Source organism: Antedon mediterranea, chromosome 1 (assembly GCF_964355755.1).
Source record: "Antedon mediterranea chromosome 1, ecAntMedi1.1, whole genome shotgun sequence".
NCBI classification, from domain to species: Eukaryota; Metazoa; Echinodermata; class Crinoidea; order Comatulida; family Antedonidae; genus Antedon; species Antedon mediterranea.
Genome location: NC_092670.1, coordinates 14,556,713 through 14,795,906, shown reverse-complemented (window position 1 = coordinate 14,795,906; position 239,194 = coordinate 14,556,713). Strand labels below are relative to the sequence as shown.

Genomic DNA, 239,194 nt, shown 5'->3' with positions numbered 1-239,194 from the left:
CACCCAATCCGCACCAAATATGGTATTTTTTATTTATAATACAGTAACGATTAAGTGCTTCATCATGGTATTGTTCGCAAATATAGGCCTACCATTTTGGTTCAAGCCAATTATTATTTTTTATTTCCAAATGTAAAATATTAAACTAACGGCCATTCTTATGGAATTCTTTTAAAAAAGGTATTTTAAACATGGAATATTCGATATAAGAGAAAGGAAAGTATGAAGAAACAAAAACACCTCATTATTTTATCAATTAAAAGGTGATAGTGATAGACATAGATTAAATTTATTCGTTGTAATTGTAAAAAAAAAACACTCCGAAATTGGTCTTCTTTCTACACAGTTAAAGATCTATATGAATTTTAAAATGATATTACCTGTTTGAATAAAAATTATAGGGTTAAAGCAAATATAAACAACTTACTTGAATACTTGATGAAACATCATGAGAATAAGTTAATCTTGCGGCAAAGACAAAACTATTTTACTGTGAAAGAAGCTTGAGCCTATAATGTAGCCCATGTAACATTCATTATGATAGAGACTAAGATTGATATATTAATATATAGTCATATTTTAGATTTAAAAGGCGCATATCATTTTTTTTTTGTCGTCTGGTCTGGTTTATTATAATCATCGCGTATCCTTTTAATACTGGTATGCCATGTTTCGAATAGTTTTGATAATTTGTTTTTAATTACATCAATTAACTTGTTTTTTAACTATAACAATCACATTACATTTTATCATAGATATTATAGTAAGTGAACAATATTATCTCCATAATTTGATTTAAAATTTGCGTTGAATAGAATTATATTAATGAGGGCGTTTGTACCATTTAGTCAAGTCTCATTTCTTTCTATCCGTCTGTTTCTTTAAAAAGTAGAATATCGCCCTCTAATAATTTATTCAGAATCTGCATAAGCGTAATTATTATTGTCCCCCACTAAAAAATAATCATTTAATTTTTGTTTTTGAATATGCCATTTTAATGCCACAAAATAGTTATTCACTTTGAACAAGGATTAAAACAAAATTAATTACCGGAAAACGGTAATTTAAAGCAAAAATAGTTAAATTGTATGCATAATGTCAACTTGTTAATTCATGGAGCTATAAAATTGTAAAAAAAAATGTATAGCTCCATGGTTAATTTTATTGTTCAGTTTGTTTTTTTATATTGTGAAATCATTGCTTTTGTTTGTTTTTTGTACATAGTACATAACTTTCCTCTTCTTACAAATTTTGAAGTTGCATTTGATCGATTTTGTAAATGCTTCACCAAACGGACGTACATGGAAAAGGAAAAGGGAAAGCAACAATGAAAATTCTTTCAATCTTTGTTTTTTTAATTCTATTACTTTCATTCATCATAATTGGGGCATTCCACAGTATTGTTTTTTTTTGACGGGACATTTTTGTGAATATAACTAGACATATCTTAGAAATAATAAAGAATAGAAGATTCAAAGTAGAATAAATGTTTTACATTTATGGCCAATTTTAATTATGAAAGTCTTTTTGTATTATTATGTTACCAGATAGTTGTTTTAAATGACTGAATGTTAATTATAAAATTTTAACCGCAAATTTATTAATAAATATGATTTATATTTAATTGTTATGGACGGAACATTTGCGAACGTCGTGGACGGGACACTTTTGTTCAGATTAAATAATTATACGATTTTGCTATTAATATGATTATATATTATAATCAATGTAATCTTCTTTTATATACAAATCAAAATATAATTAAACCTTTTCAAAACTGTTAAAAAGTTAATGTCAAGTGAAAATATAAAAATTCATAAAATGGAATATTATTTATAAAATTAATTATTCGAGTTATAAAGAGACGCAATATTGTTAAATGTTATCAAAATATTTATTTATACTAATTTAAAAGTTATGTTTTGCATACTAAACAAGCTATTAACACATTTAAGACGAATCTTTAAAATTTGGCGTTGGCGCTGACGTCAGAATTTGTTAGTGGATCCAAGTAGGCCTACTATTACGGTAAAATTCAATCTTAATTATTTAGTATCTTGGTTGGTTGCAAATTCACAAAGAATGAAATCTACAAAGTGATGACCACACCTAATACTCCCAGTCATGTTGTTTTAGATTTAGGTAATGTTCTTTTGTGGGTTGTTATTTTAAATACATACCACAGTGTTTTGTGATTAATAAACAACATGAGTTAACACCTTTGTACAGTACATACTGTACGGTACCAGCCACAGTAAAAAGACACTTTTTAATTCTTAAAAAATGCCATCCCATCCATAACAAAAATGTTCCATCAGTAACATTTAATAACTTTTGATAGTAAAGTTTTTTAAATAAAAAATACAAGTTTTAAAAAGACTTGTTTAAATCTATTGCAATTTAATATCCTTAGGAGTTGAAAATTAAGATTTAAAGTAAGAATTAATATCTTGGAGCCATAACTTTATTAAACACAAGTGAGGGAAAACCCCAATCGAAATGTCTCAGAAGTAACAATTCTGAATTTTTGAAAAGTATGAAATTAATAAACAAATTTAACAAAATACTTGATTACAATATGAATAACTGGAGCTTAATCAAAGCATGGACCTATAAATGTATAGGTCCATGATCAAAGGATCGAATTATTTAGCACATGCAGACATAGAATTAGAAAATTCTTATTGAGATATCAAGGTCAATAATTAAAGACACCTATAGATAAATAGAACGGTCTAATATACAACTTCTGTCGCTTGCATATATTAACTATAAACAGTCTATTCCTGATCATTCTACTTCTAATAACTTTACTCAAAGCCTAACACCTGAAGATTGAGGAGGTATTTTTATCTCTCTCATCCATGAAACAGTCTGTAGTTAATAAATATGAATTTGACATGTATGAAATAAAATTGTTCAACCCACGGACCAAATACTGTGGAATTTCCCAATTATGTCTATCATAGATAGTTTAAGGAAAGCCATTATAAGAAAATGTTAGTAATTAAACATTTAACCAATAATGTTATCCTGTACGGCTGAACTGTACTTTTAGTTTCCGGCCTATTTAGACTAGATGAGCCTACAATGACCTTGGCAGTTACAAACCGTGGGAGTTAAGGAAGTCCATTTGGGTGAGGCTTACCCGCGATAATTCACCAAATAGACCTATAAGTAAGACGGCGGGCCATATAAACTACTTTAAATACAAGTTACTAGGTAGAGCGTTTCCTGTATTTGTTTGGGTTGTCTTTTATATGTGTCATATGTGAAACGCATTAACAATATCAGCCATGACATATAAACCCTCGTACAGTATTAATTAATATCATGACGTCACCTTCATATTCTATAGCCAGTTTCTTGGTCCAATGGTCGTAAAACGTGAAAGTTTACCCATTATGAAGACTATATCGAATTGGTACAGTACTCATTTTTGCGGGATTATCGACTCGTCTCCCATGTGGCCGAAGTACCCTGGTGAAAGATTATCACCCCTTCTCCTCTATAGGAATTTGATAGAATTGCATCTTATAGTGACAACATATTCTAAAACCTCTAAAAACATAGCTCTTTGGCGTTTTATAATAGGTTCAGAGGCTCAAATGTTTCAATGCTGATCCTGCAGGATTTTGGACTCAAAACTTTTAATTTTAAAAACCGTACTTAAAACACAATGTACTGTCTTCAAATGTCCTACCCTTTGCCTGTTTATTTTCGAATTTTATGGGCCGGGGGCGGCTGACTCACCTTGAATCCCCTATTTTCTTGTGGAATTTAGGCCTACACTGCAGTTTGATGACTTGTTTCCCTTCCCGGCGAAAATTTACACCCTTTCGTAGATTTGAATATCGTTAGCGTTAAAATCCCCAAGTTTAGATTCAAATAAACTGCTTTATTTTGATAAATATGAAGCTATACTCAGAATAGAGGAGCCTAATGTTAAAGTCTCATATTATTTAATTTGTATCTATCTATAATATGTATCATTTTACGAGTGTGACCCTTGCGCTCTTTAAATGAACCAATGCCGAGTGGATTACTGCGAGACCTCGACAAAATGAAATTAAATTTGTTATGTTTTTCACCAACAGTATTAACAATTTCTTGTGTCATTGATATTAATATTTAATTATAATATATCAGTTTTTGTATTGAGTCATGTTATCGGATAACCTTCATCGTTGGATATCATAGGCCTACTTCCTGCTATAGGCCTACCACGCCATTATTAATTATAATGAAATAGTTTCACATCATCATCATCACAGTTATCTTTATGCTCATCATTCTCATAATCCTCATCACATAATTTTCTTAATCTTTATGCTCATCATTTTCATAATCCTCATCTCATCATTTTCTTAATCTTTATGCTCATCATTCTCATTATCCTCATCTCATAATTTTCTTAATCTTTATGCTCATCATTCTCATTATCCTAATCTCATAATGTTCTTAATATTTATGCTCATCATTATCATTATCCTCATCTCATAATTTTCTTAATCTTTATGCTCATCATTCTCATAATCCTCATCTCATAATTTTCTTAATCTTTATGCTCATCATTCTCATAATCCTCATCTCATAATTTTCTTAATCTTTATGCTCATCATTCTCATTATCCTCATCTCATCATTTTCTTAATCTTTATGCTCATCATTCTCATAATCCTCATCTCATAATTTTCTTAATCTTTATGCTCATCATTCTCATTATCCTCATCTCTTAATTTTCTTAATCTTTATGCTTATCATTCTCATTATCCTCATCTCATAATTTTCTTAGTCTTTATGCTCATCATTCTCATAATTCTCATCACATCATTTTCTTAATCTTTATGCTCATCATTCTCATTATCCTCATCTCATAATTTTCTTAATCTTTATGCTCATCATTCTCATTATCCTAATCTCATAATGTTCTTAATATTTATGCTCATCATTATCATTATCCTCATCTCATAATTTTCTTAATCTTTATGCTCATCATTCTCATAATCCTCATCTCATAATTTTCTTAATCTTTATGCTCATCATTCTCATTATCCTCATCTCATCATTTTCTTAATCTTTATGCTCATCATTCTCATTATCCTCATCTCATAATTTTCTTAATCTTTATGCTCATCATTCTCATAATCCTCATCTCATAATTTTCTTAATCTTTATGCTCATCATTCTCATTATCCTCATCTCATCATTTTCTTAATCTTTATGCTCATCATTCTCATTATCCTCATCTCATAATTTTTTTAATCTTTATGCTCATCATTCTCATTATCCTCATCTCATAATTTTCTTAATCTTTATGCTCATCATTCTCATTATCCTCATCTCATCATTTTCTTAATCTTTATGCTCATCATTCTCATTATCCTCATCTCATAATTTTCTTAATCTTTATGCTGATCATTCTCATTATCCTCATCTCATAATTTTCTTAATCTTTATGCTTATCATTCTCATTATCCTCATCTCATAATTTTCTTAGTCTTTATGCTCATCATTCTCATAATTCTCATCACATCATTTTCTTAATCTTTATGCTCATCATTCTCATTATCCTCATCTCATAATTTTCTTAATCTTTATGCTGATCATTCTCATTATCCTAATCTCATAATGTTCTTAATCTTTATGCTCATCATTCTCATTATCCTCATCTCATCATTTTCTTAATCTTTATGCTTATCATTCTCATTATCCTCATCTCATCATTTTCTTAATCTTTATGCTTATCATTCTCATTATCCTCATCTCATCATTTTCTTAACCTTTATGCTTATCATTCTCATTATCCTCATCTCATAATTGTTCTTAATCTTTATGCTCATCATTCTCATAATCCTCATCTCATTTTCTTAATCTTTATGTTCATCATTCTCATTATCCTAATCTCATAATGTTCTTAATCTTTATGCTCATTATCCTCATCTCATCATTTTCTTAATCTTTATGCTCATCATTCTCATAATCCTCATCTCATTTTCTTAATCTTTATGCTCATCATTCTCATTATATTCATCTCATCATTTTCTTTATCTTTATACTCATCATTCTCATTATCCTCATCTCATAATTTTCTTAATCTTTATGCTCATCATTCCCATTATCCTCATCTCATCATTTTCTTAATCTTTATGCTTATCATTCTCATTATCCTCATCTCATCATTTTCTTAATCTTTATGCTCATCATTCTCATTATCCTCATCTAATCATTTTCTTAATCTTTATGCTCATCATTCTCATTATCTTCATCTCATCATTTTCTTAATCGTTATGCTTATCATTCTCATTATCCTCATCTCATCCTTTTCTTAATCTTTATGCTCATCATTATCATTATCCTAATCTCATCCTTTTCTTAATCTTTATGCTCATCATTCTCATAATCCTCATCTCATAATGTTCTTAATCTTTATGCTCATCATTCTCATTATCCTAATCTCATCCTTTTCTTAATATTTATGCTCATCATTCTCATAATCCTCATCTCATAATGTTTTTAATATTTATGCTCATCATTCTCATAATCCTCATCTCATAATGTTTTTAATATTTATGCTCATATTCTTATAATCCTCATCTCATAATTTTCTTAATCTTTATGCTTATCATTCTCATTATCCTTATCTTATCATTTCCTTAATCTTTATGCTCATCATTTTCTTAATCGTTATTTATCTCTGCATTGCATAATTCTTCTCATTCATATAGGTCTGTTCATCATAACTTAATTATTTTTATAATCTAATCTTTATTCATCTCATCATCATCATACTTATCCTTATCATTTATCATCATTATTCCGTATCAGCAAATATCATCATCACCACCACCACCCACCACCACCACCACCAACAAACCATATATTAATGTCAACATAATCGTCATTCTGTAATTAACTATTAATGTTAATATAGGTGCATAACAGTTCCGTCTCTTTATTTACAGTAGTTACAGTACCCTAGGGCATCTACCCCACAACCTTGTTAAAAATTGTGTTAAAACAATCTATCCGCAGTGCCAATCAATATTTTAAATCATTATGTGTTTACAGTGGTCAAAAATATATTTCTAGTGTATGCTTTTCAAGATTTCACTCTCACGATTTTAAACATGCATAAAAGGAACCTTCTACCAAAAGTTCAAGGGTAGCGACAGACTTCAACAAGTCATTTAGTTAGCTACAAGCAGATGGCTTTTTCAGTCTTCCTTTGAACGGGATCGACAACGCTTCCCTTTTTTCGCACCGGTTATTCGACACACAAAATAAATTTATAAGAGAGACCACTACATCTCAATTGCAGTGAAGTCACGGGTAAGATTTTAAATCATATTTTACTAATTAACTAGTTAATATAACTCTACTAATAATCTATGTTTAAGTGCATTTATATAATTTAAGGAGGTTATTATTGTTTTGTAATGAATACCGTGCACCACTCCACCACCATTGTACTTTTGTTAGTTTTTCGAGTCAAACATTATGCCTATTTATTTGGATGCTTAATTTCTGGTTAGGCTACAATAAAATGTTCATTTTCAATTGTTTCACTTTATTTTCTAATATACCGCAACATTGAATGCAAGTATAAATTTAATTGAAGATAATATTTCATTCATTATTGTTATGATCTCGACGTGACATGATCATAAGCTATGATTATGGCGCTAATTCAAAATATCCCTGTAGTCTCGAATAGTTTATATAGGTTAGGCCTATAAGTTAAATTTAACAATTTTATATGTATTTTTTTTTCCGTTTAAGGTAATTAATTTTATATCCGTTTGACGGTTTTTAAATGATCATATATCAATAAAGATGTTGCTTATGTAAAGTATGTTTTATCATGAATGTAAAAAATGAAATAATGTATCTGTAGCTCCGTATGTTAGGTATAGCATGGAGGTATAAAAATAAAACCTCCATGGGTATCTATATATAAATTATGGTTAATTCTGACATAGGCGAGCACAATGCAAAAACTTCAGTACAAATCTCCGCCTTGGATACCTACCTTATCTATCAGAAATGTACCGCGAAACGCAGATTTGATAACATTAGTGTTCAAAGCGACGCTATTGTTCCATATTTCTATCTTAGGAAGATGTTGATTGATTTCAACATTAGATTTTCCTCTCAATTTCAATTCTTCCCGGTCAAAGTAATTTCCGGGTTTAAGATAAGTTCACCTTGCAACAACCTGGTTTCAAATATTTTCTCTCTTTTATACACAAGGGAGCAGTTAAAATAATAGATTTGACCCTAAAGGTGACTGGAAACAGGCACTTTCTATCAATCAATACAGTGTCCCTTTGGAAGACGAAAAAAAAAACCCAGATGTATTTGGCCATTAATCATAGCCATTTCAGTTTTTTGTTTATTTTAAAACATACCGCGCGTGTGTGAAGGTACAGTAGTTAAATAATAGGAATTATACTGCACATTAATAAAGATCAAATTAAATATACGCCATAAAGAATCAGAATATATTGTGGGGAATAGTATTATAAAATTACATAGAGAGATTTGATGATAAGACTTTTTTCGAGTGAAATCCCGATAGCTGAGTTTTATTGAGTAAGCTTGCAGGAATAACTGTAGGCTATCTTCCTGTGTCCCGTTAGGACCGAGATGTCTGCCCATGTTGCAAGCCGTAATGTCTTATGTCATATCTATTAGAGGATTTCATTTGATTATAAATGTTACCATATTATTAAAACTACAAAATTTAACATATATCCCTCGAATAAGCACCTCCCTCAAATGACCTCCGCCTCCCCAAAGGGCCCTACCAAACAATAAAAACTGTACTTTAAAATGTTATTAATCATCTAAAACACTGTGAAACAAAGTAGTTTAGTTTTACGAATGTCAAGCATTTTCAATAATGGTAACCGACAGAAAACGTATAAGGAGAACATTATCATTCCGAGAACCATCGTCTACACTTCCTAGAGGGGAAGCGAGCGAAGCGAGCTCACCCTCTAGTAGTATCATATTGTTGTAATATCATTATTATTTCTGACAAGAATTTATTTTCAGTTCTTCTGTGAATTCAATTTGTGTACAATATAATATGTAGGCGTTGTTTTTTTAATGTTGTCAAAAAGCTGTCCTTTTTTTTAGACCTAAAGCCCAGTTCTGAGGTCCTCCTTTTTTTTACATTCTTATACGCCCTTTATGTTTATATACACATAGTGTTGTTTGTTCTTATTTATTTATTTTTTGTCAAACGTGCAAGTTTTTTATGGTTCAACCTTGTGTAGTACCGGTATCCTATTTGAATTGCCTGATTGACAAGTATACACTTAATAACTTAATGACATGATATTGATAAACTACCTACTGGTAATATTATTGAACCTGGGAAGGCCGCTATTATTTTGTAAAACTGTTCGTTTCTTAGTCCACCACTGGACATTCATAGCTTCGTTCCCATAAATAATTAAAACAGGGAATTTAGATACAGTCAGTGGGAAGGACCCCGACTACCTCTCAAATTATCCTCAATTAATATTCACAATTTGACCAACAAAGCCAAAATGTAATAGGTTCCGTCTTGCTTTTCTTCAATCAAGCTCATCTATAATATTTTTTTAGAAAAAAAGGTGAATGTGCAACATATATGATAACTCATCTAATAACCTTGCAATTGTTACATTTTAATGTTTTTTTAATATGCTTTTCTGTATGTATGCTTTGTAATACAATATTTTCAAACTTTTGTCTGCTCTTTGTAATTTTTGTTATACCTGAATAAATAAATAAATATAAATTTGATCCTTGCTGACTTTTCTTTTACATTTGTAGACAGATACTATAATAGACAAATTTTAATAACAATTGGTTAACTGTGTTACCTTTTTAAATGTTAATTTCTTTTTATATGAAGAGTAGATGACTTATTTGAGTTACAGTGATGTATTTTGCATAAACTACCCATGCCCATCATTTCTCATATCTTTGTTGTATTGTCATTATTTATATTGGTATTATGCTGGTGAAATAAATAAATGAAACGAGTAAAACACAACAACTGTTATCTGTCCACGGACTAGTGATAATCAGTGATTATAACAACTATCAATAAACGTTGCATTGTACACTAACTGCCGGTTAACGGATAAGGAAATTGAAAGGGGGAAAATCATTCTGGATGAACTCTGGAGTGTAGGAAATAAATCCTAAATAATTGGTGGATTATCGGAAGTGGTAATGATAAAACAAGGCTAAAGAAGACGATGCTGATATAGGCCTCTCACAAAGGTTACACTTAACGACCTTATTCAAATGTTATTGCATTATTTTAGCCTCCTTACGTATTCCAAAAATCAATGTTCGTGACAGAACAAATGGGAAATTTAGATTATGGTTACTATTATCAATTCTACGCCCTTGTAAATAATCCGAAATCATATTAACAACTAAATTTAAATAAAAACCTTTGTTCTGTTTGAGAGAAAAAAAACCCAAAATCTAGTAGAAGTAGTTTTCATCTGTAGAAGGGAAATCATAAAAGTAATCAGTAAGGCTTTTCCTTAATACTATACCTGAAATGAAAAGAAATGCGGCTCTAAGTTAAAAAAAAATAAAATAAAAGCACCAAAGCCAAATTAATAATTAACTAGGATGAGCGGCCTAGCTTTGTAGGCTTTTTTTCCTGTCACGCTTTGGTGCTTTTGTTTAATTGTTGTTTTAACAAATGATTAACATTTAAATATGTTAATCATTAATTTGTTCTTGAGAATTATGGTTCCATGATGGTTCCAAAACGTCGATCTTTTTTGGTTATTATATTTTACTTACATTTTTGCTAATTTTTTATTTTTATTATCATTACTGTATATTGATTGCCTGTTCAAAATCTTAGAATTGAACAAAAATGGTGTAAATTTTAATTTATACTTCAATTTATTTTAAAATCTTAATCGTAAAAGTAATCAAATTCAGATTGAAAATTGTACCATATTTTGTAAATAAGGACACATATCTTTTGGAAGCAGATAGAATGTCCAGTCAAGTGTCCGGTAATACATCCTGTTAAAAAATATCCCACGGAAGAACGAACAATCGATGTCCTTATCATACCAAGAGAAAAGAACGCGACATAAAAAAAGTTAAAGCGAAACAGATAGTTGATTAATAGTGTTAATTTAATTAAATAATTTAATATTAACAAAAAGATAATATAGGCCTTGGGTATGGGAGTGATTGGTCTCGACTTTTCTATAGGCATCTCTTTTTTTTTCAAGTTAGGCCATTCGCTCAGTTTCTGAGAGCTTAATCTATTTCAACTTTAATCGATTGTGACAATTAATTAGAGATTGAGTAAATTCATCAAAAGTAGCAGACCAGACCGACAAGAACTGCATGGTTCGAAACTAGGATGCAGTTTTCCCTGGTCTGAGATTCACATCACATAAGTATCTCTAGTCACGATTAACACATTGCATGTAGGCCTAAATGTTCATAACATTGTATCCTAATTAATAAATGAAGGATTCTTTTTTGACAGCCTCTACACGTGTTATTCATTCTAACATTCAATGTAGGCCTACTTGATTGAATTAACCATTAATTTTGCGCTTTCCTTCCTGGGATTAAATAGTAATATTGACAACCCTTTTTTCATTTATTCATTTGATGCATGAAACATTGTTTTTCTTCAGTTTTTGCTTCTACAAAAAAAAATGGTTACAAACTTTAACACAGCAATATTAAACATACAAAAAATGGCGCTAAATGATCGGTCTGCGAAAAGGAACATTGAATAACAATTTGTTACCAAATTCAAGGTCCTTTGTTCGTGGTTCCGGTAACCATTCCACTACTTATAGCCTAATAATAAAAAATTTGAGGCTAATTGATTTAAAAAGCATAGATTCCCATTCTGTAATTTGCGAGTCATGTTAGATAAATCAAGCCTGCCGCTTTTTAAAACAAGAATTATCTTGAATTATAAAACTAACTCGCCCTTTCTTTCTCATTTCTAGGTGTATTTTGTGACAATGGCGTCACACTGGTTAAATTGTTATATAGCCGTGCTACTGTTTGCTACACCAATATTTGGTATAGGTAAGTTATACATGTAAAACGTGTTAATTCAGTGAAACTTAGTTGACGCCTCTCTATGAGATTCAGTAAGCTTAGCGTACCTGATAACGGAAATAATATTCATCTCCAAAATAGATGTTATCATATTATTACACCCTACAAAGGTCTAAAAATTTGACCATTCGACCCATAATGCGATTACTTTTTGCGAATCATATGAGATTTCCTGCAAAAGTCAAGGTAAATGAAGGTTAAATAAAGTACATGATTTTATTCGTCTACATGCAATATTTACACCAAGACCTTATGGATCATGTCCAAATCATTCTACTTCAGTTACTGCAGTAACTATTTGTTTAATGTTTTTGGTACTCAATGTAATGTTGATTCTACCCAATTAAAGCTAAAAGCTTGCTAAATAATTGGATAGGCTGTACACGAAATGTATTTACTGCAGTAGCTATAGTTGAAAAAATGAAATTGGCACCGAAATATTTAATTATTTTACAGTAATAGGCCTATAATATTAATAAACCAAATTTAAATAGACCTGCAATTGTATTGGTTTTTAATAATTTATTTTTAAAATAAATGTAAAGTTAAAAAGATTCGATTACACTTTACAGAATCATTGTTAGGCTTGCAATTCTTGTATTAGGCCCTTTCTCAGAATTACTTACCGGATGTTTTTCGCTTTCCCCTTAAAATGATTCGATTTTGTATAATAATTATGAAAATGAATGTTGGAATTATTTCTGTGCCGAGTGGCGGTTTACCCTTTGTTTATTTGTTCCTTATACAAAAAAAATAGGCATCCTATCAACATTCTAACAGGCAGGAAATTATTTAACCACGCACAGGCGGTATTATATTAAAATGTCTTTGAGGCGGTGTTTAATCCACTACCGCTAAAAGAAAAACTAGTGCTGCCAGATTACTTCATTAAATGACCCACTATTTAATAGTTTACGATGTTTGATAAGAAATTGAATTTGTTGATGCTTATAATTTGAAACATAAGCTTTCGGACATTCGTATGTACTTGGTCACATGATCGTCTTGTCCATTCCTTTTCGTGGCAGTCCCTTTACCCGTTCAAATGGCTGAAATGGTTGGGGAAGAATATTGCATGTGTTGGCCGAGTCTCCTTCTTCCCACAAAATCATGCCGGTATGGTAATTATAGTAACAGATCAGAGCAATAAATCCAAATCGGCCTGCACAAAAAAATGATAGTAAGGAGTTTTCAATGGGCTATATTAGAACTAATACTTTATAATCAATTGAATTCAATAAAGTCATAAATTGATATCAATTTAAGAGGAACACGTTAAATGCGCAATTAGATTTAAATATGAATGTTTTTGAGTTTATAACTCAAAAACATTGGTCGTGAGCATTACTTACTAAAATTTAAGTACACGGACGATAGCAAAAATCGAATTAACGTCGAATAACTATCCGTAAGATAAATGTACTTTTGAAGAATAAATATTGACAAAAGAGAAACACATTTGAACAAGAAAGAAGAGAAACATGGTGCGGGATGGATGGAAACTGAATCAGAATGTATCAAGACAACGGCAGAGATGTAGAGACTATGTTATGGTCTTTAGGGCACGATAGTGACTACAGGCGTGATAGCGGACAATTTCTGTATCACTTTCACGTTGCACGCGACTCTACAACTCACTATGTCGGTCGGTTGGTAAACACTAACTTGAGCACGCGACTGCAGCCATCTATATATGGCCATGTTCTCTTACTAAGTGCACCAATAACATAGATCAATACATTTTTTTTTTAGAGTTAGCCAATATATGTGATCTGTTACAATGTGAGAACGGGGGTACATGCTTAACAGATGGGGATGATGGGTATTGTGAATGTCTACCAGGGTACTCTGGTTACAGGTGTGAACATGGTAAGTGTATTAGAAGCATGGATTAATGTAAGCTGTTTGACAGTGCTTGTATTATGTTGTGCTGTTTGTAGGCCTTATGTGAACATGGTATAAATAACATTATACTCTTCCATAGGCCGAATTTAAACACGGCATTATAAAGAAATATTACGGTTTTCCTCTTCATTCATAGAAGGGATTTAAATATTGTATTCTAAAACCCGAAGTGATTAAATATTTAGCAATAGGACATGATAGAACGTTCTTCATGTGAATTTGGTGTGAAGGGACATGCATAGGTGATATAACCGGCGACCACAGTCAATACTCTACACACTGAGTTACTTTTTTATGTTACGAAACATGAAAGAAGGGAGGGTGGGTTCTTACTGTAGAGGAGGGGCATTGACCTTTGTAAAAAAAAAGATGTGTTTGTTTAAATCATGTATTTACGTGGGTGGCACTGTTAACAGGATTTGGTTAGAAGTATACATGTTAAACAGATGAAAAATACAGAAATCATGAAAGTCATTACGGTTGGAAAACCTCTATTATTTTTATAGGCTACTACAAAACCCAAAAGCTACTTAAAAATTAGTGTTCTCTGAAGTGGAACATTATTACGGTTTGATATACACGTCATCCCGTGCCACATCCTTAATAAGGCAATAAGTCAAACATAAAGACAAGCCAAACAATCTCAACAGGTGATCCGCCTAGTGTACTGATCACTAGAAAAGTGAGAACATGATATGAATAACAGGAAGAGAAGCATTAAAATACACTGGGCATGTGGCATAGCTAAATACTGAACTTGAAATAATATAAAAAATAATACATTTTATAGGCTATTACAAACCCCAAAGGCTACTTTAAAAATGAGTATTCCATTCCATATCATTAAAAGAATGAATTAAACGTAAAACTACTACTCATTTCCGTATTATTAGTTTTGGAGACATCCACCATGCCTAGTTATTAACATGTTTTTTTAAGTAGACATGTTCAGAATTATAGAGTTCCCTAAGATGGTTAAAAAAATGCATTAATTCTACAGGCTCTGCAAGCCTAAACGTTGCTTAACAGTTCCTTGAAGGAAGCGAACATTCAGTTTATACAATGGAATCATCAAATCCTTAAAACATAAATTATATTCTCATTTCTGCATTATTCGTTTTGGAGACTTTCACCTGCCCTATATAGTAATGTTAATATACACGTATTAAATGTTTTACAAATTGGACATGCTCTGGAGCACCTCCGAGTTTCAAACAAAACGCGCTAGTTCAATCGAAACACACTTGAATGTTCTGTCTGCCAAAAGTGAATTGCAACAATCTGAATTATACGTGGATGTTTGGCGTTTCGTCTGCGAAAAGCAAGCCCGTAGCCACGGGGGTTCGTAGGGTTCGAACGAACCCCCTTTTTCCTGAAGTGCCATTTGAAACCAGACTAGCATATGATGATTTTTTTGCATTTTCTGTAGTATAGCCAGCAGGCAAATGTTACTTTTATTACTAAATAGCAAGATCGTATCATAAAATAGCTAGGCTAGTATTCCCGCCGTTTCCAGTGTATTTTCAATTTTCAATTTATTTTACAAAGAAAATTCGTGATTTTACATCATTTGCCGTCTCTGACTTTAGTATTAGCCCCGCAAAAAAACTTAGTTCATTTTAGTTACACTGCGCACGTGTTGCTTTTAGTAGGGGACGTTCGCCACTTGTGGTGTGTGGTATGGTTATTCTAGGCCTGCTTACATAGGGAGTTCTAATTAAGAACTCCTTGCTTCATCACTTGATCCTTCTTGCGTAGGTCTCCTCTTTGTGACCATCACTCTTTTTACACAATAAAAGGGAATTTCCGAAAGCGATCAGTCCATCATTTTTACGGATCGCCTGCGCGATCGCGTTCCCCAAACCAGCAATTAACGTCGCTAAACCAAATGGTTTCTTTTATTAAACAAATCAATTTTTATGTAAAAAAAATATAGTTAATAAAAAAACAATATTTAATAGTAGGCCTAAATAATGTGTAATAATTGGAGAAAGAGATTCTTCACTTCTGTCTTTGATGATTCTTTTCCCCGAAAAATGTCAACCATTTTGGTTACTAAAATACAGTGGAAAAACATGTGCTGTCATCTTTCCAGCTGCTGCTCTTCTATTATAGCCAAAGAATATGGTATAGCCATAGCGTGTGTGGCAGCCCTTTGTAAACACAGCCAATTGACAATCAAATAACCCTTTTTAAGGCACAATATTAAGTTTAAAATGATTGTATTTTATTATCAATATTTTGTTGACTATTTTGCTATAGCCTATTTTGTTATAATTGTACTGTATTAGTCAAATACATGTTATGATAATTGTTTAGGCCTAGCTAGGCTATCCCCTACCTACTTTAGCTAGCCCAGCCAGGTCAAGTAGACCTAGTTGTCCAATGCTCCCAGCCAAGTTAGGCCATGGCCTTATTTCTTGTTTTATACTGTTGTACTGTATCCTGCAGCCCCCACCCCCGGGTAGGGGTTGGGGGTCATTATTTCCTAAAAAACACAAGGAGACGTGATGAACTGAAACATGCCAGGTGTGTGTAGGGCACAGTCATGTCGGACAGCAACAGTTTGGTATGGTGCCGCGGTGCGGTGTACAGTATCAGGCATATTTTCTACCAAACATCCTGATATTTTCAATAACACTAATTTCCAAGCATCTAGCGCAGGGGCGGACCCAGGGGTGTTGTCTTAGTGGCCCGGGCAACACCCTTAATTTCATACTAAATGTTGTTTCTGCCACTAAATTAAAATTGAGTCCCATTTCTTCGTATACAATATCAATATTCATACGTTATATAGAAGTCCAGTCTGAAAGAGAATATTTGTAAATTGGCACAGCAGTCACCAATAGGCCTACTTATACCGCGCACAGATAAAAGTAGATACGTTTCTGAACATACGCAGAACAAATTTCTGATTGACTAGTTTCTTGTGGTGCGCGCGTCAGAGAGCAGGGAGATGTATCTCTCTCTTGATGAGAGGTACGAAAGGAGGCCAACACACAGTGTGTTCGGGAAAAACCCGTCATATGGGTCGTCAATTTGTTCATAATTATTGCGTTTTTCCATAATTTAAGGCCAAATCATAGTTTTGCGTATAGGTTTATTTTTCCGTGTAGTACCCAGTTTATCTTCATTTCCGTATACGTCCGTAATATTAGGCCGAATTTCAGAATTAACAGAGAATTATACCGCGTCGGTAGCTGAGCAAACTCGGAACTTGATAGACTTAGTCATAAAGTAGTTACAGTATTATGGCATTTTATCATTGTTCAATGTTTTGTTGTTAGCTTATTGTTAAAATTGGTAAAAGAAGCAAGTCTGGCGCCAACGAATTTAGCGATCTTCACAACCAAAATATATCTTTGTAACAAAAATTATTTTAAATGGAACGCTACAAAAACAACCCTCCGCTTCATCACTGTATGAATACGAGACAAGATCGTATCTTTGTTACGTTTTACATCAATCCATTTTGATATCACGCAATCCATTTTTCAACAATATAGTTAGTAGTATAATAATAACATTTTGATTGAATAGTGAGGCATTAGTTACAGCGTTGACCTTAAATAAACCATTGGTAATTTACTGAAAATCCAAAATGAACTTGTGTTATAATACAAGCAATAAAAACTATCACAGATTACCTCTAATGGATCAAGCATGCACATAATATGAACTTTTTGACAAAACAAAAATATAGCTTATATTCATTCCTTTTAAATATTAGGCATATTACCAAGGCTGATAATCGATTTGTCATAATTATTGCGTTTTGCCGGGGGTTTTCCATAATCTAAAGCCAATTTTTAGGCCAAATCATAATTGTGCGTATAGTTTTTTTTCCCGATGCGTGTAGTACCCTATTTATCTTCATTTCCATCGTCCGTAAATATTAGGCCGAATTTCCGTAGTAATTTATGGAAGTTCCGAAATTTTAACCGTGTATATACCGGAAGCAGAGCAAAGTTTGCTTCCTTCTGCAAATGTCATATCATAATTTTCTTTGTTTTATTTTGGAGTGTGGTTTAAACAACACTTTTTTAAAGTTTATAGTGGATAAATAAAAAATGAATTTTTGAAATTGTGGTTTTAACATCTGACTTTATTTAGCATTTAATTGAAAATAACACAATTTAAAGATTTGCGCAATATATTTATAGCAGCAGCTTCATATTTTTTTGTATAACTTTTTAAAATTATTAATTGCTAATAAATTTACAATAATTGAGTAGGCCTACAGTTATTAAAATGTAATACCGTACCAGAAGTACCTTCATCGGGAACTTCCCCGTGACGTTCGCATTGAACGAAAACAAAAATGTTATCCTATAGGCCTATTGTTAGTCGCGTATGTTTTTATTACCGGTCGAATAACATTATGCTACGATCCTCTGTTTGCTAGCGCACTATGAGTGAGTGACATTTCCGTCGAACTAGAGGTGCAATTTATTATGAATTTTACGTGCGAGAGTACCATGTAGTGGGTGTCATTTAACAATTTTCTTGCTCAAATACTCATTGTCTACAGCACTGGAGTCTTTGGGCAATCCTCTTAAAATAGTCCTGCGAGTCTGCGACCGCCCCTGTAGCGCTCTATCTTTTCAAATTTTTCTTACCCTTGCCCCAACCATGATGAGGCCAAGGTCCTGGGGCAGGAAACTCTTAGGAGAGGTGGGTGCTCTTGTAGCTGGTGACCAATATCATTGGTGTTTTGATCGTTTGATATTAAATCATATAAGCTGGTTTACACCGGAGGTAATTCCCATAAGAGGGGCCTTTTTGGGAAAAAAGAACCCCCCCCCTGTAAAAATCCTGGCTACGGGCTTGAAGCTGAGAACATTATTCACGTTTAATGTTGATTGTGATCTGTAGGTTTAATAAGAGGGTTACCAGGGGAGGGACGACCGGCTTCCCCATTCATGATTTAGGTTTCACTGCTGGACGTTCTACGCGAAACAGCGGCAACGAAGAGATCATCACTCGACCAGATCGCTGACGTTACTTTCTTTCTGGATCAACACGCCAACTTTTGGATAAAAGCTTTCAGAGCGGTCCATTGAAATGTGTTCACACTATTTCGCTACTGTTATACAATCTTGATGCACTGGTATTTCAAATAAACATTATTTATTATTATTATTTAATATATCTTCTTTGATATTTTAGACACAAATCTCTGTGAACCAAATCCATGTTACAACTCTGGTAAGTGCATACTGGAGAATGGCGGTACAGATCGTCGGTGCCTTTGTCGGGCTGGATTCTTTGGAACCAACTGTGAACGAGGTTTGTATAGGCTACTACTAACACAATCATAATATATTTTAACACCGTTATTTAATTTTACATGGAAATAATTAAACACGATAAGCAGGTACCTAATTAATTACACTACTTCTAAATCTAGTCTACTCTAATCTATGCATCTGTCACGACAGCATGGTCCGGGGGCCAAAAATCGGTCCGGTCGGGCCAGTTTTGGCTCTACATTTGTGGCCAAAACAGTCTGTCGATTTTATTTAAATTACTACGCTTACGATATGTTTTAAGTTGTTTATGGCTAGAAAAATATCCCATTATATATATTATAAGTACTGTAAGTTATCTTGTCGGATACTATAAAAAATAAATGTATTTTATCTAAAAACATGACTTTAGTGTTCAGTCATAGCCTGCCGCCACACACACACATACAACGGGTATGGGACGCTGATATCGCCACCTAGATTTTATTTTATGATTGAGGCCTTTTTTCTTCTTCGGCCTAATCAATATTGGTATAATTGTTTTATAATAATTGTATTAAATTGATTTATTGATTGATTAACCATAAATCATAATAAATTATATTGTTTTTAACCTCATGGGGAAACGAAAACAAAAGAACAACATCGAATAATATGATCAAGACACAACTTTGCGCTGATTAGGCCTACTAGCTGCATTATTATGGGAATGTTTCCATACGTGTTTGATCCAAAAAATGACTGGGGTAATAATGTGCAGCGCATTGAGAGCTTGCTTATATGCGCTATATAAGAATGAACTATTATTATAAAAACAGACAGAGATGATATACACAAAAAGCCTAACAATTAGTACTAATTATTGATGAGTTGCTACTAATAATGATTAAAAAACGGGCTTAATTTATTTATCCTGTAGTTTTCAATAAAATGACTAATCATGGCCTTTTATTAATGATATACATTATGACTAATTTTGCGCACCATATATTTGTAAGACCGGACCATATTTGGCAGACAAAAACAGCCCTACTGCCCGACTGATTTTATCCAGGCCGGACCAGTTTTGGCAGTCAAAATTGGTCCAACCGGACAGGTTTTGGAAGAGGGCAGTATTCTGTATTTACATCATCTTCATCATTGGTGTGCCAATTAACTAGCAAACCATGCCGTTTGAACCACTTGAATTATTTAAAATTGCACAAGAAAAACTTTGTTCATTGCATTGCACAAGTAACTTAATATGTTTTTATATTAGGACCATGCGGCAAAGAATGTTCTACAAAATATCAACCAGTATGTGGTTCCGACGGCTACACTTACCAGAATGGATGCGAACTAGAAAAAGCTTCATGCTTGGATAACTCGCTGATCTGCGCATCTCTTGGGGAGTGCGCATCCAACGGTAAGGACTCGGTTAAGAAACAGTAATTAAAAGTGACCTCAGTGACAAAACAGTGTACTCCCATAACTTATAATTAAACAGTAGACCCTTTGAATGAGCGTTAAAATAAGTACCAGACAGTGAGCCGTGTCATGAGAAACAACTTGCAATGAAACTTGTCATACAGTGGACCATATCATAAGTTCTATATTATGTAAAAATGGATTTTTCTTCATTAAAAATTGACATAAGCTGTTCCATACATTTAGACATTAATACTAATAAACTAAGTGCTATAACAATAATTTATTGTTATACCATTCTTCAAACTGAATGTTTCTGGAACACCGAATATCCATTTACAAGTAAATATTGCTTTTAATATGTGCAAACTTAATACACATTTTTTCTTTTGAATTCACTGTAGGTTGTAGATGTAAATGTATGCCAATAAAAGATCCTGTATGTGGTACTGACTGTATTACTTATGACAATGAATGTGAACTTAATAATGCTAGAAAATGCTCAAATCCATCACTTAGAAAATCATACCATGGAGATTGTAGAGGTAAGCTCACAAATGAAAAAGTCTTTTATTTTTCTTGACAACAATTCCAACAAACATGTATCTGTACTCTAATTGTATTGTGAACTGTGTACTGGAGGTTAGAACAACTAAATGAAAAAAGAATTTAAGGTAATTACTCTATTATTAGGTTTACTAGGCCTACTGTTTCAACACATCATTTACTAAAAATGAAATAAACTCATCATAAAGTCATGGTTCAAATCCCGACCACAACGTATAATCCTGTTCTCATAATAAGCAGTCAACCATAAATTCTATATACTAGATGGTACGCTCGCTTCCCTCGCGTACCATCTAGGTCGTGCCCACAGATGGTTCTCGAATACACAGTAATTTCAGCGTAACAAAACTGGCGATTTCAAATGTACGTACCGCAGGACTATATACATTGTCGTTTACAGAAACGAATAAATAGACACGATGATTTATGTAGTCAACTAAAATTAGCACCCTGGGAATTACTTCCGAAGGAGAAACTTATCACAAAATCAAGTTTTAATTGATTTGGACTCATTTAAAGAAACCCAATTTGTTTTTTGTATGTAACATTAGGGTTGAGGGATGGGAAAGCGGATAGGTACAAAGAGGAACAATTTTTAAATATTATTATTCTTTATCCACTCAGTAACGAAATATTTTTTTCATGTTTTATAGGCCTATAAATAATATACCTCTAAATACAGTAAAACATTTGCGATTTAATACTTTTTTTTATTTTATTTATTTATTTATTTCTTTTAAATATTCATTGTACACTAATTTTCCCCGTGTATGGCAAGAGATTCCTAATTATATTAGAGAACATTCTTTATTTAGTTTAGTTAAAACTGTCACTGTCATAATCGATTGAAATATTAAAGTACCATGTCACGATACACAACTACAATGTTTATATTTGGTAATTATTAATTAATACAAACGTTGAGAAAGAACTGTCAGTATAAAGTTTATTTGTATATAATAATGTGTTTATATATCTAACAGTAGAGCCTATCCACAATCTCGCAAGTTTATTCTCAAAGGGCCCATATATTTACCTACCGTATGTGTTAAACCAAGGGCTCATAAATTTACCTACAGTACTTGTGTTAAACCAAACTCTGGCAGACTGAGAGATTAGGATGTTCCATTCATCGCAAATCAATAGATTTGTATATCGTATATTAAATCTATCAAAATAGTATTTTTTAAAGAAAATCGGCCTGTCTTCAACATTATGATGGTGTACTCTAGCTGTTCAACCGGTTTTCAGCCATTAAAAACAATTATCGTAGGAGGAGATAGGAAAATGCGAAGCCTCCTCGCATTTTTGTGGCGGGTATTTTTTAAGACGGACATCCATTAGACAGTGTAAACCACGATCGGAAAACACCCTTACGTAAATTTATATATAGATACTTATTGTTCCAGCTTTCACCTGTGGGCTAAGAAAGCCATACAAATGTAATACATGTCTTCGACTAACGGGAGAAGTGTGTGGATCTGATGGCCAAAGGTACAGCAGTGAATGTCAATTACGTGTTAAAGCTTGCAGAAGAAAGAGTCTGCATATGATTCCATGTAAGTAGACTTTGTTAATTTCTCCTGGGGATTCTATTGCTACAGTAACAGATGTCAACTTGAATTTTCTTTTTGACAATATGGTGTTACTAAAGTTATATTGAATTGGTTACTGTGAAAGAGAAAGTCTTATTTCTTTCTCCTTCATGATTCTATACCACATATGCCTATATTTGATATCCACTGAAGAGCAGTCATTTTATTATTTTTATATAGGTCAATACAATGATAACACTACTCATTGTGAACGACCAGATGAAACAGTAGGAATGATAATGTTTGTTCAAGGTAAAATTGATGATGAAACAATAGTGTCGGATGGAACTCAGGTTGGATTCTCTTGTGAAGAAGGTTATTCACTTCATGGAAAAGATGAAATCAATTGCAAAAATGGTGAATTTGACTTTCCAGTACCAAAATGCTACAGTGAGTAAAAAAATCATCCAATCAAATGACAAGGATCTACTTAAGCATTTTATATGATATAGTTATTCTCATTCAATTAATTATATTGAACTCCATTTAAAAATTAGGCATAGTCATCCTATATTATATTCTTTTTTTTCAAAAGAAAATTGTGATGATGATCCGATCTTGAACGGTAAAGCAGCAGGCTCATTCGAGCATTCAACGTCAGTTACATTTGGATGCAACAAAGGATACACATTGGAAGGTTTATCATCACTGATCTGCTTGAAAGGAAAATATGATGGTGTGCTGCCAATCTGCCAAGGTATTTGATACTATACCTTCACTTTTCGTTTGGTATCGTGTCTATCAATGTTAAACATCTTGCAATGTTAAACATACATAGCAGAAACAAATATAAAATTAGATGCCAGACATGTTTTAGCAAAACAATCAACAAACAATGTTGTGCTTAAGTTAACTTAAAGAAAACTTTGTAAATAAAGAGAGTTCAAGATACAAAAGACGGGTTTGTAAACAAAAACTCAGTTTTCAATTAACCAATTATTCACATGCTGAGCAGTGACTTTTTGACAATGTAAGGATTATTAATATTGGAATATAATTTTTTCAGTAAATTGTGACGACCCAGGAAAACTTCTAAATGGAAATGTTGAAGGCCCATTCACACACGGCAGTCTCATTAGGTTTACCTGTAATGATGGTTATACGTTAATAGGAAATGATATATCAACATGTGTAGATGGAGTTTGGACATCGTACAAGCCTCGTTGTTATGGTATTTTCCTAAGCCTAATCTTTTTTAAGTCTCTTTAAATAAACATTTAAATAACAAACTTATAAAACAAAACAAAATGTATCCTATCCATTTATTATAATTAATGGTCTAATGTTAAAAAGAAATGTCCCAGTTAAATTCAATGTTTTTTACTTTTAAAATTAACATAGGCCAAATGCAAACACTACCAAATTGCTTTTCGTCAGGGAGCTATTTGTTAATATTAAGATTTTTAGCATACTCTGACTTAATTATATTGGACAATTTGTGTGTTTAATGTACTGAATATCCAGTACACTTATGTCAGAGTAGGGCCATTACTAAATATGTGTTTTAAGCTATTTTTCTAACATGTTTTTGATCACAGAAAATTGTGATTTGCCGGTCATGCCATCTGAACTCACAAGTTCTGGTGAGCCTGATCACGGAAAGACTGTAACATTCAAATGTATGTCTGGATACACAATGTATGGTGAATCAAGTAGTAGATGTACTGATGGGGCTTGGTCATCACCAGCACCAGCATGCTTAGGTAAATTTTTATTTGTATGATTTTCCACTTCTCCTAGACATCATTTTTTTTCTAACATAATATTTTCTATGCGAAAGAATAAATATTTTCTAGACATAACTGAACTTAACCCTCTAAATAATCTATCTCTCTCAACTATCAATAACTAAAAACCAATGACATTGATGGGTTTCCAAACAATGGTCTCCAATTCTATATACTGTACCATTCAGCCAAATAACTAGCTTGCAGAAAACATATCTGATTCATGTCCATGCTTATATTATAGCATTCTAAATTACGCAAAATAAATGTCAAAAAAATAAAGCCTCCTGGACTACTTTTACTAAAATCTAATACAAACTAAACTATGTAGCAAAATATTATTTTCAATCTTATATTCCACAGCTGGATGTGAACCTCCCACCAGTATAGAAAATGGACGATTTGAAGGCAGTTTCGACCACGGTGCACGTATTGTGGTTTTCTGTAATGATGGTTACAGTGTAGATGGCAACCACATCATCTCTTGTTCAGATGGTGTAATGAGTAGTGGTATACCAGTATGTCGCAGTAAGTATAATTCACAAGAACATATATGTCTTCTTTTGCGACAGACCTTATACATTGCGGTTTGAGACTTTATAAACTAGAAACCAGAGGAAAAGGTGCTTGTAAATAGGCTAGCTAGTCCATTTTGGAGGAAACATAATCCCTACATAAATCCTTAAATGATTACCATTAACCACTGATAATAACAATAATGCTATCATTACAGAAAACTGTCAGGCGATAGACGTACAAGAGTACCGTATTCATACAGGCTCTTACACTCACGGCAGCGTTATCACCTTCTCATGTACTGATGGACGTAACCTCTACGGTGCTTCAGAAATCATGTGTGAAAATGGTGTTTATTCTGATGAATTACCAAACTGTTATGGTATGTTGTTATTTTTATATCGATATGTGTAATTCATCAGCGACATCAAATGTTTCTATGATGGTTTTCATGAATTTTTATTGTTCTGTATAACATTTAATTACACGATCTGCATGATGTTTCATTCATTCCAGACTAAAAATTTCCTGCACAACTAGAATACTGGTTTACTGGTATAATATGTTTTTATCTGGTATTTAAACAGGAACCAGTTAAAATCAGTTTACAACTATGATTTAGTTATTGGTATTTACAGGTGTCATCTGGCATTTTATTCTGTGAAAAATATTCATATCCTATTTCCTAAAAACTAGAGTTTGTCATACTTGTGTCACACATGATGAAAATGAAAAAAACAATGATTGGACTGAACAAAGACAGTGACGGTTTTAAAGTCATTAGGGCACAACATTTCATACTTCGTTCACCATTAATACTTTCTTTTAAACCATAGTTAAATGTGCACCAGTCGTGACCCCAGAAAATGGGATAGCTACAGGAAGCAATCTTCACGGACAGACGTTAACATTCTCATGCGAAGCTGGATACAAATTGGTTGGAGAAAAATCAATTAAATGTTTCAACGGTGTCTATAGCGGCGATGTTCCACCGATTTGTTACGGTATAGAATCTTACAGAACTTTTAAATACAACTTCTATATCATGATAGTAATAAATTAACATTTCTGGATTTCACAATACAGATATCAAACTAACCTTGTCACCTTGGCATATTTTCCATTCAATTTAATTGAAAACTTCTCCAATATTGCCTGATGGTAAAATCATACACATCAGGAAACTACAAATTCTAATCCACTTCACAAAGCATGCCGTTGCCTCTAGCATCGACATACATATCAACAATTTCTAACAAACTTGCTTATACTTTCCTTACAGAAAACTGCAATGATCTAGTACTACCGAATGGAGAGATCGAGGGAGATGCGGAGCATGGCAGCACTCTTGTGTTCAAATGTAATCAAGACTTTACGCTTATTGGTCGTTTATCAGCTGTCTGCACTGACGGAGTTCTTAGTAACGACTTGCCCGAGTGCAAACGTAAGTTTAGTGATTCTTTTATAGCATTTTTTTAATACATTTTTTCTATAACTTCAACTCCCAAAAGTAAAGGCATGAGACGATTGAATCCTGCACCTTAGAAGGCAAACATGTTAACAATATAGCTACAGCTTCAATAATGATCAATAATTCAATATATCTCTAATAATAACTCATTTGGTTAACTAATGTAGGTCTACAGTGCACGGAACATTATTTACAGATATAAGAAAACACATGCGACCATGCACAATTTGTTGCTTCCTAAAAAAATAATGTCTTTTAACTATTTCATACATATTCTTTATAACAGGAAACTGTTTCCCATTTGAATTCCTCAATGGAATGTATGTTGGATCAATGACTCACGGAAGCGAGCTTGTATTTTCCTGTAACAATGATTATGCATTGGTCGGAGCATCTAGATTAGAATGTAATGATGGTCAATATTCTGCTATTATACCAGCTTGTTATGGTAATGTCTACTTTTATATTTATGTTTTACTTGACCGTAAGAATATAAGTTCAAATCTTACATTGCTCACTTGGCTCGTGTCAATTAGACAATTGATTTATAAGGCAATATCATTGAAAAAAATTTAATTACTTTAAACATAGTTAGTCAACCAAATTCTACTTTACTTGTAAACAAACATAATATATAAATACATATAGTTAGCAAAGAGAAATATTTCAGTAGGTCTGTACTACAAAAATTATATTTAGGCCCTGTAATTGTATTGAAATCTTGATTCAGATTTACATACTTCATCATTTTAATGTTTCAGAAAATTGTAATGGCTTAGTAGAACCACCGAATGGGTATATTATTGGTGATATTGCTCACGGCAAAGCAGTTCAATATGGATGTTACGCTGGATACACTCTTGTGGGTCCATCCAACAGGACTTGTACTGATGGATCATGGGATAGTTTGGCTCCAAGTTGTCACGGTAGGTACATATTTAAAGTAAAAATCTAAAAAATGTTTGACACCTGGTAATTTCAGATAGGGCCCAATATTGTCAACTATTATTCAGATTGTGGAAGACCCTATTGACCAAAGTGACCTAGTACATTTTGCGACAAAACTAAACATGTCTGAAATGGATCACATTAATTAATATTGTTAACTTGTTTGTTCTTTAACAGAAAATTGCGATCCGATTGACACTTTTGAGAATGGTGTGGTAGTTGGTGCCTGGTATCACCAAGAAAGCTACACATTTTCATGCAATGCTGGTTATTCTTTACATGGACGCAGTCAAGTATTCTGTATTGATGGTCAATACAGTACAAGTTTTCCTGCATGTTATCGTAAGTTCAATATTCTGTTGGCATCACGTGTACAATGTTTATACTGTAGTCACTGCTGTAGACCTAACTGTAATGACGTACGATTTTAGGATGTTTCAATGTAGAAGTTTATGAGGCAGTCATTGTAATAACAATGTGTATAATTGTGTATAAAACTGGCTAAATAATTGCATAAGCAGGTTTAAAGAAAAACAATTTCAAAAGAATTGTTGCTATTGTTATACAGTTTCGATTACTCACCGGATAAACCACTATATGCCTTGATCTCAGAATATACAAATCAATCTGCTGAAATGTGACTGTGTGGCTGCAAATAATACAAAAATAAATAAGAAAAAAATTATAAAAAATATGGTTGTTGTATTTTATCATGCCTACTAAACTGATTAATTTTCATATAAGGCTGTTGGGTTAATTACTCTATTTTGTGTTTGAATTAGGTGACTGTGAGTCATCTATCAGTATTGTAAATGGCCAATACACTGGTAGCTTTACGCATGGAGGATCCATTACATTCACATGTGATGTTGGTTATACATTGGTAGGAGAAACAACAATAACATGTGAAAATGGACAATACAGCTCATCATATGCTGAATGCAAAGGTAAGCATGCATTACCATAGCCATGTAGGCCTATTGTTTATATTAATAGGAACCCTACTAATGTTTATTTACCTTATCTTATTGGTGACTTATGCATTTGTATGTCCTCTCTTCAGCTAACTGCGAGTCTTCCATCAGTATTATAAATGGTCAATACACTGGTAGCTTTACTCATGGAGGATCCATTACATTCACATGTGATGTTGGTTATACATTGGTAGGAGAAAGAACAATAACTTGTGATAATGGACAATACAGCTCATCATACGCTGAGTGTAGAGGTAGGTACTCGGTACTCTTATCCTACTTTACTTTTCATTTTACAATAAATTTTATATCCAATCTTTTTAAAACGATATGTTTAGTCACAATTCGTGTTTCTGTTGTCTAATGAACTAGGGAAATATAATCAATAATGTTATTCTTTCAGAAAACTGTGACTCTTCAACAAGTGTTGCGAATGGAAAAGTATTTGGCAGCTTCATCGATGGTGGTTCCATTAACATTGTATGTGACGGTGGTTACACACTTGTTGGAGAATCTACAGTTTCTTGTAATAGTGGACAGTTTAGTTCAGCTATTGCTGAATGTCGAGGTAATATCAGTTAAACTAAGAATTGAAATCCCTAAACGAATTTGAAGAACTTACCGTAGAGTTTGTGTTGAAAATTAAATGATCATTCTGTGAATATTTTTACTGACAGTAAAGTAATTGTTTTCTTCTAGCCAACTGTCAAACACCGTCGCCTGTTATCAATGGTCAAGTACAGTCATACCAATCACATGGAGGCATAACTACCTTTACATGTAATGATGGATACACATTAGTTGGTGTTTCAAGTACTGTGTGTTTAGATGGACAATATCAAGATACATTCCCTGTTTGCTACGGTAAGAATGTGACAAATGTTGATAAACTAAATAATTATTTTTATTTTTTATAGGAAAATGTTGATTTGCAACAACCTATTAACAAGTTAGGTCATGTTATGTGCAAGCAAGAAAGTTGTGACATGCCTTCTCACTCTTTCATCGACAAAGTTTTGGTGATTTAAAGGTTCAGACGACAAAATACCATTTGAATAATTTTCTGTGATGACACTTCTTTTCTCCAGCTAACTGTGAGTCCTCCATCCTTATTATAAACGGTGGGTACTCTGGTAGAAATACTCATGGAGGATCTATTACTTTCACATGTGATGATGGTTATACGTTGGAAGGAGAAAGAACAATAACTTGTGATAATGGACAATACAGCTCATCATATGCCAAATGCAGAGGTACGTATTCATACATTGTATTAAGACACATGCCTTCAAACATTGAGGAAAATCTTCATGCATCCACAATGATGGCGCAGTTTTTATATACAGTACTTGTGTTAACTTCATGTCTCATCGAGGTTTACTTGATTGAACTGTGTTGATAACATTTTAATATTGGTTGAACAATGTTCATTGCAAGAAAGTTGTAGGTTTAAGTGATACATTGTAGCGCCATTTAAATGATACAGGATAAAACTTTCTCTTTAGGTAACTGTGAGTCATCCATCAGTATTGTAAATGGCCAGTACTCTGGTAGCTTTACTCACGGAGGATCCGTTACATTCACCTGTGACGTTGGATATACATTGGTAGGAGAAAGAACAATAACTTGTGATAATGGACAATACAGCTCATCATATGCTGTGTGTAAAGGTAGGTTTTACATTTGAACCCAGACTAGCATGTTTCATTAGATAGATTATTCTTATTTGAAATAGAAGTAGTATTAAGGCTCTTTAACAATATACAGTATTTCCTAACATCTTCAGCTAACTGCGAGTCTTCAATCAGCATTTTAAATGGCCGTTATACTGGTAACTTTACTCATGGAGGATCCATTACATTCACATGTGATGTTGGTTATACATTGGTAGGAGAAACAACAATAACTTGTGACAATGGACAATACAGTTCATCATATGCAGTTTGTAGAGGTAGGTTTTGTATTACTGTACTGTATAACAGAATACAGGTTTGTTCAAAATACACAAATTTGGTACTGTCATTTTGCTGCACTTTTTTCAAGTGGTGTATAAGAGCATGTTGTAACACAGTGGACTAATATCCAGTTGGTCACAATTTAATATTATGCTTGAACTCCGACATAAATTAATATTTGGTCAAAAAATAGTGCACATTAATTCATTAATTGATAATAATTGAAGGAATAAGTGGTCAGAATGATTATTGGTGCTTATGTTGATAAGCATGATAATGATGACAATTTTGATGATAATGATGACTATTATGGTGAAGATAGTGATAAACATTATATTGATGATATTATTATTTATATTTTTTATTATTATGTATTATAATGACAGTCACAATGATGAGTATAATGATGATATTACTGTGGACTCATTGGTGACTAACGATGAAAAATATTACATATTATAACTGTTAACTCATGCAAATACGTTACAATAATTATATGGTTTCTGGTTAACTTAAAATATTTCACTTTTTTCTTTTGATTGGAGACACATGTTTGTATAACTTGTTCACTTGTACTAATGCATGTTTGTGAGTTAGATACATATAGACCATTTTGTGAAACTGGCAGTCATCATTAACATTTCCTTGGTGTTTGTTTTGGGTATTACTCACCAATTATCTGATACAGTTACCATGAAAACAATTTGTCCAAGAATATTGATGTATGCTACAGTATATGACTAGTTGTTTCTCCAGTTGTATCTAACCAAGAATCAATTCTGCAAAAATAAGAACCAATGTAAAATATGATAAAGTGTGCCTATTGCAACAGATACATGAAATATAAAATTAGCTTCCAAAATCAAAACTGCTCACAAAATGGTCTATAATGGATCCTAGTTTGTAATAATGCTGGTAGTAGTTCACATTTATATGCACCTTGATGTTTAAATAACTTACAGCTGATTGTGAACAGATCGTTCAGTTTGCAAATGGTGACGTATCTGGTTCCTTCATGCATGATGGGAGAGTAAAATTCACATGCAACGAGGGTTACAGGTTGGAAGGCAAAAAAAAGCTCACTTGTAGCGATGGCCAATATGATTATGATGTGCCAATTTGTTATGGTATGAAGTTCACAAATATGTTATTTTAATTTCTTACTACTATATACTTGGAATTTTGAAATATAACAAAAGAAAGGAAATAGCATAATAAAACAAAATACAAATGTTTATACCGTAAATGATTGATAATCGCTGCTTTTGATAATTTTTACATTTATAAAACTGCTTGAGTGTAATGAAATTATTATCATTATCATTAATCATATTACTTTCTAATGCCAATGCATCCTGTCGCTGTCGAATATAGTGAGCTTCACAGTGTCGGATCAAGGATTTTGAAATAGGGGTTCCATAAGGCCTAAAAATGATGAAGTGAAGGACTGACCTTAATTTGATATCCTATCTTTTGCGTTACAATTTGCAAAATTTAGGCGGGTGGGTGGGAGTAGGGTCCTGGATCCGCTCTTACTCCACATTAAACATTTAAATTTAACAAAATATCTTTTTCGTCAGTTATTTACGGTACAAATGATTTGTATACAAGTGGTATCATGATGCATGGTTTCAGGTTAACAATAGAATTCATTGGAAAAAAATATATAACTTGTAATACACCATGGGACATGACGCTATGTCTATATCTTAAATGTTATGGTCTTAGTAATAGACTGGCAGCCCAGAGACATTTGGTTAGATGAGCTAGGTACCAATATCTGACTATTTGAGTGTGTTGGGGGTCACTTGAAGTCACTGAAAATGGGATTCTGCCGGGTACCCCCTGCTGCGTCTAGACCGGGGGGACCCCGAAACGTGCTAAAAAAATCGGCCCAGGTTAGATGAGAGAGATACCACCTAATTTTACCACCATGGGATGCCCATTGGCATCCTTATACCAGTATCACAAACGACAGACTTTTTCTCTGCTGCAAAAGGCCCGCCAGACCCCCTGAGGGAGGGCCTAAAATGGGGTTAGCATAGATGAGTGAGGTACCACTCAAAATTAATTCCAAATGAACAAGTTGTGTTCATACAATACTAAATGGATAACAACAGACTAATTGTCTGCTGCACCGCAAGTGCCAGACACCCTAAAGTTAGACTAGAGATCCCCCTTCCCCCAACTAGCCCAGCTTAGATATTGTAGATACCACCAGCAACCAATGTTATATGATTTAGCACATTGTAAGCAATACCAAATGACCTATTACAGACTATCTGTACACTGCCCTGGCCCTGAAAGACCCCTCTAAAGTTAGACTGGAGACCCCTCTTTCCCCAACTAGCATAGCTTAGATATTGTAGATACCACCAGCAACCAATGTTATATGATTTAGCACATTGTAAGAAATACCAAATGACCTTATTACAGACTATCTGTACACTGCCTTGGCCCTGGCAGACCTCTCTAAAGTTAGACTAGAGACCCCCCCCCCCCTCCTATCCCCAACTATTCCAGCTTAGATATTGTAGATACCACCAGCAACCAATGTTATATGATTTAGCACATTGTAAACAATACCAAATGACCTATTACAGACTATCTGTACACTGCCTTGGCCCTGGCAGACCCCTCTAAAGTTAGACTAGAGACCCCCCCCCCCCCTATCCCCAACTATTCCAGCTTAGATATTGTAGATACCGCCAGCAACCAATGTTATATGATTTAGCACATTGTAAACAATACCAAATGACCTATTACAGACTATCTGTACACTGCCTTGACCCTGGCAGACCCCTCTAAAGTTCGACTAGAGACCCCATTTACCCTAAGTATAGCCTACCTTAGATATTGTTGATACCACCAGCAGCAAAAAAAAACACCCAAAACAACATGTTTAATTGAATAAAGTTTAACTTTAATCGAACTAACACAAAACAATTGAAAATATATCACATCAATGACGATAAAATGACCATTACCATTCTAAAGAGAAAAATAGTTTAAGAGTTTCAAATAAAACTTATATATTATAAGCCAAATATATATAACAAGTATGGATTCGGGTAAATTTAGCATTCCTTGCCTTTGGATGTCAAAGATACATTCGTCTGTAACTCTTGGACATATTTTAAGAGAAAGCTTAGTAATCACCCTAATAAAATTCAGGATTGTAGTAACTTAATCTAAAGTGATTTGATTAATTAATAGTGGGTAATTTTAAATGCTGTATATTATAATCTTAATCCTGTATTCATATTTATATATATATATATATTTATATAGATGCGTTGAGCCTGCAAACGTGCTCATTTTGAATCAAGAGCGAATATATATTTTTATAAAGGAGATGGAACACGGACGTCTATTACACGGTGTTTCACGTTAAACGATCTTCAGATAGACTGAACAATACCGTATCTCGATCGAAAAAAAATATTTTAAAACAAAAATTATAAATATATATAATTTTAATTTATCGCCAATGACTGTCGTAAACAATCAACGGTAATGACCCGAAGGGAACATCACAAATTTGGTCTACCTGCAGACTTGGTCATTTCAACACAAATGACTATACCTTCGGATGACTTCAGGGCTTTTAGGAAACCCTGCAGTAGGTTCGTTGGGATTTATAACAAGAATCAGAGTAACACCTCTGATTCAGTTGTTGAAATTAATTGTCGACTTTCCGAAGGAGAGAAAAAACTTCTTTCCCGAGGACTTAAATTCTGCCCAAAACCAAGGCAGGTCGGCGCACCACAACTATCTTTGGATATAGAGTCTTCCTCTAGAATATTGCGATTACGTGAATATTTTGCTGATTCAGACAGCAGCACCACGCAAAACGAAGGCAACGTTAACAAATTTAAACCAAAAAGTTCCTGGAATCCACCTAAAAATCGTACAAAACTACGTCCCGAGTCCAGATAAACGTGACAATCTCTCAAAACAAGAGAGGCAGGCCATTGCCAAATTGCGTCAGCTATCATCATTACACCCGCTGATAAAGGTTCTGCCACTGTTGCTATGGACATCAAATTTTATTAAGAGGAATCCTTCAGACAGCTTCATTATAACTCACAACGGAACCCACTCCGGAAATTGCGGATAAGGTGGCCAAATCTGTTTCTGTGATGGTAAAAAAACACTCCATCGATCCTAAGATTTACAGTTACCAAATCCACTAGTAGCGTTGATTTTGTGGACACTATAGTGACCATAGAAAATTGTACTCTCAAAACTGACCTATTCCGTAAACCCACTGATAAAAATATGTACCTGCTCCCTAGCAGTTGTCTGCTCCCTAGCAGTTGTCATCCCCAACACTGTACTAAAAACATACCGAACAGTAAAGCATTACGTATCAGACGTATCTGTTCTTCAGATTTAGATTTTCAAAATCGTACCGAAGAACTAACCGGACATCTCCGGAATAGAAATTACAAGAAGGAATACATCGAAACTACTATAAAGAAAGCAAAAGATATTCATCGATGTCAAACACTGACGTACAAACCACGTCAGCAAAGTTCGACCAGAGTGCCATTGGTCACAACCTATCGCCCTAGGTTGCCTCCATTACGGGCTATTAATTTATTGAGAAACATATGCCCATTCTACAGTCCACAGGACTGTTTTTCCGGAACCACCCATTATTGCATTTCGTAGACCTCCCAACCTTCGTGATATATTAGTCAGATCCAAATTTAAGAGTGAAATTAACTCTCATGACAGTCAAAATTTGGGCAGTCACCTTTTACGGCAAATCTTGCAAAACTTGTCCATTGGTTGATTCTACTGAAAAATTTAAGAGTAACCAAACTGGCCGCATTTTTCGGATAAGACAATCAATTAATTGTCTAACCAAAAACGTCATTTATCTCATATACTGTAATATTTGTGGCAAACAGTACGTCGGAGAAACAAAAAACACTCTCCGTATGAGAATGACACAACACAGATCAGCTATCAAAACATTAAAGCTTGATCAACCTGTAGCCGAACATTTTAATTCAGCTGGTCACTCGATTGCAAATTTCAGAAGGAAAACCACAAAACCTTTTGTACTTAACATTAGAAACATACTCCCAGGTTGGTAAAATTATTCCATTGTCTACCAAAATTTAAGTTTCAATATTAACCACCATTTAAGCTGTTTTTTAGTTTCATTCCAAAATGGTTCATACTGTATCTCTACCAAGCTACATTCTTTGTTTTCTACTCTTATTCAGACTCCACCCTGTCTCCTTTTGTTGTATTTCTTTTATTCCTGTCCACCCAGGCAGCACTTGCCAGTTCTTATCCTTCACTTGCAATGATGAAGGGCTAGTGTTGCCCGAAAGCTCTGCTAACGTTTCTGGCTGTTTTACTTTATCCTTTTGATTTAGCTTTTCACTTTTTTTTTGAGATTCAGCCACTGATACCCACAGCATTGTCATTTTTTCAGTTATTTGCCTTTGGATTTATATATATAAATATATATAGAGGATTAAGATTATAATATACAGCATTTAAAATTACCAACTATTAATTAATCAAATCACTTTTGATTAAGTTACTACAATCCTGAATTTGATTAAGGTGATTACTAAGCTTTCTCTTAAAAATAGGTCGCAAGAGTTACAGACGAATGTATCTTTGACATTCAAAGGCAAGGAATTCCAGATCCTCACAATTCTAGCAGGAATGCTAAATTTACCAGAATCCGTACTTGTTTATATTTGGCTTATATAAGTTTGAAGTGAAACTCTTAAACTATTTTTCCCTTTAGAATGGTAATGGTCATTTTATCGTCATTGATGTGATATATTTTCAATTGTTTTGTGTTAGTTCGATTAAAGTTAAACTTTATTTAATTAAATGTTTTAGGTGTTTTTTGTTGTTGCTGGTGGTATCTACAATATCTAAGCTAGGCCATACTTGGGGTAAATGGGGTCTTTAGTCAAACTTTAGAGGGGTCTGCCAGGGCCAAGGCAGTGTACAGATAGTCTGTAATAGGTCATTTGGTATTGCTTACAATGTGCTAAATAATATAACATTGGTTGCTGGTGGTATCTACAATATCTAAGCTGGGATAGTTGGGGAAAGGGGGGTCTCTAGTTGAACTTTAGAGGGGTCTGCCAGGGCCAAGGCAGTGTACAGATAGTCTGTAATAGGTCATTTGGTATTGCTTACAATGTGCTAAATCATATAACATTGGTTGCTGGTGGTATCTACAATATCTAAGCTGGGCTAGTTGGGGGAAGGGGGATCTCTAGTCTAACTTTAGGGTGTCTGGCACTTGCGGTGCAGCAGACAATTAGTCTGTTGTTATCCATTTAGTATTGTATGAACACAACTTGTTCATTTGGCATTAATTTTGAGTGGTACCTCACTCATCTATGCTAACCCCATTTTAGGCCCTCCCGCGGGGGGTGGTCTGGCGGGCCTTTTGCAGCAGAGAAAAAGTCTGTCGTTTGTGATACTGGTATAAGGATGCCAATGGGCATCCCATGGTGGTAAAATTAGGTGGTATCTCTCTCATCTAACCTGGGCCGATTTTTTAGCACGTTTCGGGGTCCCCCGGTCTAGACGCAGCAGGGGGTACCCGGCAGACTGGCATTTTCATTGACTTCAAGTGACCCCCAACACACTTAGATAGTCAGATATTGGTACCTAGCTCATCTAACCAAATGTCTCTGGGCTGCCGGTCTATAATGTTCACATAACTGTACTTACTGTATTTACACATAGTTGTATGTTAACATATGTAAGCATACCAACCGACTATTAGTTTGTTCACATACAACTGTATGTTCATATACAGCTGTATCTTAACACCTATCTACACTATTTACTATTTGGCAATCCTCCTATAATATGTATACAATTAGGTATACAGCAACTGTATTCCTAATACATTACATTTTAAACATGTTGTGGGTAATGTATAAATACCACAAATAGCTAAATGAAAATTGATATTTACAAAGTTTTATTTTTAAACATGTTAGCTGACTGTCAAAGAGTAGAACTGCTGAACGGTAAAATAATTTTCAAAGCAAAGCACGGATCTGTTAGCACATTTGTTTGTGATGAAGGATATACACTTGTTGGACCTAACAGTACAGTGTGTGATAATGGTCAATTCGCAGACCAACCTCCAATCTGTGCAGGTTTGTAATAAGCATTTAATCAATAATTTGAAAAAAAAATCTAAATCCGATCTCCAAACACACTGAAATGTTATTATAGAATACCAGTCCGTCATCTGTCATCTTTCTCCATACTTCTCTATTTAGTGCTTCTTCTTTTAGTTGAATATATATATTTTATTTTTTAATCCATCAAGCATAGTTACCCTTTTCCTTCCTCTTCTAGTTTTACCTTCATATCTTTCTTCTATCATTAGTCCTTCTTTAATCCTTTGTCCAATCCATTGTTTTTTGCTGCTCCGATCCTTTTCATTATTTTCCTCTCCTCCCAATCATAATCAATACGTCCTCATTTCTTACTGAACTGATAATCTGTGATGCATATGCTTTTACACAATACATATTGCTGAAACATCAATATTTAGATTAGAAATGGGCTTTTTTTTGGGCTAATAATTTAATATATTTATTAGTATTATTTGTTACTTAATGCCATTTATATAAACACATTTTATTTTTTCTAGAAAACTGTGAATCAACAATCAGCATTTTAAATGGTCGGTACACTGGTAGCTTTACTCATGGGGGATCAATTACATTCACATGTGATGTTGGTTATACATTGGTAGGAGAAACAACAATAACATGTGAAAATGGACAATACAGTTCATCATATGCTATTTGCAGACGTAAGTTCACAACAAACATGATACCATGCACAAACATGTCTGTTCTACAGGGAATAAAAGACTACTTCTTTTTCTAATTATATTTTAGGAGATTGTAATGAACATCCTACATTGGCTAATGGGCTCATTACTGGTGAATACAGACACTCTGACAGTGTGTTCTTCTATTGTCTCGACGGGTATAGTTTATTTGGTGCAAACACAGCAAACTGTATAGATGGCCAATATATTTATGCATCTGGACTCTCTCAACCCGAGTGCTATGGTAATTATAACATGTTCAGTTATTTGGCAGCTATAGGCCTACTTGTATAACGAACTCAGTTCAGTCCAGTTAGATAATGTTATTTGGTATAATAGTTACCTTCTACACCTACGGTATATAATGTGTATACTTATTAGTGTACAGTAAGTAATATAATGTTTAGGTAATTGCTACTTATATGTTAAAAGTCAGTTAACATTCTATCACTTTTATAAGTTACTAGGTCTACGCCAAAAACTGGTCTTACAAAATAACAAGGCAAAACAAGACAAATCAACACATTTCTAGTTATATTAACAAATATTATTTCTGTTTTATATCATCATACTTCATTCCCTTCATGAAATTATTTCGTAAACTACAGTTATCAAACTACATTTAATTGCTTTGTTTCATTTTAGCAAATTGTGATGATGCTCCCATCTTGAAAAATGGAAACGTTTCATACTCATCTAACATCCATGGAAGTTCACTGAACTATCAATGTTCCGAAGGGTATTCGCTAGTTGGAGCTAACACTGCTGTGTGTGACAATGGAAACTATGTAATTGGTTCAGAAGAATCTGAATCAAAATGTTATGGTAATACTTTGTACTACTACTACTACTGTACTATTTTCAATGGTACTGGTATACAAAAATGTTGTGAGATAGGAATTTAGTACTGGCAGTCACTTCACTGAATGATACCACATACTGTCCGTGGGTTAGTTCAAGTAGAAACTGAACCTTTGCTAACAATCTTGATGTTCATCTCCCTTTTCGACATACACACTGTATTAATATGTATGTTATTTTTGAGTAGTAACGCTACTCCTTCACTTACAGTCTATACGTTTTGACACCTACAGTATGTAGATAAATACATAGTAATTACTAATAGTTTAATGATTTTCTTTCCATTAAAGCAAATTGTGTTCCTATTACTGATTTCCAAAATGGGCAACTAGAAGGTTCTTTTGATCACGGCCAAAGAGTTAGATTTTCTTGTAATGAGGACTACACTTTGGTAGGACGTAAGAAGGTTGACTGCAATGATGGACAATACAATGGAGACATCCCATCTTGTTTCAGTAAGTAGACTGATTTAATAAATGCTAAGTAAGCCTACAGTAGATTCTCGACATCATTTCATAGGCCTAGAATTTAAATCACTAGATTAAAGTACTAGAATAATAAATCACTTTACCTTAATACCATCTAAAATTATTTCATAGTTATATTTCATTGTACAAATGAAATTGCCATTTTCATTGTCAACTCATAAGATCTTGTTATCAATGAATTATAAGGGAAACTTGATTGAAAATGTGAATTTGGATAGGATTGTCCAGCAGATGGCAGTTACATACACATGACAGAAGATTAAACTTTCTGTGTAGAAAGAAAACTCATTAGTAGACTAATGCATGAATGAGCAATGGAAAACATTATTTAAATTATCATCCATCAAAGTTGTTTGCACATCTATACTGTATATAAATTATGGTTAATTCTGACATAGACGAGCACAATGGAAAAACTTTGGGACAAATCTCCGCCTTGGTTACCTACCTTATATATCTCAGATGAACCGTGAAACGTAGATTTGATAACATTAGTTTCCACTATTACGATATATATTTCTATTTTAGGAAGATATATAAAGGGTTTTAACACCAAAGTTCTGATTGCATCGGTAGATTTTCAATTCAATTTCAATTGTATGCGGTCCAAGTAATTTCTGGGTTCATGATGAGCTCACCGTTCACGGGTGTTCACCTTGCAACTTCCTGGTTTCAACTAAGTTGGCAGTTAGTGGCTATAGCCATTTTAGTTTTTTGTTTACTTTCGGATCGGACCGCGCGTGTGAAGGACAGTAGTTAATAAAAATTATACTGCTACTATAAAGATCAAATTAAATATACGCCATAAAGCATCGGAGTATATTGTGGGGAATAGTAATATAAAATAAGGGAGATCTGATGATAAGACCTTTTGTTTAAAATCGAGTGAAATCCCGATAGCCGAGTTTTATTGGGTAACTATTGGCTATCTGTGTCCCGTTGGGACCAGGATACGTCTGCCCATGTTGCAAGCTGTCTAAAACGTCTTCCTTCTTTGGCCGAAACGGCCCACTCTGTCGCGCGAAAGTTAGTTTCAAAAGATGTTTAAATTAAATAATGTATTAATTATTAGGATGGTATTTATTTGAATAAATGCCCAAAACATCCCCAATAAAAAATCGCTTTGAATAATAATACCCGCCCCCCAACCTATCTATCTAATAAACGCCTATCCACATTTATACACACAATTTTGTATTATATTTATAATAACACAATTATACTATTTGTAGTAGAATTCATCACACAATTTACCAAACATTTATTATTTTTTAACACTTTTCATATCTACTAGAGGATTTCAATTGATTATAAATGTTACCATATTATTAAAACTAAAAAATTAAACGTATCCCTCGAATAAGCACCTCCCTCAAATGAACTCCGCCTCCCCACCTCCGCCCTATAAGGGCCATACCAAACAATAAACACTATACTTTAAAATGTTATTAATCATCTAAGACACTGTGAAACGGAGGTTTAGTTTTTACAAATGTCAAGAATTTTCAATAATGGTAACCTACAGAAAACGTACAAGGAAAACGTCCTTCTAAAACCTTTTTATCCGAGTCATTATTATTCCAAGAACCATCGTCTACACTTCCTAGAGGAGGAGCGAGCGATGTGAGCTCACCCTATAGTGTGTAGGAATTTCCTGAAGAGAACCATTTGTTTTGATTTTGTTAGAAAACTGTGAGTCACCACCGTTCCTTGACAATGGAAGAGTAGATGCTGTACTCAATCATGGTGGTGTGGCTAAATTCAAATGTAATGATGGATACACACTGATTGGGGCAGCCAGAACAACATGCATAAATGGACAATTTGAAGAATTGAACCAACAGTGCTTAGGTAAATATTAAAGAAAATTAAGAAAAAGACATTTTTCTATATAATAGTAGGCCTACTTTTTAAAAGACTAGTCTCAGCTAAAAACCTGGTAAAATAATTATAGATTGTCGTTTAAAACTAAATTAAATTCTTTTTACATGTTACAAAAATTGTGTATATGTTATTTGGGAGCTTTCAATTTGAAATGACATTTGGACATATAATATATATACAATGTATGCAGGGAAGTTTTCGATTATTCAACATGGTTTTGGTGGATTCTAAGACACAATAATGCGTAGGTCCTAAATTGAGATCTCACTAAAAATGCAGAAACAACTGTTAATTTAATAATGTTATTTTCTATTTTAATAATTAGACAAAATGAATCAAATCAGGAATCTCAAAATCTCTCTCTGCAACAGGGATGGTTTAACGCTCTGCCTACACTATCAAACTTTATGTTACAAAAAAATGTGATGTACCCATAACGATGACATCATATTACCATAATATTTGGGCAAATCATACTTTCTTTTGTCAAACTAGTTTAATAATGCAGAAAGAGCTTTAGGATAAGTTGTTTGGTTTTAATATGTATGTGATATGTGTATTTTACTATTATTTCAGGCAACTGCAACGAGTTCACTATTCCAAATGGGCAATTTAGTGGAAGTTTCCAACACGGAGGTGCTATTGAAATTACATGTGATTTTGGATATAGTCTTGTTGGATCAAACATTATTACATGTGAAGATGGTCAGCTGAGTTCAACTGATACTCAATGCATAGGTAGGGCCTACATATACACTTTTGTATCTCATGGTTAGATAAATATTCTAGATATAATATCAGCTAAAATACATATTTTCTTACCTGGAAGAGTACATTAATATTAGTTTCCATTTTAAATCTATCAGTCAGTTCTTTAATCCCATTTTTTTTCATTAATCTATCAGTTAAATTAGAAAATGCAAAATGATTATTAATTTTTTAAAAGATATATATATATTTCCTATAAAAGTAAAAGCTAACATCACAGAATATGTTATTATGGTCTTACCATTTCATAGCAAGTCAATAGTACCCTTTGAGAAATGTTAAACTTAAATGTTGTGTTTTTCAGCTGATTGTCTTACTTTACCCCCTCTTGATAATGGTGTTGTAAATGGCAACAGTACACATGGAAGTGTGGTAACATTTGAATGTAATGATGATTACACTCGTGTGGGAGGTAGCTATGCTGAGTGTGATGCAGGAAACTTTGTATATGAAGGAGGACTACTTCCAACATGTTATGGTATTTTGATTTTGCAATCTCTCCTAAATCTATTTTTTATTTCTTCTTTATTATCTTCTATATTATTTATTTCTAGTAAAATTAATATATTATTAAAATACTTACCATGTGGTGTTTTGCAGTATTTATAAAAAAAAACATTATTATACACAATTAACTCTATTCTATTTCTTGTTTTTAATTAATACTAGAAAATTGTTTTGATGAACCAATTCTTGAATATGGAAGTGTTACCAAATCATCAAACAACCATGGATCCACTATTGATTACACATGTAACGAAGGTTATTCATTGGTTGGTGCTAAGTTTTCAACATGTGATGATGGTCAATATGTTCTGGCCAATAAGAAAAAGGAACCAACATGTTATGGTAAGATCTAGACTTTAGGAAATCTAAGGGAAAAAATAAAAAAGAAAAAATTATTTTTTTTATTATTATTTTTTATTGTACTATTTTTATAGTAATTTTCTTGAAACTTTGCATTTTTAAATGGTGTCGCCTAATCTTTAATTGTATTATATCCCATGTTTTTATCTCAATAAACAAAATACTTGAGAATAACCCTCTCAATATCTTCTCCACTATTAAGTACTGTTTCTCCATGAAACTATCATCGTGAAACTGCCAACTTCCCTAATTTATTATTACACTATACTCATTTTTTGTAGCAAACTGTGAGCCCATTTTCTTTCTACCAAATGGTCTGGTGACTGCCACGTCATTTGAACATGATGGTCGTGTACGTTTCTCGTGTTTTGATGGATACACTCTGGTAGGACGCAAAAAGTTAACATGTAACAACGGAAAATATAGCGATGAAATTCCAGTCTGTTATGGTAAAATAATATATTGGTCTTTTCACGTTATCAATTAGGCCTACAGCTACATGCAGTACCTAATATACATTGATTAAAAGAACAATGTAAAAAAGAGCTCATTTAGCAGGATCTATAATCAAACATTGAGTCAGTCCATCCATTATCATCTTTCAAACCTTTAATCATAGTGCCTGTTTACTTATATGGGATTAGATTAGAAATACCATAAGCAAATGGCAGCTTATTTTAGGATTTACGGAATTCCCTTAACATAACAATTTGTGTATTCTTTGTAGAAAACTGTGCCTTAACCCCACTCATTCCAAATGGAAGTGTTCAACGGACTTCGGATGCTCATGCGAGTACAATGGATATTAGCTGTGACTCTGGCTACAATTTAGTAGGAGCATCATCTGCAACTTGTAACAATGGAACATATGAATATCCAGTAAATGAGTTAAAACCAGTCTGTTATGGTAAGAAGTGATTAACAAATCAGTGGTGGCGCCAGCGGGGGGGGGGGGGGCTACGGGGGCTCTAGCCCCCTCGTCGGGAAGCCTAGCCCCCCCGTCGGGGAACACGGGTACTTTTTGTTGGGGAATATAACATACAGTAACAAAAATTCACGTTCACTTCATATAGCTTCAGCGCCTAGAAAACCACGACATTCCATTGACCGTGAGAGTACGTCAGAGGGCTATTATGCACTTTTATGCATTCATTATTGCCAGAGATCTAACTACTAAACAATAGCTAGTACACACTTGTTTGGCGGTATCCCTTTGTACGAATCGTTCACCGTTGGGTCGAGACGCGTGATATCATGTTCCATCCAGGGACCAAAATGTGTAATGTAGTTATTTTCCAGGCGAAGTTTACCGACGGTTACCGAAGGGAACACGGGTACTTTTTGTCGGGGAATATAATATACAGTAAAAAACGTTAGCGTTCACTTGGTAGCTTCAGCGCCTAGAAAACCGCGACGTTTCATTGACCGTGAGAGTACGTCAGAGTAATATTATGCACTTTATATGCATTCATTATTGCCAGCGATCTAACTTACTACTAAACAATAGCTATAGGTACGCACTTGTCTGGCGGTATCCCGTTGTACGAATCGTTCAACGTTGGGTCGTGATATCATGTTCCATCCAGGGACCAAAATGTGTACTGTAGTTATTTTCCAGGCGAAGTTTACCGACGGTTACGTCGTGTACTGTGTCGACGTACGCTACACTACAGCAAAAACGAATTATGTTAATTGTTCGTATGTTCACCAATTTTTTAATTTACAAGTAACCTGTACCGTGGGGCACCTAAAATAAATATTTCATCCATTACTAAACAAAAAAACATGCCATTTTCGCTTAGCCAACATCTTTATAGCTAAGTTATTAAATTTTCAATGTCCTGTATGTCATGAATTTCTCAACACTCGGAAGTCCAGATGGTACGCAGGCATACACTTGGGAGGAATAAACTTATTTCCCCGACTGAAAAAGGTCTACGCTTGCGTTTTTTAAGCCTATGGGCCTGATGTTTCCAAAGTATAAAATGCAATTTTTTGAAGACCTGCAGCTCTAGTTTTAAACATTTTCTTAGCTCAGCCCCAACAATAAAGCTGGTCATATTTCGAAGTACAAGAAGTGCATTTTCCGAGACCTAACATCTATATTTTTCAAACATTTCTTAGCTCAGTCACAACCATGATAGGGACTTATATATTTTGTTTCATGTTTTGAAATATAATAAGTCCAATTTCCAGGACCTCCAACTCTATTTTTCTAAATTTTCTTTGAACTTTTATTTTTTAAATTGAAAAATATGGATTGAAACAGTCATCGCGCATCGTTTTTTTGCACGCAGTATTTTATTTATGCATTATAAAAAATGGAAAAAATGGCTACCCTAAATCTGATTAAAATGACCTCAAATGACGCTAGAACGCGTTGCTGCCGGGGGCTTCGCCCCCTGGACTCCCACCGGGGGCCCTTGGCGGCCCCCTGGCCCCCAGCCTTGTGATGCTCGCTTCGCTCGCATAGCCCCCTCGTCGAGGATTGTATCCCCCGCGTCGGGAAGATCCTGGCGCCACCCCTGTAATAAATATTATTAATTTCACCAATATCCAGACATTATTGAAGAATTGTATCTATATATAAATTTACATAAGGGCAAAATTAGGTAAAAAGTTGGTTCATACATTCAGCACTGATTTTAACCACCTAATGTAACCCTTTGTATTGTATTGTTGTAATAATAATAATTGTATTTGTATAATTTGTTTCAACACAGCTCGCTGTACCTCGTTACCAGATGTTGATTTTGCCACAGTCCAAGGACGCTTGGAACATAACAGCATGGTATTCTTCACATGTATTGATGGATATGAATTAGTTGGAGAATCGTCAGCCACTTGTATTGATGGAAGCTACGTGTATTCCTCTAACACAAGTTTACCGAAATGTTATGGTAATATTTTAATTATTATCTTTAAATCTCATATTAATGTAACACCTTCAATACCCAACAAAGGTTCTCCTTGTGAGGGATGTCCCCTGAATAAGGGTTGGCCTTAATTTAAAAAAATGTCATTTTTCAGAGTCCTCTTAAGAGGGGTTTCCTCTGGATTCCTGAATAGAAATATTCCAAAAGATATTGCTTAATATGACAAGACCACTCATAATTAATAGCATGGAGATGATGGCAAGCTATGCTTAAAAAAAAAATTTAAATTACCAATATTTCCCTTTTTCAGCAAACTGTCCACCAGAGAGTATTGATTTTCCTAATGGTCAGATTACAGGCTCACTTCGCCATGGTAGTGTCATCACTTTTACATGTGATGGTGACTATACTCTGGTGGGATATGAAGAAATAGCCTGTGTTGATGGTGCACTAAATGTAAAACTTCCAGAATGTTATGGTAAGAAAAATGTTTATTTAACTCTTATGCACAATATACAGTACCACTGAATCTATTTTATAAGTTAGTACATCATATAAGCTCTGAATCTACTGATATATTGCCAACAATCCTCAAGATCAAATTTAAGTTGTTTTTGTTTACAAGACAAGCATACACACAAGACGCTCTACCTTAATAGTCTTTAGTGGATTTGCGTTGCTATGAGAGAAATCTGACACCAGACAGGATTTTAACATAGTGTTTTGGGGTCAGGCAAGTAACTATCAATGTATAACTCGCAGTAATATTTTGATAGTGTCTGTCTATTTTTATTTTTAGCAAACTGTGAGCAGTTTGGACCAATATCAGATGCTCTGGTCACTGGGGAAACTACTCACAATGAAACTGTCTACATCTCGTGTAATGCTGGCTTTTCTCTTGTGGGGTCTGACAGGGCGACATGTTATAATGGAAACTTTGATGTTGATGCCAAGTCAATTGAGTGTTTTGGTAAAGTACTCTATCAGATTTTTGAAAGTTTTAGCTATATGTCATGCAGGGTTTTTCTCTGGACAATATTAAACTCATGAAACTTAAATGATGATGATGAATAATATTGAACTTGTCACTTAAATAAAAAACTAATGCTACCGTATTCTTTTTTTGTACAGAAAACTGTCAAGATATCGACAATCTTGTAAATGGGTTTGTTACTGGTTCAAGTGAACATGGAGGAAGTCTGAGTTTCAGTTGTATAACAGGTTATACACTTGTTGGTAGTGCTGAAGTAAGATGTTACGATGGTCTATATGATAATTCATTACCAATTTGTAGTGGTAAGTTGTTTATATTAGTATTATTTATCTTGTCAAATTCAAATCAAATTGCTCTGAGTGTTCTAAATTATCATCTTTGGCTAGATAAACTACCCTCGTAAATACTGTTGAAATAAATAACTAAATGTATTAATTAAATTTTGTCCCTGTTAAAGGTAAACATTTCACACAATTTATGATTAACCTAGTAAAATAATACTCAGAATTTGAATTATCTGACTTCTTAAATTTGCAAAATTTAAAACTATTCAATACATAGCATAATAATGTTCTATGGTGAATGACTCTTTTCTTACATATCTGTTAAATTTTCTAATTCCCTATTCTTACAAACTAATTACTTTACCTTAATTCTTCCATTGACAGACAATTGTGATGAAATAGAAAAGATTGAAAATGGAGAAGTGTCTGGAAGTTTTTCACACGGTGGTGTCCTTACATTCAAATGCAACGATGGGTATATACTGGTGGGTTCTCCAGTTCTCGAGTGTACTGATGGTATTTACAACACGGCTTCACCTGTATGCAGAGGTAAGCAATAGTGCATTTTAGTTGATGATAACTATGGACATAACTTACATAATTTAAATTGAACGCTACATTAACAATACTAGTAAAGAACGTCTCTTGGAAATGGTTTCTTGAGTTAACACCATGAAATACTTTTCAGCTAACTGTCGTCCTCTTGACCTTGAGAATGGACTTGTCAACGGAGGTAACAACCATGGTGATAAAGTACGCTTTAGATGTAATGATGGTTACAGTATTGTGGGTCGACCCTCACTTTCATGTAGAGATGGACAGTACAATGGCGAGGCTCCAGTTTGCTATGGTAAATATGTTTTTATTTTAGTTTATAAATTTTTTTTAGTGTAAACTAGCAAATTCTAAATAGATGACAATATTAATCTTTTGAATAAGCCAATTTTAATTAAATGGGTACTTTGTCCACTGAATACTTCATGGTCATGGTCTAACAAGTTTGTCAGACTGTTGAATACTCTTGAGTTTTGACTACTTACAAGCAATGTCTGGACAATTATGGTAAAGGTAATTTTATTATTTTTGAAGCAGAAGAATAGAATTCAACATTTTTTTTTCCACTACTTTTGTTTTATAGCCGACTGCACAACACCACCTATCATTCTCAACGCTGAGTTTGTAGGTAATTCGAAACACGGTGATTCATTGTTCTACAGTTGTGTACAGGGCTACACAGCTGTAGGCGTTAACTATACCACGTGTGATGATGGAACATTTGCAGATTTTGACTTTTCTTGTAAAAGTAAGTACATAATTACTAAAACAAATTGAATAAACTAAAGAAATACATTATATCAATCCAGTGTATCCGACTAGCAAGGATGCAGTCATATTCAGTGAATCTTCTGCATGGTGTATTTATTTCCAGATGTGATTGCGGTGAGTAAATTGGTTAGTTAATTAGTATCTCTATTCTCAGAGTATTGGTTTATCTTTAGGCTCAGGAAGATTATCTTGTACTTATTTTGGATTATTATGATAACATTCTTTTTTTTGGTAGAAAATTGTGAGTATCCAGCCCCTCTTGGAAATGGCACTGTGCAGGCTGACACTAATCATGGTGGAATAGCAGTATTCAACTGTGCACCAAGATTTACTCTTGTTGGAGTTTCTGAAACTACTTGTAATGATGGAAATTATGAAGACCCAAATCCAGAATGCTTTTGTGAGTAATGCAGAATTTAAAAAAATTTAAAATTAAAGTGTCCAGGTTCTAAGTCAATACTTTGTCTTATAAGTGTTGTTAGCGTCTATTGAGTTAAACTAATATTATATAAATATTTTGATTCGATAGTTTAGATAATAATAAATATCAATTTTCTTTTACAGTAAACTGTGGTGTACCTGTGATACCAAACTCTAAAATAAATGGAAGTGCAGAACATGGAAAGAGTATAGAGGTATCTTGTGATGACATGTTTACGTTGGTAGGGGAACCAACTTTGACATGTAGCAGTGGAATTTTTGAAAAAGACGATACCATTTGTAGTCGTATGTATATTAATATATACTGTATAAAAATATCACATGTAACACTTGTATCATACATACCTAACCTTCCATGATACAGGCACAACATGTCGTACACACTGTATATAAATACGTAGAGATACAGTACTGAGAATCAGTATGAATACAATATTTAATATTTTGTTCTTCAGCAAACTGTCTACAGCCGGCTCCAATTCAAAATGGACAGGTAGCAGCTGAAGTAGTGCATGGTGGCAGTTCAACGTACAGTTGCGATGATGGATTTACACCAGTAGGAACTCTGAAGGTGAAATGTGAATTTGGAAACTACCAAACTGAACCACCAAAATGTTACAGTAAGTCAACAGTCACAGTGAATATTTAATTTACGGTTGTAGTGCCTCATACGATACCATGTATGGGAAGGCAACTTACATTCACCAGGTTTTTACAAGCAATTAGTTAGCCTAAAATGTTAGACAGTACGTCGGAGCAGATTCAGGATTTTTTAAATGAAGGAGCACTAACAGAAAACATTAATTGTATATAAAGTTATTTCAGAATTTAATTCTAGCTGTCAAAAGAGAAGAGCAATTACCCTATAATAACCTGGATCCGGCCCTGTATACTGAATGTATTTATTGAATTATAATGTGTGGAGGCATACAAGACATATATGCAACTAAGATAAAACCAGTTTATTACACTGTCTCGGAACCCCTTAGACTCAAACAATCTGTATTCAAATTATTATTACTTATTTTAGAAAATTGTAACAACTCACTGGTAATACCCAATGGACAGTACAGCGGTAGCTTTGATCATGGTGGCTCTATCAACATAACTTGTGATGAAGGCTATACTGCAGTTGGTAAAACAACTATTTTATGTGATGATGGCGAATTTAACCACAAGCCTGCAAAATGTAAAGGTAAGTATAACGTAACAACTATAACTCTTTCTTCTTTCTCTTTCGTGTTGTTTTTTTGTGTTGTTTTTTTGTTTGGTTATTGGTTTAGTTTAATCATAAATATAATATCTGTAGGGTTTACTTGCACATTCCTTGATTACAGATCTTTCAAGACTTTTCCTACACTTAGGCTCACAAACTGTCTTATGGCAAAAACAACTTAAACAATTAATATTCTAATATGCCCATTCCAAAATATATTTATTTCAAATTATAATATCAATACTATTTTTGATTTTTTTTTTCTTCAGAAAACTGTGCTCCCTTGACTGAAATAGTGAATGGTCAGTTTACTGGTGGTTTTAACCATGGAGATATCATTACTATAACGTGTAATGTGGGCTATTCCATTGTGGGAAAGAAGAAGGTAACATGTAAAGATGGATCCTATAATGCAGAGTTTGCTATTTGTCAAGGTACGTACCATTTATTGTATAATCCTTTATAAACCAAGGCAATCAAACAGAATCCTGAGCTCTGCGACACGATAATAACAGTACAAGACACAGTAGATGAAGAGTACAGTCGATAACATAAGATCAATTGACTAGTTACGAGTACCTATGTTGGCAAGACGAGCTCAGTGTTGTGTTGTTAGATTGCCTTGCTTAAACATACAAAAAATGGTGGCCAGAATGAATTCAACTGTATCTCTAATACTTTATACAGCGAATTTAACAATGATGCATAATTCTTTATGATATTGATAATGTTATGTTGTTCTCAACAATTATGACCACCATTATGACCAGAATTCATATAATTATTTAATTTAATTTTTATTTACTCCATCTTAATGTTAATTTTATTTTTGTTTAGCTGATTGCAAAGAACCAGAAGCACTTGTAAATGGTAACATACAAGGAAAATATAAACATAATGATAATATACGCTTTACATGCAATCCCGGATACTCGTTAGTTGGAGTCACAAATACAGTTTGCGAGAATGGACAATACTTAGATCCTAACCCTGTATGCTATGGTAAGTCACGTTCTAACACATTTTATATATACAAACACATATTGTTGGTGCAAAAGATGATTGGCTGCAACAAAGTCTGTACAATATTCTCCGGTTTCTGTTAACCAAACAATTGGCCAATGGAAATTCAGTCAAACTTTTAGGGGGCATGGAAGTGATCATGTTGCAACCACATACAAAACCTTTGATCTAACTGAGCTGTTGTTATTTAAAACATTTATTAGTATTTTGTAGGAAATATTTTATTATAGCTACAAACGAATAAATTAACAGGTAAAAGTAAACAATTTTCTATTTTAATTTTCAGAGAACTGTGGCCCATCCCTAGTCATCAGAAACGGCAGATACATTGGATCGCTGAAACATGATGGTGCTATATACATCATATGTGATGCTGGATTTAGTCTTGAAGGACAGTCTAACATGACATGCTACAATGGACAACTTAGTTCAGAAATGCCAGTTTGTAGAGGTAGGTATTTATATTCTCATGATTAAATGTTTATGAACATTATTTTTAATAATCAATACAATCATTTGTCTTATCTGAAAGTACTTTTACAATAGGTTTATCTGACATAGTTTTGTGACTTATAAAAATATCTATTATATTCTTTGTCATTTTGATTGTTATTTAATTATTAATCTTTACAGGTGACTGCACACAACCTTCAGAATTAATAGATGGTACAATTGTTGCTGATTTGGTTCATGGAGGAGTAACAACATTTAGCTGTAATGAAGGTTTTACTTTAGTTGGTGTTGATAGCTCGGTGTGTTTAGATGGACTTCTGACAGATCCTTCACCTGAATGTTTTGGTAAGTAGGCAGTAGCACGAATAGGTATGTTCCCTGAATAGGGAGTGGTTAGAGTTAATGTTAACACATGTATTCCAACTTTTTAGTTTCACAGTAAGTAAATACAGGTTTCCCCAAAGTGAAAAAGGGATTCTATTATAAACCAAAATGATTGTCAAGAATTGTATATATGTATATGTTGAAGTCTTGTATTCATCCTAATCTGGATTGACTTGACGGATGCTCTTTCTATTTGTGAAGAACCAGTTTTGCTGGGTTTACGCAAAGCCGGGTTTACGCAAAGCCAGGCTTAATTTTAATTTTCGTAATATTTATTTAACCAAAAAATTTTCATAAAACAATAATATAGAGGTTGTTTATATTGAAATGTTCTACCTTTTCAAATTGGCTTACTTCTTCTGATGATAATTTATTATTATAATAATTAATTATTATCTTCTAGCCAACTGTCCATCAGACAACCTAATTAAAAATGGTGAAATGTCTGGTAGCTTGACTCATGGTCAGAATGCAACATTTACTTGCAATGCTGGGTATACTTTGGTTGGCAACTATGAAATCTTTTGCTATGATGGTCAATATAGTAGTAACATACCCAGCTGTAAACGTAAGTTTTTAATTTGGGCTTTAATTAATCAAACTTTATAGTACATGTTTAGGGAATATAAATATCCTTCAACTCTACAAATTGACACACTTGTTTGTAGTTCACATAGGGTGTTGTCAATTTTGTTGACGAAACCATTTACATTTTTTTAATTGTTACATATTTTTTATAGTAAATTGTGCAAAACAAAGTAATCTTGAAAATGGAATCATCAAGAACGATATTACTCATGGTGGTAAAACTTCATACAGATGTTTTGACAACTTTAGTTTGGTTGGGGCTGATGTCGTGTATTGTGAAGATGGAAAATATACAAGTCCTAAACCGACATGCTATGGTAAGAAAATATTTCATTTTGTTGTTGAAATGTTTCATATTCTTTCATAGTGTTTTTTCTTTTATATTACTCAATAAGGTACAGACAAACCTTTCTTTAAAAGTGTAAACAAAAATGGTTAGTTGATTTATAAACTTGTATATTTCCTTTAGCAAACTGTGAAGCTACAATCAGTATTATAAATGGTAAATACACTGGTAGCTTTACTCATGGAGGATCCATTACATTCACATGTGATGTTGGTTATACATTGGTAGGAGAAACAACAATAACATGTGAAAATGGACAATACAGCTCATCATATGCTGTGTGCAGAGGTAGGCACTTCGTTATTTCCAAATTTTAAACTTCAGCATTTTTTTCAATATTATATTTTAATGTTTAAGTCAAGGAGAGAAAATAAAGGAGAAAAAACTCCATGCTTAGTCACAGTGCCTGTTTATGTGGTCAGGTGAAATACTGTTTTAGGAAAATAGAATGTATTGTGAATGATCACAAATGTATTTTTATTTGTCTTCTTTGATGTTTTACTTTAAAATTCACATATTTTTAATATAATAATTATCAACTTATTTTCCATATATATTTTAGAAAACTGTGACTCTACAACAAGTGTTGCGAATGGACAAGTATTTGGCAGCTTCATCCATGGAGGTTCTTTTAATATTGTATGTAACGTTGATTACACACTTGTTGGAGAATCTACAGTTTCTTGTAATAATGGACAGTTTAGTTCAGCTATTGCTGAATGTCGGGGTAAGTCGAAAATACAAATCATTATTTATCTCCGCCAAGGAGGTATATGTAATCGATCGCGTGTGTTTGTCTGTCTGTCTGTTTGTTTGTTAGCAGGATTACTCAAAAAGTAATTACAAGATCTTTACCAAAATGAATATACGGATAGATATGTGGTCAAGGACCATTCCATTAAATTTTGGGACCATTTGGGACCATGGTCCCAATAATTCTGGACCACTTTTTTAGTATACCATTCAGACCTGCTAGTGTTAAAAGCCGGCAAGCAGTCTTAAAGTAACAAATAAACTAAAATTGCATTTTCTCGAGAACTACTTGTCCAAAAAATTTCATTTTTGTACAAGAGGCAAGAGTTATAACTTGTGATTTGTAAATTTAAAACATAATTCGATTTAATGTGCACGTTTTTTTATGCGAGTAGCTTAAAAAACCTATTTCTTTTCAAATTCACTCGTTTGATTTTCGCGTTGCTGTTCTATTGTTAGTCAACTGAAGCTATTGTTAATTGAAAGGCTTACATAACCATTACACCAAACTCACATACACATGCTTGTAGTGAAAATAGCCTAAATCACAAACAGCATTAAGACACACACAAATATATATATATATATATTTCTTTTTTACCGGAGAAATCTTATGTAGGAGAATTTTACAGTAGGCGGAGGTATGCACTCTCGGAGTGTCTTTCTAGTTACTACTGTATTTCTTAAACTTAATATTATTTTATGAGAAAGTAAGAGGTATTAAAATATTGATTACAACCTAATTTTTAAATGTGTACGAATTTATAATGTGTATGTTATGTTTTCCATTTCTTTTTACATTTTAACAGCCAATTGTCAGCCACCGTCACCTATCATAAATGGTCAAGTACAGTCATACCAATCACATGGAGGCATAACTACCTTTACATGTAATGATGGATACACATTAGTTGGTGTTTCAAGTACTATGTGTTTAGATGGACAATATCAAGATGCATTCCCTGTTTGTAGTTGTAAGTACTTTCACAATACAATATTGTATAGTATTATGTGAACTGGAATCTGAATTTCTTCTATTCATTAAAATAATTGGTTATAAGTTATTAACCAAAGTTTGATTTGTCTAGCTAACTGTGAGTCGTCCATCAGTATTGTAAATGGTCAGTACACTGGGAGCTTTACTCATGGAGGATCCATTACATTCACATGTGATGTTGGTTATACATTGGTAGGAGAAACAACAATAACTTGTGAAAATGGACAATACAGCTCATCATATGCTGTGTGTAAAGGTATGCAATTATTATTAGAAGTCTCGCTATATACAGGTTTGTTACATAATACACATTTGGTACTAAAATTATGTTGCACTTTATCAAGTAATTTATAAGAGCATGTTGTAACACAGTGGACTAATATTCATTTGGTCATAATTGCAGTTATGCTTAACTTCAACCGACATTTGATGGTACAATAATTATTAATGTTGATGAGGTTGATGGAAGTGAGTATCATTCTAACTATGATGCAATGTTGATAATGATAATTGTGATAACAATGTTGATGTTGATAAACATTAACATCAATATCATCAATGAAGGAGAAACAATTGTCCATTTGCAACAGAAGTGACTGTTATGACGATATTTATGATAAATTATGACGGACCGTGATATCGACATTGATAGATCACCAATTGAATAACTTTTGAAAATATTTTAACATCTACAAATATATGATTTCTTGTTCACTTTAAGTGCTTCCCTTTAATCCTCTGACTGAATACACATCTTGTTTGTATGACTTGTTCACTTGTACTAATGCATGTTTGTGAGTTAGATACATATAGACCATTTTGCTGTAAAATGCCTCCAAGATTTCCAAGAAGCAATCAATAACAAATTGAAAAGTATGTAATATAACCTAGCAACCACCATTACATTTTGCTGGTAGCATAATGAGCAGCCACACATAATACTGATGTTCAAAATGTACTCAATCTTACCTGTGATATTGTACCGATTTTAGGCTTTCTATTTAAACAAAGAAGCATAACGGTATACGAGTATTTGTATACAGGTTTTCTTTACCCCAGAAGTATCTGATTGTGGTGCGGTCCATTACTGCAATAATACAAAAAAGCAACAGTATACATAACTTTAATTTATCATGCAATGCGTGGCACTGCGAAAAACATTTTCTTTACAAAACTTAAATCAGGTCATAAAATGGTCTATACGTATTAGTGATATCACTTGTGGTAGTTTTATTTTATTTTTTGCACTTTACATGTTTAAACAACTTACAGCTGATTGTGAACCGATCGTTCAGTTTGCAAATGGTGACGTATCTGGTTCCTTCATGCATGATGGGAGAATAAAATTCACATGCAACGAGGGTTCCAGGTTGGAAGGCAAAAAAAAGCTCATTTGTAACGATGGCCAATATGACTATGATGTGCCAGTTTGTAATGGTATGAAGTTCACAAATAATTTTGTTCTATAGACCTTGAATTGTGGAAAATAAAAAAAATAAAAAATAGACAGATACACAATAATATAATGTGATTCAAAAATAAAAATGTTATACCGTAAATAATCGATAAGCACAGCATATGATCTATTTGCGGAATGTATAACATTTTCAAGATTTTAAAATATGCTAAATATAACCAGAAAAAAGCGATATAGAACTATAGGTCTAACCAATAAGTTTCTTACAACAATGATTTTATTAATCAAAATCTATCAAGCGCAGTCAAATAAGCTCACATTGAAAACCTTCGCAGTGCTTTTTTGGTCATTTACGGTATGCATATACTTGAATTGAGTAATTTTGGAATTAATTTACTACTTTTGATATCGAACTTACTTGAAAATGGTTAGCTGCATGGAAATAGATTTACTGATTGTTTTTCACAATGTCTTACTAAACTACCTTATAACTGTACTACACCATGTGAGCACAATGTGCTAAAAATGATTACATGATGTTAATTTTGTTTGTTCAGATACCACTGTAGGTCAAAATTGTACACAAATACACACCGTTTAATTTTTAATTGTGCAATCTTCACATTATTTCAATTGTACTGTATGTCAGTTGTTCTAGTTTGCCATGTTATTTTTTACAAATTTATAATGTATCTAGTTTTCGTCAGCTATTGACACACGGCTTAATTCTTACTGTATGATCGATTTCATCGGTTTAGAGTTAGTGAACTTCTCCATGCATTGGTACCCTAGTATTCCTAATAAATTTGATTTCCGAAATGTGTTGGAATATATAAAGTCACGGGCTCTCCCGGTCTGAACTTTTAAGAAACGAATAGAAAAATTGAAAATTAATATTCTCACAATTTATTTCACACATCAGCCAATTGTCAAAGGATACAACTGCTGAACGGTAAAGTAATTTTCAGAGCAAAGCACGGATCTGTTAGCACATTTGTTTGCGATGAAGGATATACACTTGTTGGACCTAGCAGTACAGTGTGTGATAATGGACAATTCACAGACAAATTGCCAGTTTGTGAAGGTTTGTAATTTTCAGATTGGTTATTTCTAAAATGTTTAAATCAATTCTCCAAATGTATTTCGAACACTTTTGTTTTGTGCAAAACATGTTAAAGAATATCAGATGGTTATGTTGGCTCCTGGACCGTTAATCTGTGGGGCACTGACTGTTCATAAACTTTAGCAGAAATGTTTAATCATAAATGCATTATATATTTCAAAGTACCATATTATTGGTGCATGTTACTTATTTCCATTTATTTTTTGTTACAGCTAACTGTGAGTCTTCCATCAGTATTGTAAATGGTCAGTACACTGGTAGCTTTAGTCATGGAGGATCCATCACATTCACATGTGATGTTGGTTATACATTGGTAGGAGAAACAACAATAACTTGTGATAATGGAAAATATAGCTCATCATATGCGGAATGCAAAGGTAGGTGTTAATACATTGGGAACCCTGGCAAAAAAGTCACAAGTAATTCGCACCTGATCGAATTAATTTTTCAAAGTGTTCTCAATGTAATACAAATTACACATCAGAGTAGGGCAAAAAATCTGACCAATTCTCAACTCCCTGATGCAAAACTACTCCAACTCCACAGCAGATAAATGCAATTACAATCCTGTTGGAATATCTGGTTCACCCTAGTAATGTCTATGTACCATAGTCACAGTTGTATAATGTATTTATGTGTCCTTTTTCTGTCCTTTTTCCAGCTAACTGTGAGTCCTCCATCCTTATTATAAACGGTGGGTACTCTGGTAGAAATACTCATGGAGGATCTATTACATTCATATGTAATGTTGGTTATACATTGGTAGGAGAAAGAACAATAACTTGTGATAATGGACAATACAGCTCATCATATGCTGAATGCAAAGGTACAGTTTTTTTTACAAATTGTTTTGTTACTTATTTCAATCATAGATGATATTTTTGTTTCAATTGATTTATATTTAGGAATTACGAGCTATCAAGATTCTATTAAATTGCAACATCACTCCAACTAAGCATCAAACTTTCATTATTCTTTCAGCAAACTGTGACTCTACAACAAGTGTTGCAAATGGACAAGTATTTGGCAGCTTCATCCATGGAGGTTCTTTTAATATTGTATGTAACGTTGATTACAAACTTGTTGGAGAATCTACAGTTTCTTGTAATAATGGACAATTTAGTTCAGCTATTGCTGAATGTCGACGTAAGTTAAAATTACTAATTGTTTAATCCGAATGCTTTTTGTTTTTTATAAAATAATATTTCTAAACCTACAGGTAATATTAATATAAAATAATTATGACAAGATTTTATATGTTAATTTTAAAGAATATGAAAGTAAAATGTATTCGAATTACCTTGATTATACTCGGCCAAGTTCCTCAAAGGTTTTGATTACACAAACCATCAATGGTTTTGGTTGTCTGCATGAAATCGTCCTTTCGATGCATACGGTTTCAATGACACGGGGTCATACAGTTTCTTCCTTTTAGTGTGACATGCTCTTCCAAAGATTCATTGTCTTGTAGCCAAGACATTTCAGTATTCCACAGGACTGAAAAAAATTAAGTAAACATGTTTCTTAAAAAAATATTTCTAATTAAAGTCATCGGAGTAAAATTGATTGATCCACGACTTGTATCTATAAAAAATGCTAGACTATATATGTATAACTAACTAACCTTTGACTTATACTATAGTTAATTGTCAGACACCGTCGCCTGTCATTAATGGTCGGGTAGAGTCAAACCAATCCCATGGAGGCATAACTACCTTTACATGTTTCGATGGATACACATTAGTTGGTGTTTCAAGTACTATGTGTTTAGATGGACAATATCAAGATGCATTCCCTGTTTGTAGTTGTAAGTACTATCACGATATCAATATTAAAATAGCGCTAACCATGAAATGTGTTACTATATCTCTGGCCCTGCTCTATCTCTGGCCCTGCTGGAGCAACTTCTGCTATGTTAGAACTGCAATTGTTGCTAAAAAGATATTTTTTAGATCAATTTCATAACAATCGGGTAAAAGAGAAGTAAATCATATATGTGGGAAAGATCTTTCATAACAAGTATTTCTACATACAGGTACCTTAGCCAAAAAATGCACATTATTTAAATTTAAATGCATGCTTGTGTTTCCTCTCCCCAGCTGACTGTGAATCATCCATCAGTATTGTAAACGGTCAGTATTCCGGTAGCTTTATTCACGGAGGATCCATTACATTCACATGTGATGTTGGTTATACATTGGTAGGAGAAACAACAATAACTTGTGATAATGGACAATACAGCTCATCATATGCTGTGTGTAGAGGTATGTATGCAATGTCTTGACAAACGTATTATAATTTTAATATTAGTTGCACATTTGTTCATTGCTTAAACGTTTTCCATTGACATTTATGTGCCATTTAAATGATATATGATAAAACTTTCTCCATAGCTAACTGCGAGTCATCTATAAGTATTGTAAATGGTCAGTATTCTGGTAGCTTTACTCATGGGGGATCCATTACATTCACATGTGATGTTGGTTATACATTGGTTGGAGAAAGAACAATAACGTGTGATAATGGTCAATACAGCTCATCATATGCAGAATGTAAAGGTACAGTTATTTTACAAATTTTTTTGTACAAACTGCATATTTCAACCATAGATGACATCCATGTTTCAAATGATTTCTATTCAGGAATTAAGGTTCTTTTAAGTACCAACATCACTCTAACTAAGCATTAAACTGTCATTATTCTTTCAGCAAACTGTGACTCTACAACAAGTGTTGCAAATGGACAAGTATTTGGCAGCTTCATCCATGGAGGTTCTTTTAATATTGTATGTAACGTTGATTACAAACTTGTTGGAGAATCTACAGTTTCTTGTAATAATGGACAATTTAGTTCAGCTATTGCTGAATGTCGACGTAAGTTAAAATTACTAATTGTTTAATCTGAATGCTTTTTGTTTTTTTATAAAATAATATTTCTAAACCTACAGGTAATATTAGTATAAAATGATTATGACAAGATTTTAAATGTTAATTTTAAAGAATATGAAAGTAAAATGTATTAGAATTACCTTGATTATACTTGGCCAAGTTCCTCAAAGGTTTTGATTAAACAAACCATCAATGGTTTTGGTTGTCTATGAGTAAGATACTTACCTGTATAAACTCTAAAAATGCCATTCCCCCAAATTAAAGAAAAATGGAAAGTCCTGACGACGTAACGATTTGTATAAATGTCTTTACGCATAAAATCGTCCTTTTGATGCATACTGTTTCAATGACACAGGGTCATACAGTTTCTTCCTTTTAGTGTGACATGCTCTTCCAAAGATTCATTGTCTTGTAGCCAAGACATTTCAGTATTCCACAGGACTGAAAAAAATAAAGTAAACATGTTTCTTAAAAAAATATTTCTAATTAAAGTCATCGGAGTAAAATTGATTGATCCACGACTTTTATCTATAAAAAATGCTAGACTATATATGTATAACTAACTAACCTTTGACTTATACTATAGTTAATTGTCAGACACCGTCGCCTGTCATTAATGGTCGGGTAGAGTCAAACCAATCCCATGGAGGCATAACTACCTTTACATGTTTCGATGGATACACATTAGTTGGTGTTTCAAGTACTATGTGTTTAGATGGACAATATCAAGATGCATTCCCTGTTTGTAGTTGTAAGTACTATCACGATATCAATATTAAAATAGCGCTAACCATGAAATGTGTTACTATATCTCTGGCCCTGCTCTATCTCTGGCCCTGCTGGAGCAACTTCTGCTATGTTAGAACTGCAATTGTTGCTAAAAAGATATTTTTTAGATCAATTTCATAACAATCGGGTAAAAGAGAAGTAAATCATATATGTGGGAAAGATCTTTCATAACAAGTATTTCTACATACAGGTACCTTAGCCAAAAAATGCACATTATTTAAATTTAAATGCATGCTTGTGTGTCCTCTCCCCAGCTGACTGTGAATCATCCATCAGTATTGTAAACGGTCAGTATTCCGGTAGCTTTATTCACGGAGGATCCATTACATTCACATGTGATGTTGGTTATACATTGGTAGGAGAAACAACAATAACTTGTGATAATGGACAATACAGCTCATCATATGCTGTGTGTAGAGGTATGTATGCAATGTCTTGACAAACGTATTATAATTTTAATATTAGTTGCACATTTGTTCATTGCTTAAACGTTTTCCATTGACATTTATGTGCCATTTAAATGATATATGATAAAACTTTCTCCATAGCTAACTGCGAGTCATCTATAAGTATTGTAAATGGTCAGTATTCTGGTAGCTTTACTCATGGGGGATCCATTACATTCACATGTGATGTTGGTTATACATTGGTTGGAGAAAGAACAATAACGTGTGATAATGGTCAATACAGCTCATCATATGCAGAATGTAAAGGTACAGTTATTTTACAAATTTTTTTGTACAAACTGCATATTTCAACCATAGATGACATCCATGTTTCAAATGATTTCTATTCAGGAATTAAGGTTCTTTTAAGTACCAACATCACTCTAACTAAGCATTAAACTTTCATTATTCTTTCAGCAAACTGTGACTCTACAACAAGTGTTGCAAATGGACAAGTATTTGGCAGCTTCATCCATGGAGGTTCTTTTAATATTGTATGTAACGTTGATTACAAACTTGTTGGAGAATCTACAGTTTCTTGTAATAATGGACAATTTAGTTCAGCTATTGCTGAATGTCGACGTAAGTTAAAATTACTAATTGTTTAATCCGAATGCTTTTTGTTTTTTATAAAATAATATTTCTAAACCTACAGGTAATATTAATATAAAATGATTATGACAAGATTTTAAATGTTAATTTTAAAGAATATGAAAGTAAAATGTATTAGAATTACCTTGATTATACTTGGCCAAGTTCCTCAAAGGTTTTGATTAAACAAACCATCAATGGTTTTGGTTGTCTATGAGTAAGATACTTACCTGTATAAACTCTAAAAATGCCATTCCCCCAAATATACCTCTTAAAGAAAAATGGAAAGTCCTGACGACGTAACGATTTGTATAAATGTCTTTACGCATAAAATCGTCCTTTTGATGCATACTGTTTCAATGACACAGGGTCATACAGTTTTTTCCTTTTAGTGTGACATGCTCTTCCAAAGATTCATTGTCTTGTAGCCAAGACATTTCAGTATTCCACAGGACTGAAAAAAATAAAGTAAACATGTTTCTTAAAAAAATATTTCTAATTAAAGTCATCGGAGTAAAATTGATTGATCCACGACTTTTATCTATAAAAAATGCTAGACTATATATGTATAACTAACTAACCTTTGACTTATACTATAGTTAATTGTCAGACACCGTCGCCTGTCATTAATGGCCGGGTAGAGTCAAACCAATCCCATGGAGGCATAACTACCATTACATGTTTCGATGGATACACATTAGTTGGTGTTTCAAGTACTATGTGTTTAGATGGACAATATCAAGATGCATTCCCTGTTTGTAGTTGTAAGTACTATCACGATATCAATATTAAAATAGCGCTAACCATGAAATGTGTTACTATATCTCTGGCCCTGCTCTATCTCTGGCCCTGCTGGAGCAACTTCTGCTATGTTAGAACTGCAATTGTTGCTAAAAAGATATTTTTTAGATCAATTTCATAACAATCGGGTAAAAGAGAAGTAAATCATATATGTGGGAAAGATCTTTCATAACAAGTATTTCTACATACAGGTACCTTAGCCAAAAAATGCACATTATTTAAATTTAAATGCATGCTTGTGTGTCCTCTCCCCAGCTGACTGTGAATCATCCATCAGTATTGTAAACGGTCAGTATTCCGGTAGCTTTATTCACGGAGGATCCATTACATTCACATGTGATGTTGGTTATACATTGGTAGGAGAAACAACAATAACTTGTGATAATGGACAATACAGCTCATCATATGCTGTGTGTAGAGGTATGTATGCAATGTCTTGACAAACGTATTATAATTTTAATATTAGTTTCACATTTGTTCATTGCTTAAACGTTTTCCATTGACATTTATGTGCCATTTAAATGATATATGATAAAACTTTCTCCATAGCTAACTGCGAGTCATCTATAAGTATTGTAAATGGTCAGTATTCTGGTAGCTTTACTCATGGGGGATCCATTACATTCACATGTGATGTTGGTTATACATTGGTTGGAGAAAGAACAATAACGTGTGATAATGGTCAATACAGCTCATCATATGCAGAATGTAAAGGTACAGTTATTTTACAAATTTTTTTGTACAAACTGCATATTTCAACCATAGATGACATCCATGTTTCAAATGATTTCTATTCAGGAATTAAGGTTCTTTTAAGTACCAACATCACTCTAACTAAGCATTAAACTTTCATTATTCTTTCAGCAAACTGTGACTCTACAACAAGTGTTGCAAATGGACAAGTATTTGGTAGCTTCATCCATGGAGGTTCTTTTAATATTGTATGTAACGTTGATTACAAACTTGTTGGAGAATCTACAGTTTTTTGTAATAATGGACAATTTAGTTCAGCTATTGCTGAATGTCGACGTAAGTTAAAATTACTAATTGTTTAATCCGAATGCTTTTTGTTTTTTATAAAATAATATTTCTAAACCTACAGGTAATATTAATATAAAATGATTATGACAAGATTTTAAATGTTAATTTTAAAGAATATGAAAGTAAAATGTATTAGAATTACCTTGATTATACTTGGCCAAGTTCCTCAAAGGTTTTGATTAAACAAACCATCAATGGTTTTGGTTGTCTATGAGTAAGATACTTACCTGTATAAACTCTAAAAATGCCATTCCCCCAAATATACCTCTTAAAGAAAAATGGAAAGTCCTGACGACGTAACGATTTGTATAAATGTCTTTACGCATAAAATCGTCCTTTTGATGCATACTGTTTCAATGACACAGGGTCATACAGTTTCTTCCTTTTAGTGTGACATGCTCTTCCAAAGATTCATTGTCTTGTAGCCAAGACATTTCAGTATTCCACAGGACTGAAAAAAATAAAGTAAACATGTTTCTTAAAAAAATATTTCTAATTAAAGTCATCGGAGTAAAATTGATTGATCCACGACTTTTATCTATAAAAAATGCTAGACTATATATGTATAACTAACTAACCTTTGACTTATACTATAGTTAATTGTCAGACACCGTCGCCTGTCATTAATGGTCGGGTAGAGTCAAACCAATCCCATGGAGGCATAACTACCTTTACATGTTTCGATGGATACACATTAGTTGGTGTTTCAAGTACTATGTGTTTAGATGGACAATATCAAGATGCATTCCCTGTTTGTAGTTGTAAGTACTATCACGATATCAATATTAAAATAGCGCTAACCATGAAATGTGTTACTATATCTCTGGCCCTGCTCTATCTCTGGCCCTGCTGGAGCAACTTCTGCTATGTTAGAACTGCAATTGTTGCTAAAAAGATATTTTTTAGATCAATTTCATAACAATCGGGTAAAAGAGAAGTAAATCATATATGTGGGAAAGATCTTTCATAACAATTATTTCTACATACAGGTACCTTAGCCAAAAAATGCACATTATTTAAATTTAAATGCATGCTTGTGTGTCCTCTCCCCAGCTGACTGTGAATCATCCATCAGTATTGTAAACGGTCAGTATTCCGGTAGCTTTATTCACGGAGGATCCATTACATTCACATGTGATGTTGGTTATACATTGGTAGGAGAAACAACAATAACTTGTGATAATGGACAATACAGCTCATCATATGCTGTGTGTAGAGGTATGTATGCAATGTCTTGACAAACGTATTATAATTTTAATATTAGTTGCACATTTGTTCATTGCTTAAACGTTTTCCATTGACATTTATGTGCCATTTAAATGATATATGATAAAACTTTCTCCATAGCTAACTGCGAGTCATCTATAAGTATTGTAAATGGTCAGTATTCTGGTAGCTTTACTCATGGGGGATCCATTACATTCACATGTGATGTTGGTTATACATTGGTTGGAGAAAGAACAATAACGTGTGATAATGGTCAATACAGCTCATCATATGCGGAATGTAAAGGTACAGTTATTTTACAAATTTTTTTGTACAAACTCAGGGAATAATTTCGCCAGTGTAGCATAGCAAAAAGCTATACAAAACAACCTTATTGCTACACATTTCTAAAATTGTATAGCAAAAAATGCAATACAAAACTATGTTCCTTGACTCAAAAATCAGTTTGATTAGCAATATTGCTAAACAAAATTTTAAAATGAAATTTTTCCCTGAAACTGCATATTTCAACCATAGATGACATCCATGTTTCAAATGATTTCTATTCAGGAATTAAGATTATTTTAAGTACCAACATCACTCTAACTAAACATTAAACTTTCATTATTCTTTCAGCAAACTGTGACTCTACAACAAGTGTTGCAAATGGACAAGTATTTGGCAGCTTCATCCATGGAGGTTCTTTTAATATTGTATGTAACGTTGATTACAAACTTGTTGGAGAATCTACAGTTTCTTGTAATAATGGACAATTTAGTTCAGCTATTGCTGAATGTCGACGTAAGTTAAAATTACTAATTGTTTAATCCGAATGCTTTTTTTTTTTTATAAAATAATATTTCTAAACCTACAGGTAATATTAATATAAAATGATTATGACAAGATTTTATGTGTTAATTTTAAAGAATATGAAAGTAAAATGTATTAGAATTACTTTGATTATACTTGACCAAGTTCATCAAAGGTTTTGATTAAACAAACCATCAATGGTTTTGGTTGTCTATGAGTAAGATACTTAATTGATTTATCCACGACTTGTATCTATAAAAAATTGTAGACTATATATGTATAACTAACTAACCTTTGACTTATACTATAGTTAATTGTCAGACACCGTCGCCTGTCATTAATGGTCGGGTAGAGTCAAACCAATCCCATGGAGGCATAACTACCATTACATGTTTCGATGGATACACATTAGTTGGTGTTTCAAGTACTATGTGTTTAGATGGACAATATCAAGATGCATTCCCTGTTTGCTATGGTAATACAAATGACAATAAAATATTGTAATACATCAGTCCTTCTCTAAATCAAGCAATGATAATGATATCTTTTTTTCCAATTTTCAAATTTGAAAAAAAAATACAAAAATAATGCTGTACAAAACTTACATGTGCAATATCATTTTAATGGTTTTTGTTTTAGACTATTCACGAATCCTTCTCAAAATATAGATCAACATTCATGTTTACCCGAAGGTCTATTTTTTATTTGAACAATAGTACAAAATTTTAATTACTATTTTTATTAAAATATTTTAAAATACATTTTTAACAATTTATAAAAATATTCAACATTCTTGTTTTGAAGCATACTTTTATCTATTTTAATTATTTAATTTGTTATTTCTTGGTGTTTTAATTATGTATATATTTTGTTATGTATAATTGCCAAAGGTTAAATTTTTAGTTTATGGGAAATAATCTTGAAGGCTAAAATAATAGAAATAATTGAAAAATGATAGCATGAGGAAAACTTCTTACAAATAAATATTCTCCTATCTTTAGCTAACTGCGAGTCGTCCATCAGTATTGTAAATGGTCAGTACTCTGGTAGCTTTACTCACGGAGGATCCATTACATTCACATGTGATGTTGGTTATACATTGGTAGGAGAAACAACAATAACATGTGATAGTGGACAATACAGCTCATCATATGCAATTTGTAGAGGTAAGTTTATATCTATTTTTAATGTGAATGCAAGGTTTATAATAATTGACTTAATGATATAGCAGCAAGGAATGACAGTTTATTAACTTGTATGAGTTAGACAATTGAATATTTAAATGAATTAATGAAACAATGATGATAAGAATTTATGATGTACAATTTATGATGTACAATTTTTGATGAAAATTGACAATGACTGTGTTACTATTTTCAGCAAATTGCTTCCCATTGGGTGGCATCGAAAATGGAAGAGTAACGGGAGGGTTTAATCACAATGATCGTGTTACAATTATATGTAATGATGGGTTTACATTAGTTGGCCAAAACCAAGCATTTTGTGATGATGGACTATATAGCAATGCACTTGGTACCTGTTATGGTAAGTGAAATATGTATACTTTAATATAATTGTGCATACGTTAAGTTACACAATGGTTTGAACTACTAATCATTTACTATACAACGTTTAATTTTTTTTTATAAAGTGTACAGTATAAGCATCAATACTGGTATACAAATATTGGTATTATTAAATGGCAGCAATCCATTTTGTATGTTCAAAAAACAGCGTCATCCTCCAACAAAAAGTTTAAAGATGTATTGTCCCCCTGAAAAAATATTTTTTTTGTTGAATACGCCATTTTAATATCATATAATAGTTATCCCCTTTGACCAAAAATTGGATTGAAAAAAAAATTTATTTACCTGAAAAAAATATAATTTAAACAAAAAAATAGTCAAATTGGCTGGTTATTGGATAATAGCACACATTACAACAATACATATTGTAACCTTATCCTTACAAATTAAATCCATAGGCCTATTTTCAGTTGTTTAAATGGTTTAGTTTAATAATAATAATTACATTATCAGCAAACTGCTCCCCATTGATTACTATTGAAAACGGAGTGTTTATTGGTGGTTACAACCATGGTGATTCGGTGACTTTTATTTGCAATAATGACTATACACTCGTTGGTGAAAGAATTGTGACTTGTTATGATGGAGCCTTCTCTGCAGCATTTGCAGAATGTAAAGGTAATACAAGACTAATTCATTTTATTTTTCAATGTACATACAAAATATTTGAGACCCATCGATGCATTACATATATACACATTTGTGTTATTCACAGCTAATTGTGCTCCACTGGAATCCCCTGTAAACGGTGTAATAACAGGCTCATTTTCGCATGGAGATGTTATTGGTTTTAGCTGTGATGTTGGATATACACTGACTGGCAAACCTCAGATATTCTGTGTTAATGGTGTTTACAGTGATGTAGTTGCAGAATGTCACAGTAATATATTATTCATTTAAATATTTTTAACGTTATTTTAATCTCTTGGTATCTTGAGAAATTGAAAGACTTATATTTTGTTTTTGTTTTGTTTATTAGTTTAAAAAAAATAACACATATTTTGTTAATAAAGCTGGTCATGGTGGTCATAATAAGTCTAGAAATATACTTTAACCAGAGGCCACCATTAACAAAATAGAGAAATAACCTGTCATTAAGAGAACATTTTCACATTTTTATATTACAGTGGATTGTCAACAGCCATCCCTCATTTTAAATGGACGTTTTAATGGATCGACCTACCATGGTGGTGTTGTACAGTTTTACTGTTTTGATGGATTTCAATTATTGGGAAATGAATACTTAAATTGTCAAGATGGCATCTTTTTAGAGGAACATCCCAGCTGTGTTGGTGAGGTTATTTTATTGTATTATAATTGATTTACTAATAATGAAATTATAATAGAAACATATTTTACACAATACTTTCCAATTCGATCAATTTTACAAAAAATGCTATAATTTATACAATGAAATATAAATTTTCCTGACTGGTTATTATATATTATCTATTTAAGAATTGTTACTGATACCCCTACTGATTATTTGGTGCTATTTTTACCATTGATGTGTTAAAAACTCTTCAGTAACTCCATCTTATAACTTTTTAAGCCAACTGCAAGGACCCAGGAACTCCATCAGCAGGTTTCCGTCACAGCTCTTCCCTAAGTCATGAAGGCATCATTCATTTTGGTTGCACATCTGGATTCTCACTAGACGGAGACGAATATCTGCTTTGCGAAAATGGCACATGGAATGCAAGCATCCCGCAATGTAACCGTAAGTGCTAATCATTATTGTGTGTGCTCTATCTAAATTTGGAGTAGTTTCCTATAAGATCATTGTATTTTGGTCCATGATATGTCTCCTTCAAATTCAACAATTTGGTTTCAATTTTATGATCCTAATTGTGCGTGTTTTGTGTATTTACTGTATTTTATAGATATATTGATTTTATAAAACAAATCAAGTAATCAATACCACAAAATACATGTCTTATATTTTTAGCTTGCGAGGAAGGAGCTACATACTTCAATGGGTCTTGTTACAATCTGAAATACAGGCGTGAATTCTATGACATCGCACAAGAAAGATGCGAAGAAGAAAATGGACATCTTGCTACATTCACCACACAACAAGAACTTAAATCAGTCCAAACAGAAGCTTTGTATGATCTGAGGTTTTACATTGGAATTAAAGCTCAAGAAGATAATTGGGGACGAGAGACAAGTGAAGAAAGTAGTTATTTTAACTGGCCACAACATAACTGTGCATACCACAAAACAGATCGTTGGGATAACCTAGTGCCGTGTACTGATAAGAAGCAGTTTATCTGCGAAACACCGAGAAGTAAGTATACCGTTTTCAACCAAATGAAATTATGAAAATGGAGATTGGTGTGGATGGTAGCCTCCAGGTACAAAGGCAATTCCCTGGCTGAACATTCGGTGCATTTCATGTTTTAGAGTGCGTAGAATATCTGACTCAATAGCTTGTAGTATACTAGTGTAGGGATGGAAAGCACAGGATGACAGTTCATAGCATCGGCACACCTACTTTTACACTATACATGCCCCAATCTTCCTGTCATTCTTTTCTTTCTTTTAAAATTGTGTTTCACTTACAGTACGAAAGAATAACTTAAAGTCATGCTTTCGTTCACCTACTTCTCCCATCTGGATGCAAAAAGTCTCCGATTTTTTATCTGCTCATAAATATTAGGCCATGTTGAAGGCATTACGAACACTGAATAAACACAGAGTAACAACCAATATTTGTAAGGCAATGTAATGCAATATCCTAGTTTTTTTTTCGGACAATTTTATATCTAGGCCTCTGGGATTCTACTTCATTAAAAAAAAACAATTGTGTTTTTTTTTCCAGATTGTCAGACCAACATTTATTGTCTATCAAAATCAATTCAATACAATGGCCATTGTTACCAAGTTCAAGACATAAACACCAGAAGTTGGATGGATGCACAAAAATATTGTCAGAGTTCAAATGGTAACCTGGTGGTAATTAGTGACTTAGAAGAACAGAAAGCAGTTAATGATTTGATAAATGACTGTGGTCCTTTCCCAGAGACACAATTCTGGATTGGTTTAAGTCGAGAGACAATTGATTCAGAGTGGACATGGGTTGTGCCATCTGTGCCTTATGAATTCAAGTACTGGCCAGATTTCAGATGTGCATATATTTTGAGTGAGAATGAAGCTCTGCCCTGGTATCACTCAGAGTGTGACGATTTCAGATTCCCATATATATGTCAGAAGAGTGCTGCACTGAGTAAGTACAAATCATAGTTACAGTATTAGTATTTAGCACATTGCCAATCTTAATAATGTCCTGATTAGAGACAATCCATTCACAAGATAAACACGATACTTTACATAAAACGTAGTTCTTTGAGAGTATTGAGAGTAGGAGTTATGTCATGAAAAAATTGTTTTAGAAAATATTACTTATCAACAGTATAAAAACACAGTATTCTTTTGTTTATTATATTTATATTATGTTAAAACTGAATACGGAAGACAATTAATAATAATAATGATGATGATGTTTATTTTTATTACACAATTCCAACGATCATTGAGCTTATGGCATTGTGGACTTGGATGTTACACTTTTCAACTCACATGCTTCTCCACTAAGGGTCACCTCATGTCAGTGCTGCCAATTCTCACTGGGAACCTAATGGTGGAAAATTATTTCCTTGAACAACTAAATAAAATAAATAAAACACAATAAACACAAATGGCAATACAATGAAATATACATTGTAATAAACCCTAAATCTCTCTCTACACTATCAAACTTTTTGAAGAAAAAAAATATGTGCCAAAATATTGTAGTGATATGCCCAAATATGGTACTGATATGATATCATTGTGTCGATATAATGGCACATAAAATTTTGATAGTGTAGACAAAGCTTTATGCTAAATCTAATCAACTTCAACTAATTATGAGATTTTTAATTTTCAGATCCGGGTATTTCGAACCCATGCGATAACGATCCTTGCGTCAATGGTGGTAAATGCTTTTCCAAGGTAACAGAGGATTTCTCCGATTACTATTGCAATTGTCCAAGAGGAAATTCAGGAAAAAACTGTGAAAAGCGAGGTAAATTTTTATCATTACATTTACAATAATTATAAAAGCTGAATTTATTTCAATACCAATACAAACCTAAACATACCACTGTGTTGCTCCATTTTAAAATTTTGGGTCGAAATTTCTCAAAAAATCTTGTATTATCTATTGCATTTCAACTTCATTTAGTTTACTCTTTAACTTGTTTATTTAATTATTTAGCAAGCTTTTGATTGTGTATTCGTACAAAATATTTATTGCAGTGACTGTCTCATAAACTTTTAAATTGAAACGAACTAATGTTGTAGAAAACAAATGTCGTTACTCATGCAGTAAAATAATGTTGACATGATCCCAATCTCAAGTTAGATAATTCAATATTCTGAAATAATCACCTATTATATCCAGTGCAATGTGAAAGATAGGTAAATTATGCCCCTTGTTTACCCCCCGACACACCTACCCTATATCAAAATCAGCCGCAATTACCTATTTAACTCAAGTTAGTAGTGCATAATATGGGTGTTATTAACTGAATGAATTATTAATACATTGTTTGTACTAAATATAAATACATTATTTGTCTGAATATTTGATCATCAGCGAAATAATTATTATTCATTAATTGTGCGTTGAATATTCACAACCGAATTGATTACTAATACATAACAATGAGTTGAATATCCATCATAAAATTAACGTGTTATATTTTCAGATGTTTGTGATGGATTTAGATGTGAAAACCAAAAGTGTATACAGTGCATGTTTACATGTGACCGAGAAGACAATTGTGGAGACAACAGTGACGAAGGTTGCAGAGGACAATTAACAAAATGTCCATAAACACTTACACATTAACAGTATGCTTTAAAGTATCTACTACTGTGTATATATAGGCAAGGAAATCTAACAGGATGCTGAGCGGAGATCAAAGGGTTTATCTGTGGCTTCGACACTATCAGTTCATGTATCAAAATAAATCAAATTAAAGAAGATGCTATGAATGCATACAACATGGAAATCAATCAAAGACAATGTCAAAACAATTACATCAATAAATTAATATTTAAGGATTTTCAATTGATATTCACTTAGCTTAGTTCTCACTTTGACGCAATATAATTATACCAATCATGACGCATCATGATGGACAATCCAAACTTCACTTGCATTGTGCCTATTTCGTGGGAAGCAAGCCTTAGAATTTATAATGCTGAATATGGCCATTCAACATTTCTTTAAATATATTGCATGTCTTTATTAGGAGGTAGTAGTTCCTTTTTGGTTAAACAAATTGTACATCTAATTATGGGAAACATTTTAAAATATTATTTAAATGGGATTTATAATTATACAAGGAAATAACTGTTGACATTGTGTTCATATGTTGTAGGTTAATGTACAAAGGTTCACATTTTGGTCCCATGCTTATTTTAGTTTAGATAGAAAAAATATAAATGCGGAAAATTTTAGGAATCATTGCCTACAAGATCAAAATGTAATAGAACAATACGGACAATTTTAAGATTACAGTGATGAGCTATAATTTGGTTTTTAAATAAATTTAGGCGTAGAACAATATGTTTAGATGTACTTGTTCGTTATGCATATTTGTTTCTTTATTGTAGTTTATTTCGCTAAAATTATTTTTTTACACACAAACTCCTTAAAATGTATTAGAATATTCATGTGCTATATTTATAATATTTTAAGGTTTTAAGGTAAATAAATTACACTTTTAAACAATTTGTTTTTATTTTGTAATTAAAAATTGTAGTAATTTTTAATATGCACCAGTATCGATGTTTGTGGCGCAACAGGAGGAAGTTTGTGACTGGCCACTGACCACTTTTTAAATACTATACGATTGACAAAGGACCAATGGCTTAATGTCTTTTTCGACGAATGAGGCAATGTCGTGAGGTGAGTTAATTCTCCCAACAACAAACAATCTTGGCTTGGTCTGATTTTCCAGTCTCTTTTTGAAAAAAAAAGATGCATTTGGAAGAACTGAACATATTAGCAAACATCAACGCTAACCAGGGACAGACGAGTCTCCAACTCATATGCCTTCTAACACCAGGCCGTCGCAAATTGGTTGGGCAGGTTTCAATTTTCACTTTTTGAAAGGACAAACTCATCGATTGTCACTGAAGAATGCAAATAGTATAGTAGCATTTTAAGAAGCCGCCGCCAGCGCGAGTCTGACGACCACCTGACCCATCCCCTATGGCACCGCACACATGAATTTGAACATATGTGCCATCTTGCTCTCTAAAATCAGTAGTCTAGGTTATAGAATGTGTTTTGACTTAATATTTAGTAAAGAGATAAATATTTTGGCACATATGTCGTTTCATATGTATAATACTTGAACTCAATAAAAACAGTTTTCAGACAAAATCGAAATGCCGATTGGTGGATTAACATAAAAAAGACAATAACTACAGACTTGGGCCTCGTCTATGCAATTAATGCATGTTTTTTCAAGGAGCTTTCAAGGGGTTAGTATAAAACATCACAGAATGCATTAATACTGTACAACAGGATTTTAAATACAAGTTATGTTAAATAGTTATTTACAGATGGATTAGTTTAAGGGCTTATATTGAAATGATTATTGATAGACATCAAAGACTCAATGTTATTACTGTATATTTATTTAAACCTTCCTCACATTTTTGTAAAATAATATATTTATACTTACAATGTACTTTCTGTTGAAAGTAAATTTAGTTTAAAAATATAAATAGAAGTTTCTGAACAGCATTACCTGAACTCAAAATGGAATTTAATAATCCTCTTCTAAACTAGTCAAGGGCGATCTGGGCTCTTCAAACACTTTCCTGCAATTTGTTTAGCAGTTTGAGCAGTTAATGAGCAAATATGAGTCTAATGTGCACCTTGATCTAATTTCTTTTTCATGTTTGTAGATCATCCCTGAAATTGCTTACTTTTCATTATGATTAGGAAAATCAACTATTGGCTAAAAAGTTGTATTTATGGTCATCTATAAAAACTAAATTGATCGATTATTGTGACATCTACAGAATTTCCTTGTACATGGAATAGGTAAATTCATAGAATAGGAAATTAAACATATTCCAATAACCAATTATATTTAAAATAATGATGATAATTAGTAAACGTATGAAATAGTATGAGGAAATTGGAGTGAATATAAATTAGTGGTAATGAAAATATATACTGACAACAAAATGATAATTATGAGAAATAATATATTATATGGCTAGCTTCCTTGTGTTCCTCTATAACTCACATACATCACATCACACCTACAAACTTTTAGGTAAGTACTATTATGTTGGAACCTTGTCAATGACATTAGGATCAGGGCCTAGTAGTTCCTCGTCAAGTGATAATGCTTTTGGAAGGTCTCCCTCTAGATGTGATGTGTTTGCTTTGAATGGTAACCATTTGATTCGTCCTTTTTGTAGGAGTTGTGAACTGTCTAATGTCTCCAAATACTGAATCTAAAAAAGATAAAATCGGTAAGATGATGGGATGTAGTAGGGAGAAAGGTCAATTGTTGTAAACTAAAGGAGAACATATACACTTTTCACATATGCATAAATTGTTACAACTTGTAACCAGGTTTGATCTCCTGATTAATTACACGTTTTCTCTGAACAAAAACAAGGCCATATACATGGCTGCAGTCGCGTGCTCAAGTTAGTATTTACCGACCAACTGACCCGACATAGTGAGCTGTACGACTAAAAAGCCTGTTTTTCTTACGAGAATTGGGAAAATTTCAAGAAAATTGTCTTGTCACTATGCAAACCAAAAAAATTGTGCAAACCATAACAGTAAGAAAATGTTTATAATGCTTCTTACAATCAAACTTGAAAATATTTTAATTATTAATATACTTATCAATTTTGTACCTATCAAATAAGGTGCTAGGCATAGGCTAGCTATTCCAGTGTAGCAAAAATTTTATATTTCTCACACACTGTACCTAGGCCCTACGAGTTATAGTAGTTAATAGTAGTATTAGTATTGATAATGATGTTGATAAAAATGATAATTGTTGATGGTAATACTTAATAACATTGGAATGTGCTCTACCTGCATTCTAACATATTCCACCATATTTGCTAATGACTCAGGGTCATCGCACCTCTGAAGGAATATATTGCGCCAAAGAGCACCAGCAAGAACTCGGTCATCCGACATCACACCCTGCCACATAAAAGAGACTATAGATTAACAAAGAAAACAATATAATAAGTAAGACAAAACTAGAATTTCATCATAACATTTCCTTTTAATGGCAACTATGAAACTATTTATTATCATTTGACACCCTAAATACAGTTCAAAAGACAAGAATACTGCAGTAATTAAAAAAAAATGACATTCAACCATTTAGAAAATATTTCAAGCATACATACTTCATCATATGCCAATAAAACTCCATGAAATTGTTCAACCATCTTTGAAGTTGCTGCTCTCATCTTAGATGTAGGAATCTGAAAAATAATTAAACCTGGTTCACGTAACGTAGCGTAACACTTTAAGCCTGTTTTCCTGTCGACGTTATTCGACGCTATCGTTGTTGATCATAACAGTTCGATAGCGAGTACCTTTTCCTGTAAATCGTTAACATGTCAATGTTTACTTAGATGATCGGCGATTATTGTTGACGATAGCGTCGACAGGAAAACAGGCCTTACAGAACTATGTATTAACTGTGAAACTATACATAAACCGTTATCAACATATAAGTTGAACAGTGACTGTACAATTGATGTTGGCACAGACGAATTCTAAAGCTTTGTCTACTATCAATCTAGGCTAGTATGACAAAAAATGTGTGATGTACCCAATTATGGTTGTGATATGACATCATCTTATCCATATATGGGCATATTACATTTTTTTGTCACATAAAGTGTGCTAGTGTAGACGGAGCTTTAGGCATAGTGTCATGTATGGATTGGAACGGCCCCAATACATAGGTGGGTGTGTGGGAAGCCTGTGTGTTTTAAGGTCATTAACTCTTTGAAAATTAATTTTTATATATTTTTTTAAAGCAGTAGCTTTTTGTGGGTCATATGAAATGGCCCTTTGGACCAGATTTGCGGAGCTGCTTTTGAGGTGCTAGAGCTTACGTTCATAACACGTCCTCTTTCTGCAATATCTGTCCACATGGAGAGTATAAGATAATGTGTAAGATATTTGCCTTCACGTCCTTCCTGCCTCAGTCTTACCATACACATCCTAAAAAATGAATGTTATGCTATTCAAACGAACATTGACCATTGCATTAAAACTTATGTTTTCCCTTGTTCATTTCATAGGAAAGTGACCCCTGATTATGGGTTGACCATAGCGTTAAAACATGTTTTCCTTGGTTTATTTCATAGGAAAGTGTCCCCTGATTATGGGTTGACCATAGCGTTAAAACATGTTTTCCTTGGTTTATTTCATAGGAAAGTGTCCCCTGATTATGGGTTGACCATAGTGTTAAAACATATGTTTTCCTTGGTTTATTTCATAGGAAAGTGTCCCCTGATTATGGGTTGACCATAGCGTTAAAACATATGTTTTCCTTGGTTTATTTCATAGGAAAGTGTCCCCAGATTATGGGTTGACCACTGCATTAAAACTTATGTTTTCCTTGGTTTATTTCATAGGAAAGTGACCCATTAATATGGATGTCCCCTGAATAGAAGGCGTTCTACTGTATATAATGCATTTATGGTACACAAACTGTGTTTACAGATTTTATATAAATAATTAAATAATAAGACAAAAAGTATCAATAATTAATGACTTACCAAACATGAAGTTGTGTCACTAAAAACCAGGAAAACAATGTGTCTGACATTTTACAAGCTGGGATAAAAAAAGATATGGACTTGGTCAAGCAGGGTTTCTTCTTTTGAAAGCAAGGTATATTATACACAGAACATAGACAATGACAATACTTTGTTAAAAAGGTATTAATTAACAAGCAATTTCAATCAGAGACGGAATTGGTTTGATTCCATAATTTCTAACAAACTGCAATACATATACATTATAATAAAGTAGAACCCTATTAAGGGACACATTTGGGACCCAACAAGTGTCCTTGTAACCCTAACCCTAACAATAACCCCTAATAGAAACATTTATTTCCAAAAGTAATGGTGGCATCACTTAAAAAGCAATATACTGTACTTTGGGACATTAAACAAAACATATAGAAGTGAACAAAAAGAAACAAAAATATTATATATATATAAATATAGCAAAACTTAAAACATTACATTTTAATTACAGTATAAATCATATTTAATGTATTTTCTATTGAATGATAATGGTAAATACTGTATATATTGATAATAAATAATATATTCCAATAAAAATATTTCAAAGTTTGGCACCAGAGTACTGAATACTTTGTGGTCCTGTGTTCTGTAAGGTGGGTAATGATAATGTCATATATAGATTTACGTAAGGGAAAAATTTGTTAAATCACGCTTTACTTCTTTCTAGAATTTTTACTCGATGGTATATAAGGTTGGTTCGTACTTTTTTCGGTACTGATTTTAACCAACTAATAATATTCCCATGCCCAGCATGTTTCTATTTATACATTGAATGTTATTGTACAATATGGCTATTATGCTGATTGAATTTATACACCAAACAAATGAAAATAAAGTGTGATGCTAACTTACCTTTAAAGAAATTAACAAAATCTACACCATCTACACATGATGAATACATATTTAGACCAGCAACTCTCATTTTCTGAAATTAATTTAATAAACTTATTACAGAAATATCTAAAAATACAAATTACAGTATAATACTTATTATGATGATAAAGAGTAGGAATTTTGTATATTAACAAACGCAGGCTTTTGTTTCTGTAGTACCTAGTTTTTTTATAGGTTGTTAGTATTCCTTTACGAGTGCCACAAGCGGATCATCACATTTTGATATTTTTGTTTGAAACTAAGTTCCAGCTCAAGTATATATATGACACACCGTATGTGCCATAAACATTAATCTTTTTAACAATATAAGTCAAATCGCAATCTAGAACCTGGTACTACTCTTTTGGTGACATTCATTACCAGAAAAAAAAATACTGTATACTTACAAAGCGATTGAATCTTAAACGGCTGAGGTAACTAAATCGATCTTTTAATCTCATTAAAAATGTTGGTTCTGAGTGTAGGATTGACTCTGCTGTCCGTCGAACTAAAGCCTATAAGAAATGTAAATAGGTACTTAAGTTCATATTTAAGTCAGTATGTAAACATCAGAGAATTTTGAGTTTCATTTTTGGTAGGTGAGTGGTTAAGACACAGGACTTAAAGTATACTTACTAAAAGACCCAGGTTCAACTGCTAAAGAACAAATCCCAGTTCATTCAGCTGTAAATGAGTACATGGTTGAAAAATATTAGGGAAGGTATAGGCGGCGTGGAAATGAACTGACTTACAGAGACTTAATAAAATGAGCTTCTAACAGCTCATTCCTTACATTTAAAGGGGGATTCTGGGTTTAAAATTGCTTTTAAATATCGTTTATTTATTAAATAAAAAATATTATAACAATATAGACATGTCAGAATGAAGAAGTAATAACGAGAAATTTAAAAAATTAAATTTCATATAAATTTTAGGGTAAATTCATGGATAGTCTGTTTTTCAGCAGCTTAGGGAAGCTCATTAATATTCATGAGATATTCACAAAATCACGTCATCAGTGGATTCCAAACTCGGATCGCGACGTCAAGCTTCTTGTACGTTGTACTCTCCCCTGTCAAACGACGACCACCCGATCATTGTGAAATACATTTTTGTAGATTTTCTAAGCTGGGCCTAAAGTGTAGCATATATTCATTTGACATTAATGAAATACAAAATTTAGTACAGATTACGGAGTAGTACAGATCGTAAATCGGCTTCACGTACTAGGCTAGGCCTAGCCTAAATCATTTCATTCATGGGTGAGAGCCATTTCTGACTAGGGATTCCATGCCACGATGGCTACGTTAAAACATTGGGGCCATCATGGGCCTAGCTAGCCTACTACTACACGATTGGCCCATAAATAACAAAACTCAGTGGATTCCAAACCCATCCTATCAACCAAACTCCTAAACAATCTTTAACCTCTAAAACGTTCTACAAAATCGGCTGTAAATATTGAGGCAAAACAAGGTCCGATCGCCGTCCGCACGTATGGTGTCCCGATCGTCTAATTAATAAAAAAATAGGCCTAGCTAGGCCTAGTTTACTCTCCAAAAAAGCGGATACTGCATTCAAGCAAGTAGACCTCCTAGCCGATCCGGCCCAGTTAAAAATTGAGCTAGCTAGTGTTGTAGTAGACCCTATGCGAATTGATACTACCAGGCCTTTTACTATATGCTACACTTGTTAAAATTAGCAATACTTGTGTTTATACAAATATTCCAACTCTCTCATTCGAGCTATATTATCTATACCATTCCGGTAGGTCGAGTTGACCTTCAATCAAATACTGTACATCGTTCATGTTGTGATTATAGACGGGGTATACTCGACCCGACCAGTTTGGTATTGTATACTGTATCTGCTTATCACGTGACGATGCCAGGCATGGGGCAGAGAGAGCATGTGTGTCGTCTCGCTCTCCTTGCTCAGCAGGAATGTATACGTTACGCTTCATTGATTTTTAAGGCTTTCCCTAAGTCAGTGCAAAAATCGGCAAACGTAAAGTGCAAACCTATCTAATTTTTCACTGTTTTGATGGATTTTCATAGAAAATTGACTTTATAAATGGGAAGACCGACTAAAATTACATCAAATAAGTATAATTTTACAAAAGTAATTGATATGGTTAATGATAACGAGTCGTCGGAAGATTGACCATTTCATGAATTTCCTATTCTGTAACCACAGTGTGATTTTGCCGTAGCTGCACTTGTAATCTGGCCTCATTTCACAGCCTTCGTTCTGCTTCACTGGGCGCTTATATAAATTGAAACTTTTCCCGTTCAAGAGACAAACAAATATATTTTACATTTTTTACTATTCATTTTAAACCCGGAACCCCCCTTTAAAATGAATACAAAACTACCATTTACCTTTATTAACATTACAATTCTCATATTTTACTACTATATCAATGATGGACAATGCCATAAATGCATATTATTACTCGGGGTACCCGAGTCTAGTACTTACTCATTTTCTCCTCTTCCTCCATCTGGACACTATTGAGTAAAAAGTGCGATTTTTAAAGTACTACTCCTCCCTTATTCGTTGTAGTATTGAGCTGGGATTTGGCATGAATATACTACAGGGACATGTCCTCAAAGCTATAGAGCCAGATTTTTAAATTTCAAATCGGATGCAGCCATATGACGTCTCGAATATGGTACCATATAGCCGTATTTGGTAGGTTATTGATGTGTATGTGACGTCACATCCCGTCTTATGACGTCATTACAGCTTCATTTGCTGCACCCCGAGTATCGCACATTCATGCTTTTTTGTTAATTAATTTTTTCGATTAAGAAGCCACAATGTGTGACACACACCACAGCGTTATGTAGTTATATGCGGCTTCTTGGCGAGTGGTTATCACGTTTGCTTAACACGCAGAAGGTACCTGGTTCGAGCCCGGGCGAAGGTTTTTTTTTTAAAACTTTATATGGTGAAAAGTACTGTATACGCAATATGATAATTATACACACTATATCTTATTTTTATTATTTTTTTAAATACTTACTTTGTGTAATCGGTAATTATCACTTTTACACACGTTTATTTTGCTTTATGCTTATTACCATATTTATTTGTAATTTAAATGGATTAAAAAACTTTGTGTAACCCACATTTTTAGTGTAAGAGGTTTCGTAGTGTAGTGGTGGTCAAGTCTGCTTAACACGCAGAAGGTCCCGGTTCGAGCCCTGACGAAACCTATTTTTCTTTAACTTTATGGTGAAATATACTGTATACGTAATATGATATAGAGTATATCTCGTTTTATTACCCGGGGTACCTGAGTCTAGGACTCTCTCATCTTTTCCTCTTCTTCTTCCATCTGGACACTATTGAGCAAAAAGTGCGATTTATAAAGTACTACTCCTCCCTTATTCGTTGTAGTATTGAGCTCGGATTTAGCATGAATATACTACAGGGACATGTCCTCAAATCTATAGAGCTGGATTTTTTAATTTCAAACCGGATGCAGCCATATCACGTCTCGAAGATGGTACCGTATAGCCGTATTTGGTAGCGCGGTTATTGATGTGTATGTGACGTTACATCCGGTCTTATGACGTCATTACAGCTTCTTTCGCTGTACCCCGAGTATTGCACATTCGTGCTTGTTAGTATAAGAGGTTTCGTAGTGTAGTGGTTGTCAAGTCTGCTTATCACGCAGAAGGTCCCGGTTCGAGCCCTGGCGAAACCTATTTTTCTTTAACTTTATGGTGAAATATACTATTACTGTATACGTAAAATGATATAGAGTATATCTCGTTTTATTACTCGGGGTACCTGAGTCTAGGACTTTCTCATCTTTTCCTTTTCTTCTTCCATCCGGACACTATTGAGCAAAAAGTGCGATTTATAAAGTACTACTCCTCCCTTATTCGTTGTAGTATTGAGCTCGGATTTAGCATGAATATACTACAGGGACATGTCCTCAAAGCTATAGAGCCGGATTTTTTAATTTCATACCGGATGCAGCCATATGACGTCTTGAAGATGGTACCGTATAGCAGTATTTGATAGCGCGGTTATTGATGTGTATGTGACGTTACATCCGGTCTTATGACGTCATTACAGCTTCTTTCGCTGTACCCCGAGTATTGCACATTCGTGCTTGTTAGTATAAGAGGTTTCGTAGTGTAGTGGTAGTCAAGTCTGCTTATCACGCAGAAGGTCCCGGTTCGAGCCCTGGCGAAACCTATTTTTCTTTAACTTTATGGTGAAAAATACTATTACTGTATACGTAAAATGATATAGAGTATATCTCGTTTTATTACTCGGGGTACCTGAGTCTAGGACTCTCTCATCTTTTCCTTTTCTTCTTCCATCCGGACACTATTGAGCAAAAAGTGCGATTTATAAAGTACTACTCCTCCCTTATTCGTTGTAGTATTGAGCTCGGATTTAGCATGAATATACTACAGGGACATGTCCTCAAAGCTATAGAGCCGGATTTTTTAATTTCATACCGGATGCAGCCATATGACGTCTCGAAGATGGTACCGTATAGCAGTATTTGGTAGCGCGGTTATTGATGTGTATGTGACGTTACATCCGGTCTTATGACGTCATTACAGCTTCTTTCGCTGTACCCCGAGTATTGCACATTCGTGCTTGTTTTAATACTGAAATTGTATAATGAAATTCAACTTGGTCAATACAAACTGTAACAATGCAATGCTTTCAAATCATTCAATTTGCGAGATTTTCTTATTATATCTTATTATATTAAATTGTTTTGTTTATTTATGTTGATTACAAAATTGCTTCATAATCATATCTAATTTGGTACTGTATTACCATGCGCATCCATCGATTCTCTGTAATGTATTAATATGGCAACATTTTGCCACATCCTAGGCAAATTCTGTAATACAGTACCACATGTGATACATATGTGACTTATAATCATATCTAATTTGGTACTGTATTCCCATGCGCTTCCATCGATTCTCTTTAATGTATTAATATAGCAACATTTTGCCACATCCTAGGCAAATTCTGTAATACAGTATCACATGTGATACATATGTGACTTATAATCATATCTAATTTGGTACTGTATTCCCATGCGCTTCCATCGATTCTCTGTAATATATTAATATGGCAACAATTTGCCACATCCTAGGCAAATTCTGAATACATTGTATTATACAGAATTACTGGATAAACTATACAATAACAAGAATCAGCTATGCTTTTTACCTGTTTTTTAATGGATTCTGCAATAATACAATACCATTTCATTAATTTATTGCGAGAATCTTTTTATTATACTGTATGTACCATGTACCTAATTTATAGGTCTAATGGTATAACTGCGTCAGTCATTATTTAAAGACCCCTTCCCTGCAATTTTGGACGTTTTTTGGAAAATAATACATATATATCACTTTAAAAACATTAAACCATGTCATTCCTTGTCTTAAATGTACGTTTTATGGTAAATTATGATAAAAAGTGAGAAACAATGCACTACCTAAGTAGCTCGCGGCGATCGACCTCTCGTGGACGGTCTAGGCCTAGCCTAGCTAGGCTTAGTTTTGTAGGCCTAGCTGGTAAACATCGATAACGTACGAACATCGTACGCTAGCTATATACCTAGCCTGACGTTGTATAGTTGCTGCATTAATTGTCTTTCTATTTTTGCCAGACTCCGTTGATACAAATTGGGGAAAACCCGGTATTTTCGCTGAAAAGTTAGGAGTCTTCCATTTGTTTTGGCTTCACGATCGATCGAAAAGTGGGCGAATTACAGGTGAAAAACAAAAATATCAATCCGCGCGCAATGCATTTTGGGATTTATAGCGGGCCGCTATAATTATTAGAATCGATTTATTTTTCACATTTTTAACCGTTTAAAGACGAAAAAAGTTACCGCAATAGGACCATATAATAGTATTATTTTTACATTAAATATAGTTTGTGATCTTAAATTAGATCTAAACAAGAAATATTTCTTACAAAAAACGCTGCTCGCTTATTGAAAAATATTTTTTATTTCAAATGTTTTTGAATGTGTCATTTTATTGTCACATAATAGATACAATAGTTATTTTACCTGAAAAAATGTAATTTAAAGCAACAAATACTTAAATTGTCTGTCAGACAATGGTTTTTGGGTTTCTTTTCATTTTTTATATGTGAATAAATATTACTTTTTTGTTAAAGAAGTGAATACTCAATTTCTGTCACTTTAGTTAATTTTATTGCTAAGGTCAAATCTGGGGGTCACTTCATCACCCTAGATATTTCAATTGTGAAGTATCCTATTACAAACACAAACTTTAATGGACTGTTTCGATAATAATTCAATGAATATCTGACACTGACAGTGAATATAGGGATTTGTAATTTTAGCATGACATGTCCTAATAGACTCTTTCCCAGCCGTTTTTTTTGGGTCTACTGGAATCAATAAATCATAGTGGAGTTTCCATTTTCACAAAACTGTCTGTCCTTAGAACTATAACTGCTGCTTGCTTTAGCTTCTGATTGAGTAGTCCTAATGGGACGTAGCGGGCTAGAGCAGCAGCGTGAAAACGTAGGGAATGGGGCTTTAACTAGTAGTAGTATTGCAGTAAAGTCAACTCTCTGAATAAAGGTCGCATGAGTTTGCCCAACATGTCATGTTGCCATATTCACCTATCACACTTATTATTAAATATTTTATATCTCACTTTAGACAATAAATATTTAAGGACTTCCGTTAAGTGGTATCCACTTTATAAATTTTAAATATTAATTTTAATTGCATTTCCTTAAATTTCACGTTAATACTGAATTTGGAGCTGGTTTTCAGTCCAGATTGTGAATTTACAAAATTTAAAATAAATTATGTTTTTGTGTTTACGGTTTTTTAAGGAGTATGCATGTAACCTATTAACTAATCACACTTTAGGCTAAGGGAAACACTCACAATTTAAATTAAAAATTTGTCCTTTTTAATGAGAATTTATTTTAAAGTTATGTATGTTAATTGTTTTTATGTTTGCTGGAACCCCTCAGAATATAAAATATCCCACTTGGGGGATTGAGAGGGCTACCCACTAACAATGGTGTTTTTTTTTCGTTCTTCTGTGTTTTTCATTCTGTATGGTATCAAAACCAATAAAAATATCTTACTTACGGTATGTATGCTTGGTGAATACAGGAAACTTTAAACTTAAATTTGAATGTACATTATTGGTGTACTCGATACTCTGTAACTGTATTTCCACATATGCCATAATTTGTCCATCATAGGCATAGGCAAATTATGTAACACAGTGTCACATGTGACTATGCTATTAATTAGACAGAATTTGCCTACGATAATTATACATACAATACCAAAATCAGCTATTTACCTGTTTTGCATCTGACTCTGTATGCAAATCATTTCTTGCTATGTGATTTTGCCAAACTGAAACTAAACGTGTTGAAATAGGTAGTACTGCTATTCTTCTATTTGTGCACTTGGAACAACAAAGGGCTTCTCTCAAAACATTGCTGTATGAATGATAGTTGCTACCAAAATTCTGCAAGTTTACAAACACATTAAATAATTCATTCATCTATAATATTTTTCATCCCCTTAAAAAAATGTGAACCCTTCATTTGGTATACGCCTATGCCTTGAATACCTCCATGCTTGAATATGCGACTGAAATGAAAACGTAATCACAAACACTAGAGGGTGAGCTCGCTTCGCTCGCTCCCCCTCTAGGAAGTGTAGACGATGGTTCTCGGAATGATAATGTTCTCCTTATACATTTTCTGTCGGTTACCATTATTGAAAATGCTTGACATTCGTAAAACTAAACTACTTTGTTTCACAGTGTTTTAGATGATTAATAACATTTTAAAGTATAGTTTTTATTGTTTGGTAGGGCCCTTTGGGGAGGCGGAGGCCCTTTGGGGAGGCGGAGGTCATTTGAGGGAGGTGCTTATTCGAGGGATATATGTTAAATTTGTTAGTTCTAATAATATGGTAACATTTATAATCAAATGAAATCCTCTCATAGATATGAAAAGTGGTAAAAAAGAATAACAAATGCTTGGTAAATTGCAGATAACAGTGCGGTGAATTCTACTACAAATAGTATAATTGTGTTATTATAAATATGTGGATGGACGTTTATTAGATAGTTGAGTTGTGGGGGGGGGGGGGGGGGTTATTATTCAAAGTGATGTTTTATTGGAGAGGCGTTTATTCAAATGAATACCATCCTAATAATTATTAATACATTATTTAATTTAATCATCTTTTGAAACTAACTGCCGTGACAGAGTGGGCCCAAGAAAGAAGACATTACGGCTTGCAACATGGGCAGACATCTCGGTCCTAACGGGACACAGGAAGATAGCCTACAGTTATTCCTGCAAGCTTACTCAATAAAACTCAGCTATCGGGATTTCACTCGAAAAATGTCTTATCAAATCTCCCTATGTAATTTTATAATACTATTCCCCACAATATATTCTGATTCTTTATGGCGTATATTTAATTTGATCTTTATTAATTTGCAGTATAATTCCTATTATTTAACTACTGTACCTTCACACACGTGTGGTATGTTTTAAAATAAACAAAAAACTGAAATGGCTATGATTAATGGCCAATTTTTTTTTCGTCTTCCAAAGGGACACTGTATTGATTGATGGAAAGTGCCTGTTTCCAGTCACCTTTAGGGTCAAATCTATTATTTTAACTGCTCCCTTGTGTATAAAAGAGAGAAAATATTTGAAACTAAGGTGAACTTATCTTAAACCCGGAAATTACTTTGACCGGGAAGAATTGAAATTGAGAGGAAATTCCAATGTTGAAATCATAAATGTTGTTAAAAAACTCTTTATAATATCTTCCTAAGATATAAATATGGAACAATAGCGTCGGCGTGCACACTAATGTTATCAAATCTACGTTTCGCGGTACATCTCGGATAGATAAGGTAGGTATCCAAGGCGGAGATTTGTAGAGAAGTTTTTGCATTGTGCTCGCCTATGTCAGAATTAACCATAAATTTATATATAGATGACCGGATAAACCAAATATATGCCAATTGTGACTTTTTAATGTTTACTAGGCCTATTTTAAAGAAACACACATTTCTGTTGCGCAAGTCAAAGATGTTGTTGTAATTTACATTTGTTTTTTAATAACTTTCAGCAAGACACACCACACACATACAGCACACTCACTGACTGCAGACAGTCAATCCTCTTTCGTTTCATTGTATACAGTACAGTACAAAGAAATCAGATTTGTTGTTGAACACACATCACAAAATCAATGTTTTACTTGTAAGTAGTTGATGATTGGCTGGCCGATATAGGCCTAGTCAATTTCTAAAAGTGTGACAAGACTGCTTGAAATTGGGACGAAACGTCCCTGATCCGTAACGTCCCTAATAGAAGGGCCTGCTGGTTGTGGTGGCAGGTGGTGGAGAGAAGCCTCTTTTTTATTTTAACAACCTCACTAACCAGATTTACAATACTTACCCTAACAGTAATACGTGTATTAAGCAATAGGCCTTTAAATATTATCGTCAATACCATTTTATTGTTTAATATCGGATATAAATAAATAAAACCTAGCCTAGCCTTGTTTTTCACACCGCGCTCGAGATGATTTATGGCAATGTAGAGCGCGCCACCAATGTAGTACTGAATACGTTATTTTTCACGCTCTGCTGCTGCTCGTCTAGCCCGCTACACATCACAAGAGATGACTCCTTTATCAAGCAGAAAGCAAGCAGCAGTTATAGTACTAGAGACTGACGTTTTTGCGAAAATGGAAACGCGACTATACTTTATAGGTCCCAGCTGCTGGACCCAAAAAAGAGAGTCTATTAGGACACGTCATGCTAAAATTACAAATCCAAAAACATTTCTGGTATTTGACCGATATATATAATACTGTAATTCGCTGTCAGATAATCATTGAATTATTATCAAAACAGTCCATTAAAGTTTTTGTTTGTAATAGGATACTTCACACTTGAAGTATCTAGGCGTGATGAAGTGACCCCCAGACTTGACCTTAGCAATAAAATAAACTAAAGTGACAGAAATTTAGTCCGTGTTTCATATCAAAGTTATTCAAGTCAAGTCAAGTCAAGTATCATTTATTATCATTTGTTTTAGAAAAAACATAGAAATTCTGTTTGCTCTGTTGGCGGAGCACAATATCCAACGGACACAACACGAACTCAAAAACAAAAACATTACAAAAAAAAAGTGTCTACATCATATTTAAGGCTCTAATAGATCCTGGAAAGAAACTATTTGTAAATCGTGCCTTATTGGCCTTAATAGAACGAAATCGCCGACCGCTGCGCATCAACTGGAACATACTAGAGGCCGGATGAAAATGATCATCTTTGATAGCCACTGCCTTTTTCAGAAGACGATCCGAAAATATGTTCTCCAGAGGCAGTTGTGTAGATCCAATTATACGCGATGCGGTCTTGACTATTCTATTTAGAATTCACTTCTGTAACAAAAAAATAATATTTATTCACGTATAAAAAGAGAAAAGAAACGTTTAATTATATACCATTGTCTGATTGTCTGACAGACAATTTAATATTTTTTGTTTTAAATTACATTTTTTCAGGTAAAATAACTATTATGTGACAATAAAATGACACATTCAAAAACAAATTTGAAATAAAAAATAATTTTTCAGAGGGACAATATATCTTTAAAACTGTTACATAAATAAGCGAGCAGCGTTTTTTGTAAGAAATATTGTTTGTCTTATGAACACCTGTATTATTCCGTTAATATGAATGGGTCATTCTTCAGTAAGTGTCTAATTTCAGGTTCATAAAAAATCGATAATAAAACTTTTTTTTTAATTGTTAAAGTTTATTCAGATAAATGAACATGTATTACATGGCAAGCGTATGTTTGGCGCAATCTTTATTATATAATTTGTATTTATTCGAACATGGTTTCATGTTGCTGTCATATCCGTCACATGGAATATACAAAGATAGAAAAAATAACGGGTTAGGAATTATAAAACTATTTCCATTATTAATTGTTTGATACTATACAGTATTTTTTTCTCGATTAATAAAAAAATGACTGTTTTAGCATTTATTAGTATGATGTTATACGTTCAAAACCATTTACTATAATTCCAAAAAATATTAATTTAAAAAAATAGTAGGCCTATGACTGATGTTTTACAAAATTTACAACTAATATTACTAACCATTGACATAGTAGAAGAATATTGTTTATATTTCATTTATACAACATAGTTGCGTTCATTACTGAAATATTTTAGGATTTATTTAAAAGGATAAAATGTCCATGTGACGGAGATTAAACCGTGACGGATATGTACGAACCTCAAAATGATGCGACGGAAATGACTTTAAAATTTGATTTGAATATGTTTATTGGCCAGAGTCACATATATATATACAATGTAATAACATAATAAAGATATATCATGGAGAATTCTCCATGGATATACAAAATGTACAACAGAAAAAGGCCCTGGTAACAACAAAAGGCCGTCATCTCCGTCACAACGAAACATTGGGAAATGTGACGGATATGAGCGTGACGGAGACGATGTATTTAGCATAGGACAGCCCATCCCAGGATCACCCCGTAGGCATGTCTGACAGCGGAGACGGAGTACATACTACTAGATATCGTGAATAAATTGTACCTCCAGTTTAAAAAAAAACCCAGAAATTATAATTATTTAATGAGTTCTATACCGTTCGGATATGACGTTCAATAAAGGTACGCAACTGAAATTTTCTATGAAAGGCTTTTATTGAAAATAATGTAGTTTTATTTCCATATCTAATTTTATATTTATATCTAAATCATAACCTTACTCTGTAGAAACATTGCTTGACAGTAAATGGTTTTAACTTACTCTTACAATGCATTGAAAACGTTACAATATAAGTTGCATGTTGGATGGCATGGGTTTCTTGTTTCTCGAGAAAACCCCTATTAATAAACTGTTTATGTTTGTTACTATACTCAGAGATTAAAATAGTTTTTTTTTAAATGAGTGTTATTATTAGTGTTATCAGAGTTTATTGTTTTTAATATCAGTGTTCTCAGAATAGGGGTTCTGCTTGTATGTTCGTCCATTAATGTTATTCGATTTTAAAGCCAGTTTCTTAATTATAGATAAGATAAATATATCTTGTTTGTTGGTGAAAGGTTGAAGCATAGAGCTATACATTATTCTAATTTATAGCTCCATGGTTACAATTACATAATGGTAAATCAAACTAGGTAATCATACATTAATTTTTGATATGAAATTGATCGCAGTTTCAATAGCAGAGTTTATTCAATATTAACCATCAATAATAGCCTAAACAATTTACTATTTATTGATAAGATTGAACATCACGTGGCATTAATATTTAACTTGTTTTGCTTACAGTATGTTTCAACTATGATACTTGTTTGTGAAGTCAATCATTGCCACCAGCGTATTATACATAGCACATACATGTTATGTATGTGCTGTGTACATCAACTAAAATGAGAAAAAGAATAATTGTTTTTTCTTTGTTTTTCCTGGTGATCAACTCCTATGTTTTTGGAAATACACCCCCACAATCTCCGGATAATAGTAAGTTGATTTGTTTGTTTTTTTCTTTTGTTGTACGACGACTACGATAATATACAATAGCAGTAGTTAACATATTGCAACATATTATGATAAAAATCATCTATATAATTAGATTAATTATTGATTTTTTTTAGCAGTTGAAAAAAATGATTCTTATTATCCAGAGACATGTATACTCACTTACACTTACAGGAGAAACAAAAGTAAGATGTAATTGAGATTGTATGATTATTTCATTTAATAATTGCATTATTTAATAACTTAACGATAAACTGATTTGTATTGAAATGATAGCTTGTCAAATGTTGGTGATTTTTTTAATATTGCATTAAAAAAACTATAGACATACAATTTATCTTTAAGATTAGATGATCCGCGCAAACAAATCGTATTGCACATATAATTATATTGACACTTAATAATAAAATAAATAAATACAAGATAATTAATTTGTATTGATTATTTATCACGTTTACGTCAGTTATATTTTATTTTAAAATTCAGAGTAAAATTTTAATAGAAAAAAACAAAAGCTATTTTGATTAATTAGTTCACACGATTCTTATTATCAGTTCATTAATAGATGAATAGACTTTATAACAGTCTCCTAAAAAATTGACTTAATAAGCACAACACGACTGAACCAGCAGTGTTTCTATTTCTAAAGCAAGCAGACCTCAAAAGCGAACCCCACAAAATACGCCAACCCTACGAAATAGGTGATACCGTAAATTTTAGGATTATATTAAAAGAAATTGGTCGCTTTAATCTTTAGATAAAAAAAACATGCACCGCATTTTTAAATGCTCAAAATGTCCTGGAAATTTTCTCTAAATGGATCAGAATTTGTTTAAACATATAATTTGGGTACCTGTCATTTTCTTTTGATAATATTAGTATTTCCTACTTACAATTTTTAAATAAATATTATGTTTATTCTAAAATCTTTAATCATCTAATTTTTATTACAAATTGCTGTCAAGATAATGACGTCACAATATCCTCATAAAAGAGTCATTTGAAGTGCATTGGAATGTCTTTACAACTTGAAATAAGGAGTGGTAGTTGGAAATTGAAATTCAAACCAAATTGCTTCAACAAAACACCACCGGATCTTCAAATTTTGAATCTTTCAATATTTTTACATTATCATATTTACAGTAGTATATTTACTTTTTTATAATTTAAATTTATAATTACATTGTATAATTTTATTTGATTTACGTATACAGTACTGTATATGTAAAATCTGTATGGTTCTTGTTTAATGGTTTATCACAAATTTACAGATCTCGTGTTTTGTTTATTCTTTTTCAATGGTTTTCATGAAAACCATTTTTTCATTCTTCTCGCAATGATCAATAGGCCTTCTATGCAATAATGTCAGGGGCAGAATAAAAGGGAAAATTAGTGTACTTTCTAGAAATTATTTCAAAAGGCGCGGGAACGCCCCATCCTAACAACACATTTATAATATTTTTAAAGAATAATTATTTCATATGGTTTATTAATAGCCCATTGTCAACCGACACCACTTGAAAACGGTCGTTTTAATGGTTCGATCAAGCACGGTGGCGTGATTCAGTACGATTGTTTGGATGGATATAAACTAGTTGGAAATGATTATTTACACTGTCGAAATGGTGTTTTTTTAGAGGAACCTCCTCACTGTTTTGGTAAGGTTATTTTATTATAGGAAATTTAACTTAATATTGTGTTAGAATTAGAATAGCTAATGGGTAAAATTATACTTATCATACATTGAATGTACAACATAATTAGAGAAGAAGAATTGAGAAAAGTGTTCACGTACCTTTATGTGCTCTGATCTTCGAGAAAATAGAGCTTATCAATTGCGAAATGCAAAGGTGGTAACAATAAATACATTCACACATTACTAATAATGTGAAAAATAATAAATGTATATTTACCTTAGCTAAAATTAGCGACTTCTAAATACATGTGTATGTACTTTTCTCTAGCTAACTGTAAATCGTTCATCAGTATTGTAAACGGTCAGTACTCTGGTAGCTATATTCACGGAGGATCCATTACATTCACATGTGATGTTGGTTATACATTGGTAGGAGAAACAACAATAACTTGTGATAATGGACAATACAGCTCATCATATGCTGTATGTAAAGGTATGTATGCAATGTCTTGAACACGTATTATAATTTAATATTAGTTGCACATTGTCTATTACTTGAAAGTTTTAGGCAATGACATTTTAGTGCCATTTATTAATGATATATGATAAAACTTTCTCCATAGCTAACTGTGAGTCATCAATCAGTATTGTAAATGGTCAGTACACTGGTAGCTATACTCATAGAGGATCCATTACATTCACATGTGGTGCTGGTTATACATTAGAAGGAGAAACAACAATAACTTGTGATAATGGACAATACAACTCAACATATCCGGAATGCAAAGGTGGGTTTACATTTGTGGCCATATAGGCCTACATAGAAATAACATTTATAAAGGGAGTTCATTGGCATAGGTTCGCAAACGACTCAGTTCAAGGTTCTGTAATAGAGTCTTTTCTGATAATGAATCAACCATAGAATAGAAAGTCTACCGCCGGTCACATTTACATTGCTTGTCCCGGTGAACTTCAACTTCTTAAATTCTTTGAGATCCACAGTTCAAATTGTCTGTCTTGAATAGAAAATAAAGACATGTACAGTTTATGTTGCAAACAAGAAGACATAACTTTTAGAGATTAATAATATTATTGAAAGCGTTAATATCTTTGGCGCTGTGATCTTCGTGAATAGGCTGCGCTATATAAATAGATGATACTGCGACAACCCAACAAAAGGTTTAGGAAAGCATATGTTGACACAGTTCACCAACAGAAATAAGTTTAAATGCAAGAAACATTATAAAAGCTTCCTAATAAAATTACCTAATATCTTCAGCTAACTGTGAGTCATCCATTAGCACTGTAAATGGTCAGTACACTGGTAGCTATACTCATGGAGGATCCATTACATTCACATGTGATGTTGGTTATACATTGGTGGGAAAATCAACAATAACTTGTGGAAATGGAAAATACAGCTCATCCTATCCAGAATGCAAAGGTGGGTTTTACATTATTGCCATATAGGCCTACATAGAAATATCAGTTATAGAGCGATTTTAGTAGCATTATGTTCGCAATCGCCTCACTATTCTGTGGTTCTGGTATTATACAGTATTTTCTGATAATGAATAAACCATAGAATAGCAAGTCTACCATCGGTCACGTGTACATTGCTGGCTATATAAGTGACTAATACTACTAAAACACAAACAACATGTTTCTGAAAGCTTATTTTTATAAAGTTCACCAATAAGAATAAGTTTTAATGCAAGAAACATTAAGCTTCCTAATATACTACTTGATATTTCCAGCTAATTGTGAATCGTCCATCAGTATTGTAAATGGTCAGTACTTTGGTAGCTATACTCATGGAGGATCCATTACATTCACATGTGATGCTGGTTATACATTGGTAGGAGAAACAACAATAACTTGTGATAATGGACAATATAGCTCATCGTATGCTGAATGCAAAGGTAGGTATTACTATATATGTTGGTATATTTTGTTTTCCCAAAGAGTCTCTATGGACCTTAGCCACAATCGCATACTTGCGACTTCTAAATGCATCTGTGTGTCCTCTCCCCAGCTAACTGTGAATCATCCATAAGCATCGTAAATGGGCAGTACACTGGTAGCTATACTCATGGAGGATCCATTACATTCACATGTGATGCTGGTTATACATTGGTGGGAAAATCAACAATAACGTGTGGAAATGGAAAATACAGCTCATCCTATCCAGAATGCAAAGGTGGGTTTTACATTATTGTCATATAGGCCTACATAGAACTATCAGTTACGGTATAGAGCGATTTTAGTAGCATATGTTCGCAATCGCCTCACTATTCTGTGGTTCTGGTATTATAAAGTATTTTCTGATAATGAATAAACCATAGAATAGCAAGTCTACCATCGGTCACGTGTACATTGCTGGCTATATAAGTGACTAATACTACTAAAACACAAACAACATGTTTCTGAAAGCTTATTTTTATAAAGTTCACCAATAGGAATAAGTTTTAATGCAAGAAACATTAAGCTTCCTAATATACTACTTAATATTTCCAGCTAATTGTGAATCATCCATCAGTATTGTAAATGGTCAGTACTCTGGTAGCTATACTCATGGAGGATCCATTGCATTCACATGTGATGCTTGTTATACATTGGTTGGAAAATCAAAAATAACGTGTCGAAATGGAAAATACAGCTCATCCTATCCAGAATGCAAAGGTGGGTTTTACATTATTGCCATATAGGCCTACATAGAAATATCAGTTTATAGAATGCATTCATTGGTAGCTTCGCAACCGACTCACGTTGTGGATCTGGTATTATAAATTATTTTTTTATAAGAATAAAATAAAAATAGTCTACCATCGGTCACGTGTACATTGCTTGTCCTCATTCACGTAAACTTCTTACATCTTTTGAGGTAAGCTGGTGGTTATCACTTTTCACATTGTCTCTGTATTGAATAGAAAATACATTTACAGTATATGTTACAAAGATGACATAACTTTTGGACTTAACACTAGGAACATAGGGTACTCACAGATCGGTAAAATTACTCCATTGACTACCTAAATTTAAATTTCAATATTAACCATCATTTAAGCTGTTTTTTTAGTTTTATTCCAAAATTGTTTATATCTACCAAGCTATCTTCTTTGATCTTATAATCCCGTCGAGCATAGCTCATCGGCATATTTTTTTAGTTCTATGAATATATGTCTCTGACGGGATTTGAACCGGCGACCTTTCGCTTACAGGGCGAGTATCATACCACTAGACCACAGAGCCATATTTCAAATTAATTCACCTCCCTTAGGAAAAACATATATGGTATTATCGCAGATTTTCACCCACAAGTTAGATTCTCTCATGCAACAAACGCCCTCACAATCAATTGAGGCTCGACGCGATTATAAGATCATGTTCCGAATATGAGCACTGTTTCTATAACTTAACAGTATGATTTAATATAATTTACACAGTGCTACGCAACACAATTGATTTACATATACACAATATTATTTAAAAAACCCGTTGCGTACCCCTGTCGGGTACCCCTGTTAACACTGCCTTTGTTTTGAATACATTACACATGTGAACTCAGACATTTTTTTTTATTACAGATAATCGTCTATACATATGCAACAGTCGTTGGGCTGATCATGGAGGTTCATGGGGTGATTGGCATCTTTGGGAGTACCATTTTATACCTCCATCATGTTGCTACGGATACTAGCCTAGTATTAGTAATATGCAGCAGCATGTATTAATTATTCTAGGCCTAGCCCTGAACTGAAAAAATCCCAGGCTAAGTTAATTAATTTACCTTCCTGTTATTATTGCGTTATATATATTATTATATTTAAAATAACCGTCTAGGCCTACTTACCGACAAATTAACAGCTCAGCTTTACATATTTATACGATCAGGCCAGGGAAACCCACAGTCGAGTCGCGTCGATCTCTGGTGGTGTTGTTGTACATACAACGTGCATCGTCCATTGTTAGATCAGATCTCTGCTGTGTGGATGCTCATTAACATATCATGCATATGTATGAGTTAGCTCTACCGGCTTAATTTCTGAGCCGATGAGTTCGAAAAAATGGTAAACTTATTTTGATTTTTTTATAAGCGAAATCAATATTTTTTTCGGATTTTTTTTCGGTGGAAGTGAATAACTTTATGTTAACTACAAAACGGGCTATTCAAAATTTGATTTTTTTCATCTTTATTTTTCATTTCATCACAAGAGATGACTCCTTTATAAGCAGAAAGCAAGCAGCAGTTATAGTACTAAAGAGACTGACGTTTTTGCGAAAATGGAAACGCGACTATACTTTATAGGTCCCAGCTGCTGGACCCAAAAAAGAGAGTCTATTAGGACACGTCATGCTAAAATTACAAATCCCAAAGCATTTCTGGTATTTGACCGATATATATAATTCGCTGTCAGATAATCATTGAATTATTATCAAAACAGTCCATTAAAGTTTTGTTTGTAATAGGATACTTCACACTTGAAGTATCTAGGCGTGATGAAGTGACCCCCAGACTTGACCTTAGCAATAAAATAAACTAAAGTGAAAGAAATTTAGTCCGTGTTTCATATCAAAGTTATCACTTCTGTAACAAAAAAATAATATTTATTCACGTATAAAAAGAGAAAAGAAACGTTTAATTATAACCCATTGTCTGATTGTCTGACAGACAATTTAATATTTTTTGTTTTAAATTACATTTTTTCAGGTAAAATAACTATTATGTGACAATAAAATGACACATTCAAAAACAAATTTGAAATAAAAAATATTTTTCAGAGGGACAATATATCTTTAAAACTGTTACATAAATAAGCGAGCAGCGTTTTTTGTAAGAAATATTTTTTGTCTTATGAACACCTGTATTATTCCGTTAATATGAATGGGTCATTCTTCAGTAAGTGTCTAATTTCAGGTTCATAAAAAATCGATTATAAAACTTTTTTTTTAATTGTTAAAGTTTATTCAGATAAATGAACATGTATTACATGGCAAGCGTATGTTTGGCGCAATCTTTATTATATAATTTGTATTTATTCGAACATGGTTTCATGTTGCTGTCATATCCGTCACATGGAATATACAAAGATAGAAAAAATAACGGATTAGGAATTATAAAACTATTTCCATTATTAATTGTTTGATACTATACAGTATTTTTTTCTCGATTAATAAAAAAATGACTGTTTTAGCATTTATTAGTATGATGTTATATGTTCAAAACCATTTACTATAATTCCAAAAAATATTAATTTAAAAAAATAGTAGGCCTATGACTGATGTTTTACAAAATTTACAACTAATATTACTAACCATTGACATAGTATAAGAATATTGTTTATATTTCATTTATACCACATAGTTGCGTTCATTACTGAAATATTTTAGGATTTATTTAAAAGGATAAAATATCCATGTGACGGAGATTAAACCGTGACGGATATGTACGAACCTCAAAATGATGCGACGGAAATGACTTTAAAATTTGATTTGAATATGTTTATTGGCCAGAGTCACATATATATATATACAATGTAATAACATAATAAAGATATATCATGGAGAATTCTCCATGGATATACAAAATGTACAACAGAAAAAGGCCCTGGCAACAACAAAAGGCCGTCATCTCCGTCACAACGAAACATTGGGAAATGTGACGGATATGAGCGTGACGGAGACGATGTATTTAGCATAGGACAGCCCATCCCAGGATCACCCCGTAGGCATGTCTGACAGCGGAGACGGAGTACATACTACTAGATATCGTGAATAAATTGTACCTCCAGTTGAAAAAAAAAACCCAGAAATTATAATTATTTAATGAGTTCTATACCGTTCGGATATGACGTTCAATAAAGGTACGCAACTGAAATTTTCTATGAAAGGCTTTTATTGAAAATAATGTAGTTTTATTTCCATATCTAATTTTATATTTATATCTAAATCATAACCTTACTCTGTAGAAACATTGCTTGACAGTAAATGGTTTTAACTTACTCTTACAATGCATTGAAAACGTTACAATATAAGTTGAATGTTGGATGGCATGGGTTTCTTGTTTCTCGAGAAAACCCCTATTAATAAACTATTTATGTTTGTTACTATACTCGGAGATTAAAATAGTTTTTTTTTAAATGAGTGTTATTATTAGTGTTATCAGAGTTTATTGTTTTTAATATCAGTGTTCTCAGAATAGGGGTTCTGCTTGTATGTTCGTCCATTAATGTTATTCGATTTTAAAGCCAGTTTCTTAATTATAGATAAGATAAATATATCTTGTTTGTTGGTGAAAGGTTGAAGCATAGAGCTATACATTATTCTAATTTATAGCTCCATGGTTACAAGTACATAATGGTAAATCAAACTAGGTAATCATACATTAATTTTTGATATGAAATTGATCGCAGTTTCAATAGCAGAGTTTATTCAATATTAACCATCAATAATAGCCTAAACAATTTACTATTTATTGATAAGCTGTTATAACAATTGAAAATACATTGAACATCACGTGGCATTAATATTTAACTTGTTTTGCTTACAGTATGTTTCAACTATGATACTTGTTTGTGAAGTCAATCATTGCCACCAGCGTATTATACATAGCACATACATGTTATGTATGTGCTGTGTACATCAACTAAAATGAGAAAAAGAATAATTGTTTTTTCTTTGTTTTTCCTGGTGATCAACTCCTATGTTTTTGGAAATACACCCCCACAATCTCCGGCTAATAGTAAGTTGTTTTGTTTGTTTTTTTCTTTTTCAAGGGTTGGTTTCGATGTTTTATGGAAATCAGTGGACGACGACTACGATAATATAAATTAATATTACAATAACAGTAGTTAACATATTACGAACAAAAAAATCATCTATATAATTAGATTCATTGTTGATTTTTTTTAGCAGTTGAAAAAAATTATTATCCAGAGACATGTATATTGACTTACACTTACAGGAGAAACAAAAGTAAGATGTAATTGATATTGTATGATTATTTCGTTTAATAATTGCATTATTTAATAACTTAACGATAAACTGATTTGTATTGAAATGATAGCTTGTCAAATGTTGATGATTTTTCGATTATTGCATTAAAAAAACTATAGACATGAATTTATCATTAAGATTAGATGATCCGCGCAAACAAATCGTATTGCACATATAATTATATTGACACTTAATAATAAAATAATTAAATACAAGATAATTATTTTGTATTGATTAATTATCACGTTTACGTCACAGTATTTTATTTTAAAATTCAGGGACAAATTTTAATAGAAAACAACAAAGCTATTTTGATTAATTAGTTCACACGATTCTTTAATAGATGATAGACTTTTTAACAGTCTCCTAAAAAAAAATTGACTTAATAAGCACAACACAACTGAACCAGCAGGGTGTTTCTATTTCTAAAGCAAGCAGACCTCAAAAGCGAACCCCACAAAATACGCCAACCATACGAAATAGGTGATACCGTAAATTTTAGAATCACTTTAATCTTTAGATAAAAAAAAAACCCAAAATATAAAATACAAAAAAAAAAAAAATTTAAATGCGCAAAATGTCCTAGAAACTTTCTGTAAATGGATCAGAATTTGTTTATACATACAATGTGGGTACCTGTTGATAATATTAGTATTACTGATATCTATTAAATAAATGTTCTGTTCTTATTCTAATATCTTCAATCATCTAATATTTTTTTAATTATAATTTGCTGTCAAGATAATGACGTCACGTATACAGTAATCCTCATAAAAGAGTCATTAGAAGTGCATTGGAATGTCTTTACAGTTAACTTGAAATAAGGAGTGGCATTTGGAAATTGAAATTCAATCCAAATTGCTTCAATAAAACACCACCGGATCAAATTTTCAATCCTTCAATATTTTTACATTATTATATTTACAGTATTATATTTACTTTTTTTTAAATTTAAAATTATAATTACATTGTATAATTTTATTTGATGTACGTATACAGTACTCAAAATCTGTATGGCTCTTGTTGAATGTTTTATCACAAATTTACAGCAATAATGTCAGGGCAGAATAAAATGGAAAATCGTTGTACTTCTAGAAATTATTTCAAAATGCGCGGACAGGCCCCATCCTAACAACACATTTGTAATATTTTTAAACAATAATTATTTCATATGTTTTATTAATAGCCCATTGTCAACTGACACCACTTGAATGGCACCGTTTTAATGGATCGATCAAGCACGGTGGTGTGATTCAGTTCAATTGTTTAGATGGATATAAACTAGTTGGAAATGAATACCTACATTGTCGGAATGGTGTTTTTTTAGAGAAACCTCCTCGCTGTTTTGGTAAGGTTATTTTATTGTAGGAAATAATTAATATTGTGTTAGAATGTTCATGATTTTACAATAGCTATTGAGTAAACTTATACTTATCATACATTTAATGTACAGTATAATTATGACATGTAACGATGCTTTTGATTGATTGATTGATTGATTGATTTTATTCGATATTCATACACAAAAGTTAAAATATACAATGTACAAAAAGGATACCAGGATAACCCATTAAGTCGACAAATAAAAGTAAACTTATTTCCAATGGGGTCCAATCCGTATTAACTGAAAAAGTGAGTGGTTGGGCCTAGTACAATATATCATTAAGTTGGACGCAGTAAAATTGAAAAAACAAGAAAATACATATAAGACAAGATAACATCAAAAAACAATAATTATTAAAAAATAACTTAATTAAACTGATATTCCAAGCTGTTCATTATTAAAATATTCTTTAAGTTTTATTTTGAAGGTTGCATTATTTTGTATTGATTTGAGTGAATTGGGGAGCCTGTTCCAGTCACGGATACCTAAGAAATAAAAAGTCGAATCATTAACGCCATGCCAGTAGCCTTAGGAGTGACAAAATTAAATGTTGTACCCCTGGTGAAATGGTTATGATGATCATAAATTAACAAAAAGTTATCCTTAAGGAAAGAAGGCGTATTAAAGTTATATAGCGAATTTTGTGAACATAATTTAATCTTAAAAACTTATTTCTGAGGCTGACATTAAGAAACCCAAGATCGGAAAGCTTTTTGGCACGTATGTGAGACCTTGGACCAACATTTAAAATGAAACGTGCCATCTTGTTTTGGGCAGTTTTTAATTTATGTTTAAGATTCTTATTGACACCGCCGTACCATCACCATTTCTTTAGAGAAGAAAATTTGTGAAAAGTGTTACACGTACCTTTATGTGCTCTGATCTTCGAGAAAATAGATCTCATCATTTGCGAAATGCAAAGGTGGTAACAATAAATACATTCAGACATTACTAATAATGTGAAAAATAATAATGTATATTTACTTTAGCTAAATTAGCGACTTCTAAGTACATGTGTATGTCCTTTTCTCTAGCTAACTGTGAGTCATCCATCAGTATTGTAAATGGTCAGTACACTGGTAGGTATACTCATGGAGGATCTATTACATTCACATGTGATGTTGGCTATACATTGGTAGGAGAAACAACAATATCTTGTGATAATGGACAATACAGCTCATCATATGCTGAATGCAAAGGTGGGTTTTACATTTGTGGTCAATATTAAATAGAAATAAAACTTATAGAGAGATTTCAGTGACTGACAGGTTCACAGCCGACTCACTCCAAATTCTTTTCTGATAATGAGTAAACCATGATTCTGAACTAAAAAGTCTACCACCGGTCATGTGCACAGTAACTTCTAAAATGCGCAGGTGGTTACTTGTCCTGGTGAAATTAAACGTCTTAAATGCGCAGGTGGTTAATAGGCCGGCTGCGATTTTTTTTTTTCGTACATAAGTTGGGGACCCCTTCATGAAACGTCACAAAATAAACATGAATAATTCATCAGTTAAATTTGTTGTTCCGTGTGCACCCAAGCGTATAGCAACAAGAAGTGATTACACAACTGCGATACGATACTTTCTACAGTAGGCCTAGGATTCTAAGTAAATTCACGTGATTGCCTTCGCGCACTCTTCTTCACACAAAATGTGTCGAGTCGAGGCTAATCGACTGCTAGGCAAGTACGGCAAGACATTAAACTAAGTAGTAATTCATTGGACATAGCCCAAAGAAAGCTTAGACCCACAAGAATAAAGAATGTGTATAATTTGTGTACTGTATTTTTTTAATTCTGCTATTTTATTATCAAACAATATGCATGTACTCAAAGGAACTTTAAAAATGCGCGTATATGAACACATGAGATGGGAAGATTTGACCCACGAGAATAAAAATGTATTTTTGTGTAATGTTTATTGTTTAATTTTGCTGACTTATTACTCGGATTGTGTCATACCAAAGATAGTTACACTATAGTGTAACTATCTTTGGTCATACCTAACACACACACGTCACACAAATCCACACAGCTACTATAACTAGAATAGACATGGGTTTAGAGACTAATAATTAGGCCTAATAGTATTAATAGAAACTATAGTTTTAACACGTAATTCTTTAGTAAAAAATTATATTGAAAACACCATAAACTTACTAAAGGCTGATTATTTCGACAATCCACACAAAACGCCGCTATTCTTCTATGAAATCGCACGCCGCAACAAAAGCGGAGATAGGCCTAGAATCGTACCGCACTTGTGTATTGTGTAATCACTTCTTGTTGCTATACGCTTGGGTGCACACGGAACAAGAAAATTTAATTGATGAATTATTCATGTTTATTTTGTGACGTTTCATGAGGGGGTCCCCAACTTATGTACGAAAAAAAAAATCGCAGGCCGGCTACTTGTCCTGGTGCAATTAAACGTCTTAAATGCGCTGGTGGTTACCACGGTTCAAATTGTCTCTCTGTCTTGAATTGAAAATAAAGACGTACAGTTACTCTAGTAGCTAGATCAACTTTCGTATGCACTTTGAGGTCCAGAGAATTTGACTTCAGAAATTGGTTTAGGGTGGTCAAACCAAAGATTGTATAGCGCCCCTACGCGGCGCAAGATAGGTAACTGGGTGAGACCTTTGTAATCCATGGACGCCATTCTGGCGGACAAGTTTGAACCGGAATAAAGTCGTTGTCACAATATCCACGATGTTTTGGTTAAAGAACGAAGTTGTCTAACCAAACATATCAATGTAAACACACAGAATTAGTTGGAAAGTGTCCAGATCCCAAAGAAACTTTTATTTTACTTTGTTTACATAATTTCTTCCCTTTTCCATGAATCAATCATAAAGATGGTTAACCACAGATACTTCGAGGCGGACCGCAACATTTAAACCATTTACATTTAAATCGCAATAATAACCTGTCCGCCCGAATGGCGTCCATGGATTTACTGGGCGCGTAGTGTTATAAGATAGGAGCTTGCCAACAGTTACCTATGTTGCGCCGCGTAGCGGCGCTACATAATCTTTGGTCAAACAATCATTTTTGGCTTGGTTACACATTTTGAAAATGTGGCGAAAGGTCAAAAGGTCAGGGTGAAAGGTCATAAGACCAAACACCAATATGTCCTTAAATCTCAACAACTACTGGTCACAGCGAAGTAATTTTGGTCTCAAATTGATCAGAATATATACATTTATATTCAGTCTAATGGGACATTTTAGTTCAAAATGACCGGAAATTCCATTTCTGACCTTTGACCCACAACCCAGGTCATGCATTTATCTCCGTAACTACTGGTCGTAGACACTTGAATTTGGTTTTAAATTGTTCGAAATATATATTTTGTTATCTGTTACACATTTTGAAAAATGTTACAAAAGGTCAAAGGGTCAGGGTTATATAAACAAATAAATAAAGGTACTAGAATCTTGGCAACCACTGGTTGCAGCAAGTCAATTTTGGTCTCAAACTGTTCAGAAGGCATAGATTTATATTCCGTCTAATGGGGCATTTTAGTAAAAAATGATCAGAAATGCCATTTCTTACCTTTGACCCACATACCAGGGCATCTTCATATCTCTGTAAGTACTGGTCGTAGAAACTTAAATTTGGTATCAAATTGTTCAAAATATACATATTTACATTCATTGTAATAGAAAATGTGGTTAAAAGATGAATTGAACAGAAAATACTATTAGTAATGTTTCAAACAAAAAACATATCTCTACACAGTAATGTTATGAACTGATATTTTAAATTGTTTCAATTTCAAGTACTAGTTATTGCTGTCCACGAGAACATTTTGATATAAACGTCAAGCTCAACAGTTCTTTTCAGAATGCTAGAAGTAACTTGCCATGTGTATCCGATTAAACGCCCCGGGCATTTATTGTTCAAAAGGGTTTTTAGGGGGAGGGGAGGCATCTTTATTTGGGGTATAATATGGTAATATGTATTATACAGATATTGACTGCTTAGAGGTTAAATATAAGATTTGACATCCCCGAGGGAATGATATTATTAAGTTCGAGGGAATATATATTTCCCGAAGCGCCAGCTGAGGGAAATATATATTCCCCGAGAACTTAATATCATTACCGAGGGGATGTCAAATCTTATATTTAACCGATATAAAAGGCAATATCTGTTATATTATATAGCCAAGAACAAGTCTGCTGGGTTGGGTGAAGCTAGGCTATAGGCCTCCTAGTATTTGTATTGTATTTAAAACAAGCCTGCCTAGACACCTTACCTTGCGAAGAATAATATACAGATAATTACTAATTAATGACTCCTTGGCAATAAAATATTCACTTAGGCCTAGGTCGTTTAAATTAACAGAAGAATTTCCATCAATAAGCCTATTAATAATAATATTATAATCAGGTAGGCCGAATAAACAATTCGTCTTTTTCTCGATCTTCGAGGAGCCGAATCACCGGATGTTCAGCGCGTACTAGTTAATAGGTTACTACCGTGAGTATTGACCAATCACAAACGGTGTTTCATCACATTTAGGGTGGACTTATAACAAATGAGGGCGCTATGTATGCATAGCTTAAATAGTTTAGAAGATTAATTTCTTCAAGCAAATTCCATGGCCCAGCGGATGAAACGTTGTCTTGCGATGGAGTGACAATTCCACCCGATTTCAAGATCGAGTAGATGACTTTTGTTTATTTATCGGCAAACTCGAGTGTTGCACACGAAAATTACAAAGTCAATATCATCGTACTCGAGAATTTATATGATTAATGACAGGGGACACGATTATTACGCGAAAATTACACAGTCAATATCATCGTTCTCGAGGATATATACGATTTACGATCCTCGCAGCGGTAGTCATGTGATGCAGTTTCAACCAATCACGTTCGCGTATTTACATAGGCTATGTAATATAATCAAATAAATACCACCTAGATGTAAAGTAAAATACAGCACAATTAATATAAAAAAGTGACAAAAAAATGCTTGGTAAATTGTAGATGATGGTAGTTAATGTAATGTGTTGTGATACAATTATTGTGTAAATGCATGTGGCGGGCGTATTCCACATGATGTTCTATTGGAGGGAATGGTGTCGTTTATTTGAGGGAGGCTTTTCTTCAAAGCGGGTGTTAATTAATATTACCATATTATACCCCAAATAAAGATGGCTCCATGACATGACATATCTTTTACTTTTTAGTTATAGAGCGATTTAGTGGCATAAGCTCACAATCGCCTCACTATTCTGTGGTTCTGGTATTATAAAGTATTTTCTGATAATGAATAAACCATAGAATAGCAAGTCTACTCTCGGTCACGTGTACATTGCTGCGCTTTATAAATGACTAATACTACTAAAACCCAAACAACATGTTTCTGAAAGCGTATTTTGATACAGTTCACCAATAGGAATAAGTTTTAATGCAGGAAACATTAAGCTTCCTAATGTATTACTTAATATCTCCACCAGCTAACTGTGAGTCGTCCATCAGTATTCGAAACGGTCAGTATTCTGGTAGCTCTACTCATGGAGGATCCATGACATTCACATGTGATGCTGGTTATACATTGGTAGGAGAAACAACAATAACTTGTGATAATGGACAATACAGCTCATCATATCCTAAATGCATGGTAAAAGATATGTTTTAAAAATTATTATTACAAATTAACTTATTTTTTATTTCTATATTCAAGTATACCTATATTAAGTTCCAACATCAGCAACTTTAATCCATTATTATTTCAGTTGATATTGTTTCTTAACATGATTTAACAACGTTGAATAAAGGTTGACATTTTTATTTCGCTTCAATTCCAGTTAACCTTTTATTTAAAAATAGAAATAAGCATAAAATTACAAGATGTTTTCCACGGCACAAATACTGTGAATCATTCATAATTTTTCTTTATTTTGCAGGTTTTGCCGGTGGTGGATAGTTATGATTACAGGGCAGGGCAGGGTAAATGTGGAAGTGGCCCCGTACCCCAATTTACAGGTGTATGTTAAAAAAACGTTATAAAAACGTACTGGTTTTGTTTTGGAAACGTTTTGATTAAACGTTTTCAAAACGTGAATTTGTGGAGTTTTGCAAACGTTGAAATAACGTGTTTTTGTAACGTTTTAAAAACGTTTTTTGAACGTATTTATAACGTAATATTTCTAGATAAAATAATGTTAAAATACTATATTTTTAACGTATTTATTTGGTTGAAATATTTCGTTTTTAATACGTGAATTTGTGGAGTTTTGCAAACGTTGAACGTTTAAAGCACACATTTTAAACGTATATATAACAAATAATGATATTTCAATTGTTTCACGTTTCGTGAATGGTAGAATATAACAATAAAGATACGGACTAAATAACTCGTGTTACTCGGTGGCCATATTTATTCAGATCAAGACATAGCGCCCTCAGTCGGGGCACGATACTGTGACATCCTTCCTTTTTTAAAATAAGTTACGGTGTGCGCTTTTATGAATTTTTTTTTTTTTTATACTTATTTGTTATTTAGTGTGATGAATATAATAAAATATAGTATATCAATTAGTATCAGTGTTACTGTTTAGACTTCATATCTCTTGTGAGTGAATTATTATAAATACAGTATTATCATGAGTAACTTTAACACAACTTTAACTTCTTTAACATAACGTTTAACTTTAACTTCTTTAACATAACGTTTAACTGCAACAATTTATTGATTAACTGCTTTTATTGATTAATTAGTTATAGCAGCTACGATATGAATTTGTTTTTATTTATGAGTTACATAATCTTTTAGATAGATAGGTTGTTTTTTTATTCTGGTTGATCTGCGTGGTTGAGTTGGTTCCGCCATTGGTATGTGTGGTGTAGTTTGTTTGGTTGTTGGTATTGGTTGCGTTGTGACCTCCTGCTGTTCAGTTGGTATTGTTGCATTATCATCTGCTGTTTCCATTGGTGGGTAGAGTTGAGTTGTATCAGGGGGTGATTCAGGTGTTTTCCTAATATGAACTCTGTTTCTTCTATAGGTACCTGTTGGTGTGTCTATCTCATATGATCTTTCATCTAGTCTTTTTACAACTACCGGTACTCCTTTTTGCCATTCTTTTTTACCTAATCGGTGTGGTTTTAGTCTTACCGTATCACCTTCAACCAGTTCTGGTAGGTCATGTGCATGTTTATTGTATTTAGATACTTGTTTCTCCTTGTTGGCTTTTATCTGTAGCTTGTCCAACTGTAGATACTCTTTTCCTCTGGGTGTTAGTAATGTGTCAGTCATTGGTAACATTGATCTTGTGCGTCTGTTGAAAAGTCTCTGTGTAGGACTAGTTCCTGTTCCTTGAGTAGGTGTGTTTCGAACTTCAAGTAATGCCATATATGGGTCAGTTTTGCTTTTCTTACACTTCATCAACATAGTCTTTGCTGCTTTTACAGCTGCCTCTGCTTTACCATTAGCATTAGGATGATGTGGAGATGAGGTTTGATGTTGGAAATCCCAATTTGCACTGAAGTTTCTGAACTCGTGACTGGAAAATTGGGGGCCGTTATCCGAAATGACAATTTCAGGAATCCCGTTTCTCGCAAAGTGTTGCTTTACTTTCTTTATGACTGATTTTAAATTAGTTATTGTTTCAGTTAGTTTGTCAACTTCCCAAAATCCACTGTAGTAGTCCACTGTGGTCATGTAATCTACCTTATCAAGTGTGAATAGGTCAATTCCAACTTTGTGGTAAGGATATTTGGCTTCAATAGGAATCATAGTTTCCTTTGTCTGTGCCTGTTGATACGTTTGACAAACATCGCACATTTGTGTCATTTGTTTTATTTCATATGACATTCTGGGCCAAAAAATACATTCCCTTGCTCTTCTCAGCATACTATCTCCTCCAAGGTGGGAAACATGCAGACGTTCCTTTATTGATTTTCGTGATGAGATAGGTACTACTACTCGTTCACCTTTGAATATAAGTCCATCATGCACTGCCAGTTCATCTCTGAATGAATAATAAGGCATAATCTGCGTTGGTACAAACTGTTTTTCATCTGGCCATCCTTGCATAATTATGGATTTCAGTATTTTTGTAGTTTCATCCATGTTTGTTTCTCTTTTAAGTTCATCAATTCGCTCTGGGCCAATACGAAGACTACCAACTGCATTTACTTGATCAAATTTGTCTACCTTGTCAGTATTTGGTAGATATGCCCTAGATAAAGTGTCAGCGATATACATTTCTTTGCCTGTTGTGTATACGATCTTTGTATCGTACTGTAACAGTCTCATCAGCATGCCTTGCAGTCGCTTTGGAGCTTTGTGTAAAGGCTTTCTCACAATCATTTCAAGAGGTTTGTGATCACTGTTGATAATAATCAAACGTCCAAATGTATACTGATGAAATCTCTCCATTGCAAAAACAATTGCGAGGCACTCCTTCTCTATTTGAGCATATCTTACTTCTGTAGCTGATAGAGATCTGCTAGCGTATGCAATTGGCTTTCCTTCTTGTAATAAAGCTGCTCCAAGTCCTGTGCTTGAGGCGTCACATTGTACTATTAACTCCTTCTTTGGATCATAATAGACTAGAATAGGAGCTTTAGTGATTAGTTGTTTCAAATTAAGAATTGCTTTATCTTGGTCATCTGACCAGTGCCACTGACAATCTTGATGAGTCAGTCGACGAAGTGGTTCAACAACAGTTGCTAGCTGAGGTAGGAACTTTGCTAGGTAATTTGTTAATCCTAGCATTCTACGAACGCCTTCAACATCTGTTGGATTATCCATTTTGAGGATTGCTTCTAGCTTTTTCACGTCAGGTTTTAATCCATTAGCAGTTATGGTATGTCCCATGAAATCAATTGTGTCAGTATGAAATACACTCTTCTCTTTATTTAGTTGTATTCTAGCTTTCTGACATTTTTCAAAAAGGTTTCTCAAACTTTTGTCATGTTTTTCAGTTGTATAACCATAGACAAGTATGTCATCTGCTACGCATGCTACTCCTTCTAACCCTGTCAATGATTCATTTAACTTCCTTTGGAAAATTTCTGTGCTCACTTTCAAACCAAAGGGTAATCTATTCCAGCGAAATCTTCCAAACGGACAGATGAACGTAGTCAGACGGCTGCTGTTTTCGTCCAATTCACAGTGCCAGTATCCATGTGACAGATCAACCTTGCTAAATACCTTTGCATTGGCTAGTTCTGGTAGAATATCCTCCATGGTTGGTAGTGGATATCTCTCACGCTGCAGAACTTCATTCAGCGGTCTCGGATCTACGCATATTCTTAGTTTACCATTTTTTTTGGTTTGCATAGATATCTGTGAACACCAGTCTGTTGGTTCAGATACTGGCGTTATAACACCTTCTGTTAGTAGTTTGTCTAGTTCCTCTTTTAACTTGGGCTTCACGGATATAGGTACTCTTCGAGCTGGACATTGCGTTCCTTTTGAGTGCTCGGCAATCTTTATACAAACTTTTCCTGGTAGACGTCCCAGTTTACCATTAAAAACTGTTTTGTAGTCTTCAAGGATCTTGGATGTTGTCTGTGTGACACTATGTAATTGCTTGAAGTTACTGTAGTTTACCGTGATCAGTTTCATTTTTTCTGCTGTCTCTCTGCTTAATAGTGGTTGTAAATCTTGTTTGACAATTTGAAAATCAACTGTATATGACTTGTTTGTGGCGTCATTTTTAAGCGTTAGCACACATTTTCCTAATGGGATGACTTTGCTCTTGTTATACATTGTTAACTTTGTGTGTGATTGTTCAATTTTGGTACTACCTAGTTCAACATATTTTACTGGTATCACGTTTACAGTAGCTCCGCTGTCCACTTGGAATCGTATTTTACTTCCATCATTCATGGTCATTTCCGCATATATTGGTCCTGTTGAAACATTGTAAATTTTGTCTTCAGTTACACTCAATGTACTATCATCTGAATCTTGTGCTTCAACACCATATAGCTTGGGTTTCCGTTTGCATACAATAGCGAAATGGTTCATTAATTTGCATTTGTTGCACCGTTTACCCCAGGCAGGGCACATTTCTTTCTTTCTTGGGTGGCTGTTTCTACAATATTTGCATTTAGGCATGTTGCCAGACGGTGCTCTGTCACTAGTTTTATGTTTTCCTGATGACTGAGGGGTTTCATGTTTCTGCTGATGTCCACCTCTGTTCATCACTTTATGAACTTTTTCTTCCTCCAATGATTTACCAGAAATCACTTTCATTTGGTTGTATGTGTTTTCATAGCCGTGGCAGATGTCAATACATTTCTTTAAATCTATTTTTCTTTCTTGGAATAGTCGTTTTCTTACTCTTTCATCATGTACTCCCAGTACTAAACGATCTCGAATTAGACTATCTTTCATGCAATCACAGAAATTACAGGTTTTTTCAAAACATTTATATATGTGTCAATTGACTCGCCTTTTCTTGTTTTCGGGAATTGAATTTATATCGTTCAAAAATTTCATTGGTTTCACCAAGAATAAACGTATCCAATTTTTGTATGATTTCCTCACACGTGTCAGATTCTAGTGGGTCACATCCATTATATATTTGGAGTGCATCAACACCCATGGTAGAGATCAGTAATGATTTCTTAAAATGAGGTGATCGTGATGGATGATCTAGGTTGCTAGCAATGGTATAATGTGTCCAAAGCTGCTTCCATAATTTCCAATTTTCCTGTTTACCATTTGTGTCTAGTTTTACCGGTTCTGGGGGTTTAACATTGAACATCGGGACAGGCATTTGTATCGTCGGCAGTCCGTTGCCGTTAGCTTCATCCTGCAGGCCATGTGCGTCATTTTGCACGCCCTCCTCGCCGTCTGCCATCATGCTGGCTAGGCTAGTCGTATATATCTCGTTAGATTTAACAGTAAATATCTTACTTTACTTATCTGTGTTTCAGTGTGCAATTCAGACTAATCTTTTCTTGCAATGAGCACCGCTGCCACCATGTTTTACGTTTCGTGAATGGTAGAATATAACAATAAAGATACGGACTAAATAACTCGTGTTACTCGGTGGCCATATTTATTCAGATCAAGACATAGCGCCCTCAGTCGGGGCACGATACTGTGACATAAATAACGTTAAAGTAACGTTTTTTGGCGTATTGTTTTGGTTTTAAAAACGATATTTTTCGTATTAAAAAACGTTAATTTGTAGAGTTTTAAAAACCTAAAATTTCAGTTCTTAAAACATATTTCGCTTTTTATGGGGTTTTAAAAACGTTAAAATAACATTATTGTAACCATGTTGTAAGTACACGTACTTAAGAATGAAACGCTACCGACGAATTTACTGGCTCATTTATGCTGTATTACAGCCTTTATTTCTTCATTTATCTCTAACCTCTTATCTCTAACCTCTAATCTCTAGCCTCTAGCCTCCTAGCCTCTAGCCGTAAATTACTGAAAACAAACAAGTAATAGCAATCAGCAAATACAACCTCAAACTGAGGTAAATACAACATTAAAACTTAGGAAGAGAACAATGACGTATCTCAACCATACATGACGTAATCTATGCTTCGTCAAGCGGAACGACCGCTCAGACGTGCACAACACACCATGACGTGCAGCTAACTGTGTGATACATGATGCAAATTTGCATGTCTTAAATAGACTAAATAACTATAAAGTAATCTTAAAGTTCACGTCATAACTTCTACAATCATTCTGCTATCAGTAAACGTAATGATAATAATCAGTAAATAAAAATTTAAATAAACAATGTAAACAAACAAACTGAGGGCATAAAGGTGGGCTCCACAGAACAGCGACACCCATGACAACCTGCTCCGGCCATGCCACTCCAACCCTCCATGCTCTAGGCGGCGAGTCTAAACGACCTCGCCATCTAAATAATGCCAATCTGCCTAAGCAAGAAGGAGTCACGAATATTAAATGTATCATAACTAAAGCTAAAAACATCTATAACAAAGCATTACCGGTTCCGGTATCGTAGCTCAAATTCAACATAACAACTTTGTTGATTATTATGTCCTCTAAACAAACAATTAATATCACGTTCTCATATCTGTCCAAAAGGACCCGCACGATGGCGCTATAAAAATTAACCTACTGATTAGAAATCAGTACAGGCCTCCCATAAATTGACTACAATTTCTAACAAACAAATTAAACAATGGTATAATTATCAATGATAAACGAAGTAAGATTCAAACAATTACTAAATTATATAATTTCTACAAATGCAGTGTTAGATTACTGATCTTTAGGAACCAACAACACAATCTTGGTTACTGGCCTATCCAATGTTGTTCTTCTTCGTCCAACGAAGACAGTGACGCTTCTCACTAAACCATCATCACTCGGCTTGGTATTGGTAACTCGAGCAAGCTCCCAAATAATTTCTCGGGACACCTTCTTCATACAAAAGTACAATATCTCCAATGCTTATGTTTCTTTTCTTCTTAGTCCACTTCTGTCTTTGCTGTAAATTGATAATATATTCTTTTTGCCATCTACTCCAAAACGTATCCGCCAGGTGCTGGACTCTTCTCCAGAGCTTCCGGCTAAACTTCCCGTCCCTTTTGAAGTTTCCTGGCGGAGCATACACCGCACTGCTTTTCATCGTTAACAAGTAAAATGGTGTCAACGGTTCTAAAGATGCATCGTTAGTAGCACATAAAGGTCTGCTGTTAATTATTGCTTCTGCTTCTGTCATAAATGTGCTCAGCATGTCATCATTCAATAACGCCTTATGCTGAAGCATTAAGCTATCAAAAATGTTTCTGGTTGTTCTGATCATACGCTCCCAAGCTCCTCCGTGATGGCTTGCAGTGGGTGTGTTAAATTTCCAATCACAATTTAACCTTAGCATATTTATGCGAATTGCCTCTTGATCCATCTCTTTTACTGCTTCCTTCAGCTCTCTTGTGGCACCAATAAAATTGGTTCCTTGGTCGGACCTCATTTGTCTGACGGGTCCTCTCCTACATAAAAATCGCCGAAAGGCATTCATAAAGGAATCTGTCGATAACGAGCTGGCTATCTCCAGGTGCACACTTCGAGACACCAAACATGTAAATAGCACACCATAGCGCTTAAGTTCCTTTCTACCATTTTTTACAATGATCGGCCCAAAGAAGTCTACGCCACAGTAACTAAAGGCAGGACCTGCCTCGGCTCTTTCGACTGGTAGATCTGCCATACGCTGGAGTTCTGTAGGTCGTCTAAGTCGACGACATACCGTGCAGTCGTGAATATATCTCGAGACAGATGCCACGCCACCTATCATCCAGAACCCAGCAGCTCGCACCGCATTAAGAGTAATCCCTCTACCTTGGTGGTACACTTGATTATGGTAATGACTGACTATTAATCAGGTTAAATCACTTTTTGCAGGGATGATTACTGGATGTTTAATTTCTTCTGGTAGATTAGTTTTCTTTAAAATGGACCTGAAATGGATTTTCGATTTTTTTCATTTTAGAATGATGTTTTGGGGGCTATTAGGTGTTGCTAGAATGTATATTGTTATAAAATATAAATTCGCCCTTTTGGGGAAAGCCCCATTTGAAAATCAAAAAAATTCGCGGGTGACGTCACTTTGCGAATATATTCCTATCCCTCCAATGGACAATTTGCAGTTTTTTGGCTATAACTCTTGAAATCTATGGAGTATTTTCTAAAAAATGCTTGTGCTTTTGCAGAAACGTATTTAGAATTTTTTTAGATAAAATTATTACCGTATAAACGGTTAGTCATCGAGTAAATGACGATTTAAAATCTCCAAATCAACGGTTTTTTTCTGGCAATACCGACGTTAGCCTGGCAACGTTGTCCGGGATACAGCGCCGTGTGCAATGATGCGTATCCATATTTTCCGTTCGTGTATTTTGTATTCGTTTGTAATTTATACTGCTAAAATGTGTTAAGTTTCTTTAGTTTATAGTTTAGCAGAATTAAATTAGTAATATGAGATGGTAATTTATTTGTTCACGAATCAGGCAGTTCGAAAACGAATTTGATTCATATTTTACTTTGGCTTGACAATGAGCAGCAAGTTGTTGATATCGCTTTGGATGCACATGAAACGTGTGGGTGGATCGACTCCGCGCGCTGGGCACCGCCTAGCCTAGGCCTAGTATTAGTAAAGGTTTGGGAGGTAGGCCTAGGCCTTCTAAATTCGGGTTTTAGAACAAACAAAGTACATTTTAGGGCACTATATTTCAACAACATTATATATTGAATTAGTATTAGTGTCAACGCTTCGCGTATCTTTCCAGGCCGTCGATCATTCACGGACTATCGGGCGGCATACACGCTCTCGATCGATATCGCCGTCGTGAATATAGATGCTCCCGACGGCCGTTGAAATAGAATATTGCAATGGCGTGAGTAACTTTCGCTAATTTACCAAGGTATCTTAAAATTTCGTTTTTTCTCAAAATACTATACATTTAGTTTTTATTTGTATGGGCTTGTGTTAATTTGATACATTTAAATAACATGTGTGAATTTCTTGAAAATCGAAATTCCATTTCAGGTCCATTTTAAACGACCTCCTACACGCAGCAGTCCATCGTTGTCTACGACTGGGTCTAACTTCACCAGCGCATTCAAATCCTTCCATTCATTGTATTGCACAGCTTTAATTATCAATTTTTCACTTCTAGTTAGGTCTTCTACCGTAACTTCTCCGGATCGCTTCCATCCTCTTAATTTATAAATAAAGATTAAACACCTTGCAAGTATTTGTCGTACCTTGTGCCAACTGGAAGTTCTTCTTAACATGTCTGGAATCAGTTCAGTTTTCACTTGTGTTGCAAACACCTTAGCTTGCCTTACTTCCACATCGTCATCTTTTATTTCAATATGTAACTGGTTGATTGTATATTCTATTTCGTCATCAGCCTATGTCGCTACGGAGTAGTACGAGAGAGAGTACCGCGCATGCGTATGCCAGTTGTACCGTTCATGTACATGCTGCTAGTCATTTTCACTTATCAGATAGAAGAATAAATTTCCAAACTACAGTTTTTCAAAGTTTTTGTAGAATTTCCATCTAGACTGGTCAATTCAGATAAGTATATAGACACTACAGACCGTTTTTTAGAACAGGTTATTTCTTGTTTTCTCTATGGAGAACAGTGATTACATTTCTACTACGCCTAGGTCAAGCGAGGGTTTTCCCGCCGGCGCGCTTCCCGCCGTAGTAGGCGATGAAGAGACGGACCCCCCGCTATCGCCAACAGCGAAGGGCTCATCGCTTGTAAATGTGTTATGTTAGCTGCAATGCAGCGTAGTATGACAGAGACTAATACACTGTTGGGCGAGCTTAGTAGAGCCAAGCCTATTCAATTGTCTTCAAATGAAGCAATTAACACACCAGCTTCACACAGGAAGCATACACACTAGCTTCACAGGAAGCATACACTCCAGCTTCACAGGAAGCATCAAATACTGCACATGCAGCACATACCTCTAATGATAACTCAAATAATCACCCCATATCGGAGGACGAGGCCTTGAGCATATTCGGAGGGGATGAATTTGAAGAGGCTGAAGAGGTGGAGGAGGAAAATGTAGACTCCATCCTTAATCTAATAGATACGTCCCTATGTGTTGACAACACTGTTGGGCCTGACATATCGGAAAAAATCGCAAAGATAATAAATGCTAAATTTGAATCTGCACTGAGTCTAGATAAACGCAAGGCTATCATTGAGAGATATAAGATACCGGGAAATCTAAAAGAAGTATATGTACCAAAAGTAAATGACCAAATTTGGAATGGACTGAAGTCTTTTAATAAACAAAGGGATCTGCGTGTAGCAGCCCTACAGGACTCAGTCGTAAAGGCCACAAGTGCCATTGCTATTTGTATCGAAGATATGCTTAAGGCGAAAGAATCCAAAAAGGCTCCTGATTATAAGCTAACAGCTACCCGCCTGTTTGACTCTGTAGCCCTCTTGGGTTTTGTCAACAAAGAGTTATCGTATAAAAGGAGGGACACATTAAGACCGCTATTAAGCACAGACCTCAAAAATGCATGTTTAAGAACAAACAAACCTGAAAGAATGCTATTTGGCAATGACTTAAAACAGGTTATGACTGATTCAAAACTGGAAGGGAGGATTATGAAAAACCAGGGACAAGTAGGCAGATATGCCCCATACACTACACAGAGAAGGCCTTTTTTACCTCAGAGAGGGTACAACCCTCAGACATATCGACAAAACTATCAACAACACCAGGTAAATCCCCACGCCAGCGGACAAAGGGGACAGTCCGGACAGTACCAGGGAAAAAGAGGCAGGATGTTCAAGAATTACCGGCGATAGATTCACAGGTAAAGGCACACTCTGTGTTAAATGATCTTAAACGATACTTAGACTATCGAGTAGAACATTTTGTTGGTGGCCAATTGAAAAAATTTATAGAAAAATGGCAAGAACTAACTTCTGATCATACAATCCTAAATTCAGTGAAGGGTGAAATAATACAATTTTTAAGTCCTCCACCACAAACCATTACACGTCCATCAAATTTTATTGCAAAGAATCACATCAACTTAGTAGAACATGAAATACAGACACTGTTAACTAAACGTGTACTGGTTAAATGTGCATATGAACCAGGGGAATATGTATCTCCAATTTTTTCAGTTCCTAAGAAAGATAATAGGGTACGCATAATCTTAAATTTATAATCACTAAACAAATATATTGAATATAAACACTTTAAAATGGACACAATCAATACCGCATTAAGTATGATAACGAAGAATTGTTGGATGGCCTCTATTGACTTAAAGGATGCATATTAATAGTGTGGGAATACACAAGAATTCTCAGAAGTATCTAAAATTTCACTATCAGGGAGAACTTTATAAATTTACAGCATATCCAAATGGTCTTTCCTTTTGCCCACGAACATTCACCAAACTTTTAAAACCACCACTTAGTTTTCTGAGAAAGAGAGGACATATTTTATGTGCCTATATTGATGATTTACTATTAGTAGGATCCACATACAAGAGATGCGTTGATACTATTATGGAAACAATAAAGATGTTTGATAATTTAGGTTTTGTCATACATCCTGAAAAATCAGTTTTTATACCTACACAAAGTATCACATTCTTAGGTTTTAACATTAATTCAGGTAATATGAAAATTACTTTGACAAGTCCAAAAATTGATCGACTTACTAACTGTATTACCAGGATATTGGCAACATCTACTCCAACAATTCGAGAGATAGCACAGATTATTGGGTATATGGTGTCAAGCTTCCCTTCTGTACAATATGGTAAATGCCATTATCGGGCAGTGGAGAGGGATAAGATTAATGCTTTAAAGACAGCCAGAGGAAATTTCGACTCTAAAATGTGCTTGTCGTCCTCGGCTATTGAGGATCTACAATGGTGGCTGATAAACCTACCACAATGTTTTAATGTAATTGGACATTTAGCAATTGATTTAACTATTTACACAGACGCCTCTCTTTCTGGTTGGGGGGCAGCAATGGGTGAAGCCGCTACAGGTGGTCATTGGACAGTAAATGACAGAAAATACCATATAAATTATTTAGAGCTATTAGCTGCATATTTTGGCCTGAAATCCTTTTCCAAACAAGTTCTAGGTAAACAGGTAAAGCTCATGATTGACAATACTACTGCTGTTTCCATTATAAATAATATGGGAACATGTCACAGTGACCCTTGTAATGATATTACACGGACAATTTGGGCATTTTGTGAAAGTAATAATATTTGGATTACTGCAGCCCACATACCAGGAGTGCTTAATGTTACTGCTGATTTTGAATCTCGAAGACAGAATATAGATACAGAATGGATGCTAAATTCTAAAACCTTATGTGAGGTTCTAACGAAACTTAATGTTCTACCCACAATTGATTTATTTGCATCAAGACTAAATAAACAATTTGATAAATACATCTCTTACAGGCAAGATCCATATGCAACAGATATTGATGCGTTTACAATATCATGGCAAAATATATTATTCTATTGCTTTCCCCCTTTTAATTGTGTTCTCAGGGTTATACAGAAAATAATACAAGACAAGGCGCAGGGAATTCTAGTAGTACCAGATTGGCCATCCCAATCGTGGTACCCCATGCTGCTGGGGATACTCAAGGAAGCAACACAAATTCAACCGGCACCAGACCTTCTGTTGATGCCAGCACAACCGGGATTGATTCATCCTCTACACAAGAAACTACGACTGCTCATATGTCATGTATCAGGAGAAGCTTATTATCAAAGGGATTTACCTCAGGCACAATAGAGATCATACTAGCATCGTGGCGAGCAGGAACAAAGGTTCAATATCAAACTATGGCTAACAGATGGTTTGAATTTTGTGAGAGAAAAAATTGTGACATTATTTCACCACATGTGACATTACCACTTGAGTTTTTATCAGATATGTTTAATTCAGGTTTATCGTACAGTTCTATTAATACTGCTAGAAGTATGTTGTCTTCTCTTTTTGCTGTAGGTCAAGAGTATGCATCTTTTGGTCAATTACCTATTGTGAAACGCTTTATGAAGGGTATTTTTGAATTAAGACCATCTTTACCAAGGTACAGTTATACATGGAATGTCAATGTTGCCCTAGATTACATCAGAGGGCAACCATCAATCAAAGAATCATCGCTGAAAGAAATATCACAAAGATTGGCGTTCTTATTGTGTCTTTTAAGTGGTCAAAGGTGCCAGACGATATTAAATCTCTCGATTGCAAATATGGAAAAGAGTGATCATAAAATTGTTTTCTATGTAACTGAAAAATTAAAGCATACACGGGTTGGCTCACATCAAAAGCCATTGGAATTCAATGCGTTTCCATCTGACAAAAAATTATGCATTGTGTCTTTGTTGACAGAATATCTTTCACGTACAAGTGTTTTTCGCCAGGATAAGGCACAGCTACTGTTAAGTTACATTTCCCCACATAAGCCCATTTCAAAGGATACAGTGTCCCACTGGGTAAAGAAATTCATGTGTAATGCAGGTATAGATACAGTCCAATATAAGCCCCATAGTACCAGATCAGCCTCAGCTTCTCATCTTCTAAATAAAAATGTTGACCTAAACAACATCATGAAGTCAGCTGGTTGGGCTAAGGAGGAAACTTTTCAGAAATATTATAATCGTATAGCACCTCCTACTTTTAATTATGGTACTGCAGTTCTTGAGTCATGCTCAAGCGAGAAATGAAGTGTTATTGAAACCATGTTTGCATTGTTTAAAGTTAATGTTTCTTATAGTTACTATCCAAAGGTATGTTTTACAGTGTTATTATACCTGAATGTTATTTTTCCTGTAAGCAGTGTATAATACAGGAAATACAGTGATTTCAGTTAATTATTTACAGACTAAAGTATCGTACTACATAGTTTTGTGGTAATAAAGTGTTTTCTATTGAAAGAATGTAAACGACTTGAATGACTGTTAATTTGTTTATTAATCTGTTTTTCCACCGTTTTGCGAATACTGGCTCACTGTGCTCTAAAGTCTCGTACTACTCCGTAGCGACATAGGCTGATGACGAAATAGAATTGAAAATTAAACGAGACTTACCTGTAAGTTGAAGTTTAATTGTAATTCTATGAGTCATCAGCCGGGAGTGGAGGAGTTGTACGCCCTCCCTTACGTAGGTTGGCCCTGACCCAGACTCCTCCACTCTCCTCACTGAGCCTGTATTCTGCTCTAAAGACTGGCATACGCATGCGCGGTACTCTCTCTCGTACAACTCCTCCACTCCCGGCTGATGACTCATAGAATTACAATTAAACTTCAACTTACAGGTAAGTCTCGTTTAATTTTCAATTTTTCACGGTTTAAGAAAGCTGGTCCATGCCACCACCTCTCGCAATCTCTCAATTTCTCAGCATCCATTCCACGTGATGCAATATCAGCGGGATTATCCTCACTGCTTACGTAGTGCCACTGACCACTAGTGCTCGCATCGTGAATTTGTTGCACCCTATTAGCTACAAAGGTGTTAAACCTTTTCGCTTCATTATTAATATATCCAATGACTACTTGGCTGTCAGTCCAGAAATACTCAGTGACGTTCGGATACTCTATCTCTTCTTTCAGCATGGATGCAACCTTAACCGATACCACTGCAGCTGCCAGTTCCAACCTTGGTATAGTTATCATTCTCTTAGGAGCTACACGGCATTTGCTAATTAAGAGTGATGTCTTCACTTTACCTTCTTTATCAACAAGTCGTAAGTATGAACACTGACCGTATCCTTTCTCGCTCGCATCACTAAAATGGTGTAGCTCGGTGGATACAATTTCTGAATTTCTATTGCTTATTGGCTTATAACATCTTTCAATACTGACGTCTTTCAAGTACACCAATTGCTTTTTCCATTCTTCCCATGATCTAAGGGTTTCTTCACCAACCGGATGATCCCATTCAGCACCACCAGCACAAATCTCCTGCAATATGCGTTTACCCAACAGAACGTAAGGACCAACAAACCCAAGAGGGTCAAATATAGCACTCACCGTAGACAGAATACCTCTTCTAGTTGATGGCTTATTTCTCAAATTGGCTTCAAATGTAAAGGTATCTTCCGCTGCATTCCACAATATACCCAACGTCCGCTCTGTAGGAAGATCACTCAAGTCCAACTGGTTTACTTTGGAAGCAATTGACGTGGCGGGTAAGGACTTCAATACCTCTGGAGAATTAGAGAGAAATTTGTGCAACCTAAAGCCGCCTCTGCTAAGCATATCCACAGTTCTCTTTATCAAACTGATAGCAGCATCGATCGTTGGAACAGCCTTTAAGCCATCATCCACGTAGAATCCTCTGCGGACGAATTCAGCAGCATCAGTCCCATTCTCGTTTTCATACAAATCTGCTACTTTTTTAAATCCATAGTTGGCACAGCCAGGAGATGAAGCCGCTCCAAAAACGTGAACGAGCATTCGGTAATCAGTGGGCTCTTCATTTAAATTACCATGTTGCCACCACAAGAACCTCAAAAAGTTTCGATGCTCCGGCGCCACTAAAACCTGATGGAACATTCCTTCAACATCGCCAACGACTGCTATGCGATCTTGTCTGAACCTTAGCATCACACCCACTAGATTGTTAGTTAAATTTGGACCAGTGAGTAACATATCGTTTAGGGATATACCTTGGTAGCGTGATGCACAGTCCATAACTACCCTCAATTTTTCTGTTTTTTTAGGGTGAAATATTCCATGATGTGGAATATACCATACGTTTTCACACTCACACACAAGTTCTTCTGTAGGTACCTTTTCTGCCTGACCTTTGTCTATGATACTAGTCATAAACTCTTTATATTTTGCAGCGAATGATGGCTGTTTTATCATTTTGTGTCTCAGCTGAATTAACCTCTTACCAACAGCTACTTTGTTGTTAGGCAACTTGGGAATTTCCAATTTAAATGGTAATGGCAGTTGGATATGTCCATTTTCTGTTCTACATCCTTTTTGCATAGCGTTCAAGAATTTTGTGTCCTCGACTGATATCATTTTTCAATTTATACGATCATCCAAGAAATCTCTTTCCAGCACCTTTATTACTTCTTTAGTAGTTGTTTTGAAGGAGAATTGCTTCACATTGTTGGTGGGTTCTCCCTTCCGTGCCTTAATGACACCTACCACACCCCATCCTAATAAGGTCTTAATCGCGTACGGATCTTCGTCATGATTACCTTGTACCACTTCCCTTGGCATCAGTGCACTAGAACAATTGTGGCCTATTATTAGACCAACTTCAATATCAAGAAGTGGACTTAAGTCATTTTTTATTTTCTGTAGATGCTGCCAACCATTCACTGAGTTTGGAGTAGGAATCTGGTGTCTTGATACTGGTATGGAATCCCGAGTATAGGCTGCTGGTAAACTTATAGTTTTCCCTTCTTTAAGTCCTCTCACCTTCAAACCATTTATCTTCTCCGAAGTAACACATCCCTTTGTAAGTACTGTTGATATTTCCAGTTGTATGCGGACACCCTTGGTTTTTAATTCTTGTGCAAGTTTTGCTGAGATAAAACAGGAGTCTGACTGCTCATCAAGAAGGGCGTATGTTATGCTTTCCTGTTTCTCATATTCAATCCACACAGGCACTATTGAAGAGCAACACTGTTCATTGTCACATGTATTGCTGCACAAATTGTTTGAAGATACTACAGGTGGTTTATCTGCGCTGTTTGAAGATACTACAGGTGGTTCAGCTGCACTGTTTGAAGATACTACAGGTGGTTCAGCAGTACTGTTTGAAAATCTATGCATGATAGTAGGGTGCTCGCCTTTACATATATCACAAATCCTTCGGCACTTACATTCTCTCCATATGTGCCCTTTTTTCAAGCAACCTCTACATAATCCTTTCCTTCTTATTAGCTCTTCTCGCTGTTTCAATTCTAAACCCTTAAATTTATCACATCCTTCCACTGTGTGATTTCCGTCACAACAAAAACACCTTTTCTGCTTGGACTGAGTACTATAAGCTCTTGCAGAATCACCAGATTTATTTCCCTTATGGCTATCACGGCTTTTTGATGCAGATGTAATCTGAAATGACGGGTCGTTACGTACCTTGGCCTCTTTTGCAACAAACTCTACAAAAACATTGAATGGCGGGAACGACACATCTTTATCGGCTTTATACCTTGCTCCGGTTGTACGCCACCGGTCTTGTAGTTGGTATGATAGTTTTTCTGTCACCATATTGACACCCCTTGCGGTATCAAAGCAGGCCAATCCTGGTAGTCTTTTATCTGATTTCGCTACTTCAATTTCCCTTAACAGGTCTGACATTTCCTTCAGCTGATGGTCATCTTTGATCCTCGGGAAGGTTTCTAATTTCTTTAATAGAACACTCTCAATCAACTCTGGGGCACCATACTCTTCATTCAAGCGTTTCCACATGTCCTTTAGGCCATTTTCAGGGTTGTCTAGATGAACCGCCCTTAACCTCATTACTATTTTCCTCGATTCAGGACCTAGCCATTTAATCATCAAATCACACTCTTCTCGTGCACTCAAGGATAGCTCTTTGACAATTGCCTTAAACGTACCCATCCATGATCTGTAATTTAATGGACTGTCATCAAATTTAATCAAACCATTGCTGATCAAATCTTTCTTCATTAGGAATTTCGCAATTGCATTGCTGCTTACGTTTCGGTCATCATCCTCCCTGTTGCTGATAGTAGTATCCACCACTGATGTCTCCCTTGCCTTGATATCTGCTAAATATTTTTTCCCTATTTGCAGACCTTGTGTGAACTCTAATAACACAGTTTCAATATACGTTTCTGCTTCTTCTAATTCAGGTTCAGTGTCAAGTATTGCAACGAGTGCATCATGAACTTGTTCTACTCCATTAGACGCATTTAGCAGTCTTTCAAGAGCATTCTCTACTACTTCCTTCTCATTTTCTTCAGCTGTCACTGCTTTTAATACATTTAAGGCTCTAGTGAATGCTCCCCTTTTTACTCTTCTGGAGTGTTTCAGCTTGTCCTTTTGATCAGATGTGCTAGCGGGCATCTTGCTTCACTTTCAGGATTGGTTGAAATACCTCCGTAATTTACTGTAAGTACACGTACTTAAGAATGAAACGCTACCGACGAATTTACTGGCTCATTTATGCTGTATTACAGCCTTTATTTCTTCATTTATCTCTAACCTCTAATCTCTAGCCTCTAGCCTCCTAGCCTCTAGCCGTAAATTACTGAAAACAAACAAGTAATAGCAATCAGCAAATACAACCTCAAACTGAGGTAAATACAACATTAAAACTTAGGAAGAGAACAATGACGTATCTCAACCATACATGACGTAATCTATGCTTCGTCAAGCGGAACGACCGCTCAGATGTGCACAACACACCATGACGTGCAGCTAACTGTGTGATACATGATGCAAATTTGCATGTCTTAAATAGACTAAATAACTATAAAGTAATCTTAAAGTTCACGTCATAACTTCTACAATCATTCTGCTATCAGTAAACGTAATGATAATAATCAGTAAATAACAATTTAAATAAACAATGTAAACAAACAAACTGAGGGCATAAAGGTGGGCTCCACAGAACAGCGACACCCATGACAACCTGCTCCGGCCATGCCACTCCAACCCTCCATGCTCTAGGCGGCGAGTCTAAACGACCTCGCCATCTAAATAATGCCAATCTGCCTAAGCAAGAAGGAGTCACGAATATTAAATGTATCATAACTAAAGCTAAAAACATCTATAACAAAGCATTACCGGTTCCGGTATCGTAGCTCAAATTCAACATAACAACTTTGTTGATTATTATGTCCTCTAAACAAACAATTAATATCACGTTCTCATATCTGTCCAAAAGGACCCGCACGATGGCGCTATACAAATTAACCTACTGATTAGAAATCAGTACACATGTGTTATATAATCTTTAATTTTAACGTTTTAAAAACATCATAAACAGGTTTCCTTTACCTTGTCGCTGTAGGCCATGGCCACATGACTTTAAACGCATAAGTGTGTGACTTGTTTAATCACCAATTTAATGACTACATCGTATTATCAAAATATTACAATTCTGCACAATCTGTGGACGATCTTTGCCTCTCTTACGTTATTTTGTTAATGTTTCTAAGAATATACTATCAATATTTCGTCTAAAACAAGGCTTAACAAATCATTGTTTTCTAGTTCCATTGTCGGTTCCCTTTATGTTTTAAAAACTAGACGTACAGTCTAATGTTGTCACCTACATCTCCTACATGAACTTGAGCAGGTTTCTGAAAAATATGATAAATTAATATGAGTAATTAACAAAGTATGGGAAAGTTAAGTCATAATCCAGATCATGTTCGGAAAAAACGTAATCGCAACATTAAATGAATGTACATCGTTTGTCTCAAGGGTCTATTTTATAAAGAGTGTTTGAGCTACAATTAGTGTAACCAATAACGGGTTTAATTTGTACTGTCCAGGCATTTTTAGAATAGGCCTACCGTAATAATGATGTATAAGTCTAAACTTATATTTTATACTGGAAATATAGGTGTTTTTCCTTTTATTAAGAGCGACCAGATGGCGAGTCCTCACCTCAACTAAACAAAACTAAAAGAAAATACATTTAAACAAAAATAGTCATCTATAAATAACAAAAAATACTAGATTCATTACGAATAATTACACCCAGGCAGAGTGTGCTGCCCTTGATAACGGTCGCGTATTCTAGGCAGCCAGATAAAAGACACTTATAATAAAGTTACGTTACTAAAGTTTATTATGCGTTATATCGTAGTATATAGTATTGGTAAAACTGTGAAAGATTCCAAAAAATACATTATCTAGACTACATTAAAAATAGCAATACGGCGTACAAACATTGTATTTAGCTGTTCAAGCAAAAAAGGTAACGTAATTATGCTAATCTAAAGGATACTGTATAACTGCTATACTAACCTAAATTAATTAACATCTTTAATAGATACCTATTCAGTTATGATACTGTACACCGGGACTGTGTACCATGTCCTGGTTTCTAATTCAAATTCAATTAAAGGGACAGTAACAACTATATATTAAACAGCGAGCATCAATGATACAATATCCCACTCGTATTTAACATAACCAAACTTTTAAGAATGATAATATATAAATATTCTAATGTATGGAACAATTGTTTAAAAGTTATCTATGGCCATCTGAAAATTGGGGATTCGCCACCACGCGGTGATTGTCGATTCTCCGATATTGTCAACAAAGATGGATTACTTATGTGAGCCGAATGGGCGCTTCCAATTAACCTACTGGTCCGGTAAAATACACAAAACAACATACACAATTATTAAATAGTTTAAAAAAAAGTAACGTACGCCGGAATTTAATCTTAGACTGACTAAACTGAAATACAGGCAATTCAATTATGCGATCGTAATTGAAATAAAACTTTCTGATGAAATGAAATAACATCTATAAAAAAAAATTGTTCAACATTGTTTTAAATTTAGAAATGAATAGTGGTGTGGGCTTTTATTTATGTTTGATACAATTATATAAATAGTGTAAAGTAAAATGAATTTTAACAAGGCCAACAGCCATTAAGTCGCGTGCTACAATGCATAGTGATACCGGACCGACAGACAGACCGACAGACAGACAGACAGAGAGACCGACCGACCGACAGAGAGACCGACCGACCGACATAGTGAACTATACTGACCGAAATTACTGAACATGTTTAAAAATGTTGAAATGTTTAAAAACATTTTTTTTTTTTAAATTTACACGTGCGTAGCCTGTCACTTTCGACGTGCTCGTATAACGTAATTTCGAGTTGAAAAGTAAGTCAAGAAAACAGAAATCGGAAAATATAATGTTTAACAGTAAAAAGTTAGTAAGTAATTAGTATAACAGAGAATAAGCATTGTTTAAATGAAAATATGTTTGCATAGATAAATCCAAAGAAAAATAAAATGGGACAAACCCATGGGATGGATTTATTAAACATAAACGTATTATAATTGTATGAAATAAATATGCATGTAGATGAAAAAAAAAACAAAACTATGTAAGAAAAAAATAAGCTTTGTTAATGAAAATGTGTTATAGATATGTATAAAAAGAGGAAACTATGTAATCAATGTGGTTAAATGATAATGTATGTATAAACAAAATAATATATGGAAATAGTTTTTTTTTTTTTTTTTTTTTTTTTTAAAGAAAATAAGAAATAAAAAAGTGGAATGAATCCACATAAGAGAAGAAAGTAAAAAAGTTAAATGAAAATTTAAGAAGTTATAGATGCAAAAAAGGATCTGCTGGAAATAAAAGTTTTGTAAACATTAAAGAACAAAAATATTAATATTAAGGTTAAAGAATGAGAACAATATTATGTTAACAGTAAACATCTAGTAAGTAATGAGTATAACAGAGAATATGCATTGTTAAATGAAAATGTGGTAGATGAAAAAATCAAAAACAACTATGTAAGAAAAAAATAAGCTTGTTAATGAAAATGTGTTACAGATAATATGTTTAAAAAGAGGAAGCTATGTAATCAATGTGATAATATGTAAACAAATGAATAAAACTCTTTAAATAAGTATATGTATACAGATGATTAAACAAACATTGTAAATATAATGATATGTATAGTGTATAGTGAAAAATATATGTAAAGAGAACAGTGGTATGGAAATAAAAGTGGGATGAACCCACATAAGATAAAAAAAAAAAAACTGCTTGCAAAACAAAATCACTTTTTCGCTGTTGACGGTCTTGTTTTGTTGCAGGAAAGACGCCAATCTCGGCTCCCGTATCTACTAAAAACTTTAGTCCAGTATCTCTATCATAAATGTGAAGTAAGCGACTATCAGAAACGGTGCCGGACGAATTCGTCGCAGTTATTTGGAGCTTTTCGAAGTTGGGAAACTGCATGGCGACCTGCACCTACGTGCTGCCTTGCCAAACCGGGTGTGATACCAGCACTGCTCGGAGTCATTTTCATTGGTTTGTGTTCGTTTAGCACTGGAAGAACGGTTCGGATTTCGGCTTCTGCTCCTGCTCATATCCCGATGTTGATCGTTTGCCAAGGATGATACCATTGCGGTCAACTTGTTAGTTTCAGCTCGTAGCGTTTGAATTTCGTTTCGGTCGGCGTTAGCACTTGTCGGGTTAGAGATTGCGGCTATTCTGGGTTGGCTGGGAGACACCTCTCAAATTCTGTCGGCTAATTCCGCTATCTGAGCGACGGTAACGTTTCCGCCTGTTGCGGCTAAAATCAGTTGCACGTTATTGGGCAATCGCTGAATGAACAACTGTTTCAAGATCGAATCCTCTAATGTGCGACTGTCTAACAACTGATACATTTTGCGCAATAGTTGTGTTGGTTTTCTGTCACCCAATTCCTCCGTAGTGACAGTGGTGGCGCCAGCGGGGGGGCTACGGGGGCTCTAGCCCCCTCGTCGGGGAGCCTAGCCCCCCCGTCGGGGAACACGGGTACTTTTTGTCGGGGAATAAAACATACAGTAAAAAACGTTCGCGTTCACTTCATATAGCTTCAGCGCCTAGAAAACCACGACGTTCCATTGACCGTGAGAGTACGTCAGAGAGGGAACTTTTATGCATTCATTATTGCCAGAGATCTAACTACTAAACAATAGCTAGTACGCACTTGTTTGGCGGTATCCCTTTGTACGAATCGTTCACCGTTGGGTCGAGACGCGTGATATCATGTTCCATCCAGGGACCAAAATGTGTAATGTAGTTATTTTCCAGGCGAAGTTTACCGACGGTTACCGAAGGGAACACGGGTACTTTTTGTCGGGGAATATAATATACAGTAAAAAACGTTCGCGTTCACTTGGTAGCTTCAGCGCCTAGAAAACCGCGACGTCTCATTGACCGTGAGAGTACGTCAGAGTGCTATTATGCAATTTATATGCATTCATTATTGCCAGCGATCTAACTTACTACTAAACATTAGCTAGGTACGCACTTGTCTGGCGGTATCCCTTTGTACGAATCGTTCAACGTTGGGTCGTGATATCATGTTCCATCCAGGGACCAAAATGTGTACTGTAGTTATTTTCCAGGCGAAGTTTACCGACGGTTACGTCGTGTACTGTGTCGACGTACGCTACACTACTACAGCAAAAACGAATTATGTTAATTGTTCGTATGTTCACCAATTTTTTAATTTACAAGTAACCTTCTGTACCGTGGGGCACCTAGAATAAATATTTCATCCATTACTAAACAAAAAAACATGCCATTTTCGCTTAGCCAACATCTTATTATAGCTAAGTTATTAAATTTTCAATGTGCTGTATGTCATGAATTTCTCACCACTCGGAAGTCCAGATGGTACGCAGGCATACACTTGGGAGGAATACACTTATTTCCCCGACTGAAAAAGGTCTACGCTTGCGTTTTTTTAAGCCTCTGGGCCTGATGTTTCCAAAGTATAAAATGCAATTTTTTGAAGACCTGCAGCTCTAGTTTTAAACATTTTCTTAGCTCAGCCCCAACAATAAAGCTGGTCATATTTCGAAGTACAAGAAGTGCATTTTCCGGGACCTAACATCTCTATTTTTCAAACATTTCTTAGCTCAGTCACAACCATGATAGGGACTTATATATTTTGTTTCATGTTTTGAAGTATAATAAGTCCAATTTCCAGGACCTCCAACTCTATTTTTCTAAATTTTCTTTGAACTTTTATTTTTTAAATTGAAAAAATATGGATTGAAACAGTCATCGCGCATCGTTTTTTTGCACGCAGTATTTTATTTATGCATTATAAAAAATGGAAAAAATGGCTACACTAAATCTGGTTAAAATGACCTCAAATGACGCTAGAACGCGTTGCTCCCGGGGCTTCTCCCCCTGGACCCCCACCGGGGGCCCTTGGCGGCCCCCTGTCCCCCAGCCTTGTGATGCTCACTTCGCTCGCATAGCCCCCTCGTCGGGGAATGTAGCCCCCGCGTCGGGAAGATCCTGGCGCCACCCCTGCGTAGTGAGCAGTTGGTGCAACCGTTTCTTCTCCGAATCGGAGGTCCGCTTAATTAACTCTTCCTTTAACTTGCTGTATGGACCCTCAGCAGGAGGAGCTAAGAGCAGATCACGTACCTCCTGGACGATCGAAGGCTGTAACGACGCCACGATATAGGCAAATTTCGTAGCTTCCGTGGTAATATTGCAAGTTGCAAACTGCGCTTCCACATGGGCAAACCATATCGCGGGGATCGTTAGCCCAAAATGGTGGTAGCTTAATTGAGGGTAAATGCCGCTAAAGGTAATGCGCGTTGCGTGGCGACTGGTACCCCAGCATTACCTCCCGCTTGATCCACAGCAACTGCTGCTTCGGCTGGAGGAGGATCTTCCATTTTCGCCTCAAAAAATTAATAATTGTTTTAGGCCTACCTTATAATTAAAAGTAAACTGTGTAACAGAAATGTTTAAAAAAATAGTTGTACGTAGTACTATATATATAGTACGATCAATGCTGTTTGCTGCCTCGTATACAGGATAGGCTTAGATAGGCCGAGTATCGATAATTAATAATAGAAATGTTACATACAAGTACAGCCTACAGATGAATACTCCACTAGTCCATACGAATCACGTCGGGGTCACCACTTTAAATATGTGTGTTCCTACAACATTAAATCAACAACAAAAGAGGTGTTAATAACCAACTTTTGTTAAGCTACATAAAACCATACAACCCCGTTTCTAAAGATACAGTTTTACGATGGTTAAAAGAGTTTTTACATGAATCCGGCGTTGACGCTTTGTTTAAGGCACACTCTACTAGAGCAGCAGCTTCTTCAGCAGCAGGGCGTATGTCAGTCCCGATAAATGAAATTATGGCTGCCGCAGGTTGGAATTCTGAAAAGACCTTCAGAGATTATTACAAAATACAGCATGATGCATTTGACTAATGTCACGATTGACTGTTTATGTATCATGTTCACCAGAGATGGCTTTAAACATCTCAGTTTGCACCGAACGTAATAAATATGAAATAAAATAGAAAGATTAAACGAGACTTACCTGTAAGTTGAAGTTTGATCACTATTTTATGAATATGGTGAGTGAGGTTGATTAAAAGAACATAGAAAAGAAACAGAAAAGATAACCCAACAGAGAAAGAACTTCACTCGTCAATCACATCGAGAATCAAAAAATGAACTGAGCAAATCAGCTATAGCAGATCATGCCGTCAAGTTAAATCACATAATAGACTGGACACAACCTAAAATCATCGATAGGGAACCAGATACAAACAACCGACGCATCAGAGAAGCCATCTGGATCCGCCGACGAGGAAACCAAATCATCAAAAGAGACGAGGGCACTCACCAACTCAGTCACGTATATGACCCTGTCATTAAACAGAATAGGCCCTCTAGAGGTCAGTCTGTTTGATGATAGATCGTCATTATTTCTGAAGAAGCTGTCCGATCAGGACAGCGAAACTGTTAAGGTTAACTTACTAATTATTGGTTTGGAAAAAAGAATATTTCCAATATAACTAAACTTATGTTACCGTTTCGTCTTTAATTTTTATTCGCGTGGACGCGACTCTATAGTTCACTATTTCGGTCGGTCGGTCGGTCTGTCTGTCTGTCGGTTCGGTATCACTATGCGTTTTAGCACGCGACTTATGGCTGTTGGCCTTGTTTTATTTCTCATGCATTCCCAATTTATCAATTACCTCGAGTATCGGGAGGCCTTTTGGAACCCAGTGTTTATTTCTATAAATCAAATCCAAATCGGAATACGGTACCGTAAAACCTAAAAAGGAAGGATCAAGAAACACTCTTGAAAAGAGATTGCAAAAGTAATCTCGAAAAGAAGCCCATCTGGACATCAAGTCTACTGTTCTTTTCCAAGATAGATGGGCTTCGCTTAATACCAACTGCAGACTAAAATGTATGATCATCATATATTATGTTTATTGTTTTCCAAATGGTGTTTTTTATCGCATCTTATACTTTGTTGACAAAATTTGTGAAATTTGCAGTGGGAAAAATCATTTTGTTATAGTATAGCATTTTCACAAAATGTACAGCAATAATTTCGAAAAAAAAAGCTCCCTCTTTTTAGTTTTCAAAAGTAATTTCGAATTCCATCTTGAAAAAAAAGCCCACACAAGAATCCTTAAAAAAAGGCCATTGGCCCTTTTTTGAGGTTTTACGGTATTGCCCGATACTTTCCAAATTCATCTCAATTCCTTATAACTTTTGATGTTCTGTCAAGAATAGTTTTTCTACTTCGTTCGCAGCAAAAACAGGCATTTTATGAGTGCGAAATGTACTGTAGGCACATGGACAGGGCCACAATGCAAAACAAGTTTATTTCTACTTGATTGTGTATTATCTTGTATAAATATGTTGTTAAATAAATAAATAAAATAAATGGGTGAATTACACAACTCTTGCTCAGCTTCATTTGTGCGGTTTATAATGTTGCGCGTGCGTGCTCCTACAATAGATCCAAGGTCAACCAAAATGTACTCATCATCTACGCAATCCGTTACAATATCGCAACACCTTGAGATGTTCAAAAACAGTAAATATAAATATGTATGTTCTGAACATTTTGACACCAATATCAAGGTTCTATGATTTTTAGTTACGTAGATATGAACATTTTTTTATGCCATATATGGGTCAAAGGTCACAAAATGGAATTTCCGGTCATGTTTCAACAAAATGTTTAAAAAGGGTAAATATAAATATGTATGTTCTGAACATTTTGACACCAATATCAAGACTCTGTGATTTGCAGTTACGTAGATATATAAACATCATGCCATATATGTCAAAGGTCACAAAATGGAGTTTCCGGTCATGTTTCAACAAAATATTCAAAAAGTGTAAATATAAACATATATATTTTGAACAATTTGACACCAAATACAGCTGTCTACTACAAGCGGTTACCGATTTTCAAAAATTGGCGGCCATCTTTTTTAACGCCAAATTTTGAACCTTTGCGGTAGTCCAATTTTGGTAAACTTTTGATATATGTTTTTTGAGACCATTTTTTATTGTAATTCATCAAAAAACATTTTCTTGCAATTTTTTTGGGGTTAGGCCCTATATTTTCATATTTTGACCCGACTAACAGTTCTTGAGGGCTTTGGAGAATAAAGAGATCCAAAAGCAGCTGTTTGGCGACTGCGAAGACTGGGAGATTACTACTTACTTCTCATCCAGAGCCATGACAACAGTTGCGCAGAACAAAAATGGAACAAAGAAAGCACTGATCAGGAAATCGATTATGGTGAGTTTTCATAGACAAAAACGATGATTCTATTTTTCCGAGTTAGTCATGCCTATTTTTGGGAACCACTGGGTATTTGTAGTTATCACCAGGTAAGTAACCACACAATACGCACTGTAGTAGAGCAGTTAACGCCATAAAAATAGCCAAGTTGTGCATTTTATTACCAAAGCATAAAACTTGGCACAAAGTTTCTTTGATGTATATAGATTCAAAATATCGGGGGTGCCAAGTGTTCAACGTCCGGTATGGCGGCCATCTTGATTTTAAAATAGCCACAATAAAACCAAAAAGTGTTCATATCTTGGCAACTATAAACAGTAGAAACTTGATTCTGGCGTTAAATTGTTCACAAACTACATATTTTTATTTGCTCTAATGAAACGTTTCGTCCAAAAATGACCGGAAATGACATTTCTTCCAGTTTGACCTTTGACTTCTTATTTGTATATCTCAATAACTACTGATCATTTTCAATCGATTTTGGTGTCATTTTGTTTAGAATAATTTACATAAAATGACTGGAAATACAATTTATGACCTTTGACATATATAATTATGTGAACATACTGTATGTGGTTTACATTGGTATAAATGAACCTTTTTTTTTACCGAAATAAATGACACTTAATGCAAAAGTAACCAGGAATTATTATTCTGAATTTTTGACTTTTGATGTGATAGGATAGGCGTAAAGTATGACAGATCACTGAGAAACAGCAATAACTGAGCTCATCTATGTCGACTTGTTTGCAAAACTGTGATGTGTCAATCGTTAGATGCCATTTGGAAATATTTTTGATGTAAAGTAACATTCTTTGGTTGCATATGAGACAAGTTCGGGAACACCGTCTTTCAAAGTACTTACCACAAACTTATCCTGCATTTGTGCAGTAGACCTACTTTTATTAGTCAGAAACTCAGATAATTCTTGTTCATTTTCGTTGCATCTAAAAAAATTTACTCAATTATTATGGTAATGTGCCTTTGCTGTAAAAACCTTTCATCTGAATCCTTTTCCTTGATTTTCTCTAGTCATTGATTTTAGAGCAAAATCCAAACCAAATCAATTCGTAAAAGACATCTCAATAAGTAATTATTCGAGTAATCCTCAAATTAGTGACATGGACCAACAACTGTTCTGTACAAGACATTTTTAGGCATCCACCTTGTGGATTTTCACTTTGAAGGTTTTGGTCTCCTAATCATACAAGAAACAATGATTTAATCAATCAAAGTAGTGGGTCCACCCCATCCACAGACAAAGAAGGGATGTAAGACCATCCACAGATAAAGAAGGGGTGTAAGACCATCCACAGACAAAGAAGGGGTCTAAGACCATCCAAAGACAAAAAAGGAGATGTAAGACCATCCATAGACATAAGAAGGAGGTATAAGACCATCCACAGACAAAGAAAGGGGCGTAAGACCATCCACAGACAAAGAATGGGTATTGAGTGTGGCCGAGCGGTTAAGAGAGTGGAACTTTAATCCATAGCCATAACATCGGCAAGGGTTCGAGGCTCACTCGCTCCATGGATCTTGTGGTAGAACAAGTCTTCTCGGATAAGGACTATAAACCGTAGGTCCAGTGTACATCTGGCTCATGTGCACTTTAAAGAACCTAGTACATCTTTCGAGACGAGTAGGGGGTTACCCCGGTGTACTAGTTCATACACACACACTGTCGTGGACAGACGTAATGGCGCCGTAGTTGGCTGCCGATGACACGATGTAACCCTTAAGGGAGAAGAATGTTGTTGAAGAGATGTAAACAAAGTTCACAGCGCCTTTGATCTCTTGTTGCTGGAATTGGCGCTTTACAAATTCGTATTTCTATCTAAGACCATCCACAGACAAAGAAGGGGGTATAAGACCATCTACAGACAAAGAAGGGGGTATAAGACCATCTACAGACAAAGAATGGGATGTAGGACTACCCACAGACAAAGAAGTGGGTATAAGACCATCCACAGACAAAGAAGGGGGTATAAGACCATATCCACAGACAAAGAAGGGGGTATAAGACCATATCCACAGACAAAGAAGGGGGTATAAGACCATCACAGGCAAAGAATGGGGTGTAAGACCATGCCCAGACAAAGAAGGGGTGTAAGACCATCTACAGACAAAGAAGGGAGTGTAAGACCATACACAGACAAAGAAAGGGGTGTAAGACCATCCACAGACAAAGCAGAGGTGTAAGACCATCCACAGACAAAGAAGGAGGTATAAGACCATCCACAGACAAAGAAGGGGGTGTAAGACCATCCACAGACGAAGAAAAAGGTTTAAGACCATCCACAGACAAAGAAGGGGGTGTAAGACCGTCCACATACAAAAAAAGAGGTGTAGCACTATCCACAGACAAAGAATCGGGTGTAAGGCCATCTACAGACAAAGAAGGGGGTATAAGACCATCTACAGACAAAGAAGGAGGTGCAGGACCATATTAACCGAGGAAGCATACAAAAAGAAGATGCAATAAAAGTAGGCCTAGCACTTGGAAAATAATAAATTTTAGAATAACTGAGGCTTGATTGTTGAAATATAAAGGGTTCATTGTAAGGTCATTAATAATAAAACACGATCATCATACTATTCATTTGACATTCAAATACAGTCTATCTCGAAAAGAAACTTATACTATCACCCTTTCGAGGTTTTACGGTATTCCATAACATATATGTTATTTCCTCTGTTAAACTATTAAAACTTTTAGCCAATCAAAAGGTGCCACCATCAGTGAACTAATGGTACCACCAAACACTATGTTTACCAATTTTATGCACTATATACAATTTAAGCCCATTAATCATTTTATATAATTACGCCTAGCAGGTCAAAGTTACAAATTAGGTGCATTTAAGACCAACATAAACCACATGCAGTATATACACATAATTAAAAATCAATAAAAAATGTCAAAGGTCATAAATTGTATTGCCGATCATTTCAGGTGAAAATGTTTCATTCCTACAAATATAAATATATTTATTCTAAACAAAATGACACCAAAATCAATTAAAAATGACGAGTATTTATAGAGATATACAAATACGGTGTCAAAGGTTAAACTGAAAGAAACGTCATTTCCGGTCATTTTTGGACAGAACTTTTCATTAGAGTAAATAGAAATATATAGTTTGTGAACAATTTGAGACCAGAATTAAGTCTCTAATGTGTATAGTTGCCAAGATATGAACATTTTTGGTTTTTATGGTGGCCATTTTGAAATCAAGATGGCCGCCATACCGGACGTTGCACATTTGGCACCCCCGATATTTTTAATCTATATACATCAAAGAAACTTTGTGCCAAGTTTCATGCTTTGGTAATAAAATGCACACCTCATGGCATTAACTGCTCTACTACTGTCCATAATGGGTTGTGTAATTAAGCCCATCACTTTAAAACAATAATATGGACTGAAGTGATGCGAATTCTTCAAAATGTTAATCCTGTTAAAACAATGTACTGTACATGTATAACTAGGTTGTCTTCATATATCTATTCTTTTCTCTTTTCAGGTTAAAATGGAAAGTTTTGAAGGCGCATTCCGAGATGGTTTAATTGTACAGGCGTAGTGGGAACCAAACATCGTACAAACATTTATAAAACTAGACAACTTTTTCTTCGATCAAATGCCGTAATCACGACAGATATTTTGTTGATAGGCGTAAAACATTTAGGGGAAAGGGTTATATACGTGTATTCATAAACTGATGGTATGACATCTAAAGTGGGAAAGTATACCGTACTAAAAACAGTGTTGTCGGCCTTTAGTTAAAATAAATGCTTTTACTGATAAAATGCTGGTCGTTGGTAATGATATGGTCGGGGAGTATGTGCACTGTTACTTTGGTTTAGTATAGTTGAAGAAATAACCGTTCGTGTATTTTAAAAATTATAGTTTTTAAAAATGTATTTTACCATTTAATCACAATGTATGAGCTCAAAACATGCTTTACAAAATAAATATAATAGCAAAACTTTTGTATTGAAATTGATCGCAAACTTTTTGTTTGATTATGCGGCACAGTATATTAGGTATAGCTGATAAATGGTCTGCACATGCTCAATATGTTTCTGAGCTTTCACAGAATGTCTATTAGATTAGATGCTGCGTAGTCCAGCAGTCGTGCGCTGTATGTTGAAATTCGGTATGAAAACAATCCTGATACCTAGTCAGAATTAAAATTTGATGCGATTGGAATAAATATGTAATTACTTTAACATATTTAAATGATGCAATAAAAAAAGATACAACATCTGCTTCTTTGTAGTGTTATCAATTACAAAATAATTGTATGTAGGTTGAATAAATTTACTACATTTTCTACATCTTAAACTGTGGACATCCCATTTTACTCAAATATGAGGAGATTGGCATTGAAAACACTGGTTCTCATCAGATCAGTGAAGTGTAAGCAACGTTGGGCTGGGAAAATTATTTGGATGGGAGACCGTCTAGGCATAAAAGTGTTATGTAGACCTTCCATAGAGTTATATGGCATAATGATAAAGGATCGAATCGAACCTGCCTGTGCCATAATGAGTGTATCCTTAAGCAGGATACTTTACTCTCATTTGCCATCTCATTCGGATGGGACATAAAGCTGTAGGTCGTGCGCACGTTAAAAGAACTTGGTACACTATTCGAGTGGGTATTGTCTCCTGATCTGGATAGGCCCTGGGTAAAAAAAAACCAGTATGCAACTGTATTTTGTACAAATGAAAATGTATGTCACAATGTAGCGGATATAGCACAGTTTAGTGCATAGCAGTTTGATCAGTTTATTCAACTGTACAATCATCACAGTTTATTTAATATAAGAGGGAATTTATATACAAAATATATCAAATCTCTAAACTAAATACAGAATACTGAAAGAGTAATACTGTACACATTTCTAGTTAATTAACAAATTCAAAAATTAATCTTATACATTTTTCCATACATCTTTTGGAAATTTATTACATCATGTCCAACTGAAAAAAAAAAGCATTTAGGAACAAATGGAAACAAACATAAGCAAAGTTAAACATTTTGCAGTTAAGAATATAGCAGTACTTTATATTTAGTGATCAAATGCTACTGCGTATCCTGTTCTTGTTTACTGTGTGTGCACACAGTAGTTAAACAAATATTACAAACATTTTTATAGCACCCTCTAGTGTTTGGGGGTAGTATGAACTAATATTTTGCTCTGAAGAGATTATAGTTACACAGGCAGGGTCATTATATTTCAACTCTTGTGTTTGCCAGATTTGACACGAAGCTGCACAAATATTGCAAGTATAAGAAAAACAATTTAATATTCACCAAGTCATCTTCATCTTCCTCGGGAGCAACAGCAGTCTGATCATCATTTTCTTGCTTTTGTTCTTGAAGAAACTGAAAAAATAACGCAGAAAAAGTTTAAAAGTAATCTGATTTGAAAGTAATTGTCCAAAGCCAAGATGATTCTATATTTTAATTTAGCAAATTACCTGAATTGCAGCATCCTTTGTTACAGAACTTGTGCTGCATTCACTGCTCGCTATTAGTGTGACGCCAGCTAGAAAGAAGGGAACAAACATGTTATCAAAATATTGAAATTCTGTTGTTTCAATATTATAAGACAATTGCACATTTAATTATTTTAAAAAACATTTAAGGTTGATATGAGAGATTGATGGAATTTGACTCATGTCGGGCTAGATGCTTTAAATTCATTGTCTTGTCCTTCAAAGGGAATGGTTTTTTTAACCATATTTAATGAGGGTGATCCATCAAGCAAATTGCTGATCATTAGGGTCACTCAGAGGTTCACAAGACAAACATATACACAAGATGCTCTACATAAACAAAGTCTTATTACAAGTCTTTGGGAGTGGAGTTGTAATTTTTGTCCTTAGAAAAAATCCTGACATGTGACGGGACTTGAACCCAGGACCCTTGGAGTGGCAGCATCAAGCATCATAACCACCAAGCCACAACTCCACTCCATGTTAAGTTGTCGGTTCCATAAACACATGAACAGGAAAAAACCTCAGTAGATTCAGTATTCCAAAAGTAGATAACACTGGGAGCTCCTCTCTGTGAGTGCTGTGGCCAATTGATGTGTATATATGTAATATACAGTAAGGAACTCCTGGGAATACTTTCTCATAAAACAAACAAGGGAAAATGTATATTTTAACACTACGGTCAATCTCTATTCAGAATCTAGTAAGAGATTGGGCCTATGTCCATTTAATAGGGGTTCCAATGTACAGTATATCAGTATGTTAAACAATTAATTTTTCCATTTGTGTTGACAAATATTTTTCCAGTACCTTTCTGAATTTCTTGCCAGAAGTCTCCTTTCAACAATGTGGGAAGTGTAATTTTTAAATCCTTCAGGAATTCATTGAAGATGTAGGAATGGTCAAATATGCAACATTCCTGCCGGAGAGCTTTGGTGCAATCCATTACTTTTCCATGGATATTTTTCCCAAAAGATTGCTTTAGTAATTCATTTATTTGCTTGATCATCTCATCACAAACTATAAAAATAAAATAATTTATTTGAAGATTACAAGAACAATAATGTAGCACAGTCAGACATAAGATCAAAGAACTGTTATGAGTTTCTATCTTGGCGAGCTCAGTGTCCTGTTGTTAGATTTGATTTGAATGAGCGCCACACAGCACATTCCCCACAATTAGAGAACCAACAAACATCTACCTTTTTCAAATTCTTTGCCCTTATTCTGAGCAATAATGGTGTTGATATCTTTAACAGGATCAACAGTTCCAACCTACAACAAGAGTATACAGTCAGTATTTTAATGACAAGTTTTACAGCATAATATTCTGTCCTCCAGACACTATTAGCTGTATGCTACAAAAATCTATATCAATATATACATATCTAGAAATACAACAGAAAGGCTGGAGCAAGAACAACAAAGGGGAAAGAGAAGCTGTAAATATATATTGTGATGAAGCAATTTATAGAATAGATGGAATTAAACTCATGTGCTATAATCCAATATATTGATTTGCCATTTAAACGGATTCGATCGGAGTTTTCCATCTAGCCTTCAGCTAATAAGATATTATTGATTAAATATGAATTCCATAATTTCTAACAAACTGACATACAATACATATACATTATAATAAAGTAGAACTCTATTAAGTGGACACCTTTGGGACACAACAAGCGTTCCCGAATAGAAACATTTATTTCCAAAAGTAATGGTAGCATCACCTAAAAAGCAACATGCTTTGTGACAGGGACGACATTAAACAAAACATATACAAGTGAACAAAAATTTACAACAAAACTTAAAACATTAAACGATACATTTCAATTACAGTATAAATCATATTAATGCATTTTCTATTGAATGATAATGGTAAATATAATTATTTAAGAAAACATGTATTTCTTTGATATTAAATAATATTTTTCAATAAATACTTTGTGGTCCTGTGTTCTGGAAGGTGGATATAAGAAGATGACCTAATTTTGTAATCTATATATAAATTTATGTATGGGCAAAATTTGGTAAATCACACGTTACTTCTAGAACTTTTACTCGATGGTATATAAAGTTGGTTCGTACTTTCGGTACTGATTTAACCACCTGATGTAGAAGGACTTAGAATGTTTAAGAGCCATTGTCTGTAACAATAAAAGATCAAATCAAAAATAGTGGCCCACTATAAAAATGGATTTATTTAAAATTTTGCACATGGCTATATATCTGTTGAGAAAAATCAAATATGAAATATTTTTTATTTCACAAATATATTTCCATGGCAACGGGCAAATTTGTGATTTTGTTCTTTATTAAGGTTTTTTAAAATTGATATTGGTAGTATTTTAATGAACGATATTTTTTTTTGTTCATCCAATTATAAAAAATAATAAGTGTATGCATAATATCAATGCATTATGTACCCATTTCATTTTTTAAAAATATTTTTAATTTCATAGTTTGGGAGATACCATTTATTTAAAAAGGGGTGTTTTTTAGTTTGTTTAAATTGTTAAAAACAACTAAACATTACTTCACCATAACGCCCAAAGTGGTGTATTTTTTTAAGCTGATTTATTACAAATAGGTAGGTCTAATGTTTAATAAGTGATTTCTAAAATAAAATGCTGGGGTAAGCGATGTTACCAGAAATATAGGCATTTTTATTTTAAAAAAACATGGTATATTAGTAAAAACATTTTGTTTTCTTTGATTATCTGATTATAAACCCTTTGGTCAGAACAATTCTTATTGTTTTATATAATTCTAGTTGTTTTGTGAGAAAAAAAAAACAATATTTGTAATTATAGATTCTGTAATTCCCAGTTTTAGTGTCATTTTCAAGTTATATCCTCTGGAAATTTGAATAAATTATACCAGATCGTTGTAAATTTTAATCTTTGCAACAGATTACTCATCTCACACCCCAAACCTCTCCCTTCCCCATCACAACCACAAAAAGATAACCAACTACAAAACTAAATTCATGCAGCCAAGCGCCACCCTAATTTCGTCACAAAACTACCACACTGTCGCTACCATTGCCCCAACCAATAGACGGATTCAATCTGCACCCACCCAGTCCGCCAAATTTAAAAATTGCAATGCAAAAGATAGGACATAAAGTTAAGTTCAGATCTTTACTTTAATTGTTAAGACCCTCACCTCCAACCCTCCCCATAACTATTTCAAAATCCTGGTTCCACCACTTCCCTTCCCCAAAATTTAACCAATCAAAAGTCATTGATATACTCAGGTATGTTAATGCTACAACTATTGAAGCCCTGGTGTGAAATGCATTTTTACCCTTTTTAAATTCAAAAGTGCTATGTACCTTGTGATTTTTATTATTTATAAAAGATGAAATAAACGAGATGAAAAGTTTTTGATAACAATTTCATTTAAGGTCAGCATGTAAAATATCACATTTTATATTTAATATTGGTTTCAAATTTCGTTTTTTTTTTTATCTTACGCATGACTATAAAATTACTATGACTATGTAATTAGTGTAGGGCCTATCACAGTTTTGCAGACTATATACAGTATAGAATTTTTTATAGCCATGCCCACCAAGGTATTTAATGACGAACTAATTTAATGCCGTAACAATATAATTTAAAAAGCAAGAAAAAAATACAGTATGTAAATAGTCTAACATCAACATGTATGAATTGTTTAATAAAAACGTGTATACAGAAATGAAAGATTATCCTTAGTAGGATCATCAATAGAGGTGATTTATCAATAACCACATAAATCAGATTTTACTGGGTAAAATACTGTTCAATATTCTATAACCTATATATGCTCAATCTGTCTTCGCGAGACTGAACATTGTCCATCAAATAATGGTATGTTCCAGATACGTAATAAACCAATCAGATCACCTGCAATTAGTGACGAATCGCATATTCGCAGTTTATTGAGCCGTGTAAACAGTGTGCGTGATGCGCGTTTTCCTCCCACAAAGTGACGAATCGACATTCCATATTCGCTTCGTGTGACGAATGATTATAATATCATACAGTATTCGCCAAATTATAATTAAAATAATTAATGAAATAAGATACGCAGTTGATATTTGCATCAATTGTTCTTTAGAATAAATACTTTCGAAATATACAAAAAAAATTCGTGCCAAAATGACGATTCCCCGGTTCGTGTGACGAGTGACGAATTGAAATAAACCTGGCAAAACATTCTCGTATTTTATCTAAACTATTCGTATGACTCTAGTAACATTATGGCAAGCCAAATACATTTTATTATTGGATTAACCATATTTGAATTTAATTTCTTGTGTTTTGTTTGTTGTTATTTTGTTTGTATTTTTCGTATTTTCTTGGCAACACAAAAGCTATGTATGTAGTTTACCTCAGTTTTTTTAGTCGCGTGGACGCGACTCTATAGTTTACTATGTCGGTTGGTCGGTCGGTCGGTCTGTCTGTCGGTCCGGTATCACTATGCGTTTTATCGCTTTCTGACCTTATCTTGATATCAGTTTAATCTAGCTAAGTCAATTTGTCACAGTATATTCCTTATGGCCAGGAATCGATGTGGTTATGTTTTCACGGTGCGCAATAAAAAATTACGCGGTCTACGCACGATTTAACGAAATCACGTTTGTAATCATATCTTCAAAACCATGAATCACAATTAAATAAAATTTGGTACTCATAAATTTCAGGGCATAAATCATCATATGGCAATACAATTACATACGTAGCGCATGTAACGCATGCGTACGCGCGCTTAAAATTTTCAAAATTTATTTTCGATGAAATAAGAGTACGTTTCAGGCAATTTTAAGCGTTTACAAAATTGCCATGAGTGCGCAGATTTTTGCGCGCGCACTGCGCGTTAAATGTTATTGCGCACTCTATTTGCCCGATTTCTGTTTTCTTGACTTACTTTTCAACTCGAAATTACGTTATACGAGGACGTCAAAAGTGACAGGCTACGCACGTGTAAATTAAAAAAATATATAAATGTTTTTACATTTCAACATTTTTAAACATGTACAGTAATTTCGGTCAGTTGGTAGGTTGGTCGGTCGGTAAACACTAATGAGCACGCGACTGCAGCCATCTATATGGCCTTGTTTTTAATGTTTATTGTTGAAAAAACTATTGACTATCAAATTAAAAAAACCTCATTGATATAAAAATACCACTTTGGAAGTTATAGGAATGTTTTTGTAATTTTATACATTAAATGAAACTCAATATTTTGTTGTTTAGCTGTAATAAACAAAAACTGTTTTATGTAAGTTTTGTTGGTTTAAAATAAGTATACAAGTTCATCCTTTTTCACTATACGGAATCTGTGAAAAATGGCAAAAACATCCAAATTTGGATAATTAGCCGTTGACATGGCAACGAAGGCTAACAATTAAAATGAATGCTGTAGATATGCTTTTTATTGAAGTGCCTATCCATGGTAAAAATTTAAGAGAAATCCATTTTTTTTACATCTTCCACAAAATCTTTGATTTTTACAGACATTGGCTCTTAAATTTTTAATGTTAATTGTATTTCCCTAAGTGTGAATAGTGAATTTGACGCTGGTTTTTAGCGAAAGTCTGGCTATTGTGAATTAATGATTAAGATAAATTCTGCTTTTGTGTTTCTGGTTTATTTAAGAAGTCAGTGCTGTATCATTCTTAAACATTTTCTGTAATTCAGACATTAAGCTTTCCACGTTTTCAACTTTTTCTGGTTAGGGCAGGTTGGTCTGTTAATGTGTCTATATTTCCCCCTTTTTTGTTTGTTTTATTTGGTTTATCCAGTTATCTTTTGTTTTCCTTGATTGGTGGTGGTTTTACTTTCTTTTTAGTTTCCTTCATTGTTTGTTTAATTGGTGTATCATCCGGTAGTCTAATTATGTGTCAGTCACTCAGTGCCGTATTTACCAACCATGGCTAAAGAAAACACTTACCCTTTGAATTAAAACATTTTTATCTAATGAATACCAGTAAGGGGGAATTTTTATTTTAGATTTTTTGTATGATTGGTTTGGTGAATATGGCTACTATGATCCTAAATTTTGTATTCACATGCTTTTCACTTGATTTTCTGTACTGTATTTCCAAATGGTAAAATTTGCCATGTATCATCTATTTTTGACAAATTCAGTAATTACAGTGGGATTATTGGTATTCTATTTATGCATTTAGAACGAATGAGCATTATTATACGTTTATACAAATGTATTCGTTTGCGATGAATGAAACATTCCAAATTATTTTGTTTAACACAAGTAGGTAAATTGGAAAATGTATGGACCCTTGTGGAGAATAAACTTAAAGCCTAAGGTATAGTATTGCAATACTGTAAATACGTATTAACCACTTTTGGTCGCCATTTGAAACGCGAATTTCTTACTGTGAGTGTTGGTACTGTTAGATATAATATACAAATACACTTTATTACTGTGTGTGTGGGTAAGCCACTGTTTGATTATAAATACATAATATACAAATACACTTTATTACTGACAGTTGCTTCTCAACGTTTGTATTAAATAATAATTACAAACAATATATATTATTCGTTTCTGTAAACGACAATTACTAATTAGTATTGTCCTGCGGTACGTACATTTGAAGTCGCCAGTTTTCTTTACGCTGAAATAACTGTGTATTCGAGAATCATCTAGTATGGCCTAATCATTAATAAAACAATGGTATAGTTTTTGAAAATGAATTAAACATCACATTTCCAATCCTTTGGTTTTAATTATGCATACTGTTTTTTTTTAACATAAAGATGTTGTCGGAGGAAATCAACCATTTCATCATTTCGTATGTATGTGCTGGCTGTACATAAACTAAAATGAAGAAAATAATGATTCTATTTCCTTGGTTTTTCCTGATGATCAACTCCTATGTGTCTGGGACTACACTCCCACAACCCACGAGTAGGATCCAGTCTAATGGTAAGTTATATCTTTTTTTTGGGGTGTGTAGAAAGCGACGACCTCGAATTGGACGACCCCAACGACCCGGGCGACCTCGAATTGGACGACCTAGAATTGGACGACCCATAACACGAAACCGACGACCCCTATAGCCTAGCCTAAGTGTGGTATAACATCCCGAAGCCGAACATAGCCAAAGATCTTTAAACCATACCTTATATAATACTCGCAAGCAAGCAATTGATTGAAAAAATACAGAAATATCGCCATTTCATACTGAATGTGTCGACACGAACAAACGAACAGATATGGAACGCCAAGAGTGCATCATTAAAACTGCATTCGACATATTAAAAATAAATTAAAAAGAAATAAATATTATACATTACATGGTTGAACCATGGACGTATAATTACATCTGGTCTTCTTATAACGAACACTATATGCCTACCAAGCAGCGTGTTGTGAACATGTGCATGGGGGAGGGCCATAAGAAAAGCTTTACATTTCACACATGCATTGTATACGGTAAAACCTTCTCACCCGCCGCTGAAAAAGGGGCCGTTTTGACCTGGTATTTCGTGTGCTAATCGGATCGAATGCAGTTTTAATGATGCACTCTTGGCGTTCCATATCTGTTCGTTTGTTCGTGTGGACACATTCAGTATGAAATGGCGATATTTCTGTATTTTTTCAATCAATTGCTTGCTTGCGAGTATTATATAAGGTATGGTTTAAAGATCTTTGGCTATGTTCGGCTTCGGGATGTTATACCACACTTAGGCCTAGGCTAGGCTAGGGTCGTCGGTTTCGTGTTATGGGTCGTCCAATTCGAGGTCGCCCGGGTCGTTGGGGTCGTCCAATTCGAGGTCGTCGCTTTCTACACACCCCTTTTTTTTGTCTTTATGAGTGTTGGCGGATTGACGAACAAAGTTTGATGGATGGATAACTTATACGATTCTACGTTTATCAGATCAGAATAATCTACAGTACTTAAAAGAGACGTTGTTTAGACCAACAGTACTGTAAAGTCTTGAAAAGAAGCTATTAACGCCCATCTCATTTAATTGGTTTCGTGTAATATCAAAAAGAAGCCCACCACGAAGACAAGTCCTCCACGTCTATATTTTATTGGTTTATAAATAATCTCGAAAAGCCCATCTAGAGATAATATTATTCTGGTCGCTTAGGTCATATTTTTGGCCAGTTTGTGCACTTTGTGACAAAAGCATCAAACTTAACAGAAACATTCTTTAGGACCTAACTAACAATTCTAGAAGGGGTGCCTGACAATTCGAACAATTTAATTACCTCATTTTTAAATATTATTATGTAGCTATGTGAAAATAAAAAAAACTATAAATTACATAAATATAGATATCAAGTCTAATATCAAATTATAGCTTATGACATGTACAATACCAGTAAAATTAGAAAAATATAATTTCACAATATAACAACGTCATAAAAATCACACCTATTATATTACATAACTTTGTGAAAAAATTAAATAAATAAATAAATAAATATGGCAAGTTAGGTAACAAATTAAATCAAAGCCCCATCCTAATATATATTACATAACTTCGTGGGAAAATTTAAGAAATCAAATTAATTTGGCAAGTTTGGTATTAAATTAAAACTTATGACATGTACAAAACCACGGAACTATATAAAATATAATTTAAACAATACAAGGTTGCCATTACTTAAGCCACACCCATTATATAAATATATTACATAACTTTGTGAAAAATGAAACGGCAGTATGCGTAAATGAGCTAATGATAACGTAATCGTTGTTGAACGTATGCTCACCTGGGTTTATTTGCATAAATGCCATGCGACGTATAATAGAAATCTCACTAGCTGGATAACTTTACCAAATTATGACGTTATCCAAATTCCTTCTCTTGCATCTTGCGTCATCTATGTTGATACAATAGTTTTATTATTTATTGCATTTTTAGCAGTTGAAGAAAATGATTCTAATATCGGAAGATGTATAATGACTTACAGGAGAAACAAAAGTAAGACGTAATTAATATTGTATTTTTTTGTTATAATTGCATTATTTTATAACTTAATTCGATAAATGATTAATAAACTTAAGGGTCACATTTCATTGTAATGAGCTATATATAACAGATTAAAAAAACAATGTTATTATTTGTCGCCGTCTCACACATAAGATCGAAGAACTGTTACGTGTATTCCTATCTTGGCAAGGCGAGCTAAGTGTCCTTTCGTTAGATTTCCTTGAAATAAGCAACACAATTTCAATAATTCTCTATCATGTTTTTTTTATAGCCGATTGTCAACTAACACTTTTAAATGGTAGTTTTAATGGTTCGATCAAGCACGGTGGTGTGATTCAGTGCAATTGTTTAGATGGATATAAACTAGTTGGAAATGAATATTTACGCTGTCGAAATGGTAATTTTTTAGAGGAACCTCCTCGCTGCTTTGGTAAGGTTATTTTATTGTAGTATTGTATTTATTATTGTATTGCAATGATCATGATCAGGTATGGAGTACAATTATACTTGGCAATGAATGTACAGAATATGGCTATCATGACCTTTAAAGATATATTTTGCTCCTGAAAAAAAAAAAATATTTTTTCAATTATTTCTGTTGAATATGCCATTTTAATGTCCCATAATAGTTATTGACCAAAAATTGTATCGGCAAAAAAATTATTTATATACATTTAAGTTTACGCACAGGTTATGTTTTTGCCACAACCTGTCAAGGGGGAATTATCTACCTTTGATGGACACGGATAGTTCTCGACCATAGTAGGCTATGTTTAGGAATAATGATATTTTATCGCTGAGTCATACATTCGTAGACGACGATCCTCTCAAAAAAACTCAAACTTTCAATGCAAGTACTTTGTACACTCACTCTAGTCACTGTGCTACTAGCTATACCAGTTAAAGTATCATTCTCCAATTCATTCTGGGCTTTGTTTCATAACAGTACTGTTTAATTTTTACTCAACCAAGAGGAATTAAAGGGAGAATTTAGATACCAGCCGCCACTGATTAGAATAATCCACAATCAATTGCATACGGTAGGAAAACGATTTGTCTAGGTTGATCATCGAACCTACTGAAAGACGAGTAGCCCCCGAGAAGTCAAATTGAAAATCCGTAGATGTAGTAATAATTAAGTGATCATTTAGAATAAAATGATCACCTATCGTTATTGTACGAAATCTTATTCCGCTTTATTTCTTTCTGTACAGATTTTGTGTGTCAATTATCTCAAAAAATAAAATGTTAATGATCACAAAAATTTCACAATATCTTTCAAATACTGTAACTTAATCCTAATAAGCTTTTCAGCGTGATCACTCAACCGTGACGTCATTTATACGCCATTTTGTGAAATCACATTATCAATCATATCTTCATAATTCATTATCACATATTAATGAAATTCACTACACGTAAACTTCAGGTCAAGGGTAAAAATATTAGCAAATAAAAACTTGTGCGTTAAAAATTTAAAAAGCTCAAAATTAAGTTTTGATCAATTTAGAGCATGAATTAGGCCATTTGCGTGTTTCAAAAAATTACTGCGCAAAAAAAACATTTTGCGCGCGCGATACTTAAAAAGCGTAAAAAATGCGATTTTTTTTACAAATCGCATTCTACTCACGATCCTTAGTACATTCACCAAATTTGAGTCAGTTCCGACTTAAAATAACGCTATACGAGCAGGTTAAAAATGACAAAATGCGCAAATTAATTGCATCAAAGTGCTGAAAATGGTGAAAAATAAGGCCTTTTTAAAATGAATATAACTCTTCAGAATGGAAGGTGACATCCAATTTTTTAAACTTAATATGGAAGCAAATGAGTTGTAGATATAAATGTATATACACATTAGACGTACAAAATGATATGACGTCATCAAATGGCCACAATTAGTAATTTTTATCTTTTTGTGTGGGTTATCACATTCAATAGAGCGCATCTCCGTTATTTGAACCCAAGTTTCGAACAAATTTTAGTATGTGCTTGCTCAATTAATTATCTTTCTCATGAGTTGTCAAAGTTTTTATTTTGATGACGTCATCATGCGTAAAAACTTGAATAACCTAGGTCATGTATTTTCAGCTATACCATACATTTGAATATCTTACAGCTCTTCAGAATTAAAGGTGACCTTGACTATTATAATTTATTGTAAAAGCTGATGAAATGTAGATATGAATTCATATAAAAATTAAGCCTATCGGATGTTGTGACATTATGAAATGGTCAGTTGAAGTTAAAAAGTAGTTTTTTTCTCTCTTTCGTCAAATTTATACAAATTTCAAAGAGCGCGCATTGCGCTTCTACTTGTTAAATTCTCTTCCAATCCTTATATTTATTTGCTCAATTCATTATCTTTCTAAATTGTCATCTTCGAGTTTATTATGATAATTCCATCATACCAAAAAATTAGAACATGATGTGGGTCCCGTAATTTCACCTATGCTACACTGTATATAGATATACAGTATATACTGTACATATTGTATATGACACATAATAGGTACAACTCAGCACTATCTGTATATGCATCATGTCATAGGTTGGCGTACATCAACTTTTTACGGTCGCATTTTAACGTACATGCATGTTTAAAAAATGTTAATTTCATTAAAATGATAAAAATGATCACCTATAATTCGTCAAAGTGACGAATTAAATTCTAGTTGCTTGTTATAATTGTAGGAGTAGAATGAATATGATATTAAATTTGTTTAAACCTTAATGCTGGTCTCTAAGTCTTGTGTGTAAAACCTGAAAAAACTGTAATTTAAAGCAAAAAAATAGTCACATTGTTAAATTTAAGTTTATTTTGTCTTTTTTTCATTTTATTTTCTATTGAAGTGAATAACTTTAATAAAACTGTAAATAAATCGCTTTAGATGCGCAGGTGGTTACCACAATTCAACTTGAAGACCTTTACAAGAAGATGACATAACTTTTAACTTCTCATTATTAATGATAAAATTTTAATTTAGTGACAGAAAAAACATTTAGCATGAAATTAAGGGTGTTGCTCGGGCAACTGGGGAAATCCCCCTTGCGTCCGCCCCTGTCATTTGCCATTATTTTCATGTTTCTATGACAGCAGCGTTCTAGGATGTACGGTTTGCGAATTCTGATGAATCGGACATTATCTGAGGTCAAATTTTAAGTGGCCTCAAATCTTAAAAGTTGCACATTTTTTATACAAGTTGCCATACCAAGTTTTATGCTTCTAACTAAATTTGAAGTACTTTGGGTCTAAGGAGCCCCACTATTAAGCTTCCTAATATATTACTTAATATCTCCAGCTAACTGTGAATCGTCCATCAATATTGTAAATGGCCAGTACTCTGGTAGCTATACTCATAGAGGATCCATTAAATTCACATGTGATGTTGGTTATACATTGGTAGGAGAAACAACAATAACTTGTGATAATGGACAATACAGCTCATCATATGCTGTGTGTAGAGGTATGTATGCAATGTCTTGACAAACGTATTATAATTTCAATATTAGTTGCACATTTGTTCATTGCTTAAACGTTTTCCATTGACATTTATGTGCCATTTAAATGATATATGATAAAACTTTCTCCATAGCTAACTGCGAGTCATCTATAAGTATTGTAAATGGTCAGTATTCTGGTAGCTTTACTCATGGGGGATCCATTACATTCACATGTGATGTTGGTTATACATTGGTAGGAGAAAGAACAATAACGTGTGATAATGGACAATACAGCTCATCATATGCGGAATGTAAAGGTACAGTTATTTTACAAATCGTTTTGTACAAACTGCTTATTTCAACCATAGATGACATCCGTGTTTCAATTGATTTCTATTCAGGAATTAGGCCTACGAGCTATCAAAATTCTTTTAAGTACCAACATCACTCTAACTTAAGCATTACACTTTCATTATTCTTTCAGCAAACTGTGACTCTACAACAAGTGTTGCGTATGGACTAATATTTGGCAGCTTCATCCATGGAGGTTCTTTCAATATTGTATGTAACTTTGGTTACACACTTGTTGGAGAATCTACAGTTTCTTGTAATAATGGACAGTTTAGCTCAGCTATTGCTGAATGTCGACGTAAGTTAAAATTACTAATGGTTTAATCCGAAAGCTTTTTGTTTTTATAAATAATATTTCTAAATCTACAGGTAATATTAATTTAAAATGGTGATATCAAGATTTTATCTGTTTATTTTAAAGAATATTCAAGAGAAAGTAAAATTTATTAGAATTACCTTGATTATACTCGGCCAAGTTCCTCAAAGGTTTTGATTACAAAACCAACAATGGTTTTGGTTGTCTATGAGTATGACACTTTTACCTGTATAGACTCGAGATACCATTTCCGCCAAATATATATCTTGAAAGGAAAATGGATAAATCATGACGACGTACCAATTTTTATAAATGTCTTTCATGCAGACATCGTCCTTTCAATGTATACTTTTTAAATGACACTGGGTTCATACAGTTTCTTCCTTCCAGTGTGACATGCTCTTACAATGATTCATTGCCTTGTAGTCAAGAAATGTAATCGCTTTTCAGTATTCCACAGGACAGAAATAAAAAAAAGTAAACATTTAGATTTATGTTACTTTTTTAAGAAAAATGTCAAATTAATGTCATCAGAGAAGAATTGATTGATCCCAAACTTGTATCTATAAAAAATGCTAGACTATATATGTATAACTAATAACTACCTTTAACTTATAGTTAATTGTCAGACACCGTCGCCTGTCATTAATGGTCGAGTGAAGTCAAACCAATCACATGGAGGCATAACTACATTTACATGTTTCGATGGATACACATTAGTTGGTGTTTCAAGTACTGTGTGTTTAGATGGACAATATCAAGATGCATTCCCTGTTTGTAGTTGTAAGTACTATCACGATATCAATATTAAAATAGAGCTAACCTGAAATGTGTTACTCTATCTCTGGCCCAATTTGAACTGGAGCAAGCACCTTCTACTATGTTAGAACTGCAATTGTTGCTAAAAAGATATAGTTTAGATCAATTTCACAACAATCGGGTAAAAGAGAAATATTTCATATATATGTTGTTATATGTGGAAAGATCTTTCAAAAATGCACATTTATTTAAATCTAAATACATGTGTATGTGTCCTCTCCCCAGCTAACTGTGATTCGTCCATCAGTATTGTAAACGGTCAGTATTCTGGAAGCTTTACTCATGGAGGATCCATTACATTCACATGTGATGTTGGTTATACATTGGTAGGAGAAACAACAATAACGTGTGATAATGGACAATACAGCTCATCATATGCTGTGTGTAGAGGTATGTATACAATGTCTTGACAAACGTATAACAAATGTTAATATTAGTTGCACATTGTTCATTGCTTGAACGTTTTATGCATTGACATTTATGTGCCATTTAAAATGATATATGATAAAACTTTCTCCATAGCTAACTGCGAGTCATCTATAAGTATTGTAAATGGCCAGTACTCTGGTATCTTTACTCACGGAGGATCCATTACATTCACATGTGATGTTGGTTATACGTTGGTAGGAGAATCAACAATAACGTGTGATAATGGACAATACAGCTCATCATATTCTGTGTGTAGAGGTATGTATGCAATGTCTTGACAAACGTATAACGAATTGTAATATTAGTTGCACATTGTTCATTGCTTAAACGTTTTCCATTGACATTTATGTGCCATTTAAAATGATATATGATAAAACTTTCTCCATAGCTAACTGCGAGTCATCTATAAGTATTGTAAATGGTCAGTATTATGGTAGCTTTACTCATGGAGGATCCATTACATTCAGATGTTATGCTGGTTATACATTGGTAGGAGAAAGAACAATAACGTGTGATAATGGACAATACAGCTCATCATATGCGCAGTGCAAAGGTGGGTATTATTATTTCTAGTCATACATATTTACATTAATGGTAAAACTAATGTTGATTTACCATACCTAAATTGGCGACTTCTAAATGCATTCGTATGTCCTCTCCAATAGCTAACTTTGCGTCATTTATCCGTATTGCAAATGGTCGGTTCTCTGCTAGCTATACTCATGGGTGATTGACTTGAGGGTCACATTTCATTGTAAGGAGCTATATATAACAGATTAAAAAAAAAACAATTTGAAAATAGGTGAGCCACGTTAATCAAACTTTTAGAAACGATAATGTCATCAAATGAAAATGGTGGTATGGCGAAAGAAAATATTCATAACCAATTACAATTTACGAAAAATGAGCTACGTGTAAGCGAAATGCGTTCTGTTGTTGAAGTAATGATTTATGAAGAAAAGAACAAAAAATCAACAATTGATAAACAAATTTAAAAGGAACAATGAGGTGCCTTTCATACAGATTGGGTATAAAATATTCAAAATAGGCATATTTTAACATAAATTTGCATTAAAACATTAAGACCCAATTTTTGAGCGCACGAATTTTTAAGGTTGACGTGCAAGGATTTAAATATAATTATTAATATAAAAGATGACGATATATGCAGAGGAAATTTTGTTTGCCTCATGCTGGCTACGGTCCTGACGTGTATCATAATTTCGAATGAATTTGAAGTTTATGAAAATTCATAATAAATTGAAAAAAAAATTGTATAAAAGAACATAAATCAAATCGGTCGTTTTACGTTTACTTACGTGCTGAGCGCAAAGAAACTTGCGCGCGGCGCAACACATATAGAACATATTTAAATGCTCAAAATGACCTTAAACGTGCTCTATTTTGATTTTAATTTTATAAACGTGCGCCTGCAATTTATATTCATATCCTTGATATAAAATCTACTTTTGGTAAGTTATGAGTAAGTAGGAGTAATTATACCTCGTGGTAGTTTGTTGTCAGACCTGGGTAATCACCGTGAAGACGCTTTTTGTAAGTTACTTCAACCTTACCCGTCGGCCGTCAGAAGTAACGCGCGCGTAATTTCATGTTTGACGTAACTTTATATACCAGACGTTTATAACTATAATCTCGCGTAAGTAACGCTGCGCTTCTAGTAGTCAGACGCACATTTATGAAAATTCATAATAAATCTAAAACAAAAAAAAAGAAATGTATAAAAAACATAAATCAAATCGGTCCTTGAATCGTCGAATACTGTTTAGTTTAGTAAAGTTGAGAAGCTATTATTAACAATCCATAATCAACATACAGTAAAATGTTTTCCATGCAGCTAATTGCTCAAACCATTCAAGATATCACAATTTTAATTACATTTCAAAAATGTTTTTGGTAGCTGGTGGTCATACTCTAGACCATGGATAAGCAAATTATCTGCACAAACTACTACATGGTTATTTAAAAAACACTTGAACTGACCATGACACTCAGTATTACCATCGACATAGATCTGTTTCAAAAGATGTGGGTGGGGAAGATCAAGCAATTTTCGACAGGGAGTGAGATGTCAAAGAATTTAATTGATAGGAGACTAAATAATTATTTTTATTTTATTTTATTTCACATACATCCAACAGCCATATAGCCAATTACAGGATGACTTATTATAAACTATATTGTACGTGTTCACAGTTTATCAGAAAATGAAACGACTGATACGAACAAATAACTTCAGTTACTTTAGAATTACTAGTACTTTAGTTACTGTGTTTTGGGATTGATGGACTTTACTACCTCAGCCTCACCATGGTTGGGACTTGCCATTATTTTCATGTTTCTAGGACAGCGGCGTTCTAGGATGTACGGTTTGCGAGTTCTGAGGAATCGGACATTATCTGAGGTCAAATGTCAAATCTTAAAAGTTGCACATTTTTTATACAAGTTGCCATACCAAGTTTTATTCTTCTAACTAAATAGTATTTTTGGTCTAAGGTGCCCCACTATTAAAGATGTATTGTCCCCCAAAAACATGAAAAATAAAGATTAAATAAATCAGACTTTTAATATGTTATTTTGTAGTTTTAATAAAGTTAATCACTTACATAGAAAACAAAAATGTTTTCACTTGTAAAATGACAAACTAAATGGTTAAATTCAACCAAAAATCCATTTGCTGACAGCCAATTTGACCAGTGTTTTCTTTAAATTACATTTTTTCAGGTAATACATTTTTTTTCGATCCAATTTTTTGGTCAAAGTGGATAACTATTATGTTACATTAAAATGGAATATTCAACAAAACTTTTTCTAAGAATTATTTTTTCAGGGGGAAAATACATCTTTAAGCTTCCTAATATATTACTTGATATCTCCAGCTAACTGTGAATCGTCCATCAGTATTGTAAACGGTCAGTACTCTGGTAGCTATACTCATGGAGGATCCATTACATTCACATGTGATGTTGGTTATACATTGGTAGGAAAATCAACAATAACGTGTTATAATGGATTTTACAGCTTTCCATATGCAGAGTGTAGACGTAAGTTTTACAATTGATTTGTTTATTCAATATTCAATAAATAAATAAATATTCAATAAATGTTCTCCACGTACATATTAAAAGTACATACAATATTAAACATATAAATCAAAGAGCTGCATAGGCAGGATATAGAAAAAAATCAAGATCAAATAAGTTAAAACTGCCTCAATATAGATTTATTTTAACGACATGTTTCGGGCATAGCCCATCATCAGGTGAAAAGAATTGTAACAAAGGATAACATATGTAAGTCACAAAATTACATAATAAAACAAATCAGCCAATCAAAGATGTTAACAAACAAAAGGCATAGTTATAAAAGCACGCCTCCAAAAGATATGGTGTACAAAGCAGGAATGGTTGCTTATAAAGCAGGAAATTTAAAACAAAGACAAAAGCTTCAGGTGTAAATAATTGTTAATATGTGAATGTCTCTGGCAAAATTAATGTTTAAAGGATCTAAATTGTACATTTATGCCGGTAGGGGCAAGAGTGCCAAGCTTTACAATTATTCTTTCTTCTATAATTCTACGAGATGTCTCAGAACCATTACATACTTTAACACCAGAAATTGTAATATCCGAAAGGGAATGCTCATTATTACAAAAATGGGTGGCTACAGGTAATTCGGGAGTCTTTAGATTCAATATTAAACACTTTTGATAATAACTAATAAAAAACATAGTATGTGTGGAAACCTGTATAAGTTTAAAAACTGAACGCCTAGGCTCCCAGAAAGAAATAATAAAAAAGTTGGAAAAAAGATGATACAAAATACGATATATCCAAATAAAAAGAAAGGAGGAGGAGGATCGAAGATTAAATACATTGAGTGAATGTTCCTGTAGACGATACACAACACCAAGGATAATATGTTTGGGTTCCGCTTTGATTTCTTTAAAAAATGATTCAGAGTTCATTGATATAAGTGAGCTCAAGTCAGGTCGATTAATGCATTGAAGTGTATGATCAAGGTATTTGGCGACACCTCCACCAGCCTGGGATATTCTAGAAGAATGGAGTAGGGTATAGCCGGGGATGTTAAACAAAGACAAATTTGTTTTTTTCAGTATTAAAAAAGGTTTCTGTAAACTAATATTCCGACTAATATCGGAATAATTATTTAAAAAAAGAAATAATTAAGAAGCATCATAGGAAGAATCAAGTTATCCATCCAAAAAATAAACGTGCAGCTCCTGGTTCAAAAAATTGAAATTATTTTGGAGGTATGCAATACAAAGTACAATTTAAACATTAGTAAATGAGATATGCCATATGGGAATAAAAATTGTAGTGTTATTTTATTATAAAGACTTCTGATTAGAAATAAAAGGGGATAGTAACTGTTTCTGGCGGCATCAATGGTTATAATAAAATTAATACCATAATGCATGCATTATTATTGCATAATTAAGAGTTGAAGAACACAGAAGACAAGCTAGTTCGGCACAGGTTCTTGGAAGGATGAAGATCCATTAGATGTTCGCCATTTGCCAGCAGAGAAGCGTAGTTTTCCCCATTCTTCTATATCGAACTTGATTTTTCCATCTCCTTTTTTCAGCCAGATCATTTGGCGTGAGGTCGTCGATAATTTAGAATAAGGGCATCATGGATATGAGGTGATTTACCTTTCATCCTCGTCCAGCTCGGTGTGCACGCTCGGTGATTGGCATAGATGATAGCGTAAAGTGTTAGTTAAAATACTCTTAACAATCAGGATACTATTTTCACCGGGCGAATGTTCCAGGCCAACAAACCTGATGTTGTTGCGTCTAGAAAAATGTTCAGCTCTATTTAATTCAAGATGGCAGATCGTTAATTGTTCCTGCGTATTTTGAATATCAGATTCACGGGCCTTGTCATTCGATTCATGAGGCCTTATGTTTTGATCCAAAAACTGCAATCCTTTCCGAGTTAAAATCAATAGCTTTACTTAAGTCTTCTCTTATTTGAGATTGTCATTGTAGCACAGATTTAAAGGACTCCTGTAAACATTTTTTAAAGTCAAGACCAATACAAGCAGTTCCGTCTATTCTTCAGGGAGAACCGATGTGTCTACTAGGCCAGCTGAGGTAGTCTTAGCACGTGTGGTTCGTTCGTGGGTAGCATGTTATATATAAATATACAATTGCCATACATAAACAAACACTTACAGAGCGAGTTTATTGGCATAGGTTCGCAGCCGACTCACTCTGTGGATCTTGTAGTAGATAGTCTTTTCTGATAATGAATAAACCATAGAATAGAAAATCTACCACCGGTCATGTGTACATTGCTTGTCCTTGTACTCTTAAATTTATTAAATCGTTTTCTCTCCAACGCTGAAAGCCTAGGGCGGTTTTAGTCTTTTTCTACATAATATTTTGATGCCTGGACAATACAGCTCACCAAATCCTGAATGCAAAGGTGGGTTTCGCATTTGTGGCCATATATAAAATACAATAACTTAAAGCGCGTTAAGTGACATGGGTTTGCAGCCGATTCACTACATTGTTTTGGTAGTAGAAAGTCTCTAATAATCTATATATAAATTTACGTAAGGGCAAAAATTCGGTAAATCGCGCCTTACTTCTGGAATTTTTACTCGATGGTATATAAAGTTGGTTCGTACTTTCGGTACTGATTTTAACCACCTGATGTAACCCTGTTTACTAATTAAATTGAGTTAGATAATTAGTTACAGACAATTAAAACGAATTTTGGTTCAACGATTTGCCCAAAAAAAGGGTGATTTCCGATCGTGGTATACACTGTCTAATGGATGTCCATCTTGAAAAATACCCGCACACAATAATACGAGGATGTTTCGCATTTTCCTATCTCCTTCTACGATAATTGCTTTTTAATAGCTGAAAACCGGTTGAACAGCTCGTGTACAGAATCATAATGTTGAAGACATGCCGATTTTCTTAAAAAAATACTATTTTGATAGATTTAATATACGTTTATACAAATGTAGGCCTATTGATTTGCGATGAATGGAACATTCCAATTTCTGTTCCACAATTGTCTATTCCCTCAGGCGTCGTAAAGGCAAGTACACTCATAACAGAAATTCGATTCATTTTTTTCAATCTGTGCTGCAGATGTTGGATATAGGTTTTTAATGAACTAGCGTTTTCAGTCGCCGTCTACTACAAAACTGTATTATTGCAGTTAAACCACCCACACCACCACCCTCCCCTCACTGGCATGAGTAGCGTTGTAAAGCCAGTAGAGGATAGGCTTACTGTACGAAGGATCAAATGCCCTAAACGAACAACTTTGGTGGATAGAAACCAGTATGAAATATCAATTGGCTCTAAGAAACAATTGAAAACCATTAGGCCAACTAATTAAGTTGAGTTAAATCATTTAATATTTATTGACAATTAAAGCGAATTATGATTTGCCCCGAATAGAGGTGGTTTTCACATTGTTTTACATTTATATAAACTATACAAATAAACTTTATTACTGACAGTTGCTTCTTAACGTTTAATTGTAATAACTAGATGGTACGCTCGCGTACCATCTAGGTCGTGCCCACAGATGGTTCTCGAATACACGGTAATTTCAGCGTAACAAAACCGGCGATTTCAAATGTACGTACCGCAGGACAATAATACATGTCGTTTACAGGAACGAATAAATAGACACTGTGATTTATGTAGTCAACTAAAATTAGCACCCTGGGAATTACTTCCGAAGGAGAAACTTACCACAAAATGAGTCCAAATTTTTGAATTTGTGTTTTGTATGTAACATTAGGGTTGAGGGATGGGAAAGCGGATAGGTACAAAGAGGAACAATTTTTAAATATATTCTTTATCCACTCAGTAACGAAATATTTTTTTCATGTTTTATAGGCCTATAAATAATATACCTCTAAATACAGTATAACATTTGTCAGTATAAAGTTTATTTGTATATCTAACAGTAGAGCCTATCCACAATCTCAGTAATCAAGTTTATTTGTATATTTTTATATTACATCTAACAGTACGAACATTCACAGTAAGAAATGCTCGATTCAAATGAGGACAAAAAATAGTTAATAGGTATTTAATTTACAGTATTGTCAATGTATTGCAAGTTTATTCTAAAAGGGCCCATATATTTACCTACCATATGTGTTTAACCATGGAGAAATAAGTTAACTTATTTCTCCATGGTTAAACCAAGGGCTCATAAATTTACCTACTTGTGTTAAACCAAACTCTGGCAGAGTGAGAGATTGGGATGTTCCATTCATCGCAAATCAATAATTTGTATAATCGTATATTAAATCTATCAAAATAGTATTTTTTAAGAAAATCGGCCTGTCTTCAACATTATGATGCTGTACTCTAGCTGTTCAACCGGTTTTCAGCTATTAAAAACAATTATCGTAGGAGGAGATAGGAAAATGCGAAGCCTCCTCGCATTTTTCTGGCGGGTATTTTTCAAGATGGACATCCATTAGACAGTGTATACCACGATCGGAAAACACCCCTATTTGGGGCAAATCGTTGAACCTAAATTCGTTTTAATCGTCAATAACTAATTATCTAACTTAATTTAATTAGTAAACAGAGTTACATCAGGTTGTTAAAATCAGTACCGAAAGTACGAACCAACTTTATATACCATCGAGTAAAAATTCTAGAATTAAGGCGCGATTTACCGAATTTTGCCCTTACGTAAATTTATATATAGATACTGTAATTACAAAAAAAATATATAAACGTCGTAGTGATGTATCGCATCGTTACATGTACTGTACTATTTCAATCGACTATGAGGGTGACAGTTTCAACAAAGTATTGTCGCAATGTTTTACTGTGTTTAGTGGTATATTATTTGTAAAACATAAAAACAATTAATATTTCGTTACTAAATGAGATATATTTATACATACAAAACACAAATTAAATTTGTTTAAATTTGACTCAAACAATTATGTGACAAGTTTCTCTTTCGGAAGTAATTCCGAGGGTACTAATTTTAGTTGAGTACATAAATCACCGTGTCTATTTATTCGTTCCTGTAAACAACATGTATTATTTTCCTGCGGTACGTACATTTGAAATTACAGTACTATGTATTCGAGAACCATCTAGTAATAATAATTACTATAAAACAAAGAATAGAAATATATCACCGGTCATATGTAAATTACTTGTCCTTATGTTCCTAAACTTTTTAAATCCGTGACCTTTCCCCAGTTCACATTGTAGGTCTACGTGCTTTTGATAGAAATTAAACTGTATCTTTCATATCTTTACAGCGACATGTTCGTCAAAAATCCGTGTTGTAAATGGTGAATATGAAGGAAACATTACTACATGTTGTGATAGTTTTGGTGTTACATTTCCAGAAGAAGAAACAGTAATATTTTGTAACCAGGCACACTACAGCTCATCATATCCTACATGTAAGAGTGAGGTTTTTCATTTGTGGCTATATATATCATACATACATAACACTTATATTGCAAGTTCATTGACAATAGGTCGCAACCGACTCACTCTGTGATTCTAGTAGAAAAGTCATTTCTGATAATGGCTATAACACACTGAATATAAATTCTACTACCGGTAATGTGTAGGCCTACATTGCTTGCCCGTACATAGATGGTTACCCCTGTTCACACACTCTTTTGCCTTGAAAACATTTACACATGTGAATTCAGAATTTTTCTTTATTACAGCTGGCTTTTATCAATGGTTTTGCGCGTGTGATTGTTGTAATCATGGTTATCGCTGTTGGTGAATGTACCAACTATGAAGTACCGGTATGCTGTGGTGGATCAAACAGTAAAAACCAAATAATTTTGATGAATTTGTGGAAAATATTCATCGGATTCCAATTGAACTTGTATAAAACTAGATGATTTGAACTCGTCATTTACTATAGTTAGGTTATCCGCACAAATGCAACATGCACGTATGTTACAATAATGAGCCAGAGGGATATTTGCTGGAAAGAATTGGCTTGTTGAAGACATTCTAGAATATACTGATAAGCAGAATTATAAGTAAGAGGTTCTTTTGGAATTTGCTACGGCATTCGATTCAATTGATAGATCATTTTTAATTAAGTCATTGTCAACATTTGGTTTTGGTAAGGATTTCATTAAATGGGTGAAAACTTTATATTGTAAAAGTGAGTCTATTACCATAAATAATGACTGGTTATCAAAAAGTTTTAATATGAATGGTGGTATTAGACAAGGATCCCTCCAGTTTCACTTCTTTTTATATCAACCGTTGAATGGTCTAACATTAGAAACAATGTGTAAAGGTATAAATGTACCAATAGTGACTGTAAATAGGTACCAAGAAATCAAAATTGCACAATTAGCTGATGACACATTTATTTTTGAGATGTTAAAAGTGTAAAGGCTTGTCTAGGTGAGGTATATTCTTTTTGCAAAGTTGCAGGAATGTGGATTGGTTCAAGTAAAGAAAACTTAAGTTAACCATTCGAAATTCAACGGGTAAAAGAACCAGTCATGTTTTTTAGGCATTTTTTTCGATATAACAGGGGAAAATGTTATTAAAAAATTTGGTTGAAAAGGTAAATATTTTTTGAAAAAACTCTACTCAAAATTTAATTTTGGGAAAGAAATCTAACTTTATTTGTTAAAGTAACCGTAATAAAAACATTAGCAATGCCAAGGTTAATATAGGCCTATGCCAGCATTATTGGCATTCCAAAACATTAATCAATGAAATTAACCAAATCATTTTTAATTGTAAATAATGGCGGCATCAATTTAACCAATTTTAACAATACGATTAAATCATTGAAATTAAATTTGGTCAAGGGGTTATTAAGTCCTGATCCAGAAAAATGGAAATTAGTTCAACAAAAATATCTATTCTCAATAGATATCAGCTTTGGTATGACAAGTATAGTGAACTATGCTAATGATATACCACACTTGTAAGGAACCCTTAAAGTTAAGTGAAATGAACAATCAAACACTGTGGGGAAATAAAAAAGAAACCTCTGTAATCCAAACATGGATTGATTCACGAATTATATTATTGAAAGATATTATTAATGATCATATTTCTTAAATCATCAGAATATATTAGAGATAATGTATTTTTGTATGGTGCTTATTTTTAATAGTTTTTTTAAACAGTATTCTAACATTTTAATAGTATTTTAACATTGCCATTTGCGATTTGATGTATTTTTGCTTAGTTGTTTTATTGTCTTAATTATATCAAGCAAAACCAATAACATTTCTTGAATCTTGAATTGTTGATACATGTATTTTTTGTGTCACGTAGATTATCAATGTGTGGGAAAATTGTCCAAATGCTGAGGACAGACTCAAAATGGTGCTTATTTTTTGTTAACATACCGTACTACTACTGAAAACAGAAATTGCTTTGACATTTAAAAAATCAATATCATTGCAATTGTAGTAGTTACTACTACTAGTCACCTGGATAAACCAATACGAATTTTCTTTAAAAACATTCCTTAGATGAAAATGGAATTGTCATTTTTTTAAATATAAAATTGTAATAAAAAAAATTGTTTGTAAAGTAAATGTATGATTTTTTTCACACCTTTCTAGTAACCTAAATTCATCAATTAGTAACTGGATTGCAACAATTGCTTGTATCTAAAACAAAGCTGCTATCATATTGATCGAAAGCCTCTGAAGTTTTCGTCGCAATATTATGACCCAATCAAATAGAATTGATCTCGATTTCATATAAATCTCAAATAAGGATTTGTTTCAACTATAAAAATACGTGTTTTTTTTTTTGGGGGGGGGGGGGGGGGGGGGGGTGGGGGTGGGGGGGGGGGGGGGGTGTGGAAATAGCATAATAATGCGATAGTGTTTTTGCCCAGCTTTATTCGGGCAGTTTATGTGGTGCATGCTCCTGCATGCAATAGATATCCAAGGTCAAGCAAAATGCACCCATGCGTCTGATAACTATAAAAATATCATCTACACAATCCGTTACAATATCGCAACACCTTGAGATTTTCCAAATGAATGATTCCTTTGGATTTCATGAATACGGATGATACTCTTTAATCACTTGGGTTATTGCTTACAAACAAAACAGTTAGTGTCTGATCCTTTTCGGGTATGGTTTGAGATAAAAAAGGAAACAAGCGCCATTTCGTATTATAGCGCGTTACTGTCCATTAACATTCATTCGTTCAAACTTGACGCGAGTGTAACGGACTACGTGCCGGGCCGGAGGGATCTTCATAAACAATAGTTAGTGTTTACTCCCGAAGGTGGGTTTACAATTGTTTTGAATAATAATTTAATTTTAGAATTTTTAGAATAATCTGTAAAGTGCTGACTTGCTATTTTTATGTATATACGTGGTTTATCTACTTTTCGTTTAGAAATTAACTTGTAAACTTTGTATAAATATTATGTACATTTTTCATTTTAGGTAGGCCTATATTTATTTTTATTTTAACTTTCCTTTACTTCAATTACGTTTAATCTCTTAACCGGACCATTTTGAATAGCAGTACCACAAACATTTAATCCAGTCATAAAGAAGGGGTAATTGATAAATAAAACAATTAAGAGCAAAAATTAATATTGTGAGGTTTATTGTTAATGTTTAGATTTTTACAAAATGGATCCGATCTTCAAGACAAACCTTCGAAAACTATCCGAGGAGAAACCACCTACAAACCGAAAACTGGCTCGGTACCAAATTGAGATCAACGCTCGGCCTGGAAGCGGTCTTTTTATGCGAGGAGATGACTACAATAAAACTTTTCCACGTCTGGTGAATGGTATTCCTTTAGATTTTACCGAGAAGCTTGACAGCGATATGGTTACATTTATGCATATATCAACCAGCTCAGCCCACATGTATGTCTCGAAATACATAACACAATTCGAAGCGAAGAAGTTGTATCGTAATTTAGTACACAGCATATCGACAGAAGCAAGCAGTATCAAAGGGTTCGGAAAAACCAAAGATTTCTTCTGCAGGGTGTTCCTGGCGAAGGTTGATTCCATCACCGACAAGGCGGTTTCCAGACGCACAATTCTGATTAAAAATCCAATATCAGGAGCCGATGTCAGTACTAATGACAAGATGGTTAACTCCATTGGGAACAATATTGATGGTTTTAGTGATGCAGATGGCGAGGAGGAAGATGAGGGGGAAGGTCTGGAGACCATTAGAGAAGAATCGCATGCAGACGACCATGGGTCAGTTCCCGCTTCTTCAGCCCCACCTTCGATTCATTCTTCATATTATGCATCTGATCGTAATAAGGACACGAACATGCAGGTTAGTAGAGACTCTTTATTACAATTTCATTTGGACAATTTGACACAAGTAGGCCTGCCTACACAAGAGGGTAAATGACAAGCACAAGTAGGCCTGCCTACATAGGAGGGTAAATGACAAGCACAAGTAGGCCTGCCTACACAAGAGGGTAAATCCCCCTTTTCACTTTTTTTTTTCTTTTGTTTGTTTTTGTTGTTATTATAAATAACTTCTTATTAATACCTTATTGATTTTGTAGGGGTCTTGAAATAAAAGCCGTTATTATTTTAAGTTCCCTTTTCCATAACTTTTTGATAAAATTTGTGTAGGCCTACATATCCTTAGTTTTATGGAATAAATTTATTTCGATTGATAATATAAAACTATAACAAGTTGTTCAATGGTGGCCTATTTAAGGAAAACATCAAGATACGGTTCTACTTAATCAGTATTGAAAATAATGATATGTATTATATAATACGTCACCAAAATGTCCTCATTATTACAAAGGCAATCTCCTGGTATGTTTGCCAATAGCTTCAAAAGGAATACAATTTGAAACAATATTAAATATAGCATGCATGAGTGGGCCTACTAGAAACCAAAACCAAAAATCATTCTGGTGTTAAAATGTATTAATATTCCAAAAATAATTAGCTACAATTACTACGTAAGCTTGAAATAAACTGAAAGAGACATTGACCGTAAACTGACAGAATCATGCCGCAGGGCCACATGTCAAACCTTGAAGATGATGTCATCCGTGAAATTCATTCACTAATGTACCCAAGCATGGCTGCAGAAAAACACAAGAAAAGTCACCCACTTGTGTACAAAAATGCATTCTATATAGTGAGATTCTTTAACAATAAGACTACCAGTAGTTTACCAGAGAATGTATATCTTCACATATTTCAAAATAAAACATGATAAACGACTTGATGGTTTTAACATCTCGATGTAAATTGTGAACGTATCAGAGTCGGCCAATATTATGATTTTTTTAAATCAATTATTTCCTTAACCAAAGGTTAAGGTTTTACAATATCATTATCAAACGTCAAGTTTACTGTTTTTACCCAGACCTCAACAAAGGAGACCTATAGGTTAAGCAGATTATTTTATGGTAACGCAAAATAAACGAAATATCAAATATATTTTATAGAGTGTAACTACACTGATGGATAGTTTGATGGACGGCGGTGGTGCCGGTGGTGGTGATGATGATGCCTCCACTGTAGTAACAGCTTTTACTGTCGGTGATGGAGATGCTGACGTGGCAGCATTTGATGATGTTATTGACAAGAGGTCACTTCCTTCCGTCAGTCATGTCTCAGGCTCAACAACACAAGGTAAATTCAATGTTTAAAATTGGCGGTTAATGTATTCTGTTTGAACATATCTGACAAAAAACGATTACACTGGTTATTATTAAATTGTTGGACGATTCTATTTCATATGAGGGGTGCCATTGCTTTATGAGGGCATTTATACTTTTCACCAGGTATCAAAACTTATGCACTGACGAAAGTTACGATGTATAATTGTATATCTATTATTTCAACAGTACAACGTAGCGATCGAAGACTTGCAAAACGAATGTGCCACCCAGCACCGATTACATGTGTGTGTTGAACGTCTATGGAACAGCAGGACCTAAATGGCCAGGTGGCGGGTGGAGACTGGCACCATCCTATTATACAAATCATTTCCCTCGGTTTTTAAACGAACCAGGCCTAGAGAATATTAAGTGGCGGTACCTAAACGAAGGGTCACATACGTACATGTCAACAGCGACCAGTGGTAGAGAGGGGGAAGAATGTTATGAACAGTTCTTGAGGGCTTTGGAGAATAAAGAGATCCAAAAGCAGCTGTTTGGCGACTGCGAAGACTGGGAGATTACTACTTACTTCTCATCCAGAGCAATGACAACAGTTGCGCAGAACAAAAATGGAACAAAGAAAGCACTGATCAGGAAATCGATTATGGTGAGTTTTCATAGACAAAAACGACGATTCTATTTTTCCGAGTTAGTCATGCCTATTTTTGGGAACCACTGGGTATTTGTAGTTATCACCAGGTAAGTAACCACACAATACGCACTGTAGTAGAGCAGTTAACGCCATAAAAATAGCCAAGTTGTGCATTTTATTACCAAAGCATAAAACTTGGCACAAAGTTTCTTTGATGTATATAGATTCAAAATATCGGGGGTGCCAAGTGTTCAACGTCCGGTATGGCGGCCATCTTGATTTTAAAATAGCCACAATAAAAACAAAAATGTTCATATCTTGGCAACTATAAACAGTAGAAACTTGATTCTGGCGTTAAATTGTTCACAAACTACATATTTTTATTTGCTCTAATGAAACGTTTCGTCCAAAAATGACCGGAAATGACGTTTCTTCCAGTTTGACCTTTGACTTCTTATTTGTATATCTCAATAACTACTGATCATTTTCAATCGATTTTGGTGTCATTTTGTTCAGAATAATTCACATAAAATGACTGGAAATACAATTTATGACCTTTGACATATATAATTATGTGAACATACTGTATGTGGTTTACATTGGTATAAATGAACCTTTTTTTTTACCGAAATAAATGACACCTAATGCAAAAGTAACCAGGAATTATTATTCTGAATGTTTGACTTTTGATGTGATAGGATAGGCGTAAAGTATGACAGATCACTGAGAAACAGCAATAACTGAGCTCATCTATGTCGACTTGTTTGCAAAACTGTGATGTGTCAATCGTTAGATGCCATTTGGAAATATTTTTGATGTAAAGTAACATTCTTTGGTTGCATATGAGACAAGTTCGGGAACACCGTTTTTCAAAGTACTTACCACAAACTTATCCTGCATTTGTGCAGTAGACCGACTTTTATTAGTCAAAAACTGTTCGTTTTCGTTGCATCTAAAAAAATTTACTCAATTATTATGGTAATGTGCCTTTGCTGTAAAAACCTTTCATCTGAATCCTTTTCCTTGATTTTCTCTAGTCATTGATTTTACAGCAAAATCCAAACCAAATCAATTCGTAAAAGACATCTCAATAAGTAATTATTCGAGTAATCCTCAAATTAGTGACATGGACCTACAACTGTTCTGTACAAGACATTTTTAGGCATCACTTTGAAGGTTTTGGTCTCCTAATCATACAAGAAACAATGATTTAATCAATCAAAGTAGTGGGTCCACCCCATCCACAGACAAAGAAGGGATGTAAGACCATCCACAGATAAAGAAGGGGGTGTAAGACCATCCACAGACAAAGAAGGGGTCTAAGACCATCCACAGACAAAAAAGGAGATGTAAGACCATCCATAGACAAAAGAAGGGGGTATAAGACCATCCAAAGACAAAGAAAGGGGCGTAAGACCATCCACAGACAAAGAATGGGTATTGAGTGTGGCCGAGCGGTTTAGAGAGTGGAACCGTAATCCATAGCCATAGCATCGGCAAGGGTTCGAGGCTCACTCGCTCCATGGTTCTGGTGGTAGAACAAGTCTTCTCGGATAAGGACTATAAACCGTAGGTCCAGTGTACATCTGGCTCATGTGCACTTTAAAGAACCTAGTACATCTTTCGAGACGAGTAGGGGGTTACCCCGGTGTACTAGTTCATACACACACACTGTCGTGGACAGACGTAATGGCGCCGTAGTTGGCTGCCGATGACACGATGTGACCCTTAAGGAAGAAGAATGTTGTTGAAAAGATGTAAACAAAGTTCACAGCGCCTTTGATCTCTTGTTGCTGGAATTGGCGCTTTACAAATTCGTATTTCTATCTAAGACCATCCACAGACAAAGAAGGGGGTATAAGACCATCTACAGACAAAGAAGGGGGTATAAGACCATCTACAGACAAAGAATGGGGTGTAGGACTACCCACAGACAAAGAAGTGGGTATAAGACCATCCACAGACAAAGAAGGGGGTATAAGACCATATCCACAGACAAAGAAGGGGGTATAAGACCATATCCACAGACAAAGAAGGGGGTATAAGACCATCACAGGCAAAGAATGGGGTGTAGGACCATGCCCAGACAAAGAAGGGGGTGTAAGACCATCTACAGACAAAGAAGGGAGTGTAAGACCATACACAGACAAAGAAAGGGGTGTAAGACTATCCACAGACAAAGCAGAGGTGTAAGACCATCCACAGACAAAGAAGGAGGTATAAGACCATCCACAGACAAAGAAGGGGGTGTAAGACCATCCACAGACAAAGAAAGAGGTTTAAGACCATCCACAGACAAAGAAGGGGGTGTAAGACCATCCGCATACAAAGAAGAGGTGTAGCACTATCCACAGACAAAGAATCGGGTGTAAGGCCATCCACAGACAAAAAAGGGGGTATAAGACCATCTACAGACAAAGAAGGAGGTGCAGGACCATATTAACCGAGGAAGCATACAAAAAGAAGATGCAATAAAAGTAGGCCTAGCACTTGGAAAATAATAAATTGTAGAATAACTGTGGCTTGATTGTTGAAATATACAGGGCGCTCTGGTCAGGAAACCAAGGTGACAGGCCAAACTAAGCTCTGAGTAAAATAGTTATTTTTACACCATATTTCACTGTAAAACGAGGATTAAGTAAGTAATCCTGATTTACATAAGGATTCTGAACAAAAAGAAGTTTGTCGTTTGGTATATTACGATAATATACTCAAGTTTAACGTGTAAAATCCAACGTAGCTTAATGGCTACATATCAACCGAAATCTCCCGCCGCTTCTACAGAGTCAGCGGGAGCTACGAGCAACCGAGTAAACAAAGCCGGTATGCAAACAACGCAACAACAAGGTGGTGTGAAGCCGGTGTTTTTAAAAGCAGACCAAATTCCAACCGATAAATCGTTCTTTAGAGATGAAGATCTATGCATTACATTAACAAAAATTATACCCGCCGATCACATCGTAGGTGTTCAGAAAATCCGGAATCTCTGGAGAATCTATGTCAATGATAGGAAAGACAGAGTGCAACTAATAACGAACGGTATTAACATAAGAAATTGTAATGTCACAGTGTTCGACATTAATCCATATCTTGCATATAACAAAACGGACAGTACGAGAATCCTCATTAAAGATATTCCGTTGTCTGTAGCGGACTCCGAGATATCAAACCGGTTAAAAGCATTGGGTTGGTTGCAAACCAGTAAGTGATATAATGAGGCAAAAAATCAGAGTCAACGGACAACTGACAAGTTGGCTCAATGGTGATAGGGCTGTCTTTGTTGAAAAAATGTCATCCCCCATACCTAGGAAAATCGTTCTAAATGGTTTCAAAGCTCGTGTGTTTCACGAAGGACAAGAGATCAAATGTAACAAATGCTTGAAAAATGGACACGAAGCTTATCAATGTAAGGCTAATAGAGTATGCTTTAAATGTCACCAAGAAGGTCATACTATGAGCACTTGCAACAATGAAATAGGCCAACAGCAAATATCAGCCAACTCAATAGGATCAACAGGGGCATATATTAACCGTATGTGGGAATCATTTGTGCACACTCCAATACCAAAACAAATAACAGATAAAGACTTAAAGATAACAGATAAAGATAAATCACATGATAATGCAAACCCAAATTCAGACACAGAAGTAGATATTGATGAAGTGTTCAGCTCACAAGATACTGCAGATGACAGCAGCGGAAGTGAATCTGATGAAGAACAAGAACATGTAAAAGACAAAGATATAATAATTTTGGACAGTGAGGAAAAGACCATTAGTGAAGCAAGTGAAAGCAAAGAACAGAAGAAGGTAACAGATTTTTTTGTTTCTTCCACTCAAAACTCAAAAAGTAACAATGAAAGGAAAGGGGCTACCACTGATGAAAGTAGAACTGAAAAAGATTTAAAGGAAACATCACCAGAAAATCCACCACAGAAAACCAAAAAAAAAATCAACCTAAGGAAAAGGGTTACAAGGAAGTAAGTTGCAGAACTACTGTATCATACTGTGCAATGTGACTTCAAATGTTTATTATTACAATTTAGTTTTTTTATTTAAGATAAATTATAAAGTTTATAAAATGTTTTATATTTAATAATCATATGACACCAAACATACACCTTTTATCATTAAATGTTAGAGGATTTAGAGAAAAACAAAAACAAATTAGTATTTTTAAATGGGTCAAAGACAACAAAGCAGATATCATCTTCATTCAAGAATCACATTTGACAAATGATAAAACCCAGTCACTGAATGATATATGGCAAGGTGATTCCTACCACTGCTTTGGCTCATCACACAGTAGAGGAACATCCACATTTATTGCTAGTAAAATTCAACACAGGGTAACAAAAAAAATACAAAGATATTAATTCGAATGTGAGCAAGCAATAAAGAAAATGAAAAAAAATAAAGCTCCAGGCAGTGACGGTTTAACAGTTGAGTTTTATCAACTCTTCTGGTACCTTATCTGTGACATGGTTTGTGATGCACTAAATTATGGTTTTGCCACACAAGAAATGTCTGTGTCACAAAGAAGGGGAATAATCAACCTTATTTACAAAAAAGGTGATCACAAAGATTTAAATAACTGGCGCCCTATCACTTTACTCAATATTGACTACAAAATAGCTTCTTTTGTTCTTACAACAAGATTACATCGAGTTGCAAAGTATATAATAAACAATGACCAAAAAGGGTATGTAAAAGGTCGCTTTGGTGATGACAATATAAGACTAATAGAGGACATAATTACTTACATGGAAAATTAACAGCTTGAAGGTATACTTATAAGTTTAGATTTCCAAAAAGCATTTTACAGTGTCAATAGATCATTTTTAATAGAAGCCTTAAATAAATTCAATTTTGGTATTTCATTTGTGAACTGGGTAAAAGCACTGTATAACAATACAAATTGTATATTCACAAATAATGGTTGGCAATCAGAAAGTTTTGCAATGCACCAAGGTATTAGACAAGGATGTCCCTTGTCTGCTCTATTGTTTATTTTAGTAGCTGAAGTCCTAGCTACAAAAATAAGAGCATGTGATATGGTCAAAGGCCTGATTGTTCCTGCAGGCAATGGTATATTTAAAGATATTAAGATTGCACAGCTAGCAGATGACACTGTGCTTTTTCTAAAGGATATAAATAGTATAGATAACAGCATAAGTATTATTGAAAAGTTTGGAGAGGTTTCTGGATTAAAATTAAATAAGAATAAAACAAATGCTTTTTGGCTTGGCAGTTTAAGAGACTGCAAGGACACACATGGTAACATTTCTTGGACATCCACACCAATTCGGATATTAGGTATCTATGTTGGACATGATAAGGAATATTGTTATCAAAAGAACTGGAAAGAAAAAATAGACGCATTAGAAAATACCCTAAAAACATGGGAGAAAAGACACCTCACTTTTTTTGGAAGAATTACTATTGTAAAAACATTAGCGCTCTCAAAAATTATATACAATTCCTGCATTTTGCTAGTACCAGAAAAAGTAATAAAAGAGGTGGATAAATTAATTTTTAAATTCATTTGGGAAACCAGGGAAGAGTTAACTCTTCCCTGGGGAAACCAAGAAAGAGAAAATAAAAAGAAAAACCATGTGTGCCAATTACAGTCAAGGTGGTCTAAAAATGGTAGAATTCAGATCTCAGGTAATATCTTTCCAAGTTAAATGGTACAGGAGACTGTATGAAAACGATGATGCCAAATGGAAATATTTACCTACATTTTATATAGAAAAGATAGGCCCAAAATCATTAACCTCAAATTTATCAAAAGTTCCGTGTAATATATCCGTACCACCATTTTACCTCTCAGTTATTAAGTCTATAGCAGTAGCTAATGCTTGTAATAATAGATTAAATAAGGAACCAATAAGCTATGATGACATTATTAATCAATCATTATGGGGTAATGAGTTTATATGTATTAAAAAGAAGCCGTTATATAACTGTAACTGGATTAGTTCAGGGTTTTTAAAAATATATGATGTAATAAATAATAATGTGTTTAAGCCTGCGATAGAGATAAAAAGAAGGTTAAGATGTACACAAAATTGGATCAGTGAATATTCATGTATATTGAAAGCCATTCCAAAAGAATGGAAATGTATTTTAAAATCAACACATGACATTAATGTAAATGATATACCTATTACAAACAATAAGGTCTTAAATATGACGTCTAGACAATTATATAGATTCATAATAGATGCTCAATATATTACACCTACGGCACAGGTTAAGTGGGAATCCATATTTGGTAATATGCCATGGACAAAAATATGGGTTAAGAAAGTTTCTGGTCTTAAAGAAAAAAAACTGGCACATTTTAATTTTAAATTGTTGCACAGAATATTGCCAACAAATGAAAGATTACATAGGTGGAGACTTGTAAATTCCCCATGTTGTGACACATGCAATGTTATTGAGAATGATAAACATGTTAGTAGAGTGCATAACAGTAAAATGTTTATGGAGAGAGATAAACGAAATAATTAGAGTAGTAAGCATACATATTCCTGTTTTTTCTTTCAAAAGACTTTTATTTGAAACTGACAATAATTATGTAAATAAATTATACACTTTAGGAGCATTTTGTATTTATAAAGTAAAGATATTAAGTTTATTGGAAAAAAAAAAAAAATCAATCTCCTACAAATGTTTAAATCTGAAAAAAAGATAAGAAATATGTAAATCTGCAGGTATACTGTATATGCTCAACCAGATTAAGGAAGAAAATATGTAAAAGAGATACCATGAATGATGAATCTATTATGTTTTTTGTTTTTTTTGTTTTTGTTTTTGTTTTTGTTTTTTTTTTTTTTTTTTTTTTTTTCTTGCTACTATATTGTATGTTTTGTAAATATGTATACCTTGATGATTTGAAAACAAAAAGACAAAATGTGAAAAGCTTTTTATAGATTGATGATAAAAAAAAATGATGAAGGATAAGAAGGTTTAGGTTTAAGTGGTGAAGTGTTTTCATCAAAGCTTTCATATTATAGGTATATACCGTATCTATATATAAATTTACGTAAGGGCAAAATTCGGTAAATCGCGCCTTACTTCTAGAATTTTCACTCGATGGTATGTAAAGTTGGTTCGTACTTTCGGTACTTATTTTAACCGCCTGATGTAACCCTGTTTACTAATTAAATTGAGTTAGATAATTAGTTATTGACGATTAAAACGAATTTAGGTTCAAAGATTTGCCCCAAATAGGGGTGTTTTCCGATCGTGGTATACACTGTCTAATGGATGTCCATCTTGAAAAATACCCGCCAAAAAAATGCGAGGAGGCTTCGCATTTTTCTATCTCCTCCTACGATAATTGTTTTTAATAGCTGAAAACCGGTTGAACAGCTAGAGTACACCATCATAATGTTGAAGACAGGCCGATTTTCTTTAAAAAATACTATTTTGATAGATTTAATATACGATTATACAAATGTATTGATTTGCGATGAATGGAACATCCCAATCTCTCAGTCTGCCAGAGTTGGTTTAACACAAGTACTGTAGGTAAATTTATGAGCCCTTGGTTTAACACATACGGTAGGTAAATATATGGGCCCTTTGAGAATAAACTTGCAATACTTTGACAATACTGTAAATACCTATTAACTATTTTTCATTTGAATCGAACATTTCTTACTGTGAATGTTCGTACTGTTAGATGTAATATAAAAATATATACAAATAAACTTTATTACTGAGACTGTGGATAGGCTCTACTGTTAGATATACAAATAAACTTTATACTGACAGTTCCTTCTCAACGTTTGTATTAATTAATAATTACCAAAAATATAAACGTCGTAGTGGTGTATCGTGACATGTACTTTAATATTTCAATCGATTATGACAGTGACAATTTTAACAAAGTATTAAATCGCAAATGTTTTAGGCCTACTGTATTTAGAGGTATATTATTTATAGGCCTATAAAACATGAACAAAATATTTCGTTACTCAGTGGATAAAGAATATATTTAAAAATTGTTCCTCTTTGTACCTATCCGCTTTCCCATCCCTCAACCCTAATGTTACATAGCGAGGAGGCTTCGCATTTTCCTATCTCCTCCTACGATAATTGTTTTTAATAGCTGAAAACCGGTTGAACAGCTAGAGTACACCATCATAATGTTGAAGACAGGCCGATTTTCTTTAAAAAAATACTATTTTGATAGATTGCTAGAGTACACCATCATAATGTTGAAGACAGGCCGATTTTCTTTAAAAAATACTATTTTGATAGATTTAATATACGATTATACAAATGTATTGATTTGCGATGAATGGAACATCCAGTAGTTTGGTTTAACACAAGTACTGTAGGTAAATTTATGAGCCCTTGGTTTAACACATACGGTAGGTAAATATATGGGCCCTTTGAGAATAAACTTGCAATAGGTTCGGAAAATGTTAAAAACCAATTTCTATTATTTGAATCGGTAAACAGTTTCCATTTATTATACATTGATAATGAAACATGAAATATTCCTATTTATGTCCCTCGAGGTTCATTACAATTTATATTTAGTAGTCCCACGGACTTCATCTTAGCCACTCCCCCGAGTGCTAATGCCAAATTTATGATACCCTACTTTCTATGTAGTTACAGTTAGTTCTTGACGATAATAATAATACAACGAATTTAGGTTACACCCTTCGGCCGCGAAAACGTTTCTGTACAAATATGATACCGATTGGCTTTATTTCATTCAACAGCGACCATAATCTCGGCAATTACAGGATAGATAAACTATTTTATTATTGATGTGCTTATAAATTAAGACTCATGTAAACAGCTTGATTACATCATTTTACAGACAAACGAAACTTTTTTAAACCTACTGTTTCAATAACTGAGTATAATACTGTATACGTTTTCATAAGTAAGTGCATATACATTTTCGTGTTTTCATTGACGAGATTGTAATAGTAACTTCAGTAACTATTACAGTACTTATTTATTATACGACACAAGACAATTGTATCTGACAGGTACGTACATTATTCTAAAAAATAAGTCTAGATAGATCCCTTAGGCGTCATAAATCACAGGCCAACAAATCAGTACTCATGACAGAAATTCGACCCAGTTTGGTTCACACAAATGTTTACAGGAAGTTCAACACCACAACCGATGATTTGCCCTAAATATTTAGGTAGACTACAGTTTAATTTTTCACTGAATAGGAGCTTGAATTTCCGATTTCCATTTCGCAGAATGTCTAGGTCTATTTATTTAGTTTGGTTCTTATAATATATAAATACAATCAACTTTATTACTGCGGTTCCATCACCACCACCACGTGCTGCCGCCCAATTCCCGTACATACATTTCCATTTCTCCCTAATTTCTTTAATCCACATAAATTAATTGTCCTTTATGGAATCCAGTATTGGTTTTGTTGTCTCTATTTCTGAATACCCCAATTAGGGGGACACTTCCGTTTTTGTTTAGTGTCCCAAAAAAGTCCCCGTCCGTGGATTCTACTGTATTCGAGAACCATCTGTGAGCACCCCTAGATGGTACGCGAGCGAAGCGAGCGTGCCATCTAGTATATGTAATTTGCACATTCTTACTGCATGTGGAATTTTGAAATGATAAAATGGTTAAAAAGAAAAAAAAAATTCTAATTTTTTTAATGGATCATTAAACACAAATGTTGTTAAATGATAATGTATGTATGAAAAAATAATGGAATAAATAATAAGTAAAAAAAAAATAATTGAATGAACCCACATAGGAAAAAAAAAGTTAAATGAAACTTTGATGGGTTATACTGTAGATGCAAAAAAGGATAATCTGTTGGAAATAAATTTTGTAAACATTTAAAGATCAAAAAAAAAATCAATGTTAAAGGATGAGGAAAATATAATGTTAACAGTAAAAAGTTTGTAAGTAATTAGTATAACAGAGAATAAGCATTGTTTAAATGAAAATATGTTTGCATAGATAAATCCAAAGAAAAATAAAATGGGACAAACCCATGGGATGGATTTATTAAACATAAACGTATTATAATTGTATGAAATAAATATGCATGTAGATGAAAAAAAAAAAACAAAACAACTATGTAAGAAAAAAATAAGCTTTGTTAATGAAAATGTGTTATAGATAATATGTATAAAAAGAGGAAACCATGTAATCAATGTGGTTAAATGATAATGTATGTATAAACAAAATAATATATGGAAATAGTTTTTTTTTTTTTTTTTTTTTTTTTTTTTTTTTAAAGAAAATAAGAAAAAAAAAAAAAGTGGAACGAATCCACATAAGAGAAGAATGTAAAAAAGTTAAATGAAAATTTAAGAAGTTATAGATGCAAAAAAAGATCTGCTGGAAATAAAAGTTTTGTAAACATTAAAGAACAAAAATATTAATATTAAGGTTAAAGAATGAGAACAATATTATGTTAACAGTAAATATATAGTAAGTAATGAGTATAACAGAGAATATGCATTGTTAAATGAAAATGTGGTAGATGAAAAAATCAAAAACAACTATGTAAGAAAAAAATAAGCTTGTTAATGAAAATGTGTTACAGATAATATGTTTAAAAAGAGGAAGCTATGTAATCAATGTGATAATATGTAAACAAATGAATAAAACTCTTTAAATAAGTATATGTATACAGATGATTAAACAAACATTGTAAATATAATGATATGTATTAGTGTATAGTGAAAAATATATGTAAAGAGAACAGTGGTATGGAAATAAAAGTGGGATGAACCCACATAAGATAAAAAAAAAATATAAAGGGTTCATTGTAAGGTCATTAATAATAAAACACGATCATCATACTATTCATTTGACATTCAAATACAGTCTATCTCGAAAAGAAACTTATACTATCACCCTTTCGAGGTTTTACGGTATTCCATAACATATATGTTATTTCCTCTGTTAAACTATTAAAACTTTTAGCCAATCAAAAGGTGCCACCATCAGTAAACTAATGGTACCACCAAACACAATGTTTACCAATTTTATGCACTATATACAATTTAAGCCCATTAATCATTTTATATAATTACGCCTAGCAGGTCAAAGTTCAAAATTAGGTGCATTTAAGACCAACATAAACCACATACAGTATATACACATAATTAAAAATCAATAAAAAATGTCAAAGGTCATAAATTGTATTTCCGATCATTTTAGGTGAAAATGTTTCATTCCTACAAATATAAATATATTTATTCTAAACAAAATGACACCAAAATCAATTAAAAATGACGAGTAGTTATAGAGATATACAAATACGGTGTCAAAGGTTAAACTGAAAGAAACGTCATTTCCGGTCATTTTTGGACAGAACTTTTCATTAGAGTAAATAGAAATATATAGTTTGTGAACAATTTAACGCCAGAATTAAGTCTCTAATGTGTATAGTTGCCAAGATATGAACACTTTTTGTTTTTATTGTGGCTATTTTAAAATCAAGATGGCCGCCATACCGGACGTTGCACATTTGGCACCCCAGATATTTTTAATCTATATACATCAAAGAAACTTTGTGCCAAGTTTCATGCTTTGGTAATAAAATGCACACCTCATGGCATTAACTGCTCTACTACTGTCCATAATGGGTTGTGTAATTAAGCCCATCACTTAAAAAAAATAATATGGACTGAAGTGATGCGAATTCTTTAAAATGTTAATCCTGTTAAAACAATGTACTGTACATGTATAACTAGGTTGTCTTCATATATCTATTCTTTTCTCTTTTCAGGTTAAAATGGAAAGTTTTGAAGGCGCATTCCGAGATGGTTTAATTGTACTGGCATAGTGGGAACCAAACATCGTACAAACATTTATAAAACTAGACAACTTTTTCTTCGATCAAATGCCGTAATCACGACAGATATTTTGTTGATAGGCGTAAAACATTTAGGGGAAAGGGTTATATACGTGTATTCATAAACTGATGGTATGACATCTAAAGTGGGAAAGTATACCGTACTAAAAACAGTGTTGTCGGCCTTTAGTTAAAATAAATGCTTTTACTGATAAAATGCTGGTCGTTGGTAATGATATGGTCGGAGAGTATGTGCACTGTTACTTTGGTTTAGTATAGTTGAAGAAATAACCGTTCGTGTATTTTAAAAATTATAGTTTTTAAAAATGTATTTTACCATTTAATCACAATGTATGAGCTCAAAACATGCTTTACAAAATAAATATAATAGCAAAACATTTGTATTGAAATTGATCGCAAACTTTTCGTTTGATTATGCGGCACAGTATATTAGGTATAGCTGATAAATGGTCTGCGCATGCTCAATATGTTTCTGAGCTTTCACAGAATGTCTATTAGATTAGATGCTGTGTAGTCCAGCAGTCGTGCGCTGTATGTTGAAATTCGCTATGAAAACAATCCTGATACCTAGTCAGAATTCAAATTTGATGCGATTGGAATAAATATGTAATTACTTTAACATATTTAAATGATGCAATAAAAAAAGATACAACATCTGCTTCTTTGTAGTGTTATCAATTATAAAATAATCGTATGTAGGTTGAATAAATTTACTACATTTTCTACATCTTAAACTGTGGACATCCCATTTTACTCAAATATGAGGAGATTGGCATTGAAAACACTGGTTCTCATCAGATCAGTGAAGTGTAAGCAACGTTGGGCTGGGAAAATTATTTGGATGGGAGACCGTCTAGGCATAAAAGTGTTATGTAGACCTTCCATAGAGTTATATGGCATAATGGTAAAGGATCGAATCGAACCTGCCTGTGCCATAATGAGTGTATCCTTAAGCAGGATACTTTACTCTCATTTGCCTTCTCATTCGGATGGGACATAAAGCTGTAGGTCGTGCGCACGTTAAAAGAACTTGGTACACTATTCGAGTGGGTATTGTCTCCTGATCTGGATAGGCCCTGGGTAAAAAAAAACCAGTATGCAACTGTATTTTGTACAAATGAAAATGTATGTCACAATGTAGCGGATATAGCACAGTTTAGTGCATAGCAGTTTGATCAGTTTATTCAACTGTACAATCATCACAGTTTATTTAATATAAGAGGGAATTTATATACAAAATATATCAAATCTCTAAACTAAATACAGAATACTGAAAGAGTAATACTGTACACATTTCTAGTTAATTAACAAATTCAAAAATTAATCTTATACATTTTCCCATACATCTTTTGGAAAATTATTACATCATGTCCAACTGAAAAAAAAAAGCATTTAGGAACAAATGGAAACAAACATAAGCAAAGTTAAACATTTTGCAGTTAAGAATATAGCAGTACTTTATATTTAGTGATCAAATGCTACTGCGTATCCTGTTCTTGTTTACTGTGTGTGCACACAGTAGTTAAACAAATATTACAAACATTTTTATAGCACCCTCTAGTGTTTGGGGGTAGTATGAACTAATATTTTGCTCTGAAGAGATTATAGTTACACAGGCAGGGTCATTATATTTCAACTCTTGTGTTTGCCAGATTTGACACGAAGCTGCACAAATATTGCAAGTATAAGAAAAACAATTTAATATTCACCAAGTCATCTTCATCTTCCTCGGGAGCAACAGCAGTCTGATCATCATTTTCTTGCTTTTGTTCTTGAAGAAACTGAAAAAATAACGCAGAAAAAGTTTAAAAGTAATCTGATTTGAAAGTAATTGTCCAAAGCCAAGATGATTCTATATTTTAATTTAGCAAATTACCTGAATTGCAGCATCCTTTGTTACAGAACTTGTGCTGCATTCACTGCTCGCTATTAGTGTGACGCCAGCTAGAAAGAAGGGAACAAACATGTTATCAAAATATTGAAATTCTGTTGTTTCAATATTATAAGACAATTGCACATTTAATTATTTTAAAAAACATTTAAGGTTGATATGAGAGATTGATGGAATTTGACTCATGTCGGGCTAGATGCTTTAAATTCATTGTCTTGTCCTTCAAAGGGAATGGTTTTTTTAACCATATTTAATGAGGGTGATCCATCAAGCAAATTGCTGATCATTAGGGTCACTCAGAGGTTCACAAGACAAACATATACACAAGATGCTCTACATAAACAAAGTCTTATTACAAGTCTTTGGGAGTGGAGTTGTAATTTTTGTCCTTAGAAAAAATCCTGACATGTGACGGGACTTGAACCCAGGACCCTTGGAGTGGCAGCATCAAGCATCATAACCACCAAGCCACAACTCCACTCCATGTTAAGTTGTCGGTTCCATAAACACATGAACAGGAAAAAACCTCAGTAGATTCAGTATTCCAAAAGTAGATAACACTGGGAGCTCCTCTCTGTGAGTGCTGTGGCCAATTGATGTGTATATATGTAATATACAGTAAGGAACTCCTGGGAATACTTTCTCATAAAACAAACAAGGGAAAATGGATATTTTAACACTACGGTCAATCTCTATTCAGAATCTAGTAAGAGATTGGGCCTATGTCCATTTAATAGGGGTTCCAATGTACAGTATATCAGTATGTTAAACAATTAATTTTTCCATTTGTGTTGACAAATATTTTTCCAGTACCTTTCTGAATTTCTTGCCAGAAGTCTCCTTTCAACAATGTGGGAAGTGTAATTGTTAAATCCTTCAGGAATTCATTGAAGATGTAGGAATGGTCAAATATGCAACATTCCTGCCGGAGAGCTTTGGTGCAATCCATTACTTTTCCATGGATATTTTTCCCAAAAGATTGCTTTAGTAATTCATTTATTTGCTTGATCATCTCATCACAAACTATAAAAATAAAATAATTTATTTGAAGATTGCAAGAACAATAATGTAGCACAGTCAGACATAAGATCAAAGAACTGTTATGAGTTTCTATCTTGGCGAGCTCAGTGTCCTGTTGTTAGATTTGATTTGAATGAGCGCCACACAGCACATTCCCCACAATTAGAGAACCAACAAACATCTACCTTTTTCAAATTCTTTGCCTTTATTCTGAGCAATAATGGTGTTGATATCTTTAACAGGATCAACAGTTCCAACCTACAACAAGAGTATACAGTCAGTATTTTAATGACAAGTTTTACAGCATAATATTCTGTCCTCCAGACACTATTAGCTGTATGCTACAAAAATCTATATCAATATATACATATCTAGAAATACAACAGAAAGGCTGGAGCAAGAACAACAAAGGGGAAAGAGAAGCTGTAAATATATATTGTGATGAAGCAATTTATAGAATAGATGGAATTAAACTCATGTGCTATAATCCAATACATTGATTTGCCCTTTAAACGGATTCTATCGGAGTTTTCCATCTAGCCTTCAGCTAATAAGATATTATTGATTAAATATGAATTCCATAATTTCTAACAAACTGACATACAATACATATACATTATAATAAAGTAGAACTCTATTAAGTGGACACCTTTGGGACACAACAAGCGTTCCCGAATAGAAACATTTATTTCCAAAAGTAATGGTAGCATCACCTAAAAAGCAACATGCTTTGTGACAGGGACGACATTAAACAAAACATATACAAGTGAACAAAAATTTACAACAAAACTTAAAACATTAAACGATACATTTCAATTACAGTATAAATCATATTAATGCATTTTCTATTGAATGATAATGGTAAATATAATTATTTAAGAAAACATGTATTTCTTTGATAATAAATAATATTTTTCAATAAATACTTTGTGGTCCTGTGTTCTGGAAGGTGGATATAAGAAGATGACCTAATTTTGTAATCTATATATAAATTTATGTATGGGCAAAATTTGGTAAATCACACGTTACTTCTAGAACTTTTACTCGATGGTATATAAAGTTGGTTCGTACTTTCGGTACTGATTTAACCACCTGATGTAGAAGGACTTAGAATGTTTAAGAGCCATTGTCTGTAACAATAAAAGATCAAATCAAAAATAGTGGCCCACTATAAAAATGGATTTATTTAAAATTTTGCACATGGCTATATATCTGTTGAGAAAAATCAAATATGAAATATTTTTTATTTCACAAATATATTTCCATGGCAACGGGCAAATTTGTGATTTTGTTCTTTATTAAGGTTTTTTAAAATTGATATTGGTAGTATTTTAATGAACGATATTTTTTTTTGTTCATCCAATTATAAAAAATAATAAGTGTATGCATAATATCAATGCATTATGTACCCATTTCATTTTTTAAAAATATTTTTAATTTCATAGTTTGGGAGATACCATTTATTTAAAAAGGGGTGTTTTTTAGTTTGTTTAAATTGTTAAAAACAACTAAACATTACTTCACCATAACGCCCAAAGTGGTGTATTTTTTTAAGCTGATTTATTACAAATAGGTAGGTCTAATGTTTAATAAGTGATTTCTAAAATAAAATGCTGGGGTAAGCGATGTTACCAGAAATATAGGCATTTTTATTTTAAAAAAACATGGTATATTAGTAAAAACATTTTGTTTTCTTTGATTATCTGATTATAAACCCTTTGGTCAGAACAATTCTTATTGTTTTATATAATTCTAGTTGTTTTGTGAGAAAAAAAAAACAATATTTGTAATTATAGATTCTGTAATTCCCAGTTTTAGTGTCATTTTCAAGTTATATCCTCTGGAAATTTGAATAAATTATACCAGATCGTTGTAAATTTTAATCTTTGCAACAGATTACTCATCTCACACCCCAAACCTCTCCCTTCCCCATCACAACCACAAAAAGATAACCAACTACAAAACTAAATTCATGCAGCCAAGCGCCACCCTAATTTTGTCACAAAACTACCACACTGTCGCTACCATTGCCCCAACCAATAGACGGATTCAATCTGCACCCACCCAGTCCGCCAAATTTAAAAATTGCAATGCAAAAGATAGGACATAAAGTTAAGTTCAGATCTTTACTTTAATTGTTAAGACCCTCACCTCCAACCCTCCCCATAACTATTTCAAAATCCTGGTTCCACCACTTCCCTTCCCCAAAATTTAACCAATCAAAAGTCATTGATATACTCAGGTATGTTAATGCTACAACTATTGAAGGTGTGAAATGCATTTTTACCCTTTTTAAATTCAAAAGTGCTATGTACCTTGTGATTTTTATTATTTATAAAAGATGAAATAAACGAGATGAAAAGTTTTTGATAACAATTTCATTTAAGGTCAGCATGTAAAATATCACATTTTATATTTAATATTGGTTTCAAATTTCGTTTTTTTTTTATCTTACGCATGACTATAAAATTACTATGACTATGTAATTAGTGTAGGGCCTATCACAGTTTTGCAGACTATATACAGTATAGAATTTTTTATAGCCATGCCCACCAAGGTATTTAATGACGAACTAATTTAATGCCGTAACAATATAATTTAAAAAGCAAGAAAAAAATACAGTATGTAAATAGTCTAACATCAACATGTATGAATTGTTTAATAAAAACGTGTATACAGAAATGAAAGATTATCCTTAGTAGGATCATCAATAGAGGTGATTTATCAATAACCACATAAATCAGATTTTACTGGGTAAAATACTGTTCAATATTCTATAACCTATATATGCTCAATCTGTCTTCGCGAGACTGAACATTGTCCATCATGGTATGTTCCAGATACGTAATAAACCAATCAGATCACCTGCAATTAGTGACGAATCGCATATTCGCAGTTTATTGAGCCGTGTAAACAGTGTGCGTGATGCGCGTTTTCCTCCCACAAAGTGACGAATCGACATTCCATATTCGCTTCGTGTGACGAATGATTATAATATCATACAGTATTCGCCAAATTATAATTAAAATAATTAATGAAATAAGATACGCAGTTGATATTTGCATCAATTGTTCTTTAGAATAAATACTTTCGAAATATACAAAAAAAATTCGTGCCAAAATGACGATTCCCCGGTTCGTGTGACGAGTGACGAATTGAAATAAACCTGGCAAAACATTCTCGTATTTTATCTAAACTATTCGTATGACTCTAGTAACATTATGGCAAGCCAAATACATTTTATTATTGGATTAACCATATTTGAATTTAATTTCTTGTGTTTTGTTTGTTGTTATTTTGTTTGTATTTTTCGTATTTTCTTGGCAACACAAAAGCTATGTATGTAGTTTACCTCAGTTTTTTTAGTCGCGTGGACGCGACTCTATAGTTTACTATGTCGGTTGGTCGGTCGGTCGGTCTGTCGGTCTGTCTGTCGGTCCGGTATCACTATGCGTTTTATCGCTTTCTGACCTTATCTTGATATCAGTTTAATCTAGCTAAGTCAATTTGTCACAGTATATTCCTTATGGCCAGGAATCGATGTGGTTATGTTTTCACGGTGCGCAATAAAAAATTACGCGGTCTACGCACGATTTAACGAAATCACGTTTGTAATCATATCTTCAAAACCATGAATCACAATTAAATAAAATTTGGTACTCATAAATTTCAGGGCATAAATCATCATATGGCAATACAATTACATGCGTAGCGCATGTAACGCATGCGTACGCGCGCTTAAAATTTTCAAAATTTATTTTCGATGAAATAAGAGTACGTTTCAGGCAATTTTAAGCGTTTACAAAATTGCCATGAGTGCGCAGATTTTTGCGCGCGCACTGCGCGTTAAATGTTATTGCGCACTCTATTTGCCCGATTTCTGTTTTCTTGACTTACTTTTCAACTCGAAATTACGTTATACGAGGACGTCAAAAGTGACAGGCTACGCACGTGTAAATTAAAAAAATATATAAATGTTTTTACATTTCAACATTTTTAAACATGTACAGTAATTTCGGTCAGTTGGTAGGTTGGTCGGTCGGTAAACACTAATGAGCACGCGACTGCAGCCATCTATATGGCCTTGTTTTTAATGTTTATTGTTGAAAAAACTATTGACTATCAAATTAAAAAAACCTCATTGATATAAAAATACCACTTTGGAAGTTATAGGAATGTTTTTGTAATTTTATACATTAAATGGAACTCAATATTTTGTTGTTTAGCTGTAATAAACAAAAACTGTTTTATGTAAGTTTTTTTGGTTTAAAATAAGTATACAAGTTCATCCTTTTTCACTATACGGAATCTGTGAAAAATGGCAAAAACATCCAAATTTGGATAATTAGCCGTTGACATGGCAACGAAGGCTAACAATTAAAATGAATGCTGTAGATATGCTTTTTATTGAAGTGCCTATCCATGGTAAAAATTTAAGAGAAATCCATTTTTTTTACATCTTCCACAAAATCTTTGATTTTTACAGACAATGGCTCTTAAATTTTTAATGTTAATTGTATTTCCCTAAGTGTGAATAGTGAATTTGACGCTGGTTTTTAGCGAAAGTCTGGCTATTGTGAATTAATGATTAGGAAAAATTCTGTTTTTGTGTTTCTGGTTTATTTAAGAAGTCAGTGCTGTATCATTCTTAAACGTTTTCTGTAATTTTTCTGGTTCGAGCAGGTTGTTGTAATGTCTACATTTTTCCTTTTTTGTTTCTTTTATTTGGTTTATCCAGTTATCTTTTGTTTTCCTTGATTGGTGGTGGTTTTACTTTCTTTTTAGTTTCCTTCATTGTTTGTTTAATTGGTGGTGTACCATCCGGTAGTCTAATTATGTTTCAGTCACTCAGTGCCGTATTTACAAACCATGGCGAAAGAAAACTTACCCTTTGAATTAAAACATTTTTTATCTAATGAATACAGTAAGGGGAAATGTTAAATTTGAGTTTTTATATGATTTGTTTGGTGAATATGGCTACTTGTATTAGGAAAGTATAATCTAGGGTTAGGAATAACCACTAAACCTCAGGACTCAGCAGGGTCGCTCTTATCCATCCTAGTGGCCACTATTTTTTTTTTATCAATACCGTTTTTCTGTAGCACTGGTCACTAAATTTGGTATTCACATGCTCTTCACTTGATTTTCTGTACTGTATTTCCAAATGGTAAAATTTGCCATGTATCATCTATTTTTGAAAAATTCAGTAATTACAGTGGGATTATTGGTATTCTATTTATGCATTTAGAACGGATGAATGAGCCCGGATGCGATATTTCTTTTCGTACATAAGTTGGGGACCCCTCATGAAACGTCACAGAATAAACATGAATATTCATTAGTCATATCCTTAAGGTGTGACGTAAGAATTGAGCTAACTACAATTCGCTAATGCAAATGCTTTCTGTCGAAAAGTCTGTGTAGTCGAGTGGTAGACTATGGACTTTACATGTCGATGTATGGGGTTCGAATCCCATGAGCTACTTCTTTTACTTTAGAGTACGAGAGAGATTATTTAGAGGGTTAGGTTTAGTTATATTTAGGAAGTAGTTTGACTATCTTTCACACGGGGTCCCCAACTTATGTACGAAAAAAAAAATCCCAGCCCGGATCACAACTATCTTATCGCTCGAGATGGCAATGTAGAAGCGCGCCACCAATTTAGTAATTATACCAAAGATCTAATAAGTACTACAAGAAACTTTCTACGCCTAAAAAATGTCTATTTTACGTATTTTGTCTAAACAGAAAATTTTTTTTATTACAGGCACTATTCCTTCCTTTATATTTACAAAGTTAATAAAGGTGGAAAGGCTAAGGTTAAAAGTGTTTGTGTACCTGTACTTTATATAGAACACAGCAGCCTGTGAAAGTGAACGTGGCGGGGTGTGCATTTCACCTCTTGTTATTGCTGGAATGCTGTTAAAAATAATAATGAACAAGGTTAACTATATCCATAATTAGTAGGCCTACAGAACAGCCATGGAAAGTAACAGAGGAGATGACAAAATAATATAGTCTTGTTGTTGAATTAATTATAAATTAATACAATAATGTGAGGGATGTGAACGGCGGTCTAAACGTTATTATACGTTTATACAAAGTATTGATTAGCGATGAATGGAACATTCCAAATTATTTGGTTTAACACAAGTAGGTAAATTGGAAAATGTATGGGCCCTTGTGGAGAATAAACTTAAAGCCTAAGATACAGTATTGCAATACTAGCCTGGGTGCAGTACAAATTTTGCGGGAAAAAGGTATAGAAAATGTTTTTCTTTTTTTTCTGATAGAGTATACCATATAGAATGTCAGAAAAAAAATCTCCATCCCAGGGACTTGGGGAAAAGTTTTTACAGCACTTTTAAATTTTGGCCTATATAACACACACAATTAATGCATTAACACACACAAATACCTATATATAGGGGATAGGGAAAACCAATTAACGTTTTTTTTTACTTGGAGTTGTGTTATGATGATTAAAATTTGCTGAGGCTTACTTTAATAACTACTTCTCATAGTAGTTGATAAATCGAGTCGATAACAATGACATCATAACGCCAGAATCCAATATGGCGTCCAATTTGGCGGAAAAAACAGGGTATTGCTAAACCCCGCAAACCCTGGCAAACCTCCAAAAAAACATAGCAAACCCCACCGAACCAACATAAAAAATATTGAATCATGTAGTGTACAACCCACTGGGTATATCCATGTTTTAAAAAAAATAAAATTTCTACTGTTAACTACTTATTTTTGGGGTAAAACATCATTTTTTGGTAAAAAATGATTGCTAATTTTTAACAAAAAAATGATGTTTTATCCCAAAAATAAGTAGTTAACAGTAGAAATTTAATTTTTTTTTTACATGGACATACCTAGTGGGGCGTACACTCCATGATTCAATGACTTTTATGTCGGTTCGGTGGGGTTTTCTATGTTTTTTTTTAGGTTTCCAGGGTTTGCGGGGGTTTAGCAATACCCTGTTTTCCCCGCCAATTTGGACACCATTATTGGATTCTGGCATGATGATGTCATCGTATCGACTTGATTCATCAACTACTATGAGAAGTAGTTATTAAAGTAAGCCTCTACTAATTTTAATCATTAAAACACAACTGCAAGTAACAAAAACTGTTAATTGATTTTCCCTATCCCCTATATATAGGTATTTGTGTATGTTAATAGGAATTTGTGTGTGTTATATAGGCCAAAATTTAAAAGTGCCATAAAAACTTTTCCCCAAGACCCTGGGATGGGGATTTTTTTTCTGACATTCCATATGGTATACTCTATCAGAAAACCCCCAAAAAAATTTTCCTATACTTTTTTCCTGCAAATGTGTATAATAATTGTTCTGCACCCAGGCTTGCGTATTAACCACTTTTGGTCGCCATTTGAATCGCGAATTTCTTACTGTGAGTGTTGGTACTGTTAGATATAATATACAAATACACTTTATTACTGTGTGTGTGGGTAAGCCACTGTTTGATTATAAATACATAATATACAAATACACTTTATTACTGACAGTTGCTTCTCAACGTTTGTATTAAATAATAATTACTAACAATATATATTATTCGTTTCTGTAAACGACAATTACTAATTAGTATTGTGCTGCGGTACGTTCATTTGAAGTCGCCAGTTTTCTTTACGCTGAAATATCTGTGTATTCGAGAATCATAATCATTAATAAAACAATTATTGTTTTTGAAAATGAATTAAACATCACATTTCCAATCCTTTGGTTTTAATTATGCATACTGTTTTTTTTTAAACATAAAGATGTTGTCGGAGGAAATCAACCATTTCATCATTTCGTATGTATGTGCTGACTATACATAAACTGAAATGAAGAAAATAATGATTCTATTTCCTTGGTTTTTCCTGATGATCAACTCCTGTGTGTTTGGGACTACACTCCCACAACCCACGAGTATGATACGGTCTAATGGTAAGTTATATCTTTTTTTTTGTCTTTATGAGTGTTGGCGGATTGACGAACAAAGTTTGATGGATGGATAACTTATATGATTCTACGTTTATCAGATCAGAATAATCTACAGTACTTAAAAGAGACGTTGTTTAGACCAACAGTGCTGTAAAGTCTTGAAAAGAAGCCATTAACGCCCATCTCATTTAATTGGTTTCGTGTAATATCAAAAAGGAGCCCACCACGAAGACAAGTCCTCCATGTCTATATTTTATTGGTTTATAAATAATCTCGAAAAGCCCATCTAGAGATAATATTATTCTGGTCGCTTAGGTCATATTTTTGGCCAGTTTGTGCACTTTGTGACAAAAGCATCAAACTTAACAGAAACATTCTTTAGGACCTAACTAACAATTCTAGAAGGGGTGCCTGACAATTCGAACAATTTAATTACCTCATTTTTAAATATTATTATGTAGCTATGTGAAAATAAAAAAAACTATAAATTACATAAATATAGATATCAAGTCTAATATCAAATTATAGCTTATGACATGTACAGTACCAGTAAAATTAGAAAAATATAATTTCACAATATAACAACGTCATAAAAATCACACCTATTATATTACATAACTTTGTGAACAAATTAAATAAATAAATAAATAAATATGGCAAGTTAGGTAACAAATTAAATCAAAGCCCCATCCTAATATATATTACATAACTTCGTGGGAAAATTTAAGAAATCAAATTAATTTGGCAAGTTTGGTATTAAATTAAAGCTTATGACATGTACAAAACCACGGAACTATATAAAATATAATTTAAACAATACAAGGTTGCCATTACTTAAGCCACACCCATTATATAAATATATTACATAACTTTGTGAAAAATGAAACGGCAGTATGCGTAAATGAGCTAATGATAACGTAATCGTTGTTGAACGTATGCTCACCTGGGTTTATTTGCATAAATGCCATGCGACGTGGATAACTTTACCAAATTATGACGTTATCCAAATTCCTTCCATTGCATCTTGCGTCACCTATATTGATACAATAGTTTTATTATTTATTGCATTTTTAGCAGTTGAAGAAAATGATTCTAATATCGGAAGATGTATAATGACTTACAGGAGAAACAAAAGTAAGACGTAATTAATATTGTATTTTTTTGTTATAATTGCATTATTTTATAACTTAATTCGATAAATGATTAATAAACTTAAGGGTCACATTTCATTGTAATGAGCTATATATAACAGATTAAAAAAACAATGTTATTATTTGTCGCCGTCTCACACATAAGATCGAAGAACTGTTACGTGTATTCCTATCTTGGCAAGGCGAGCTAAGTGTCCTTTCGTTAGATTTCCTTGAAATAAGCAACACAATTTCAATAATTCTCTATCATGTTTTTCTTATAGCCGATTGTCAACTAACACTTTTAAATGGTAGTTTTAATGGTTCGATCAAGCACGGTGGTGTGATTCAGTGCAATTGTTTAGATGGATATAAACTAGTTGGAAATGAATATTTACGCTGTCGAAATGGTAATTTTTTAGAGGAACCTCCTCGCTGCTTTGGTAAGGTTATTTTATTGTAGTATTGTATTTATTATTGTATTGCAATGATCATGATCAGGTATGGAGTACAATTATACTTGGCAATGAATGTACAGAATATGGCTATCATGACCTTTAAAGATATATTTTGCTCCTGAAAAAAAAAATATATTTTTTCAATTATTTCTGTTGAATATGCCATTTTAATGTCCCATAATAGTTATTGACCAAAAATTGTATCGGCAAAAAAATTATTTATATACATTTAAGTTTACGCACAGGTTATGTTTTTGCCACAACCTGTCAAGGGGGAATTATCTACCTTTGATGGACACGGATAGTTCTCGACCATAGTAGGCTATGTTTAGGAATAATGATATTTTATCGCTGAGTCATACATTCCTAGACGACAATCCTCTCAAAAAACCTCAAACTTACAATGCAAGTACTTTGTACACTCACTCTAGTCACTGTGCTACTAGCTATACCAGTTAAAGTATCATTCTCCAATTCACTCTGGGCTTTGTTTCATAACAGTACTGTTTAATTTTTACTCAACCAAGAGGAATTAAAGGGAGAATTTAGATACCAGCCGCCACTGATTAGAATAATCCACAATCAATTGCATACGGTAGGAAAACTGTACCATCTGTGTATCTTGACGATTTGTCTAGGTTGATCATCGAACCTACTGAAAGACGAGTAGCCCCCGAGAAGTCAAATTGAAAATCCGTAGATGTAGTAATAATTAAGTGATCATTTAGAATAAAATGATCACCTATTGTTATTGTACGAAATCTTATTCCGCTTTATTTCTTTCTGTACAGATTTTGTGTGTCAATTATCTCAAAAAATAAAATGTTAATGATCACAAAAATTTCACAATATCTTTCAAATACTGTAATTTAATCCTAATAAGCTTTTCAGCGTGATCACTCAACCGTGACGTCATTTATACGCCATTTTGTGAAATCACATTATCAATCATATCTTCATAATTCATTATCACATATTAATGAAATTCACTACACGTAAACTTCAGGTCAAGGGTAAAAATATTAGCAAATAAAAACTTGTGCGTTAAAAATTTAAAAAGCTCAAAATTAAGTTTTGATCAATTTAGAGCATGAATTAGGCCATTTGCGTGTTTCAAAAAATTACTGCGCAAAAAAAACATTTTGCGCGCGCGATACTTAAAAAGCGTAAAAAATGCGATTTTTTTTACAAATCGCATTCTACTCACCATCCTTAGTACATTCACCAAATTTGAGTCAGTTCCGACTTAAAATAACGCGATACGAGCAGGTTAAAAATGACAAAATGCGCAAATTAATTGCATCAAAGTGCTGAAAATGGTGAAAAATAAGGCCTTTTTAAAATGAATATAACTCTTCAGAATGGAAGGTGACCCCCAATTTTTTTAACTTAATATGGAAGCAAATGAGTTGTAGATATAAATGTATATACACATTAGACGTACAAAATGATATGACGTCATCAAATGGCCACAATTAGTAATTTTTATCTTTTTGTGTGGGTTATCACATTCAATAGAGCGCATCTCCGTTATTTGAACCCAATTTTCGAACAAATTTTAGTATGTGCTTGCTCAATTAATTATCTTTCTCATGAGTTGTCAACATTTTCATTTTGATGACGTCATCATGCGTAAAAACTTGAATAACCTAGGTCGTGTATTTTCAGCTACACCATACATTTGAATATCTTACAGCTCTTCAGAATTAAAGGTGACCTTGAAGATTATAATTTATTGTAAAAGCTGATGAAATGTAGATATGAATTCATATAAAAATTAGGCCTATCGGATGTTGTGACATTATGAAATGGTCAGTTGAAGTTAAAAAGTAGTTTTTTTCTCTCTTTCGTCAAATTTATACAAATTTCAAAGAGCGCGCATTGCGCTTCTACTTGTTAAATTCTCTTCCAATCCTTATATTTATTTGCTCAATTCATTATCTTTCTAAATTGTCATCTTCGAGTTTATTATGATAATTCCATCATACCAAAAAATTAGAACATGATGTGGGTCCCGTAATTTCACCTATGCTACACTGTATATAGATATACAGTATATACTGTACATATTGTATATGACACATAATAGGTACAACTCAGCACTATAAGTGTATATGCATCATGTCATAGGTTGGCGTACATCAACTTTTTACGGTCGCATTTTAACGTACATGCATGTTTAATTTGCCATTATTTTCATGTTTCTATGACAGCAGCGTTCTAGGATGTACGGTTTGCGAATTCTGATGAATCGGACATTATCTGAGGTCAAATTTTAAGTGGCCTCAAATCTTAAAAGTTGCACATTTTTTATACAAGTTGCCATACCAAGTTTTATGCTTCTAACTAAATTTGAAGTATTTTGGGTCTAAGGAGCCCCACTATTAAGCTTCCTAATATATTACTTAATATCTCCAGCTAACTGTGAATCGTCCATCAATATTGTAAATGGCCAGTACTCTGGTAGCTATACTCATAGAGGATCCATTAAATTCACATGTGATGTTGGTTATACATTGGTAGGAGAATCAACAATAACTTGTGATAATGGACAATATAGCTCATCATATGCTGTGTGTAGAGGTATGTATGCAATGTCTTGACAAACGTATAACGAATTGTAATATTAGTTGCACATTGTTCATTGCTTGAACGTTTTAGGCATTGACATTTATGTGCCATTTAAAATGATATATGATAAAACTTTCTCCATAGCTAACTGCGAGTCATCTATAAGTATTGTAAATGGTCAGTATTCTGGTAGCTTTACTCATGGGGGATCCATTACATTCACATGTGATGTTGGTTATACATTGGTAGGAGAAAGAACAATAACGTGTGATAATGGACAATACAGCTCATCATATGCGGAATGTAAAGGTACAGTTATTTTACAAATCGTTTTGTACAAACTGCTTATTTCAACCATAGATGACATCCGTGTTTCAATTGATTTCTATTCAGGAATTAGGCCTACGAGCTATCAAAATTCTTTTAAGTACCAACATCACTCTAACTTAAGCATTACACTTTCATTATTCTTTCAGCAAACTGTGACTCTACAACAAGTGTTGCGTATGGACAAATATTTGGCAGCTTCATCCATGGAGGTTCTTTCAATATTGTATGTAACTTTGGTTACACACTTGTTGGAGAATCTACAGTTTCTTGTAATAATGGACAGTTTAGCTCAGCTATTGCTGAATGTCGACGTAAGTTAAAATTACTAATGGTTTAATCCGAAAGCTTTTTGTTTTTATAAATAATATTTCTAAATCTACAGGTAATATTAATTTAAAATGGTGATATCAAGATTTTATCTGTTTATTTTAAAGAATATTCAAGAGAAAGTAAAATTTATTAGAATTACCTTGATTATACTCGGCCAAGTTCCTCAAAGGTTTTGATTACAAAACCAACAATGGTTTTGGTTGTCTATGAGTATGACACTTTTACCTGTATAGACTCGAGATACCATTTCCCCCAAATATATATCTTGAAAGGAAAATGGATAAATCATGACGACGTACCAATTTGTATAAATGTCTTTCATGCAGACATCGTCCTTTCAATGTATACTTTTTAAATGACACTGGGTTCATACAGTTTCTTCCTTCCAGTGTGACATGCTCTTACAATGATTCATTGCCTTGTAGTCAAGAAATGTAATCGCTTTTCAGTATTCCACAGGACAGAAATAAAATAAAGTAAACATTTAGATTTATGTTACTTTTTTAAGAAAAATGTCAAATTAATGTCATCAGAGAAGAATTGATTGATCCCAAACTTGTATCTATAAAAAATGCTAGACTATATATGTATAACTAATAACTACCTTTAACTTATAGTTAATTGTCAGACACCGTCGCCTGTCATTAATGGTCGAGTGAAGTCAAACCAATCACATGGAGGCATAACTACATTTACATGTTTCGATGGATACACATTAGTTGGTGTTTCAAGTACTGTGTGTTTAGATGGACAATATCAAGATGCATTCCCTGTTTGTAGTTGTAAGTACTATCACGATATCAATATTAAAATAGAGCTAACCTGAAATGTGTTACTCTATCTCTGGCCCAATTTGAACTGGAGCAAGCACCTTCTACTATGTTAGAACTGCAATTGTTGCTAAAAAGATATAGTTTAGTTAGTCAATTTCACAACAATCGGGTAAAAGAGAAATATTTCATATATATGTTGTTATATGTGGAAAGATCTTTCAAAAATGCACATTTATTTAAATCTAAATACATGTGTATGTGTCCTCTCCCCAGCTAACTGTGATTCGTCCATCAGTATTGTAAACGGTCAGTATTCTGGAAGCTTTACTCATGGAGGATCCATTACATTCACATGTGATGTTGGTTATACATTGGTAGGAGAAACAACAATAACGTGTGATAATGGACATTACAGCTCATCATATGCTGTGTGTAGAGGTATGTATACAATGTCTTGACAAACGTATAACAAATTTTAATATTAGTTGCACATTGTTCATTGCTTGAACGTTTTAGGCATTGACATTTATGTGCCATTTAAAATGATATATGATAAAACTTTCTCCATAGCTAACTGCGAGTCATCTATAAGTATTGTAAATGGCCAGTACTCTGGTAGCTTTACTCACGGAGGATCCATTACATTCACATGTGATGTTGGTTATACGTTGGTAGGAGAATCAACAATAACGTGTGATAATGGACAATACAGCTCATCATATTCTGTGTGTAGAGGTATGTATGCAATGTCTTGACAAACGTATAACGAATTGTAATATTAGTTGCACATTGTTCATTGCTTGAACGTTTTAGGCATTGACATTTATGTGCCATTTAAAATGATATATGATAAAACTTTCTCCATAGCTAACTGCGAGTCATCTATAAGTATTGTAAATGGTCAGTATTATGGTAGCTTTACTCATGGGGGATCCATTACATTCACATGTGATGTTGGTTATACATTGGTAGGAGAAAGAACAATAACGTGTGATAATGGACAATACAGCTCATCATATGCGCAGTGCAAAGGTGGGTATTATTATTTCTAGTCATACATATTTACATTAATGGTAAAACTAATGTTGATTTACCATACCTAAATTGGCGACTTCTAAATGCATTCGTATGTCCTCTCCAATAGCTAACTTTGCGTCATTTATCCGTATTGCAAATGGTCGGTTCTCTGCTAGCTATACTCATGGGTGATTGACTTGAGGGTCACATTTCATTGTAAGGAGCTATATATAACAGATTTAAAAAAAAAAAAATTGAAAATAGGTGAGCCACGTTAATCAAACTTTTAGAAACGATAATGTCATCAAATGAAAATGGTGGTATGGCGAAAGAAAATATTCATAACCAATTACAATTTACGAAAAATGAGCTACGTGTAAGCGAAATGCGTTCTGTTGTTGAAGTAATGATTTATGAAGAAAAGAACAAAAAATCAACAATTGATAAACAAATTTAAAAAGAACAATGAGGTGCCTTTCATACAGATTGGGTATAAAATATTCAAAATAGGCATATTTTAACATAAATTTGCATTAAAACATTAAGACCCAATTTTTGAGCGCACGAATTTTTAAGGTTGACGTGCAAGATTTAAATATAATTATTAATATAAAAGATGACGATATATGCAGAGGAAATTTTGTTTGCCTCATGCTGGCTACGGTCCTGACGTGTATCATAATTTCGAATGAATTTGAAGTTTATGAAAATTCATAATAAATTGAAAAAAAAATTGTATAAAAGAACATAAATCAAATCGGTCGTTTTACGTTACGCGCGGCGCAACACATATAGAACATATTTAAATGCTCAAAATGACCTTAAACGTGCTCTATTTTGATTTTAATTTCAAATTTATATTCATATCCTTGATATAAAATCTACTTTTGGTAAGTTATGAGTAAGTAGGAGTAATTATACCTCGTGGTAGTTTGTTGTCAGACCTGGGTAATCACCGTGAAGACGCTTTTTGTAAGTTACTTCAACCTTACGCGTCGGCCGTCAGAAGTAACGCGCGCGTAATTTCATGTTTGACGTAACTTTATATACCAGGGGCGGATTGCTATAAGCGGTCTATAACCGGTCTTAGCGCTTAGCCGGCTATAATTCGTGACGTAGCAAGTAGTCTTATGTTATAGACCATTGCTATACCGCGGTCTAACCTGTAAACGGTCTTTAAAATTAAAGCCTACTCGAAGGAGTCTTAAAACAGTCTTAAACCTCTCTTTTTGTTGCTTTTACGTATTATTTATCGTCAAAGACAACCAATTGAACGAGTTTTAAGTGTTAAATCAAATAATAACGGTGATTTTATTGTTATATAGGCCTAGAATGGATTTTCTCGCGTAGAAATGTACGTACTGTTATGATTGTGAATTGAACAAGCGTGACGAACATTACCTTATTTGGTATTCTACGCGCAAAGTACGCCCTCAATTTGTTACTTTACGCGGTCTTATCTAAGACTGGTTTATAGCAATGGTCTATCAGGAGTGGCTTTAATAAGACCGTCTATCTGATAAAGCCGGCTTTAATCGGGGAGTTAAGACCATCAGTTAAGACTGTTTTATAGCAATCCACCCCAGACGTTTATAACTATAATCTCGCGTAAGTAACGCTGCGCTTCTAGTAGTCAGACGCACATTTATGAAAATTCATAATAAATCTAAAACAAAAAAAAAGAAATGTATAAAAAACATAAATCAAATCGGTCCTTGAATCGTCGAATACTGTTTAGTTTTGTAAAGTTGAGAAGCTATTATTAACAATCCATAATCAACATACAGTAAAATGTTTTCCATGCAGCTAATTGCTCAAACCATTCAAGATATCACAATTTTAATTACATTTCAAAAATGTTTTTGGTAGCTGGTGGTCATACTCTAGACCATGGATAAGCAAATTATCTGCACAAACTACTACATGGTTATTTAAAAAACACTTGAACTGACCATGACACTCAGTATTACCATCGACATAGATCTGTTTCAAAAGATGTGGGTGGGAAAGATCAAGCAATTTTCGACAGGGAGTGAGATGTCAAAGAATTTAATTGATAGGAGACTAAATAATTATTTTTATTTTATTTTATTTCACATACATCCAACAGCCATATAGCCAATTACAGGATGACTTATTATAAACTATATTGTACGTGTTCACAGTTTATCAGAAAATGAAACGACTGATACGAACAAATAACTTCAGTTACTTTAGAATTACTAGTACTTAGTTACTGTGTTTTGGGATTGATGGACTTTACTACCTCAGCCTCACCATGGTTGGGACTTGCCATTATTTTCATGTTTCTAGGACAGCGGCGTTCTAGGATGTACGGTTTGCGAGTTCTGAGGAATCGGACATTATCTGAGGTCAAATGTCAAATTTTAAATGGCCTCAAATCTTAAAAGTTGCACATTTTTTATACAAGTTGCCATACCAAGTTTTATTCTTCTAACTAAATAGTATTTTTGGTCTAAGGAGCCCCACTATTAAAGATGTATTGTCCCCCAAAAACATGAAAAATGAAGATTAAATAAATCAGACTTTGAATATGTTATTTTGTAGTTTTAATAAAGTTAATCACTTACATAGAAAACAAAAATGTTTTCACTTGTAAAATGACAAACTAAATGGTTAAATTCAACCAAAAATCCATTTGCTGACAGCCAATTTGACCAGTGTTTTCTTTAAATTACATTTTTTCAGGTAATACATTTTTTTTCGATCCAATTTTTTGGTCAAAGTGGATAACTATTATGTTACATTAAAATGGAATATTCAACAAAACTTTTTATAAGAATTATTTTTTCAGGGGGAAAATACATCTTTAAGCTTCCTAATATATTACTTGATATCTCCAGCTAACTGTGAATCGTCCATCAGTATTGTAAACGGTCAGTACTCTGGTAGCTATACTCATGGAGGATCCATTACATTCACATGTGATGTTGGTTATACATTGGTAGGAAAATCAACAATAACGTGTTATAATGGATTTTACAGCTTTCCATATGCAGAGTGTAGACGTAAGTTTTACAATTGATTTGTTTATTCAATATTCAATAAATAAATAAATATTCAATAAATGTTCTCCACATATATATTAAAAGTACATACAATATTAAACATATAAATCAAAGAGCTGCATAGGCAGGATATAGAAAAAAATCAATATCAAATAAGTTAAAAATGCCTCAATATAGATTTATTTTAACGACATGTTTCGGGCATAGCCCATCATCAGGTGAAAAGAATTGTAACAAAGGATAACATATATAAGTCACAAAATTACATAATAAAACAAATCAGCCAATCAAATATGTTAACAAACAAAAGGCATAGTTATAAAAGCACGCCTCCAAAAGCTATGGTGTACAAAGCAGGAATGGTTGCTTATAAAGCAGGAAATTTAAAACAAAGACAAAAGCTTCAAGTGTAAATAATTGTTAATATGTGAATGTCTCTGGCAAAATTAATGTTTAAAGGATCTAAATTGTACATTTATGCCGGTAGAGGCAAGAGTGCCAAGCTTTACAATTATTCTTTCTTCTATAATTCTACGAGATGTCTCAGAACCATTACATACTAACCTGCATACTTTAACACCAGAAATTGTAATATCCGAAAGGGAATGCTCATTATTACAAAAATGGGTGGCTACAGGTAATTCAGGAGTCTTTAGATTCAATATTAAACACTTTTGATAATAACTAATAAAAAACATAGTATGTGTGGAAACCTGTATAAGTTTAAAAACTGAACGCCTAGGCTCCCAGAAAGAAATAATAAAAAAGTTGGAAAGAAGATGATACAAAATACGATATATCCAAATAAAAAGGAAGGAGAAGGAGGATCGAAGATTAAATACATTGAGTGAATGTTCCTGTAGACGATACACAACACCAAGGATAATATGTTTGGGTTCCGCTTTGATTTCAATAAAAAATGATTCAGAGTTCATTGATATAAGTGAGCTCAAGTCAGGTCGTTTAATGCATTGAAATGTATGATCAAGGTATTTGGCGACACCTCCACCAGCCTGGGATATTCTAGAAGAATGGAGTAGGGTATAGCCGGGGATGTTAAACAAAGACAAATTTGTTTTTTCAGTATTAAAAAAAGTTTCTGTAAACTAATATTCCGACTAATATCGGAATAATTATTTAAAAAAAGAAATAATTAAGAAGCATCATAGGAAGAATCAAGTTATCCATCCAAAAAATAAACGTGCAGCTCCTGGTTCAAATAATTGAAATTATTTTGGAGGTATGCAATACAAAGTACAATTTAAACATTAGTAAATGAGATATGCCATATGGGAATAAAAATTGTAGTGTTATTATTATAAAGACTTCTGATTAGAAAAAAAAGGTTATAGTAACTGTTTCTGGCGGCATCAATGGTTATAATATAATTAATACCATAATGCATGCATTATTATTGCATAATTAAGAGTTGAAGAACACAGAAGACAAGCTAGTTCGGCACAGGTTCTTGGAAGGATGAAGATCCATTAGATGTTCGCCATTTGCCAGCAGAGAAGCGTAGTTTTCCCCATTCTTCTATATCGAACTTGATTTTTCCATCTCCTTTTTTCAGCCAGATCATTTGGCGTGAGGTCGTCGATAATTTAGAATAAGGGCATCATGGATATGAGGTGATTTACCTTTCATCCTCGTCCAGCTCGGTGTGCACGCTCGGTGATTGGCATAGATGATAGCGTAAAGTGTTAGTTAAAATACTCTTAACAATCAGGATACTATTTTCACCGGGCGAATGTTCCAGGCCAACAAACCTGATGTTGTTGCGTCTAGAAAAATGTTCAGCTCTATTTAATTCAAGATGGCAGATCGTTAATTGTTCCTGCGTATTTTGAATATCAGATTCACGGGCCTTGTCATTCGATTCATGAGGCCTTATGTTTTGATCCAAAAACTGCAATCCTTTCCGAGTTAAAATCAATAGCTTTACTTAAGTCTTCTCTTATTTGAGATTGTCATTGTAGCACAGATTTAAAGGACTCCTGTAAACATTTTTTAAAGTCAAGACCAATACAAGCAGTTCCGTCTATTCTTCAGGGAGAACCGATGTGTCTACTAGGCCAGCTGAGGTAGTCTTAGCACGTGTGGTTCGTTCGTGGGTAGCATGTTATATATAAATATACAATTGCCATACATAAACAAACACTTACAGAGCGAGTTTATTGGCATAGGTTCGCAGCCGACTCACTCTGTGGATCTTGTAGTAGATAGTCTTTTCTGATAATGAATAAACCATAGAATAGAAAATCTACCACCGGTCATGTGTACATTGCTTGTCCTTGTACTCTTAAATTTATTAAATCGTTTTCTCTCCAACGCTGAAAGCCTAGGGCGGTTTTAGTCTTTTTCTACATAATATTTTGATGCCTGGACAATACAGCTCACCAAATCCTGAATGCAAAGGTGGGTTTCGCATTTGTGGCCATATATAAAATACAATAACTTAAAGCGCGTTAAGTGACATGGGTTTGCAGCCGATTCACTACATTGTTTTGGTAGTAGAAAGTCTCTAATAATCTATATATAAATTTACGTAAGGGCAAAAATTCGGTAAATCGCGCCTTACTTCTGGAATTTTTACTCGATGGTATATAAAGTTGGTTCGTACTTTCGGTACTGATTTTAACCACCTGATGTAACCCTGTTTACTAATTAAATTGAGTTAGATAATTAGTTACAGACAATTAAAACGAATTTTGGTTCAACGATTTGCCCAAAAAAAAGGGTGTTTTCCGATCGTGGTATACACTGTCTAATGGATGTCCATCTTGAAAAATACCCGCACACAATAATACGAGGATGTTTCGCATTTACCTATCTCCTTCTACGATAATTGCTTTTTAATAGCTGAAAACCGGTTGAACAGCTCGAGTACAGAATCATAATGTTGAAGACATGCCGATTTTCTTAAAAAAATACTATTTTGATAGATTTAATATACGTTTATACAAATGTAGGCCTATTGATTTGCGATGAATGGAACATTCCAATTTCTGTTCCACAATTGTCTATTCCCTCAGGCGTCGTAAAGGCAAGTACACTCATAACAGAAATTCGATTCATTTTTTTCAATCTGTGCTGCAGATGTTGGATATAGGTTTTTAATGAACTAGCGTTTTCAGTCGCCGTCTACTACAAAACTGTATTATTGCAGTTAAACCACCCACACCACCACCCTCCCCTCACTGGCATGAGTAGCGTTGTAAAGCCAGTAGAGGATAGGCTTACTGTACGAAGGATCAAATGCCCTAAACGAACAACTTTGGTGGATAGAAACCAGTATGAAATATCAATTGGCTCTAAGAAACAATTGAAAACCATTAGGCCAACTAATTAAGTTGAGTTAAATCATTTAATATTTATTGACAATTAAAGCGAATTATGATTTGCCCCGAATAGAGGTGGTTTTCACATTGTTTTACATTTATATAAACTATACAAATAAACTTTATTACTGACAGTTGCTTCTTAACGTTTAATTGTAATAACTAGATGGTACGCTCGCGTACCATCTAGGTCGTGCCCACAGATGGTTCTCGAATACACGGTAATTTCAGCGTAACAAAACCGGCGATTTCAAATGTACGTACCGCAGGACAATAATACATGTCGTTTACAGAAGGCTCAGGCTCACTATACCAACACGAATATGAAAAACCAATGTCGCCTATAATTACTGTGTTATATATTTAAAACTATGCACTAAAAGTGTGATTTAAAGCGTTATGACGGTACAGGAAACGTTATTCTTTGTATTGGCCAAGTTTCATTTTAAAAATCCTTGCCCTTAAAAAATAATGTCACTTTAAACTTCATGATATGACACAAAACCGCCTGTCGCCGGCCAATTTCATAATATTCACTAGTGTAAAAATTAAATATAATCCCATTTATCATTGTAAATACTGTATATTTTGGAGCCTTACCTTTACGTTTAATGCATGTAAGTGAAATTTTGACAAAAAATGAGTTTTATTTAAAAAAAATTCTTCAATTAAATATGTCGCACAAATGACGTAACTTACGTTACAGACTTTAAAAAATGCATTAAATATCAATTAATAATTACCTATAAAAGTGTTTTTCTTCGTATTATATGTGATTTGTACTCTTGATAACGATTATATTGCTTGCGCGGATGAAATATAATGTAAATACGTTATAAAATTGCCTGGAAAGTGTTAATGAAAAACGATTGGTTAAGCTATGTAACCTACGTTACCCCATTTCTTCTTAGGATCCGGTTTGTGTACACACATGTTATAATAATTTATAAGATTAGTTACGTCAAGTTTAATTTTAAACTGATTATTTTGTTGTTGTTTTAAGATTTAATTATTTGAGCCTTTGAAGTTCATTTGAAATTTACGTTATGGTAACTTACGTTACCATATATATTGTTACTGATGAGTTTTAATATTGTGGACATTTCTAAGGAATACAGATATTCTTATGATCAAGAAAACGCCCTCTGATACAATAAAAAGTTTTAACCACGTGATTCGGCAGACAGCGGCAATTTTGACCACGTTTTTATAAATACTTCTTCACAATTTCATAGTTTATTCGTCATATATCAGATTTTCGAGTATATTTTAGTAAGTATTCAAATGCTTAATTCACTAAAGATCATTTAGAACAACTTTCCTAATGTTTATAATTTAGGAAATTAGACAGATATGCAAGTATGTTATTACATTGTACAATTTACACTAGTAAGCTAGCATAGGCAACAACGTAACGTAAATTACACTACATGTAACGTAGGTTACCATTTTATATACCTCATTTCTAAGACGTCTTGTTTTTTTTCTACTCAGTATATTCAAATAATTTAAGTTATATTATACAGGCAATAATGAACATTACCTCCAACCGGAGTTGATTTTATTTAGGGTTATTTTATGGGAAGTTTCATTGCCCTTGATACTATGGTAACGTAAGTTTCACATTGATGTTGTATGTCTATGTTGTTGTAACATTACCGAACATAGCAATGATATTAAGATAATATCTGTGTATATATGTTTATGAATATTCATTGTCAAACGTATGTCATGTACCTGGATACATCTTGTTTCATTGTAATATCGATACTCACAAGTATTAATAGTAAGTTCATGGTAACGTAAGTTACATAATTTACTACATACAAAGTCAATGTATTTTTTTACATTATGGTTATTTAAAATGTAAAAATATAGTTTAATATTTGTTTATTTCGATTTAATACTAATACATTTTGTTAAACACTAGGTGACACTGGTGATAATGGTAAAGTCACAAGCCAAGATTCAGGCAGCGTATCGGGAACGACAAAAAGAGAAGCGAGGAGCAGAGTACTTGCAAGCAGAAGCAAGACGTGTAATGAAATACTATGTTCCGTCAGCAGAACTTACAACAAAAGATAGAAATGCACGGAGAGCGACGGTGAAAAGAAGAGTACAGAAACATTGAAGGTACGTGAAGCAAGTTCAAGCCCAACTACAAGTACAACACCCAGAAGAAGCTGACGAACCTAGTAGTAGTAATGATGATTCAGCCATAACTTCCGATGTGGTGTCACCAACTTCTCCTCTACGCATCAAGATGTCGTTTAAGAGACGTATTTCTACTCGAAAACGTGTTGGCAGAGCACTAAGTCGAGCCCATCGTCGCATCGAAAAATTAAATCTGGAGTTACAGAAAATGACCATACAAAAAAAAAACCATAAACAAGCGCTATGAAAGAGCTTTGAAGAAAGTAAATAAGAATTGCATCCCATCTACCAGTCATGACTCGTCCATGAGTAGTACTGACTCTCCAAGATCGAAAGCAAATCAGGATTTACGAAATGCAGGTAGGTCACGAATGAATGTACTGTTTTATTCACGCATAATTATTATTAATAATGATAATATTGGCTATTTATAATATAGAGCAAATATCCACAAAATGTACTCAAGGCCTTATAATTGATAACTTGTTCCATGTCGTGTATGGTGATGTGAATATACGTATTTTCTTTTTCTGCCCATTACATGCCGCTTAAACCATTATCTTCCTGAACATATCAATTGAGATAATATTTAAATATTCTAAACCGTACTTAATTTAGTATTGATGTAATTTCCAATTTTCTAGGTATGTCACCAAGATCAGTACCCAAAGGGTTGAAAAACAACTCCTGCTTTCACATGCACTGCTCGATGAAATAAGAGAGAGCACAGAGATAAATCAAGGGCAGAAGGCCAGAAGAATGATTAGCAATGTTCTATCTGGAAAGATAATCAAAAAATACAGGTTAATCGCGCGTGTTTCAAGGGAGTCGGGCCTTGGTCAACGTAACCTATCCAAGACGAAAAAGCAAGGAATCACAGATGCGAAGTATGTAAAAAAGGCGTGGGGAGTTCTTCATAATGAAGTATTAGGCTTCATGGAAAGAGATGACAACTCCAGGATGATGTCTGCAAAACATCTTCTACCAAAGAAAAACGCCAGATAAGATACCTCAATGATTACACGATGAACTTGTTTGCCAAGTACAAAAGTGAAAATCCCGAGCAACGGCGGAAGGTTTCTTTTTCCTCGTTTAAGAAAATCCGACAAAGAAATGCTAATATTAAACGTGTCAAATTCACAGCAAGAAACACAAGTCTTTGCCAAAAACATCAGAACTTTGCCCTTCAGTTAAACGTATTAAAATCTCTAGGTGTGATCACAATCACAAGCCCCGATGAAGCAATCAAATCAATTAATTGAAACATTAAAGGAAATGTAACTTACGTTACTAAGAAAGTTGAGACTGATATAAGCATTAGGCCAAGCAACTGTAAAGTTCACAGAATTATAATAAATAATAATAATCATATTAACCAAAACAATAGTATGTACACTAGCATTATAAAACTCCCTAATTTACATTTTCATATGGGAGTTTTTATGAATAAATATATATTATACATATAAAATATGCATTGAATTAATAGAAAATAAAAAAAGGATGATTTAATGAAACATATAATCTGTTTGCCTACTAAAGTGATGGCAATGATCTAAAATACCAATGAGGTTTATTGTTAAAAGTTACAAATGTTGTTTTTATTTAACTATTTTGATGACGAATTCATCTTTCAATTCAGTAATTTACGTTACTGAATACGTAATTTACGTTACTCAATTGTAACACAGTAAACATTTTCTAAGAAAGATAACACCAGTTTTGTCATATGACTATTTAATAGAGTACAATAATGAGTGTTATTTTATGTGAATTTAAGACAGGAATGTATGCGGACATACAAGAAATCAACAACAACCTTTGATTGACGACTCATTTTATTATGGATGTTAATAAAGTATAAACTATAAAATACAATATGTATTAGTGAATGTAACAATATGTAAGTTATTATACATGTTTTTGTTTGATTACATACACTATTTTATAGTTTCATATTCATAGAAATATAATATTGTTGCCTTTATAATCGTTTACATTGAAAGTCGAAAATAAAACATGTAACGTAGGTTACAACCACGATTCCAGTTGCGATCATTCATTTTGTTGACAATTTTACATTGATAAATATTATGTGAGGAAAATAACAGAGAAGTAAATATAGATGTTGCACTTTAGTTTAGTAACAATTATAAAATGTTTCGTCAACATTTGTTTTTGAGAATTTTCATTTCCTAATGTTGCTAATATACTGAGCCCGAGCCAGGAACGAATAAATAGACACTGTGATTTATGTAGTCAACTAAAATTAGCACCCTGGGAATTACTTCCGAAGGAGAAACTTACCACAAAATGAGTCCAAATTTTTGAATTTGTGTTTTGTATGTAACATTAGGGTTGAGGGATGGGAAAGCGGATAGGTACAAAGAGGAACAATTTTTAAATATATTCTTTATCCACTCAGTAACGAAATATTTTTTTCATGTTTTATAGGCCTATAAATAATATACCTCTAAATACAGTATAACATTTGTCAGTATAAAGTTTATTTGTATATCTAACAGTAGAGCCTATCCACAATCTCAGTAATCAAGTTTATTTGTATATTTTTATATTACATCTAACAGTACGAACATTCACAGTAAGAAATGCTCGATTCAAATGAGGACAAAAAATAGTTAATAGGTATTTAATTTACAGTATTGTCAATGTATTGCAAGTTTATTCTCAAAGGGCCCATATATTTACCTACCATATGTGTTTAACCATGGAGAAATAAGTTAACTTATTTCTCCATGGTTAAACCAAGGGCTCATAAATTTACCTACTTGTGTTAAACCAAACTCTGGCAGAGTGAGAGATTGGGATGTTCCATTCATCGCAAATCAATAATTTGTATAATCGTATATTAAATCTATCAAAATAGTATTTTTTAAGAAAATCGGCCTGTCTTCAACATTATGATGCTGTACTCTAGCTGTTCAACCGGTTTTCAGCTATTAGAAACAATTATCGTAGGAGGAGATAGGAAAATGCGAAGCCTCCTCGCATTTTTCTGGCGGGTATTTTTCAAGATGGACATCCATTAGACAGTGTATACCACGATCGGAAAACACCCCTATTTGGGGCAAATCGTTGAACCTAAATTCGTTTTAATCGTCAATAACTAATTATCTAACTTAATTTAATTAGTAAACAGAGTTACATCAGGTTGTTAAAATCAGTACCGAAAGTACGAACCAACTTTATATACCATCGAGTAAAAATTCTAGAATTAAGGCGCGATTTACCGAATTTTGCCCTTACGTAAATTTATATATAGATACTGTAATTACAAAAAAAATATATAAACGTCGTAGTGATGTATCGCATCGTTACATGTACTGTACTATTTCAATCGACTATGAGGGTGACAGTTTCAACAAAGTATTGTCGCAATGTTTTACTGTGTTTAGTGGTATATTATTTGTAAAACATAAAAACAATTAATATTTCGTTACTAAATGGGATATATTTATACATACAAAACACAAATTAAATTTGTTTAAATTTGACTCAAACAATTATGTGACAAGTTTCTCTTTCGGAAGTAATTCCGAGGGTACTAATTTTAGTTGAGTACATAAATCACCGTGTCTATTTATTCGTTCCTGTAAACAACATGTATTATTTTCCTGCGGTACGTACATTTGAAATTACAGTAGGCCTACTATGTATTCGAGAACCATCTAGTAATAATAATTACTATAAAACAAAGAATAGAAATATATCACCGGTCATATGTAAATTACTTGTCCTTATGTTCCTAAACTTTTTAAATCCGTGACCTTTCCCCAGTTCACATTGTAGGTCTACGTGCTTTTGATAGAAATTAAACTGTATCTTTCATATCTTTACAGCGACATGTTCGTCAAAAATCCGTGTTGTAAATGGTGAATATGAAGGAAACATTACTACATGTTGTGATAGTTTTGGTGTTACATTTCCAGAAGAAGAAACAGTAATATTTTGTAACCAGGCAGACTACAGCTCATCATATCCTACATGTAAGAGTGAGGTTTTTCATTTGTGGCTATATATATCATACATACATAACACTTATATTGCAAGTTCATTGACAATAGGTCGCAACCGACTCACTCTGTGATTCTAGTAGAAAAGTCATTTCTGATAATGGCTATAACACACTGAATATAAATTCTACTACCGGTAATGTGTAGGCCTACATTGCTTGCCCGTACATAGATGGTTACCCCTGTTCACACACTCTTTTGCCTTGAAAACATTTACACATGTGAATTCAGAATTTTTCTTTATTACAGCTGGCTTTTATCAATGGTTTTGCGCGTGTGATTGTTGTAATCATGGTTATCGCTGTTGGTGAATGTACCAACTATGAAGTACCGGTATGCTGTGGTGGATCAAACAGTAAAAACCAAATAATTTTGATGAATTTGTGGAAAATATTCATCGGATTCCAATTGAACTTGTATAAAACTAGATGATTTGAACTCGTCATTTACTATAGTTAGGTTATCCGCACAAATGCAACATGCACGTATGTTACAATAATGAGCCAGAGGGATATTTGCTGGAAAGAATTGGCTTGTTGAAGACATTCTAGAATATACTGATAAGCAGAATTATAAGTAAGGGGTTCTTTTGGAATTTGCTACGGCATTCGATTCAATTGATCATTTTTAATTAAGTCATTGTCAACATTTGGTTTTGGTAAGGATTTCATTAAATGGGTGAAAACTTTATATTGTAAAAGTGAGTCTATTACCATAAATAATGACTGGTTATCAAAAAGTTTTAATATGAATGGTGGTATTAGACAAGGATCCCTCCAGTTGCACTTCTTTTTATATCAACCGTTGAATGGTCTAACATTAGAAACAATGTGTAAAGGTATAAATGTACCAATAGTGACTGTAAATAGGTACCAAGAAATCAAAATTGCACAATTAGCTGATGACACATTTATTTTTGAGATGTTAAAAGTGTAAAGGCTTGTCTAGGTGAGGTATATTCTTTTTGCAAAGTTGCAGGAATGTGGATTGGTTCAAGTAAAGAAAACTTAAGTTAACCATTCGAAATTCAACGGGTAAAAGAACCAGTCATGTTTTTTAGGCATTTTTTTTTTATATAACAGGGGAAAATGTTATTAAAAAATTGGGTTGAAAAGGTAAATATTTTTTGAAAAAACTCTACTCAAAATTTAATTTTGGGAAAGAAATCTAACTTTATTTGTTAAAGTAACCGTAATAAAAACATTAGCAATGCCAAGGTTAATATAGGCCTATGCCAGCATTATTGGCATTCCAAAACATTAATCAATGAAATTAACCAAATCATTTTTAATTGTAAATAATGGCGGCATCAATTTAACCAATTTTAACAATACGATTAAATCATTGAAATTAAATTTGGTCAAGGGGTTATCAAGTCCTGATCCAGAAAAATGGAAATTAGTTCAACAAAAATATCTATTCTCAATAGATATCAGCTTTGGTATGACAAGTATAGTGAACTATGCTAATGATATACCACACTTGTAAGGAACCCTTAAAGTTAAGTGAAATGAACAATCAAACACTGTGGGGAAATAAAAAAGAAACCTCTGTAATCCAAACATGGATTGATTCACGAATTATATTATTGAAAGATATTATTAATGATCATATTTCTTAAATCATCAGAATATATTAGAGATAATGTATTTTTGTATGGTGCTTATTTTTAATAGTTTTTTTAAACAGTATTCTAACATTTTAATAGTATTTTAACATTGCCATTTGCGATTTGATGTATTTTTGCTTAGTTGTTTTATTGTCTTAATTATATCAAGCAAAACCAATAACATTTCTTGAATCTTGAATTGTTGATACATGTATTTTTTGTGTCACGTAGATTATCAATGTGTGGGAAAATTGTCCAAATGCTGAGGACAGACTCAAAATGGTGCTTATTTTTTGTTAACATACCGTACTACTACTGAAAACAGAAATTGCTTTGACATTTTAAAAATTAATATCATTACAATTGTAGTAGTTACTACTACCATACCTCCATGATCTAACAGTAGGAGTCATCATACTTATGTACACAGTCCTGCTAAGTGCAGTCACTCTGAACTAAGTATTACCCGTAAGCAGAGTCGTATGCTCTACTAGAGTTATATATACCTCCATGCTACTACTATTCACCTGGATAAACCAATACGAATTTTCTTTAAAAACATTCCTTACATGAGAATGGAATTGTCATTTTTTTAAATATAAATTGTAATAAAAAAAATTGTTTGTAAAGTAAATGTATGATTTTTTTCACACCTTTCTAGTAACCTAAATTCATCAATTAGTAACTGGATTGCAACAATTGCTTGTATCTAAAACAAAGCTGCTATCATATTGATCGAAAGCCTCTGAAAGTTTTCGTCGCAATATTATGACCCAATCAAATAGAATTGATCTCGATTTCATATAAATCTCAAATAAGGATTTGTTTCAACTGTAAAAATACGTGTTGTTTTTTTTTTTTGGGGGGGGGGGGGGGGGTGGAAATAGCATAATAATGCGATAGTGTTTTTGCCCAGCTTTATTCGGGCAGTTTATGTGGTGCATGCTCCTGCAATAGATCCAAGGTCAAGCAAAATGCACCCATGCGTCTGATAACTATAAAAACATCATCTACGCAATCCGTTACAATATCGCAACACCTTGAGATTTTCCAAATGAATGATTCCTTTGGATTTCATGAATACGGATGATACTCTTTAATCACTTGGGTTATTGCTTACAAACAAAACAGTTAGTGTCTGTTCCTTTTCGGGTATGGTTTGAGATAAAAAAGGAAACAAGCGCCATTTCGTATTATAGCGCGTTACTGTCCATTAACATTCATTCGTTCAAACTTGACGCGAGTGTAACGGACTACGTGCCGGGCCGGAGGGATCTTCATAAACAATAGTTAGTGTTTACTCCCGAAGGTGGGTTTACAATTGTTTTGAATAATAATTTAATTTTAGAATTTTTAGAATAATCTATAACGTGCTGACTTGCCATTTTTATGTATATACGTGGTTTATCTACTTTTCGTTTAGAAATAACTTGTAAACTTTGTATAAATATTATGTACATATTTGTCATTTTAGGTATAGGCCTATATTTATTTTTATTTTAACTTTCCTTTACTTCAATTACGTTTAATCTCTTAACCAGACCATTTTGAATAGCAGTACCACAAACATTTAATCCAGTCATAAAGAAGGGATAATTGATAAATAAAACAATTAAGAGCAACAATTAATATTGTGAGGTTTATTGTTAATGTTTAGATTTTACAAAATGGATCCGATCTTCAAGACAAACCTTCGAAAACTATCCGAGGAGAAACCACCTACAAACCGAAAATTGGCTCGGTACCAAATTGAGATCAATGCTCGGCCTGGAAGCGGTCTTTTTATGCGTGGAGATGACTACAATAAAACTTTTCCACGTCTGGTGAATGGGATTCCTTTAGATTTTACCGAGAAGCTTGACAGCGATATGGTTACATTTATGCACGTATCAACCAGCTCAGCCCACATGTATGTCTCGAAATACATAACACAATTCGAAGCGAAGAAGTTGTATCGTAATTTAGTACACAGCATATCGACAGAAGCAAGCAGTATCAAAGGGTTTGGAAAAACCAAAGATTTCTTCTGCATGGTGTTCTTGGCGAAGGTTGATTCCATCACCGGCAAGGCGGTTTCCAGACGCACAATTCTGATTAAAAATCCAATATCAGGAGCCGATGTCGGTACTAATGACAAGATGGTGAACTCCATTGGAAACAATGTTGATGGTTTTAGTGATGCAGATGGCGAGGACGAAGAAGAAGGTCTGGAGACAATTAGAGAAGAATCGCATGCAGACGACCATGGGTCAATTCCCGCTTCTTCAGCCCCACCTTCGATTCATTCTTCATATTACGCGTCTGATCGTAATAAGGACACGGACACGCAGGTTAGTAGAGACTCTTTATTACAATTTCTTTTTTTTTTGTTCTTTTGTTTGTTTTTGTTGTTATTATAAATAACTTCTTATTAATACCTTATTGATTTTTTAGGGGTCTTGACTTAAAAGCCTTTCTTATTTTGAGTTTCCTTTCCGTAACTTTTTGATGAAATGTTTGTACATATCCTTAGTTTTATGGAATAAATTGCTTTCGATTGATAATATAAAACTATAACAAATTTTTCAATGGTGGCCTATTAAAGGAAAACATCAAGATATGATTCTACTAAATCATTATTGAAAATAATGATATGTATTATATTAATACGTAACCAAAATGTCCTCATTATCACAAAGGCAAATCTCCTGGTTTTTGTGTTAGTAGTGTTACAAGGAATACAAGTGAAACAATTTATATAGATTATAGGCCTACAGCATGCATGAGTGGGCCTACTAGAAACAGAAACCAAAAATCATTCTGGTGTTAAAATGTATTAATATTCCAAAAATAATTATCTACAATTACTACGTAACCTTGAAATAAACTGAAAGAGACCTTGACCGTAAACTGACAGAATCATGCCACAGGGCCACATGTCAAACCTTGAAGATGATGTCATCCGTGAAATTCATTCACTAATGTAACCAAGCATGGCTGCAGAAAAACACTAGAGCATCATCCCGTAAAAGTTACTCACTTGCGTACAAAAATGTATGTAGCGAGATTCTTTAGCAATAATAAAACTACCAGTAGTTTACCAGAGAATGTATATCTTCACATATTTCAAAATAAAACATGATAAACGACTTGATGGTTTCAACATCTTGCTGTAAATTGAATTGTTAACGTATCAGAGTTGGTCAATATTATTTTTTTTTAATGAATTATTTCCTCAACCAAACAAAGGTTAAGGTTTTACCTGTCAATAACAAATATCAATTCAAATTTAATTATTTGATAAAATTGAGTTATTATATATTTATAACAATGCCATTATAAAAGTTCCTGATGAGCGTCAAGTTAACTGTTTTTTCCCAGACCTAACGAACATTTCTGTCTATAATAGACCTATAGGTTAAACAGAGTATTTTATGGTAACACAAAATAAATGAAATATCAAATATATTTTATAGAGTGTAACTACACTGATGGATAGTTTGATGGACGGCGGTGGTGCCGGTGGTGGTGATGATGATGCCTCCACTGTAGTAACAGCTTTTACTGTCGGTGATGGAGATGCTGACGTGGCAGCATTTGATGACGTTATTGACAAGAGGTCACTTCCGTCAGTCATGTCTCAGGCTCAACAACACAAGGTAAATTGAATGTTTAAAATTGGCGGTTAATATATTCAGTTTGAACATTTCTGTATCTGTAAATCACGGGACAAAAAAACGAGTAAACTGGTTATTACAGTATTAAATTTCATATGAGGGGTGCCATTGCTCTATGAGGGCATTTATCGGTTTCACCAGGTATCATTATGAACTGACGGAAGTTACTTGTATTGTATCTCTATTATTTCAACAGTACAACGTAGCGATCGAAGACTTGCAAAACGAATGTGCCACCTTACCCAGCACCGATTACATGTGTGTGTTGAACGTGTATGGAACAGCAGGACCTAAATGGCCAGGTGGCGGGTGGAGACTGGCACCATCCTACTATACAAATCATTTCCCTCGGTTTTTAAACGAACCAGGCCTAGAGAATATTAAGTGGCGGTACCTAAACGAAGGGTCACATACGTACGTGTCAACAGCGACCAGTGGTAGAGAGGGGGAAGAATGTTATGAACAGTTCCTGAGGGCTTTGGAGAATAAAGAGATTCAAAAGCAGCTGTTTGGCGACTGCGAAGACTGGGAGATTACTACTTACTTCTCATCCAGAGCCATGACAACAGTTGCGCAGACGAACAAAAATGGCACAAAGAAAGCACTGATCAGGAAATCGATTATGGTGAGTTTTCATAGATAAAAACGACGATTCTATTTTTCCGAGTTAGTCATGCCTGTCTTTGGGAAACACTGGGTATTTGTAGTTATCACCAGGTAAGTAACAACACAATACGCACTGTCCATAATGGGTTGTGTAATTAAACCCATCACTTTAAAACAATACTATGGACTGAAGTGGTGCGAATTCTTTAAAATGTTAATCCTGTTAAAACAATGTACTGTACATGTATAACTAGGTTGTCTTCATATATCTATTCTTTCTCTTTTCAGGTTAAAATGGAAAGTTTTGAAGGCGCATTCCGAGATGGTTCAATTGTACTGGCGTAGTAGGAACCAAACATCGTACAAACATTTTATAAACCTAGACAAATTTTTCTTCGATCAAAGGCCGTAATCACGACAGATATTTTGTTGATAGGCGTAAAACATTTAGGGGAAAGGGTTAATGAACCGATGGTATGACATCTAAAGTGGGAAAGTACAGTATATACCGTACTGAAAACAGGGTTGTCGGCCTTTAGTTAAAATACATGCTTGTACTGATAAAATGCTGGTCGTTGGTAATGATATGGTCGGGGAGTATGTGCAATGTTACTTTGGTTTAGATAGTTAAAGAAATAACCGTTCGTGTAATTTATAAAAACTGTAGCTTTTTAAAATGTATTTTACCATTGTAATCACAATGTATGAGCTCATGCTTTATAAAATAAATATAATAGCAAAGCTTTCGTATTGAAATTGATCGCAAACTTTTCGTTTGATTATGCGGCACAGTATATTAGGTAGCTGATAAACGGTCTGCGCATGCTCAATATGTTTCTGACCTTTCACAGAATGTCTATTAGATTAGATGCTGTGTAGTCCAGCAGTCGTGCGCTGTATGTTGAAATTCGCTATGAAAACAATCCTGATAAACCGAGTCCGAATTAAAATTTGATGCGATTGGAATAAAAATGTAATTACTTTAACATATTTAAATGATGCAATAAAAAAAGATACAACATCTGCTTCTTTGTAGTGTTATCAATTACAAAATAATCGTATGTAGGTTGAGTAAATTTACTACATTTTCTTCATCTTAAACTGTGGACATCCCATTTTACTCAAATATGAGGAGATTGGCATTGAAAACACTGGTTCTCATCAGATCAGTGAAGTTTAAGCAACGTTGGGCTGGGAAGATTATTTGGATAGGAGACCGTCTAGGCATACGAGTGTTATGTAGACCTTCCGTAGACCTTACAATATATGGCATAATAGTAAGGGATCAAACTAGTATAACGAGAGGCATTGGTTTGATTCCAACCTTCCTGTGCCATAATGAGTGTATCCTTAAGCAGGATACTTTACTCTCATTTGCCTTCTCCTTTGAATGGGACATAAAGCTGAACTTGGAACTTAGTACACTATTCGAGTGGGTATTGTCTCCTGATCTGGGTAGGCCCTGGGTAAAAAAAATATATTTTGTACAAATGAAAATGTATGTCACAGTGTAGCGGATATAGCACAGTTTAGTGCATAGCAACAAAAAGCAACAATAATAATTTGTTTTTTCTTACAAAAGAAGATAAGTTGAACTTCAGGTAGATTTAGAGTTGATCAGTTTATTCAACTGTACAATCATCATAGTTTAATATAAGAGTGAATTTATATACAAAATATATCAAATCTCTAAACTAAATACAGAATACTGAAAGAGTAATACTGTACACATTTCTAGTTAATTAACAAATTCAAAAATTAATCTTATACATTTTCCCATCATACACCTTTTGAAAAATCATTACATCATGTCCAACTGAAAGAAAAAAAAAGCATTTAGGAACAAATGGAAACATAAGCCAAGTTACACAATTTGCATTTAAGAATACATCACTGTCAGTACTTTATGTTTAATGATCACATGCTACTGTGCAACCTGCTCTTGTTTACAGTGTGTGCACACAGTAGTAACAAATATTACAAACATTTATATAGCACTCTCTAGTGTTTGGGGGTAGTAGGAACTATTATTTTGCTCTGGACAGATTGATTTACACAGGTATGGTCATTATATTTCAACTCTTATATGTTAGCGGACCATGTGAAATGCACTCATAGGCCAGACACGTACTGAAAACCCAGGATGTAAATGGATGCAAACACTGCACAAATATTGCAAATATAAGAAAAAAAATATAAAATGTTAATATTCACCAAGTCATCTTCATCTTCCTCGGGAGCAACAGCAGTCTGATCATCATTTTCTTGCTTTTGTTCTTGAAGAAACTAAAAATATAACGTAGAAAAAAGTTTAAAAGTAATCTGATTTGAAACTAATTGTCCATAGCCAAGATGATTCTATATTTTAATTTAGCAAATTACCTGAATTGCAGCATCCTTTGTTACAGAACTTGTGCTGCATTCACTGCTCGCTATTAATGTGACACCAGCTAGAATCAAGAGAACAAACATCAATATTGACATTTTGTTTCAATATTATGAGACAATTAAACATATAATTATATTAACTTTAAGACACATTTAAGATTAATATGAGAGATTGATGGAATTTGACTGGGGGGCTAGATGCTTTAAATTCATTGTCTTGTCTTTCAAAGGGGATGTTAAGTTGTCGGGTTCCATAAACACATGGGCAGGAAAAACCCTCAGTAGACTCACTATTCCAAAAGTAGGGAGCTCCTCTCTGTGGGTGCTGTGACCACATTGAGACACCAATCAATCATGACCTTATGACTTCTATATGGATTCATCATAAATATGTAATATGCAGTAGAACCCCTGGGGATACTTTCTCATAAAAAAAAACAAACAAGGGAAAATGTATATTTTAACATTATGGTCAACCCCTATTCAGGATCTAGTAAGAGAACACTCTGTTGGGCCTATGTCCATTTAATAGGGGTTCTAATGTACAATATATCAGTATGTTAAACAATTAATTTAATTAATTCAACAAATACTTTTACAGTACCTTTCTGAATTTCTTGCCAGAAGTCTCCTTTCAACAGTGTGGGAAGTGTAATTTTTAAATCCTTCAGGAATCCATTGAAGATGTTGGAGTGGTCAAATATGCAACATTCCTGCCGAAGAGCTTTGATGCAATCCATTACTTTTCCATAGATATTTTTCCCAAAGGATTGCTTTAGTAATTCATTTATTTGCTTGATCATCTCATCACAAACTATAAAAATACAATAATATTTACTGAAGTTTGCCAGAACAATAATGTAGCACAGTCAGACATAATCGAAGGTCTGTTATGAGTTTCTATCTTGGCAAGGCGAGCTCATTGTCCTGATGTTAGATTGCCTTAGTACAATGAGCTTCTAACAGCTCATTCCCACCTTTCACCTTTAGAGAACAAACAAAAATTTACCTTTTTCAAATTCTTTCCCCTTATTCTGAGCAATAATGGTTTTGAAATCTTTAACAGGATCAACAGTTCCAACCTACAACAAGAGTATACAGTCAGTATTTGAATGAGAAGTTTTACAGCATAATATTCTGTCCTCCTGACACTATTAGTTGTATGCTACAAAAACAGTGTAATGTGAGCCAGCATTATACGCCATATCTAGAAATACAACAGAAAGGCTGGAGCGAGAACAAAGGGGAGAGAGAAGCTGTAAATATATATTGTGACAAAGTACATTTTTTTTTTATAGAATAGATGGAATTAAACTCATGTGCTATAATCCAATACATTGATTTTCCCTTTGAACAGATTCTATTGGAGCTATCCATCTAGCCTTCAGCTTATATCATTGATTAAATATGTTGAAAATTTCCTCTGATTTACATTGTCAAAGCTTAAATAATAATTAGGTGCTGCTGCATACCTTTTAACTTAAGATTGATTGAAAATTAGGAGAAAATAAATATACTAACTTTTGTAACAGCCCCTTTAGCAATGCTTGCCATACTGAAATCCCCTGCATCGTCACTCTTGGCAACTTTAGCAGCTGGCTCACCATTGTCATTAACATCACTAGATGTTCAAAAGATGTACAAAATTGAACATTTGCATCAATCAAGGGGAGTTTAATTTATGAGGGAAGAGTAAAATAGTTTATGAAAGTAATACACTAACTTGCTTTTCCATAATGAACTGCCTGTTTCAATAGTTTTATCCTTCTCAATGTTTTCAAATTTGAAGACCTGCTTCACTCTGTCTAACTCTGAAGCACACCTCGCCTCAACAGCTCCGTTGGGCTGTAAGGTTTGGTTGATGATGTGACTTGGCTCTGGCAAAGGGTCATTCTCATGTAAAGCACGATGTTGAAGGCACTATGAAACAATGAGAAGATCAAATTTGAAAAATGTCATTTCTTTATCTTCAAAATACCTACCCGAAGAAGAAGCAGTAAGTACAAAACATAAAATGTTAAAAAGGCAATAATAGATAAATAGATAGATGAAGGACAAATTAACGTTGAACTTACCCCTCTGGGACTCACCCAGAGGTATTCAAATAAAAACTCAGAGAGGGCGCATGTCACAATAAAACCATGTGACTATGCCATAATCAGTGTCGGCAAATCAAGCTGACATCACTACCTTGAAAAAGTGTGATGCTAACGCACGAAACATTGGTAAGTTAATTGGTCCATCACTAGAAACGAAAATTTGGTTTCAAACAAAGATTAAACTGTTAAAAATTCCATGATTATTACAAAAATTGTCCTATGACTGATTTTACGTACAAAAATTACTTTATGTATTTTCAAGTTACCCCACAGCATACAAATGATTGGTTAGTCTAAAGAGAATGTTGCTGTATTGTGCTGGGAAAGCCCTTTTCAGAGTGACAAAAACCTCTCACCTGGAATATTCCAAGTGACAAAAACCTCTCACCTGGAATATTCCAAGTGACAAAAACCTCTCACCTGGAATATTCAAAGTGACAAAAACCTCTCACTTGGAATATTCAAAGTGACAAAAACCTCTCACTTGGAATATTCAAAGTGACAATAACCTCTCACCTGGAATATTCAAAGTGACAAAAACCTCTCACCTGGAATATTCTTTGAAGGTATGGATTCAGTATCTTCTGTGATTTAAAAAGTTCCTCTTTTTCATCACCTCTGAAAATAAACAATACAAAATTCAAACAATATAAATTAAATAAATATAATGTTAACATTTTTTATGAAATATAATTTTCTTATTTTTATAATTTATGTAACGTCTACCATTTTCAGTCAACTCAACCTGAAATCAAGTAAAGCAAAATGAACACATCAGGGACGGATCTAGGATTTTTTAAATAAGCAAATCGCTAACATAAAATAGTAATAGTCTGTCAAAAATCGATAGATAGTTTATAATTACAATTTTACCTCTGCACATTTATATACATAAATAATTATTATTTACGATTGTTATTAATCTAATAACAATAACATAGCAATTTTTTTAACTGTAAATTTAAATACTGTACATACTCTTCTTCTATTAAATCCATTGATGTTATGAGATTATCCATAGCTTCCAATTGCTCATCTAAAAATAAGAATATTTTTTTTATTCTAAATAATTCTTCATTGATAAACTATAAAATTGTTATTACGTTCAGTTGTATTTTATGCGTATCATGTTGCATAAGACGTCTGCGTATTTTTCAGTAGGTCCGTAACAAGTATTTTTTATAGGGGGAGGGGGGGTCTTTACAAAGAGGGAAATCACCATCATGATCTAGGCTATTTGGGCCTATTTAGTACTTCTACTGCTGGTCACTTCATGAACATTCAAACACCCTCTTGGCTATGGGTTTGAAGGCTTACTAGCATGTGACAATGCAAAGCTTACCAGTAGGCTGTATCTTTTTATTTGACGACAGTGATGGAAATGTATATTGTTTTAAGTCTTCTGCATAGGGCAATTCTGTGAAACACAAACACTAAAAAAAAAACAACCAATTATTATATTTGATTACATGTGTTGATACTAGACTTGTCTCAATTTCTAGTTATTTTCTTTATGTTATTGGCATTCCTTTACGAGTGCCATGAACAAGAAATCTTTTATCCGCAACTATGATTCTTCATAGTATCTGTATTTGTCTATTTAAAAATAGAAAAAGAACAGAAAAACTGGCATATCATATATAAAGAAATAAAACAGTAGTATTAAACAGAAAAACTGCACCAACACAGATAAGCTATGATTCTTCATAATATCTTTATTTGTCCATTTAAAAATTAACAGACAAACTGGCATATCATATATCAAGAAATAAAACAGTAAAATTACACAGAAAAACTGCACAGATAAGCACTAGCTCAAGTGAAGGTATGACATGCCATGTTGCCAAAAATGTTTTTCGTTTTAAGAGTAGTGGGCCAAATCACCGTCTAGACACTCGTTTTATGGTAAACCAGAAAATTTAAACAATAATTATTTGTATTAAATTATTTGTGCGACTAATTAATTCATCATCTTGTGTTGTATATCAGAGTATTAAATAACATTAAAATTCACAATTTAACAAACAATTATTATCAATAGATATCCTATTACTCCATTAACAAATGATTGACACTTACCTCATAGTTTGCTTTGATCTGTGGTGCCAAGTAACCAATCGTTGGCATACTCCTGGCCGTGCTACATCGTCGCACAATGATGACTGATTTAGTTTCATATAACGCATTAACAATTGCAGAAAACGCAACAGCTGCATGTTGATCACCTGGTTCTGCTATGAACTGATAAACACCCTTTCCCATGCGCATATGTTCTTTTATCTTAATTTGAGAGAATTGAATAAATAATCATTACTAACTGCTCATGATGTTAGTAATAATTTACAAGATTTTTATTCTTCCAGCTCAAGTATATGTATGACATGCCATGTGTGCAAAAATCTTTTTACAAATTTCCTTTTTTTAATCTCCTATTTTTGTCATGTTGTTTTTTTTCTGGCAATAAATAAATGCATGAAATCAAACTTACATTTTCTTCTTTGGTGAAACCTAGCGTCTGTAAACATTTCCCAGGTGATTTATAGGCCATTGATTCTTTGTCTTCTTTGGACATTGGAATCAAATCTGAACCATATCGATATGCTGTAAGAAATCATAAAAGTATTTCTCAAAATAGTGTACTATTTAAGATTGATCCATTTCACTTGGACCCTAAATATCTGACAAACTATAGTGTTAACACTATAAAATAATTTCACATTTACAAACCATCCACAATATCTTCTTTTTCTATTTCTGTTTCTTCGTCATTGTTAAGGTGATGTGATGAAACTCGCTGTGGCTTGTACTCTTTACCTTTCCCTTTTATATACGTCATGCCCCAAGACTTCTTCAATTTACTTTCTTGACACTGAAAATTATCATTTAAGATATTTACACAAGAACAATAGAATAAAATTTGAATAAAGAAAATATGGTACATTTCTATGTTGAAACAATAGGTGGTTTACATTATTACAAATGTATTTGAATGTGTTTTTTTTATATTATTGTTTGTTCATTTTGTTTGTTTTGTTGTTTATTCTTCATAGGTCATATTGAACCATGTTTTCATATTTACATAACTTTTTCTACATACATAATTTCTTATCTAGAACTATTTTCAAATTGTTTATATTCATGTCTCTTCACAATACAGTACAATATTCTTGGTCTTTCAATTATTTTTTATCTCTCTAATCAGGATATATAGACATCCCTTATTAGGACACAGACTATCTTATTAGGATATGTATACATCTCTTATTAAGACACATGACATCTCTTATTAGGACACATGACATCCCTTATTAGGACACGTAGACATCCCTTATTAGGACACGTAGACATCCCTTATTAGGACACATAGACATCCCTTATTAGGACACATAGACATCCCTTATTAAAACACGTAGACATCTCTTATTAAGACATGTAGACATCCCTTATTAGGACATGTAGACATCCCTTATTAGGACACATAGACAATATCTTATTAGGACACATAGACAATCTCTTTATATTAGGACATAGACAATCTCTTATTAGGACACAGACATCCCTTATTAAAACATGTAGACATCTCTTATTAGGACACGTAGAAATCCCTTATTAGGACATAGACATCCCTTTATTAGGATATAGACATCCCTTTATTAGGACACGTAGACATCCCTTATTAGGACACGTAGACATCTCTTATTAGGACGCACATACATCCCTTATTTTGACATAGACATTCCTTATTTGGACACATAGACATCCCTTATCAGGACATAAACAATCTCTTATTATGACATAGACACCCCTTATTAGGACAAAGACATCCCTTATTAGGACATAGACATCTTTTATTATGACATAAGGACATAGACATACCTTCAGATAACCAGCACAGGCTATGTCTAAATTATCTCCGATATTCAGTTTGCATTTCCATGCCATGGGCTTTACGGTACGCTTCTCAAAGTAGCTGAGCATTGGTATAATATCACTACAATAAAAAATGAAAAAATATAAGAAATTATATAAAGCATCTTCTCAGTCATTATGGACTATTCATTCAAGATGTAGCAGGTAGTATTCCTCAAAACATGAAAAACTAAAGATGTACAATATCAAATTTTGTATAGTTTTATCAATTTTTGAAGTTTTATTAAAAATTATTCAAATTTGAAAAAAGAATTTACCAAAATGATTCGCTTATAAAAAAAGACAAAACAGATTAAATTTAAGCATTGGCATTTTGGCTTCTGGTTGACCATTTTTATCTTTACCTTAATTGTTTTATCACATATGTAATTTTTTGGTCAAAGTAAATAACTCTTATGCAACATTAAAATGATTGGCCAAATTTTTTTCCTTTTCCATTATTTGTTCAGTTTCCCATCTCTCAATTTCATGCTTGAATAGGAGAATTACCTGAATTCGTAACTTCCACCATCGATCTGTTGAAGGAAGTGCTTCATGAGGGCAGCACCTGCTCGTTGTTGAGGAGTTTTCTGTTTCCGATTTACATCACCGCTTCCTCCTCTTCCTCTTGAGGTGCTAGGCTGATTTTCATCTCCGTTTTGCCAATCATCATCCAAATTTGGCCCACTAAAATATAGAGGAATGTTTTATGTAATATACACAGTTTCAAAATGTAGGATAATAATCTGTGATTCATGGCTGAAACGCACACAGGGGTAGACAATACAGTCAACAACTTTCTTTCTGCCCATGACAAGGGCTGTCCGATATGAACTTCTGATGATGAACTAGGTTCTTTTAAAAGCACCCAAGCGTACAATGGACTCCCTAATCATTTTCTGAGAAGACTACCACAAGAACTATGGTTGAGGAGAGCCTGTGCCAATTTCATGTCTATAAATTGCAGTGTCCGTGCCTTAATTAAATTGCGTACAGGTATGCTTATGAAAAAAAGAGGAAAAGCAACATCTTTATTATTTTATTTGTTGGTACAGTATACATATTGTTTTATAATTATTATAAAACAATATGTATACTGTACCAACAAATAAATTAACAGTTGGAAACTATCTTACATCAAGTTAACATCTGTTTTCATCTTCTGAATGCCATTGATAAGTGAATCTATCTTGTCATCGCTGAAAGGTGCGGCCAAGTCACTAAACATTAATATTCGAGTTGATGCAAACTTCTTTTCGGTTGTTGTATTGTGAAGTAGATCTAAGCCTACAACCAATGCATCAATAACTGCAGTAAATCAATAATTAAGGTTCAAACAATACTTAACTGTTTCTACAAAATAAACTTAGACATATTTGCGTATAGTATCTCTGTCGGAAATGATTATTAGCACAGTAATTATTGGCACAGTCAACCAGACATATTAATTCCTATTGGCATGCTTGTAAAAATGTTTTAGGTACATGATTGGCACACTTAGTTGCCCTGTATTGATAACACAATATACTGTACTAACTAATTTACACAATCGACCGTGCCTATAGAAAACTCATCCATCTCTAAATAATGATTTCTTCATGCTCTTAGGGAAAAAAAATCTCTCCATTTCTGAGCTTCACTTTCAATCTGTGAACCAAATTTGTTTCCTTTATTTATTAAATTTATAATGTAGTTTAAGCATTATCAAAAGGATACAGTCAGCAGATTGGTTACCAGGTACTATCTCGTTTTCTACATAGTCAACCAGATTAAAATCAGCGGGTCCCATTGGACGAACCTGTTTGATGTTACTGTAACCATTTTCCTCCATGTGATTAGCTGTCTCATTGGTACCAAACAAAATTAAGGCAACCTCATCTTTAGACTCAGCAAATACCTGGTATTAGATTAATATTTGCAAAATACACACAATTTTATTGTTAATGTTAATCATGTAAAGTAAAACAAGTGGTTGTTAAGTAATATAATCTTTATGTGGAACTGTTGAATTTGATTGTTTATTGTACTTTTAACTTACTTTTCTTTGAAGTAGTGTTGATACTGCAGTGCGTGCTGTGTCCAGAGAACTTTCATGGTTTGCGGGAGCTTGGTCCATTGTAGGCCCAACATCTAGACAGATCACTATTCCACACTTCAAAACAAAATTATAGATAGGGCCTACCTCCATGAGTAAAGTATGCCTACTTACTACTAGACCTAGCAGCCTACAGTAGCCTAGGCCTAGGCCTATTTAAATTTGTATACTGTATTAATTATTATATAGCCTAATTATTTATGATTTAAAATTAATATTATTAGTTAAGGGCCTAGGCCTATATAGTTACTAATAATAGGCCGCCCTACTAGGCATATTATCAGAATATTATCCACATAAATTTCAAAATAAAAACCTAAAGTTAAAGCAAGCTCGATAAAGCCTAGGCCTAGGGCCTATCTAGGGTCTTCAGGAACGAAAGGAACTTCAACTAGCCTAGACTACCACTTACGGTCCCCCTCTACCTCCTAGCTAGCTCAGGCCCAGGCAGGCCTAAACTCAGGCTAGCCAATGTCAATGATTAACAACCTCCAGTATTAACAGCAAAGGTTAAAAACAAAGCACAAATGTAAACATTCTATACACAAATATGCCAATTTATTTACCTTTCCAGCCATTCTTTGGATTTTCTTCAGCTTCTAAATCAAAACTAGATTTGAACTCGTCACTACGGACGAGTTAGGTTATCCGCAACGCAAAAGCCACGTGCACGTCATACGTTAGAATATTGGGCGCAGAAAAACGATTATGCCATTGAAAAAAATGTTAGTGTGCCCTCTATTTTGCGTCACGTCTGAGTATATACGGTATACGCTATATACTGTATACGTACTACATACAGTGCAGAATAGGTGAAAAGAAGTGACCAAAGTTATTGACGCTTTTGAACATGATGACGTCATAACAATTTTAAAAATGGTAAATCATGCGAAAGATAATTGATTGACCTAGACAAAATAAAAAAATTGAGGGAAATGGAATACGGATAAGTGGAGATGCGCTCTATTAAATGTGACGAGCTATGACGAAAGAGAAAAAAAAGCCTATATTTCATATTCGAGTGGCCAAACTATGACGTCGCAATGTCCGGTTAACCATATCGATGCATGATTCGATATCTACAACTCATTTACTTCCAGAATGTGAAATTTAAAAAAAGTTCTCCTCGTAGTTTACAATCTATGATTGTTTTAAAAAAGGCATAATTTTGACGAATTTTTGAACTTTTTCTTCAAAAACGCGCGCAAATTGTTCAATTCTACGTGCTCGTATGACGTGATTTTAAGTCGAAATTGATTGAAAATTGGTAAATTTACTAGAAAAGGCTGAAAAAACAAAAATCAAGCAAAAAAAAGATGTTTGTGCGCTACGTGCGCACGCGCGCGTAAGAAAAGTGCGCACGCGTGGGAATTTTTGAAATGCTCAAAATGACATGAAACGCGTAGAAAGTTGATTGGAAATTGATTTTTCGCATTTTGAAATTTTAAACGCGCGTGCGCGCGTAACTTTCTGTGAAACATGCCATTTTCTCTCCATAGAAAGTTAGCGCATGATATAAATTAAACTTTTGCCAAGTTTCAATTTAAATGGTTTAGTAGTTTTCGATCTAAATTAAATACGCGAAATTCATAAAATCGCGCGTAACTTACGCTGCGCAACTCGAACGGTACCGAAAACCTTATTACGACATATTCAGATAGAGATCAATCTTCTGATAAAGTTACAAAATGTTATGTTGAGAAGATTTAGAGATATACGCGCAACAAAATTCTGGGAAAGAAAGAAGAATAAGAAAGAAAAAACTAGATTTGAACTCGTCACTACGGACGAGTTAGGTTATCCGCAGCGCAAAAGCCACGCACACGTCATACGTTAGAATATTGCAAGCAGAAAAACGATTATGCCATTGAAAAAAATGTTAGTGCGCCCTCTATTTTGCGTCGCGTCTAAGTATACGGTATAACACTATGTACTGAATACGTACTACATACAGTGCAGAATAGGTGAAAATAAGTGACCAAAGTTATTAACGCTTTTGAACATGATGACGTCATCACAATTTTAAAAATGGTGAATCATGTGAAAGATAATTGATTGACCTAGACAATATATCATCATGGAGGGAAATGGAATACGGATAAGCGGAGATGCGCTCTATTAAATGTGATGAGCTATGACGAATAAGAAAAAAATCCTATATTTTACATTCCAGTGGCCATACGATGACGTCACAATGTCCGGTTAGCCATATTGATGCATGATTTGATATCTGCAACTCATCTACTACCAGAATATGTAATTATAAAAAAGTTCACCACGTAGTTTAGAATCTATGACTGTTTAAAAAAAGGAATATTTTTGACAAATTTTTTAACTTTTTCATCAAAAATGCGCGCAAATTGTTTAATTCTACGTGCTCGTATGACGTGATTTTAAGTCGAAATTGATTGAAAATTGGTAAATTTACTAGAAAAGGCTGAAAAAACAAAAATCAAGCAAAAAAAAGATGTTTTTACGCTACGTGCGCACGCGCGCGTAAAAAAATTGCGCACGCGTGGGAATTTTTGAAATGCTCAAAATAACATGAAACGCGTAGAAAGTTGATTAGAAATTGATTTTTCGCATTTTGAAATTTTAAACGCGTGTGCGCGCGTAACTTTTTGTGAAACATGCCATTTTTAATCCATAGAAAGTTTGCGCATTATATGAATTAAATTTTCACCAAGTTTCAATACAAAATGACGTTTGGTTTTTAATCTATGATCAATCATTGAAATTCATAAAATCGCGCGTAACTTACGCTGCGCAACTCCGAAATCGTCCAAAAGCTTGGCTGCACATCTACAGCTATAGGTCAATCTTATGACAAAGTTATACAATCTTATGTTGGCCAGAATTAGAGATATGCGACCAACAAAATTCGTGGAAAGAAAGAAGAACATAGAAAAAAAAAAAAAAACTAGATTTGAACTCGTCACTGCGGACGAGTTAGGTTATCCGCGAAAACGCAACGTCTAATATACACGTAGAATACATAGGTCTGACGTGAAAACTAATTTTCGTTATTCGTTACATATTGGTAATTTTGGCGAGGATTGCATGCCATACTGTAGGTGAACCGAATTTCGAGAAAATTCGACAACGTGTTGTGTTGTGGTATGTCGTTGGTAAACTCCATGTTGGTTTTTAAGAGTCGCTCTCTGATAATATTGTTACAAATACCATTTTATATCGTCGAACTTCAACGATTAAATAAATAAATAACAAACTCAAGTTTGTTGAGAATTGATATACTATAAGAAATAGGTAAGAAATTATGTGGATTGTTTGATTTGTAGTTGTTTTGTAATTGATACTTACTAACGATACCCTAGCCTACTATAGATATACGGAAGGATGTCAGACTTTCAGAGATGGCAAACGTCGTGACGTTTTTCAGCCCGATGGCTTTCGTAGCAGCACGACAATCGTGTATGGCCATGTGTATGTTAAATACGGTCCCGGTAAATACGAACAAATATGTCTGCTACATTCATAGTGTACCTAGGCCTAGCCTGTACAAGAATACTTGTTGTTTTTAGTAGGACTAAACGGCGCTAGGTTCCCTTTTGCACCTGGCTTATATTATATTAACTCTTACTCTAGCTTAATTTTTAGTTGTATAAATTATTAAAGAGAAGAAACAATGACTCGTTCTTCTTACAATAGCATGTTGTCTAGGCTTACTCCAGTAGTCCTAGTAGTAGTGACGTAGGTCAGCGCAGTTCTCTTTCGCACCTGTCATTGTTACAAATATTGTGGATGTTTTGATCACAATTTGTATTGATATTTATAATAATAATATATTTTTGTCTTGTAGCTGTTGGAAGAGATACACAATTGTTTCTACTTTAGTATCTCCAGAATATTGTAAGTAGTGTATATTAAATAAATAGTTTGTAGAGATGATTAATGATTTCATGATTGGGAGTGAACTGTTGCCTGTTATTTTGTAGGCATTTTCTATTATGAAACATTTACATAATTCAGATTTTATTGTTTGTGTATAAAATAAGTTTATTTGAGGAAATTTCTTAATTTTTCAGACCTCGATTAAGAAGCATGTTGATTTGGAAAAAGTGTTAATGTTGTTTATTGCCAATTATTAATGTTTTTCCTTGGTTTTTTTTAGATTGTAGAAAATATACAGTGTCAGCTACAGCTGTGAGTATTAGTAGATTATCTGCTAAACAGAGAAAACATATTTTCCTTACTTTGTGAACTGTTGCCTGTTATTTTGTAGGCATTTTCTATTATGAAACATTTACATCATTCAGATTTTATGGTTTGTGAATAAAATATTAAATGAAATTAGCATTGAGACAACATGTAGGCCCCAATTAGCCGACCCATACCCAAAGTCATTTTGAGGAAATTTCTAAATTTTTCAGACATTGATTAAGAAGCTTGTTGATTTGGAAAAAGTGTTAATGTTGTTTATTGCCATTATCAATGTTTTTCCTTGTTTTTTTTAGATTGTAGAAAATTAACAGTTTCAGCTACAGCTGTGAGTATTAGTAGATTATCTGTTAAACGGAGAAAACATATTTTCCTTGCTTTGTGAACTGTTGCCTGTTATTTTGTAGGCATTTTATATTATGAAACATTTAAATAATTCAGATTTTATGGTTTGTGAATGAGATATTAAATGAAAGTAGTATTGAGACAACATGTAGACCCCAATCAGCCGGCCCATACCCAAAGTTATTTTGAGGAAATTTCTTAATTTTTCAGACATTGATTAAGAAGCATGTTGATTTAGGAAAAGGGTTAATGTTGTTTATTGCCATTATCAATGTTTTTCCTTGTTGTTTTTAGATTGTAGAAAATTAACAGTTTCAGCTACAGCTGTGAGTATTAGTAGATTATCTGTTAAACGGAGAAAACATATTTTCCTTACTTTGTGAACAGTTGCCTGTTATTTTGTAGGCATTTTCTATTATGAAACATTTACAGCATTCAGATTTTATGGTTTGTGAATAAAATATTAAATGAAATTAGCATTGAGACAACATGTAGGCCCTAACCAGCTGTCTCATACCCAAAGTCATTTTGAGGAATTTCTTAATTTTTCAGACCTCGATTAAGAAGCATGTTGATTTGGAAAAAGTGTTAATGTTGTTTATTGCCAATTATTAATGTTTTTCCTTGTTTTTTTTTTTAGATTGTAGAAAATATACAGTGTCAGCTACAGCTGTGAGTATCAGTAGATTATCTGCTAAACAGAGAAAACATATTTTCCTTACTTTTTTCACTTTTTGAACTGTTGCCTGTTATTTTGTAGGCATTTTCTATTATGAAACATTTACATAATTCAGATTTTATTGTTTGTGATCAAACAATTAAATGAAATTACCATTGAGACAACATGTAGGCCGCAATCAGCCGGCCCATACCCAAAGTCATTTTGAGGAAATTTCCTAATTTTTCAGACATTGATTAAGAAGCATGTAGATTTGGAAAAAGTGTTAATGTTGTTTATTGCCATTATCAATGTTTTTCCTTGTTTTTTTTAGATTGTAGAAAATTAACAGTTTCAGCTACAGCTGTGAGTATTAGTAGATTATCTGTTAAACGGAGAAAACATATTTTCCTTACTTTGTGAACTGTTGCCTGTTATTTTGTAGGCATTTTATATTATGAAACATTTACATAATTCAGATTTTATGGTTTGTGAATAAGATATTAAATGAAAGTAGTATTGAGACAACATGTAGACCCCAATCAGCCGGCCCATACCCAAAGTTATTTTGAGAAAATTTCTTAATTTTTCAGACATTGATTAAGAAGCATGTTGATTTAGCAAAAGGGTTAATGTTGTTTATTGCCATTATCAATGTTTTTTCTTGTTGTTTTTAGATTGTAGAAAATATACAGTTTTAGCTACAGCTGTGAGTATTAGTAGATTATCTGTTAAACGGAGAAAACATATTTTCCTTACTTTATGAACAGTTGCCTGTTATTTTGTAGGCATTTTCTATTATGAAACATTTACAGCATTCAGATTTTATGGTTTGTGAATAAAATATTAAATGAAATTAGCATTGAGAAAACATGTAGGCCCTTACCAGCTGTCTCATACCCAAAGTCATTTTGAGGAATTTCTAAATTTTTCAGACCTCGATTAAGAAGCATGTTGATTTGGAAAAAGTGTTAATGTTGTTTATTGCCAATTATTAATGTTTTTCCTTGTTTTTTTTTAGATTGTAGAAAATATACAGTGTCAGCTACAGCTGTGAGTATTAGTAGATTATCTGCTAAACAGAGAAAACATATTTTCTTTACTTTGTGAACTGTTGCTTGTTATTTTGTAGGCATTTTCTATTATGAAACATTTACATCATTCAGATTTTATGGTTTGTGAATAAAATATTAAATGAAATTAGCATTGAGACAACATGTAGGCCCCAATTAGCCGACCCATACCCAAAGTCATTTTGAGGAAATTTCTAAATTTTTCAGACATTGATTAAGAAGCTTGTTGATTTGGAAAAAGTGTTAATGTTGTTTATTGCCATTATCAATGTTTTTCCTTGTTTTTTTTTAGATTGTAGAAAATATACAGTTTCAGCTACAGCTGTGAGTATCAGTAGATTATCTGTTAAACGGAGAAAACATATTTTCCTACTTTGTGAACTGTTGCCTGTTATTTTGTAAACATTTTCTATTATGAAACATTTACGTAATTCAGATTTTATTGTTTGTGATCAAATAATTAAATGAAATTACCATTGAGACAACATGTAGGCCGCAATGAGCCGGCCCATACCCAAAGTCATTTTGAGGAAATTTCCTAATTTTTCAGACATTGATTAAGAAGCATATTGATTTGGAAAAAGTGTTAATGTTGTTTATTGCCATTATCAATGTTTTTCCTTGTTTTTTTTAGATTGTAGAAAATTAACAGTTTCAGCTACAGCTGTGAGTATTAGTAGATTATCTGTTAAACGGAGAAAACATATTTTCCTTACTTTGTGAACTGTTGCCTGTTATTTTGTAGGCATTTTATATTATGAAACATTTAAATAATTCAGATTTTATGGTTTGTGAATACAATATTAAATGAAAGTAGTATTGAGACAACATGTAGGCCCTAACCAGCCGTCCCATACCTAAAGTCATTTTAAGGAAATTTCTTAATTTTTCAGACCTCGATTAAGAAGCATGTTGATTTGGAAAAAGTGTTAATGTTGTTTATTGCCAATTATTGATGTTTTTCCTTGTTTTGTTTTTTTAGATTGTAGAAAATATACAGTGTCAGCTACAGCTGTGAGTATTAGTAGATTATCTGTTAAACGGAGAAAACATATTTTCTTTACTTTGTGAACCGTTGCCTGTTATTTTGTAGGCATTTTCTATTATGTAACATTTACATCATTCAGATTTTATGGTTTGTGAATAAAATATTAAATGAAATTAGCATTAAGACAACATGTAGGCCTAACCAGCTGTCTCATACCCAAAGTCATTTTGAGAAATTTCTTAATTTTTCAGACATTGATTAAGAAGCATGTTGATTTGGAAAAAGTGTTAATGTTGTTTATTGCCAATTATTAATGTTTTTCCTTGTTTTTTTTTTTTTTTAGATTGTAGAACATATACAGTGTCAGCTACAGCTGTGAGTATTAGTATATTATCTGTTAAACGGATAAAACATATTTTCTTTACTTTGTGAACCGTTGCCTGTTATTTTGTAGGCATGTTCTATTATGAAACATTTACATAATTCAGATTTTATGGTTTGTGAATAAAATATTAAATGAAATTAGCATTGAGACAACATGTAGGCCCTAACCAGCTGTCTAATACCCAAATTCATTTTGAGAAAATTTCTTAATTTTTCAGACATTGATTAAGAAGCATGTTGATTTTGAAAAAGTGTTAATGTTGTTTATTGCCATTATTAATGATTTTCCTTTTATTTTTTAGATTGTAGTTGTACAGAAAATATACAGTGCCAGTTACAGCTGTGAGTATTAGAAAATTATCTGTAAAACGGAAAAAACATATTTTCCTTACTTTATGCCCTCCAATAATTGATAAACATGTGTTGTTTGTAAATTTACTATACTGAGTGACCAAATATTTTTGTGTATAAAATTCTATTTTATTAGAACATTGAATAATTAAACCTATTTTCAGATTAATTTTGAAGGTGAAATTGTTATGAAAGAATTTGTTTCCGACACATTCCATGTAATGAAGTTTTGACATATTTTTAAGTCAAAATATCTTCTATAGTGATTTATTTATATTGTATAAACCAAAGTCACAAATATATTATCACAATTTACTTCAAAAATTGGGACAATCATCCTTTTTAACATAAATGTGGTGGTCAGTTTCTCCAGAAATAAATTTGCAATTTTATAAAATGGGTCTATCCTGAATTTAGTAATGAGTTGGTCCTAATTTGTTTTGCTAGGCCCAATAGATCATGTTACATTCCACAGGGGGGATGTGTATATTATTATTTAGGTATTTGTAAAAACATTGATTTATCTACTGATTCAATTTATAATTGTTTGACTGTAATTCTTAGTACTGTACAGTGTATCTTAAAATTAATAACTAACTCTTTTTTTTTTCTTTTATTGTAGGTGACTGTCTTATATAAACCCACTGGATCTCAGAAGAGATCCGGGTCTTTAGAAAAAGATCCACTCTCCAAAGAGAGTTTCTACGAGGGGTTACCGAATTTTAATATTTATGCACAATTTCTTTTTAAACATTTTTTAAAAGTATCTTTAAAACATTCTTGAAGTAAACAGAAGTTTATCGCAAGGAAAAAACTAATAAACAAAAGTTTATTACAAACAATTTTTGCAAAAGCAAAAGTGTAAAACCTTGAAGATAACAGAAGTTAATCACAAGGAAACAACTAATAAACAAAAGTTTATTACAAAACCATTTTTGCAAAAGCAAAAGTGTAAAACCTTGAAGATAACAGAAGTTAATCACAAGGAAACAATTAATAAACAAAAGTTTATTACAAAACCATTTTTGCAAAAGCAAAAGTGTAAAGTTAAAGTTTGATTATACAAACAAAAGTTTGAAGAATAAAACAGAAGCTTATTATAAAAAAATAAATATTAAACAGAGTTTATTACAAAAGAATTAATTAAAGAAGATTTAAATATCACTTTTATTTGAATCTGTTATTAAGTAGAATTGTAAAAAGAATAAAAATTAGAATCTGAAACTATTTAGCATAACCAAGTATTACAGAGAAGTTTAAATTAATATAAAGTATTTCATCAAGCCAATATTAAGCAGAAGCTAATTTTTTTATTCAGTGAAATTGTATAATCGAATTATTGAAAAAAAGCAGACAAAAAAAATATTGACAAAGAGAAAAGAAATTAGGACAAAAGTTAAAAGTCATAGAAACAAAAGACAATATAAAGTTGATTTGTTTTTGGAATTTTTAATAATTTATTTTGTTGTAGCAAGGATTTCTTTTTTGAAGTTTGAATTGATAAAAAGAACCTAATTGTAATATTCATTGGAATTGCAGAATACATTTTAATTTAATTTGTAAACAAAGATTATAAATTTGAAGAAATTTGTTTCTTATACAAATTTTGAATAATGGATATGGAATTCATAGCAGTAGTTGGTATCTTTTTGTTGATTATCTTTACAATGATAATTTATTTGTGTAAGAATGTGAATAAAGAAGTTACAAGTAAAAAGCAGATTTTTGTCAATACAACTGGTAATGTTAATAATGGAGTTATGGATAAGACAGCAGAATTTAAAATAGTTGTTAATGACATCTTGGACCTACTTGATGAATGCTGTTCAACTGAGAATGTCAAAGACGAGAGAAATGATGATACAGGTAATGTCAATTGTGAATTTATGAAAGATACAACTGAATTTAAAGGAATAATTGATGATATCATAAACATATTATCTTATGGTACAGAGGTCACTTCAGAGTTTGATGATACATGCGATTTCTGTAATATTGAAGTGAAAGTAGACAATTGCATAACATGTGACCGTTGTAGTCAATATTTTCATGTGAAATGTGTAAGAGATGTTTTTGAAGACAAACTATGTAATTCCAGGGTAATTTGGATTTGTTCAATGTGTGGGAATAGTAATTTAGTTGATAACATGTTGGGTGAAATAGGTATTCCCTGTCATTTCAATAGATATACGATTCTAGAACCTGATGAATCTGTCACTTCAGACTTTCCAGAATTAACGAAAAATAAAGAAAAACGTTGTAATAATGCAAAATTAAAATGTCAACAAACAGGAAGTGAAGATTTACTTGGTAGTGATTGGATGAGAGTAAGATCAAAGAAAAGAACCGACAACAGAAAAAAAAGATGTAAAAATAGAGGAAATAAGAAAAGGAGAAAGTGCGTTATAAATGGTATAATTATAGAACCAGGTGTAAAATATATCGGCAAAGGTGTAAAAGATTTCTATGAAAGACGAAATAATAACAAAATGGAATGGAACATGAATACAAGTACTTATAGAGAATACAAGGAAAATGACGAAATGAATGGTAAGCTTATGTGTGATGTTTTGAAAAATACAAAGGTAACAAACGGAATACAACAACAATCAGGTGGTGGTTCGAAACGAAATAGCAAGGGTCGTTTTGTCAAAAGTAAGAAGATTGATAACAAAGAATCACAAGATAATATGAACCTGAATTTAAAACACCACAAGAATGATTGCGATACTATGGAACGGATTGGCGAAGATATTATTTTAATGAAAGGTAAAAATGACAATTCAGAAATGAAAACTGATGACGACTTTAAAATGAAATGTACTGAAGAAAACGACAACACAGCGACTGACGATGTGAAATCACAAAATAGTAGCAAAATGAATGACAGAACTAATAGATTTGATAGTAATGTTACAGATCATAAAAATCAAACATGTGCAAGTTGTGAATTTGACGAAAACGAAGTATCGATAATTGATGACGGATCTAAAAAAGCAGTGACTGAAAAAATTAGGTCCCATACTAAACCTAAATGTGACCAACATGCTATCGATGTGGATATTGAAGTTTTAACCAAAAATAATTTTTCGGAAGAATTGATAATCGATGAGAGATCAAAACAAAAGAATGCACCAATAAGGCAGAATACACAATCAATAAATGAATTACAACTATATAATAGTAATGATAATAATATAACTGTAGCACAGGGTAGTTTTAATCAAGGGAATTATAGATTTGGCTTTGCAGGTGGTAAACAGTGTGTTGCAAATAGTCTTGTAGCTATTCTTTATTCTACAAAGATGAATGGAAATGAATTTTACACCAAAGACCTTGATACAATATTGACTCTTGGAAATGAGTTGTACCGTTACATTCAAAAAGATTCCACTATGCATGAGGACCTTTTGATGATTTCTGAACTGCCGAAAGAATTGGATATCTTGGATAACACATTTGTAATATCTCCAAAAGAATCAGTTTTTGGCATAATAGATGGGAATCTCGAATTTATGGCTGAATATGGAGCCTTGTCATTAAACCAAGCTCTTGAACAAGAATTACACCAACATGATGCATTTTTTATGAATTTTAACAGAAGCACATTTTCTATTATTAAACGTGTAAATGGTTTCCTTATATTTGATCCACATGCAAGAGATCGATTTGGTTGTGTTAGTGAGCATGGAAAGAGTATTTTACTTTACAGTCCATCTTGGCAAGGTGTGTACGACTATTGTATAAGATTAGCAAGGTCAATGAACTGTAATTTACATGACACCGAGTTTGAACTGACTGGTGTAAATATTGAAAATAAGTCTATGATTTTATGTTCCGCTTCTGTGCTCGATGATAATTGTGAACAAAGCAACTTGGGAAACGTCGATGTTGATGAACCTAGTACGTCTTATCAGTATAAATGTAGTTCAAGATTACCAGACAAGAATATTGATTATAAAGTTAAAGGCAAAACACATAATAAAGAAGGTCATGTCTCATCAAGTAATGAATGGCAAAGTGATAGTGATATTGAAATTGTTAATGTTCAGTATGGAGAAAGACCTGACAAGAATTTTAAATTTATTCCAATCTCAGAAGCACAAAAGAAAAACATGTGTAAAGAAGTAGGCATTCATTGTGAACATACCGATATGAATTGTGGTATTAACAGAACTAGTCAGATTGGACATCCTCTTCAAATTACGAATATTACAGGTGATGGTAATTGTTTTTATCGTGCAATTTCATACATTATTTCTGGGACTGAAGATAATCATTTACTTTTAAGAAGAGCAATTACTAATCATTTATTGGAAACTGATGACTTATTTATTAATACATTTAGTCACGAATATAGATCAGTTAAGGAATATGTGTTTAAAAAAAGAGTAATGGATAATGGAAGGTGGGCATCCAATACTGAAATAAGTGCAATGGCAAACTTGCTTAATACAGATATTTATTCATTTAATGATCAGCTTTTGACGTGGCAATTGTTTTCTGCTAAAAAGCCAGGAAGAATAGATGATGTTACAACTGACAATGGTATATATATTTTGTACACCATGAATGTGCATTTTAATGTAGTAGAATCTGTCAATGTGAGTCAAAATAATGTTCAGGAAACAACAGGACAAGTTGATATGAATGTGACATCCCACAATAAACTGTCAAATACAGAGGCGAAGTTTTTGGTAAAGGATTCTACAACAAAGAAACGAAAGCAAACGGAAAAAGAACCTTGTGACACATTTGAAGATATAGAACCAAAACACAAACAGAGTAAAACTGTTGAAAAACCTTGTTCAGAAAGCAGAGTAAAAATATTGAGCAGAAAACGAAAACAATCTTATAGAATTAAAAAAGAAAGAGAAAAGAATCGACAAAGAATTAAACGGGAAAGAGAAGAAAACAATAATTCAAAAGAAACAAATGAAATCGGAAACAAATATCAAAGTGATTCTGTATACAGAGAGGAAAAAAAACGCAAAGTAAAAGAGGCACAAAAAATAAGATATGGTGATGATGATTATAAATTCCAAAAGAGGAAAGAAAACCGAGAAAGACAACACAAAATGTATAAATGTGAACCTGAATAT

At 33.5% G+C, this 239,194-nt stretch overlaps 12 protein-coding genes, 3 long non-coding RNA genes and 1 pseudogene across 21 annotated transcripts; 9 read left to right on the top strand and 7 right to left on the bottom strand.

Annotated features, from left to right (window-relative positions):
* The first annotated feature begins 7,237 nt into the window (after positions 1-7,237).
* LOC140057789 (CUB and sushi domain-containing protein 1-like) lies at positions 7,238-74,128 on the top strand. 4 transcript variants are annotated; one of them, XM_072103532.1, is made up of 90 exons: positions 7,238-7,331; positions 12,011-12,092; positions 13,878-13,994; positions 19,200-19,319; positions 20,538-20,684; positions 21,091-21,231; positions 22,663-22,812; positions 23,029-23,238; positions 23,384-23,545; positions 23,855-24,019; positions 24,387-24,551; positions 24,939-25,103; positions 25,309-25,473; positions 25,928-26,095; positions 26,374-26,535; positions 26,849-27,010; positions 27,324-27,488; positions 27,688-27,852; positions 28,293-28,457; positions 28,574-28,738; positions 28,888-29,052; positions 29,184-29,348; positions 29,573-29,737; positions 29,990-30,154; positions 30,271-30,435; positions 31,402-31,566; positions 37,441-37,602; positions 38,106-38,270; positions 38,359-38,535; positions 38,937-39,116; positions 39,443-39,607; positions 41,327-41,491; positions 42,101-42,262; positions 42,597-42,770; positions 42,962-43,141; positions 43,441-43,608; positions 43,887-44,066; positions 45,883-46,059; positions 46,346-46,513; positions 46,835-47,005; positions 47,167-47,331; positions 47,698-47,862; positions 48,002-48,163; positions 48,452-48,616; positions 48,875-49,039; positions 49,204-49,365; positions 49,536-49,700; positions 50,111-50,275; positions 50,566-50,730; positions 51,134-51,298; positions 51,606-51,770; positions 51,953-52,117; positions 52,560-52,724; positions 52,897-53,061; positions 53,214-53,378; positions 53,653-53,817; positions 54,653-54,817; positions 54,932-55,096; positions 56,113-56,277; positions 57,180-57,341; positions 57,593-57,757; positions 58,042-58,206; positions 58,362-58,526; positions 59,023-59,187; positions 59,480-59,644; positions 59,774-59,938; positions 60,089-60,253; positions 60,855-61,019; positions 61,312-61,476; positions 61,606-61,770; positions 61,921-62,085; positions 62,694-62,858; positions 63,151-63,315; positions 63,445-63,609; positions 63,760-63,924; positions 64,533-64,697; positions 64,990-65,154; positions 65,284-65,448; positions 65,779-65,943; positions 66,263-66,427; positions 66,954-67,118; positions 67,333-67,497; positions 67,992-68,156; positions 68,254-68,418; positions 68,666-68,830; positions 69,091-69,258; positions 69,487-69,828; positions 70,363-70,767; positions 71,470-71,607; positions 72,293-74,128. In XM_072103532.1, exons 2-90 carry the CDS (start codon positions 12,026-12,028, stop codon positions 72,418-72,420), a joined length of 14,907 nt encoding a protein of 4,968 aa, XP_071959633.1. In that variant the 5' UTR covers positions 7,238-7,331; positions 12,011-12,025; the 3' UTR covers positions 72,421-74,128. The 4 variants fall into 4 exon arrangements, with proteins under 4 accessions (XP_071959633.1, XP_071959648.1, XP_071959656.1 ...); XM_072103547.1 differs by lacking the exon at positions 31,402-31,566; XM_072103555.1 differs by lacking the exon at positions 56,113-56,277.
* A 126-nt stretch (positions 74,129-74,254) lies between these two features.
* Positions 74,255-87,916, bottom strand: LOC140057816 (ubiquinol-cytochrome-c reductase complex assembly factor 1-like). Its single transcript, XM_072103566.1, has 9 exons — positions 87,792-87,916; positions 85,658-85,828; positions 78,701-78,808; positions 78,273-78,345; positions 77,385-77,442; positions 76,716-76,824; positions 75,996-76,073; positions 75,670-75,783; positions 74,255-75,071 (listed from the first exon to the last, which is right to left on the bottom strand). The coding sequence occupies exons 1-9, from the start codon at positions 87,846-87,848 to the stop codon at positions 74,898-74,900; spliced, it is 942 nt and encodes a 313-aa protein (XP_071959667.1). The 5' UTR covers positions 87,849-87,916; the 3' UTR covers positions 74,255-74,897.
* Positions 87,917-90,810: 2,894 nt separating this feature from the next.
* On the top strand, positions 90,811-94,039 carry LOC140041993 (C4b-binding protein-like). Its single transcript, XM_072087669.1, has 6 exons — positions 90,811-90,915; positions 91,050-91,118; positions 92,430-92,591; positions 92,898-93,062; positions 93,193-93,357; positions 93,849-94,039. The coding sequence occupies exons 1-6, from the start codon at positions 90,825-90,827 to the stop codon at positions 94,037-94,039; spliced, it is 843 nt and encodes a 280-aa protein (XP_071943770.1). The 5' UTR covers positions 90,811-90,824.
* A 688-nt stretch (positions 94,040-94,727) lies between these two features.
* On the bottom strand, positions 94,728-96,765 carry LOC140046896 (uncharacterized). Its single transcript, XR_011844881.1, has 3 exons — positions 96,423-96,765; positions 95,396-95,486; positions 94,728-94,752 (listed from the first exon to the last, which is right to left on the bottom strand). It is a non-coding gene; the product is annotated as an uncharacterized lncRNA (long non-coding RNA).
* A 1,860-nt stretch (positions 96,766-98,625) lies between these two features.
* Positions 98,626-107,490, top strand: LOC140057824 (membrane cofactor protein-like). 3 transcript variants are annotated; one of them, XM_072103588.1, is made up of 7 exons: positions 98,626-98,943; positions 99,120-99,311; positions 99,485-99,544; positions 100,752-100,913; positions 101,984-102,148; positions 106,424-106,587; positions 106,874-107,490. In XM_072103588.1, exons 2-7 carry the CDS (start codon positions 99,194-99,196, stop codon positions 106,961-106,963), a joined length of 759 nt encoding a protein of 252 aa, XP_071959689.1. In that variant the 5' UTR covers positions 98,626-98,943; positions 99,120-99,193; the 3' UTR covers positions 106,964-107,490. The 3 variants fall into 3 exon arrangements, with proteins under 3 accessions (XP_071959689.1, XP_071959697.1, XP_071959680.1); XM_072103579.1 differs by having other exon boundaries at positions 98,628-98,943; positions 99,482-99,544; positions 106,874-107,489; XM_072103596.1 differs by lacking the exon at positions 99,485-99,544 and having other exon boundaries at positions 98,627-98,943.
* Positions 107,491-113,284: 5,794 nt separating this feature from the next.
* On the bottom strand, positions 113,285-114,217 carry LOC140041962 (uncharacterized). Its single transcript, XM_072087668.1, has one exon. It carries the CDS (start codon positions 114,215-114,217, stop codon positions 113,285-113,287), a length of 933 nt encoding a protein of 310 aa, XP_071943769.1.
* A 6,537-nt stretch (positions 114,218-120,754) lies between these two features.
* On the bottom strand, positions 120,755-122,482 carry LOC140041946 (uncharacterized). Its single transcript, XM_072087667.1, has one exon. The coding sequence runs from the start codon at positions 122,480-122,482 to the stop codon at positions 120,755-120,757; it is 1,728 nt and encodes a 575-aa protein (XP_071943768.1).
* Positions 122,483-122,485: 3 nt separating this feature from the next.
* On the bottom strand, positions 122,486-124,504 carry LOC140041930 (uncharacterized). The gene has a single exon (XM_072087666.1). The coding sequence runs from the start codon at positions 124,502-124,504 to the stop codon at positions 122,486-122,488; it is 2,019 nt and encodes a 672-aa protein (XP_071943767.1).
* Positions 124,505-128,361: 3,857 nt separating this feature from the next.
* On the bottom strand, positions 128,362-130,845 carry LOC140041914 (uncharacterized; annotated as a pseudogene).
* A 15,259-nt stretch (positions 130,846-146,104) lies between these two features.
* On the top strand, positions 146,105-164,088 carry LOC140057842 (C4b-binding protein alpha chain-like). The gene is made up of 6 exons (XM_072103608.1): positions 146,105-146,206; positions 148,159-148,218; positions 148,499-148,657; positions 156,484-156,648; positions 161,900-162,046; positions 162,323-164,088. Exons 1-6 carry the CDS (start codon positions 146,116-146,118, stop codon positions 162,382-162,384), a joined length of 684 nt encoding a protein of 227 aa, XP_071959709.1. The 5' UTR covers positions 146,105-146,115; the 3' UTR covers positions 162,385-164,088.
* Positions 164,089-165,674: 1,586 nt separating this feature from the next.
* On the top strand, positions 165,675-167,312 carry LOC140046884 (uncharacterized). The gene is made up of 2 exons (XM_072091630.1): positions 165,675-165,914; positions 167,059-167,312. Exons 1-2 carry the CDS (start codon positions 165,717-165,719, stop codon positions 167,260-167,262), a joined length of 402 nt encoding a protein of 133 aa, XP_071947731.1. The 5' UTR covers positions 165,675-165,716; the 3' UTR covers positions 167,263-167,312.
* Positions 167,313-190,531: 23,219 nt separating this feature from the next.
* Positions 190,532-211,831, top strand: LOC140046869 (C4b-binding protein alpha chain-like). The gene is made up of 6 exons (XM_072091607.1): positions 190,532-190,588; positions 191,663-191,719; positions 192,000-192,158; positions 200,059-200,223; positions 209,579-209,725; positions 210,002-211,831. Exons 1-6 carry the CDS (start codon positions 190,573-190,575, stop codon positions 210,061-210,063), a joined length of 606 nt encoding a protein of 201 aa, XP_071947708.1. The 5' UTR covers positions 190,532-190,572; the 3' UTR covers positions 210,064-211,831.
* Positions 211,832-212,366: 535 nt separating this feature from the next.
* Positions 212,367-216,749, top strand: LOC140046863 (uncharacterized). The gene is made up of 5 exons (XM_072091595.1): positions 212,367-212,670; positions 213,019-213,691; positions 214,817-214,999; positions 215,214-215,642; positions 215,912-216,749. Exons 2-5 carry the CDS (start codon positions 213,029-213,031, stop codon positions 215,966-215,968), a joined length of 1,332 nt encoding a protein of 443 aa, XP_071947696.1. The 5' UTR covers positions 212,367-212,670; positions 213,019-213,028; the 3' UTR covers positions 215,969-216,749.
* A 520-nt stretch (positions 216,750-217,269) lies between these two features.
* Positions 217,270-226,765, bottom strand: LOC140046850 (X-ray repair cross-complementing protein 5-like). Of its 2 annotated transcripts, none has more exons than XM_072091573.1 (19): positions 226,681-226,765; positions 226,058-226,171; positions 225,736-225,916; positions 225,156-225,327; positions 224,530-224,706; positions 223,987-224,101; positions 222,838-222,979; positions 222,599-222,711; positions 222,190-222,390; positions 221,453-221,543; positions 221,089-221,146; positions 220,659-220,728; positions 219,735-219,931; positions 219,533-219,632; positions 219,021-219,093; positions 218,616-218,825; positions 218,006-218,073; positions 217,838-217,909; positions 217,270-217,439 (listed from the first exon to the last, which is right to left on the bottom strand). In XM_072091573.1, the coding sequence occupies exons 1-19, from the start codon at positions 226,690-226,692 to the stop codon at positions 217,425-217,427; spliced, it is 2,181 nt and encodes a 726-aa protein (XP_071947674.1). In that variant the 5' UTR covers positions 226,693-226,765; the 3' UTR covers positions 217,270-217,424. The 2 variants fall into 2 exon arrangements, with proteins under 2 accessions (XP_071947674.1, XP_071947683.1); XM_072091582.1 differs by lacking the exon at positions 226,681-226,765 and adding an exon at positions 226,431-226,462.
* Positions 226,766-229,178: 2,413 nt separating this feature from the next.
* Positions 229,179-230,273, top strand: LOC140046843 (uncharacterized). Its single transcript, XR_011844874.1, has 3 exons — positions 229,179-229,381; positions 229,935-229,984; positions 230,247-230,273. It is a non-coding gene; the product is annotated as an uncharacterized lncRNA (long non-coding RNA).
* Positions 230,274-230,932: 659 nt separating this feature from the next.
* LOC140046836 (uncharacterized) lies at positions 230,933-232,340 on the top strand. Its single transcript, XR_011844870.1, has 5 exons — positions 230,933-230,964; positions 231,279-231,310; positions 231,631-231,662; positions 231,974-232,005; positions 232,318-232,340. It is a non-coding gene; the product is annotated as an uncharacterized lncRNA (long non-coding RNA).
* Positions 232,341-239,194: the final 6,854 nt, after the last annotated feature.

What these genes read in the sequence shown, in the direction of transcription:
- LOC140046850 (XM_072091573.1), bottom strand. An exon ending in AAAACAGATGTTAACTTGAT is followed by an intron (nt 224,707 to 225,155) that starts GTAAGATAGTTT and finishes TCTATATTTTAG; the next exon opens with TGGGCCAAATTTGGATGATG. An exon ending in CTAAAGGGGCTGTTACAAAA is followed by an intron (nt 219,094 to 219,532) that starts GTTAGTATATTT and finishes CTCTTGTTGTAG; the next exon opens with GTTGGAACTGTTGATCCTGT.
- LOC140046863 (XM_072091595.1), top strand. Translation starts at nt 213,029, where the DNA reads ATGGATCCGATCTTCAAGACAAACCTTCGAAAACTATCCGAGGAGAAA. An exon ending in ATAAGGACACGGACACGCAG is followed by an intron (nt 213,692 to 214,816) that starts GTTAGTAGAGAC and finishes TATATTTTATAG; the next exon opens with AGTGTAACTACACTGATGGA. An exon ending in CTCAGGCTCAACAACACAAG is followed by an intron (nt 215,000 to 215,213) that starts GTAAATTGAATG and finishes TTATTTCAACAG; the next exon opens with TACAACGTAGCGATCGAAGA.
- LOC140057789 (XM_072103532.1), top strand. Translation starts at nt 12,026, where the DNA reads ATGGCGTCACACTGGTTAAATTGTTATATAGCCGTGCTACTGTTTGCT. An exon ending in ACCAGCACCAGCATGCTTAG is followed by an intron (nt 24,552 to 24,938) that starts GTAAATTTTTAT and finishes TATATTCCACAG; the next exon opens with CTGGATGTGAACCTCCCACC. An exon ending in AGCTATTGCTGAATGTCGAC is followed by an intron (nt 60,254 to 60,854) that starts GTAAGTTAAAAT and finishes CTTATACTATAG; the next exon opens with TTAATTGTCAGACACCGTCG.
- LOC140057816 (XM_072103566.1), bottom strand. Translation starts at nt 87,848, where the DNA reads ATGGTATTGACGATAATATTTAAAGGCCTATTGCTTAATACACGTATT. An exon ending in CAGAGTCAGATGCAAAACAG is followed by an intron (nt 78,809 to 85,657) that starts GTAAATAGCTGA and finishes CATTTCTTATAG; the next exon opens with GCTTTAGTTCGACGGACAGC. An exon ending in AAAGAGGACGTGTTATGAAC is followed by an intron (nt 76,074 to 76,715) that starts GTAAGCTCTAGC and finishes ATTATTTTTCAG; the next exon opens with ATTCCTACATCTAAGATGAG.
- LOC140041962 (XM_072087668.1), bottom strand. Translation starts at nt 114,217, where the DNA reads ATGATAGGTGGCGTGGCATCTGTCTCGAGATATATTCACGACTGCACG.
- LOC140041946 (XM_072087667.1), bottom strand. Translation starts at nt 122,482, where the DNA reads ATGATATCAGTCGAGGACACAAAATTCTTGAACGCTATGCAAAAAGGA.
- LOC140041993 (XM_072087669.1), top strand. Translation starts at nt 90,825, where the DNA reads ATGAGAAAAAGAATAATTGTTTTTTCTTTGTTTTTCCTGGTGATCAAC. An exon ending in CACTTACAGGAGAAACAAAA is followed by an intron (nt 91,119 to 92,429) that starts GTAAGATGTAAT and finishes GTTTATTAATAG; the next exon opens with CCCATTGTCAACCGACACCA. An exon ending in AACATATCCGGAATGCAAAG is followed by an intron (nt 93,358 to 93,848) that starts GTGGGTTTACAT and finishes TAATATCTTCAG; the next exon opens with CTAACTGTGAGTCATCCATT.
- LOC140041930 (XM_072087666.1), bottom strand. Translation starts at nt 124,504, where the DNA reads ATGCCCGCTAGCACATCTGATCAAAAGGACAAGCTGAAACACTCCAGA.
- LOC140057824 (XM_072103579.1), top strand. Translation starts at nt 99,194, where the DNA reads ATGTATGTGCTGTGTACATCAACTAAAATGAGAAAAAGAATAATTGTT. An exon ending in CACTTACAGGAGAAACAAAA is followed by an intron (nt 99,545 to 100,751) that starts GTAAGATGTAAT and finishes TTTTATTAATAG; the next exon opens with CCCATTGTCAACTGACACCA. An exon ending in CATCATATCCTAAATGCATG is followed by an intron (nt 106,588 to 106,873) that starts GTAAAAGATATG and finishes TTTATTTTGCAG; the next exon opens with GTTTTGCCGGTGGTGGATAG.
- LOC140046869 (XM_072091607.1), top strand. An exon ending in GGAACCTCCTCGCTGCTTTG is followed by an intron (nt 192,159 to 200,058) that starts GTAAGGTTATTT and finishes TGATATCTCCAG; the next exon opens with CTAACTGTGAATCGTCCATC. An exon ending in CAGCTCATCATATCCTACAT is followed by an intron (nt 209,726 to 210,001) that starts GTAAGAGTGAGG and finishes TCTTTATTACAG; the next exon opens with CTGGCTTTTATCAATGGTTT.
- LOC140046884 (XM_072091630.1), top strand. Translation starts at nt 165,717, where the DNA reads ATGGTTAACTCCATTGGGAACAATATTGATGGTTTTAGTGATGCAGAT. An exon ending in ATAAGGACACGAACATGCAG is followed by an intron (nt 165,915 to 167,058) that starts GTTAGTAGAGAC and finishes TATATTTTATAG; the next exon opens with AGTGTAACTACACTGATGGA.
- LOC140057842 (XM_072103608.1), top strand. Translation starts at nt 146,116, where the DNA reads ATGATTCTATTTCCTTGGTTTTTCCTGATGATCAACTCCTATGTGTCT. An exon ending in GAGTAGGATCCAGTCTAATG is followed by an intron (nt 146,207 to 148,158) that starts GTAAGTTATATC and finishes TTGCATTTTTAG; the next exon opens with CAGTTGAAGAAAATGATTCT. An exon ending in CAGCTCATCATATCCTACAT is followed by an intron (nt 162,047 to 162,322) that starts GTAAGAGTGAGG and finishes TCTTTATTACAG; the next exon opens with CTGGCTTTTATCAATGGTTT.